At 42.7% G+C, this 288358-nt stretch overlaps 8 protein-coding genes across 15 annotated transcripts in view; 1 reads left to right on the top strand and 7 right to left on the bottom strand.

The window, feature by feature from the left end:
- Positions 1 to 10951, bottom strand: part of LOC121612496 (plexin-A1-like) — a 183671-nt gene extending 172720 nt beyond the window's left edge. For all 4 annotated transcript variants that reach the window (XM_041945414.1, XM_041945430.1, XM_041945423.1 and 1 more), the window contains exon 1: positions 10848 to 10951. The gene's annotated coding sequence lies outside the window, so the exon portion shown is untranslated. The remainder of the gene's footprint in view (positions 1 to 10847) is intronic.
- Positions 10952 to 52980: 42029 nt separating this feature from the next.
- Positions 52981 to 113095, bottom strand: LOC121621665 (MICOS complex subunit mic25a-like). Its single transcript, XM_041958217.1, has 8 exons — positions 112880 to 113095; positions 111866 to 111959; positions 111344 to 111398; positions 110457 to 110613; positions 86439 to 86522; positions 80007 to 80077; positions 69175 to 69307; positions 52981 to 53299 (listed from the first exon to the last, which is right to left on the bottom strand). The coding sequence occupies exons 1-8, from the start codon at positions 112961 to 112963 to the stop codon at positions 53276 to 53278; spliced, it is 702 nt and encodes a 233-aa protein (XP_041814151.1). The 5' UTR covers positions 112964 to 113095; the 3' UTR covers positions 52981 to 53275.
- Positions 113096 to 113447: 352 nt separating this feature from the next.
- On the bottom strand, positions 113448 to 121078 carry tpra1 (transmembrane protein, adipocyte asscociated 1). Its single transcript, XM_041952112.1, has 11 exons — positions 120931 to 121078; positions 119952 to 120135; positions 119664 to 119796; positions 119125 to 119211; positions 117896 to 117968; positions 117612 to 117691; positions 117416 to 117526; positions 117231 to 117291; positions 116917 to 117019; positions 116465 to 116545; positions 113448 to 116361 (listed from the first exon to the last, which is right to left on the bottom strand). The coding sequence occupies exons 2-11, from the start codon at positions 120122 to 120124 to the stop codon at positions 116091 to 116093; spliced, it is 1173 nt and encodes a 390-aa protein (XP_041808046.1). The 5' UTR covers positions 120125 to 120135; positions 120931 to 121078; the 3' UTR covers positions 113448 to 116090.
- A 276-nt stretch (positions 121079 to 121354) lies between these two features.
- On the bottom strand, positions 121355 to 124464 carry trim107 (tripartite motif containing 107). 2 transcript variants are annotated; one of them, XM_041959336.1, is made up of 3 exons: positions 124330 to 124441; positions 123207 to 123223; positions 121355 to 123122 (listed from the first exon to the last, which is right to left on the bottom strand). In XM_041959336.1, the coding sequence occupies exons 2-3, from the start codon at positions 123210 to 123212 to the stop codon at positions 121665 to 121667; spliced, it is 1464 nt and encodes a 487-aa protein (XP_041815270.1). In that variant the 5' UTR covers positions 123213 to 123223; positions 124330 to 124441; the 3' UTR covers positions 121355 to 121664. The 2 variants fall into 2 exon arrangements, with proteins under 2 accessions (XP_041815270.1, XP_041815264.1); XM_041959330.1 differs by having other exon boundaries at positions 121355 to 123223; positions 124330 to 124464.
- A 193-nt stretch (positions 124465 to 124657) lies between these two features.
- Positions 124658 to 138504, bottom strand: zgc:123305. Of its 3 annotated transcripts, none has more exons than XM_041955872.1 (20): positions 138443 to 138504; positions 133500 to 133700; positions 133324 to 133419; positions 132925 to 133196; positions 132457 to 132564; positions 132217 to 132328; positions 131271 to 132102; positions 131018 to 131111; positions 130654 to 130841; positions 130443 to 130536; positions 130212 to 130281; positions 129929 to 130021; positions 129526 to 129584; positions 128480 to 128630; positions 128232 to 128380; positions 127995 to 128081; positions 127401 to 127553; positions 127197 to 127311; positions 126656 to 126759; positions 124658 to 126324 (listed from the first exon to the last, which is right to left on the bottom strand). In XM_041955872.1, the coding sequence occupies exons 2-20, from the start codon at positions 133689 to 133691 to the stop codon at positions 126174 to 126176; spliced, it is 3120 nt and encodes a 1039-aa protein (XP_041811806.1). In that variant the 5' UTR covers positions 133692 to 133700; positions 138443 to 138504; the 3' UTR covers positions 124658 to 126173. The 3 variants fall into 3 exon arrangements, with proteins under 3 accessions (XP_041811806.1, XP_041811790.1, XP_041811797.1); XM_041955856.1 differs by lacking the exon at positions 138443 to 138504 and adding an exon at positions 136082 to 137056; XM_041955863.1 differs by lacking the exon at positions 138443 to 138504 and adding an exon at positions 136082 to 136860 and having other exon boundaries at positions 132217 to 132325.
- Positions 138505 to 140498: 1994 nt separating this feature from the next.
- myl9b (myosin, light chain 9b, regulatory) lies at positions 140499 to 146142 on the top strand. The gene is made up of 4 exons (XM_041955882.1): positions 140499 to 140654; positions 144193 to 144396; positions 144986 to 145147; positions 145243 to 146142. The coding sequence occupies exons 2-4, from the start codon at positions 144213 to 144215 to the stop codon at positions 145416 to 145418; spliced, it is 522 nt and encodes a 173-aa protein (XP_041811816.1). The 5' UTR covers positions 140499 to 140654; positions 144193 to 144212; the 3' UTR covers positions 145419 to 146142.
- A 769-nt stretch (positions 146143 to 146911) lies between these two features.
- Positions 146912 to 154700, bottom strand: LOC121619782 (mucin-5AC). The gene is made up of 3 exons (XM_041955675.1): positions 154442 to 154700; positions 151921 to 152144; positions 146912 to 150875 (listed from the first exon to the last, which is right to left on the bottom strand). Exons 1-3 carry the CDS (start codon positions 154458 to 154460, stop codon positions 149277 to 149279), a joined length of 1842 nt encoding a protein of 613 aa, XP_041811609.1. The 5' UTR covers positions 154461 to 154700; the 3' UTR covers positions 146912 to 149276.
- A 5006-nt stretch (positions 154701 to 159706) lies between these two features.
- On the bottom strand, positions 159707 to 189081 carry dlgap4b (discs, large (Drosophila) homolog-associated protein 4b). 2 transcript variants are annotated; one of them, XM_041953642.1, is made up of 10 exons: positions 187827 to 189081; positions 187402 to 187616; positions 184754 to 184949; positions 183204 to 183459; positions 173528 to 173967; positions 172814 to 172902; positions 171297 to 171784; positions 163394 to 163485; positions 160997 to 161167; positions 159707 to 160063 (listed from the first exon to the last, which is right to left on the bottom strand). In XM_041953642.1, exons 1-10 carry the CDS (start codon positions 189039 to 189041, stop codon positions 159821 to 159823), a joined length of 3405 nt encoding a protein of 1134 aa, XP_041809576.1. In that variant the 5' UTR covers positions 189042 to 189081; the 3' UTR covers positions 159707 to 159820. The 2 variants fall into 2 exon arrangements, with proteins under 2 accessions (XP_041809576.1, XP_041809586.1); XM_041953652.1 differs by having other exon boundaries at positions 184799 to 184949.
- Between the last annotated feature and the right edge of the window lie 99277 nt (positions 189082 to 288358).

Raw genomic sequence — 288358 nt, 5'->3', positions numbered from 1 at the left:
TCCTCCATGGGAGAGTGACAGAATGAGAAAGAGGGAGAGAGGGGAGAGACAGACACACTGATAAAGGCGGTGAGCGAGCCCAACAAAATGGCATCTCTCCATGCTGGTGATGACAGACATTGGGATCAGGGGAGAAAGAGACTGAATATCCAGCGAGTGCAAGCCAGTGTGAATGTCACCTGAAAGCATGACACACACACACACTGTGAGGTCTAGAAGACATAGCTTGACCAGGCAGGACAGGTAAGACTGGACGATGTGACCTAAAACCTATATGGACCACTGCGCTACACTGTGGGTTGATTTGCTGGTCAAACATCTGGTTCAATGTCTGGCTGTCGGAGCTATTCTCAGTTTAATTATACAGGATTCAAATAAATTATAAATATTTGCAATTTCAGTAAATTTAGGCTAGTAAGACATCCATAATGATGGTAATTCGATAAATGTGGTTTATAGTTCAGCCCCTATGACAAGCGCCATTATTTAGAGCACTGAATACAAATTACAGTTTAGGGTTTAGAGACAATGTTATTATCCTGAGCAGCTTGCAGTGAGTGAGCAGGAAGCATACGGTACAATTTTATGCATCGCATTGTTTTATGTTGGCCTTGAGTTGCGGCGCTTCGGCAGAGATGGAGACGCCTCTGCGGTGTAATGTTGGGGGGGAGGGGGGACAAGATATCACGGGGTCACAATCATCATTGCTGTGACCAGCAGACCTTAACACTAATTCCCTGAAATCACCAGTCTGAAGAGTGAGCGAGTTTCATTTCCGCCTCTTCCCTGAAACCAAACGTCTCGTCCGATAAAATCGCCACCCCCTCGTAACATCTGTTTGGCTTCAAACTAAAAAAGCAGTAAAGCCGGGGTGGCACCAGCGACGGCAGCTGTTCCAATGCTGCGTTCAGTCCTTAATTAAAGTTTGACTTAGCTTCTCTTAGTTTCTGTCATCCCTCTTTCCCCACACTTTCTCTTTTTCTCCCCGTGCCTTGCACAGAGAGCATTATTTATTATTCTTTGGTGCGGGCTGCCTTGTTGCTGTTCTGAGTTAGCTAGTGCTGCCAAGTTCCCGCCTTCACCCCTCTGTTCTGTTCTTTTTTCCCTCAGCCGTTTCTGGCCGAGGTGCAGGCTCTGGCATCATTTTGTTCAGATTTCTCCTATCCCGCCCTTTCACAAATCTAAACGCTCAAGGCTTTTATGTTGATGCAGCTACAAGCAGACTGGGAGACGGGCTACTTTTGAAAATGTGTCTGTGCTGTGGCCAAGTTTGACTGCAGCACTGATTGCCGGGGGCAGGATGAGGTGTGCCTCTTGAATGAGCTAAAAACAGCTTGTGCCATGTTTTGAGAACAGCACATGTGGCCTGTGAAATGTGTGTTTTTTAGTAGTTTGCGAGAAATAGAAGTCACGTATGACCGGCTTGATGTCGTCTTTGGTTGGAAAAGTTCACCTTTTCTGGCCCTGTTTGTCTGCTCAAAAACTAATCATTGGTTTTATGGCATTGTTTTCAAGCCACACTCAACATACAGTGTTGTCTCAAGTGCCAGCTGGACAAATACTATCTGTCATGTGTCAGAGGGCAGGCACAGAGAGTCTGCTGGTGCACCAGGGACCATGTCACACTGATCTCAAGAGCCAAATGAGGTCACACTCGGGTAAAAATGGAGAGTCAAGCCAATGGACCAGAACAGCCACATTCCTCCACATGCAATGGCATCCAAGGAAATCATGGAGAGAAAGGAAGCAACTCCTCCCAGCTGCCACACATCAGCAGATCACGCCAGTCACAAGTTACACACCCCATTTAATTTGGAATGCAGTGGCCCGACAAGGGCTGAACGGTATTGCTGACGCATTCCTGCATGTTTGCTGGCTGTTTCGTCACATGTTCTGCCTTCTTACCCACCCCAGAAAATCTACCAGCTTAGAGAAGAGACTCGAGGCAAAAATAGTGAGAGACAACCAGAGAGCAACACTTAAAGACGCTCTTCGTTAGCCCACCTCTCCTCACGTGGGAGATGGCACACCGCCGACCTGTGTGACAGCTCCTGGTGGGGGGAGTGGAGGCCAGGGTCAGAGGTCACCGAGCACAACTGGAGCCATCATGGGATAGCAATGTGTAGCTCGCACTCACACCCACATTAACGCCCCTCCCCCTGATGCAGTAGCTGCTCAGAGGTCCACCCCAGGCTGGGCAAAAAGCAACACCAGGGCCTGGCAATAAAACCTGCGTGGCCCCACTCCACCTTTAAAGTAGGGATCAGTCTAACCTTTAACCTCCCCCTATCCCACCCCTCCTTCCAGTTTGGAGACCTCCTCCTCCTCCTCCTCCTCCTCTTCTTCTATTTCTGGTTACGATCAACACCCCACCCCCTTCCCGGCGGTCCACCATTGTCTGGCCTGGAGTACTTCTTCCCAGAGTCCCCCTGCTCTGCTTGCCTCTCCTCCGCAGGGGGTCGAGGAGGGAGAGGCAACTTAAAAGCACCCCTGGGACTCGAGTCATTGCAGCATGGAGGCAACCCAGGTCTGCTAAAAGAATTAGGCCGAGCAGCCACCAATGTTCTGCACAACATGTCGTCAAGTGGTTTTCCCCTTAACAAGCTACGTAAGGGAGGGAAGAGAGGGAAACAGGGGTTTTATGGTCCTTGAGCACATGTTTCCACTGAGGGAGTGAAGGAAAAACAACCGGTCTTTCGGGAGCATCCCAAAACTGTTGTGTAAAGTTGTTGGATGTTAGATGAAGGTTCTCCAAGCTGTTTAGATATGCCTCCAGGGGGGTTGGAGGCCAAGAGACAAGCAATGATATGCAAAGGTTAAGCTTCTAAACCTTATTTGAGGCCCTTTTGCGTTGAGCTGCCTATGAAATGTCAGTGTTATCATCAGCCTGCTAATGCCACTAACCTTTGGAAAGTATTTGCATTGATTTGCAAGAGGTGAGGGTAGTATTACTGGGTAACTGTAGCGCCTGTGAATAGAGAAAAGTCCCTTGTACATGTGTCTATGGTCGACATGCTATGCAGTGGCACAATGCCAACACACAATGGAGGCCAGACTCGGCGGGCTACTCATCACTTCTCCCTCTTTAACCCTTTGAGAGGAGCACAAAAGAGGGAGCTGACAAAGAGGCTGTGGAAAGAAAAGGAGGCAGCAGAGGGAGGAGGTGTAGGATATTCTGTGCTGCTTCAGCACCGTTTTAAGGGGACTTTCAGAATACTTTTGGTGTTTGACAACTTGAATTTGGGTCCACTGTAAGCATGGGGCAATGGATGCCAAAAATCCAAACAATTTCTCTGACAAGAACACTGTGATTAGGGCTGCAGAGGAAGTAGCCCTGTTCTTCTTACGAAGACTCGTAACAGGCTCGCACTATTATTTATGTTCCGGTGTTCTTCAAAATAACATTTCTGTGGTTCTTTTGGGCGCCTGTTAACAGAAATCATTTGTCATCTGGGCTACAGTTTAAAATAAACTAATACTGCTTTCAGTCAGAGCTTAGAAAGGTTTTGAGCTGGCCCCAAAACCTGACAGGTCCCACTTGGCCCTGCTGTGGAAAAGTGGCTACTGAGAGTTAAATATTGGGAGGTGAGAGGCCTGGAAGTGCTCCAAAGTGATTTAGGGCTAAAGCTACTCAAAATCTACCCTTCTTTTCACAGCTGAAGTGGGATCGCATAGCAAATTTAAAAAGTGTAACTGCCTATGCTGTTACGCTGAAAAACATTTTTTTCCTTTATTGACTGGTTTTCTGTGAAGTTTCTGCCTACATAAGACCTCACCAAACACACAAACATGCACCAAACTAGCCAGAAGCATCAGCCCACATCTTAAGAGTGCCAGGCACTCAAGGGAAAAAATGAGTGGTAAACAAAATGAATAAATGAGCACTTATCTCCATCTGGTAAACACGCACAGGTGCTGACATCAGAGTACGTGGTTTATGAGCCATGGAGAGCGAGTCCATGTGTGAGTGTGCGCGCACACGGAGAAGAGATGGAGAGATCCTACTTGTGTCCTACATGCATATGCACCCACTTTCTCAGTGCCTCGGGTGTGACACCACCACCCTGCTGACCTCTCCAGAATAAGACGCCTTTCCTTCCGCTAACATGAGGCTTGTGGCTGGCTACTTCACAAGACAGCCACAATAAAGGGGCCAGACAGGCAGCTAGCTGATTTATGGGCTCGCCCGTGGCTATGCTATCCCTGGGCAAGTGGCTCCTTCAAAGGCCCGCCTTCTATTAGTCTTATTTACAGGGCTGGGGAGAACAGACCTAAATTATTTAAGATTCCCCTTGGTAAATACAACAGAAACAGGGTGTGTGTGTGTGTGTGCAAGATGGTGGTGAAGGATGGAAGACAGGGATGAAGAAGTGAAACTTACAGAGGCTGAGAAAGGGGAAAATATAAGTGAGCAATTATGAGTTGCTGCACCATTAACATTAATCACAACAATAAATGGCTATATGCCTATGTAGACTCCTCCCTGTTCATCTCCTCCACAGTGAAGAGTGTTACCTTACATTAAACATGAGGAGCCCCTGCTCACACACGCACAAACACTCTCAGATAGCATCCTGTACACCAGCCTCCTGTATACCGTGCGCACATCAACAAACGCACACTGACGATGCACTGCTTATCTCAATGCAAATACATGCACAGGCACACACCCACAGTGTGCTGGCTCCTCTCTCACACAGTGGTTCTCATTAACAAGCCAAACATGCCTGAAGAGGCAGACAGACTCTAGTGAGCACGGTAAACAACCAGTAGGCTCCCTCATCTAAACTGAGACTATCTCAGCATCAGCAACACACACTGTCTGCCGAGGATACTGACAGGCTGGGCGAGATACAGTCCACTCGAAAATCTGCTTTTTTTCCCCACTGAACCAGTGGGATTTGGTGTTCTGAGCTCAGGAGGAACTTAAAAAGGCAAATACTGGGTGTCGGTCCCGACAACATGCAGACATTTCTGGTTCTTCCATATTCCAAATAAATACTATACTGTGACACCTGATTATGTACCTCAATACTGGTGTGTAATCAATAAAGCGACTGTACAGTGGACTCATTGCACACAATCCAAAATTTCTCACACAAATCCAATAAACTCAGATAAATCTAAAAAAATATATATATATTTAAAAAGGAAAATAGTGAACCCTAAGCACAGTGCACCATTAAAAAGCTGTCTGTGGCTGCAAGATAAATTGAATGCAGAAGCACTATGCAACTGAATCCCCCTATACAATTCTTATTAACTCAAGAGGAAGTTTCAACCTGTGATCCACTTGCAATAAGCATCTTGTGTAGTGATTCTGGACTCACTTTACTCAAACTAACCAAGAAAAAGAATAGAAATTATAGAGGAATAATAAAAATAAGAGGAACGTGTCCCACCAGCCGTGCACCTTAGCAATAAAATTACAGAAGAGATTGCTGTCTTGTGTTACAGGAAGGGACTGTGACTGCCTGATCGATAGCCGACCCTAGCTCTTCTTCACAGGCAGAAATGCAACAAGAGAAGCCTTTTTTTTTTTTAAGTAGATGTAAATGTGGGACCCGAGCTGCCTGTCTGAGGCAGTGTCAGAGGGGAGATGGACAGAATGCTGACAAGAGCACTAGCATGCCAGGGGGGAAACCTCATATGCTGAGGCTGCGCCCACTAGCTGCGGGGGCGGTGGGATTCCTACACAAGGCCACTGGGTCAGGAGTGGAACCGGGGTCAATACTGTATCTTTGGACCTTCAGGCAGAACCTTCAGAATGACTGTAACTCAATCTCAGTGGTGACGTGCCAGGGCCTGAGGGTCAAATACTACCAACGACAGTGTTTCTTTGGTTTGGATGAGAGCCCATTCCACAAATTACAAGTGATTGTCAATTTGATGTTACAAGAAACTAAACCCAATGCAGCGCTCTTGTCAATAAAACCAAGTGCCTGCAAGCCAACGAACAAGACAGTTTCTCTGCACCCTACTTAAGTCAATCTCATCACTCTGTTTTACATTTCAACCAAACTAATCAACAACCTTTTGAACAAAAGGAGACCATGTAAATTCTGTTCCCCAACAGGCTGCACAGACTACAGTGGAGACGGCGCTTATTTTCAATTTGCAGCCAGATTAGCAGGCATGTTTTTGATACTGTCAGAACGGCAGAGATTTTTCTATTCCAAGTCATCTTGAGTGAGTGGCCTTTTTAGTGCCTGCTTCAAAAAGCATCCCCCATACCCCAGCAGCTGTCACTTTCAGCAGGCACTGTGGAGGACGGAAGCGGGGGAGGGGTCCTTTGAAGGAATGGTTAAAAGTGGGCGATAAAAATAAACTGGGAGAGAGGAGAAAATTAATTATACATAACAGACAGTTCACTTGGATGAGCACGACAGAGACAGAGAAACTATGGCTGCTTCGCTCAAAGAAAAAAAACATTTTCTGGCTGAGGAAATTTCTATTCTGCCACCACAGTGGTCATATTTATTTGGCTACGTCTGAAGTGAGGGATGCAACAAGGAATCATTTTTTAAGAAGGTCAAGGCGTCAAACAATACAGACAGAGCTTTCATTTCGAATTCTCCACGCTGGCGCTCACTGCGTGCATCCTCTCTAATTCGGGCAGTTTCCTGGGACCAAAATAAAACTGCCAGCCCTGAGCGCACACCCTCCCTCTTAAAAATGTGATGAAGCTTGCAGATAGCTCAGTCTGCCTTTAAATTCACTTCTGATTGGCACTGATGAGGGTTTATGCTGCTGGCTCATCTGCGAACTCACCTCTTGATATGATTCGTAATGCGCCGGCACTTTGCAGTTCACCACCGCCCACTGACTCTGAATCCCAGCTTCTTATTCGGGCCAAATGGAGGTCATTCCTATTTGAGCAGTCAGTCAAGACAGACCCGCCAGGTATTGGCGAGTGAGTTTATTTCATATTAAGGCTTGTCGACTGAAGAGGTGTTAGCGCCATGAGAGCTGTGTGTGTGTGTGTGTGTGTGTGTGTGTGTGTGTGTGTGTGTGTGTACGACAGAGCCCAAGGGTAGAGCCCTGCTGCTGGTCCCTCTTTAGTGCGTTTTAATATTGCTGCTGCTGCTGCTGCTGCTGTGTGGCTCCTGGCCCCAGGGTGCCACACAAGCCCCAAAGAGACCAAGTAAAAACATTCAAGTAGAGAGAGAAAGAGAGAGAGAGAGGATAGGACCAGGCTCAGAAAGAGACGGAGGGGTGGGAACACAGAGAAGCAGGACAGGATGCAACAGAAGCTAAAGATCAAAACAGAGGAAACATAAACTGAGGTGTTACCAAAGAGCAAACGACAGACGAGCACAGATTGAATGACGCGCACTCAGAGCAGAGCACCAGCAACACCACTAACCTCTTTAGCAAGACAGACACAAATGAAAACTTATGTAATAAAAACACGCCATCTCCATCGGCTATGATATGAAAGCAGATATTGCATTACAGCGCCGCTGTGCCAAGGAAGCTCTCAATCACACGTGGGGGTAAGAGTTTAGACCAGTGGCGTACCCGACACACTCTGACATAACCCCTGTACCGGATCCTCTTTCAGACGTAGTAAATGCTTCTTCGTGCACTGAGCCAAGGAGCAGCACTGGTAGGCACAGGCAAGCTTTGAAGACTAGTCATCCCACCATTAAGGCACTGGAGAACTGGTTGAAAAACAGATTTGGAGGGATTTGGAGAGAGATAGAGATGAGAGTCGAGAATGACGATGGAAGAGTGAGGCAGGCCTCACATGTGGGGGGGAAGAGAGAGGGATGGCGTGGAAAGACGGAGGAAGACGCAGACAACGATGGACTCCTGGCAGGAAGAGAGGGAGAGAGAGGGGAGGAAAAGAAAGCCTGAGTGGCAGCGTAAGTCTGGAGGCAGGGAGAACGGCACAGGAGTAGGCATGGAGAGGAGGCGAGAAGAGGAAATGCCTAAAGATGAGGTTGTCACACTGGTTTAAAATGTCAAAGAGTAAGGGAAACTGGAAAAGGAGCTGGATTTTGCAGTCTAGCATCACACACGCGGACACGGCACACTGTGAGCGTGAACGCAGTCCATACAATATATCGGCTCGCCACATGAAAGCAATGAATCACAGCCCAGTATACCCCGAAGAATACAGTTATGCGCTGAAAACCTTCCACATATATAAACAAATTCAATGGCCCGGCGAAGTAGTTTTTCATTCCAACAGAGAAGGTCCCATGTGAGCATGATGGAATTGAATTCAAATCCTCTCCTTTAATTCCCTTTTCTAACATCTTTCATCAATATATAAACACTAAAAAAAATATATATTTATTTAGGTGCCAGATCGTGATTTAGTTCTCACTTGAGCACTGCGTTCCTGCTTTGTCATCCATCTCCAATCTAATTAGACCTTTAATATGCCGCTCACAGAATAGTCCAGAGGAATGCGGTAGGGGGGGGCAGCCACACAAAGGCAGGAGCAGGGGGGTGCAAAGTGCACATGTCAGCTCGAATTCCAAAGTTTGGACATCACAGATTTACCGTTCACGGCAGCAGCCAGACCGGACAGGGCAGACTTTCAAAATTCATGACACTGCTGGTCTATTGTTGGGCAGATCTGTATCATAATTAGGGAAGATTGAGGCAAATTGCTTGTAATTTTCTGGCTGGGTTGCCAGCTTTCATGTGAAATGCCATGCAAGGTCACAGTTTTGGCAAAAAAGGAAAAAAAAAAGATTTTCTGAATAACTCAGCTGCCTGAGGTGGGAACTTCTTCAAACCATGATGGGATAATCATCTAGGTGAGGGGCTGCTTCTCACATATTCCCCCGATTCTGTTGTGATTTCAGTCAGATATGAGTGCGTGATTGTTAGGACAAGTGCAAACAAGTACAAATATCATTACGATCCACATGTCCCCCCCCCCCGGGGGTTTGAAGTTTCTTTGCCCCACACCAGCAGCCTAGAACATTTAGTCATTTCCAGACTCGTGTCCTTGCTCAGAGAGAGCGCCGCCGCTACATTTGGCTACATTCCTGCCACTCCTTGCTGTCAGTCACACGCTCATGTAAAGTGACGCTTGTTTAGGTACACTTCTGTTGTGTGCTTGGTGGTGATGTCGGTCTGCATGTGGCTGAATGATTTAAAGCTGTGACCGGGCACCACCACCTCTTAAACAAACACTCGTGTCACAGTTGAAATCCCACATCATTTGCATGTGAATGCTGCCCACCGCATTCAACTGTCAATACGAAGCTGCTGCTTGACTGATCGGAGCCCAAAACTGGGACACGTCACTTATGATAAAGAGTTATCACATTAACGCCTGTGTCTTATATGGGTGCTCAAGTGGTGGCACACGAGATAAAATGCACCAATCAATACCACTAGGCTTATAGTAACTGCCTCCAATCCACAGCAGACACCCTGCAGGACTCCTGCTTTAATATTAACTGGATATTGCAGTGATTTTTTTTTTAATGATGGGCTCCAGTCTGGACCCACTCCCCCTCCTTTCTTCTCACAAAATTAAAAAAAAGGTTAAAATGATGTCTAAGCCCTTGCTCATCCAATATGATTCATGAATACATTATTAAAATAGGCTCCAAATGAATTCACGTCGCACGCGGGGGTCGGGGTGGGTAGTCTAATTTGGTTAACCAGGATTTGATTAAAGAAAAAAAACAGAAGTGAGGAGAATCCGATAGAGCAATGAGACATTTTCAATAGCTGACAGGCGATGCGCACTCCACACACCCACAGCCGGCCCTCACCGCTCCGTCCCCGCTCAGGAGGAATTCAATTGCTGTCGAATAACAAAGCTTACAAATTGCCTCTCATTCGTTAGCAGATTAACGCTCTTTTCACAGCACACCAACACAATTTCTAATCATTTCAAAGCTAATAGGTGAATCGATTTTCTTTTTCTTTTTTTTAAGCAAGCACCACGAAACCCCTGGAGAAATCCAGCCCAACTCCTCCCTCAGGTCCGTTTAGGAGAGCCAGGGGCAGGGTACAGTCAAATGAGACTAAATAAATAAAAAGAACAAGCATGAAAGCGAGTGTTTAACGTAAAGCCGCGCAGCCTCCTGCGGGCCGCCCGGACTATTTATCCCGGCGACAGTGAGCGTCAGCTCCGTGAATACCTGTAATTATACACGGTGGTGGAGGCATTCCTCCTCCGAGGCGGTGGAGCAGCCATAGCCCGCCTTATAAGCCTGCTAGCATGTCCGTGTCACTGAAACCCGGCTCTCTGCCTCGTTTTACTGCAAGAAGAAGCTTTTCCACATCAGAAAACTCTACTGGGTTTTTTTCTTTACTGCAGCCGACTCTCTCCAACCAGCCAGAAACTCACCTCACACTGCACCAAATCTGAGGTTACTTACAACCTTTTTTTCTTTTAGGTTTGTTTCAAGCGCCAGGTGCGCAGCGCCAAAGAATTAAGATAACTAATGTCCAAATTAGTGAAGTTAGCTAGCTAAAGCCTCGTCCGGCGCCCAGAATATCCGCAGTTTAAGTGTTTGGTGTGGATCAATCCGACTGGTGGTCACACCGGGGCGCACATTCAACACACAAACACCAGCCTCCACACACCAGCACACGGCCGAATAAGTGGACGTTCGCGCTGCCCCGCGTATCCTCCCGACGCCCGGCTCCGGGCTGGGTTCGGCTGGAGCCCCCGGCTCCTCAAACTCGTGGATAAACCAGTCGCCGAGAGCGGAGAACACACGGGGAGAAAAACACAACGATAAACTCACCACACGGAGCAATGGAGAGGGGAAAAAATGTAACCTAAATATTTGAGCCGGCTCCAGCAGAACCCGCTCCTTCCACACGGAGGAAAAGCCCCGCGCCGGAGTTTTCAGGGTACTTACGGGTTCAGGTGATCCTCCGGGCAGATTTCCTCGCCATGGTTTTAAATTCCAAAACTTGGGGACATTCCACTCTGGTCACGGAGCGGCGGTGCTCTCTCTCCGGCGGCTCCCTGCGTGTGAATGGAGAGGAGAGGAGAGGAATGCAACTCCGGCTGGAGCGGAGAGGGAGGAGGAGGGGGCAGAGGAGGCGCTCTCCTGCTGCAGTACCGCACCGAGCCCACAGAGGGCGCCCGACTCCCGGTCTGACAGGGACACGTGCGAGAGTCTTGTACACTACATTAATATTTTAAGTTTCCCACATTTACACATCCTCTTAATTCATTTTATGCTATTTATTTATTAATATATTGTTATGTTTTATATTTAACTTTGTTATTCGACTGTATATTTATAGCAGTAATCAGAAATTGAAGCAGGTTTATTGCCCAGAAGGTGCTCACACACAAGGAATTTGCCTTTGTATTTTGGTGCATTACAATAAACATTGTAAGAGAAAAGGGAAGAGGGCGTGAACTGCAAAAAACAAGAATTATATATGTAAAATAGAAAAATACAAATGCGATAAGAACATTTTTAATGTTGTTAGTTGTATTGTAATGAATTACTGAGAGGCCTGTTGGAACTTTTGTATACAGTCAATAATGTTCATTAAAAATGAAAATACACAAAGGACTCTTCTAGCAAACCCAGTTGTCCTGTAAAAAAACATGGAAAGATAGGATGCCTCAAACCCAGCATACATACTGTACTGATTGCTTTCATTGTCTTTGTCATATTTTAGCCATGGTAGTACAGTCGACAGGAAAGAGAAAGTGACAAAATACAAAGTCAGGAAAAAGACTGTTTTTATTGCGTGAAATGCAACATTTTCTCTGTGCCACATTTTGACATATTTAAAAGACCTTGTGGGAGTCTGACATTTGCTGTAAAAATGCTCTCAGAAGTGATCGTTTCATTTTACACAAACGTTTGTGACCGTAATGTCCACACTGCACGATATAAGTGCTGAGAAGCAAACAGAATTGAGTTGCTTCTCAGCTCTACCTTGGCACCAAACTCAAAGGGGTAAATAGAACAGAAACATATTGTTCATGTCTATCACTCCAACAAGTAAACATAAAAGTATTTAAGTCATCACTGTCACATTTGTCATTGTCATCAAAATGCATTTCAAAGCACCTTCCTGATTCAAAGTTTGGACTGAGCGACACTGGTGGCGAGCAAAGCCCTGAAAGGTGCAGCGTAGCCTTGATGTGGCGCAGAGCACTGGAGACCTGCAGGGTACAACTGGAGCAGAAAACATCTAAGCTAGATTTACAGTGAATGGTGTTTAAATTAGAAAATGCCCTGGGAGACAGGTTTGGTTGCGAGTTTCACAAAACAGGCGGGCTCCTAATTAAATGAGGAGGCCCCGGGCCCGCCTGTCGCATCCCATCAGCTGACACATTCACACTGACTAACTCACTGAGTGACACTCCGATGACAGATTCTGGATACAAAGCTGCGCCCGTAAGGCTATCCAGCCAACTTTTAATTCTTACTCTCTTCTTATGACAGGCAACTTCAAGACAGTGAAAGTGACTTTGAAAGCTGAATTTCAATATTCATCAAGCAGTCAGTGAATATCAGGAGCTTAGACAAAGTGTGTTTTGGGCAGTGTTCCATGACGTTTCTGCAGCAAGGAAGCTTTTGGGATAACCAAGTTATTCAAACAGGCAGCTCGGGTTACCAATTGCACTCAGGAGAGCAGAGAGCAAGATCTGGCACTAACCAGACCACCTGGCCCCATGCACCGAGTGTGTGTGTGTTAAAGAGAGGTAGGGGGAATGTGTATCTTTGATTGAGAAAGATAAAGACATTTGTGTGTGTTATGTGGATAAAAGAGCAGCTGAATTTCAGTGCTTGCCAGAAAACTTCCCCTGAGTCTATCACACCACCCAGCTTTCAATGGTTTTCAAAAGCCCACTGTCTGCCATTAGAAATGGTTGGTTTGGCCATAGTACTACTGAGAGATTAGCCTTACTTACCATGTGAAAGGCCTCTGGACAAAGCCATTCCCTATCTTACACTTAAACACTAACACATTGATTAGCTCTGAGTCAGTGCGGTTCACGTCCTTCCAGTTCCACTTCAGGCCTACTGTAAATTCTCATGGGAATATTTTTATGGAGTTTATGGAACGCATCAGCCTGAGCACAAAGTTAGCCTTGTGCTTCATCTCTGCTGAACGCCCGAGTCCGAGTCTTGTATCATGATAGTGTCAAGATACAGCACCTTAAAGATGCTTAAATACAACACGTGTCTCTTTTTATGTATACTGAACTGCAGTGTACAACCAAAAGTTGTTTTGCATACAGTGCTCAGTGCGTTTTTAAAAGAGCCAGATTAATCCTGGCTGTCGTGATTTGACTAGACAGTGCACAGACCCGGATAGCTTGGGCTGAAAGCACAGAGAATATTAAATAAATTTACACACGGCTGTTTGGTGGTTTGCTGCTGTTTTGCTCTCTATTTACTTCTTTATTTTATTCATGCACTATTAATGGGCTTGTGTTTGGCAAGAAGAACAAACATTTTAAGTGAGCAGAGAGATACAAGAACTGACTGATCAGAGAGAAAAGAGTCCCAGTTGTAGCTGAAAACCCACAAACGAAGATACACCAACCTGCATTTGTGCAGGCACACATACACATAGTTCTGTGCGAACATGCAACCAAGCAAGGACGTGCGCATTAGTGCTGTGCACCCACATACACTAAAAACAAAGAAGCACAGATCCTCACAGATTCTGCAGCTTTTCTATCTACGCTAGCTGAATAGAAAAGAAAAACATTAAAACAATAGACTTCATTCATAGAGAGACATTAAGATGGTCACAGTCTCATGCACTAGATAGAAGATAACGTATCAACGGATAATAACACACTCTAAAACAAACAAAGAACCCTATGCTTTAATTCTCAAAAACTGAGAGATGATCAGTGTTTGTAGTCAGTGCTCTTTCGCTGCCTATGAAAAGTAATTCTTTTTACTTAAAAGCAAAAAAACATCTGATCGGTGCCAATTAAATAAAACTAATCAGATTTAAGTCAGCGGCTGAAGTGCAGGCTTGGTGGCCTTGTAACCTGACATGGCGCAGCTCTGGCTAAACAGGTAATGAGCCATTAATTGGCTAACAACAGGATGGCTGACTGTTAGGTAGCACGGTTACAGGATATCATCTGGCTAAACCCGTCTGATCTGTTTGCACAGTCGCTCCAATCCCATTTCAGCTTTCAGGATCCTGGACCATAATGGACCCACGCCATCTGTGCACACCGCCATCACTTCAGGGCAGACAGTAACTTCTTGAAATACCTGTTCAGAGCTAAAGCACACCGCAGATCAAAATATCAGAATATGTTCCACTTGTTTCTGTCGAGATTGAAGACAATGACAAGATGTTTGAACTCTTTGAGTAAATAACTGCTGAAATACCTTCAGGATTCTTGTTTTTCTTCATTTCTGTGAGAATTTGTTTCGTGTTATCTTTCATTGCTCAGGTACTGACTGAACATACTGTTATAACAAGGAAACAAGGTCTTTCATGTGCATTAACTCCCACTTAAGGCAAGCTATTCATTGAGTTTGTTACTCACAGCGACAGGATGGAAATGTTTGTTTTTTAAAGGTATGTCGATGCCTACAACATCAGAAAGGGTGAAGTATGGTGTGCAGGGTTTCATAACTTTCTTTTCATTCCAGTACCAACAAACTGTTCCTCTAATGGACAACCAAGCAGGCTGATCGGCAACTTTTGCTGGTAAATCCCACTTTAATGACCAAAAGTGTTTTTTATTATATGTGCGTATAATTAGAATCATTTTTCAACTTTCAGTGGCGTCCTGATGATCACATTGTGCTATTTTATACATTTATGTTGTTAAACCTAATTACTCCAAGCTAATTGTGTTTGTTCCACATGCATGAGAAGTCTTTTAATATAATGATTTTCAGCAGGCAAATCGTTTGCTACAGAAAGTATTATACATGATGGATGCACTGTAGTGAGCAGCACACGTTTTACATATGTTTTTGAAATGAACAAACAACTTCCTTTGCACTTGTGAACATAAAATGCACGTGAGAAACGCAAAAGCTTTCATGACGTGTCCCTATTGTCGGATAAATCTCGACGGTATGGTCGGGAGCAAAGATCAGCAAAACAGACACTTATCAATGTGCGGCATATTGCAGATTATTAATGTTAAATATGACAAGACATCACTTTTAAGTGAATCACAAGTTCACATCTCAACACATGGGCTCATTAGGAAAGGCTCTGATCAAACAGTAACATAAGGAGACATCAAGAAAGTCATTAGAGGACTGCGCAACCTGGAGCTGACGGAGGTGAAAGTGTTTATGAATTTCAACATCATGCATATGCTACATGTTTGAAATAGTAATGTCTTAAGTAAGGTAATATGAGTTAAGAATATTTCCACCTTAATTATTCATTCAGAGTGCATTTTAGTTGTGGCAAACCTAAAGAGACTCTGGAGACTTGTTTTTTAAATTGCTGCAACCTTATAGGCAGGCTCATTGGCCATGATTTAATGTGCATCTTTTCAAAGACCTCAATTATCAATTAACTGTAAGTGTACACCACTGGGAATATCCTCAGTCGCGTCCACCACATTAACATCCATTAGAAGTGAATCACCTGTCTTCGCTGGAGCTCCTCAGCTGCTGAATGTTTTCCTCTGGGCTGCAATCTGTCATGGTGGGGAGAAAAAGACGGGTAAGATAATTTGCAATTGCTCGTGAATCATTTTAAGGCGCACACAAATCTCAAAATGAACAGTTTGGATCACACTGAACGAGTGGTAAGCCTCGAGACTGATTCCTCTCTTTATGACTGTGGCGGGGGAGCAGGCCCGCCATGAAAATACAGCAGATTTGTGACCTCATTTAGTGTCAAAACCAAACGCAGGAGGTCTCGTGTGAATTTAAGCACACATAATATCTTTAAAATCAAAAGTAATTGAAGTTTTGCCATACCACGGAGCTTTAGTGAGCCAATTAGCGGCAGAGGTTTTATGATGTATATAATTGAGATCAAAAGCAACAATGACTTTGATATGACATGAATGGAGCGACACGATTAGAGGCTTGTTGCGTTTGGAAGCTCACCTCATAAGTCGTACTTCAAACATAGCACTGTTTAATGCACATAACACTACTTTATGCTAAGCTAGTTAGCTTTCCCTCACCCTGCCCACCTGTTTCAGGAAGCTTGAAAGAAGCTCCCGACCTATTTGCTGCAGACATTTCTGAAGTGCCAAATCATAATTAAAATCTAGGTGAGGCAAACAGGACCTAATTAGTTCCAAACAGCCTCTTTGTGTCGTCCCCGCTGCCATCAAACACTCGACGTGGCCTTTCTTTGCCGGCCTCTGATGTGTGCGCCTTGGGGTGTGCATGGCGGGGAGACCGGCAAACACCAGCCTTGTGATTGAACGCGACGCATGTCGTTATGATCAAAATTACAGGAACTTGTGTCATGACTTTCTTTTGATATTGGCTTTTTTTATTCCTCACTTCTCGGACGTGACATTCAGAGGACAATGAGGAGGGAAGGAGAAAGAGGAGTGAAGACATTGGACGTTTGGCGTTGCTCTAGATGTAGGCTGCAAATCATAGCTGCTTTTGTAGATGTCCTTTAAGAGTTTAGCTCACTTTAAACTGCAATCCTACTGCTCAGCGTGTGGGCTTGAAACAACATTACAGCATACGGCTGAAAAATGATCACAAAGCTATCCTCCTCCAGCATGTCACAAAAAACCTGGTTTGATATCGACTGCATTCCAATTGAGATCCTTACACAAAACAGTGTTTCTGTGATAGTTTATGAAATATCTCAACAAGGCCAGGCAGGGTCTGAATTTGAATAGATTGCCATGAAATTTAGTACAGATATCTATGGACCGATCCTAATGGCTTAGGTGATCCCCTGACTTTAGCTCTAGTGCAATGAGCGAGCCAAAATTTCAATTTGTCCAATACTTTATGACCAAATACCTGCAACACAAACTATATCCCCATCAGCCTCAGCTATGCTTTGTGCTTTAGTGCTAATCAGGAAATGTTAGCATGCTAACACAATAAATTAAAATGGTGAAAAGTTAAACATTACTTGCCAAACATCAGCTTTGTTGTTGTGGGTATATTAGCAATTAGCTCAGAGCCTTGCTGAGCCGCTGGCATGGCTGTAGACTCTTTTAGTCTTGTTTAATTAATGATACTGGAGAAGAATTTATATCTCTTTGAAATATTTATCATGTTTTGTAAGGCAGAGGCTGAGAGATGTTTAAGTAATAAAATGTTTCTTGCATGTTTTGAAGCTTACAGTGAAATCCCTGACTTGCCCCTGAGTCCTGAGACCATTCTGTTTGGTTTCAGACACATGAACAGGGTTTCATCATCGGTGCTGATCTTGGATCAGCTCAGCCTCTTACATCAGGTTGAATGAGACACTCCTACTCTGGGCGACTTGATACATTTTGGTCCAGACCTTTTCCTGGGTATCCGTGGGGGATAGTGTGTCAAAACATCTACTTCTAATGACTGCCTACTTTGTCTAGCTCATTTTAAAGCGGGAGCCTCGTGCCAAGCCTTTGCCCGTGCCAGGTTTTAGCTGTCTATGACAGTAACGGTTTTAGTCATATCTTGGCAGGTATGCTTATGCCGAGGGTTTCTCTGAGCAGGAAGTTTGGGCTTTGGCTGCTGTTACATTAACAGGGTCTGTCATCTCAGCTGGGCCCAGAGCTGAAATCAGATCCCACACACCTCTGTGCATAACAGTGATGGATCGTGTTGCCTCTTGACCACTGAGAACTTGCAGAACAACTAAAACCCAAGACACCCATGAAAGCTCAAAACTAAAATGTTGCACCTGTGTCTAACGAGTCCTTCTTTCAGGTGTAAAACCAGCAATGTTTGCATTAAGGTGCCGCTGATGCTGTTGACTTTTTGGAGCTGCTTTGCAGTGATCAGGCACTGAGTTCTTGCTAAAAAAACAAAAACAGCTAATGCTGTCACAATGCCTTTTTCCCCACGTTACCTGCAGTTTCATCATCTCTTGGGAGCTGAAGCTTTTGCCACAGACGGTGTCAGGCTACATGCTGTTGCTGTGTCTTTAACTCTCTCCTGTACTGTAAAGCTTGGTCCCATCTTGCCCTTGACAGAGGAGCTTGTCACCCTCACACAGTAATTATACCAGAGCTGACGTCTCTTCTTTCCATTGAATTATTGAGAAGGTAGAGAGGACACAGGATCCCATGTAGTGAGAGACAGCACTGTTCACATCCCAGCAGCCTCAGGGTAAAAAAATCCAAAATGGAGACTGCTGCACAGAAACAGGCGGCCTGCAGATGATACTGTTGAGTCTTTGTTGTCCTTCCCAGAAAGTTGTCAATCAGCATTGCTGCAAACACTCAGGGTTGCATCTGTGCAGACACATTCCAACAACACAATAAGTTTTTCACTGTATCAGACACATTTTGAATCTGTCTGATAGAGGCCAAAAAATTAGGCAAAAAACTGAGAGTTGTGGACGAGGGTTTTCAGTTATGCACACAAGCTTCTTTGTATGTATGCGAGGCTTCCAGGATAGACTGCCAGCTTATGCAGGATGTGTTTTACACCCCTTTGGCAACTTGAAACTACAGAGGCATTTGTGATTTATAATCTGTGGTGCCAGTAGAAATACCGGGCCCCTTGAAGACAGCTCAACAACAGCCATAACACAATAAATATGATGCATGGTGAAATAAGATGAGCATTCCTGTCCTTTTAGGGTTGATAATACAAATGTCAGTACAGCAGACTTCAGCAGGCAGGCTCAGACCCTCAGACGAGTGTTTTCATCGCACAGGAAATCCTGCCACGCTTACGCAGAGTCTGCAGCTTGTGGCATCTACAGCAGATATACATTTCATGAGATGCACAGCAACCGACCTAAGCTGGAGAGCGTGCACACTGTGTTTCACTTGTCGTGGCAGGTTTGTGTCACGGTTTAAATGGGACTTAATTTATTGCATGAAAAGTCAGTGTGTCTGTTTGAAAACCTGGTGTCCCATTCACTGCCAGCATGTAACTGAAGCTCCAGCATTTGGCTCCTGGTTGTATAAATGACTCCTTTTTTTCCCTAATTCTACGCCGAACTGCACAAGGTCATAGAATTAATGTAGAATGTGCTCTCGCAGGAGTGGATTTTCCCCACATGCACGAAGGCTCAGATTTGAAACCAGTGGAAAGACTTAAACGTAAAGTAATGATGGTGCTGCCAAGAAAACAGCTGAAAGTAGATAGGTGTTAGAATAGCACCTACAGGACAGACAAAAGAAAAAACCTTTCACCTTATTTCTGTGCCAAACTCACCTCTTCGTTCATAGTTACCATGGCACCATGGGGGTTGTAGATCCCACATGACTTTCCTCCATTCTGCCTCCTCTGTGTGTGTGTGTGTGTGTGTGTGTGTGTGTTATGATTCGATTTCACATTTTTACTGAATCTTATGCGCATGAAGACTGGAGGCAAATTGAATCACCCAAAGATTGTCCGGACACATCGAGAGACTCATGAGATGAACTTGTCATCACTGCGACCCAAGAGAAGTGACATTTAAGATAATGAATAGAAAACACAACGAGCGCTTTGTGTTGGATTCGAAGCCAGACGAACTGAGCACTCAATCATTGCTGATCATTTCGGCATTTCTCACACCCAGTGGCTCGAGCTTTAGATTACACATTTTATGAAAACATTTTATGGTTTGGAGAATCTGTTTTGCTTCTTCTGAGGGGGGTCACAAGATGTCACACTCAGTGCTTCTTATATAATCCACACCAGGGAGTTTACATAATCTACTCTGTGGTGAGACCTTGAGGTTTCTGTAGGTTTGTGCTCAAGGACTTGATGTTATTTGCTTACCTGAGAATTTTTCAGTTCTTCTGTGGACACACACACACACACACAGACACACACAGACACACACACACACAGACACACACACACACACACACACACAGAAAAAAAAGTCTCCTTTTCACAAGCTGTCTTCCACACAGGAACCCATTACAGAGAGAAAAGGTGACATGTAGGAGTAGCACAGGATGGCTGGCCTCAGTTCAGTGCCTCCATCTCCACCCCTGACAGAGCAGTGAATGGCCCTCACTCACAGCTGTCCCGGACTCAGTCAGCCAAGCACAGCTCAAACCTGGAGAACAACACGATATGCTAGGATGCTAAGATGCGCCTGGCAGTGCAATTTTCCTCCTGGAGGAGATAAAGGGACGGGGAGTTATTTAAATGCTAAACAATGCGACCTGTTGCTGTAACTCCAGACAGCTTCCTGATGACTTCCTGGTTGGATCGGACATACAGGATGCGATGCGTGAGACCATATGCGGAAAGTGGAGAAATCCTCTGAGGTTAAAGGGCTGAAGGGCGCAGGGTAATTTTACTGGCTTGGTGCATATAACCAAACATTGTGGGAAGAATCTACTGTCTGCAATCATAACAAGCACAAATGTGTGCAAATGTCAAATTTAGGCTCACTAAGATATTGAAAATTAGCTGCTTCCTAAACAAAGTTAGCCTGATTTTATTAGAGTGTCTACACACACCTGCACTATATCACATGTTAAGCTACAGGCCAATCCAGGTTGATACATGTACTAAGTCACAGAAAATAGGCACAGAATGTAAAAAAACTTACCAAACTACGAATTACAAATAAAAGCTCCCATATTGTCCCAAATCATGCAGTATCACTAAGACCAGGTATGGTATCCTAAAGAGAGCTGGATATTTGATGTTTGATATAATTTCTTTATGCAATCTTCAAAACCATAGCGGCAGCCAATCATCTATAATGTGTACAGCATGAAAAAAGTTGATCATTATTACACATACTGTGACTGCCTTCCTGCAGTATAACACAGACCGCAATTAATGCTGTCTCTGCACAACTTCATCAAATATGACACACAGCTTGGTGCCATATGGAGGAGAAAAAAAACGATACACGTTGTAAAAGGAGGAAGCTTAATCAACGCTCGCATGGTATTAACAACCCACAGAGCCACTGGTTGATGTGACAGGTAGGGAAAGGAGAAAAATGGAGGTGTGGATTTATGGGAGGATTCTTTCTTTTTATGTCTCGTACATAGTGTGTGTTTAAATGTTTGCTATTGATGTGTGGAAGTGGGGAAAAATGTAGGCTAAGAATGAAGAGGGAGCGTGAGGAGAAACACGGTGAAGGCTTGAGGAAGCAGTGGGTTTTTGCAGGTTTAGATTTTTTATCGTGCTTAGAAGGAGCTGTCATTTCTGGCCACTGTTGTGTTGGAGCAGAAAAATAGCCTTCCTTATTTTGCTCTGCATGCACAACAACCATAACAAAACTGGCCTCATTGTCCTGACCAAAAAGCAGTGGTAGGATGTAAGGCACAGGTTAGCAGCACTGCCTCTTCTTTTTCCTCTTCACATATTAGATCTTCAGTTTTAGTGTTCTGGCCTGTCCGATCGCCACCTGTCCTTCCCTTAAATTAATAATCTCTGTTTAAAATATGGATGTTTGTAATTCAGTTATTTTGTAAAACTTTAAAGCTGGGAATCATCACCCGGCTTTGCAGGTGTACCTCAGCTCTACAGGGCATTTTAGCATCTTTCAGCTCATTGTTTTGGATTTAGGCTGCAGCATGCAACTTCATTGTTTTGAGTCACTCCCACCACTCTACAGCAGGCAGCAGCTTTCAGCCAAAAAGCTCTGATAAACGCCCTGTGCACGTTCTGCCCAGCACCAAACGGCAGACAGACAGACAGACATGAGCGTTGGCAGCTAAAGAGAGAGATATTTCCTCCAGAAGAGAGTGCAGAGACAACAGGGCTATAAAGAGAGTGAGTATTTGATGCTCATCCATGAAGCCAGATGCATGATTCAAATACAATCCTCATTCCAAAAAAGTTGGTACGTTGCGTAAAACGTAAAAACAGAACTGTCATTTGTAAATGAACTTGAACATGAATTTGTAAATCAGGGAGGAAGAACACTGCTGACTCTAAATACTTACTTCTCAAATGCACTTTAGCTAATTCTCATGATTGCCATTAAATTGCATTTAAATTTTAAGTAGAGGTAAAATTACCGTCACAATTCCTTCAGTTTATTTTCTTCCAATTGCTCTTAAAAAGTTCTGCAAGTGTCAGCGTGGCCGTTTTATCAAGGGCACTGTTCCATGTTTGCAGCCAACATGTCTTAGCTCGAGGCGATAGTGAGCAATAACTGCACCCATAATACAACCTCACCACACTCTCACTTTACTAGCGGCTCCCAGGATTTCTATGAGGCGTTTCACTTTAAAACATCCAATCTGGTCAACTGACCTAAACCGGCAGCAGCAATCAAATTTACAGCGTACGGTGGGAAATATATATGTTGGCTGGCATTTTGTATTAAAACAGGGAAATGATCATATGAACAATGTGTCACCATTATTTAAATTGTAAACTGATATAATGGACTTTTGCTGCTCATTTAGTGAGATGTATGAGGTTGATGTGACTAATGCATAAAAGGATGTGTGGATTTTACCAAGATGAGCATATCAGCCACGAGCACAAGTGGAACATCTCCCCACTAAGCAGCATCCTTTCCCCCAAAAACACCAGAACAGAGCACAGTTATGAATGCGAGCTATTGTTTGCTATTGTATATTGTGTTTTGCAGAGCACAGAAGAAAATAAACTACATCATTCTGTCATTTCTTTTCTTCAGTAGGTGTCCTGTGACAGCAGAAAGAAGAGGAATGAAAAGCAGTGGGTGTGCTGAAAGGTGTTCGCACAAACCAGCAGAGCTTTCTCTAACTGCATTTACTCACTGTATGAAACAGAAATGATGGCAAAATTGCTTCTCGATTCATTTCTCTAAACTGAATGCAATTGCAATGAGTGTGACAAGCTGCAAATTGTGCACTCCCAAATGTTATTAAGCAATGCAGACAGGTAATCAAGACGAAGGAACTGCACTGAGCTCTATTGTGAAATGTTCATCTCACACAATATTTCCCTTTGTCTCAGTGCACACCCACCCACACACACTCACACACACACACAAACGTACGTGCAGAAAGCTCCAGTGCTATGGATGTACTTATCTAATGACCTTGTACACGTAGTAAAGATATCCCCATTTGACACAGCTAATTGGTCGACGTGTCAGAGGATGTTTAGCGGCTTAGGAAATCACATCTGCCCATTGATTTCTCCCCACTACACCCCCTCCATCAGACATTGTACTGCTTAATCCAGTCTACAACTCTATTGTTGTGAATCCTCAATGGATTCTCAGGCAGAGGAGGAGGCGAGCGAGAAAGAGAGAGGGAGGGAGATCGAAAGAGAGGAGAGAGAACAAGCGATTAAGAGGCACTTGGGATGGGGAAGGTAAATTAGAGACTGCGGGCTTGTGTGCGTGAGAACGAGAATCAAACAACGGCGTAGATGCAATCAGAGAGATCGGGGCGCAGGAGAGACCGCAGCCATGCTCCTCCGCTGCACTGGAGCATATTTAATGGCAGGAGGTTGTCGTGCAGCGGTATGCCTTCACATGCTACTGTGTCATGCTACTTGTGTCGGTGCTGAGCTGCTGTGCCAGCTGAAGCGTGCGAGGTTGTGCCGTGGCATCTGCGCTCAGCTTTAGGCTTGTCTGCCCTCTGGTTAATAAGTAGATATCTTCTGTCTTTCTGCGGCGCTGAATCTTATGGTACCTTTAAAGCCACTTTTAGGGTCACGGCGCACACGCATAGACATACAAAAGCTTGTCATCTGCGTGTGTTCAAATAAGTGCTGAGTTGTATCAGTGAAAGTCTTTGTTGTGAGAAAAGCACATTCATGCTCAACTGATTTCTTTAGTCTTACAGAAAAAAATCAGTCAAATAATGCAGCAAGAGCAGTCAGTTCATCCAAATCACAATGAACATTTTCTCACTATCCTGAAGTGGCATCTAGCTGCATGGTTAGTTTCAGTTTGATGTGCCATTCATAAGTAGCTTTGGGCATCCAGAAGGCGATACCATAAATGAAGCAACACTGAAACTATTCCACCAGGGTTAAGCAGGAAAATCAGGTCTTTATGACTCTCTCTGAACTGACTCTTTAAGTTTTCTTGTCTGCTTACGCTGCACAGAGAGACGGTGCACCATGGCAGCCGCTATGATAAATGCACACATACAAACAGAGTGTCTGTAAGCTGCCAGTACAGTTGCTATGGAAACAAAGTTTTCCGGTTCATATACAAATAAAGCCTTAGATTTTTTGTGACCTTGGCTTGCTGGCCGGACTCCGTCTTCATACTCCAGCCCCCACTGCATCACGCTCTGCAGATAGTCAAAAACCTGCAGTTGATCTAAAACACATAAAAGGTTGGTGTTGCATCATCGCATCCAGGCACGCCACCACTTTTAGTGCAGCAGTGGTTCAGGTGATTGTTAGATGACAAATCTTTTCTTTCGCGTCATGTGCAAACAGCATTATCCAGCCTCGTACACTGCTAATTCACAAGCCTTTTAACTTATCACAGACGTGAGCCGCTTTAAGACGTTCGCCAACATTGACACATATTCACACGTTCAAACACCAACCTTGCTCATTTCTGTTTGCAAATTAATGGTTTTTCAGAGCTCACGCACAAGGTTCATACCGAGAGTCTTCTTCCAACACAAGACCGCTCTGGATGGATCCCAGCCGTCATCTCTTATCACCACTGGAGCAAAGCAGCAACTTGGAAAATAACTACACCATTTTTCACACCGACTGTCTGAATGTTGTATTCTGAAACTGATCTTCCAGTTGAATAACTGTTTATCCCCCTGGCTGAATCGCTGACATGTTAAGCGTCACATAGATAACTTCAAAGGCAGACACAATATTTCATATCAAATGGCTGATTTTTGCCTGTGATCCACTGGCAGTAAGATAGACAGAGGCCAGAGATGTTTCTGTAACGTACTGCTTAAGAACATCAGAGCGTTTTGTGTTCTTTATATGGAAATGTTTTTGTTTTTTTTGTTCTTTACAGATCTGTGGGAAATGATTTATAGAAATGTCTCTGGATCAAGCTGTACTTGCCCCATGAAAGCTTGAAAAGTGGTTGTGAAAATTTCCGACCTTGAACAGCTGCTTAGTCAGTTATGAATCATGACAGTTACAATGACGAGTTATCTTAACAGCAAAGGAAGCAAAACATCCACTGAAACTTCAAATCACGACATCATAATCCACGTCTCTGTCCATTCACCGCCTCTGCGGCGTATGTGTGCAACTATTCCAAAGCCCCTGTTTATAGTGCAGTTAGCTGTTAGCAGTCAGAAATGGCAGCTACAGCTGCTAACATTGCCCGCCTTGGCAAAGGTGCCCTTAAACAACTCCACAGGCTCCCCACCCACGAGTCAAATGTTTTGCATTTAACGTGTAGAAATAGAAGCTTCCAGCCCACGGTTTGGAGGTATCCTGGCCATCAACAGGTAGCTTAGCCCTGCAGTGACTGCATGAGGTCCTCGCAGTGCAGCCACGTGGTTCACACTCACCATCTCATCTCTAAACAAAACCATGTTAGCAAGAGAGCTAACACACGGCATGCGGTAGCCACCTTCGTCACCTCCAGCTAACACATCCTCGTCCAGTCTGTTCACTGAGACAAAATGATATCAGCCCTCCCACCCAACTTCTGGCAAAACAGCAAACAAGCTGAACCCCCAACATGGAGGGATTACTGCAAATGTTGTCATTTTAAATTGTAATCCCTTACGCTACTTAATTAAAAATGAATGAAATAGCTAATAATGCCTTATTCAATAATATTTTACTGACAAACGTTCAACTAAATATGGCTTTTTGCACAGGGTGTGTGTTGCTAACAGTGCAATTACCTGCTAGCAGTTAGCAGCCGCGGCTACACTTGTTTACAGTGGTTCCTAGGGTTCCTTTAAGTGCAATGGTTTCCAAAAGGGACTCAGACAGAAAAGTGCCAGAACTTTCACAAGCTGCATATAAGAGATGATCATGCGCTCCCTGTTACTTCAGCTCTCTACAGCCTCCAAACTGCTGTTGAAAATAACACCATGAGGTGTTACAGCATGGAGTGTTAATGTGTGTGTGTGTGCGTGTGTGTGTGTGTGTGTGTAGTGGCTGGGAGAAGGCCAGACAGACAAACAGCAGTCATACATCAGGGTCATGTGCAGTGTACGTCAAGGTTAAAGGCGCCGCCAATGGGTAGGCTGCCCTCACAGGTTCTCTGCCTAGAAACAAAGTGTCCGTGCGTGTTCGTGTGAGTCTGGTGCAGAGTCGGTTAGACAGATTCCTGAGCTGCCTGTCCGTGTGAGAAGCATGAAGTCATGGTGCATCAATCAGCAGCCTGCCGTCTCAGGTGCCAGAACTTCCATGGTACCTGGAGCGCTGGAAAACGCTGAGACTGCACTTCATACCTGGTTAAACATCGTCTCTAAACCCAACAAAAAACTCACTTTACAGATGTCGTCCTAAAACAAACCTTACTCCCTTGCTTCCACTAACTTTGCTTAGCCCAGAGACCCCTGCTGCTACCATTCATTCACTCTATTTTTCCTCCTAAAATTGGAAATAGTGGGAATAGAAATCATGTGACGCTGCATGTGTCCTTTGAGATAACGTGCCATGGTTATACCAGAAATTTCTTGTCTTTAGAGGAGAGCGGGAGAGGGAGTGGAGAGAACTAATAAGCTCTCTGAAGTACACAGTGTACGTTGCACATGTCTAATTTCAGGGTCAGAGGACGGATTGCACAAAATGTTTTTGGTCACACGTGTTTCTTTGTCACGCACATACACAGCAGACCTGCATAACAGCATTTGCGCACGTGGCCAAAAGATTTTGGATTTGTTTGTGTCTTTTGTGTATGTGGAATTCTGCCCCTACAACTTTTCTTTTGATGACCTTTTCCTTTTGATCTGTGTTCTGCAATATTTTTTCCTGTACAACAAAAAGCCACAGACATGATTGATAATGCATGCATGCTCTGCTGGCTGCTGGCACATTGCTTTGATCTCCGTCAAAACTGAACGAGAGGAGCTGATAAAATGTAGGGCAAGCATCGTTCTGCTGGGTTAAAGGGAGCTGGTGGTGCTCGGAATAAATGGTGAGACCTAGCCGCTATACAGTGTTACTGACAAACAAACTTACACACGCAGTCTTGAAATCAAAGCTCTTTTTATCCGACTGAAATGATGCTCTCAATCATTCTCCTAAGGGCTGCACTGGCCTCTCTCTCACCCCAATGGGAATTGCACCAACAACCTCTGCTTACTATCTCTGCTGAAGTGTCAAAAGAAAGACAAGCGGAATCACAAGTTGAATGCAGAAATGTCTTCTTGCACACACTGTATATAGGCTGGATCTACAGTGCTGCGGCAGCTTTGGCCTTTCCATAAGGGGCTTCAAGACCAAACACACACACACATCAACACACACAGCATCGCTCATGCACTCCCCTTCTCTCTCTCTCGGTCTAACAGCGCTGCTAGAACATGCATGTATTATTCATTTAGCAACTAGCAGGATGTGGGGCCTTGTCAAGAACTGAACCCACCACGGCGGCGAGCAGAGGGAAGCAGGGAGCAGCGGAGGGGGATGGGAAGGAGGAGGAGGAGAAGAGAAAGAGTGACAGAGGGGGAGAAAGATGGAGAGAGGTTTTATCTGGTGGGCCAGTATCTGAGGGTGTAGATACAGTAAACACCTGACATTACAGCAATGCACAGGCACCGGATAAGCCTCATATGTCTCTTGGTGGCGCGCACGCACCCGCTCCCTCAAGAGCAACGTATCCCCACACTTCTTTCAAACAGGGAGTTGAACCCACAACCCCTCTCCACCCCCCCAACAGAGCTATCTCTGCAGGAGGAAATTGCCGTTGAAGTTGAGGGTAGCCTCTCGGCTCACAGCGGTGTCACCAAAGCTAAATCTAGGTGGAATATTTCAAACCCACAGCCCGCTGAGATTGGCTCCTGTGTCTCCTCTGCATGGCTAATCTTAAACAGCAATCTGACTGGCATTTTCTTCCCCTCTCAGGCTGTCACTCAAGAGACATTTGTGGTTGAAAGAGTTGCAACACTTATGAGCCATTACTCTGAAGATGGGCTTGCATGCTCCCTGTATGAGAGGGGGTGGGTGGAGAGGGCATAACAGAGAGGAAAGAAAGTGAAGAGAGGGATGGGGACAGATGACGGAGGGAAGAGGGACGGGGGATGGTAATAAAGGGTCAGACAGAGGAAGGTGAAGAGGGTGAATGAAGTAAGAGGTAAGGGAGGAAAACCAACTTCTCTATATGGATGGAAGTGATGAAAAATTGAGCCTGGGGGGGACAAGGGAAATTAAAGATGGACTATACACACACACGGGTTTAAATGGGGTAAATCTCAAAGGCCCTGAGGATGCGCACATGACTGTGTGTGCAGTGAGCACATGGGTGCAGTGGATAGAGGGCAGATAAAGGCCAAGTTGTTGATAGCAAACATTTTGAAAAGTTGTTGTTATTCTGTTTACTTCTTTTGAGATGTTACAAACAACTCATTTCAACTGATAACTTTTGCTGTGATTTTTTCCTTCTGTTCTGCTGCATTGAAACACATTTTGCACACCTGCTTGTGCTACTTAAAGCTGCTTTAATCAATATCTTCGTATTAGCAATAGTTCACATGGCTATGTGTAACATGAAAGGTCCCAATCCTAGTGAAGTATCACAGAAGAGCATCTTTCAGCTCTTGGTTTTGGTTTTATGATCTGCAGCTTCACTGGTTTGTTTCCCTCTCATTGCCGAGAGTCTCATCAGTGTTGTTTCTGCAGCAGTTTTCAGTGAAAAAGCTCTGAAAACTCACTGATATCTTCCCAGCACCAAACAGGAGGTAGACAAAGTTAGAAAGTAGCGAGTGGAGCATTAAGAAGCTAAAATCCCTGCTATTCCTCTCAATAGTTAGTAGAATTAATGCTAATGTTGCTCTCCTGAATGTATAAATTTGCAGCTATTGACTAACAAATACTCCATATCGACTTAAAAGGTCAGTGTGTTTTTTATAGTTTGCAAAAAACATTTATTAACTTACTTAATGTAAACTTGTTACTAACAAAATAACAGAATTGGGGGTCCATTAGCCAGCATGTGTGGAATAAGTTTTACACATCCCAGTGGTATTATCAAAAAGACACCGTGGCAGACAGTAATGCAGACTCAAACCAAGTCAAATAGTCTTCTGAAAGAGGTTCTGACACGTCACGGTAGGAAAAACACACATAATGTAAATAACAAAATGAATGATGGCTGAATTCCATTTTGCAGCTTCAGCGTCAGGGTCCTGGTGTTGTTCATGCTGGTCCCCTGCCTCCCAAACATGGCTTACTGGGACACTGGAGTAGAACTGAGCCATTGTTAATGTTATTAATCACAGCTGTGTTTTTCCTGCCACAAAGTCAAAATGTCTGCGGTAAACAAGGCCTGTTACGGGTGACTGCACATAGACTGCACCAATTTTCATCAGCATTGTTCCATTTACCAAAAAACAAAACAATATGCTAATTTAAAGATGCTAATCCCATGCAAATTCAACACAAAGTGCCTTTAAGGTATCTGTACACATGAATTTATTTTGCTGCTGCAGTGCAGTGACGTACAGACAAAAGCCAACAGCAAAGAAGAAGGGAGGAGCAGCAGTGCTTGAACCAGGAGTCGTCACTGGCGATCAGTCTGGCTCCCCTGACAGGCGACATTTGGACAAACAAGGACCAGCGCTGCTGTGAGTAAAAACAGGGCCCAGGGGAGGGGCCGGCCCCAAACCGTGTGGCCCACCCTGACCCGCCGCCACCGAGAGCGAGGGCACGTCAGCACAATCACATTATGCTAGATAAATGCCCAGCCTGCGCCAAAATATGTATGGCTTCTTTATAACAGAAGGCTGCCACATGGCCCAATTTATAAAAACACTAACTTGTGACTCTGAAGATAACACTGTGTGTACGGGGGAGCATGAGTGTGTGTGTGTGGCACCAGCACATGGTTATTATGCCCTGGAGCAAGGCTGAAGACAGCTGCACAGTTGTGAAGACAGTAGAGAATAGAAAGGGCCTGCTGAACGTGATTTCTCCATACTGCACACTCATAAAACGGAGCCTTGTGGCCTGAGAAATCCTTCAACTAGTCCATCAACAGGCACATTGTGCGACACGAGACATTCATAACTGTTAGTGCCCTATTCCTTCTTTTATTCGAGACTTACCATAAAGAGTTTAAGCAAGTCTAGGATGTGACATTTATCTATGCACTACCACAACTGTGTTACGTCTGAAAGGCCTTGCTTGTGTGTGATAAACCGCAGGAGGGTTGAGGTGAGGAGCGTTACAAACCCTCCAAAGCCTGTTCAATCAACTTCTCCCCTCAGAACAAAATGCTTTGCTTTCAACTGTTAATCTCGCCCTCAGAGTAAATGAGAGTTGCTGGCATGTTGGCAGGTGTCATTACCCAACAGCCCACGGGGGCGAGGGATTCACAAACAGGAAGTGATGATATTACACCCCCCCCCCCAGGCTGCGGATTCCCGTCAGGTCTGCAGGAATGCTGTTATTGTCATTACAAAAGCGCTCGCTTGTTCGTCAGCTCCTGCAGCCGCAGCTATTACTTTACACGGTGAAGATTAAAACAAGAATCACCGCCATTTTTCATAACCCTCCTTCTGCTGCAATAACCCTTCTCTTGAATCCAGAAGAATTTTATATATTTAATTCAAGTTTTTGAGTAGATTTTGGGAAGATTAATATTTTGGATGAAGTGAGGAGAAGCGAGAAGTGATTTCCCCCGAGGCGGAGCTCCAGGCTGGAGGAAGGACTGCTGCTGGTTGATTACCCCAGCAAGAGTGAGCAGTGTGTGGAAGCGGAGAACGGGGGAGCCCCCTTCATGGGCTCCGAGGAAGAGATCCATACTCTGGGAATAAGTTAATCCCATAATGACTTCCGAAGATGGCAGAATCGGATCGGCTTTCTCAGCTCGGATAAGAGAAGGTAAGAGAGAAAGAGGGAGGGTGAAGGAGAGGGATAGAGGGGTTAGAGGAAGAGGAGGGAGAGCTGGATAACTCCTGTCTACCCCGGGGCAGTGTAATTATATCTGAGGATGAGATAAATGTCCTTTTAAACACACTCCCTTGCATACACACACACACACACACACACACACACACACACACACACACACACACTTACCCACACAGGTAACGTGTAGATGTTCCAGACCTTGGGCATTTCTCCACAAGTCTCCAACTGAGTGAGTGATTTCTCTAAACTGCACCCTTGGGCCGGCGTACGACCATAAGCCAGCCTGTCAGGAAAGCGGGACACATATTTGGTTAACTTCCCAGCACCGAAACACACACACACACACACACACACACACACACAAGCAATCTGGGGAACGTGGGCCAGCAACGGTGTGAGAGGGAAATGGGTGATAAAATCCTCATTTTCCTTCATTGCCGGGTCGTTTGTCTTCGTCGCGCAGGCGGCTCGACAGTCATGGAAATGCTGGCCGGCAACCGAGAGCTGAGTCACGTCAGGCGTTCATCGATCATTCGACTGTTTACTGTTACTCTCACTGGCTCTTTTGTTCTTTCTTTCGCTTCCTCTGTCCAACTATCCCTCACTTCACCTCTGTCTCACGCTCACATAAACTCTGTTTGTACGTAGCATGGCCCCACACAACATTTCTGTCCGTCTCTCCTCCACAATCTGCCATTAATTTTTGCTAATGGACAAAAACATTCATACAATGGAAGGATATTAATGGATGTTTCTCAGCATTCATGGAACGGACCCTGGTGCGCAACCTAAGACTAACATTGTAAAGCAAGTGCTCTGTCAGCAGAGGAAACAGACTTTTTTCTCTGCATACAGGGGGAAATTGGCAGTATTTGTGGAAGTGTGAGAATATCAGAAATAAACTCCCTCTGAAATATACAGCAGCAGAGTAAACTCAGCAGAGCAGCCAACCTTGCTAACACTGAAAAGGCCTCCAGCTTGCAAAGTTGCAGCCTCATCTCGTCTCTTTTTTTTCAGCATCAACAAAATAATATGTTAGCCTATTGCAATTGACCATACGCTAACCCCCTTCCCCGAACAGCAATTGTCCAACCGTAACTCTGCACAGAAGGCCTGTCAAGTTCTGGATTGCTCTGCGTGTCAAAGTGGTGTGCACGGGGCGTACAGAGAGTTTCCAGGGTTCAGTTTTATGCTGGGATCAGATTTTTGTCTTTGACGATGGTCACCATGTCAGATCTGATAATCACAGTGCCATAAACTCTTGCCGGGTCTTGGTTTGGTGACTGGCAAGACTACATGTGTGACCCCGACCAATCACGCCACGTCATATTTCACGATCATGTGCAAGGTCAGAGGTCATCGTGGAGGCGTGTGAAGCAACTGTCAATCATGGCGACAGAAGCGCTGTGTGTGATGCTGGCGGAGTTGTGCTCCTGGGTGGCACAGAGAGGCCAGCATCCCTTCTCCTGCTCTTCCCCATGTTTACCTGACTGTGCTCTGGAGAGAGCACCTGATTGGTCTACACTGAGGAACACATCGTGGGACATGTTGCACTAAGCGTGTCAAGACGAAAAATTCTGACATGCTACACTTTTTGTCAGGATGTTGTTTATCATATCCAAGTACTCGATGCCCAATTGTTGTTCATAATCAGCCCTGGTAATTCGTCAGCCATGACAAAGTCATCTCAAAATCGGGCAAGGTTCATGTAGTCTGATCCGAGCATCAGTTATTTCTTTACTCTTTCAAAAGCCCCAAAACACAACAGCAACAATTGTAAGACACGGATTAAACATGTGTCTGTGCTAAGTTATGCTACACATGTTAGCATAACCTCGGTAGAATATTTCTTCCGCAAAACATTAGCATAACTTAGCACCACCAACATCCATCTGATACCAGGGCTCTCAAGTCAAGTTTTCGGTCTCTTGTCACACACTCCTGCCACCCATGTCTGCCATGAAGTCGAGCCTGTCACTTACCTGTCAATCAAAAAAGGAAAGGGGCGGGCTAAGGTAACGCAAGAACCAATGAAAAAAAGCATTGTTATCACGTGATTCTGCTACAGTGGAAACCACGGAAACTGATCGGATGAGCTCTACATTGGAACACAGCATGGAACAGAGTAAGTCATATTTAGTTTTATTATTACAACAAACTCACACCTTGTTTGACAACTTGACTGCTGTCAGAGAAAGTTGCCCAGATAATTAGCATCGACATGTGTGTGGGGACAATGCGAGTGCATCGGTAGTCGAGCAGCCATGAATAGATGCAGTTTTGGGATGAGATGCAGATGTGGGGGCGTGCGGCGGAGGCAGAACAAATACACACACATACACACCAGCAAACTATAAATCTAAAGTTTGGCAACACCACAGGTTTTACAAGAGCTGAGCCAAGTATTGTAACTTTTAAATGATCCCCTTGTTAACAGCTCCACTTGTTCACAGGCAATAACAGACGCTGGTCAAATTTTGCAGATGATGAAATTCATTAAGAAACTCTGGTTAATGAAACCAGCAGCACTACGAGAAGATGTCAATGAGATCCCTGACAAGGACCCACTACAGCAACTGCCAGGTAATGCTTTACACATAGTCACATAGGGAGATAAACCTGTATGCTTATTACCAACAAATTAAACATTTTCTATGGATTGAGTGATCTTTCTGATGATGGAAAATGGATGCAAATTTTTAAAAAGTATGTATTCAACCCAGAGATACCCTATAAGATATCTGTATTGTCTACCTTTCTCGATGACTTCTGTCTCTCTGATAGGAGAAAAACTCAATGTGGGATTCACAACTAGAGCCACACTCAACAGGCTCCTTGAAGCTGGAGAGGTCACACCACAGAAGGCTCGACAGAGCTGTGGAGTACGCCATGGATAAACTCCCGTTGGAAGATGCTCTCCTGAAGCATGCGAGATTTATTGACGTGCAGCTCAGGGCTGAGTGTGGGGTTGAAGATGCTCTCTACTTTGTAGACAGGCAAGGGTTTTCACATGATTATATATTTATAAGTTTAATGGTCATGATCACAAACAAATCTGTCTCTCACTGCATTCTAATCAGTCTTGTACACATTGTGCTCTTTTTAAGATATCAGGAACTCCTTCCTTTTCATGACCCAAAGGAACAGGACCAAATAAGTGAAGAGTTTATGGAGTACCAACTGATGGACAAGGACCCATCATCCTTTGACGTTGAGGAGTTTTGTAGAAGAATGTCATCAACAAAGAACAAAATAAGAAATATTTTGCACACACGACATACTCATTATTAAGATAAAAGGAAAACATTTAAGTAATGGAGGCCCTTGGTTCCTTTTTCAAAGGTGACTGGCTTGAACCAGTTTGGGAGGCTATCAAAGATCGCAACCCTGGTTTTAGTGCTTCCTCATTCAAATGCTGATGCCGAGAGGGTATTTTCAATGGTCGGTCTGAACAAAACCTCTACCAGAAATAGCTTGTCTCTGAACGGGACATTGTCCTCCATCATGACCCTGAAAATACTATGAATTTTGACTGACAAATCCACTACTGGTATCATTAAAACTGTATATATGCCGTGAGAGAATGGCGACAGACAGAGGAGAGCAAAGGGTCAGTTCTGTTCAGCTGTTGGAAATATTCAAAATGATCTGCGGACTTCGGATTAATCTTTTTCCAAATTTCTTCAAATGTGTTTTTACAGTGTGCGACAACTTTTTCCTCCTTCCAACAAAGAGTCCAACAGTTAAAAAATGGAAGCAGCCTCAGAAAAGCTAACAGAAAGATTTAAATCTCCACCTGTTCAGTGGATTTCTACTTTTCAGCCTCCCGTCCACTTGATGGGAGCTGATTCACGAAGCTCCATCTTCTCACCAAACAGTGGGAAATCTTCGCCGTAGCTAATTTTCAAGAGCAAGTGGCCAAAAAACAGCAAGCAAGTCAAATATGTCGTTTTTTACGTGGGCGGTCACCGTGAAAAACAAACAATTCACAAAATTCCTCAGGATGCAGAGGTTGTGACTGATGAGAAAACCACAGCGAAGTGATTGGTTTGTCACCACAGCGATCCATTACTGCACGGCCTGTTTCAGACACAGCGCTGGTGTAATCAGGTAATGCAGAGGACAGAGGCAGGCTGATAGGGCGGAGAGAAGATCTGTCAGCCATTCCGGTCTCACGCTGCTGTTTCAATGAGCTTCACAGGTGACGGAGAGAAATAGAGTTGGGGGTTGGCTGCAGCAGTTTCATGTAAAATCCTCCTTCTCCGTGGGCCTCTTCTACACACACATACCAAACCTGATACACCGACTCCCATCAGAATCAAGCAAATCAGACGTTCCTGTCTTATACGCAGGTGAGTGTATTTGCCATTCAGCTGCCAGTGTGTGTGTGTGTCTGTTTGTGCATGTGTGTGTGCGTGTGTGTGTGTCAGGGACAAGACTGAAGACTTGTACTGTTCAGCTTGTACAGGATGACTCAGCAGCATTCAGCCCCCAAGGGAACACAGGCTGCCTGTTAGCGCTCAGCTAATAAGACGCCTGCCTGAGCCGATGCGTCACCGTCCCACCTGAACACTGCAGAGAGAGTGGAGGAGGGAGGAGGGGAAGGAAGAGATGCAGATGTAGCTATTAGAGAGAGGGAAGTGTCTTGAAGATGAGTGCACCTGTCCTCCAGCACAAGCTGCTGCTCTCGTTCACTCTCTCTCTCTCTCGTGAGTGTATAAGGCATAAAGAAACACAGCCAGTCATATACTGTATCCTGTATTGCACTATACTGTATATAGTACTGTGACTTGTGACTTTACATAAGCAGGGATCCCTGTGTACAGAAATACAGGCGAAGACATGCTTTAATGTCTGTGGATAATTCCCTCTAAAGGATAATTCTATAACTTTCTGGGGTGTGTTCACTGATTAGATTTTGGATACAAAGACAAAGGGCTCTTTGACACCTGCCTTGTTTGATGTCAGTTTGGGCTGAAGAGTCTCAACCAAGTTACAAGTGTGTAACCTGTCCTGGACCACAATCCGGAGCAAACCAACCAATCCACCATCCCAACTCTAAATACCTATATCTACCTGTGTAAACATACAATATATAGCTGAACATGGGTGGATAAGGAAAAATGCATGTTAACACAGGTGTGATACATGCTTAACAACTTGGAATCTGAGAATTTTAATTCAGCCGGGTGTAAATGCAGTCTTTGCAGCTTGGCCACATTCTTAAGTACGAGACCAACATGCTGGAAGGTCACCTGAATCTGTATCTTCCTTCTGTCTAAAGCGAAAAAGCTTGTGGCAGCAACTTAAGTAAAGCCCATACAGCAGCATCACTTCCCTCAACCTGTGCTGACAGAACGTAGTACCTGATCTAGATATCATTCAGACTTCAGATCACTACCAGGTACAAATGAGGTCTTAGTCTTTCTGCTTCCTGCACTGCTGCTGAATTCTGCCTTTGCCCTTAGTTATCCAGTATGAATACAACGTGCCAGCCCAGTGAACAATCAGAACAGGTTGCAAACCATGTTATTCAAATCAGTTATTTGGGGGTGAAACTGTGTTAGTTACAATCAGAGCGTTTATATGCACTTAAGCAACCGAGTGGCAGTTGACTTTCGCGGGACAGCTGATCTTAAATGTCTCGGAAACGAGAAACCTGGTTTTCATACTCAGGGAAGGGGATAAGAGAGACCTGATTTCCTTGTTTCTCCTGGAGTACACAGGAAACAGGGTTTCAGCTCAGCTTCTTCGTGTGCAAGACAAAGACTGCAGACAGGGAAAGGAACAGTGGAGTAGATGGATGAAAGGAGAGGTAATTATATGGAGCGACTGTATTTAAAATGATTCCATCCAGAGTCCGACTGAAACTGAAACTAACACACAGTATCCTTTAGAAGTCTAAAATATGCTGATTTTCAAAACTGAATAGTTGACTTTTTGCTAAATGCAGACACTTTCACTCTATGGGGAAGAGCAGTGCTCTAATCTCATTTCACAATACAGTAAAATCAGTCCCAGGTTAACTGCACAGAAGAAATCTGCATTTGAGCAGAAATAAGTACAGCTGAGTTATAACCAGACAAAATCTAGTAGATGTTAACAGTGGTCAATAATTCTGATGTTTCCATTGTTTTCTCTTTCAGACAGACTTGGTGTGGGGGGGTGTGATTTTTCCTAGGGTGGCAAAGACATGACCCACCCTACTCTGCCTCTGATTGGCTTATGCTGATAAACTCACCCTGACTGTTACCAATCATCACTCCTCATGCCTAAAGCTAACCAGGCAAAGGAAACTGGTACTAACCAATCAGAGGCAGAGCAGGGCGGGGCATGGTCTGACCTCCGGTCCTTGTCCTGTTGAAGCGAGTGAGTAAAACATTACCATACCTGATAGGAATGACGGCCAGACCCAGACTGCACAAATCTTTCTTTAAACACACATTCCTGTGCACACATACTTGCTCAGTACATATTCAAGGCATGCCTGCTTACTTCAAACACACCTACACACATAGATGCACAGACACATAGAGTGACTGACAGAAAGACACACACACACACACACACGCACACACGCACGCACGCACACACACACACACACACAACTGTCCTCCTGAGCCCGCTGGCAATGTCTGGCACTTCCGTGGACTCGGTGTCCAGAAGCCACCGAGTTTTTTGAATCACGTTCATCTCTCTGTGCATGTGACCACGTGTGAACAACACACAATAATGTGTTGGGTCGTCTGAGGTCAGACCGGAGATGACTATTCATAGCACAGACGTTATCCGGCTATCTCGTCCAGCAGCAAGGCACGAACCCAAAGAATTCACTCACACAGGCCTCATTGCAAAGCAGGGAGAAGCAAAACACATGTCAGTTGTGGAACAGCGAAACTTTTTTCGACAGTGGATTTCGCAAATTAAAACCTCAGAGATTCCTCCGCCCAGAGGAAAAACAGACACCGATGCAAACAAGTTTTTATAACCCTCAAATCTGTGTGAATCTGATCTGGACTTTCCCCAGACAGATGTGTCACACAGAGACACGTGCATTCATAAGCTTGTGGACCAAAGTGCATTTTTCCTCTCACACATGCACGCCTTGAGAGGCCAACACACACACTTTGAAACATGGGCTTCTCCTTTCAGACGGCGCAACCTTCCTGTTTCCCACGAAGAGTCAGCAAAGGAAACACAGACAGCGAGGGGGAAAGAAGAAGAGGCAAAGGACGAACAAACGAGCAGAAGTGTTCTGAGGTTGTTTCTGGGTGTTGTTTTTCTTTCTTGTCACTGGTGACGCGTTACGTTTGTGTTCCTGTCCTGCTGGAAACCTCACATACCAGCGCTGGCTTCGACATCTGAGGCTCTGTTTATACCGACAGAATTTCAGATTATTTTTATCCCCTTTGTGGCACTAATCTGATGTTCTGAGGCCTCACTGCATTGAAAAGCAACATCACGGTGTCTAACTTTTCCCCCGTCACAGTCACGAATAGATCAGGTCTGCCACGAAGGTGGGAAAAGAAATCAGATTCTTGGCTCCTGTGTTTTCGGTGCGCCAACTTTAAACTTATTCTCAGCTTTCTGGACAGCTTTCTGGTGTAGATGGGCGACAAAAGTATGGGGAAATATACATGAACTCGAGCACAAGTTAGCATTCTGGGCTAACTTGAGATACACATTTGTATATGCTGCATATCTGTGGCTGCATCACAGTAAGAGATTTGTGAGATTCAAGGCAACTGAACGTCTACTACTAAATTTATTGTGCAAACTTTTGTTTAATTGTTATACCCTTAGATAGAGTTGTTGCAGGATCGCTTTTTCATCTGTGTTTTGAGCTAAATGCTAATATCAACATGCACCAAACGACAAAGCTAACATGCTGATATTTAGCAGGTATGACGTTTACTATGCTTGCCATCTTTAGCGTTTAGCGTGTGAGCATGCTAACATTTGCAAACTAGCGCTAAACACGAAGTAGCTGTGGCTGATGGGGATGTTGAGTTTGCAGGTACTTGGTGATAAAACAAAGTATTGGACACTGAAAGTAGCTAGCTAGGTTTAAAAGTAGGTTTGAGATTTTTCCTGTTTATATCAATTCAAGATTAGCACTTGCTAGCACATCAAATCAATGTTTTGCTAAGAAAATCTGTTCCACGGCAGAAGATATGACACACTTTACGTGGTCAAGAGTGGCTCAACCACAGATACAACTGGAGTCTCTCACATCACCGACACAGCTGATTTTGTCACGTTAGTATGTTACTCGCACAATCTGCAGAAATAACGGCGGCAGGCTGCAGGGCTGCAGGGCTGTCTTTGTAGCTGTGACTATACGCTGTGAGATGAAGGCAGGAAAAATCTCTCCGCTGCGTTGACGAGCACCAAAGGTTAAATGTGGTGTGTGTGTGTGGAGGAGACCAGCATCCACCTCATGAATTATAATGTAAGCTGTCAGAGTGAGCGTGTCCTCAGGATGGTAAGTGGCTGGTTCATGTCTGGACAGGACATCTCGGTGCTTGATTACAATCCTGCCTGTTAGCAGACACACAGACCGTGACCACGGCCAGCTCGTACAGTACCTCCAAGTCATGGTGTCCTGGCGATTACATCAGCGACACTAGCCAGAAAGATCACCACAACCGTAATTTAAATACTCTGCAACAGCTTGGACTACGCTGTACCTTACAGAACTCTCACTCTTCACACATTAAACGCCAATAAGCCAAAACCACACATATTTACTCTCAAACTCTGTGTGCGTTTGTTTCTTGTCCATATTTGTCATTTGTGTGCACGGTTGAGTGTGCATATATGATTTTGCGTGCATCTTAATCATGCTCGGCTGCCCCTGTGTGTTGTGAGAGGGAGCTGTGCCGGTGTTGTCTGTGGATAGCAAGTGACAGTAGGTACCAGACCGGAGCAGGGAGAGCCCCAAACAGGCAGAACGGTGGGGGGAGGATGAGAGAGAAAAGGAGAGAGCACCCGGGAGGCTTTCCATGGTGCCGGGCTAGACGTGAAGGTCACGTCGCTAAGCATCAGATCAGCTGGGCCGCTGGCCTGGGTGGGGTGTGTTTGTGTGTTTCTCAAAGAATGGTATCATGAAATGCTCTCGAGGTATCTCAGTGTTTCTTTGTTCGTTCGGCTCAGTTTGGGTGGTTGAACCCTGTTGAGCGAGAATCAAGAAACAGTAGTTTTCAGAGGATGCAGGTTTCCGATTTCTGTCATCTTGAGACGTCTGTTGTGATGTTCAACACATTTGTGGGCCCCATAGATGATGGCATGGTCATGTGTTAGGCCCACTTAAAAGTTCCAAATGAGGTAGTGAGGATAGTCTGCAATTATTGAAATGTTTAAAACTCTACAAGCTGCATTTATCAGTATTTCCATATTAAGAACGGATCAATGACTGCATAAAAACAGCCATTTGTAGTGACGAACCTACAGACTATCACCAACTCTGCAGTTCTACTTAACTTTGCAGAGCATTTTAGCATCTTTCAGTGCATAACTTTACAGTTTTGATTCACTCTCAACCTGATAATCAGACAAAATTGCCGTTTCATTTTCACTTCATTATTTGCTGAAAAATGGCAGTTGGGAGTGCAAATTCAGAAATCTGGCACAAAGTGAACACATTTGCTTTTATGTGGCTTAGAAGCGTTTTCCATCCCTTGCTATAAACCCCCACTGGATAGATTCAAATAATGGAGCCGCTGAAAGGCTTTTGGTGATAGTGTTTTTATCAGACAGCAACACAATGAAGTTAAATGAAACAAGGGGCGGTAAAATGATATCACACAGACCTGAGAAACACACCGGATCACATCGTACCAGCAGAGAGCTCTTTTGTGAGTCAGAGAAGAAGAGTGGGATGAGGAGAAAAACAAGGATGAGGATAAGAAAACGTTCTCGGCTGCAGAGCGAAAAAAGATCCTGGCAACATTTGCTGGTTGAAGTTACCGCGACACTTCAACTCTTTTCATAAAAGTTCCCTCGCACTGCAAGGGGAGTATTTGTATTTGTGTGTGTGCATCTGGGTGTGTGTGAGTGACTGAACCTGTCAGTGAATCATCAAGTCTCCTCTCCAGTTCAATAAATAACCATTCCCAAAAATGCCTGCTTTACTCACAGGTCAATTTCCCCTGCAGCCTGACAGAGAGACTCCCCGGGGAGAAGGGAATGAGTCAAGGCGCACAGGCTGCTTTCCAATATACAGAGAGGCTGCAGGAGAACCACAGACATGTGACTTACCATTTACCCAAATATTACTCCACCTTAAGACCTGCCTGCTGCTGTGACCCTCCGTTTTATCTCGCAAAATGCATATTTTTGGGTGAGGCTGACACATGCATATTCTATTTATTACAATGCATAAAATTTGTAAAATACTACAGGTGTTGGTCTCAGGTTTTTGGAGCACTATGTACCTACAATGTTCCCAGTTCAGTCCCTGTTAGGACCCCTCTCTCTTTCCCAGTTTCGACTGTCTCTGCACAGTCATTAAAGGCAAAAATGCCCCAATGCAAGTGAACTACTAATCAAAAACAGTGAGTATATATTGGTTCTGGCAGTAACACATGACAAAACAGATGATATTCTTGTCTTGGCTTACAGCCAATCAACAGCGGATTCCCCACTCCCCACCCCCCAACCATGTCAGCGCATAGCTCTGTCTGACAGCTGCTGATCAAAAACAGGAGAAATTCAAGTGGAGAGGCTCACTGACTGTCCTGCATCGTGTTTATACGCTGGTGAAAGAAAGGTCAAAGAGTGAACGAGAGCACATCCTGTGGCGTTGTGTGCCATACTATCTAATGGGTGACGACAGGTGGAGGTGGTAGCAAGCTGAGGGCAGTAAAACAGAGCTGAGGTCGCGGGGAGGTTGAAGTCAGGGTCCTAATGCTCTCCCGAGGATCACTGCCTGACCACGACATGTCATCTCTCCACACAATCACACACGGCAGCTCGAGATCGCTGGAGCTCCACTGATGTTGCATTGCTGAAATTGTTATTAAATGTATGCACTGTATCTGTTCTACCTATCCATCATTCACAAACATGGACACATTGTTCTTATCTCAATTCTGCAACCAGAAACTGAAATGTAATCTTGAACTATGTGTCTGACAGAAAAAAAATCAGTCAGGAATTAAGAGAAAATGCTGATTTCCTTCCCTCATAAAGATGGGCAGCCGCCTCACCGAGCTGTCACGCCACCGCCATCTCGAAAAGAAACTCAGCTCATATACACGTACCAGTAATCTGAAGTACGTCCCTTTGATACCAGCTGTAGAGATGTTGATAGATATAAAACAAGCAAATTTAACGCATCTGTGGTTTGCAGAAAACGTACAATGCCTACAGGGCTGCCCAGAAGGCCTTCAACATGTCAACATACTAGGTACCATCTAAGCGCGAGCCAGTTTTCCTTCAGTTCACCTTTTCTACAACAGCAATATCATCTGACTTGTTAAAGGTCGTCTCATAGCTTGTGACCACGTCTTCATTTCTTCTGCATCCCAACACATCCATCCCAGGCTTGTGCATTTCAATCCCACCACCTGCATGTGCACTGTTATCAGCGTCGGCATATTTACAATATCCACAGCGCTGCAAACATTCACGCTGATAGATAATCCAATGATGCTGACGGCAGGACGGTGAGCCGGACCCTGTAAAAACCAGCTGGGAGACGTGTCTTTGTGGCCTTGTCCGAGCAGAAAGCTCCGTGTGCCTTTCAGGGCCGGGCAGAGGGAGCGATGTTCACACATTAGAGTGTGACCTCCGCTGGTTGACAATGTGAGATGGAGCCACAGGCTGCTGGGACAACGTGTTGCATTTGGATGTGCGGCACGGACGGAGCTCTCACGCAGACGCACACACAGTTTTCAAATCCTGAGAAACACAGAAGTGCACTCTTGCACCCATCAAAATGCCCACACAAGCATTTTTAACACCTGCTTTCAAAGCCCCAAAAATACACACACACACGCACACAAACACACAAACACACAGATAATGTGCCTTGATAACATTATGGATGGATGAGTGAGCGGCTCCATAGAACAGTGATTACTGGCTGCTGTGTGTGAAAGGAAATAGATTAGTCACTGTCTCAGCTCTCTCCCTTTTAATAACACAACATATAAACACTCCTTCATGCTGTCTGAGTGGGAAAAATAAACTCAAAATTGAATGTTAGGCTCCACGGAAACTGCTTTTTAATAGAGTGTGGCATAAAGTGCAGACAGTATGAATGTGTCTGCTTTAGTTTATTTGACAAATTTGAAAAACATGCTTGAAAAAAACGCTGAAAATCATCAAGGCTATTATTATAGTCACATTTATGTCAACTGTTCTTTTGTGCATCTCCCTCAAAGCGTTTCACCAGCCTGCGATGAATGTGTCATGAAAAGAGAATCATTTTACAGAAAGAAAGAAAAAAAAATGCAAAGAAAATCGACTGCGGCAGCCTCGCTGAGGTCCTTGACAGACGAAAAACGCTGGTGGAGGAGCGGCTGAATGGAAAACGGACCTTCCTTTGTGTGCTCGTCAGGTGTTAGTGCTGCCTTTCTCCCACCACAGGTGCATTCTGGGCAGATGGAAGATGAACCCTGCCCTTCAAGAGCAATTCTTACGTAATCTTTTTTTTTCTTTTTCCCTTTCACAGAGACACACAAGCAGACAGACGGACACGTGGACGGACAGAGAACACAGGCAGAAAAAACTAGCAGTTCAGCTGTTTGCCGTCATTAATATAAAATGCACCACTTTTCAATTCAGAAATCCATTGTCACACAATCCCAGAACAATCAGATTTACTGATTCGTTGATGGAAGGAGTATTAATCCCTAAATGGGCGATGGTGAAGCTGGTAATGAGTTCGACATCATTTTCCCTCACTATCAACACGACGGCGTGCTGCTGATGAGCATGACGCCTCACCTAATCCCACCCGAGCGCTGACGACAAGTCGTCTGACACGCGCTCGCAGAGAGGTGTCACAGAGGCGGCGGCAACAAAGGGTCTTGTTTATTAACGGAGCTCGTGAGGCAACAAATGAAGCATGAAATGAGTATCTGGAACGCAACACAGACATACCAGGTACTGTATGGCGAGGGCATGGAGGGAAAGAGGGAGAGCAACCTGTGTCACGCCGTGAAAACGCTCACAAACATACAGATAAAAAGAATCAATTTCATGGGTCGTGATAGTAAACAGAACATGGAGGCATCTGCACAACACATTGTGTGACCCAGTTCAGGCGTGCATGGCGCGTGCGCCCGCCGCTCGCTCCTCTGGTTTAAAGGAATCGTTCAACAGTTTGGGAAATACGCTCACTGGCTTTCTTCCAGTTAGATGAGAAGAATGATACCACTCTCAAACCTGCACAACAGGCCTGGCTGGAGTGGGCAGCGTGTAAGCTCGACTTGGTGAGAAAGAGCTAGCCTGGCTCTGTCCAAACATCAAAAAATATCCCACCAGCACGCCTGAAGTTCACCAGTCAACATGTTATATCTCACTTGTTTAATCCGCACAAAAAAACACAAAGTGTAAGAGCGGCACGTTACGGTTTTATAGTTATGTGTCGGACTGTTTCTTGGCTGCCCGCAGTGACTGCAATGACACTGAGAGGCCTTCAAAGAGCAGCTGAACGCTCTTCATCGCGCCCCCCTCACAAATTCAGACAATGCGTTCGAGCCCGTCCAGCATCCAGTGTGTGGTTCAGATGTGTTTTAACCAGCAGGGGTTCAGCAGAGTTAGCAGAGGCAGTACACTGATCAACACTGTGTATGATGAGCTTAGAAGAAGTCAAGGTTGCATTTCTACCACTTCCATACTCGTGTCCACACTGCCGAGAGCTGATTGCTGTATTTATATGTTGGAGACAGTGTGTGTGGTGGGGGTGGGGGTGGTGGATGGATGCGACGTTGCCATGTAGTTTGGACTTTAGGGTCTAGAAGACAGAATTACTGGATTTTCTCTGAAAAAAGGAAAATTACTTCTATTGTAATGACCACTATTAAATGGGACAAGGATCATCCATAGATGAACGTGTAATTTACTAGCTAAAAAAGTGGATTTGAATTTCACTTCAACTAAGGCTTATATAGTAGATTTTTCATGAAGCAAAGTTCAAATCTGTCTAGATGTGTCCCGGTGTCCTAAGCAGCAGGTTTCCTGGCCTGCCTCTGTGTCTTTGAGCAAGAAACTGAGACTCAAACTGAAGCTACAACCTCCTTAAGAGGTCAAAAGCAAATTTCCCTTTAGGGATCAACAGTGTGACAGAGAGAGTCTCTGCTGTGCTGCAATGAAACGGCTGTAAGAGGTGTGTGACACAGGCACGGAGCACTCTGAGTGTAATGCTGCCATCTATAGGTAGAACCAAGCCTCCACTGATGCCTCAGCAGACGACACAAACTCTCTCTCCTCTCATACCTGACCATGCGTCCACATCAGCCTCCTGCCTCCACCAGAGGCCTGTCAGCTACGTCCCGCATGAGTCTGATGTGCAGTTACACCCACACAAAGCTCATTAAACCACTACAAAGTCCACACTACAGCTTCTCACCTGCCTCCTCTAACAAAAGTTGACCACACATGACCTGCAGGCCGCTGCTGATTGGCATTCAGGTGCCCTGTTGGCACTGGCCAGCTTCTCACCTGGCAAACTTCCTGCCAGCAGGTAAAGAGGCAGAGGGCATCATTCAGAGGTCCCTAACCCTGTCACTTGTCTGCTACTACACACACACACACACACACACACACTTCCTGCCTTCAGGGGAGTGAGCACACACACGGCATCCACAAACTCATGTGCACTCAGACAGCGCGTACCATCCGGCTCCGCACATGAAAGCAGCTAAATATTAATTTCCTTTTGCTATCATAACTAGCCGGGCTTGATGGATACAGCCCACATGCCTATCATCAGAGTCAAATTGATCACAGCGCGGCTGATGTACATCGTGTGGTGGGAAGAGAAAGCCTTTCTGGAGAGTGATGGATGGCTAAAGTGAAGGCAGCTAATTGGAAGTTTAAGGTAAAATCACACTGTCAGTGGGGAAGGAAATTGGCTGTGTTAAATTTATGTTCTCTAGATGGTTCCTGGCTGCAGTTACAAGAGGAGAGTCGGCGCGTGTGGAGTTTCTCTTTTTTAATGTTTCTTTTGGAGTATTAATCACAAACAAAGAGCGGAAAAACAAAGCAGCGGGGTTGAAAGGAAAATAGAAAATGATGATGTATTAAAATCAAATATTCGATTTCGAGCTTTCACGCTGTGCCAGTCGGCACTACATAATTTCACTGCTGCGACTTGCAGTGTGCCGTCTTCAATAGAAATCCGCCATGTTCCGCCGCCTTTGTCCAAGTGATACAAAGGCTAGTGCCCGTCCCCGGTTAATCAAAGCTTCTGTTGACACAGGAAGTCTATGGGAGGACGCCATGATAGAGGGGTCTGGCGTGTGTTTGTGTGTGTGTGGAGGGGTGATCCACTTGTACTCACGCTGCCTCTCTTCTCTTTGTGTGACAGACAAAGCCGATAGCACCCCGTCAATCTGCGAAGATAGGATCATTATACAAACAGCACCCTGCCATTGTTGACAGTGCATTTGTGTGTGAGTCCACGAGTGACAGACAGAGAGAGAGAGAGAGTGCGGAGAAGGAGAAGTGAGTGTGTCTTCTAAGTGTATCAAACTGTCTGACCGGGACAGTCTGCGGGCGACAGCACGCTGGAAACAAGGTGCTCGTCCAGCTACTTTTGTCACTGTATGGGTGGACAAACGAGCGAAAGGACGCGAATACATTTAAGGGGAAGCCGCGGAAAGCGTGTGACGTTACCATTTGTACTATTCATCACATCTCAGCCCTTTATTTGATGGAAGGCTTTTCACCCCAGCCACCCCACATCAGCGGCCTCTGAGTGCTCTAATCATTTCACTTGATCTTTTTTCCTCCCTCACTTTGGTGCTACTTCAGGTGCTGATGCAGGGCCGCTGAGGGCACATCTGGGGAAAATGAAGGCAGTGGACAATGAGCAAATGGATGAGGGGATGGATGAAATGAAATATAATGCTGCCTCCAATTTCATCTTATCATGTCTTTTAGACTAAAGTGCAACAATTTAAAGTCTCCCTGGAGTCGTAAATCTTCGTTTCTTCTTGTTCCTACAGTTGAATGTTTGAGCTTCGCGGTGCAGACTGATGAATGTGCAGAGTTTGACACAAGCAGGCTGTTTCCACATTCATCCGCTGACAGCGGAGAGTTTCTCCTCTCTTTGAAAATCTAGTTTGTAGAGGCGGGCCTATACGAGCATGGTTTGTGACATCAGAAATAAGTTGGAAGCCAATCCTGGTCCAGTATTCAACTCACATGAGTGTGAAGTGGAAAACCTGAAGCTTGCAGTGAACGTACACTGAGGATAGACTTTTCAGTGAGGCAGAGACGTCTTGTGTGTTCAGCCTTGGAAAAAAACTAATTAAATATTCATAGATTCTGCAACTTCAAATGAAACTTTTCTGCGCAAAAACCGTATCAGTGACAAATTATTATTCAAAGCAAAGTATTTTATATATATGTCTTAAAACATATCTGGAGGGTCTTTAATTATAATATCAAGGTAAAGAATAATGTATAATACTGTAGAGTATTACTTGTGTTGGTTAATAACCCTCTTTGCAGTTAAATAACTAGCACATTTGTAAGAATTGCTGTAAATTATATATTTGAGTCACCTGAATGATTCTTTTGAGCTGGTGGAATTTCAGCTTTATGTGCTGTTGCATTGACTGTAGGACACTTACGCTCAGATACAAGGGAATCTAACATTTCAGTACATATGAACCCACTCAAATGAATGAACTGAGAGGGTGAGGACAGTCATTGATACATTGGGCATCGCTTTGCGTCCCTTTCCTAACAATCCACACGTTTACTGCACCAACAGCTCAAAATAACCCGGGATACTCATACACCTGTTGCTCCATTCCCACGGGCAGTTGCACCGGCACTTCCTGGCATAATATCACAATATCGCACCTTGCCAGCAGCCGGCGGCGTGATTGTCGATGGCGGCAAAATCCTTCTTCTCCCGGAAAGCTGCTCTCAAATCCCGTGCACAGCCTGGCAATAAAGAACCAAAGAAATGTAGAATCCATGTTAGCCCCTACTGCTGGTGCAAGAGGAGATTTCAGGCCCTAAATACAGAATAATGAGACATTAAAGTCTGGGGCTGAGGAGGGTAATAATAAGAATGAAAGAGGGAGGGGGGGTGAGGGGTGTGGATGGAGGGTGTGTCGGAAAAAAGGGACAATAGTTTCCCGAGGAAAGACAGAGTGAGGGGAGAGAACGAGGGGGGAGAAGGAGAGATAAGACTGGTGGCTTATCCTAGTTACTGGGGAGGGATTAAGTGATGTGCCACTTTGGTTTGGTGAATGTGTGTGCACGCATGCACACACGCACACACGCACGCACGCACACACACGCACACGCACACACATAGACGGGCGTGCTCAGTCTTTCAGACACGTGCACAGCCTTTCTCTCATTCAGGCAACCTCTGAGAGACGCACACACATCCAGGCATGTGCTGAGAGGGGTTAAGGAGCTGCGCTGGCCTCTGAGCCAGCCTTACTGGGCTGTAATGACTTTAGAGGATGTCGGATTCTTTTTATCCACCAGCGTAATGTAATAAAGCAGAGAGGAGGGGGCTATCTTCTTCAAGCTGCCTCTACAGGCCTCAGTGGACTATCTCTCAGACTCCCAACTCCTTCTCTTCTCTCAACCTTCCTAACTTCGCCCCCTCTCTCTCTGCCCCCTTGCACCCAGATGAAATACTTTGTCCTGAACGACCTTGACCTCTTTCCCTTGTTCCCTCTTCACACTCTCTCACTTCACTGCTGTAGTGGATTTGTTCAGCCCTCTGCGTTTCTTTTTGTTCCAGAGCTCCTCTCCTCCTCCAGTGTCAGCCATGACAGCGTAGGGTTCTTGAACTGCTCCACCCTCAGTCACGTGCTGTGACAGTCCCACTTTGGCTCCAGACACTTGGGTCAGGTCCCCTGCTGCTTCAGGGCTTACTCTGGTTATCTCCACACTCTCTCTGAAGTCCTAACGTCCTTTGTGTTCTTCCTCTCTGTCCGTCTTTGTCTGTGGATGCTGGATGAAACGGAACGGTTCCCCCTGGGGGGTCAATTGGAGACAGTTTTGCGGTTTAAGATATTTATTATTAAATAACTGTCTAAACACAAATCACATGATGTCATTTCCAGATATTTGCAGCACAGCTGTTAATATCTGTCCCTCAGGATGAGAGAGGAGGGGCATCATTAGACCAGGATGCTACATAGCTACAAGCAACAAGCTGCATTGTGAGAAAGGGGCGTGTCTAGCTTTGTGCAACGCCAAGGTTTGTTTTACATCTTTGTTCTCAGGCCATAGAATATGCATCATAATCATCGACCTACCAGGCTTTTCCTTTAACAGCTAGGCTGCAGTTTTCTTCCACGTGATTCTGAGAGTTTACCCTCAGACAAAACCGCTATGGTGACATCACCAGTTGGGGCGTGGCCACACATTAAACGGCGTTGCGTTAAAGGAGTGGAATCTGGAACAACTGTGAGACTCGTGAAAGAAGAAATATGTGGATCAGAGTTGTGTGGAATGCAAATGTCTGACCCACGTGTGATCCAGTGCTGATCAAGTCTTCAAGACTTGAAAAGGAGTCAGCCACTTGGTTTACAACTTTGTTTGTTCACTCAAATCACAAAAAGCACTTTTTCCCACTTGGCATGGATAAACACCACTAGATGCATGCTTTTGACAGTCTCAGTGCCGTCAGTGGACAGACAGGTCCAGGACGTGTTAGCCTGCAGGCTCACTATTGGCTGGTGAGACTAGATTCAAGCATCACCAGGGTTTTGGAGTAGGAGAGTGTGAACACTGTGGCTCTATTGTTAGGTTGGGGGCGGTGTGTGCAGTTAGTCACTAAGACTGGGCTAACAGCTGATATAATGTAATGAACACTGTAAGCAAATATTTCTCCTGATGAGCAATTACTACAGTGATGCAATTACTTTTTAAAATGAGTAAAATGTGAAGAGCAATTCCTTCCATTTTCCATTTCACTGTGATTCAGGAGCCAATAAACCTTCGACACAGATCTACATCAGAAACATTAAAATGAACACAACAAAAATCTCACAACTCACACTCCCCCTGTTCACTCCTCTTCTTCCTCCCTCCATGTTGAGGTTCCATCCATCTAACTGCTTCACTGAGCTGCATGTGTTTATGTGTATGGCTGGTGATGGTGGCGGGGGGTCTAATTCAATTCACCAGCAGCCAGTTCCAGTTCACATTAACACAGTTTAATAAAAGACTATTCAATTAGCTGGAGAGCTCCATGTGAGTGTGTGCCGCGTGCAACAGAACGGTGACTGTCACTGATGGAGCCACACGCTCCAATTAGGCTCACTGTCGACTTCTCACATATGCAATGCCAAGTTGGCTGAGCGAAGAGAGATGAAAAGTAAGGAGGGGAACAGCGAGGGAGAGAGAGAGGTGGAGGACAAGAGACTCGAGCAGTGGGTGAACTCCAAAAAGAAGCAGGTATGTGTGGGAACGTGTGTGTGTGTGTATTTATCTGACTGCGTGTGAATTCTACAAGTGTCTAACTTTACTTGAATTGATCCCCATTAAGTCTTTACAAAGGGCAGCAGTTTGTCAAAGTCTGACACCACCTCTCATTTGCAGACACCTCTTCAGCTGGATGAGAAAGAACCGCCGACAAACAGCCGTTTCAAGAGCTGAACAAAGGAGACGGCGCAGAGCTGCACAAACATATACATTAGGCTCCATGGCCGACTGTCAAACCTGTCTCCAGCTCACGCTACAGGATGTCTGAGAGGCTAAAGCTCTGGCAGCAACTCAAAGAATCCCTTTTCAGACAAACACCTGCACTTAAGCGGGTGGAGAAAAGAAAGACAATTACTGTATGTTGGCTGCAGAGTGAGCATTACAGTAGCCCCCCGCCCAAAACACCCACAACACACACTCCTCTGCTTTATGCACGTGTTCTGCAGCCCACTGCGGTCAACTGGACCCAGTAATTGTCAAGGACTGGAAATCAATAGCGGCGCATTCTGAGGCGTGAGCAGCCATCTTCTAACCTCGCACCATGCAGCTGTCTCCCCCAATCAAAGCCGGGCCGGTTACCGCGGCAACCTCAATCCCCGATCTTTCACAGTAATAAGGCGGGAAAATGAAGGCACGACACTGGAGGTGCGGGGTTGAAATAGAGTTGGAGGAGAAGGAGGGAGCGAAGAATAAACCGAGTTCTTAAGAAATTCTGTAAAAAAACAAAGAAAACAAAATTACAGCCACTGAGTTTCAAACTGTGACGCACATTCAGTGATGAGATTCATTCAGATCCGACAAACCTCTGCTTCCCTAAAAAAACAAGCATCGCCCCTCCATCAAGATGGTGTTTATCTTATTTCACCACCAAATCCACATTCTAAACATCTCATAAAGCTCAGTCTTCCATTTTTTTTCACCCATTGTGCTCTCTTATCCAATATATTGGTGAAATATCGCTGATATTTCTGTAATTCAGCCAATTTAATTAAAGGGGGTGGGTTTCTAATAAAAGCCAAATGGCAGATAGCGGTGTCTGGGCTTTTCAGGAGCTTGTTTAATCAGAGAATTGCTGAATGGGAGATGGCAATAACAGAGTGAATAGAGGCTGGTATTTGTAAAGAAATGTCAGGGAGAGAGGGGGGATATGAGAGTCACCGGCTGAAACCTCTAATATGGTGGCTGGCTTTAATATAGGTAATATGTGCATCGTGTCTGTAGGGTTAGAGCTGCCTAATCCCTGGTGAGGAAGTGGAGTTTGTAGTTTGGACGTGTTCACTGACTCACACGCGCAAAACTGTGGATTGACAGACTGATAGATTCACATGTGCACACACTCCATTCCAATGGTCTCAGTTGACTTTCACTTCACTAGATTTCTATAATATATTGTATGGATCGGTCAGTGGCGCTGTGCGTGTTCCCTTGTGATCGATGCCGCGGTGGCAAGCGGGAGTCAAACTGTGATCAATAGATCGCGCCTCACAGCCATCGCAAACAAATACACTCCACTACATTCCCACTGACTGCTGCTTGTGTGCGAATGTGTATTTATATCCAGGAACAAGTACATGGGCATATTGTTAGTCCATTAATATTCTGTGTGTGTGTGTCTGTTGTGTGACTGTGTGTATGTGACCAATATGTGTGTGTGTATGTGTGTACGATAACAAGCCTCTGTCATTCCGAGGGTGGCCAACCATGTCCATATATAAGTGGAAATGCATCTTAACTGAGTCCCTCTCTTTCACAAACGCACACACACACACACAGACACATGCACACATACACACGCACACACACACACACGGAGGGGGTTAAGTGTGTGACTACAGAGTGGTGCTGTGAGCTGTAGCTCTGTGTGCTGACCTTCAGGGTTATCTGGAAGGTTCCTCCACACCTTGCTGCTAGCAGCAACCCCTGCTGTCACCATGGAAACAAGGCTAGCAGGGACAATATGTGGCCTGTCCGGCGTGTTGCCCATGTGCGTTGCATTCACGCAAGCACCCTTACGTGACGAAACCTCCGTAGATGGGCTCACTATAGTGGAAAAAGCACAGGAAACAGACAAAAACCCCACATGCACACACACATTTATACATGCGCGCTTCCCTATTCATCTGTCCTCCACTTCATTTATCCCTCATTTCCTTCACTCTCATTTCCTTTCTCGCTCTTAATGAAACCATGTGCACGGCACACAATCAAGCCCCTGGGCCTGCGCTGCATTGTCAGAAGGGTGCACACGACCCCATTTTCAGTAGTGGAGGCATTATTAGCGTGCCGTGACAAGAGACAGTCGTCCGCCACTGCGCACACACAAGACACAAAGACACACAACCTGCAGTCTCATCACCACCGGATCACTGGGATTTATTTCAGCGACGGCAGGAGTGTGCCTGCGCAACTTGACAATAAATCAACACATCATACACTCTATAGTGACATGTCAAGATAATACACTCAAAAACCAAGAAGGACGGTGAGTAGGAAAGAGGATGTGGGTTATTCTGTGAGGGTGGATAAATAAATGGACGGATGAATAGAAGAAGGACAGAGGGAGGCGAGAAATAGACGGGATTGACACGATCTCTCCTTCTTCACTTCTTCCCCTCCTCTTCCTGCTTTCTTTAGGTTTCTCAGCCGTGATTCGTCAGCGAGCTCTGGAAAGGGAAGGAAGGAGACAAGGGGGGGGTGGGGGGTGGGGGAGAAGAGAAACCATCAAATTATAAATTTGCATTACTAGAACCCAGGGGGAAACTCACAAACATCAGGATGCATCATGGGAAATCCAGTACCTCACACAGCGCAATGCACATTACCAAAAATAGCAAGAAAGTATCACCTCTAAATATCTAAATATCACTGAGGGAAAGCTGAGACTTTCTCTCCTGGAACCCAACTAAGACTTTTTGACAGCATTTTCTACCACATGTACAATCCAGCAAATAGTTCTGTGCCAACTCAAAGCAGACGAGCACGGGTTCGCTCACAGGCTACATTCAGTGCCGTCTTTTATTGACTGCATAGCTATCTATGTGTCGAGCTGGATCATCTTCATCATCACATTTTTGATAAAGACAAGCATAACACTTGCATTTCATCAATAAACTGGTCAAATTAGATATTACTATATTTCATTCTTGAGCGTGAAGAGATGGAAACATACGTGATGTTCTGTAAACATTGAGGGACACAGAGGAACTGCAGCCTGATAGGTGCACTGAGCGTGGCCCTTGCTACAGAAAGTCGGACCTCTGGCCTGAAAGTGTTTGGCCTGTGGCTAATACAGCTGGTGTTTAACTGCATGCGGCAACACAGAAAAACATAGAGAATCACTCAGGGTCAGGACACACACAGACACACACACACACAGACACACACACACACATGTTCAAGCTCTAATCCAGTGAAGCACATTAGCTGCAGGGAAGCTCTGGTGGTTTATTGGTACAGTAGACCTGCACTGGAGATATTTAGGCCACACTCTTAACCTGACCACAGTGATTTCTTTTTGGTGGAATTGCTGTAAAAACAGCAGCGATTGCAACAGATTGAATAACCATTTAAACAAACTTGTTTGCCTAAATTTGCCAATTACTCTACAAACGCTGCAGTGTGTCTGAGAAATGTCTGACCTTTTCCGTGACTTGCTTTAATTTTATTTCTGCATTCAACCTTAAAATCCAAGAGCCTGTAACCGCCTTTTCCTTGCTTATCGGGACTCTGCACTGTTGCCATAGCACCGATGCTTAGTGCTGAAGTGGCAGCACCAGACACGGCTCATGAAGAAGACTGTGGACTGGGGGGAAAGGATGAAGGAAAAGAGTGAATAGAACCTTATTTCATTTATTAGTCCATGCACGAGGACTGCACTGCAAAAAGCAAATCTAATTAAGATGGAATGCCTCAAATCAAGGCAATTTATGCTTGTTTGTTGTCAGACAAGATGTATCTTCTTACCAGGCAGGTTTTAAGTCAAAGTATTCCACTTATTTTAAGCTTTTTGTCCTTCTTACTGAGACTTTCTAACTGGTTCTGAGTAACTTAGTGCTTGAAACTAGAATTTCAAGAATTCAAATTTTATGAAATATTTTTGACATTTAAGTGTTTTTTCCCCTTTGTTTTTTAGAGGTGGTGTATGTGAATCGTGTTTTTGTATCTGATGCAGTGGTTAGAGAAACAGGTGATGCTACAGAAAGACTGAGATTTTTTCATTTAAATAATTTTGTACATCCAACTTCAGTGTGTAATATGCCTGCTTAAATGACTCTATTGTCTACAATGGGTGACTCAACAATTTGTCCAGGGTAGGGGTGCATGATAGTTATTGGGCCAATAACAGGAAATTATGACGTCATTCCGATAAGTCTGATATCATGACGAACAGCCCCGATAACATATGTGTTTTTGTCAGCACGGCAATGCCTCGCTCCCACTATGAGCGTATGAGGACGGCCGGCCTGCTAAAGACACTAACGTTAGCAAGGCAGCCGCAAAGAAGCCACCGCGACTGACACACGACGCAAGGCTTTCGAAAAATCCAAGAAATTTGCCAAAGATGACCCACGGGCTAAGGTTATTGAAGATTTAATCATGGACATGATGGCGCTTGCCTTACTATGGACTGCCCTTTTTTCAGTTTGTTTACATAGGTAAGTCTAAGTAAGGGATAATGTATCTTTCTTTAGAATGACATAGAGGCCCGATATTTCTCCATAGGAACCTGCTCACTATATGTTATCCCACTTAGAACACGGCTTACTACTAAAGCATTCAATAATGTGACATAAAATAGTGATATAAACACTTTTATTGATTTAAAATGAGCCTTCTCGTCCGTCACATCTCTCACTGCGCAGCGGCTCTGAAAGTAAACACGTACGTTGCGTAGCAACCGCCTCTCACTGTGTGCCGCTGGTTTGGTTTTGTTTGTGGTAATGATGTCATGATGTTAGTGTGTGTGTTATCGGTTATCAGTTATCGGTATCGGCCTTTAGGAGCTGAAAGTTATCGGTTATCGGTATCGGTTTTAAAAAACAGTTATCGTGCATCCCTAGTTCAGGGTCCACATTCATGGAATATTCAGTATATCAGTATATCAGTCACTTTACTCTTTACTTACATGTATGTAATATTAACATTTCATTACTTTAAGTTTGTTCCACTGCAGGATAAACAAGCTCACCATATCGCTAAGACTATTTTTTAGACAGTGACCATTCACTCTAAGACCTCAGGTATTCGCTACCACCTCCAAAAAATAATGTCAAATCGACTAACATCCATCAACCCCTTATCCCACCAGCCACTGACTTATAAAGAAAGCCCATCGTGTGTGTGATGTTTGCATGATTGCAATTTTTCATGCTGTGATGTCGACTCTGTAATGCTTGTTCCTCTGTCTTCTTTTGTTTGCTGCAAATCAATTGTCTCTGCAAGGAATTAATAATAAAGTTGCATATTTACAGAGAGGTTAAATTTTAAAATAAGTGCAAAGAAGTCCCAAAGTGGTGCTGGATCATAGTTCCTCTGTGAGATGTAACGGTGGATGGAAAGACATTTCCTTGCCATTGACTTGTAATGGCACAAATAACTGAAACAAAGCAATGAAATGTGAATACATTAGATTGTTCTGATGGCTTACTCAACAACTTAGGTTGGTTTCTTATTGGATTCTTCCTTTTGGTACATGATAGGGTTCATTCCAAAACACAAAAGAAATCATGTAAGAAGAGAAACATTTTCTTAATTGACTTTAACAGTTTCAAACAAATTAAATCATAGGGTCCACTTACACTCTATCATAATTGTGCGTTGTTGTAGTGTAAGAAACAGTCATAGCTGATTATGTTTTAGAGAGCCAGGTGACTAGGACACAAGTGAACACCTCTTGTGTCAATACATAGAAACACACAATCGCAGGGAAAGACACAGGGTGACCCAGGGTTAGTGAAGCATTAGCTTGTGGCTGCTGGGTGGGCTAGCTGGCATGCTAACTCGGCTGGCAGACAGATATGCTGGCGGCCAGGTTAGCTGTTCGCTTGCCAAGTGCATCCGAGGGCATCACAGCCTGTGCCATTGAATTGGAGATGAGCGGCAAATGTGACAAGGGGATTTAGCCTTACTGTTCCACTCACGTCCTGAGATATAAAGGGGAACAGTGTGTGTCTGCACATGAGCATGGAAACACACTATTTGTGTGAAAGTGGCTCTGTGTCTGCAGGAGTTTATGCGTGCATTAGCATGTGTGTAGGTGCATGCATGTGTGAGTTTGTGGCAGCAGAGTGTGTCGGAATTGCAACGCTCATATACAGCAGTGTGATGGGACATTATGCCTCATGCATAGTGTATGAAGAAGTTCCTGAATTTCAAACTGACCCCTAGAACCTCCAACAGTACACACGGTTCAGTTTGGTGACCCAGGTCCAAATTTGGACTGCCGCCATCCACACTTGGATAATTTATAGACAGGAAAGGCTTTTTATGCAGGACACCTTGGGCAGGGGAGGGCAGCCGAATACTCAAGCTCAGGGTGTGCACTTTTTAAGACGTACACTTAGTGGCCTGTTTATCGGGTACACCAAGCTTCAGATAATGCTGTCTAATCCAACAGACCTGCAATAAATCCTACGTTCATGAAGGTTATATGTTTCAGTTTTTTGTTGAAACTATTTTAAAGAGGTGTTGGTTCCACTTCATGGTCATCCTGTCGAATGCAGTTTTGTGGCTTAATTGTGCTGCGTTTGTTCAGAGGCGCAGAATTTTGTATACAAAAACTATGACAAAAAATACTGAATAAGAACTAAATAAAAAGTAGCCATTGAAAACGAGAACTATGACTGATTACATTTTCCATCAACAAATAAAAACCATATGATAATGTGACAGACATAAACGGACAAATGAATTAAGTACTAAATCATATATAATACTAAAAGTGATTCAAAATTAACATTGGCCTAATGTCTGCATTATTACTGTATATCTTTGCCTATCTGACAGATCTAAGGGCAACTATTTTACATTATCCTCAAGTAATTTTATTGTGAGGTCAAAAATAACCACAATTGATTGATCATTGTTCCCCCATTTTTATGCTTTTTCTACCTATTCACATGAGCTGGAACAAGCAAAAAGTACAAAGTTGAACCAACTACTTCTCTTCATTACCACTGACCCTTGCTAAGATGGAAAAGTGTCTGCTGAGATTAGATTTAATACGTACAAAAACACTGATTCACAGCAGTACACACAGCATACAGACACACAAAGACATGTTTTCTTCCACCTGCCAGTTTCCGTCCAATTAGTGAGCAGTGTAAGGCGTGGATAGATTGTTGTGTTTGTGGGCCAGGAATCGACTTTGAACGGCAGCAGCATAGAAGCAACAGTGTACACACACTGGGTGTGTTCACATTTCTCCAGTCACAAGCTAATGGGCAACATACAGACAGCAAACCTACATATAAACGCATGTTCACAAATATAAGGAGACGCTCGGTCACGTACGCACACACAAACACACTCGTCTCGCTCACTTGCCTTTCCTCTGTGAAAAACAAAAATAACAGACAAGTAGAAAATCAATAACTGTCTTCTCTGCTCAGTGCTAACAGCACTCAGTTCCCTCCCTCTCTCTGGAGGAACAGAGACAGTTGCCAGGACTGTCAATCAGACACTCACAGAGTGGCTGTGGCTATGGCTGCTTTATAAACACACAGCCTTTCACTGATTACACAGTCAGTAAGACAGCCAGACGCTTAATCAGTCTGTCAGTTAAGGGGGCCTCCTAGTCAGTCAGTCAGCTAGTTGGTTACATGTACAGGCCCATCTAAACTGTTCATTCAGTCAGTCTGTATGTTGGTCGGGTGGTAGGCCGGTTAGTTGGGAGCACTGACTGCCCGGACAATTTCCAGCACTTATTCATTTAGCCAGATTGTAGTTTTGACAGACAGTTGAGCTGCTGTATGTAAGTGTTCAGTTGCTCAGTCTGTCTGTAAATCCTCAGCCATCAAAAAGCACTGATTTAATGTTTTAGATGCAGTCACTGATGTAATGTGATGCAAAGTCAGTTCATAAGACTAAGTTGCATATAAAAATGGCAGAATTCCCTGAAGGGTTTAAACAAGTGGCAAACTTAAATGTCCTGCATAATTTTGCCACCCACATTTGATCAACTTTTGGATCTTTTTAGCCACAGTGCCGGTCGGTCAGTCAAAAAATATCTCGACAACTATTGGCTAGACGGCCATGAAATTGTGTATAGTCATTTGTGGTGCACAGAGGATGAATCCTGATGATTTTGGTGATCCCCTGACTTTTCATCTGGTGCCACCAGCTGGACAAAGTTGTCACTCATGCTGTAACATGCCTGAACATCAACAAGATGGATTGGCACAAAGACAACTGTTGGATGGATTACCAGGAAGTGGTGCAGTCTTTGTGAAATTTGATGGGCCCCTGACGTTTCATCCAACGGCATGATCAGGTCCAAATCTTAATTTGTGCGAGTTGTTGATTTATCCATGTAAAAGATTTTCTTTACACCAAGAACTACAGCCGCTCTGACAGGTGGTAGTGTGGCTGTTAGATATATATAGACACAGTGACCGTAAACAACCCCTCCAGACACATTTTAAGACATATAAAATACTCTGTATCTAATATCAAGAAAAATGTCAAACACATCTCATATAAGAAAAAAATGTTTTTCCAGGAATATGTCCAATGTGCAAACTACTGAAAAAGATTTGTAAGTCATACAGATTTTCAAAAAGAATATGCAAATAAAGATAAGACTGACCACATGATCAGCACAGTGACCAAGGCCAGAAAACAGAAATATATAAACTATCAAGGCTACAGGTGGCGAGTGTTTGATAGTCAGCAGATAGATTTTATGTGGAGTATCAGTTTTAGTTAAATGGGCACCATCTGGGCCTCTGCATGCCTTGTGGTCTAAGGGGCAAAGTTTTGACTCCAGCTGGGGGCCTCTGATGCAAGTCACCCCCCTCATTCTCTCTGCACATTTCCTGTCTGTTTCTACTGGGAACTACTGATTAATATAGGACAGCACTGAACTGTGTGGGTTGCTGCATTTTGATTTAACATGCATTCCAATCAGCAAAATGTCATTGTCATGGTAATACTGCTTGTCAACTTTTAGAATTTTCATTAACATATTTTAAACGACAGCCCACAGACATGAGGTTGTCTCACGCTGGTTAAGCAGGAACAGTAATATTCCCAAAACAAAAAACTTGACATACCTGCATACATAAGCTGGAGGCCAAAGACTCAGTGAGATCAAGCAGCTAACAGTATGATGAAGATGATAATGATTGCTCCATTCACAGAGTAACACTTCAGTCTTCACCCAGCTAGTCATTTTGTCACAGTTTACCCCAACACCTTATCTGTATCCAAATGAAGGAAGACACATGGTAGCTCAAACCTGGCACGACCGAATCGATCACATGCTGAAGACAAGGAGGTCAGTGGAGTGTGGCAGCGTGGATTAGATGTTCAGCTGGATGCTGATGGACCATTATATGTATTTGAGAGGGAGAGAGACAGAGAGACTGTTGGAGGATGGAGGGGAGGCACATGAGAGGGAACAGCTAATCTTTATGTGCCCTGCGCCTTCACGGGGTGGTCGCCTTGGAGATGATGGATGTGAAGGAGAGGTGGGATGGAAGGAGGAAACGAGAGAGACATAAAGGGAGAGAAATGTGTGAGCTAGCACATGTGTTTGTGTGGGCAATATGGATGGGTTTAAGATATTCACAACACGGGCGTGTGTCAATATTTCTTTTTACGTGTGTTGCCGGAGCACTATAACAGCATGCAATGAAAAAAAACTATGAAGCAAAATAATAGTGATTTATAGAACGAAAATGACTGAGAAAACACCATACGTCATGTTAGTATTAGTGCAATTTTACATCACACAAAAGCTGTAATCAGTGGAGGAGGTATGCTAGTATTCTATAAAGAAAATATTAATAACAGGGATATTACAATATACAGAACTGTCTGGGTCTGTGTGTGTGTGTGTGTGTGTGTGTGCGTGTGTGTGTGTGTGTGTCTGTGTCTGTGTCTGTGTGTGTGTAGGACCAGATTGCTGTTGAATAGAGTGGCTCTGTTATCAGATTAGAGTTAGCAGGCAGGCCAAGGCTCTCAGTGGGGCTCATCACCTGCAGCTACTGATAGCCAAACACATACATAAACACAGACACACACATGCGCACAGGCACACACAAACACACACTTTTTTTCCTATTTCCTCTATATTTTACAATCGTAAAATCTGACATTTTTTTGTCTCAGCCTCTTGTTTCTCTCTCCCAAAGTAGTGACTGACAGAGCCTCTTCTTCACTTTCTTCTTCCTTCAATACAGTCTGCCACTCCCTCATCCTCCCTGCTGACAGAACCTCTCCTCTTCTCTTTATTCATCCTCTCTACTTCTCTTCATCATCCACTCATTCTTACTGTATCTCTCTCTTACAGTTTTCTATTAACCCTTCTTCACTGACAGGCACTCTTAAGCCTCTTTCTCCCTTACTTTTCCTCTCTTTCATCAGTCTCCATCTATTCCCCCATTGACAGGCACCTTCCATTCCTCTTTCAGCCTTGCTTCATCCCTCGTTTTTTCCCCTCTCTTTTTAATGGCAGAATGCCTTCTCTTCCTATCAATCAATTCTTCACCTGGACAAACTGAACAGGTTTGAATGAAAACCGCTTGCTTTATTGTTGCTAGGATTTGCAGCGTGCTGGAAGACGAGGGAAATAACAGGGTGAAATAGTCTGCCATTACTGAAGCCATCCAGTTCTTTTTCATGGGGAATGAAGGTCTGAATGTTTTGTTAGGACTGAGAGGTTGCCTGTGGGGTGCTTAAGATGCTGCTGGCACTACATTTGGAAATGGATGGCTCCCTGCAAAAACGTTGGTGAATTAGTTTGTTGTTAAATGTGGCTGGAGTGCAAAATGTCGACTGAAATGTTTTGAAGGAGGGGGAGTAGTTCAACACAGATACAGACGATGCACAGATACTGACACACATTCACAAATGCACAGAGGCGCAGAGATGCAGCACACAAAAAAACACCTGCAGACATCGTACAAGAGATGGAGGTGACATTAAGAGAGAAAATCGGCACTTAAACATGGTAGGATTCACATGCAAGCCTGTGTACTCCGAATTTCTGGCTATTTTCTGTCACTCAAACATGCACACACTTCTTTTATTTCCCCTCTTTTTCATGTCCTCTGTAACTGGAGCTCTACAGGTCTTAAAAGGAGCTCAAGGTGAGAGGAGGCGGTCGTAGACACAATTTGTACTCCGCTGAGAGTGAGAACAGTTGATACATGATGCATTCCCTGTCTCCAAATTCTAATGTTGACCATCAATGTTTACTAGGTCACAACTAACTGTTATTAATAATTATTCAGAATCGATTCATTAACTGAAAAAATATTAATATATATGCATTATTTTAATTATATATATATATATATATTTTTTTTTTTTTTTTTCTGTCAATCACCGAATGGATCAACTAAATAAAAGCGTCAACATAAACCAAAACCTTATTTTACCCTGACGGCAGCCCAAGCCTTCCAACAGCTCCGTCAAAGTCAAACACCAGGCAAAATGTGCTGGCAGTGCAAAATGCAGATTGGATAAAAGTGCAAGAACACAAACACACATGCTCTCTTGTCCCCTTGAATTCTACTTAATGATACCTATTTTCAGTGTTATGTCATCAAATGCACGTTGAATCCAGTTGGACGCATAGTTTAAGAATATCTCTCTCCTTTGTTAATCTCATTTGCTGATGCCAGGCACAGGAACACTTGCTTATCCCAGCAGCTGTATTTACATCCTGACAGGACATGACAGGAGTTTTTAGTTGCACAAACACAGGTTTTCACTTCACCACATGATAGGTGGTTCAGACTGTGAATGTAATCCTTGGAGCCTCCGTACTCTTTTGTGGGTTGGTGCTTCAGTAACCTTTCTTCAGATTGGTACTTGTCTCGGGTTCTATTTTTGGCACAATTTTCTACTTCCTCGTAGTGATTGCTTGTTCTGCTTACAACACCTTCTTCTACAATCCCTACACAGGGCTGTGGTCTTTATGGCACTCGGCAAAATGTGACAGATATCACTAATGTGTCCACATCAGTCATTTAATTGACATGCACTGTCAGCCCAGCATGCAGGCTACTAGTTGTCTAAATGGAAAAGTAGGTGGAACTGGAGGATTCCTGTGAGCTTATCATTAACATGTAAATCTATCAGTCATTCTCTCCACTTTTGACTCCTTTAGTTTTGCTTAAAGGTATCTCAGTAAGTGTCACTTTCTAGAGCCAGAGCATTAAAGCAGCGTTGATATCATTTGCCATTTTTGAGTCCGTAGTTAACGGTAATACATTCCACTGAAATATATTAACTGGTGCTTTTTTAAAAAATATTTTCATTTGCACATTACCAGCTCCCACTAATATTTTCTATCTGGTTAAAACTGACGCCAATTTCAAACTGATACTGCACTTTTTAAAGGCTAGGATTGAGAATAAACATATTTCTGATTAAAAACAGCACCTAATCCCCAAGTGCAAATGCACCTGTTTCACATTTTTGCTTCAGCAATGCTCCATAAGTCTTGGTAATCAAGGCAGATCCAGAGTGGCACTTAACCAAGCATCTCAGAGGCCAGCACATGTTCACACATCAGGGCAGACAAACACTGCGATCAGGAGACCGACTGGTTCAAGTGGGTTAAGTATGTGGGATGCGGTGGCAAGTGTTGCTCCGAGACCAGTGGCACCTGCTAATGGTATTAAATGGCGCGGGAATAGTATTAGCATTCTGCAAATTGGTGCGGGAGCCTTGGAGTATTGTGGGGGGGTGGCTGCGCTTACAGTAAATGGCGGTTTGAGAATGATTGTTCTTGAATGTGACTTTGAGGACGGCTCTGTTTTGTTTCAGTGAGAAGGAGCTTGAAAGAGAGAACAGATGATGAGAAGTAAAGGGTGGCAAGCACACAAACACACACTGAGTATAAAAACTCCTGATGGCCATATATATAAGATACTGTCAAACCAGAAAGAGACAAAACCCCAAAGCTTCATGGTGATGCAGGGCCTTGGTGAGCTGACATTTACCTTGCATCCCTACCACATACACATTACCACACCCACACGCACACACACATACAAACACGCACACTATACACACATAAGGTCCCATATGCATGACAATGGCCGAACTAGAGCCAGTGACAGGAGAGGGACTGGGGAGTGACAGCAGAGAGGAGGCGCAAGGCCATATCCTGAAGCAGCCGTCTTTAATGGATGGCGGAGGGCAGAATGTGTGAAAATGTGTGTATGTGTGTGCATGCATGAATCGTAAAACATAAAATAACTTTTTGAGTGACATATAAGGAAGGCTGTGCCACTGTAGATAGTGACTTGGGTGGACTTCAAGCGAGAGACAGAAAAAGTGAGATAGATACTCTAGTGATGTTCAGATCAAGACACTGGCAGAGAAGAGACAGATAAGCAGGCTGCTGCTTTCATTGGCAGATTGATTGACAAACAGACAGGCAGACAAAGAGCAAGATATATACAGTAGAGCCTACGTGCAGGAACTCATGGAAAGTCATACAAGTCAGTGGTAGCTGGGCGGAAGTGACAGAACTGATCCTAGCTAAGACACTATGGGCCTGCTGCTGTGATTCATGTACACTAACTGTAACTTTGCTTGCAGAAAATGAAGATGAGGAAAACAGTTTTAGGCAGACAGGCGGTATTCGATAAGAGTCAAGCTTTATGTGCAGACAACGACAAAGAGAGAAAGATGACTATGTTTAAGAAAAGCAACAGCCATAAGGTATCAACTTTAGACAAAGATTGATTTGGGGGGAAAAATACAGCATTTTCCCTTTAATCACAGGGAACAATGCATCTGCTTTAGAAAATCCTTACAAGCACATACAGATAACAAAAGAACAGAGCTTTTAAGCTGTCGGGAGGTTCTCACCAGGCTGGAGGCTCGGCTGTCTGTTGAGCCGTCCTGTTATTGTCGCACAAAGCTGAAAAATTACTACATCCAAATGCTGTATGTCTTTCGTAACTCACTCACTTTTTTATCTGCCCATGAACAGCCAGCTAGTTTGAACAAAACTGCCCTCCTTTCCAGGGTGCACCTCAAAAACATTTTGGCGTATTATTGCCGTCCCTCTGTGCTGCAGAGAAGAAGTCTTTTCAAATTTACGAAGGGCATTTGTGTCATCCTGGTGTCAGTGTAATGGCATTGAAAATGTTTTTTTCCTAAATGAGATAAAATAATCTGACATTAACTTAAGAAATGGGATCGTTACATTGTTTATTTTCTGATGCTTGCTTTTCAAAAACTTCCTGAACGCGATGAATCAACATTTGCCAGAACGTACGTAGACCAGATAAGCTCATGTCAGGTGAATGTAATTACCTACACAACAAACAAACCTTCTGCTCCACGTTCGGAACAAGCACACAGGCACCTCGTTCCCAGGGTGGTAAAACCTCCAATTATTAACAGTCTCAACATTAACAAAACATTTCCTCCAGGGTCTGCAGAATATTATATATCATAATGAAATATGACCCAGTGCTCTCTCTCCTGACTAAATCTGCAGTGCATATTGCTCTCTGTTGACCCTTAACCACCTGCAGCAATACTGAAACTTTTCTGTGTAAAACTCTTGACCAAGTGCTCTGCTCTGCCACGCTGCTGGCTCTGTCAGATCCATTTATAGACAGGCAGACTGGACAGCTGCCTGCATGTCCAGAGGGTCCTTGGGACTGCCCACTCATTTCTTTATATTAAGACTGACTGATTGGGAGCCTGAGGTGGCAGCTCTACTCGTTTTTCCTCTCTTTTTGACCCATTCTCAGTCATGTGGGTCATCATTCCAAGGTGCATTTTGAGAATTCACATGTTAACCTAGCACAAGAAAATAAGCAAGCTCTACAAAGATGACGGTTTTGAACAGAAGTCTTAAAAAAAGCTTTTTGTTTTTTCAACTGTATGATACAATATGGCTTAAATGTAAGTCACTCAGGTTCTTAAGTGCAGATGTTTAGTCTTGAAGATGTAAATTTCAGATTGCAACAATTGACTAGATGCGGAGTTTTAAAAGTCTGACACTGTGGGCTCCCCGCTCTCAGACAAAATTCTGTTACAACTGAGTTACACTATGGGCCACAGCTTGAGCCTTGTTTTTATCTTATATTTGTATTTGTATTTATATTTCTTATATATAATCCTACATTTGTTTAAATGACAGCATTAAAGGTATGCCGCATTCACTGTTAGCAGTTTCTCATCGCGGTTTGACTGTGCGTGTGAACGGTTATTGCTCGTGATGAGCAGGTGGCACCCGCATGGTAGCCTCTGCCACCGGTGTGAAAAGTGCTATATACTGTAAATGCAGTCCATGTGCAGACAACTTTCACTGGATTACTTTGATCCTGAAGAAAACTTGATTCTGAAACTATAAGGAGCAACTCTTTTTCTGTAAAATGTTTATGATAAATGCGATATACATGGACAGAAAGTTTGGGCTGGGTTACCTAAACTATCTTTCCATTGTTTCCACAATATCTGCAAGCAGCTGTCCCTTTCACCTCACATAGTATCTTTCCCTCACATCTCCGGTGTCTCACAAGTTGAAGAATCTCAACTGAATCAACATTCTTTTGTCTCCAGCTTCTATTTCTCGGTAGCTTCTTCATACCCTGCTACTTTCACTGACCTCATCTGCCAAACATTTCAAATTATATGGATGCAAATAATTATAACAGTTAGAAGTTTTAAAGTAAAGAGATTTCAGATCTAAAACCACAATAGAATATAAAAGAGCTGCTTGCTGTAGTTTACTATCTGGATTCTCTAGGTATTTGTGTGTTCAACAAAGAGCAGTAGGTCCAGGCTGTGTGACTGTGTGTGCAAATGAACATGGGAGGGATAGTACCTGACTTAACTCATACCAACACTGAAACTGATCTCCATGGCTGGCAGTGCAGATCAGAGCTAATGCACTGGCAAATGTGACAAAGTGTGCAGTGAAAGGCAGTAAAAGAGGCTTTAATATAGGAAGAGGGACATATGGAGGATGAGAACTGGAGGATAAAAGATACAGAGAAAGAAGCATTAAAGATCCAAGGATAAGCAGCTGATGAAGTAAGCTGATGATGCCCAGATGGGTGGATAAGAGACAAATAAAGAAGTAAAAGGTATAATATAGGATAGAATATTGGATGTAGGTAGTTTAATATGGGATCTTTTACATTCACACATTTATATCTTACTGTACATCTGGGAACATTTATATGCCTTTTTAAATTTGAGCTTGGGATTGAGCACTCTTCAGAAGTCTTAAAGGTCAACCTGCAAATCCAACCATTTTCAAAAGAGTGGTGCAGGTCACTCTTGAATAGCGAGATTTCATCTCTATTTTCCCAATAAAGAAAGGTTACACAGAGAAGATGTCTGTGATAAAATGTGTTGGATCAAAATTGTTTTCTTTTTTCCAAAGTGAGAAGGCAACCATGTGAAATATTAAAAAGGCTACAACAACTCTCAGAATTCAGGTAGACAAACTCTGTTACCAAACTTTTGAATACGTGACAGTTCAGAGTCATGCAACAGTTCGCCCTGCAGTGCCACAATCAGAGACCCGATCAATAGAGCACAGTAATGTTTAGCGTGTAAAGCACTAGCGCTTTATACTTGGCTGTGGTGGAAAAGTTGGTAAGGTGATAAAAAGCAAAATGCAACGCAAAGTGTAATGGAAACAGACTTAGCAAAAAAAAAAAAACATGTGACTTGAGCATCCACTGAAGCTTCTGCTCCACTGGAGGGACCAGAGACAAAAACTGATATCAGATCTGTGATGTGGAGCAAAGACTGTAAGGTTCATCAAATTAATACATGAAACAAACACAAACCCCATGCCTTCATCTTTTTTACATCGCTTTTCACCGTTTGAGATTTGGCTAGCACTCACCACCTGTTAATCTCAGTGAACCAACTCCTAATAATTGCACAGCAGTAGTGGATGGAAAATGTGCATTAATCTGGATTTTCTTTTGCTGAATTTCTCGAAGTTCTCATAAAATTATCACTAGATTTGAATAGAAACCTTGCTATTGTCTGAAAAGGATTGGATCTCATTTATCGATATCAATTTCAATATCACCTTCTTCTACAATGATGGAAGTGAAGAGCTTTTCATTCTGTTCTGGTTTTCAGTCAACAACCTTTATCCACAAAGGGCGTAGCGTTGATATGTTCAGTACAGACTGAAGGTCTTTTTATTCATCTGCCCTTTTACCCTCTCTTTCTGTCTCCTCAGTGTTTTCTCTCTTTCTCTGACTCTTATTCACACGCACTCTGTCAAGGATATGCCTGATTGAACCTGAATTCTCAAAAAAGAGAAAAACATCTTGCCTTTACACTGCACTTTACTCTTTCACTCATAAACTGAATTTATACAACACATGCTCACAAAAAACAGAAAACTGACTCACGTGCTAACACATATATACTGTTTTTTCCCCAAAGAGCCCCATCCCACTGGCAAATGGATCTTTTGAACCAGTTTAAAAAGACTGATTGCTTTTATTGTGAGCCTTTGCCTTGCTTTTATCGACCGTTTAAACTGCCAGATTCACCAATTGTTGTTTTGTCCCTTTTATCTACTTTGGAACCATATCAGTGCGCTTTGTCACGATAATAATGTGCAAATTGCCCCATTCATTATTGTTTTTTGATGGAGAAATTGGGTAAAATAAGCACTTTGTAGATAAGCGTAGGGTCTGAACACTATTTGCGAAAGCATCAGCAGAAAGCAGAATGCATTTCAAAGAGCTGTATGCCAAAACTGATTTTAATACACTAATAACGGTGTAATCTTCCTATCAGAAAGTTCCAAAACACAGGGCACGCTTGGTGACTTTTAAATCTGCTCAATAAGCATGTCTCATTGATTTAGCTTCCTATTTGAAGTGTCAAAGTAACCAACATGCAGATTACAATCCTCAGAAGTTAACTGATTCGGTATGAGGAATGAAAGGATTATTTGTCTCTTCACCTTTTTGTTCCACTGTCAGTGTCACTGTCAGGCTCCTTCCAGGTCTGACTAATTAACTGCTATCCTTCTGTTGTCTTTAAAAAAACTGGAAGCAAATTAAAACATTTATCTTTAAAGGAAAGGGAGCTACTCCAAGTACTCTGGCCAAATGTGTTCCTCAAAGGGAATGAGAATGGAGTGATAACAGCCAAAAAAACCCAAAATAACAATGGGAGTGGGAAATTGATTGAAAGTAGACAAGTGTGGCCTTACCGGTCAAACAGTCACACATACTGCAACACACTAATACGCCCACACAAACAAACCTGCACACAAATATCCGACCTAACAAAAGCCCCACACTTTTCTTCATGTTCCCGCGCCCACGGACAGCGTGTGGCCCTCACCTACCTTGGCTTGCTGGACGCAGGTCATGTACTGTTTGGCCAGGCTCGAGCAGTGAAGGGTCTGCTGTGGGTTTTCTCTGTAGCACTGGAGCACCTTGGCCTGCAGCTCAGCGCACAGAGACGCAGTCTGCCGAGGTCTGCACGGGAACAGAGGGCAGAGAGGAGGGTCGGTGTGATTATAACACAGCACTGCCAACTGGGACCGTCTTTGGTTACTGTGCATGCTGAAGTCTCTCTGTTACAGTCACAATGTTGGACATTTTTGACAGTTTACTGGCTTGTCTATTCAAGCAGTTTAGAAGGCTAATACAGGGGTTTGTCTTGTACCAGGTGTTAATGCCAGTAGTGCTGCAGTAAACGTTTAATATTGACAAAAAAATTAACAAAAATGACTGACTGGTAAGTATTCTACACTGTTGATTTATTAGATCTAATTTTAAAGTATTTTTTATATTTGATCTTCATCTTTGACAGTTCAGCTTAATGCTATAGAACACTTTCTTTACTTAAAGTGACAAATTTACATGGAACATGGAAGAGCATCTTCAAACAGTGCAGCATAAATCTGCTCTGGATTGTGTTGACTTTAATGAACATCACACATATCACACCTATGTAGATAATAGTGGTTAATTCCTCCTTGTGATATGAACAAATATATTTTTTCTACAAACTGTACTTTGCACTACCATTTGTATCAGTTATTGTAACATTTTACTAATAAACTTTGACAGCGATGGAAAAAATACAATGGCAGTCTTTGCTACTTTGAGGGGATGAATCATGGGACTCACTACATTCATTTCAACTGTGACTACCAAACTGAAGTTTCAGCAACATCAGGTTTAGTTACAAGAGACTAAACGTTACTAACTCCATGAAGTTACGCTTAGCTGAAAGCACAGTAAGAGCAGCACTAACAATGTCTGTTTTGTGTCATTAAATCTTGTGAAGAGCAGAAGAAAATAAAAACACTTGAGATTGTTTATGGTTTGTTTTAGTTGCAGTTGGAGTAGCTAAGATAGTTTCAAAGGCTTCAAGGTGCAGTTTGTGGAGAGAGATGAATTATGCATTGACAAAGCAGCTTAGGAGTCAAAGTCAAACTTTCTCTTTTCTTTTTATCTTACTCACACATACAGTACATGTGTGTAGACAAAAGCACACAATCGCGTCCACACCTACAAACACACGCAGACACACACACGCAGACACACACACACACACACACACACACACACACACAGGTAGTGAATGCTAATCCTACATGAGGGTAATCCTTGAGTGCTCTGTTGCTTGTAGTAATTTACCTGCTTTTGTGACAGAACTCGTAACTGGAAGGATTGGGATATGGATATGTACACGCACACGCACGTACATACACACAAAGACACAACTTATTATTCACAGCACTGCGTCCTGTACAAGCTCATCCAGTCCACCAGCAACAGAACAGAGTAGAACAGAACAGAAAAGAATAGATCAGAACAGAACGGAACAGAATACGACAAAACACAAAATATTACAACAGAATATAATGAAGTAGAACAGAAGAGAAGGGAATGGAATAAAACATAATAGAACAAAACAGAAATTAATATTCAATAATAGAATAGAATAGAATAGAATAGAATAGAATAGAATAGAATAGAATAGAATAGAATAGAATAGAATTGACCTCAAGGTCCATTAAGCAGTTGATCTGGGACTTTCTATCAAACCACAAGATCTTCATCCATGGATGGATGGTTTATTTTCTGAGAACCTGAAGCAATTCTCATTCATGACAACTTTTATTAGCTCTTGAGGTGAAATGGTTTGGCAATTGCTATTTCCAAGGTGCTACTTCAAAAATGAACTTTGAACCTCAACTAGAAACTAGAATACAGCAGAATAGCCAAGAACTGAACAAAGTAGAATAGAATACAGATCCTCGAGCTGCCTGCCTCCTGCTTTTATGGATATCTAATATCTAAAGTTTAAGTCTAATGAAGTGATGACATTATGCAGTAGTCTGTATTTTTTTTTTATTTAATTTTATTTTGTATTTCTCTATTTCTGTTGCTATTTTTTCCAACTACCATTACCTGTTGCCTATCATACCCAAATTTCCCCAGCTGGGGATTAATAAAGTCTTTAAAAAAAAAAAAATCTTATCTTATACAACACTACGCTGTAAAAAAGAGGCCGAGACAGAGAGGGAAAGAGATGAAATTAGTGTTCAATTCGATAAGGAGACGCTTGGCTTCATTTAACATGATGGGATATGCCTATTTATTTTGGGAGGCTGACCACCTGACATTCACGTAGGCAATCATGTGTGCACATGTGCACGCCGCGCACACACACACACACATGCACACACACACATGCACACACACACACACACACACACACACACACACTGCCCTCATGCCATCCCTCACAGCAATTACAGAATCATGCAATCCTTCACATATGAATGAGCTCAGTAGACCCTGCCTTCAAATACAAATACACATAATAAATGTGCGTGTGTGTGTGTATACACGAGTGTGTGAATTGGGCTTTGTAAATGCACTGCACGTGTGTGCATGAGATACACTGTACACATGAAAGACTGAGAAATTTGTCTGCATTGGTTTGTGTGCTGTCTAGTCTGAATGTGTGTGTGTCTGTGTGTGTGCCTGTGTCTGTGCATGCTTGCGTGTGCAGTGGAGGGTAGAGCGACAGGATTAAATAAATCACTGGCGGAGAGAATATTCATGAAAAGAGAAGTGAATGCAACCTGAGAGAGAGACAGAGACACAGAGAGAGAGAGAATGTGACAGTGACGTATTAAATGACAAATGACAAATAACCCTTGCAGCTTGCATGGACAAACAGTCACCCACGGCAACCATCACAATCTGCATTTTACCCCTGCCATTGTCTGGTGCCACGACAATGGTGGTCAGGATGACAGCTGAATATTATTGCTCTTTGCGTAACGTTGGCTAACAGTCATTTAGTTGGGACACTGATAAGGTGTAATCAGGGTCAATAGAAATCATAGTTGATTTTAATAAGAACGAACAAACAGAGTTACAATCGTGTTAAGGCAGGCTCGATACACTCATCTGAGGTGTTGGCTTGAATTATTATTAAAATACTTTATAGCCTCATGATAAAGGATACAGGGTTTAGGGCTGAATGACTCTCATTCAAATTAAAAGGGACATTATGTCCACGAGATTGAAAAGAAGGGATTTACCAAGGCCAGCTCTTGAAAACAGAGAATTTGTATTGCTGCACTGAAAATAAAAAAAAAATGGTGTTGTTATGCTGGTCAGTTTAAAACCAGTTACCAAGAGTTTCAATCACATGATTAGAATTATACGACTGATGCTGATGTTTGACTTTGCACTCTGACAGCTGGTTGGCATTCTGAATTACTCCCTAAGAGTAGGAGATAACAGCAACAATAGCCCCACGGTATTAATCCAAGCTCAAGTTTAAAAAAAAAAAAAAAAAAAAAAAAAAAAATTCTTTCACTTCAACAAGAGAAACTTTCTGATAGCAGGAGTGTTTTAATAATGGAATCTGAAGCAGAAAATTGCCTCTGCTAATCTGCACCAACTGCCTCGTTTGACTGAAATTAGAGGTGAGCTCTTATTAGAAAAACATTAGCCGCCCCAGCTAGTTTGATAGCTAACTTTTGCAGGGAGAAGAAACAAAACAACACTCCAATTGCTTTCTGCCTGTGATGTTTTGCATAAATACGTGCAGAGTTGGGAAAGAAAGATTAGGCTCAAATCGTTAAAGTTTCTCATTATTTTTTGTCTCACCTTGGCAGTGTGTGGTTTTTATGAAGAGAGCTCAGATTCTGCGCCACTGCAAAGCGTGACATTGGGGAATAAAGCAATAAGAAGAAAAAGGAAAGATCGTAAAGGCATAGCATTTTATTATTCTCTCTGTGTCGAAGTTGGTGTTGTTTGTGTTGGTGTGTGTGTGTGGTGTGTGAATGGTTATTAATGAATGATGACAAGGATTTGGGCTCCTTTAAAGCAGCAGCCATGGCATTGTACTTTTGGCTTTTAATACTACGCTGAGTGGAGGGGAAGAGAAGAGAGGATCAAAGATGTCATGGCCGGGGTGAGATCAAAAGGAACGACAGAGCATGCATCTTGTAATGTTTGAGGCTTTGTAAAGCTTTTATGATACTGGCATGAGGATAACATTCACAGCATTATATTTCAACTGGCAGAAATCTCACTTTCAGAATCACATCAAATCTGAACTAGAGACTTAGCTCAAAATGCCTGTGAGGGTCTGTCTGAGGACTGCCATAACTCAGAAGCTATGATTATTCTGGTAGTCATAGTAATCACTTATGCTTCCTTTGCTAAGTGATGTGGCGTACTTAGATCCTAACCTAACGTCACAAAATGACAACACCAAGAAACTTCGCTAAATTTAATCTCGACTCCACCAAAACTCTTAGAAGGTCTCTGTCTCAAATGGGAATAGCAATGAAACACAACTACAAGCCATGGACTGAAGACAGTCAGAACTCCGCCCGTATCTTCATACACTGACAGCTGAAGTGCTGAAGGGAGATAGGAATGTAGGAGAACAATTCGCACTCTGTTAGCCTGGCTGATTGATCCCCACCAAACTCACTTTGTGGGAATATAGGGAGAGAGAGATGGGAGGGGATAAGGAGAGTGTTTCATTAAAACAGGTGACATGCGGGAACAAGATAAGGGGCACGTGTGCACGTCTGTTTGCGTGTGACATCTCATCACTGATAACTTTTCAATCAGGAGACCTTGCGGTTGGACGACTCACTCGAGCTGCGGGTGACGCGGGGTGAGACACGCTCTTTGGAGCGTTTCGCTGCTATCATCCCTTCCATCGCTAACCTTTTTTTCATCAACAATTTCAATTCCAGTTTTGTGTTGTTTAATTCGCAAGGTCCTTTTCTTTAAAGGGCTTCACTTTTCTTTTGAGAGTTAAGCTTTCAAATCCCTACTGCGCAAACAGTAGTACAATATATGAGAACACTGTTTTTACAAAGAAAAATAAACTGTTATCACATTAATCTCTTACTTTGGCTCTTATGGAGGACTGTGTATTATAAACAACCTGCTACACTATTTGTCTAAATAAGTGTTACAGTAGGTATTCTACTGTACTCCAAATGCGTCTTGTCCTGTGCAGTCCCTTTGTTTTACCACAGTATATATGTAGGTCATTGTCCTTTGTGCCAATATGTAAATCTATCACTACGTGGACTTGTTAATTGTGCATGTTTCTATTAGATGTTCACAGGTTTGGTGCCCTGGTAAAGGTTAAGACTAGGGATGGGCAATCTCTCTAATAATGATCAATTTACTCACTGTCCCAATCCTTAATCTAGATTGCAATGTTTTTTTTTCTCAATTTTGAAATGCCCTCTAGACTATAGCCAGACTTGAAATAGCTTTTGAATTTCTCCTTTTGTACCATTAAAATACAATATTGCATTACAGATACACAAGTTCCAAAATGGTGGTTAAAACCTGAGTTCAATTAGAAGTTGTAAATAGAAGCCAAAAAATAACCTAAACATAAAATAACACTTGTTAAGTAGTTGTAACTCAAATAGAGAAAATACCAAAATGTTCACTCCACATCCAGCTCCACATCCACCATGTCACCTGCTATAACTCACGCTGCATTGCAATACATTACACAAGGAAGAGCCATGGAGAGTAATTTGTCCAAACAGCACAGCCATCTAGTTGGTTACATCACTCTACTGGTTTGTTCACATAGTGCGAATCTGCTAGTCAATGAGGTTATGGAGTTTGGAAACAGGAGTAAGAGGGCATTAAATAAAAAAAAAAAAGTACATTTCAGATGCCTTCAAGATCGATTACAACCTAAAATCGTCAGATCGCCCACCTTGTTAAGACCATACCACATAACTGCAGTGTCCACAGTTTGATTCCAATGTTTCTGTCTCTCTACACTATGACTGTCACATAAAAAAAAGGCAAAGCACCAAAAAAAAAAGAAAAAAGATATCTTCCAAAACCTACCCGATTCCAAAGGGAAACGAGGACAGTCATAGTCCAAATAGACCTGAGCACAGAGACAGACTCAAACAGAGAACACAAACACAGACAGCAGTATGACGGGCCACGAATGAGCAAAACGCAAAGGTCAAAAAGCAAAACAGGACATCTTCTTCCCTGGACTGCACGCGCCCTGTCTTGCTTAAGAAAAACACATTTTTCTGATGTGATTATGTGCGATTATGACACACCACCATGACAGAGTTGACAGTGAGTTCAATCTGTTCCATTTGGGAATTATGTGTACATACAGACCCAAGACTTGTGGCATATCAAAGGGACCAGTTGCAGCTGAATCTTATGTTTTCACTGTAATTGATGCTTATATACATAACTGTTCACGTCAACATAATAAAGGATTGATCAAATGATGAAAATCTGTTTAATGCAGCAGCGAAAAATGTAACATATTGTGCTGCAGTGAATTTACACTTGTGGATGTAATGTACTTTTTGTGATCTATCTCATGTAACTGCACAGACAAAATCTGACCCGTTTGTAATCTCATGCAGGAGTGTTTGTGTGTAGGTGTTTTTTTTATCTATACCTCACAGAGGCAGTAACAGAGGCAGAGTGTGCAAGTGTCTGCAGCCTTCTGTCTTAAAGGTAAATGTTTGTTGGACCACAGTGAAGACAGGTCTTGTCTCTAGTAATGACTAGCAGTCTGCTACTCTGTGTGCCACGGAGAACTTTACAGCTAGCTACCTGTCTGTTTCACTAATTGGACACGCTACCCACATAAACGCAAGCTGTGTGACACATACAGAATAAAGCAGATATAACAAACCCACATGAAAGTAGGCTTTTAACCACAAACTGTCAGCAGTTACTTCATGGCGAATCCTCACGCAGACATCCACCTGAGGTTCACTTAGGTTCTGTCTTTGCAAACACTTTGAGAGTAACAAGGTTTTTAAAGAGGATTAATGGATTTTTAGATCTTAAAGTAAGCTCAGCTGCAATGTTGTGGGTCTCTTAGGTGAGGTATTTTTGGGAAATATGGATAGTCTGGTACCCCAAGGCAAGGCTAATGGATGAACTTCTCTAAAATACCCTGTGTAGTTAGGCAAGGCAAGTAGAAAATGGCACAAGATAACATTTTATCACTCACTATGTCCCCACTCGAGGATAATATTTCAGAGAGTGTGACCAGTCTGATGTAGGAAAAGAGAGGTAATATCCTAGGGGGCTTCCGTCTTGTTGCCCTGCAATAACAAAGTACCCTCCTCAGGTGCGAGAGGCACCTTTTAGTTTAAACTTTTGCACTCAAAGTATTTGGGGCCGGACGTGGAATCCCAGACAGGAAATAGCAGCTGAAGTGGGACTACTGTGACTGTCAAACAACTGGAAGGGACTAAAAGGCACTTATAATGGCAGTGTCCATTGTGACTTATCAAGAGCACTGCACCTGATTTCTGTTTCTGAAAATGGATGTGATTGTCCTTCACCAGCTAGCCATGGCTGCTTTTACTTTTACTTTAAACCCAAATGCTAATTATCTTTTTCTTCTATCTCCGCTTCTTTCTCATACCCACAAAAAACATGAAGACAGAAGAATGAAGTCACAAGTAAAAGAGGCTAAAAGACAACATATGAGGGCAAAGTTAGAACCATGGGCAGAGAAATGAGATTATTGAATGATATTATTATAGAATTCATAAGCAGAAGTGGAGACAGAGACAGATACGAAGACAGAAGAAAAAGACATACTGTAGCTACAGAATGTGTTAGACTGTGCTGCAGCCCCCCTCCCCCCCTTCAGCAGTGGGTAAATAGAATAATTACTGGGTGGTCAGTGTAGTGTGAAATGACAGCGTGACCACAGCACAATGAAACACTGCCCAAATGCTGACAGAACATGACGAGCACATGGCTGCCTGAATACAAAGTGTGCCTGTATGTGTGGCAGACATATAAAAAGGGAGTGAAAAGTGAAAAAGTGTGTGTGTGTGTGTGTGTGTGTGTGTGTGTGTGTGTGCACGGACTTATAATGAAAAAAATAATGAACACCACATTGAGGCAGGACAGAATGCTCTTCTGTCGGCAAACTCGTGCAGAACTGATCTTCTAACCTCTTCCATGCAGCTATGGACAATAGCAAATCCTCGCTAATGTAATCATTTGGACAAAATTTCGGACTTGCATTGTGTGTTGTTAAATTCAATGGACCAGGTGCATGAACGTGGCAGCGCTGTGGATGAGGTCACTGCCCATCACGCAGTGCAAAGCTAGCAAAAAAAAATAAGCATCTACTTTTTTGTCTTGCTGTTTCCAGTGCACTAGACAGTGTGCTACAACACTACTGACTTCATAACAACATTCATACATTTACTTTCAGGACATCTGTGATTTATATGATTTTTGTATGATAGTTGAAATAATAGAGAGGGGGCATGACATGCGACCAAAGCCCTTGGACAGATCTGAAGGCTTCCGATCAAGGTATGGCACCTTAACTCACAAAGCCTAATCATGCACAGTAACAAACTAATGCTGCTAAAGCTAAACACTGATGGCAACTTTCTATCATTTTCCACCTTGTTAGGAAATGACAGATGTATTCAGATGTTAGTGATACTGTAGGGAGTTTGTTTTGAATTCAATTATGCCTCTGTGCCGCTACCACATCAACAAGCCCTATAATGACTTGAGCCACAAATTTACTCTTCCTTCATTATCCAATGGAGAGGTCTCAGGCTAATTAACTACATGTGTAATAGCTGTATATACAGCACACACTGCAAGTTAAATGGAGGAAGAAATAAATAGAGTTATTTCATCAATCACAATTTAGCTTCTCAGATATTGTTTGGAACTTACTAATTGAAGCAATATTAAATTATTACTGTTCAGCATGTTTGCTATGCTCCAGGTGGATCTCATGTGGCTGGAATCCATTGAACACTGCTGGCTTTTGAGGGAAAATAAGTAGCTCCTATATTATGACTTCTACAGGTTTTGTCTTGGAGGTGTTTCATTTTAACTGAAGTTCAGGTTTTAATGGTGCACAGTAAGACATAAGAGAGAGGGCACAAGAGGTGAAGGTTTTACGTGTTGTTGAAAACTAAAAGGTGAGTAATGAGCATGTGAGAATAACATTTGAAAATAAAAAAGACCTGAATTAATTAGCCATCTTCATCAGTTTTGCGATAATCATCGTCATGCATGCGGGAAAATGGAAAATGAATGGCTTTCTGCCTAAATTGGATTCACAGAGCTCTTTGGCTCTCTCTCCTTCCAAAAAGGGGTGACAATGGGTGTTATGGAGGGGCGTTAATTGGCAAGGCCCACACACTGCGGCAGTGCCAGTGTGGCAGCGGTTCAGTCTTGAATGAAACTGACATGCTTTCTGACAGTGAGGTCGGAACTCTGCCATCCCAGACGGCACCTCTGTTTCTTGTGAAATCCTGCTGTTTCTATTTTCAGTTTTTATTGCCATGATTGAGAAACTGTTAGTGGCCATTAGACAAATTATTATATTGAGGTACATTATTCGACAAAAAAAAATATACAAAAAAAGACAGAAAGAAAGGGAAGGATGTTAATGTCAAAATTATAATATACATTGGGAGGGGTGGCAAGAGTCCCAGTATGTCACAAGAATGTATTCGTTTCGTACAAATCTATACATGAAATCAAGAGTCCATTCACAGCACAGAATGCATATGCCAAACCAGCTAATTGGCTTTACGCATTTCAAGTTGTCTCTGAGCACTGGAGAGAACACAGCGGAATAAAAACAAAGATACAGATGATATAGTTCACAATTTCCCCTTTTTCTTTGCCATGTAAAATTAGCAAATAAAGCAAGAAAAGGAGAAGAAGGGCACTGGATTTAAACAGAAACAAGAAAAAAAGAAAATAGACTAAATGGGTTGGTGTTAGAGATCTGTTTTTTTTTATCTATTATGCTACTACAGTGTTATTTTCTCATAATAAAAAATATGTTAGACATGTGAAAATAGGCCAAATCATACTGCCCTCTGTAGACATTACAATTAAAATGCTCGGAGAGAACATCCAACAGAGGTAGTACATTTGAAAGAAAAGTCGCAGCCGTAACTGGATATTGTTTTGTTATGCATGCTATGACAAAATGACATGCTAAAAACTCAAAACTATGTTCATGAAATTGTTTGACATACGCACTTGTTTCAGTAGACTGAAATAATTTTTTTAGTTTTTATTCTCAAGTATTTGAGAAGTCTGAAGGATTTCACTTATCATTCATCTAAAGAGGAAAACGGTGAGCCCTAATATGGAAATATGGAAATTTTATCATAAGAGTATTAGATGTGATAATAATAATGTGATAATACTAAATTATCGCCCAGCCTCAGCGCTGTATGTGTGGAAAACAATGTTTTGACTATCTGGCAGCTGCACGAGGTGTGGGGTTCACATTAACAGCAGACTAACGCTGCAAACAGCTTTCACACTCAGGTTTCCGCTCACATCTTCTTTCTGACAACTGTTGTGTGGACATCCTGCCAGTCAGAGCTAGTTTCTCTCTGTCATCTACTGTGTTGGCGCGCACAAGATCTACTTTACATTTAGCAATGCAGCGCTAGCCCTGACAAAGAAGACATATTCCAACCTCAACCAATAGATTTTTTATCATCAAAGTGCCTTAGAGAATGACAGGCTCGTAAGAACGTATATAATAATATGGACACAGAAAAGAGAAACAATGTAATAAGAATACTGAATGGTTCATTCCACAGAAAATGGTGTTGCAAAACTAATTCACAGTATTTACCGGATGTGAGCCTCTGCCTTAGAAGCTGCCTGGTTGTACTGTTCAGCCGTCTGCTTGTAGTTGTCAACGTTCTGGAGGCAGAAAGAAAGGTGAGAATCAATTCAGGTGTATTTCACAGCACTTTATATTTTGATTGTTTTGAATGTGAGGTGGGCTTCTCAGGCATATGCTGCTTTTAATGACTTGTTGCCAGGCTTTAACTTTACTCAATTTTCATGTCACATCATTTCAAAACAAACAAACAAACAAACAAACAAAAAACAAGACAGACCTTGTGCAAGTCCTCAAATCAAGTCCCATGAATTAGAACTTGACAACCTAAGTTATTTACATAATATTACCACAGTTCCAACTATTTTTTTTTAGATTCAATTTAAGCTCTAGTAAGCCAGCAGTGATAAACAAAATGCATAAAGCACCATCTGAAATGTCACACTTGTTAAATTAGCGACCTTTGAATTTTACAGTGCTGCTTACAAATCTGAATGCTGATGACCTGTTGGAACTCCATAATGTTTTACTTCATGCAAGAAAAAGTGGCATTTAAACAGCAATTACTACACAGATGGAGCCCGCGCCTGGAAGGTAAGGTCATATACAGCACACCTCGACTGGAGTAATCAGTGGTCACAGTGTTAACTACTCTGCATCGTGGTCAGAGCTGCTCACAAAGTGATGCAATGACTACAAAGAAGTCAAGAGTATGAGAAGTTTTACAAAACCACAGTACTGAGTATGTGTTAACAATCACCAATGATCACCTTATAGGCTTTACATCAAAAAATATGAAATACAGTTTGTCTAGAATGTCCCAAACAGAAAGCAAAATCTCTCTCGCCACCTTCTCACATTCATTGTGCAGTAATCACCATTTTAAACCAATAACCGCAGCGCTCACGCTTTTACTTAATTATTCCCTATATTCCCAATAGATGGGGTGATAGGAGAAGAAGATAATTGAAGTGGCTGAGCAGGGAAAGAGATGGGATCAAACACAAACCTCCTCCACAATCCCTAACCCTCTACTCCTCCAGTGCCCCCTAGTCATTTTCATATCTCATTATTTCACGCTGATCCACAGACATGCTTCTCCAGATTTGAATGTCTGGTGCTGGAAAAGACTCAAGTAATGTCACAGGCATCTTTTTCCTTAATCCTATCTGCTAGTATTCACTACAGTGCAATAATGTGCCCCATCTATCCTTTTCTTTCCTGTTCTTTAAAGAGAAGACAGTAAAATATGAGTCATAAGTCTAGTATGAAGGAGGAGAAACTTTACCCTAACCCAATCAGTAGTGTGGAAGTATCTGGCAAGTCAATTTATGTGTCAGTCACCACCAAAAATGTTGTAGCTGAATGAAGAAATATGCCAATTAAAGACCTGTTATGTCTGGAGCTCATCCAGACTTGGAAATTTGTCTGAATTTGGCGCAGGAAGATGACATCCCGATTTTTAATTCTGCCTCAAAAGTTCTCATTAGCTCATCTATTTTCCCAACTGGGGATATAGACATTAACACACCTAGATAACACATATCTGACTCGCTGAAAAAAACTCGGAAATGTGCACAGCAATTCAGAGGTCTGGAACCAAGCTATAGACAATGTACATTTAGAACAGAAATGAAGAAACGTGTCTAACCACTCCCTTTCCCATCTTGTCTGACTTTGTGTTCCATTTATGGCTGTCATGGTAACTCACAATGTGGAAACACCAAACATCCCTAAGACTTGCCAGTTCCTGCATGTGTTGCATTGGATTTTTCAGGACAGGATTCAGGATTCAGGATTAGACTCCTGTTGCTGCTAAATCTCCCTGCTGCTAATATGTGGAAAAGGTATAAATATCACACCTACACAGGGGGTGGGGGGTAACAACTGCAACCCCCAAGGAAGTCAAGTATACTTTATCTCAACATTTTGTACCTTTGAAGAAATTTCCAGGCCTGAGAACCTCTGCTCAGAACGTTTATTAATCTACTAAGAACACTGGCACATAAATATGTTTATTTGGTAATGCTAGAAACCAAGCCCTGGATTCATGGACATTAAAGAGAAAGCAAGAGTTAGCTACTTTGGCTGGCTCCCTGGGAATATGTGGTAAGAAGTTAGCCACATGTTAGAGACTTAGCCCTTAGCCTAAGGTCAAGGGCTCAGTGGGTACACTCAACAGAGGAAAGCTGAACTAAAATTTGAAAGTCTGTAGTTGCCTTGTGGGATATCCAGTGTTCGAGCCAAGATTATAAACCCCCCCCATCCCCCCCCCCCCCCAGAGGCTTACACTCATGGGTGCCTCAAATTATGCAGGACATAGAGAGTAGAGCACCAGCAAAGAAGGCAGCAAGCAGATGGTTTAAAGTTAAAGTGAACTTCTCACTGACGATTGACGTGTCTTACCAAGACAATAGCTGATACTGTGCCTCCTACTTGGACGAACATAAACAAATGAGCACAATGAGCAATGTCGCCGTGATAAGAAGCCAGTAAGGGATCTTCTCTTTTTTTTCAGCTCTTGCTTCCCACCTCTTTTCTTAGTTTGCACTCTACCAGGGCCAAGAGAGAGTTAGCTACAGGAAGGAATATAGTACACAAGCATTGGTTGATTGAAAAAACAAAATGCAAGTAGCAACCTTAAAAGAGTAACAACGATAAATAATAATCGCACTATCTATATATGTTGCAGCTTCAGTATAAACACTCCCTAAAAGTGATGAAATTAGAGAATATAGATTTAGGACATAGATTACACCTTTCGTAATGGATGCTATACTCCATACTGCAGGGCGCGTAGAATTCATCCATAGAAACTAGAATTTAATGTAATTTAATGCCATGCACGGGTGGCATATGTTTAATTGGTAAAACTGCCATGATTGCTTGAGATCAGTGCTTTGCAAATATGCAACAATTCTCCCTTGTTGCCTAGTTTGTTAAAAAAAAATGGCCATATATATAAAAAATATTATAAATGTAATTACCCAAGTCCAAAATTAAAAAAAACAAACTTGGACATCATGTGCACTTATTCTCACAATTTGGAGCTTCCTCTTTAGGGAACTATACCACACAATCTAAAAGTCACAACAACTCTTTGTTTTTATCCATGGAGATTCACAAAATGCATCGTTAGATGGTTATGGGAAGGATGTTGTAACAGAAGTTACTGATACAAATATCGTGTCTCTGGTTGCTAAGGAAACACAGGATGGGGAAACAAGGAATGTGGAAGTGTGAAGGCAGTGTTTGGACTGGCAGGTACAGCTTATCCAGCCGAAATGTCAAGGGACCGCTAGGCTGTGTGTTGTTTTTGTGTTATCAACGTGTTTTGTTTTTTTTTGTGTGTGTGTGTGTGTGTGTCTGTTGACAGAACAGACCCAGAGCAACAGCCCCAGCTCAGCTCTAGTGACACCAGAGAAGTGGCAGCACTATCGCTGGCACACACACACTCTGAGCTCTTCCCAGTCATTTGTACCCGTGGGGACAAAAGCCCAATGTGGAGAGACAGAATGGGGGGATGATAACCCTCAATGGGGGAAAAGCAAGGTTTTGGGGGTTGTTGGAAAGACGCGTGGAGGGGATTAGTGTGGGTGCATGTGTGTGTGTAAGCTTGCATACATGCAGGTGTGTGACTAAATCTGTGTTTGTATGTGGATGCTTGTGTTCAGAGGATCCTTGCATGCACACTCGTCTGAACACCCTCCAGCAGCTCTGGATTGAGATGGGCTGATGTCAGGATTTTGAGGGAGGGGTGGTTTCACGCTTCACTCCTGGACGAAGGAGGATTAATTTTTTCAAGGGGGGGGGGGGGGGGGGGGGGGATTAAAAGAGGTGAATTTTAAACTGAGACTTGTTTACAGAGTCACCGGGTATGTTGCCACAGGGAGACAGATATACTCCACCTGGGAAGAGATTAGGGGGGAGGGAGAGGAAGAGAGAGAGAGAGGAGAAGTAGAGGATGTTCTGGTATGTCTTTTAATGTGTGAGCCTGTATGTGTGTGGAAGAGGAAATGCAACGTTGCGCAGTACATTGGCCACTCTATCACAATTACTTCTGAAGTGACAACCTACACACAAACCTGCCACAATAAACACAGACACACATACACGGCTGTTTTCTCATTTGTGTCAGTAGTGGACAGCATCTACAGCCTTTAGACAAACACAAAGTCTGTTATCGTCACTCATCCCTTAGGCAAACTGGACACTAGAGTGTGTTTGTGTGTGTTTTCAAACAGGTTTTCTCTCTCTCTCTCACACACACACACACACACACACACACACACACACACACACACACACACACACACACACACACAAAGAGGTTTTAGCCTATTAGAAGGGGCTGCTGCTAAGCCAGAATAAAATGTTGATTCAGGGGAAGATCATACACCAATTATCAGTGGATTCTCCTTGTAATCTTGATGCTCTTACGTCGGCTTAAATTTCTGCCTCAGATCATCGACACATCCGAACAGAGCAATTACATGACCATGAGCCCCTGCTTGTGTATGTACACTGCGTATGGACGATCTCCAACGACTGAAAATTATCTAAAGAATAAAAGCACAGACTGATATTCATACTTAGACAATAGCATGCATCATCCTTAAATGTTTCCTTTGCATTATCATGATCTAATACAATACTGATGGTGAGGGAGGCCCTAATAGAGCGAATTAGCTGTCTTCACATGCCTGAATCAGAATTTATGTGAAAAGTGAAACATATTACTGTTTCAAATTGTGTTTTGCATTTATGTATATGACCTGTGTCAGTCACAATTCAACTTTTAAGTGGCCATTTATTTTGGGCCAACTGGTATTTGCCACAAGTATGAGTGAAAGGAAGAAAAATAGGCTGGATAAAGGAAAGGGGGCATGAAAGGAGGCCTGGATGAATGGAGTGCTAGATTGGAAAATGAAGGAAGAGAAGGAGGGAGATGGATGCCGGCTCAGGGCGCCGGCTCAGGATAGACTGTCTGTTTAATGCACAGTCCATATAGCCTCTTTATCTCTCACTCTCAGTCCCCCTCTTTCTCAGTCCCTCATCCGCATGCAGGTCAGCTGCGAGCAAGTGAGGGGTGAAAAAAAGCGATAGAAAACGCGACTGCAGTGGCGAGCGGAGAAAGATAGAGCATCCTCCACTCTTCTGCCAATCAGTCTCTTCCGTCAAGCATTGCAGCGTGTGCTGCTTGCCGCACGGTGTGCAGGGGCCCTTCCATTTAACTTGGCTATGTAAAAGGTTTTCTCAGAGGCCTAAAGGAGGCGAGTGCCACGGACTAGATAAGGTTCCCCGTCTGCCTGATGGGTCCTGCTGGACAGAGACAGAGTCAGGGAGAGGGGTGGAGGGGGAGTCAAGTCCCAAAGAGTGGCTACTGAATACTGGAGGGAGAGTTGTGGTTGAGAGGGGAGAGACACAAAATGGCCAGGGGGGGTGAGAGTGTATGTGTGTCTACCTGTACCTTTTGAGCCTTCATTGCTTTAATGTGCATGCTGTTTTCTATTAATGTCAATGCACTCTTGATAAAAACGAAAATGTTTGCAGTCTCTGCGCACGTCCTTTACATCTTACAATCTCTGCCTGCCTCTTGTCCTTTTTCTTCTAGCCTCTGTCCATCTCTAAGAGCATTAACTGGTTATTTTCCTGCCCTAAAATCATACACCAGCAGCAACCTTGCTCCTCACAAAGTCTCTTAACAAATCTGCCCAAGTTTACTCTGTAAGCAAGCAATATTTATCAAACCACTGTGGTTCTGGCTTTTACAGAGTGCAAAATATCAGCGATGCATTAGTGCTCAGGTGGAGGGAACACAGGTCATAATTTCTTAAAAGCACCCAACAAACAGCTTTTATTTCTTCTATTTTTTGAAAAGACCACAGGGCTGCTGGCAAGAGGACACAGTGATGAGAAAAGTATGGTACATTTGATTAGACAACCAAAGCTCTCTGAGGGAAACAGTGCTGTGAAACCTCTCCTGAGTGCTGGTCCATCAACAGTGAGTCGTGACTCTCAACTGCCTGCTCAAACTTTCAATTCATTTACATTTACATTTTGACACTGGTATGTGGGCTTGACATTTCCGAGATAGGGAAGAGTGTCTTGTGTCTCAGCAAGATTTTACTCTCCAAGGAGAGTGAGTAATATGTCACTTTAAGACTTGTTTTGATATTCCTGATGTGTAAAGACTTCTTTTCAGTGAAAGCTTACAGGATGTTTTTATCTCCTTAGTGAGGTCTCCTGTTATACATGTCAAATTTGTGAAACATCAAATCTCACTGTCTAACCCCCCCCCCTTCAATATAATGGAAATGATTTGACTAATGTAGTGTAACTAATAAGCACATCTGAGGGAATGTGTTTATAAGAAAAGGCCTTTCAGATTAGTTCTGGCTATTTCCCTTTAATGCCACACATCTAGAAAATGGTTCTTACTTTTTTCTCCAGTATTTCTAGCTGTTCTTTATAGAAGCTGGAGATGCTGGCCAGTTCCTTCTCCCTCCGTTCTAGTTGTCTGGCCTGAAAAAGAGGAAGAGAGAGAAGTATAAGAAAAGAAGACAATAAAAAAGAAGGCAAAGAAATAATGACATGACATAACATGACAGAATATGGAGGATGACATGACACTAATATGACCTATGTAGGCTTGTGTAAATACTCAAAAATACTCAATCCAGACTGCCTAGCACATAAGGAGAAGAAAATCAATCCAGGCACAAATCAAAATTTTTCATTTGACAATTTTTAAATTGACATAGCTAGGTGGGTAAAATGATGGAAAAGGTAATGGGCTAAAACAACACATTCACTTCCTTGCTTATGAGTGTGACTCATAGGGTTGGGCAACTGGATGTATATATTGCTATTGGTGACTGGCGGAGTCTATCATCAGCAAAGGATTCATTTGGCGTTTGGGGAGCTAACCCTGTAATCTAACTCGGTAAGTTAAGGATTTATTTCGACCAAACCAGAGTTGGTGATGGAAGAGTGGTAAGACTAACCGCAATAGTTTCGGTTATTTTTATTTTGTTGTGATCTGTGTGATCTATGATGATCTAACAAGGCAACTAAGGTTGTCTAAGTTTGGCGAAAGAGAGAAACTTGAATTCAGAAGGTGTACGGTTGTATTTTTCCGTTTAGTTAGAAAGATAAGCATAAGAAAATAAGATTTTCTTTTGTTTGCTTATCAGACTAATAAACATAGCACACACACCTGCGCAAATACATTGGCAGTTGCTGGTTGTTGGGCTGACGGTGGTTGATTGGAACATTTTAACATATCAGCCAACACTAATGGTGCACACATGGGACACCAGCCAGAATTGCTAAATGCTATGGGGAGAGAAATGAGGCAACCTGTTGCTTTGACTACCCAACGGATCGTATTTGTGGTTTCAGATAAACTGAAGAAATACAGCATAAGAGATTAAACACTAAATATATACATCTCACCTATGATTGTTTAAATCAACTCTATTTCATATTTCAGCAAAATGTAACCACACAGAGGACATTAGATTAATCTTTTCAGTTGTGAGCAAACAAAATATAAGTACCCTCCCAAGTGTGTGGTTATAGCATCAAACTGCAGGTTCTTTTTTTTAATGCATTATTTTTTCATGTGTAACGTTTCATGTGTTACCTCATAAATCCACTACTCTTTGATTATATCACATATTTATGATGCTTGATGGAAATCTACAATAACATGAAAAGTACATCACATCTACACCACAAAGTAACACACAATCTAATGGCTATGTAATAGCAGGTGCATCTAATGCAACAGAACTTACAAAACTACTCAGGTGGCATGTGACTGGCACAGTGGCAGCAGAGGCTGAGACGGTGATGCTGACGTTAAGATGAGGCGAAACACTTTAATATGCCCGCTGAGCCAAGCTTTGACAGGCAGAAAGATGGCAGATTGGCTGTAGGAAGACCCATAGTTTGGGTCATGGCCAAAGCAGCATGCAAGCAGAGGAAGATAGGAGGCAGACATCAAACAGAGACACTGTGAAAACAAGTTGCCAGTTCAGCTTGAAGTCAGAAATGTACATGCACTAGGGATGTTAAATAAAATATTCACTCTTGAAGAAAGATTCACTACAAGATGTAACATGAGTTTTGTGATGGGGCCACCTTGTTTGAACAGTGTGTCAATATCATTACACAATTTCATAAACTGGAATGGAAAGGCATTCCTTAATGATAAATCTGGATTAAAATAACATCATATATCATAAACAGACATAGACAGTAATGAAGAGCTATTGCAGAACTGCTAAAAGAAAACAGAGGGACAGTCAAAGGAGATGTGCATGATCCCAAGTTCAAGACAATGGCGAGAACTGTTAAGACATCAGTGTAGGTGACTGACAAGAAACTGCCATCCGCTCCATGTTTTCACTCACTGTGCATTACTAATCAATGTATCTATCTCACTTCAGATTATTCAATTGTAACATTATGACGATGATTTTTCTTGGAACATAAAAGCAATGATGACACATTTTGCATGGACAGTCACAGAGTGATGGTGGTGTCTTCATATGAAAGCATAATATCAAATTCATTTTAAGAATGTACTTAAATGGACTGGAGATGGTAAAATGTGTCTGTAGAGGTTTACACGTTTGTGCCTGCATGTTAAAATGATTATTAATCAGTGCTGTGTAATCTGTAAACATACATTTTTTCTAGCCAATAAAGGTAATGAGTTCAGCAGTGCTACAGCAGTATGAACATGATATGGTGCATGGACACAGTGAAGCTGGCTGGAAGTGAGGCAGCAATGGGGCATTACAATGGGGTATTACAAACACACACACACACACACACACATACGCCGTGGTGTAATGGTGACTGATTGCTATACCCGAGTTGTGTATTAGTAAATATGATATAGATGAGATGGATCTTCTCTGGATGATCTACTGATCTTTTGTGCTCTTTGCCAATATGGTGAACACAGGTGTGCTGACACACACAGACACACACACAGATTGACATTACATTTACTGTAATCCAATCTAATCTTACCCTAACTTAACAGGCACATGCATCTCCAATGACTCCATCTGCAAATCCCTATACTGTGCTCACCGCACTTTTTCTTTCTACAGCGGCTGCTTGATGCTTAAGGGCTGTGTGTGTATATGTGTGTTTGTGTGTAAAATCACCTCTGCTAGCAGCACAGATGATGTGTAATTTTCTAGCTGAATACCTCCCAAAGTGTTGTTGTGTGGAATGGTGGCGGCGGCACACTCACAGCCTCGCTTTAATGCACAATGAAAACATGACATTTGAATAGAGAAGAGAGAGAAAGAGAGAGAAAGAGAAAGATGGACAGAAAGGAAGAGAGAACTGAGTTTAAAAACAAGGAGGCACCAGCAATGGTAGTGTTGCTTACCCAGGCATCCAAATCTGCTGGCTAGGACAGGCAGAAAGAATAGGGGTTAGTGAGACGGTGGAGGGCGTGAGGAAGGCACAGGGTTGGAAGCGAAGGTGGTCAGACCAAGAGGAGAGGAATAAAAGACAGGTATAATATGGAAAATGGGAAGGGAGGTGAAGTAAAAATAAATAAACAGCCAGGAATGAGGCAGATAATGAACAGAGGAGAAAGAAAGAGATAAAAGTAGAAGAAATGAGTGGAACAAGGAGAGAACAAGGTTAGCAGAGCTGGTCAAAGTATAATCAACACTATTATGTACAAGTTGCACATGTCAGGCTGAGGACTATTTGTTAGTTATAAACCCTAATTTGCCAGATGTCTGATGTTGTGAGAGATGTTATTGTGCCCTCCAACAGTCTCATAATGCAGCCAGTGTGTCCCAACATGCGTTCTGTAACAAACTGACATACTCGTTTGCCAAGGTAATGAAACAACATATGAATTTCTACTTTTTAACCCTTATATTGATCATCCTGGTGGCAGAGCAACTAAATGGTTTCCATAGGATACTCAAGAAGTTGTGGGTCTGAGTCTTGCACATAATCCTTACTGCATGCCAGCTGTCCATCCACACCCCCTGCCCTGTCCACCCATCTGTGTTGTTTCTCTTCACTGCCTCGAAGTGAAAGCAGTTCCTCTTGTTCAGAAAACAGTACAGTAAAACATATGATCTGGCTAAGCCGAACACATGTAGGATTATATCCTGAGAAGAAAAAAGGAGGTGGTTTTATCCATGATCTCATGGCAGGAACTTCAAGTAATAAAAAGTTAAGAACTCAAGATACAAATAAACTCTGAACAGCAGGCAATATTTGAGCCTTTAAATGAGTGGCCAATATAGCCAGCGATGGTTGCATTGACCACCTAGATGAAAAGCTACAGATGAAAAACCACTGAGCTGTTGCTTTGTCTAAGGATATAAAGCACACAAGTTTCAAGACAGTTGGTGCTTGTAGGCTTCAGACTGTGCCCTTGCACAGGGCCTGATAAAAAATGCATTTTGTTTTCAAACCACTGTTGAGTGCATCTTCAAGTTAAAGAATTGCTTTCATAAAAATTTGGAAACGCACCAACACAATTAAACCCAATCTGTTTCAAATCAATAATAATTAAATGTATTTATTTCAGTATGTTGTTTTACTTCAGGTGTAATTGTTAATTTTCAGATTGCATATTAATATTTAAAAAGCAATTATGTTGTACAGATGTGAGCTTATTGTCTATTTTACAACAGCTCTTAGTAGAACTTTGCCAGTCAGAACAGAGAGCTAGCAGCTATATCTATGTTTTTATGATAGTTCATAGACCTGTGTATGTATGACTCTTGAATGCAGTGTGACAGCATTCATATATGTTACATGTTATATGTTACATACATCTATCACCGTATCAAATAACGTTCAGTTAAAGTTTATAATACAGACAAACAGGACACCAGATCTGGGTGCGTCAAGCCTTGCCCACTCAAACCAAGTGCTCCCAGTCCAGCATTATACACAGAACAGAAAGGGACAGATTAGAGCAGTGGGTGGCTCTAATGTTGCCATGCCTCATAAAAACACCATTCAGTTAAATGAGGTGAACTCACAAAGCCAGTTGCTGTAGAATGCGCGTGTGTGTGTTTCGGTTAGTCTGTGTAACAGATACAGCCGACGCCATCTGTTTAACCTCCCTGCTCTGTGTGTGTGTGTGTGTGTGTGTGTGTGTGTGTGTGTGTGTGTGTGTGTGTGTGTGTGTGTGTGTGTGGACCCCCACAGAGTGTTCAGAGGAGTGTGGAGGTCCCATTTCCATAGATGATAGACTTTAGAAAGGCGGCGAAGGGGCTGGTTGTGATACAGATGCAGACAAACACACACCCAAGCAGTTTGGTGCAGTCCATGGGCCATAGCGGACAATGGCATTTCAGGTACATCCACTCATTGTTTTTTCCTGGCTCTGAGCTCCCTGGTGACCAGCAGTCAGCAGCCTCATTGTGAACATTAAGAGTCTGGATCCACCGAGGTAACAAAAACACATTTTTTTTTTACCAAGATAAAGCTTGTAAATGTAGTATTGACGCACTATCAATCAAGTTAACTGTGATCCCTCAGGCCCTGTTTACACCTGGCATTAACATGCATCCTGAGTGACTCTATTAGAAGTGGACAGCTCTAAGTACAGGCGTGAATGCACTCTAGATGCAATGAGAACCAATCGCTCAGACCACATTCAGAGGTGGTCTGAGCGATCAGGTGAATAATGCTAGCCTATCCTTTGGAACGTTCTGGGAAACACCTATAACTGGAGGTAGCCAGTTAGCTTTAGTATGAGTTCATTAATTTTTATCCACAGGAATAATTTCGTGGTTAAGATTTCTTTCATTCTCTGTTATATCTGGATGAAAAAATTTTTAGAGTTAGATTTCAGTGGCAGGGCTTTTCTTTCAGCATCTCATTAAAAGTTTATATTGTGTATTTCAACATTTTTACTACATAAAATGACAGTACATTTTGCTTTCATGTGTGCAGTTTGTCTTTGGCCTACATTCAGTAATTAAATGTTATTTAACAAAGAAGCAGAAATAATAATAATAATAATGACGTTAATAATTTAGTCATCGCTCATGTTTCCGGGGACCCCTCAATAAACTGTTTAAAACTAATGGCCTATTGTAATACTACTGTGTTGTTAATAAAGTTTAAAAAAAAAACTTGTAGTAAACTGTGGCTCTGGAACTAACTGCATCTAAAACTGGAATACGGGAGGCAAAGCAATCGGTTATTCCAAACAGGCACCACATTGGTATAGTAAACGGCAGGTAACCATAGCAACAAAACACATCTCTCATTCTACACTGCCAGTAAAACTTACTTAACAGTAACAGTGGTAGTGGACACAGCAGAGTACTATCATTGAATTCTGCAAACAGTAACCATCTTAACAACTACCACTCAACCATCCTCCAATTTCCTCACTTCATAGTCGAAGACACGCAGCAAAGACCTGCTCTCTTCCCTCCTTATAAAGCAGCCAGTGAGCTTCTTCAGAAGCGCTTGTCAGATGGTCGAATTGCTCCCCCCACCTCTGCAACTTTCCTAAACTGACAATCCGACATTCACACCCACTTCCTGCCATGATTGGTCAATGATGCAGAATGGAGAGAGAAGCCAGGGTTTGAACCTCTCTCTAAAGCTGTCTTTTTACATTTTTCTTTGTCACTATTCATGTGCATCAGAAATATCAGTTTCATCCTGGTCTAAAATCTATGTAGACGCACAATCATAGAGCATGAATCATGGCCATCAGTAGAGATGGACTCTGCTTCCCTTCTCAAAAAATAACTTCAAGATAAATTGTATTATTTCATGATGACAAATGGGAGCTATGGTTTACCAACGGATTCAGTGTGTGCCACCAGCACCAGATCATTCCTCTATCTACAAAACTAGTTTACAGGTGAAAAGGGGCAAATCATTTAACAGCATAGGGAAATTAGTGTTTCTCCTTCTACAAAAACACACTGATTTAATGGATCTCAATACATTCAATTATCTATGCTCAGCTGAATCACATTTGCTGTGGTTGTACCATGAGGGTCACCAGATGCACCAGCTTGGCAACGCTTCATGCTTGATTTAGAGTTGAATCCTCAATGGTCTGGCAACTGTGTGTGTGTGTGTGTGTGTGTGTGTGTGTGTGTGTGTGTGTTAGTGTGCGTGTGTGTGTGGGAGTGAAACAGAAAAAAAATGACAGAAATGTGACAGGATGAAGAGACCTTTTGGTCTCCAACACCACCTCACATGGCGAGAAATGCTTCCTTGGAAATCAATTATGTAAATACTGAATTATGCAAATGCTACATTTGAATAAATCTATGTGTTTGGGGAGAAAAGATTTTGGTGTGGTTTTCTACTTGGAGTCAGGAGAGGAGAGAGAGGGAGAAAAAGAGAGAGAGAGAGCGAGATGAGGAAAGAGGGCTAAAACGAGGATTAGGCTGGAGAATGTCACTGGCAGACACAGTTTGTTCAGTCAAACTCCTGGTTTGGCTTTTTAATTAAGGAGGAAGACAGAAATAAAGGCAGAGAGGAGAAAGTTAGAGCTAATTCACTGACAGCTTTCTTCCTGGCATATCTCTATAGGAATACGAGCAGTACTCACATTCATCATGTGTGCCAGTAATAAATGCCATTGGTACAGCTGAGTGCTTTCACCCCAGCTCTTGTTTGGGCGATGCTGATGCTTAGCTTGTCTGGATTCATCCTCAAAGGCACTGAATGATCCACATCGAAGCTTGTCCAGTCACACACACAAACACATGCACAAATACACATATAGACACACACACACATCCGCAAACACCACACACAATTGTATTCAATGTGATTTAACAATGTACACAATACATTTTTCACTTTTGACATGAGCAAAGGACAGTGAGATACCTCATCAGCTACACTGAAATGATATATATCACTCAACAATTTCCTTTATGCCTGAGCAACTCAAAATCACTCAATTATCTAAAATTTTCATCACAACGGAGAAAATTACTTTCACTTCTTTGGCGTTAATTTACAACCAGCAGGTGTGTTTTCTTGACATGTGGCGTCAAAATGTAATGTAGCCTGCTTCTCTCACACACACCTGGACAAAAGAAGACACACCCAACACACACTGAAGACAATGTGCGTAAAAACACCCACACCCACTGTTTTCTGTGTAAGACCACACATTAGCATCGTCATGATATGCATCATCACAGGTGGAGGTACAGCCACGAGTGATCGGTTTGACTGAATTTGCTCCTTGTATCATACTTTAATTACTTCTTCTGTATGGTGTCACATGATGTGCACATACTCCTGTATGACAATGTTCCGGTTCCAAATTCACAGTCTATATATAGTAATAAGAACTGAATAATAACTGAAAATAGCAAATCAGTACTTGTCAAAGGCGGCGTGTATATGAACTGCTATCACTATCATGCAAGTTGAGCATACTGGTTTGCATTTGCTCTCAACAATCTTCTCCAAAATTCACAAATTCTCCAGAAACTTGAACATAGGATGAAAGAAAATCAATTTTGTACCTCTCTTTAAGGTTGTAAAGCAAAAATCACTGGCAGTTAGTTGTTTGTTACGTTTTTGCCAGCACTTCAAACAGTAGGAAACAGACAAAAAGTGACTTTTCCAGGTCTCTTCATTAGTGTTAGAGCTTTATTAACACATACAGTCCAAATGCACAGCCTCCATCAGGAGAGCAGAACAGCAGCTCGAATGCATGAATCATAACACCTGGGTGTTATACGCACCTGCATGTATCCACAAAAAACACACATGAACTCACACATCAGCATGCACACATTACAGTAGGAGAACACCAGAGGCATGAATTGGTTAGTCTAGCTGTTTGCTCATTAAATGTGTGTTCTCGTCACATAGCCAGGGGAGGCTAAACGAATTAACACTTCATCATCAGCCTGCTTTCCCACCACAGACTGTCACAGAGAAAACAGAAGACACAGAGGATAGAGGATGGAGGAGGAGAGATGTCAGGTCAATAAGAGGAAGAGAAGGACAGAGAAAATGATGAGAAGAAAAAACAAGTATAGTAGTAAGAAAAACAATAAATGCAGGCATTTTCTGCATTATCATTAGCTCTCTCTCTCTCTCTCACACTCATTTGCTCCAGTTTCTTCCCATTTAGTGTAAAATAGTGACGTTCTGCAAAGCTTAACCTTTTAGTCCAGAGATTTAACTGTCTCTGCCCTGGAAACACCTTACTGACAATAGACAGCAACAGTCAGACTGGGTTCTGATTAGGTCAAGCTGCTTTAACCCACCAATAATTATTTTCACTAAGATTTACTTTGTCCATCACCACATTCTGTACGATGAATCGGTACAATACAGTATTACATACAACAAGCAGAGGCACAAAGCCTCATTAATTAACATTACCACTGAGTCATCCAACATGCACTAATACTGGGCAACAGTAAAATGTGTTTGTCATGTATTTCACATGTTTAGTTTGAAAGCATGCTTTCCTTACAAATACATATGCCGCTTGGTAAACATGAGATGTGATTCCACATGTAAAAAAAAAAGATTGACCATTGAAACCTACAATCGTAAACCTTTAGTCTCATAAGATTAGACATAAGATCAGTGACAGCTGTGTTTGTTTTTGACTGTGATAAATGCAACTTAAACTGACTACGAAATTGCTTAGAGGATGAGAAATCATAATCTTAATTAAGATCAATCTTAAATTCAAAAACATTTGACACATACTTGGAATGTTCTAATATTAATTATTATTCTCCTGTATCTGAGCAAGCATCTGGGAAACATTACTTCTCTCGATGGTAAGTCTTGCCCAGCTGTCTCATTACATCATGACAGTTCTCTGATGGGAAAGGTATTCCGCTATTGCACTACTGAACATTTGTCCTTTGAACCGACAGGATTTGTGCTAGCCCCACCACCTCCCCTTACTGCTGTGCACCGATCAAAATCTCCTCAACCGGTGAGCGCTCTGCTCGTCAGCAATTACCGCCGCCGTAGACGATGGGGGAGTACTGTACGTGTGTGCGTATGTGTGTGAGTGAGTGTGAGCGTGCACAAAGGGCTTAACTGCTTTAACATGCAGAAAAGATGTCAAGTCTGTGATTACACTAGCTGATAACAAGTGGTTTAGCTGTGAGTGAATGTGTGTGTCTGAATCCCTGTTTTATTTTACATCGTCGGTTTCTATATGAAAGAAATTCAGAGCTTTCATCTGTGCATGTGCACATATGTGCACCCTCACACTATGCAACACACAGACTCAAATGTTAATGTTCACCCACTCAGTCTCAATGTAACCCTCTCTCCCTCCACTGTCACATACCAGCATGTTTTTTCAATTCGCTCTTTTTCTTTTTCACTGATTCATCTTTCTCCTCTGTCCCTCTCCTCTGGATTGCCTCTTCTCCCTCTCTTCCTCTCTCCCACCCTCTGTCTTTGGCTAACAAGCAGCATTGGCTATCTAGCCGACTGGCTGTCGGAGTCAGACATCTGAATCTATTACTATACCATGCTTCAAGTCTCTTCACTCCGCCTTTCAGCTCCTGCAGCCCGTCCCTGTCCATGTTTCTCTTTCTCGGAGCTCTCTGGCCTAACACCTCCGTGTGCTTGCTGGTGTAGTTGCTGACTGCTACCGTATATTGGTGAAAGTGACTCCCTCAGTCCTGTCTCATAGGAGGGTCATGGGAAAAAGAGGGTGATGGTCGACAAAACAAAAACAAACATATTCAATTGTGTATTCGATGTTTGTAGATGTTTGCATTTGTGTGCAAATGCCAGGCTGACTGAAATGCAGGTGCTTCCACAGAAATGCAGACTTTTATATCCAGTTTTTTCAGCAGATATCCTGAACGTGTTCATGCATCTGTACTCTTTGTTTATTTTAGCAACTAATAACTATTGGATGATGAATAGACATTGAATAATGCACAATGTTAAAGGGTAACTATCTTATTGTGTGTGCTACTATGTGATTTGTATTGCTTTGTAATATACTCAACAATGATGTGCATCATCTGCTAAGAAACAACAGTTTCATGGTTCTTATTTTAGATATATGCTGTCATCTTTGTTCAGGGAAAAAAAAAATCCATCCAGGGATTATTTTGGGATTGGCTGAATACAGCTCAACCAACATGTCCATCTGGTGCTAGAAAGCAAACACTCAAAGCAGCTGAAGTGATATGAATTGACAGATTGATGTAACCACAGGCTAGTTCAGAGATGGTGGGGAGTAACATTGCCTTCAAATCATAGATTTTATGCACGATGAAGTCTTTAAACATGCAACAGATTAAATAATATCTAGGAATGCCAACGCTATATGTAATAATGGAGATAACAGAGACACTAAATTAGAAAACATAATGTTTTAAGCAATCAATAAAAATGAAGGAATTAAATGAAACAACATCACAGATCTATTGCAGAGAATTATATTCTGTGATCATTGACAAACATCTTCAAGACTTAGACAGCAGGGGGGCCTGCTGGTTAGCGAGAACGTCTTGTAACTGCAAGGCTGCATAATCAGCGCAAAACACATTTTGCAGCCTTGTCAAGTGTCATTTCCTGGTGCTTCTACACAACAGCAGGGCAATACTGTTAACATGTGTGGCATCATCCGCTGCGGCGGTCAGTGGCAGGAGTGTTTGTCATCTCAGGTCTGACTTTAATGAATGTTGGGCTTTTCACCCTGGTTTTCATCATCTTTCTTTTGGACAGTGTCAAATTGCTTCACTCTGAGTCATCACACACACACACACACAGACACACACAGGGACTAAGAGGTTGAGAAGGGAAAGATAAAAAGACAGAGGAGGTGGAATAAATGCTGGGAGAACATGTTGCCCAGGAGCACATACTGCTGTGCTGAACAGCATCCCTCCTGCTTTATAGCCCTTGGCAAAACAAACATGCTTCAACAATGCCATCTAGTGACTAGTCACAGGGTTACATCCAGTTTCCTCATCACATGGTCACAAACCTCAACTCATCCATGCAGTAGACATACCAACTAACAATCCAAAATCTCCAGCCACAGGCAATATGTGGTTAAATGTGATGCGGGAAACAGGAACAGGGTGGGTCTGACTACACCGCGAGGGAACGGAAACACCTCAACAAATGAAATGATAAAAATGAAATAATATACATGACATGAGAAACGACCTGATTTGCTGGAAAACTGTCGGCACAACAACCTGGCGAGGTTGTTAAAGAAAAGAGGAGGGGTGAGAAAACAGGGACTCACGGAGTGACTGAATGGGTGCATCATCTCGCATCACACATTTCAGCTCAAACTGTATAGAAACAAATTTCTCAGATCCAGATATTGTTATTTACAGATGAATAAAGGATGCCAATTTATTTTTACATAACAGCCTGCAGTTGAATGGCTTCAACTGTGAAATTCTGATCTTGGGGAAAATATGGCAGACTGAGAGTAAAGTGTCAATTTGAGCCCACGGTTTAAAAATATGCAACTTTACTGATTTTTGTAGTTTGTGGGAGTCAAGGAAATGTTCCTCCTGGGTTGGAAAAGAAGAGCAAGGAGCAACATGGCATGACGCATAAAGAGTAATCTATTTTCCACACTGAAATTGATAGGAAAATGGCCTCCAGGGCTAATAAACTTCTGGATGGAGAAAAATAGAATAGAGGAGGATAGAGGGAAATTATGGTCATTTGAACTGATTCAGACACATTCAAAATCCAAACATAAACACTAAAACATTCACTACAATGCAAACTATGTGAGGTTTGTAACACTGAGATGACTGTAACCACTCAAAATATCAGCTGTGTGAATGACTGCATGCCTCTAATATCTGTTTATATAAGTTTATATCTATCTACGTCTTTTTAATGCTGACGTGTTTCTAATTTTGTCATTTAAATTTCTCCATATGGGACTAAACTGGTCTGAATTAAAACAGCACCCTGTACCAAATTTCCCCAGCTGGGGATTAATAAAGTTGATCTTATCTTAACTAAATGTTGTTGCCCATCACTGGTTTTGCAATGGAGACTGCAGACAAAAGCTCGCTTTCAATATACAAGACTGAAAGCAAATCAACTGACAAGTTACAAACATCCACCCGCGACCCCCAAGCAGGTAGTAGAGTCTATTCTTCTCACCCACCTGGGAAGCTTCTGCAATTCAATAGCTTAAAGCAGATGCTTGTTATTATCTGCGTGTGTGCGTGTGTGTGCTTGTGTGTGGGAGTTGCTGAGCACTGAATGCCTGTGCATACTAATAGCATTTATTTGCGGCTCGGATGACACCTCTGAGGCAGAGAGAATAGTCGGGGGAAGAAAACAAACACAGGAGGTGCTAATGAAAGAAATGAGGGGAGAAGAGACTAGGTGTTAATGTAACTTGTTGTCTCTTCTGCGTCTTCATTGAAGGTGCGACTTTTAAGGCCTAAATGTAGTCTCAGAACAAGGTAGGATGACATATCAAAAAGGCCAAGTTGTATTTTTTTAAGACCACTTCTGCACGTCGGGTGAAAAGCCGGACGTCGTAATGACATAATGACAATAAGGAAATGTGGAGCAGAAGCAGCACTTAAATACATCAGCAGTGCCAGTTTAATTAAAAATGTGGAGTGAAAGTGTAGGGATAGTCTGCAACTATTCCGGCCCATCAGTCATGACCAGTGTTCAGAACTTGACCCTGATTTCGGTGGCACTACTTTTTCTCTGACACAACAACATCCCTCCATCAACTATACTCCCAATTCAGTGCCGATTGGTGCAGCTTCGTAATGAACACAGACAGCGCAGTAAGTAAGAATGAGAGGAATGTAGTTTGAGACGCACTTTGAGCTCTCCCGTTTGAATTACCTGCCCATGCTTGCCAATCACTGTGGAGAATCAAAATAGTTAATTTTTCACTGCTTTCAGACTTTGCAAAGACTTCTGCAACAGTAATGCTACATACTGGCAGTAGTAGACCTCAGTGAGCTACAGGTAGGCATTCCTACACAACATGAAAAAATATGGCATAGAAGGAAGTAATTAACACTATCAGACACCACACAAGGAAATTGAACCACGGTGTAAAAAAAGCTTTAAAATATGATATGAACAACGCTCAAAGAATATAGTAGAGCATGGAATGTTGAAGAACCTTGCAGGCAGATATCCCCCTGTAACACACCTGCACACACACACCTTCCTCTGATGCAAATTGACTCAGAGCCTGTTTAATGCACAGGTATGCACAAGCACAGATACATACAGACGCATATATATAGATACATAGATATATATACACACACACACAAATATTCCCAGCGGGGCGGCTGGCGCAGGGACAGGAGTAAATGGCTAATGTGAGTGTTTGTGACAGGCAGCCTGAGGCAGTGTGGGGAGCAGCTCAGTTCTCTGACAGGTGTTGGGGTTGCCTCCACACCTCCCTCACCTCCTACTCACCCCAACGCTAACATACAGCCTACCTGCTGGGGAGCAATGAGTGCAGGTGGGGAAATAGGTTGGGGGGGGTGCTTGCTATATACGTGTTTGTGTATCGTGATAGTGTCACAGCAATATGACAATATGTGAGTGTATGTCTCTGTGTGTCTTCTCCTCTGGGAAATAAGGCGGCTCCCAAACTACTCAAAATGGAGCGTTTTAAGGTGGAATAGGGAAAGAGAGGGGGGTGGAGAGACTTGTTCTTGAAGCCTTCGGCTGTGTTGTTGCTGGGGGATGCAAGGTCGATGGAAAACAGAGAGAGGCCCACCTGCTAAGCAGAGAGATTTTCTAGTGGCAGAGCTCTTCAATCAGATTCCCGGGTACTTTCAATCTCCTCCAAAGATGAAGCAAGGCAACAAAAAATATACATACCATTGCTTCTTTCTTTTTAATCCTAGGAGTGAAATATGCCAGGGTCCAGGTCTTTTGGGGGTTTGGTAAGTATGTGTCACATTTTTGACAGCAGAGAAATAAAGAAGGGGAACAATGAATGTGTCAGACAGTTAAGCAGAAAAAAAGTGAGAATCAGAGGTGAAACTGAGCAGGAAGGGCAGGTGAGAAAGAGGAAAAAGTGGGAACAGAGAGGCGATGGGGGATATGCTGTTTAGGCTTCTCACAAATGTTATACGTCAATTCTATCTGCACCTGAAAGCAGCAGAAGCCCCCCCTTCTTTTTACTTAAACCCACAGATTCTGCTTCACACCTGTGTGTCACTCAACTCCAAGCTTCCTTTAAATTGAGCATGCACACAAGAAACCTTTAATCCAAGTGTTGACAAAAAGACACTCAAACCTGTCAAACACACCGATCAACAATGACAGAGTTGGGTCAATACTTATTTTCTACTCTGTGCAACCGCAACCATCACCACACACACACTGACAGGCTAGATTGACTTGTCATGTCAGAAAACCTTGGAAACAAAGCTGTGAGGAAAGAGTGCTCAGTTTCTCATTGCGATGCAACATCATTAAATGATTGGAGCGCATATCAGTGTAAGTTAAGCCAGCGGCTTCATTCAGTATTCATTACAGCACCGAAAAGACACTGCTGGACAAATCAATTGGAGAGGAGAGAGACAGAGTCAGGACTGTAGGCAACCCACAGTGTTTAATTCTAACAAAGAAAAGCAAGTGAAAAAACACCAGGGAGGGAGTCGCAAATTAATGATTGCCAATAGATCACTGTTAATCAATACTTGTAAGTAACAATGAAAAACAGCCCCTCCAGGGTTAACACACATACAAATCTCACTGGCAATCACCTCTCTTTCACTCCCACCCACTGCACTGTTGTTGAATTTAATAAAAACAGGGGTCAACAAGCACATCTGAAATAGTGCCTGTAGGAGCCAAATATGTGTGTCATTCACTGATGTGAACATGGGGTGTCGCTGTAATGCCAGCCTATTTGGAATTACCTATAAAGATAGAAGGATGTATGTTGACGTCAGGTGTTCAACCCGGAAGGGCAAACGGTTTTTGACCGCTGTGGCGCGGAGGGATTACGGGAAGTTGTATGTTTTGGATATCTGTCACGAGCGGTGCATCAAAGCAATAAAGTATTGTCATGTTGAAACAAGCGCTGTCTGTGGATTATTAAAGGAGCAACTCAATCGCGGCATCTCAAAGCAAAGCGCGTCGACCAGGTCACACCGGGGAAGACATCTCAGGAGTTAGCATTGGGCTAACCCCTTCATTCTGTCAAAAACCTGCACCTTTTGGAACCAGAGGAAGCCCCAGCACGTTTGGGCGAGCCAGCGGGCGATCCAGGAGGACGAGGAGAGCCGCTGGGAACTGTTGGTTTCCTGACGCGGTTTGGAGCCAGGTTTGCCGCGGTACGGGAGAGACGCGGAGGAGCTAGGTTGCTAATGCTAAAGCCGGCTGTGGAGCATCGGACCATCGCACGGCGCCCAACGCAACGCAATGCAAGGAGGTATGTGTAGCGCTACACTCTTTGATGGCCATCTAATTTGTGTGCACACATAGATATAAATTCAATGCATTGGTAACCGGCGCGCGTGGATAATACATTTTGCAATTGATTCTCGTTTCGTTGCGGCAGACTGCTAACGACTGACTGTTCACTCAATATGGAAATGCGCGATGCGGCATCGGACATAGCCACCAGGACTGATGCGCGAACTGCTAGTAGACCCGGTAGTGTGACTAGCAGTGTTGAAACTCAGACTCAAAAACGGGTGGTTAAACTGACGGCTAAAGCGCTTGCCGAAAAACTGGACAGGTTGCAAAATGGCAGAAAGGCCAAACTAAATAAAGCAACTACTCTGAGAAATGTAATACAAAATTTAATGTCAAAAGGTGAAAACACCAAGGTTCAAAATGCTCTTGACGATTTGATTGAAATGTGTGAAGAAGCAAAATGCATGCATGATTCTTTGTTGGTTTTGTTGCCATGTGATGAAAGAGAAAACCATGAAATATGGTTCAAAGCCAAAATGCTTTCAAATGATAAGTGTATTGCCAATGTGAAAATGTGGGTTTCTTCTGTTGAGGGTAATGCACATGATAATTATGTCGATGATGACGTAAATCCAGATGACAGTGTTTCAAATGTTGGTAGCAAGCATTCAAGCCAAAGGACTGGTTATAGTGGAAAATCAAGTACCACGTCCTCTGCTAGGATTAAAGCTGAGGCAGAGAGAGCTTCACTCATCGCCCGCATTGCAGCTTTAAAGGCGAAACATGCTCTGGAAGAGGAGGAACAGCAGCTGAGAAGAAGGAAAGAGCAGCTGAAGTTGGAAACTGAGCTAGCTGCCTCTGCTGCTAAGTTGGCAGTACTACAGGCCTCTAGCTTGAAAGGCACATCTCAAGCACCTTCAAATGGCATGAATTCTTATGTGGAAAGGGAACAAAGGAAAGGGGATTTCAGTGTCTTAAACCCAAAGGCAAAGGAATTCAAACCTGAAACCTGTAAATCAACACAACAAAATGACATGATAAAAGTGTTATTACTGCATGATAACACAATGGATGTGCGTTCAAAGGGAACAGTTCAATTGTTAAAACCCACTTCAAGTTTTCAACATATTCCCAATCAACAGCAACAGGAAAACAATCTCCTGGGAATGTCACAGCCTTTGCAGGATCAACGTGCAACTGCTCACATTGAGGATGAGGAAGTAAAATCTGCATATCTCCAACCAGTCAATCAAAATCCATCTGGAGACCTTCTTTCCATCATGCAGAGGCAAAATGAAATAACAGCAGCTCTGGTACGACAGCAGCGGTCACTGTCTTTACCACCAAGAGATATCCCCATATTTGATGGTGATCCTCTCCGATACAGGTCCTTCATTAAGGCCTTTGAGCAAGGAGTGGAGGGAAAGGCAGGACAAACGGATTGTCTGTACTACTTGGAGCAGTTCACTAGAGGACAACCACGGGAACTGGTGCGTAGCTGTCAACATATGGCTCCTGAGCGTGGCTATGCAGTGGCAAAGAGTCTGATAAAGGCACATTTTGGTAACCAGTACAAGACTGCAACTGCGTATATGGAAAGGGCATTGGCCTGGCAGTCAATAAAATCGGAGGACGTGAAAACACTCCAGGCCTATTCCTTATTCTTACGCGGCTGCTGCAATGTAATGGAGGAAATGGAGTACATGCAGGAGCTGGACATGCCGGTAAACATGAGAGCCATCATTTTGAAGTTGCCTTACAGAATGAGAGAACAATGGAGAACCAAAGCTCACGACATCATGGAAACAGCAGGCCACAGAGCTAGCTTCAGTGATTTAGTCACATTTATTGAGCGTCATGTCAGCATTCTTTCTGACCCTCTGTTTGGCGACATACAAGATCAATCAATTAGTGCCACTGGGAACAAAGCTCTCACCAGATTCAAGTCACAGCCCAGGAACAAGGTTAAAGGAAGTGTTGTTGCCACCACAGTAACCTCTACCACCACCATGGAACCACCTGAAGAAGTTAAAGAGCCAACATTTCATCCAGAGAAGGCTGAATGTGTAGGATGCCTCTGCTGCTCTCGGAATCACTCATTGGAGGAGTGTAAGCACTTTAAGGGAAAGAAGCACAAGGAAAAACTTCTCTTTTTGAGGGAAAGGGCAGTTTGCTTTGCTTGCTTGTGCGTTGGTCACATGAGCCGGGATTGCGAGAGCCGCTTGACATGTCAAGTTTGTGGTCAAACTCATCCCACTGCGCTTCACATCAAAAGGCAAACTGCAGCACCGGAACAGGAAAGAGAACCATCCAAACATTCCGGTTCACTCACAACATGTGGACATACAGGGGCCGGTAAGGACCGGTGTGTGTTGTCCATCCTTCCTGTAAAGGTCAAAGCATCAAAGGGAAATCACATCATAAGTACTTACGCCTTCTTGGATCCTGGCAGCTCAGGCACATTTTGCTCCGAACATCTAATGCAGAAGTTGAATGTTACAGGAAAACGAACAAACTTCCTGCTGCGTACAATGGGACAAACAAAGGTGACTCCAGCCCACTCATTATTTGGTGTAGAGGTATCTGGTCTTGACAGCAATGACTTCTATCTTCTTCCAGAAATTATCACACAGCAGAAGATGCCAGTCACTACCGATGACATGATTACATCTGAGGACCTGTGTAAGTGGCCATACTTATCCAAGGTGCACATCCCCAGCATAAAGGCAAACGTTGACCTGTTGATAGGAACCAACGCACCCAAACTTTTGGAACCATGGGAGGTCATTAATAGCCAAGGGAGTGGCCCATATGCTGTTAAAACTGTGCTAGGATGGGTGGTTAACGGACCGCTGGATGGAGGCAGCGATATGGACCAGGAGCCTCACTCAGCTACAGTGAACCGGGTGTCTGTGTGTAAACTGGAAGAAATGCTGGCAAACCAATACAATCAAGAGTTCAACGAAAGAAATTTCGAGGAAAAGCAAATGTCCAGAGAAGACCTCAAGTTTCTCGAAATCATGGAGAATTCAGCAGTTCTTAAGGAGGGAAAGTACTGTTTGAAGTTGCCCTTTAGGAAAGGAGAGGTTTCTCTGCCCAACAACTTTGCAGTGATCAACCAGAGGATTCAAGGATTAAAGAAGAGGTTCCGTCACGACACTCGCTTCCATCAGGAATATGCTAGGTATATGCACGAGCTAATTAGCGAGGGCTATGCAGAGCAAGTACCTCAGCAACAACTGTGTCGTGACAGTGGGAAGGTGTGGTACATTCCTCACCATGGTGTCCACCATCCAAGGAAGGGATCTCTGCGTGTGGTGTTCGACTGTGGAGCCACATTCCAAGGTGCTTCTTTAAATAATGAACTCCTGCAGGGTCCTAACCTTACCAGCTCGCTGCTTGGTGTCCTTGCTCGTTTCAGACAAGAGCCGGTAGCTTTCATGGGAGATATTCGAGCCATGTTTCACCAGGTGAAGGTTCTAGAAGAGGACCGAGATTTTCTTCGTTTTCTCTGGTGGCCAGGTGGAGATATCACGAAGAATCTTGTGGAGTATAGAATGACTGTGCACCTGTTTGGTGCTGTGTCTTCTCCTAGTTGTGCAAGCTATGCATTGAGGAAGACTGCAGAGGATAACCAGTCCGTATTTACAGACGAAGTTTTTCAGGCAGTGAAGCAAAACTTTTACGTGGACGACTGTTTGAAGAGCTCAGCCACAGACGCAGAAGCAATCCAAACAATAAAAGATCTCATTGCTCTGTGTCGAAAGGGAGGCTTCATCTTGGAAAAATGGATCAGCAACAGTCGAGTTGTTTTGCAAGCCATCAATAAGGATCAAAGAGCCAAGGACCTGAAGGACTTGGATTTGGATCAAGACAAACTTCCGATGGAGAGAGCTCTGGGCCTACAATGGTGTGTGGAGACGGACTCTTTCAGATTCAAGATGGAGATTAAACATCAGCCCCTCACTAGACGTGGCATGTTATCAGTCAACAGCTCCGTATATGATCCTCTGGGTTTCTTGGCACCAGTCACTTTGCATGCAAAAATGATGCAGCAAGAACTCTGCAGGAGAGGTTGTGGATGGGACGATGCTTTACCACAGGACATCTTACACCGATGGCGAAGGTGGATTGAGGACCTGGATCTGCTGACTGCATTCAATGTGGACAGGTGCATCAAGCCAGTGGACTTTGGATCGGTCAAGCACGCCCAACTGCACCACTTTGCAGATGCCAGCGAAGCTGGATATGGAACAGCAACCTACATCCGGATGCTGAATCAAGAAAATCACATCCAAGTCACTTTTCTGCTTGGTAAGGCCAGAGTAACACCACTGAAGGGTGTAACCATTCCCCGACTCGAGCTGACAGCAGCCGTCCTCGCTGTCAGAGTGGACTCAATGGTGAAGGCAGAGTTGAACATCCAGTTGGAGGATTCAGTATTTTGGACTGACAGCACTTCAGTGTTGAAATATCTGAACAATGAGGACAGGCGCTTTCACACATTCGTGGCCAACAGAATCTCAACCATCAGGGAACTATCTGAACCATCACAGTGGAGACACGTCAGTACTAAAAACAATCCAGCTGACGATGCATCGAGAGGAATGAAGGGCGCTGATTTCTTGAAAGGCAACAGGTGGCAAAAGGGTCCAGCTTTCCTTTGGATGGAAGAAGAGGATTGGCCTAAGACTGTGTTGGATGTCACACTGGATGCCACAGACAAAGAAGTCAGGAAGGAGGCAACAGCCAATGCCATCAGGTTGTGTGATGTTTCTAGTCCCACAGACCAGCTCATTACCTACTTTTCTGACTGGAGGAGGCTCAAAACAGCAGTTGCCTGGATCCTTAGGTTAAAGGCCATGTTGTTGGAACGAAGTCTCCGAAGGAAGCAGTCAGAAGCTTCTGTGGTGGAGCTTTCTGAGTCTGCAAAGGGAGAGAGACAGCGGATCACATCTCAGCCCAGGAGCAACATCTTGACACTGAACGAGCTAGTGAATGCAGAAATTGCTATCATTCGCTTTTGCCAGCACCAGAGGTTCAGCAAAGAGGTTTCTGCTCTGTCATCAAAAAGAGCAACTGTGAATCGACAGAGTCCCATATACAGGTTGGACCCAGTTTTGGAGGATGGACTTTTAAGAGTCGGAGGAAGATTGAGCAGGGGATCAATGCCAGAGGAAACTAAGCATCCACTCATTCTCTCCAAAGAGCAGCATGTTTCTATGCTCATTCTCAAACATGTACATCAAAGTCTGGGCCATGGAGGGCGAAGTCACACTCTGTCTGCTGTGAGAAGGAAATTTTGGATCACCAATGCCAATTCAGCAGTTAGGAAGATTGTTGCTGAATGCGGCTTTTGTAGACGCTATAATGGAAGAGCAGTGGAACAAAAGATGGCAGATCTTCCTGAGGCAAGAATCCTTCCTGATTTGCCACCATTTACCAACACAGGAGTGGATTACTTCGGACCAGTCGAAGTGAAGAGAGGAAGATCAACCTGCAAACGCTACGGTGTTTTATTTACCTGTATGGCGAGCAGGGCTGTTCATCTAGAGGTGGCACCTTCTCTGGAAACAGATGCGTGCATAAATGCTTTGCGTCGGTTTATCAGCAGAAGAGGACAAGTGGAACATCTGAGATCAGACAACGGTACCAACTTCATTGGGGCAGAAAGAGAGCTGAAGGAGGCTCTTGCTAATCTGAACCAGGACAAGATACAAGGAGCTCTGTCGCAGAGTGGAATCCGCTGGAGTTTTAACCCACCAGCAGGCTCGCACCATGGGGGTGTATGGGAACGGATGATCCGGTTGGTGAGAAGAGTTCTCAGCTCGGTACTGCGGCAGCAAAGGCTGGACGATGATGGGTTGCACACGTTGTTTTGTGAAGTGGAGGCCATTTTGAACGATCGGCCAATTACCAAATTCTCGGAGGATCCCAATGACCTGGAACCACTCACACCTAACCATCTGCTTCTCCTAAAGGGCAAACCGTCTTTTCCACCTGGAGTATTTGGACCTGATGATCAATATGTGAGGAGGCGATGGCGGCAAGTGCAATACCTCTCAGATCTTTTCTGGAAGAGATGGGTACGGGAGTACCTACCCTTGCTTCAAGAAAGACAAAAATGGAACCAGAAGAGGAGAAGCTTGAGTGCTGGAGACATTGTTGTGATCATGGATCCTTCAGCTCCTCGTGGTTCCTGGCCACTTGGCAGAGTTCTGGAGGTGTTTCCCGATAGGCATGGTTTTGTGCGTTCTGTGAGATTACAGACGAAATCAAGTGTCATTGAACGACCAGTGACAAAACTTTGTTTGGTGTATGGAGTGTAAAAAATGTTGGTGTTTACTGTGAAATTTGACTCCTTTTTGTATCACTTTAATGAATTGTTATGTCTGGTGGCCATCACAATTAGGGGCCGGTGTGTAGGAGCCAAATCTGTGTGTCATTCACTGATGTGAACATGGGGTGTCGCTGTAATGCCAGCCTATTTGGAATTACCTATAAAGATAGAAGGATGTATGTTGACGTCAGGTGTTCAACCCGGAAGGGCAAACGGTTTTTGACCGCTGTGGCGCGGAGGGATTACGGGAAGTTGTATGTTTTGGATATCTGTCACGAGCGGTGCATCAAAGCAATAAAGTATTGTCATGTTGAAACAAGCGCTGTCTGTGGATTATTAAAGGAGCAACTCAATCGCGGCATCTCAAAGCAAAGCGCGTCGACCAGGTCACACCGGGGAAGACATCTCAGGAGTTAGCATTGGGCTAACCCCTTCAGTGCCAAAACAGAACTATCATAGAAAATACAAGCAGACAATAATCAGTGTAATCTCTGAATCTAAATGCATACCAGAAATGAATAACTTTCTTGTTTACACAGCATTTTAGAAACCAGGCACCTGCTGAAAGGCAGGGGTTAATCAGATTACAGGTTACATGTAATCTTTGTGACTTTGATAGGTGTTAACATTTATAGACATTGGTCATGCTTCTGTTTCCGTCCAATATATCCAATAATACTGTTTTTATTAATATAGCCTGTAGAAATACATGGTCATGCTTGTACCCCAGTAGGCTACAAGGACCATCAGGGATTTCCCTACTCTGATAAAGTACAGATACTGTACATCTCCACCACTACAATGTTGTTGCTCCCCGACCACTCACATAATCTATTCAGTGTAGGGAACAGCTGAGGAAGGACTGAGGAAACACTATGCTACATTAGCGATACAAATGCAACAATGTGACAATGAACATCTTGACTTCAGTGTTACTAACAATTAAACAGCAAGTATATCATCATATTTAGAATATCCTAATCACTCACTAAAAGGTTTGTTGTCTGCAACACAGACACTGGGATTGTACAACCTATTATTCAGCTGTTCACCAGTGCCAGAGGTGCCATTCAGAGTCTAAACAGTAGAGGGTACTGCTGCCTCACAGAAACAGTTTCTGAAGGGAAAGGATTCTTACTCCTTCAATATAAAACAAGAGTTTACATGTAAAATGATATATTGATTTTAGAACATGGCCTCTTAGCCTCAAGAGATAAAATCTGCTACCATACTGTACATAAAGTTGATGATCTGAAAATGGCCTATAATCCAGTATGTGTCTGATATATGTTTATAATATTCAAATGTTTGCCTATTACAACCCTTAACTTCAGCGAACACCTCAACCAGCCTGAGGCCAACAAGTCACTGAGATGTGTTATCACGCTTATGTTTAAGTCAAATTTCAACATATTTCTTTGAGTTGCAGTGGTGCCAAGTTTTAGTCTTCGAATGCAGCATTAGCTTATCGAAAGAAGTTTAATGAAATGTTTGTTCTTTATAGTCCTAAATCTTATATTTAATTTGAATATTGTTACACCGACACAACTTCTTTGTAACACAGGTTGTGCTGTTTCAGCAAAATGTGAATTAACACATCAAATTGATAGTTTTGAAGGATTTCCGGCACAATAAAGTAGTGGAAGTGGAAGACTCCCAGTATAGAGCCAAACACTCCCAGTATTGACCCAGAAAGCATCACTCACCAGTATCTTGGCCTTTTCTTTCTCTTCACGGGCCTTTCCTTTCTCAATGATGAGGGCAGGGGTTAGCTCATCCAGGCCTGTGGTTGCTGCTGACTCTCTCTCCCTCTGGGCCAGTTGGGCCAACTGCTCTTGCACCAGGGCCTGTTGACGCTCAAAGCTAAAGTAGAGGAAGATAAGAACTTTTAACTTTAACCTTTCACTTTTACTTATCCAGTGAAAGTCTGCTAAACATGCACGTTCTTGCACACACAGAGAGCTACCCATTGGGGTATGAAGGAATGGTGATTATAGCAACAACAATAAGTGTCACTCCTGAACTGTTGTGTGGGATCTAATTAAAATGCTACATTCAAATTAAACCAAGTTAGTTTTTCCTGGAAAGAAGTAGCGTAGCATCAAGCAAACTTTCTGAATATAGCTAGCAAATTTCCAGGAAACAGCATTACAGTCAGAGTGGGTAAGACTGTTGGACTTGCCAACATGTAAATTCATAGGCTAGTATATGGGCATTCCAGCAGCATAGCAACATGCCTCTTACACACACAGAGTAAATGAGCACTGGCAGTGTTGACAGGTCACTCGACATGTTCATTGCATGTTGGCATCAAATGTTGCTATTTTACACATCTGTCACCTCCACTGGCTAATAGCTGCCCGTGTCAACACAGAAGGCCAAACATAAATACACAGTAGGATCAAATATTCTGCACTAGCTACCATTTACCAAGCTGAAATTTTAGCCGACATTTAAGGGGACTGTCAAATTCCAAGTTAGCCAGTACTATTGCATCTTAATATATGGCATGTAAAGTTATAGCAGGTCTTTCACCAAATACGGCTGGACAACAACAAAAACAGACAGTGACCTTGACATAAGGAGCACCTACTTTTTGCGGATTTCTTCTTGTATTTCTGTAGTGGAGGGACCTGTTGGTTTTGAACCTGAAAATCAATAAATATCAATACTATTAGGAAATACAATATGGATCAATTTGCAGAACAAAGTAGCAAGAGCAACAAATGGTTACCGCTATATAAAAGCTTCAAGTCTGGCCAAACAAGTTCACTGTGGGCATGACATCTGTCCTACAAAAAGTATCTATTCTATGTTGACTAAAACAAGCCCCCTTTTAAAACCATTTTCTATAATGCTGACCAAATTATCAAGTAACAGCGTAATATAACTTTAATCACATTATTATTCACACACACAGAGACTGTAAATATTCTTATAAAGGTGAGCACATAAATAACACAGCTTATGTTTACTATACTGTGTCCTTTCTATAATCAACAATCTGAAAAATTCACACAGCAATGGACCTGACCTTTATGATGATACGGCTGATGCGTGTGCTGACACAGTGGGAGCTCTGTGAGAAAAATGAATGTCCCTGACTCAGACTCACTTGATGGTGGTTTGTGACTGTCTGACGGAGATGGTGGCTTGCCGCTGTCAGACCCTTGAGATTCCCTCATCCGCCGGAGCACATCCTCTGAGAGCTGGACCAGAACGTGAGAATCAACAAATGTGCACGCAGGCAGTCATGTTTCCATCACTTTTGGGGACATTGGATAGACTGAAATTCACTTCCAGGAGACTTACCCGAACCTTAATCACTGCTTGCTTTACACTGACCCTAACCTTAACCAAAAGCCACAAGTTCCCACAATGTGACTGTGTAAACAGATCTGTCCCCACAACAAGAGTACAAACACACACAAATACAAGCATCTTGTTGTGCATACACGACAGTTGCGTGTCTTGGAAAACCTCACATTAAAACTCCATCATCCAGCCTGCTGTAGTGCCCTTGAGCAAGTCACGTACTCTGTAATTGTGTTTTCATGCACAATTAAAGAGTAGCCATCTGCCTGCATGGACCACTTCATGAACTTACACTCCTACTGTACAGTTCGCGGGTTCACAGGTGGGACATGATTGCAAATGCTGTCTTTATGAAACTGAAACTGTCTATTTTTTAACGTCGGCCGTCACTTCGCTGATTAACGCTACAGTAACGTAAATTAAGTCCATTGAATATTCGTGACAAAGCGAATCTGGCAAACTAACCTTAACGTACGCTGGAGAAACTTGGCGAATATGTTATCGTTGCACTGCGTTATGGCCTTGTAAATGTCCGTTTCAGTCGCATTTTACAACTAGCCGCACTTCTTAATCCATTGAACTGTTACAAGGGTAGCCTGCTAACCTCAGAGTAACGTGAGTAACGTTAAGTGGTCATAGCGGGGTGAGACAGAGAGGGGGGTATGACTGGTGTCATTTGAGGACACGGGACCGGTCAGCCTTTCACTGCGCTTTAAACCGACACCATAGCAAAAGCACACGAGCTAACCGTTATTAGCTTTAGTTAGCTGTTACGCCTACTCTCAATTGTAACAGTAAATTACGCTTAATTTACCTTCACTCCTTCAATTACTGTGACCTTCTCGTCTTCGTCCAGTCCGAATGACACTTTCCTTGTCGTGCTGCTGTTACCCCCCATATTGACCAGCGGTCTTGTTCCCACCGGATTGTAAATAACAGTTAAAACCCTGTCCAGAGTCGGGACAGGGACACATACATGAGACAGCGGCTGGGGTAGCCGCCACAGCGACCAGCGGTTACCACACTTCAATAAAGGTCATTCTGGCGCCGCAGTATCCTCAAAGCTCATTTGTTGAGTGAAATAATTCAGACCCAATGACTGACGGTCGTGTAGCCTACATGGACCAGGGGTAGCTGGGAAGTGTAGTCCAACTGCCGTCTGACGTGAAGCCTGACATGTGACGCTCTTCAAAATAAAAACTCTGCAAGGAAACAGACTACAGGACAAACAGTTGTTCTATCTGCACATGAGGAAATGTGTTTTAAATATAAAAAGGACCCTTACTAGAGTGTAGTTACTTCAAGAAACCACAGGGTGGAGTCCTTTCATGACTTTGAATGTACTGAATTACCTAAAGGTCGCCATCAGCAACACAAACTGATCAAAGTCCATGGTTTATTCTGTAGGTCATGGAATGTTCAATACATTGCATTAATATGGTCTGAGTATTATACAATCAATGCACTTAAATAAAAAGGCAATTTACAGATCATTTGCAAAATGATTTCAACATCAAACATCTTTTGTATCAAGAGCCTGCACATCCAGTTCCTTAACATGTACCTCGTGAACTTGTGCCATCAAACAACAAACCAATCGTGATGCTAACACCAAGTAAAACAGCAGTTGTCATCAGCACTCAAACTTGAATAAAAAATATTTTGAGAGTCAGGCAAATACTGTAATTTCTTGGAATATACAGCTTCTTTACTGAGTTGTTGCTTTGATATTATGAAAAAATAAATTTAATTATTTACTGCATAAAGGTCACCACAATCTATGAATACTGCCAGCTTAAATACAGTGATTCATTCATACTAAACATACAACATTTTCAAGGGAAAACTCACACACATCATACTTCCTTTGTAGAGCGTAAGGAAATGTGATGTGAGGTGGTTTAAATACACTGAAGTATGATATTGCAGTGAAATCAGGAGGTATCACAAGAACTGATTTCATGAGTTGATCCAAGAATCAAATCATTTAAGTGCTAAACTGATCAGAATGGAGACTTTGCTTCAGTAGTTTTCTCCTTGACATCATCTTTAAATGGTCTTTCTTTGACACAACTGCGTGACCCTCTCTTAGTCTAAGAATTTAAAGTCAATATCCATATCATGAAACTGTATCAATTACATCATTTGATCCCATAAAATTGAGCAATATTGTTCATGGTCTAATTTCACCACTATTAACATTCAGGGAATCTCTGGACACAGGAAAAAAAGCAAGATGTTAGCAGCAAAATAAAAACTTTTGCAGAAAGCAAAGCTGAATTAGGACATGCTGATATGAAATTAGCGCATGTCGAATTTGGAATACACCAAAAAGGTTTCTGCACATTTGTTGTTCAAATCACGCATGTAATAACATGTGCCTAATGACTATGAGGCTAACAAATGTGCTTTCAGTAGCAGGAATGATTACTCTGGTATGACGAATTCAAGCAAAAGCACAAAATAAAAACAAGAGGAGAGCAATGACAGGTGGCAAGATCATTGCTGAGACACAATCTGAGATTTGCTCTTGTGTCTCAGCCATTCCTGGGAGCCTAACAGACTGTCACCCTTCACATGAAGGCAATGCCTGGATTTAGGGGTTACTGATTTCCTTAGACTGCAGTGACACACATCATGTTACTGTAACACATTCCACCTGTTCACCTGAGGGACAGCACCAGGTTCAGAAGATAGTACGCCTATCAAAGTGAACTAGCACTAGTCCCTGCAACGTGCAGAGTCACATTGATTCATGGCACAGTTACACCTGGTATTTTTAACACATTCTTGTTATCGTCACTGAGATTAGACCTCTGTCCTCCAGAGAAAAACATCTAGTAATTTGAGGTGGCGACAAATCAGCCCCAGACTGTTAAAAAAAAAAAATCAGAGTTTTGTGAGTTGTTGTGTTAGGGAAACATTCTAAGCTTTCCTTTCTTTGCATAAAAAATATTGTGTCTGTTTGTCCTGGCGTGGCTACTCAGTGACTAGATAAATTACACGCCTTGTTAACAGCACATTAGCTGCACAGATGAGTACAATGCACTGTCATACACTTATTTCTTCCTGTATATTATTAATTTCACACGTGTATTGCTTTTATTTTCCACACAGTTCTGCTGAAGAAAAATGGCACAGAAAAGATGTATAATTAGTAATTACAGGCGTGTCTCTTTCAGCCTTCTTGGTTGCTCGCTCACTAAATTTGAACAACCTATGTTTTATGTTAGCTAAAAACAAGTATCTGTAACAATGTTCGTACTTGTACGGCTGCCAGCACATTGTACAGATTGTGTTTACACCTGCCTAAGATCCAAACACAATATGAGCCACACTACCTGTAGATGTGCTCAGGCAGATCGGATGACATTGCCATCACAATGCATTTACACCTGCATTAACATGCATTTTTCCGCATTTTAATACCAGGTGTAAATATGGTCTAACACAAGGCAGCGGATGACAAAGATGCTGTTATTTAAAGCTTTTAGTGGGAAGTTACAGATGCTGAGTTGCCATCAAAAGAATGTTAGATTTTAAAGAGTTGGGTACTTAAAACGGCATTAAAACGTCATCACTGAGGACTGAGCAGCTGATGCGTGATGCTGGAATGACAGAAAATGTGCTGAGAGAAGTCAGTATGCTCCCACATGTAAGAGCCTGTGGAAAAGAATCAACACGGAGTCTGTCGGAGCCACAATGACGGACAGCACTCCTGGTGTGGAGCTACAGCAGCAGTGCACTCTGGCAACAGTGTTACAAAAGCAATCGCTAAATTCACAGTTCTCCAGATAATTGGCTAGCAAAGGTCTCTCCTTACGTGTCCACTTGTTAACTTCTCCTGGCATCAGAGCAAGACCAAGATCAACTTTTCTTGGTGTCCGACTTCTTTGTTCTGCTTCTTTTTTTTTTTCCTTTTTCTTTTGGCCAACTCTGATCACCACCCCACCTAACACACTACACACGCACATCAAGTCCAGCTACATAACCATCTCTCTTTTTCCATTCTCATCTTCATCAATTCAGGCATTGACAGGTCTCCAGCGGTCCGCCTCAATGCTGTTAATGCTGCTGGACCCATAGGGTCCAGAGGCAACATCATCCAGATATGCTCCAACCATACGAGAGCTGCCGGGACCAGAGCCATCGATCTGGGTGGAGGAGTAGTACAGGCCCTGGTCGGTCAGCTCCTTACGGCCAATGGTCGTAGCAATGGTTGGGGGAAGGTTGACGTCACTTTCATCAGGCTCATCCACCTGTGACTTGTAGGAGAACAGGATCTTGGGCTCTGAACTGTGGAAAAGAAGAAAATATTGAAATGAAGGAAGAAACAGGGTCAACTGTCTTGAGTGCAACTATAAAGTATTGTGTATATTTTATGAGTCTTTGTACAAACCCAAAGAAACCCTTGAGGAATGTGACATAAATGAGCGGCGCAAAGGTAGAGAAGTACAGGAAGGTGGTGACATCCACACAGCTGGTTAGAAGAGACAAAATAAAGACAGGTTTCACACTGTGTACGCAGTGCCATTAAAAGTTACAGGACATAAGGATATTATCAGCTTCAGTAGAGACACAAAGTGCAATTAACAGGTTTCTGCCAAAAGGAAAACATCTGTTATGTTCTCATTCTCTCACCTTAACTCCACTAAACTTCACAGGAACTAAAATAGCCATCCAGCTCCATATCCAGGACATAACTCTAAAAAACTTGTGCTGCATAAACGCAGCGCTTTATTGCCAAAATTGCCCTGATGCCAAAAATACACACAACTTATCCTTCTTTATTCCTAAAATACTCCTGCAGATCTATCAATGCAGAGAAATACTCAAAAGGAATATACTGACCAGAGTCCCTCTATGATTCCAGCACATAGCAGAGCGCTGCCCAGGCCCTGGACGAAGTTCAGTAAAGACAGGATGGCAGCATACACATAGAAACTCCTTTTAGCTGGACAAAGGAAGCAAAACAAAGACTAATGGAAAACAGAGAACAAATGCTTTCAATTATATGGCATCATGCAGTGGCAAAAAGCACATTACTAAGAGTGCAGGCACATCCTCATGGATATCAATTTTCCATTCATGATAATTACATGATATTAATGCTAATTTCTTAAACTCTCAAGTCTAATTTCTGGTCTTTGCTGCAATGAACTCACATGGAAGAGATATCCTCTCTCTCACTGGCGTTTTAGGCAAGATCACAATCAAAGAGTACACCTATACCAAAAAAACAAACAAACATTCATTATTCCATTATCAGGCATCTGTCCAGTGTGAGTTGTATTTTATTCCCCGTGCTGCTGCTGCGGCTGCAGCTGCTGCATGGTTACAGACTACTGACCAGAAAGAAGAAGCAGGAGCTGGCCAACCAGAAGTGCCGTCCTCCGTGACCGTAGATGTTGAAGTCCTCAGCGGACAGGTGACTGTCTGGGTACAGGATCTCAAGTGTGCCCTGGAACAATGTCTCATTCACTTTAATTACATGCAGAATAATTGACGTTCTTAACATTTTTTGACCTCTTATCATCTGTCATTACCTGCGTGATGGAGTAGCCCAGAGCCAGCACAGCAGTGATAGCCAGGACACGTTTTATACTGGACTTGCTCTCCAGGTGACCTGATGAATGAATTAAGAGAGAGGCTCAACAGAAACAAAAGCTGCACAGACATTGGGTTACATTCATAATTAAATTCAGTGTTAAAAAGGATTAACTATAAAGGGAACATTGGAAACTGACGTGTCATGTGAAAAGAAACAGAAAACACCACACTGGTTCACATACACAGTGAGAGAGAACTGAAACAAGTGAGAGAAACTAACCAAAAGCAAGTCCCAAGATGATAACACTGAGCTCAATAGCCAGCAAGAAGAAGCGGGTGATTTCCCACAGCACCTAAAATGACAACAAACATCATGAGTATCTACTGCGGCAGAGTGGGCCGGCCGACTCAGAACATATGCAAAGGTTTACAGGTCAGGTCACATCCAAAAGCATTATATAATCATTTGGTTTTTTTTTTTCTTCAACAGAGCAGCCATGACAGTGCTATGGGAACAGTTGGTCCATCACTGAACTCCATAGGGATCTGTCTGGTATGTGAGGAATGTCAGCCATGTCTTTCCTTTAAGACATGAAAGATCAACACAGTCATGCTGAAGCTCATATGAGCCTCTCTGGATGTTATAAAAGAGATGCCTGTGACAGAATATGGTGACTGCTACTTCAATATGGGGAAAGTATTTATGATGCAAAGCCGCAGTCTGTCATGTGCTACATATAAAAAAAAAACTCCAAGACACCTGAACTAGACCCAGGCTGTTTAGAAAGTCCAATTTCCCCCAAAACTGAATGTTCCAACACACAAAAAAGCGATTTCTCCTCAAAAAGGACACAAAGTGTTGCTCAGAAAGTTTCGAGTAAGAGAAAGTGAAGTTTTTTAATACAGTCTCTATATGGATTAATATACTGTGTAACTATAAAATTCATGCTACATGTGGTATTTTAATCTTTTTTGCACAGATTTTTGCATGGGTGAAAAATCTGATTTAGGTAGGAAAAATGTTATTTTGGAATTCCTAAATTGGGGAGAATTTGGGCATTGGGACATTTTTGAAAAATAAAAAGTACAAATAAAAAGCCTAAAACATATACTACTGTCATTATACCAAGCCCTCATCTCTATAAATAATCATGCACTGTGAGGAGGTTTGATGACGGTCCAATCAGTAACTCTTTTGATCATGTCTGCTATATTCATGCATGTAATATCTAAAGTTTTCATTTAGAGGAGAAAAATATTTTTAATATTAATACTATTTTTTTACATCTTAATTGACTCAGATCTGATAATACACACCGATTTAAAACTTTAGAGAAAACATAACCTCTTGCTGTTCAGGTTCCAATACCAGGTTTTGAATTTTGATAGACTTGTGGCTAACTATTCACTCCATTTGAATTACAGAACAAGCTTTTAATTTCCACAATTTACAACTCAACAGCCATGCGTGTTCCAGAAACGTTATTCATACTTCATGCGCTTCCTTACTTTGTCAATGATGGTGGCAGCACTGGAAGCACTGACAGTCATGGACACGACAGCCCGGGTGATTCCAACCGCTGCTACCACAAACACCTAAAGAAATACAGTACAAAACATGTTGGGCCATGTAAATCAGTCTGTCTTCTGAATGCAATAAAAGCTTGGCCTGGAGCAGAATTCAGGGAAAGAAAGATAAGATTATCGGTGACAACAGTGCACTAGCTAACACTAGCGACAAGCAATGGGCAGGGTTGCCAGGCATTGCAGAGCTGAGATATCCTCTTCTCTGGAGTCTCTGTTGCAAATAGACACATGCAGTAAATTCTGGAAACAAAGAACCGAGAAGGGGCAGATAATAAAGCAGAACAGTTAACAAGAAAGAAATTTGTCAGTAAGTAAGTAAGTATTCTGCCAGTTTTAGACTCATTAGAATGAACACGAGATTCATCTGAAAGTATGGGCTGAAATACTGTGTAGCATCATGTCAGGCTCAAGATAATGACTTTCAATACTGTATATTGGTGTTTCAGTGGTGTGCGTCCTACCAGCAAGTAAAAGGTGATGAAGATGGGGCTGGAGGTGAGTCGAATCTTTGCCCTGGCTGAGGGCAGCTTCCACATCAGGAATACGAAGAAGGCCACATTAGGCACAAGCAGTAAAATGTCCCAGAACCGCACCCTGAGACAGAGAGATGAATATTAAAGGGGATAATGCAGAACTTTCTAAAAAATTGTACTTTATCTGCAGTCAAGATTGAGCATATACAGATACTTTGTGTAGTCTGCTGGAAATTCACTTTAAACAGTTAGTAGTTCGTTCCCATTTCCAAATACCTGGAGTCTCCTATGTCCTCATACAGAACTTGTAGACATTTGTGAGGCTTGGTGATGTTGGCTTCAGTGTCAGGTTGCCAGGTTGGGAAAGATGATGTGTTCTCTAACGGTGAAGGTGAAATACTGCCATTGTATTGAGCAAACCTAACCACAGCAGTCACTGTGGCTAGCATGGTGTCGCACCCTGAGAAGAGGATATCCGATTAGGTCAGATCATACATCTGTTCACGATAAGCATAACAAAAGATTTGAGAAATTCAAACTTCTGCTGCTAGCTTACAGAGGGAAGACTTCAGGAGGTGTACAACTGACGGGTTGTTGTACCTTGCAGTCACCCGTCACAGCTTTCTCCACGTTACGATAAACATTATGTAACGGGACTGGCTGCTATGTCAGCCTGGTGTAGTGCGAAATTTTAAGTTTCAAACGGTAAAACTACTCTAACCTCGTTAGCACTGACTTACGCCTCTCCAAAACAAGTTTGGGAATTGACAAGATACATTAACTGACCATACGTTACCTAACTAAGTTAAAGTAAACAAATTTAAATGGCAAGGGGTCAGTCTCCACTCAAGGCCGCTGCTTAACGGTGCTGGTTAACGATGATAATCGGCAGCTGATCATAAAGTACTCCGACGTAACTTACGTCTCCTCCGGGTGGTTTATCTTAATACTTTCAGTTAGCATTGAGGGGGATTTCACACGTTAGCTAAAGCTGCTATTTACAGTTTGCTAGCTGCGGTCGGAGGGTGTGTTTGTAAATTGAAAACTATATTCTCCGAGCTTCCGTTACAGATAAATACAGTGATTCAACTCATGCTAACGGTGTATGTGACATACAAATTAACATTTAGGTACCACTACTTATAAGCCGACTGGTTCATGTTAGCATCAAAACAAACATCCTATTAGTGCAAGGGCAGTAACGCCGACACAACCTAACGACAGCTTCAACTGGCAAAAAATTACAAAGTCTTACCGATTCAGTAGACTCGGATTCAAGGATATATCTGCTGTTAAATGTTTAGATACGATATGGCTGGAGCACACGCTTTGTACGATGTAATCGATCAATAAATTGATCGCTGATATGGGACATGGCTGTACTAGGCTAGATAGTTTCTCTCAGAAATTTTCCCAGTGAGGTCAGCTGACTCTTCCAACGAACAAGCGAGGCAAGTCTCGCGAGAACACACTTATAAGCGTGTGCGGATGCATCTTCAGCCTCAGAAGAGAAGAAGAGTTTCACTTATTAAAATAAAGGTAAGTAAAATACACATTCCGAGTGAATGACGTCTGCCAAGATGTAATAATGTGAATATGATGTAATAAATTATGAGGCATAGAAAAAGGTACTAAGAAGATACCAAGAATTCTGTAAGCAGTTTATTTCTCAGGTGGAAATAGACAAATCTTAAACACAATATTTTTCAGTGTTTATGCCTCTGTTTTAACTTTTGCATCCCACCCATTACAAAAGTTAAAAAAAAGGGATAATGACAAAATAATCACATTTATTGACACATAATTTTGAGCACTGCATGCAACTCTTTCCTCATGTTGCCCGAGGAAGGAGTGTGTCCTCTTCATAACACAACAAACGACCTTTGATTCTTTAATCACACAAATCTCAAGTCTCAAATTAGGTTTTACAAATATTATATTATTACACACTTGGCTAAGAATACATATTTAACAGAAATGTAGTTATGACTATGAAAAAATAGAGACACGTGCTTTGGGGTGCCCTGACATCATCCTGTAGGCCAGGTGCACTGGTTCGGTCAGGTCAGCCTTAAATGTGTACACATGAGTCTTCCCGCTGATGGGGCTGATGTTGTAGAAGCTCAGCCTGTTGGCCTTGAAACTCAGTCTGATCTCAAGCCTGCAGGACACTTTGGTCTTCTTCAGCGGCACCTCACAGCTTTGCTCAAAGGCTGTCAGCATATTGTTGAACCACATCAGACACCAGGAGCTCTGACTGCTTTCCAGGGCAGAGGGCAACCCGCTGCGTGCTAGCTTCCCACTGTAGCACACGCCAATGATCCACGGAGAGCCTTCGAGCTCCACCTCCCAGCAATGATCACCTTCACAGAAGCTCTGGGTGCTGAGGACCTGGAAGAAGCTGGTGAACCTCAGAGGGGATGATGGGTAGGGCTGTTTGGCAGCGCTGAAAGTCACCGTCTTCAAGTCCTCTGAGAGGACGAGATTGGGATGGGCTGTGTCTGGGTCAAAGGTCACCTCTGATGGGTTGAGGGCGTTTCGAAGGGAGCGCTGAATCTTTACAAATCTTTCCCTTAGCTCGGTGTTCATTTCTTCCAGCTTGGGACAGGCTCGCGCTGTGTTGGCTTTTGATTCGACGTGGTCTTCTTCTCTCACAGGCTTGGCCATCAACTCTGCAATACGTGGTTGTAGAGTCTGAAGCTCCCCATGGAATTCGGTCGCATCCTCTTCGGTCAGAAGGGACTCGGCTCTGAGCATAGCTTGTCTCAGCTGCTCAGGCAGCTCAGAAGCTTGACTGACTCGACTGCTCATACTGGCCTCACCTGGACCTAGCTCTTCTTCAATCAGCTGCATCACCTGCGCGCTGTAGCTCTGTGACAAATCTTTTATCTGCCCTAAAAGTTTGGATGCTTTCTCTCTCAGCCAACCATTAGTGGCGATCAGCTCTAGTTCTTGTTCCTTCTCTTTCCTCAGTACATCCTCTGCCATCTCCAACTTGAGGCTCAAATCTTTGACTTGAGATGCCAGTGTGAATTTAGGTTCATCCATTTCCAGCTTGTTGTTGCTTTGATCTTGATCCAAAGAAAAGGATTGTTCAGGCCCAAAGCCACTCTTTCCCTTACACCCTGAGCTCTCCTCCCACTCCACTCCATCTGTTGCTGTGTCCAGGTGGTATTTTGTGTTTGATTCTTCTGTAACAGACCCTCCAGCACTCTCGACTGTTACATGGTCGACATCAGATGGGGCAGTGGGGCTGACTTTCCCTGCAGTGGCTTTGTAGGTCTCTACGATGTTGCACATTTTGAAACTTTTTACAAGTGCTTGGCTTCCATGGTACTCTGCCTGGCACTCTGGGCAGCTGTGTTGGTCAAGGCCCTCTCCCATGGTCTGAAGGCAGGCTAAGCAGTAGATGTGACCACAGGGAAGTGAAACTGGCTCGGAGAAGAGCTGCAAGCAGATGGGGCAAGTGAGCTCCAAAGCCAAAGCATCTGCACAATCCTTTTCAGAAAAGTTTGTTGCGGTCTCACTCACAGACATGGCGGCAGATGCTGGAAAAACAGAAAACTCATATATATGAAACTATATATACACACACACTTCATACTTCAAACTTTCACATTCCCTGGTCAAGATTTTGCACATCCCTGCACAAAAATGTACAGCTCTTTAATTTATCTAACAGTTGTATTTCCATGTTTTTTTTAATATATTTTATCGCTTGTTTTCCGTTTTCTCGTTATGCCTGTTGACTTGCAGTATTTGCTTTTTTATCTTTCTTTATATTTTCTACTTACTGTGTAAGCATATACCATATATATATTTTTATTCTTTGCATCGCATTTCCATTTTACATGTATTAAATTACATTACATTAAATTAATCCTTTTCAACTGGCCGAAAATGAATCATAAATATTAAAATCAAAACCAAACATACATATTAAGAATAAGAAATATGTAAAACACATATTAATGTAAAATATGTTACTTTTGAATTGAAAGTGGTAGCAGTGGTACATATGGTCCTGAATAATGCAACCATGTTGAGCATGTGTCCTTCAGGTGCAGCAAAAAATGAGGAATTTACGAACAACACCAACAGGCATGACTCAGCAAAGCACAAGGAAACCACTGTCTTTAGTTTGTGCATGCGAGTAAAATTATTCAAAATCACAGTCCAAAACGCACACGAGCTAGAGCAAAGTTTCATCAAGTGGTTTCTATTGTAAATGGGAAGTGTCAGCTGTGTCTGATGGCCGTGAAACGTCAACAGGACCTAACGATGAAGCTCCTGCCCCGTCAGGTGCCAGTCTGTTCATAGTTCAGAGTCAGTTTGTGGATAAGTTTCGATTTCCAGCGAGCAGGAACTCCGTGTGGCCGGGAAAGTTTTACTTTCTTCTGTTTTAATCTCTCTTACACTGGTAGTCTACCTCTGCTGCAGGGAGCTTGTTCACTTCTAACCAACTTGGCTTTACTTCCTTAAAAATAATGAAGCTTTTGTTATTATTCAGAAGCGTTTCCGCATCACTCACTGCGCAGTCCGCGTGGTCGAAGCAGGCGAGGACGCCGAATTATTAACAAACAACTAAATGCAGATTATCTGTGTTGTTAAGAAAGGACAAGGGCAAAAAAAAAAAAAGAAAAAAACGACTTACCTGATACCACAGTGCTTCCTTGTGTCGAGGCCTCCTGTTCAGGTACCAGTCAATAAAACGCACTGACGCAGAGAGCAGCGGTCGGATCCCTCTACGCCTTTTCATAAACAACACGTTCATCAGCTGCAGCAGAGATCAGAGGCTAATCCACCCTGAGCACCCTGTGTCAGCCTCACTCCTCTGTGTGTCTGCCCCACTATCTGACACAGTCAAAGTCATGCCCTCAGTATTGGTATATGAGTCATGTGAAAATGACTGTGTCTTTTATTGCACACATACACATACTGTTGTTAAAATACAAAAATAAATAAATACTATGCAGTGAATTGTAAATGTAACTTTTATTTCCAAAAACACAGAAAAATCATAATGTAAATACTGAGAAATCAATCATTTCACATTAAAACTGGAGGACAAACAAGCAGTTGAGTTTTAAATTTATTTGTAATTCTATACATTTGGTTTAACAGCAAAATCCTCAGCTCCAATGCATCTCCACATAGTTGGATGATGAAAGATCAAGCAAAAACAATAAATATAGCAGTGTCTTTCTAACACAAAGGCACAGCACCAGGCTACTGTAAATTTCCCTGCAGGGTCAGTTTTACACATCTGTGGAATTAAAGTCGCTGTCGGCCTGACCCGCCGCATTCATGTAGTGTACAAACATTTCTCAAGCTGGTAGCGTGGTACCCAAAAGGAAGTACAATGTGCATTTAGATCATTTGCTCAGATCAGCTTATTATTACAAAAACTAATGCTACCATCTCTTACAGCTAACTCCTACTCCATATTAATCTGCAGGCATGACTCAGCAGATCACAGCTAAAGTCTAGCTTCCCATGCAGAGCTACAAATACTTATGACTCAGGTGAGTCACATGTAATTAGAAAACAGTTTTGTGCTTCAAGAAAATGATCTCTGATGAACAGTATCATGTTCAACACTGCTCTGGGCACACCACAGTTATCCCATCCTTACCAGGGTCAAACAGAATAAAAAGATCCACAGCTTTTTAAATACATTCTCACACCATATTTGGTTGCTTGGTACAAAAACCCCTCCCCATAATGCTCAGATTCAAAGACATTCCCTGTTGTCAACAACACAGAGACACACATTCTTTCACACACACATTCTCTAATTTCAATTGAATGAAGGATAACAGGTTTGTTTTGTAGCTGTGTGAGCGAGTGTGTGTGTGGCCGGGTCTGAAAATTTCCTGATCAATCACAAAAAACAGGCAATCGCAGTTGGATAGTTCTGACATGTAGGATTTAAGCAACACTTAACACTCAGCTAATACAGCTCAACTTCTATGCTTACATGTTTTTGGCAAGCGTTCAGAGCTGACAGTGTTGAGAGTTACACATATACACTGTTTAAATTCATTATTTTGGAATGACTGTGATTCTGGTGCACACAATATCAAAAAACTGTAGCAGTCTAAAGGCATATTTGTCCAGTTGAGTCATGCTCACTGTTGGATTTCCACATAAAAATAGCTAAATATTGCGTAAACAGTCAGTCAGTTTAAGCACTGAAATGAAGTACAGCATACTGCTTTGCACACTTAGTTTTGAAATGATTAGAGTTTTATGACTTAATTTGCTCAGTCTTGGTCTGACAGGACAGTGGCCTCTTTGTGTTCCAGTTTTTTCAGTGTTTTATAAACAGGCACTAAAGTTGGCAGGTCTATCCAAGGCAATATTCAGGCATGTCGGGAAAAATCCTTAAAAATCCTCTGAAAAAGGAGCGAACAAAGATAAGAGTGTGTGCTGGCTTCGTGCTCGCCTTAATCTTTGTGTGTGTGGCTTTTGGTAAATATGGGCGTGTGTGTGTGTCTACAGCAGTGCATTCAGGTCCAGTTCTGGGAGAGGCTCCTTCCAGTAAGAGAAACTGCTGTACTCAGGACAGTTCAACACAGTGGATGAGCTGCCCTCGATAGACAGCATGGGGAAGAAATGTTCCACCAACTCACTGAGGTGACTGTACCTGCAAAACACAAACACACATGGTCACAACTCCATTCATAATAAATAACAATGCACATATATGAATTGTCAAACGTGTGTCTGAAAAAGCTGCATGTCCATAATTTTTATGCAAATCCATCTCTAACTATTCTGATGACACAGGTTTGTGTTTCTTGCAAAATCCCAGTGAAAATTAGTGCAGCCTATACGACATGTCGCTGTCATCCTCACTGGGATTCAGGAACTGATGTCTTGCTATCACTAAGAATCAGGTACACTCAGAAGTTTTTAAAGAACAAATGAACTTGGAAGAGGTGTTTATATGTATCCGTGTTCTGTGGCACACGTACGAGGACTTGTTGCCTTTAGTCCTCTCCTGGATGAGCTCTCCTTTTGGGTTGACGGTAAATAACCTGGTGTCAGGCACCCCAACCTGCTTATAGGCATACGCATCCTGCAAAATCAAGAGCAGCAGAGCAACAGAGTTACACAGACCAGCTTCAGTGTCACTTTAGCCTTTGCAGTACCTGTGTACACTAAAAAGATGGTTTATTACAGCTCTAATCCACTATCAATCATTAAGCCAGTATTTACTTTATTCCCACAAGCAAACCCCAGACTTTACTTCTACATCTGTTACACTTCATTCTACCTGCTGGAGTATTTTACAGGATGTGCACATTAAATACGAGGTAAAAACATTCATAAATCACACCTGGGCGTGTTATTTGCTTTTTCCCCTAACAGGCACAATGTTTTGTGATTATGTATGAACCCAGAGGCTACAATCACAACCAATATGCAACTCAGCACCTGGAAAAGCTTGACTGACAATAGACTTGTTGCTGAAGGCTGTTGTTGTATTAAGAGGTAATCGGCGGCGTTGCTTACGTTAGTCCTGTTGCCGAAGGCCGCGTAGAAGGGCCGCCTCTGTGGGTTGAACAGGTCCCTGATGTCACTGAGACAGGCAATTTTAAAAACCTCCGGCTTCTTCTCAATAACCTCCCTGTACAGGTCAGGACAGACGTAGTCAAACTGGATATCTGTCTTAGAAGGGCACTTTCTGTAAAGTAGTTCAGTAGTAGTATTTGTTACCTGTGTAGAGCTGAAAAGAGGCTGCTGGGAGCCAGCAGTACAGGCCCTTTAGGGAGGACCGTGCCTTTGTCATTGACCCACTGGAGGTAGTCCTTAGTGATGGCAGCCATACCTATGGCCCGTGCTGAACAATACAGGAACTTATAGCCATTTCTACAAGGAAAGGAGCAACCATATTAGCAATTTAGTAAAAAAAAAAATGTGAAAATACTTCTGACATAAAGCATTAAGCTCCAGAATCCCTTCAACAACACACATGCACTGTCGTTTCTTCAGATTTGTGTAACAAAAGCTTAGCACACAAGTAGAATTCAATCTTTGTTCAATTAACTGAACAGCTGAACTCTGTTTGAAAAGCACAACATAAGACATGTGAAAACAAACATCTGGCAAAGCAGATTAGACGATCGACTGAAGTGACATCAGAGTGAAATCATCAGCAGCGGATACGCTGGATCTGTTTTTGTTTGCTGTGGTGTGAGTCATGTGTGTGAAAGTGAAGAAACTTGTAAAAAAGGAAAAAAGAACAGAAAACCTGTCAAAGACAATGATGTGTGTTGCTGGTAATATTTTCCAAAAAGTAATTTGACATACTGGTGTATTTTGTGGTAGAGTTTGGCGATGCCTTTATGTGTCCAGTCTTTTCCAAACTGAGGTAGAATATGACCCAGAGCATCAGACCTGCAGGAGACAAACAGTGAAGACAGCTCACAATACTGTGACAATGCATCTGTCACACCAATCAGGCGCTCTGAATGAATGGCTCTGTATCCAGTTGTCAGTCGATCTATCTATACACCATAGCGTGCAAGAAAAGGCAGTTGTTTTTACTTGGTGATGGTGCCGTCTATGTCTGATATGATGACGCGATCGTCCCAGTTCCACAGGTAGATGGCAGCCTCACAGCGACAGGTGCCTTGGTACTGTGTGGTCACACTGAACACCACCTTGTTGGCTCCTTCGCGCAGGTTTAAGTGCTCCTGGTTATGAGAAAAGATGGTCAGAGTGGTCATCCTCTACATGCATTAGACAGCAGGGTAAAATTTAATGTGGCTGTGTGTGCACGTTGTATCTCTTACTATCTGTTCAGAGGTCAGACGTAGTGATTTGCGGTACATCTGGCTGATACACTGAGTGGCGTTGAGGGTTTCTGTCGACAGGCTGGCAGCAATGATGGCTTTTCGACCGAGGCCCGCTGCCTCATCACTCTCGATGTCATCCAAAGTGGCTCTGGAGAAACAACGCGCCTCAAATTAAAACTCCGGGAGTTATCAATAATTAGCAATAGATACACTGTGAGAAACACAATTCAAACAGAAACACTGGCAAATAAAATGCATGAAAACTGATTGGCTGTCAGATATCTTAAGCTTTAATGTTGCCTAACGCTGACATACAGAAGCTACTAATCGTTCAGGGTCATGATAACTGTTTTTGAGAATATTACCTGAGTAACATACTACATGGATCAAACTTTGGCACTCCCTGGTGGTGCAATGGTAAACTACATGCTGAAAGCCTCAATTGATACACAAAATATATTGTCTTTTTTTCTTTAACATTATAATAATAACTTTCCCCTTGTTATCAGTGCTTGTGTTGTGGTAATCTAAAGGTGACAGTACGCACTATGACTAGTTCACAGAGAGCACAACTGTGATTATTCTTTGTGTTTTCATCTGTTTCCACTGCAGTTGTGTTTGTCTATGGAGGATCATCAGGACTTAATCAATAAAAAGAAGGAATTCAGCAGACAAGATACAAGTCCCCACCAAAGTCTGAATTTGACATTTGGATGAAATTAATGGAAGCAGATGAGGCCTCTGACATAACTGCTGCTGATTACAGCTATATTTGATTCCTGCTTTTAATTCCTTTTCTGACATGGAGCTACAAGCAAAAGCCAGTATTTCTGGCTAGGTTTTTTGGAATATTTACAGAATTGACTAGAACTCCTCTTCCCTTTCCAGCAAAACGTCTGAATGTCCTTAAGTAAACTCAAACATTAGCGGGCAGCCAAACAGCTGTGGATCAGCAGGAGAAAATTCCAACTGACACACAGCATGTAAGGTTTTATAAGGTTTATTATCTTGTGTTGGGTCATTTTCTTAGTGAGGTGGCTTACTTTACTGTGGTAGAAACACTTGCCAGCGGCTCCTCTTGCTCATCCTTTGAGTTCTTTTGCTGAAAAACGAGCGAGGTTACACAGTCAGGCACATTCTAACCAGCAATGAAGTCAAATGGCAATGATGTCTTTTGTAAACAGGCCGTACAGCAAGCAGTTGTGTCTGACATAACCCTTCACTTGCTTCAATCTCTACCACCCTTGTACCTCTCATGTCTTACAACATGGACAGAGAATACAAACCAACCCTACTAACAATGCTGCACCTGAAAACCCTGTTAATAACAATGGACGGATTAGTTCATGCAATTAGTGCCGGCGCAAACATGTAACATTTCTTGTCTTGCTGGCATACCATCGCAACTCAGTCAGAAACCATTAACAGCAGTTCCTCAGAATGTACCTGGTTATTGTCCATGTCTCTTCTCCTCCAAGAGAACCACCAGCGTCCAGACTTTTTGGGCATCTTGTCCTTCACCAGCTGCTCTATTGTACTCTATACGACACACACACACAAAACGAGGGCAATGATGTTATTAGACCTGTCATCATGTTCACTGGCTAACTGAGGTCTTATCTGGCTTACGTTGTCAACTTGTGGATCATTAAAAAGTGCTCGGCAATAAGCTTGATTAATGTTTGTTACTGACGGCAAACATTACTGAAGTGGAGCGTAGAAACAATACCTTGGGTAGGTTTTTCTGGAATGTTGTCATTGACAAAACCATTGGAGCAGCCACTGCCCAGTTATAATAGCTGTGAGAGATTAAAACCAGCTGATGAACAGTCACAGATAGAAACATGTTTGAAATGACCATTTAAGAACATCCTCTTAAATAAATGCACTAACAACAGCAAACATTTTGAAATGCAGATTGTAGGAGTAAACCAATAAATATCTAAATTCCAGATCTTACTTGGAGTTGATGCAGACCACAAGGCTTGGATCCTCAATGATTCCTGGATTGTTGGCAAAGTCCTGGTATGTCACAATGTGCTCCATAAACTTTTCTGGATTAACGGAAAAAACAACATGGCAGCTGACTTTACTCCACTGGGAGATGCTGCCCGTACCTTCATGTAAGGGCACATGTTGAACAGAACACCAGCAGGGATTCGCTCACATACCTTTAGTGATTTGGCTGGTGTCGCCCTCTTGTCCACAAAGGGACATGCTGACATCCATGTTGTAGGAGGTGGAATCTGACAGGTATTCTGTGCCGCTGTCCATGGCCCCGCTGCCCACTGACTGAGGTGATTGGCTCCCGGAGCGGGAGCCCTGCTCCGGCCCCTGCGGAGATGCTCCCTCTGCCTCGCTGCAGGGACAACAGACACTTAGATCTTCCCCAATAAAGGGTAAAACTTCTTTGAAAGCAGAACACAATTACTGGGTTATTGAGTTATTTCACTGGAATTCATCACTCTGGACACTGTGGGAATTAGTGACATCACTGCCTGTCTTGGGAGGGATATCCATTTTGTGTCTTTTTACCTCTTGGGGAAGTAGAGTGCAGCCACCTCAGGGTCCAACGTGGTCAGATCATCTAAGTAAATATCAGCTGGTCCTAGATGGTGATTACGTTTACCTGCAACAAAACGACACATGAACCCAACTGGTGAACACTGACACAAACTGGCGGCAGAATTATTTTAAAACAAAGTCTAAAATGAGACTTAAAAGACACATAAAGTGTAAGGACGCAAAAAAAGTCAATTAAATGAGAGAGCTTAGAAAAATGCTTCACCTTTCTTGTCCTGCTGCTCCACTTTGGAGGCTGCATCAGAAGTGTGTGCTAACCCCTCTGCAGCACTCCAGCTGGCATCAGCATCTCTCCCTTCAGCTTCTGGTGCAGTTTTGTTGGTCAGTGAGTCTCCTTCTGACCCTTCAGTCCCTCCAGATCCAGCATCCTCCTCCCCACCCTCAGCACAGGGATCTATCCCACTGTCCCCCTCACTGACAGGGGCACTGCTGGTGGATCCCTGTTCACTTTGCTCCAACAAGGCACCCTGCTGTTGTGGATCTGCTAACTCCGTGCTACTCGGACTTGTTGCTGTGACTGCGCAGTCTTCACTCTCTTTGATGAGCTGCTTTAGCGTGTTTTTTGGTTCGGTCACACTGACCACGCTATTTGTCATTGAGGGGCTAATTATGTCAGTCACAGTGCTAATATGCTCAACATTGGTTGTGCTTTCTTTGTTGCCAAGAGAGTCCGTGCCATTAATTAGATTGGCTGAATAAGAAGATGAGATCTCGGCTTCCTCTACTGTGGATTCAAGTGCTGGTATTGAGTCCATGTTGGTCTTTGCTGATGAAGCAGCAGAGCTGGAGAGGTTACTGGGGGTGGAATGAGCAATGTGAGAGATTTTCTCTTTGGATAAAGGGGTGGTTTGCATAGCGTGGCTACCTAGGTCTAGGGAGTGAGTCCTGGGTTGTGGCCTGACCACTGTTACGCTGCCCACTCTGCCACAGTTGATCACCGGCTCATAGCCCATGTCAAAGGAGTTCTGTCTCTCGATGGTGCGGAAATGCGAGCTGCTGGAAGGGGAGATGAGCGGTGTCCTCTCTGACTGGCACAGCTGTGAGGGGGAGGGCAGAGAGGCCAATTTGAGACTGTGTGTCAGCATGACAATCTCAAAAGCATCTACATCTGTGTGTGTGTGAGAGTACAGTATGTGTGTGTGTTGCCATACCATGGGAAAACCTCCCCAGTTCCACTGTATCTGAGGCCCAGAGGACTCCTGGGATTTAACCAGCAGCTCAGAGTCGCTCTTCGGAGAGGATGGCCGGCTGCAGAACACACTGCTGAGAAGAAAGATGAAGAGAAAAAGGACAAGAGCCAATGAATAAATCAATCTGATTTCATCTCTGTGAGGTTGCTCAGTACAAACAAATACATCTGTTAATTTACAGTAAAAATTAACCCTGCTCACCTTTCTGAGGGCGACTGCTCTCCATCTGAGTGTGGATGAGTGTCTCTGGTCTGTGTGGCCCCCAGCTCCTCATTTAGCTCGTCAGACAGCGAGTAGTACACCGATTTACTTTGAAACACCACAAGAAGATAATTTTTTTTAACGACTGTGTTAACTTTGAAGGCGTGAACTGAATCACGGGACTCCCTGCGCAAAGGTTGCTCCTATTAAACCCGCTGAGAATTAAATGGTGCAATAGAGCAAAATGTTGAAATACTGTGCCACAAAAATGTAACGAGGTCAGCAATAATAAATAAAGACAAGGACAAATCTGAGTCCCTGAGGCCAATCAGTCACAAAACACATCTCACTGTCTTCTTACAAGGTGTTTCAAAAGCACTGTAATTTCAGCAGCTCCTTGACATTACTGTAGATGAAGCTCTTTCCTGTTTGCAGGAAGCTAAGAGCGTATCTGTTTTGAACACTGACCTGCATTGCAGTGGTGTGATGGGCTGCTCTTTAGCAGGACTCTCCTGCCCGGCCCGATCACCTTCTCTCTCCCACTCCTTCTCTCTCTCTCTCTCATCTGATGAGGAGCTGGCCTCTTCTCTCAGGTGAGTGTCAGAACGCATGCGTTTGCGACGGCGTTTCTTCCTGCGAGCGCCAGACCCGGCGATGAAGGATCCTTCAGTGGTCTCCTCGATCTCCTCCAGGACTTCAAGAGGAATTGGGGAGGTGCACAGATGGGCTGGGACTTGAGACTGACAGGGGGGATACAAAGGAAACTTCAGAATTAGGCACTAAACTGATGCACTCCTACAAAAGAATTAAGAAAATGGTTATTATGAAGAGCTTAAGCCTGCAGTCCTCAAATGTTGGTCATCTTACCTCCATGTTTTCATTTTCCTCCACAAAAAAAGCCTCTCCATTGTCACCCAGCTTCATGTGTAGGTCAACCGATTCTCCATTTATCTCAATGTCCACCTTAAATCACAGCGATGCACATGTGTGTCAAAGAATGAGCAAAAGCAGAGAGAGAAATAACTGCAGTAGAAAACACTGACAATTTTCTCCTTGGAGCGCAGCACGCCCAGCTTGCCAAAGCGGACGTGAAAGGGGGAACACTGGAACGATCCATCAGGCTGCCGCACCACAATGACGTCGATCCCTCCGGTAAGAGTGGCAGGGTTAAGGCCACGGTACAGCTCCTTCACTGTCACAAACACTGTCTCTGCCAACTGGCCCACAATATTCATGGTTTGGGTCTGAAACAAAAAAACAAGAAGTGAGAACGGTGTCTGCATTCACTGTTTTCAGCTGTCTGCGGTTTGATCCTTCACCCTCTTTTTCCACAGTGTCAACAGCATTTAAAAACAATCTCATCCATTTATAGTAAATATAAAAGCTGCTATTACAGAATTACAACTTCTCATTCTAGTCATCCAATTAACCAAACTAAAAAGCAGATGACATTCAAGAAAGCGTATTAAGGATGTATGACTTTAAGCATTTTAACAGAAACTTTTTTCTATTCTGATACCAGTCTTTAATCAATAAGCTGGAAGTCTCACTGTGTGCAGGAAACTGCGTTCATTCTTTTATGTCTGAGGCAGCATCAGGCTTGACTCACTGACTCTGTTGTTATTTATTGTTAAAATAATAAATAATCGTGCAAAAGCAGCTTGGTAATAAATCTTCAAAGTTAAGAGGAATTACAGTGTAAACCTTTTAAATGCAGCAACGAATTGGTCAGTAATTAAAATTCCAGTATAAAACAATACAACTGCATTAAATGAGGCACCAGAATGTTAACATTAAATCACAGCTGAGTCACAAACTAGTGGAAACAAAGTTGATAAATCACAATTCACACAAGTAGTATAAACAAGTAACTTTCAACATTCAAAATGAACAGGAATCCAAATTCTTTGTAAATGTTTAGTGCAAATTGTAGACGTGAACATAGAATACATACAACATACAAAACAACATAGAACTGAACTGAATAGATCTGCCCCACTGTCACTCGTACCCAATCCAGCTATTTGAGTCAGTATCGGACCGATATCTGATATCTGTCTGATCGGTGCATCCCTTCAGAGCTTTACATCTCCACTAAGTTAACTCCAAACTCAGGCTGTACTCTTTTTAGTAAATCAGCTTTCTTTAATGAATATAACGTCTCTGTTCTGTCACCATAAATGCAGTTAGGCAGCAAGTTAATCCAATAATGGCATAAAACTTATTAGGAAATATAATCGCACCCTTTGTCTTATAGCTGCTAGAACGCTCTCATAATACAGATTAGCTTCCCTTTGTGTGCAGCAAGCTGCAGAGCAAATCGTTTTTTGACCACAGTGGAAATGTTTTTTAAAAGCTTAACAGCAACAACAAATATGGATTGAGGCTGAATATTTTGATAGTTAAAAGTCTTTTTAATTTTGACATTTGGACTTTACTGCACTCTGGAGAAAATTGGATCGCATCAGTCGGAAACAGTCACAGTCAGACGGCTACGCAGCCAACACTGGAATCCATTTCTAGAAATAGCATAATACTAATAATATAATAGTGGAGTCTGATCTTTATCTGCAGCTGTGTAGGAATACCACATTTTAACAGAATGGATGGATATATACCAAATAAAAGAAGCTGAATGTTCTTGAATGTTGATTTAATATTCAAATGTCAGCGTCATGAATGAATGAACCAAACTGAAGGATGTCTCTTTAACGACTGAAAGGGCGGTATTTCTAAAGTTTTGACAACACAATATTGACCATCATGACTAAAGGGCTAAAGGTCAACAGCTGGGATGGAAGATGACACGTATGTAGAGGTTTGTCACTAAGACAACAGGAACTATGACGATGCTGTTAAAAGGTTCACTTAGGTGTGGTTCCAGTGTAGTTAGACATAGTGCAAAATAACATTTATTTGTCCACACAGTAAGACAGTAAGTGTGAGACCAAAGAGAACAGCTGATTTTCAAAAGTTCATTATAACTTAGGTTGAAAAACAAGGGTCAATTCAATTATGTCCATTATGTATCATTTTCTCTTCAGCAGGCCAAAAAAATGTCCAACAACAAGTAGCTTCAGTAAGACGACAAGTCAAATGTTGCCAAAGGCTACTGAAAACATTGCATTTGGCCTAGTTTGGACCTGCAACAACACTGCAGGGCCATCAAAGCAGTTTCTGTGGCATTTAGGGGCAAGCATGTGCCCTCAATTAGCCTTAGCAGCACCTTTCATATGCAATACTATTTTAATTTAAAATGATCATGTAGTAAAGATTTGCATACTGCAACAAACTGAAGCTGGAGGTCAGAGGAGGTAACTTCACTCTAATTTTCAAGTCACTACTACAGCTCTGCAATAAATTCTACCTTTGTGAATCTTATAATGTTTTGTTTTGTTTTGGCTGACACAACTTAGTAACAAAATGGATCACAAGAGATGAGATGTGTCAGGTTCTACTGAGCCTCAGAATTTTTTAGATCGAACATTTGATTACTGCTTTAATATCCTGAGGAAAAACAAAACAAAGTCTTAATAAATTTGAGTGGCTGAAAACAAAAAGGGTGACTCAAACCTGTCTATAGCATCATCTGTTCATAGTCCACATTACCAATCTTATGTCTTACCCACACTGAAGGATGTGGATGTCCCCTTCCAACCAGGCTGTGCTCCCTTGACCTCCCTTCTGCCATGCGACACCACTACAAAGGCTTTTCCCAGCACAGGAGCTCAGGAACAGTCTCAAGAAGAAACGTTACCTCCATTTCCACCAGAGGAACCTGTCAACTCCATTCCCGAGGATGCTCAGCTACACCTCAGCGTTAGAGCCAATTAACCCCCCCATATCTGTCTGTAGATGTAAAGCTACATTTTTTAGCTTTGATAACTGAGACGTGGCTACAAAAGGTTGTGCAGTTGATTATAACTGCTCAGCTAAATAGAACTTTCCACTTGATCAGTGGTCATCAGAGATGACAGCGCTCCGGTCCTCTCTGGTCTGAGCTCGGACGCAAAATATAGCAATCCATGAGAGAGTCCCAGTATATTCAGTCACACACCGATGCTTCCTCTATCTCACACAATTTCACAAGCGCACACACACTCTCCTGTCACACTGAATTCATACTTCCCCACTTGCACTACACATGACAGCCAGACCAGCAGTTTCTGAAAGGCTTGGACAGGCTATTCAAACACGCTTGGCATGGAAACGCACACACACAAACTGTGCGATCACACAGCTTCTGGGCTTGACCACAGCTCTCTGGACCATCAAAGATGAGAGGGATTCTCCAGCAGTCACGCTCTACCAGCACTGGAAAATCCTTCAAAAGCCTAGCCGACTTGGGAGGAGCTCGAGCAAATAACTTTTTGAAACTTTGATGGAAATCAGAGCCTGTGCTGCCTGTGGAGGAGGACACGACAGAAAGGTAGGCCTCAGCTGGAAAGCAGCGTTGAGCAAAAAACAGAAGTCATAAGAGCTGATGTAGCTAATCAGCCTTGTGCAGTAAAAGCAGACAAAGAAAGAAATGGTAACACTCTAGCCTATCATGTGACTGAACCAGCAGCACAAATGTTAAATTTTAGTGTGTAGCTCGTGGCCTTTTGATGTGAATTACCTCTTTCTGCACCCATTCAGGCTCCTGTACTTGATTCGGAGTGATACTTGACTGAAACTGCCAGGTCAGCTGTATTTAAAAAGCGCTAAAGACAAAAGCCCGCAGTAGACAATAGTAGTGAAAGACGATAAAATGTAGGGCAGTAGGAGGTGACAGCAGAGACAGATGGGGGAGTGTAACTGATGTACAAGGTTCAAATGTTTCTAATGTATTAAGCACATTCCTGTGCTCATCCCTCATGCGTAAACTGGCACAGTTCCAAGGTTCACTGCCTCTATGTTCACTCACTGAGGAATTCAAACTGACGACGCTGACACTAGATCTGCAAATAACCACTGTTTTCACTGTGTATTAATCTGTAGATTCATTTTTTGATTGACTGATTAGTCATCTGTCTACAAAAATTTGTTCTGAAACATGCCCAACACGCCAACAACACAAAGCTGACAGATACTCACTTCAAAATAACCTAAAATTCTTAATGAAGCTCTGAATGGTGAATGATCAAAACTTTGACCTTTTTGCTTAATAAAGTACCAAAGTGGCTGCTGATGACACACACTGCTGCAGATGTGCTTCCTTTTCCAGTGTTTAGAGCCAGCCCGGTGTGTGGACAGAGTGGTCTTGGCTTGTACTGGCCATTTCCTCCTGGGACACACACCAAGGTCACCACACTCTGATGCAATGTGATTCAGTATCTGCTGCATAAAAAAACAACAACTCTAAAATGTCTGTTACATCAGATTTTACTATTGCATAATATGTGTCACCATCACTGATTCAGAGGCTGCTGATAAAGTCAGTCCCTCAGGGTGCAGGAAAATTAGGTGACGGTCTTGTAAAGAACAGCAGTTCCTACAGGATTTTTTTTTTAATGACACGTAAGTTAAAGACAGTTTTATTCAGTTTAAATTAGCCATGTGTTGCTACATGCCAGATAATTAGAGTTACACACACAGTCTGACAACTTCCGCAACGGTTGTCCGCACAGTATCATCGAATGGCGCAATCCAGCGTTGGCCATTGAAACTGTCGACACTTTAACACTAGCAAAGAAACAAGTCTGCTTGAATTCAAACGCTTTAAAACTAGAGACGCGTCTTCTGCATAAAAACAGCTGCAGCTACCTGTTCATCGTTCAGAACTTCATTACAAATGTGCTATGTTTGACAGCGAGTTCAGTGCTGAAACATCTTTACGATTTGCCTTAACGGGCTACGTGCGGGCTACAGCGAGTAAAAAGTAATGTTACAAAGTGACATAACTCTGCTAAGTCTGGCTAGTTAACATCTTCCACGACTGTTGAAGATGTTACAGACAGTTTAGGCTTTCCGCGCTGATGCTCGGAGAGTGTAGACGGCTGCTTACCTCTCGGGTGACTTTTCAGATTGAGAAAACAAATACCCTCCTGGACGCTTCCTAGTATACTGCGCATGCGCATAACACGAGTCAGTCACTCCAACAGCCAATGAGCAAACTGAAAAAGACCACACGACCCGCCTCTCACATTATTTTGTAAACAAAGCGTTCAATCATGCGTACATTCCTTTAGTTTTAAATATGTCTTTGTAGTGTATTATAAGGAATAAACTGGTTATAATAATATACTACATTTTATTTAATATGTTAAGAATTCATGGACATATTAGAGCTTACTGGCAAACATTGTTTTTGGCGGTTGACTGGCACAATCTCAGTGAACAGAGCCTCTTAGTTAAACTACAACAAAGCCCTTACGAAACGTTGGAAATTGACGTCTGAAGTATAACTGTTGTTAACTCACATGACACACATCTGCCCCCTGAAACAGCCTTAAAAGTTAATACACCTCAATTAGTAAAACAACATCCACTGATGCAACAGCATTATTACAAAAATAATTTGAAAAAGGCACATGAACATGTATTTACTCTTTACGTTCAACAGGCTTTGCCTATATTACCGTGTAAAATAAATGTTATATACTAGAGGACAGTTAAATATTTACAGTAAACACAAACAGCAGTGCTTGCATGAAGTGCTCCTCTGCTCTAATGCAGATGTTGTTGTGCTAAATTCAGTCCCAGGGCGGAAGTTTTTGTATTAGTAGATCCACAGGTGTCACCCTGCAAAAACTGTCTTTGGCTATAGGAGGAGTGTGGGACGGTGCACAGGAGCCCCTGAGGCACGTTGGCACAATATGGCTCAACAGAAAATGCATGGTATAAAGCTGTGTATCTGTCACACCAACAGGGTAGCAAGTGATAGTATGTTTTTTTTTGTCATCTCTGAGACACTGTCAGATATTCTCTGTCTGAGCATATGATGAACTGCAAAGGTGCGCATATGCAACTTGATGCATATACAGCCAGAGAAGGCAACTCCTCATCACTGTCCGCTGAAGAGTTTTCAGTCTCTCAGAAACGATAGCTAGTGAGGCCCAGCAGAGGGCGTCACAGCACCTGCACCCAGCCCCAGAGACACAGAGACGCCTCCTCTCTGCGGCCGAGCTCTTTCATTCATGCTCTATTTTTCTTGAATTTTAATCTCCATATTCCTCGAATACACGCTCACAAATAACAACAGGTGAAGGACACAAACACAGAGATATGTAGTAAATTATAATCTGCTCAATATTCAGAAGGCTGGGCACTAAATCATGATCATGACAGCGCGCACTGAAATGGTAATTTTACAATTAAATAAAGACACACGGACACATTTTATGAATTATACTCATATATAGGACAAAGCATGAAAAAGGGGTGCGGGGCTGCTAAAAAAAATGTTATTTGCAAGATATCCAACCCAAAAGACGCACTCTGCTCCTACTACAGCACACATTACACACCGCTTTAGGACATGAAGATGTAACACATGTATTAATTTGGCCAAGATGAATGACTCTCAGGTATTTAATAGTTTGTTTATATTTGGACAGAAATATAATATTTCTAGTGGAAAAACAGCTTTGCCAGAGCGAGCAGCTGCCAAAAGGCGTCAGAACACATTTATTCACGCTGAATAATCGTCAGGCAGCTTTTCATGAAGTGCTCCTCTAATAAAACATGATGAGGGGGGGGGAAGAAGAAGTGAGCAGCCACAAAGCAGATGTTGCCCCCGTGACATAATTCAAGGTGTATCCCTGCACGTTCAAGGCGAACTGCCTATTTAAGGAGAGCCATAGTCTCACGACAGAAACGCTGGCCCTCAGCAGTGCTCTGCATCTGCTCACAACTCCTGCGCCATACAGAGCCTCCTCTAAACGTTTAGGCCCTTTTCTCTAAATAAGGCAGCCTTATCGTAGTTCCTGTCATTTCTGCCTTTTTCCCAAACATCCCGGGCAGCGTCTGTGGCGGTAGCAGGCTGCAGCTCGTGCATTCTTTCGCCTTGTATGGAGAAACGGCCTGGCCTGAGATGTCTTTGTACGGGACAGGGCGGCCTCCCCATTGGCCGGGCCGGAAAGGGGCGGGACCCGCCGGGAGTCTGATTCTTTAAACAAACTTTCCAGTACGGCTGCCTGCTTCCCTTTCGCACCGCTGTGTCGGACCCAGACAAAAGGAGTTTGAGGGACTTCCAGATATTCCTACCTGAAGCCAAGGTGAGAAAGAAAACTGTTTTTTAACCATTAGACTGCATAAAGAGTTTAAATGTGTTGTGTAAAGACTGGAAGTGTCTTGAGTTGGGTGGTACAATGCTCAACTGTCAGTGCTGAGAGTGAAGGGGAGCGTAGAGTTACAGAAAGCCTCTGAAGTGATCACAGATACCAGATCAGCTTCAATACAGCTTCTGTTGATCAAGATGAAGAGAGGCCCTGCAGAGGATGCTCCCCTTACACCCCTTCTTATGTCTGTACATGTAGTATATAAAAGCACTGTATGCCTGTGTGTTTACTTCCAGCTCATCACTACGGCGCATTAAAACAGAGGAATTTCTGAGTGCAGCTGACCCATTTTACAGCCCTGGTTCCAAAAGAGTTGGGATGCTGCATACAACATGAATAAAACAGAATGTGATCATTTGCTCATCCGTTTAGACACATACTCAGTAGAAATCAGCACAAAGACGCTCTGAAAACACCTGTTTGGATCATTCCACAGGTAAACAGGTTGTTTGGTATCAGGTGATAGTTTCATGATTGGGTATGAAAGGAGCATCCTGGAAAGGCTCAGTCGTTCACTAGCGAGGATGGAGCGAGGTTCACCACTTTGTGAACACATGATTGTATAAAGGAGTTACTGCATGAGCTCAGGACAGTTTGTAAAACTGCTGTCGGCAAACACAGGTTGTTTGCAGATGATTGCATTCTGTTTTTATTTACATTTCACACAGCATCCCAACTTTTCTGGAATTGGGCTTGTAGATCACACACACACTCACACACACACACAGACATACACACCACTGATTTTTTATTTTTTTTTTATTTGAATAGGTGATGAGAGTTTAGCTTCCACTTCACTCTCAGTTTGTTTTTGGAATTCCTCACCGTTAGTCTTCACTTGAGTAGTGGTGACCTTTATGACCTGGAGTTAGGGTGAAGGGATGACAGCCTGAGTGTTTGATGACATCAAAGTGTGTGTGTGTGTTCTTGCTGAACCAAAGAACAGAGGATCTTTGTTATCCCAGTGGATAAAAGGGTCCACAGAGGAGCTGTGGTGGACAGAGAACAAATACAATTCGTCAGTACGAGCCAAGATGAGGCACGTCAGCCAAATGCTTACGCTGCTGAGGTCAGAAATACTTGTTCTCTGCCTCTTTGTGAATCATTGTTGATTCACTCTGTGCAGAATGCAGAAAATTTGGAGCTGTCGCTACGGCACCTGGACTGGAAATCATACTGCTTTTCTTGCACCTAGAGAATGAGAAACAATCACACCAGTCAAAGAATCTAGCTTATTGATTGGTTGAAACAGAGGTAGGGTTAAAGCCCAATCAGCCCCTCCCAGGAGACAGTGCCATACTGTATCACTGGAGCCAAACAAGAATGCACAGTAGAGATAACTAAATTCCAGGGTCTAAAATTGTTTACACTCGAGCCACTTCATTTGAGTCCCACCAAAATTCTCTCACAAATGTCAAACAATTGCTGCGTGAATTGCTGCAAGCGTCTGCATTATGAAAATGTGGCGTGTTGTGAGAAGACTTGCCGTCCAGGAAGGAGAGAGAAGCCCTAATCAGATTGAGGAGTTCCTCTGTTTCTGGAACCTTAAATTGGAGCTCGGCTGCATTTTGTTTCCAGCTTCCTCAGAGACTGTGACATGGAGAATGGGAGGGCTTTGGGCCAACGACACACACCTTCCAGATTTCTTTCATTTTTCTGGCACACAAGGGGCCAGAACCAGCCAAACGGTAGTCAAGTGAAAGGAAAGTCAGAGCTAACGTGTGTGTGTGTGTGCGTGCGTGCATGTGTGTGCAGTGAAATGAAAGGAAGGAGTGAAAGCACTGCTGACAAAAACTGTGTGTGTGTGGTATTAAGAGCAAGTTAACTACGTCTTTGCTGACATTCTTTGTTTAGCACACAAATAAATGAATTCCCCTCCTGTAACACTTACGCTGAGGACCAAAACATGCAGGCCCATCTTTGGCTATAATGTCTTTCTGTAAATGCTACGATGGACACTCCCTCGGCCTGAGTCATACTCATTTGCATTGACAACAAAGGTTATAATTCGACCTTAGTGGTATCGTAGCATTCATTTGTATATAGATCAACGGGGGAAGAAACCTCTATATCCTCAACAGAAAAAGATCTGAGATAAAGAGATAGGCAAAGCTGCTCCGGCCTGCGGAGCCACACAAGCAACAGAGGCACAAAACTTTAAAAGACATGGTGTCACACAGACAGCACATTTAGATGTTTACTAAATAAAAAGTGTTGGAATATACTTTTGTGTAGCCATTACTGTAATGTGTAATCAGATACATGGGCGTAGAGTGTGAATCTAAATGCAGAGATGTGTTTTTTTCTAATCATAAGAGAAACAATGTACTTATTTGAATTTGTGGTGAGTTTTTTTCCCTCATACTGACACACTTATGGCAATTTTTGCAATAGATTTCAAATTACATAACATTGTATTGTAATTACTCGAGCCTACTGGTGATCAACACTCCTAATTTGCAAATATACACATAATCTGTCTTATCCTTAACAAAGCCTGCGTTCATTTGACAACATTTCAGGTACAGCGGTCTTTAAATGCAAACATTTGACAGGAAGTGACTTGTCTGGGCACGATGAACACTTTGGGGATCATCTCTTGTTACGGCTCTCCAGTGGAGGACTAACCACAGTGTCTCCGAGGACGCATTTGAGTCATACTAAAGTTCACCTGAGTGAATGATCTCATTGTGTGAGTGAGCCACATACAGTATTCACATCACCTCAGCGCTGGGCAGGGCAGGATCACAAAGAAACGCTGGCACGAAGAGACAGGATGCAGGATATGCAAGTTGTTCTTGAAAGGTTTTTTTCTTTGTTTTTGTTTATTTATTTTCTTATTTGTTTCCCTTCAATGATGAACATAATATATTATTATAAGGGTAGGCACTATAAGATACAGCTTCAGTTTTTTTGTATATGAATTATATATATATGAACACATTTTCATACATTTATGATTGCAGACCTAACAAATAAGGAAATAAATAATCAAAATAAATACACAAATAAATAAATAAATGTCATACCTCATATGTCACCCATCAACCACATTCACCTCCTGCTGCCCGCTGGGTTTAACACAATCACAGAACACACGCACACACACGCATGACAAATCCTGGTAGACCTGAACATGAGTGACGGGTCTAATTGTGGAAGGATGTGAAGTTAGCTGCAGTGAGCACTGCGCAGACATGTCATTTTCACACCCATCACTGTGTCTGACATTCAGCGAGAGTGTGATTCTCTCTAGAGGAAGCGGGAGGCAAAGCGTCTCCTGCTTGGGGCAAACTGAAGAAAGAATTTGAAAGAGCGACATGCAGCGCTCCAGTTTTAGCACTATGATGCGAAATCAAACTCCAGGCGTCGTTTCGAATGAATGCTGAGGCAGCAATACACCCAGGACATTCTATCCCTGATGGTTCAGTGTTATTAGTCTAATCCACGCATCGTGCCTTTTGAATGTGCACAGGCCCAGATCCAGCCGCCACCATGTCGAGCAAGCGCGCCAAGGGAAAGACCACCAAGAAGCGCCCTCAGAGGGCCACCTCCAACGTCTTCGCCATGTTCGACCAGTCTCAGATCCAGGAGTTCAAAGAGGCGTTCAACATGATCGACCAGAACAGAGACGGTTTCATCGACAAGGAGGATCTGCATGACATGCTGGCCTCTCTGGGTACGCTTCTGCACCAGTGGAGAGCTCGACACTGCTTTTAAAGGGGCACTCCACCTATTTTGCACATGAACTTAAGTTATCAATTGTCAATGATCAATTAGTCGATTGAAAGAAATTTAATGCTGACTTTTTTGATGCTATTTAATTGATAAGACATTTCAGTCATTATTCAAGCAACATTTATGACAGTAAATGAAGAGTCTTTGGGTTTTGGACTGTTTGTTGGACCAACCTAGCAATTTGTCACTTTGGACTGTGGTAAATGTACAGACTAAATGATTCATTGTTAGTTTCAGCCCTAATTCGAGCTGAAAGTCAGGGTGTCTCAGCCTCTGCTGCTTCAGTTTTGACCATTGTTATTTTTTACAGTCTTTTTCTCCTGCAAGTGTAAATCACTGATGTCCACCTTTAATTTCCCTTTCACTTGTACATGAAATCAAAAACATTTGAATACACGTGGCTCTGAAAAGCTCCTTCAGAACTGATGGTTTGCATCATGTCATGAATTCTTAATTAGTTCCTTACAACAAGTGGTACTGTACAGTCCCAACAAAAAGTGCATGCATGTAACAGAGTTGCTCACCCTCAGGTAAGAACCCCTCTGACGAATACCTGGAGGGGATGATGGCCGAGGCACCGGGTCCCATCAACTTCACCATGTTCCTCACCATGTTTGGAGAGAGGCTCAACGGAACGGACCCCGAGGACGTCATCCGCAACGCCTTTGCCTGTTTTGATGAGGAGGGATCTGGTGAGTCAGTGTAAAAGAAATGCTCATACTGTACAAATAGATGGTGGTGCTTAGACTGCCAGTGTTTGGAACTTCAAATGTCCTCTGTGTCCAAGGCGTGATCCACGAGGACCATCTGAGGGAGCTGCTGACCACCATGGGCGATCGCTTCACAGACGAAGAGGTGGACGAGCTGTTTCGCGAGGCGCCCATCGACAAGAAGGGCAACTTCAACTACGCAGAGTTCACCCGCATCCTCAAACACGGCGCCAAAGACAAGGATGACGAGTAGAGGGAGAGGCCGACTGCCTCGGGCCGCCCGCACACATACTGCACCTCAAATCAGTCCCTCGTTCCTACCTTTTTTCTTGTAGGTTTGAGAGAAATTAAACAAGAAGAGCATATACTGTAGCAAAGTAAAAGGCGGCTGTTGTGTTAGTTATTTTGTGGAAGGTGGGAGCTTGGGATTAATTTGGGATCCACAGAAATATTTCGCAATACATTATTTGTATCATCGTTAAAGGTTAGCATGAAGAGAGGTGCACGTGCATCGCAGAGCTACAAGTGTACTGCGGCCTCAGCCACTGTGAGAGCAGCTGCTCCGACCTTGGTAGATGGTTGCAGGGAGCCTGGTTGGACTTTTGAAATGCATCAAACGTCATGCATGTGTGTGGGTGGGGGGGAGGGGGGGGTTGAACTGCCACATTCAGTCCTTCATACAGCCCCAGCAATGTTTACTTGTTCCTGCCATCATTTAGCCATCACACATGCACAAGCACTGCAGTAAGTCTCTGTATCTGTAATAGTTGTATCCCTGTATGTTGGAAATAGATATTAAAACAATAATTTTGATTTTGTTTTTTAAAAGTGATGAGTCCACTTGATGAAATTGTTACTAGAGCTTTTAGTCTAAACTCTTATCAGCTGGTTGTGTGTATTTGTTGAAGGATCAGGAATTCAGATTGAAATCACTCAGGCAAATAAAGTAAGTTTATTCATGCTGTTGAACACGAAAAGTGTACGTGTGTTTGGAGTGTTATTGTGCCACTTATTTCAAAGAAGCAGCTCCTCCGTCACATCCTTAAATCTTACTTCAATCCTCACCATTACTGTTTTTGGATGTTTTGGCTCTTTGTCCTACAAAGTAGGATATGACTAATTTACATTAGTGCCACTTTACAATGTTGACAGAACCAAATGTTCTCTTCTGCAATTAGAACAAACTGAAGACAAAAGTTACAGAATCACAACACTTCCATTTACTTTATTAGGACGGCAGTGGACTACTTTGATCACATTTGGCTGACAGTGGCAAACCAGTCCAACTGTCATCAGATTCAACTATTGATGAACCCTGATTGGTGCACAGCTTTTTTTTTTTAGCTTCACGGGAGGAGAAAGGCAAGACACACAAATATACAATTATCTCCAGTGAATAACCCAGACTTAGCTTGGAGATAAGCATGTTAATGTTGTACCTTACAGGCCTTCTTCACAGTGGACATTTTGACTGGTCATAGTAGGAAAAGCACAGGTATTACTGTTTGAATAGTGTCCCAGTCAGCCATGACAGTGCGGGAGTGAGCCAGTGTGCACAGCGCCTACTGTGACAAGTCAAAATGTCTTTATTTTATAATAAAGAAGGCCTTATTGTAAATGAGTTAATGAGAAAATCTCGTTTTCAGGGCCTTAAACATCCAGTGATGATGCAATTTGGTTATTCAAGATAAATCTGAGCTTTTATGGGCAACAAAAGACTGAGAAGAAATAGCATTTATGAAAAACTGAAGTTTTATTTCTTTAAAATGCTTATACAAAACACACATTTAAAGTTTAAGGCATATATTGCACAGACTATTGAGAAGTTTTTATATAAAAAAAGGGAGAGTATCCCTCAGTCGTAGGTTTAAGGCACAGCAGCCAGTCATACTGCCAACGGTCAGTCATGATTCACAACATGAACGTGAAAAACATTTTGAATGTGTTTGGCTGTGAAGAAACAACACAGTTTGAGATAAAGTTCATGCCAATACAAAGAAAATGAAAATATGACCTTGAAAATATTTACATGCATCATCACATTGTCCCATCTGATTGGAGCGCCATTTAGCAACTAAAATCACATATAAACCTTGCTATAGAAAAAAAACAAAAAACCTGCCTGCCTAATCGTAAGCCAGCCATTTCCAGTATCATAACAGATAAGGTGTTGTCACAGTGGCATGGTGTAGTATGAACAATAAAAATATTACTTTAATACTTAGTATTCTACACATGACCCAAGCCTGACATGATCTGTGTAAATTGAGGTATAAATGCACATCAGTCTAGTGAGTACCTGTAACAGAAAAAAACAAGTCCTCCACTGACATCTACAGAGCAGAACTGGCAGTGTGGAGGGACAAACAAACAGGAAGTGGAAATGCAAGAAGAGAGTTCATATCTGCCGGGAAAAAGAGAAGTTGTTCTGAGGGTGGGGGTCAGTGCTCAGCAGTACGCCAACCAAACATCACTTTCTCCTACTGTCTGGTCCTTGCACGCAAAACGTAACCGTTTGAACGAAGCACGGCCAGTGACGCTGGTAAACATGACAGCACTGATGAGTCTTGCTACGAGTTTTTCCACACAGGAACTTTTCCACATGATGCTACTATTCATGGATGTCCAGGTGGCATTCAGCCATATGTTGTGGTTTATGATAAGACAGTTTCATGGAAACTACAGCTTTATGAATGATTAGAAATTCTATACAAACCATGTCTAAACACAGCAGGAAAGTACTGATGAAGAAAAAGTGAAAAAAAAACCCCATCTCCCTAAAATTTCAGCTATTTCAGTATGTGCTACATTTGCTTTGCCGAAACACTACGCATCAATTCATCTTTCCACTAGTAAGACATTCAGCTTTGAAAAACACTGACCAAATCCTAAGGCCCCCAAATCAACAGGGAAATCTGGATAACATATATACACCCCCCCATGCCTCCCAAAATAAGAGGATCCAACATTTAAAGCGTTTTGCACCACAAAAGATTAAGGCGCCATGCCTCACAGCAAGTGTAACGTTTCAGTTCAGGAGCTGTGAGAGCTTGATCGAGGAGGCAAGCTGCTCACCTCTCCACTGAAATTGATTTCTGTAACAGACCCAATGTGACCTTCTCCCCTTCATCTCATATCCACAGACCTCCCCCTCAACAGCGATCCCTGACAATTCTACACAACCGATCAAGGTCGCACAAAGTAACACACATAGCTGCTTCAAAGCATGGCTCGCCTTTATAGATTGGAAATGGCCAGCAAACAGACAAATGGTACTTGAGAGCATGTGTTGAGTGGCTGAGATGACAATTCATGAGGGCCGCTGAATCCCCATAGCTATAAAAAGACAGGAAGATGGGGAGATGGGGGGGTGTGGATGGGGACAGACACATTGAGGCGAGTCATTCAGTCAGGCTTGCTGCAGTACAATCAATTTCCCTTCAGCTCATCTCCAAGGAAAAAAGAGGGAAATGTAGTGGAGTAAACAACAGACTACATTTTGAAAAAAATCATCTGAATTGCACAACTATAGAGAACTATGACACTGATGCTGTACATAGAAAAAATGTCTCATTTATATCCTGGGAGGAGAAAAGATAATAGGCAGTCTAGCCAATGATATCAATGTCTTTTGTACATTCAATACAGTCCAGTACTGCTACTGAAGAGACTAACCGCTGGTGCTGATAATTACACCAACTGACATTTTGTACAATTAAGGGATATCCTCCTCCTCGGTCATATCTGGTCATGTGATTTGAAAAAGTCATCAAAACTTTCTACAATAAATCGACTCTGCGCTGAGGAATGTTCTTAAAGAGAAATGGCACCAAAAGGGTTCTTACCAGCAGGTGCCTCCATCAAAGAACGGCATATTTTAAACAATAAAAAGTTTCTTGAAACAGCAAGTCTCTATAACGCCTCATGTCAGCGACTTCGCCCAGGTCACACATCTCATTTCATTCCCTGTATTCTGCAGGCAAAGGCCATAATGACAAAAAGGGACTGGTGATGAAGATACATTCTCCTATATACAGTGTTGTCCAGCCAAAGGGAATGTTTGGCCCCTCTTCTCCACAGATATATATATTAAAAAAGGTGCTTTCAGCTCCTAGTTAACAGTTTCACTCACTGTGTGCAGGCTGTGCTGTGGGCCCCACACTGTGGTGATGGGGGTCTTCACCACCTGAAGAGAGCTGGGCTGCCTGGTATCAGCATGGACCATGCTCCAAACGCTGGGCACCACTGCTGGACTCCTCTGTGCCCGACTACTAATACTGCCACTGCTACTGCTACTGCTGGTGCTGGTGCTGGTGTTGCTCATGGACAAGGGCTGCAGAGGAGGAGAGGGGTCTGAAGCCAGGTCCAGAGGAGGTGTAACCGTTGGCGTGGGGGAGGATGATGGGGCTGAAGCAGGGAGAGGAGTTGGAGCTTGGGCAGATGCAAAGACTGGGGTGTGAGCAGGTGCTGGAGACGACGCCCCGGATGAGACAGGTGATGGACATGGAACTGTGACTGGGATTAAGGGGGATTTGTGGAATGGCAGGTAAAGTGGGACTCCTCTGGGGGTTGTAAAAGACGTGACTGCTGGAGAAGGAGCAGGTGAAACAGGCGCGACACTGTGGGATGAAGCCTGGCTTGGAGCTGTGACGGAGGTGGAACTTGTGGCTGGGAGAAGGACTGGCGGTGGCACTGACACTGATGCGCTCGCCGGACATGTCGTGGGCAGCGGAGCTGGGACTGAGCCTGAGGCTGGAGCTGATGAAACTGAGGCTGGAGCAGCAGCTGGTTTCTGAGAATTTGGCTGTCCTAACACTGAGGCAGACACTGGCACTAAGGTTGACAGATGAGCTGGGATGAGCTGAGGCTGGTTTGGACTGGAACTTCTGGCACTGTCCTTCTCCAAGGGGCTCCAGATGACTTTATTAATCGGGAGAGGAGACAGCCTTGGGGCTGAGACCAAGACTGGAGCTGGGGCTGGTACAGAGGCTGCTATGGACAGAGGCACTGGAGCCTTTGTTGAAGTTACAGCTGACACTGGAACAGCCATAGCCTTCTCCATCAGACTCTGCACCCTGGAAGGATCCAGGACTTGTTGGCTTTCCTCTGGAGGTGGTGTGGGTCCCATATCACTGCTGTAAGTACTGAGCTGTGCCTCCACTAGTTCAGACTTTACAGTCTCTTTAGGTCTATCCTGGCTCTCCTGGAGTCTCTTTAGGTTCTCCTGCTCTGCTGCCCTCTGTAAAGCCGCATCTACCAGGAGCCTCAAGTCGCTAAAGTCCTGGGTGGGGAACAGCTCGGGAGGAGTTGGGGGAGGCGTGTTGAAGAGGCCACTGGTGGGGCTAGCTGCCATTGTTGTGCTGGTGAGACAAGCACCCTGTTCCTCCGCTTCCCTCAGCAGACTCTGCGTATCCAGCTTCATCAGCGCCTGCACCGACCCCTCTTTACCAGGGTAGCCTGCTCCTGTCAGAATAGCTGTCGCTGTGTTCCCAAGAAGACTGAGGTCCAGTGTGGGGACAGAGCGGATGACAGACGGACGCTGCTGGGATGAGTTGCTTTCTGGAGAGCTGGCTCCACCTCCGTTCGACGAGTGACCTTCATTCTTACCACCAACCTTGCGGGAGATGGTGAACTTGGTGGGATCTTTGCCATCTTTGCGAAGCAGGTCGGGGAGGAGGCGGCGACGTGCATTGATGAACCAGTTACATATCTGTGAAAGGAGGATAAATGTCTGGCATGAACAGACCTGATACTGACAGCTTACATGGATGTGGGAAAAAAAGTAAGAAAGAAAAGCCCACCCCCTGCATCACGTTCAAGATCTGAAAAACAATCTGAAGCCTGTGATCTTAGTAACCACCTACACATTTCCCTTCATCTACATCTGTGGATTGGGCTTGACTTACCCCCTCTAGTGGTAAAGCCTCCCACACAAGGAAGAAAGTGAGTGAGACAGACAGAGATGAGAGCCCTCAGACAGCTGGCAATAATGAAGGTCTGAGCTCAAATATGCTGAGCCACAGAGAAGCCAGCCAAAGGCATTCCAGTGAACTGACTACATAACAAGAAACTCTGCTGCCGCCTCACGCTGCTCTCTAATGCTTAACGCAGCCTGTCTGTTTGTGCGTGCCTGTGTTGAGAGGGAAAGAGGAAATGTCTCCTACTGATGCAATGAAGTGAAAAGTGAAGGCTGGGAAAGTGTCATTCTCAGCAGTACAGTGAGGCGATACCATCTGATTATTGTTTTGCCTTCACTGCTGCAGCTGGTGACAAAAAAAACAACAAAAAAACAAAACATAGGAGTGTGCATCATGCAAGAGATATTGTAGCACCTTTCTTGTGTGCACCATCACACTTGAAGATGGCTAAACTTAGCCTGATGTGCAGGTCATGATCAAGCTTGTGCTACAAAAATAATAACTGATTGAATTAATGATTTGTACCCATCTGCTAAAGGATGTCATAATGCTCAGTATCAAAGCAACCTTGACTAAATTTAAAGCACTGCTTCTTTTACAAATGTTTTTAATAGACTAAGCATTAAAATTCAGTAAAACCTGGAAACCTTGGAGTTTCACGTATAATGCATCATAAACAAATGGAAACCGAAGTGATAATGAAAATGTTTGTCACATACTATTTAAATATCTCCCACCAAAATGCAGAAAACAGTCCGTACCAAAAGTGTCATTTCCTCTTTCAAGAACACAGAACTTGTGAGAACAAAAATAAATAAAAACAGATCTGCTCCTCACCTGCAGCACAGAGAGGTTGGTCTGGCCTGACAGGCTGAGTTTCTCCTGCTCTGACGGGTAGGCGTTGAAGCGATGCTCGTACAGCCAGCTCCGCAGAATCTGCACTGCCTCCTTGGGCAGGTTGCCGCGGCGACGGCGCTTCCCGAGGAGCCGCCCTCCTGACAGGTCGAGTGGGGAGCCGTCATCGCTGTCCGACACGGCCGAGGAGTGCTCCTCTTCCAGAGCTGAGGAAGAGGAGGCGGGTTGTCAGTGCACTGTTATTGCTCCACAAGTGTCGTTTCAAGGTTCAAGGTACATTTAAAAAGGTTTACTGCAATGAGCAGCGGATATCTGCAGTGATGTCTTTTCGTGCGTCCTCATGATGGGTGAGAACATATCTGTCGAGCTGGTGTGGGAACGGCTGCTCACTTACGCTGGCCTCTACAGAGAGGGGTTTAGTTTGATCAACTTTAATGCAAAAAATAAAAAGCACTTTTTTCACAATACTAGGGGCCATGTGAACAGAGACTGGTCACACACACACACACACACACACACACACACACACACACAAATCTAGGAATAAACTGCACATTTAAGACTTAGCAGTGAACAAGTGTACAAACCTCATCAGTTACTTTTAACCTCCTATTTTTAAAGTGGGGTTCATGAGCGCTTCAGAGGGCTGAGCATGTTTAAACACTGGCTTTGTGGTTGGAACTTTGTTGTGGGGTTTTTGTCAGTCTATGGTTGGCCACTGGAGAGAATCTCCCCTCAAAATGGAGCATGCCTGATCCCAGGGGTGGGCCACAGAATGCAGTAAATGTCTTTCTCTGGGGCTGGGTGAAACCTGACCCCCGGGGCAGCGCCTGTCTTCACAAAGAAGATTGTGTGCATATCAACATCACAGTAGCTAGTGGCCCAGGAACCTATTGACCATGCAAAGCAGGCCGTTTTCGCCTCATGCAACTTTGGCTCAGGACTGCTGGAGCAGCTGACAAATCTTTTGAATTCTGCATTCCTCGACAACGAGGGAAGTCGGAAAAGTGGGGGAGAGTAAAAACGTGCAAATTCAAAATCAGTGCATATCTCTCTGTAAATGAGCTGCTTTTACCTAAAACTGTGTGTCACAGTAGGGCTGTGCAATTATTGACGATCAATTTGTAGCGGAACTAAATTTCATGTCAAAACTTATGATTCTGAATGAAATTCCTCTCTCCCAGTTCATGATTTTTTGCAAACAGAATAAAACTTGCTCAGAACCATTAATTCGTGAGTCTTTTCTAATGAAATGCAAGCATATAATCACTCTTTTTTTAAAATGGGATTTTGCATCCAAAAATATTCCTCTTAATATTGTTATATTGATTCCAGGGTTGCAACTGATTTTAATTGTCAATTAATAAAAAAAAAAAACAATGGTGACCTGATCAATGAACGACCACAACCCAAAGATATTCTGTGTGCTGTCAGAGAGGAGTGAAGAAACTTGAAAATGTTCACATTTCACACAAGCTGAAATCTGAGAATAGATCAAAATAGCTGATGATTAATTCAATGGCTGACATTTAATCGATCAATCTTTGCAGCTCTGGCTAAGTTCAGCCCAGCTCCACAATAAAATCTTCAGAGTGGAGTACAATTTCAACAATTTGTGGGTTAAAGTGGGTCTAACTGCAGAACCAGCCTCCCATTCATGAGCCTGACAGACATCTCCTGACCTCCAGCAGCAGAGAAATGACGGGGCCCACAACAAAGCTGCATTCCCCCAGCGCTGGATCACTGGATACACGTTTAAAGATCTGCCATAAAATATCTACACCCAGCCAATGTGGGATTGATTTTAATAAAGCAGCACGGACACATTTTAGACAGATGTTTGCTCGGCGCATGAGAAACGGCTAACGTCTGAGAAGGCAGTCAAACGGACCAACTTCTTGTTTACAAAACGCCTCCTCTAACGTTATCTTCAAACGAGTGGGTAAATCTGTGTCCGGGGAAAGCGGCCCTGGGATTTAAAATTCATTCGTTTTGAAAGGACAAATTGTCCTCAGAGGAAAGTTTGCGGGCTCGACAGTGGAATAAACTTCACGACACGCTCGCACCGAGGCGAACGTTTGAATGCGACCGTTAGGAACAGACCACCAAGCAGCAAACATCAACTTCAGACCAGCTCGCGCAGTCTCACACCGACACCGAAAAAAACACACAAGAACAACATCAAATGTGACATTTAAAGAGGGCAAACCGAGCAGCCACTCGGTGAATTAGCCATCTGGTGCGCACAAAGGAGGCAGGCAGGAAAGCACAGCCTCCCGCATGTCACTCCGCCAGATGGACACCATGCCTGCCTCCGGAGATAACTAGCTGGCTAGCTGTCCCTCCAAATTCAAACACAAACACACGCTGCATTTGCTCGCGACAAAAAGCCCGCATACCGGGCAAAAAGCAGCAGCGAGGACACCGCGGGCTCGCACACACACACGCACACACACTCCGCGGGTCACAAACGTGGCCGGCGGTGAGAAAAAGCACGACTTACCTCGTTTGAACGCTTTCATTTTTTTGTTGATGGCTCGCTCGAGAACACGCAGCTGTCCAAGTTGCTCGCTGTACAAAGCGTGCCCGCGAGCCAAACGATGGTTGACACAACGGTACTTTCTTTACAAGGAGATGAAGGTGTTGCGCTTTTTCACCGACTTAAATACCTCGCTTTAGGGGTTCCGCCGCACGATAAGCTTTCGCCGGACAGTCCCTTTCCATCGCACTCTTCGCTTTCTGCCACGATAAATGTTTTCTGTTTTGTGTCGCTTGTTCCTTTTACCTGCGCGGAGCAGCGCCAGCTCTTTGCCAATCTTGACATTCGCAGCTGCAATGAGCCCGCCTCATCAACGGCTGTCAGCCAATCACGGCCCTCTATTACGCCTCCTGGGCAGCCACTAGCCAATCACGGCACTACGCTGGACAGCAGACAGGCGCCGTCACAATGTGACTGACGGAGGAACCATTTCATTCAAAATATATCGCAGTCATTGAAGCTGTGTTATTTTCTCGACGCGGTTGAAGTCACACGGTTATTTGACATAAGCCAGCACACATACAGCAACGTATTCACGTTTTAAACCATTGTGATCCATTCGTGTGTCTGTGTAGCAGCCAGCACAGTGTAGGGGGCTTTACGTAACGTTGAGCAAAATGTTCTTGAACGAGATGATTTATGTAACATTACATAAATCATAAGCGTCGACTGGTGAGCGCGTCGGACCAGTTCATCCTATGATTAACCAAGTCATTTCTGCTCCCACTGGCGGGGATCGTTTCTGATGCGACATTCAGGCTTCAGTCTGTTTGACTCCGGACTCCTCGGTCTCATGCATAGGGGTTCCAGATGTGTTGGGATGTTCAGCTTTAAAAGTGGAGCTGTTACAGAGATAGCGCCGCACAAAACTGCAATCTACCTGCTGGAACTATCTCAATGTGTCCAAATACACCTTCTGTCACTAATTTCTGCAAAAGAAAAAAAAAAAAAAACAAGAACAAACGTGCATTGAAACAGGTTTGAAGTTACAATTCAAATCAAGCAGGTTTTGAAAATAACAAAATATTTACAGTATTGACACATATATAAAAGAATCTTTGAAAGAAAACTGACAGGCACAAACTGAACCATAGTGTCCTTTAAAGTCAGCAGACAGCTACAAAACAGTAAGCAAATACAGCCAAAGTGAACTTTTTGAGAAAGTATCGTGTGCATTTTATTGAATGTTGCGTCTCTCCATTATACATTTGAACAGCTTTGAAGTAGTATAAATAGATCTACAGCATTGTAAAAGATGAAGGTTTTCAGTCTGGTTTTGTTCTTATTTACAGAAGACGACTTTAAGAAGCATGGGGGGAGAAAAGCAAGGTTATTAGTTTCATCTTAATATCAAATACCCTTTTACTCAGTATTGCACATATACTTTAAATGTTACCAAGAGTATAGTGACAAGAATCTAGGTAAATCTCATTTTATGAACAACACACCCACTCACTCACAACCCTTGGATGCTAAACCCCCACAGACCCTGACATGCACACAGCCTATAGAGTACTATACTGAACAGATCCTAGCTTTTTAAAATATGTGCTTGTTTCATAAAATATTTCTCCTAGTATTTTTTTACAGACCCTTTTTGCTATATCATACGTATCCCCTCACCCCTTTCCCACTTCCTTGCCTGAATCAGTGGAACAAAGCTGCTGAGATGCTAATGAGCTTGTTTTTTTTTTGTCTTTGTTTGTTTGTTTTTGCGAGCAGGCCTTCGGACTACTGCATAGGAGTGGATTCACTGTCCCAGCTCCTCTGGAATTAAACTGTTTCTCTTTGTCTGTCTCCTGTAGCCTCGAATGACTTTCCCCCTTCTTCTTCAACGCAGAAAAGGTGGCAAATACATAAAACATTCTGAAAGGACAGCTAAACTTTATATAATGTGTGATGAAGTCAACCCCATTTTTAGAGGAAAACGTTACAAATGAAAGGTAGGTTGGTGTCATATTGTCATTATATAAACCATTGTGTTGTAAATAATCTTATTTAACATTTAAACTGTTGCTTTTTTCACATTTATGGATGATAACACACTCCAGCAACTACACTGCTGTTTACCATGGTTGAATCAGGTCTGTTAAAGAGTGCAGCCACACACAAGTATTAAGAAACCAGTCGATTTCTCAAAGAAAAAAAAGCTTCACCAAAACAGACCGCTGCTTGAGCCAATGCTCAGTTTTTACTTTAAAAGGCCAAATCCATCAAACCTACATGGAGACCACCCCCCTCAAATCAATGGCCTTACAGCAACAAACACCCCCAGTGTGCTGCTGTTTGGATCATGGATAATTCTACCCAGGAAATAGACGTAGGTGTGTCCCGGTGATATCTGTGTGTATTGGAGAGATGCCTTGTTTAAATGCATGAGGTAAGCTCTCTTTTCTGACATCTCTTGATATTCTATCTGGCTGGTAAAGCATTGCCTTTCAGTATGTGAGGGTTAGATGATGGAGCAACTTTCTCTGTGTTCCTGCCCTCCTTCCCTCAGCTGACTTGAGATGCCACATTGTGTTTGATGTGCGTTCGAGTCAGGGGCAGGTCTACAGCAAATGGAAGAAAAATGCAAATATGCTACAAAATAGTTTTAAACGTTTTAAAAACACATATGCTTGCACATACGAAAGAAATGGAAATGTAGTTGTTGCAATGTATTGCCTTTCAAGTTTGCCTGTTCACACGTATAAGAATTTTCATCTTGAGACGCATTAATGTTTAAGACTGAATATCAAATATCCACAGCATAATCAAAAATCTGTCTGAAGTTTGCAGAAAACTGACACACACCTACATTGACACCACATAGCTTGTTGGTGGAAAACGACTTGTCAGACACACAACTTCTTCCTGGCAGTCAGAAATCAAATCAAGCTAACGACTGAGTTTGAGTCACACAAAAGGCCTTCAGGTGCTAACAATGACAATTGACAGCAACTAGGGAACAGGCTATTGACACCCCTGAGCCATTCTCCTTGCTAAGAGTCATCCACAGCAGGCAAACAAAGGCCCGCCATCAAGAGAAAGCTCTTGCCAAGATAGAGAAAGAATGGTGGTCATCAGGCTTTTCCAATTCAAAGCCCCTGCAGGCTGCATTTTTGGGTCACAGTGGGTGAGAAAGAGGCACGGCAGCAGCCAACGCAATGGAGTGACACTGCAATAGTTTAATATAACTAATTAGGAAGGGGAAGTCAGGTTTTGTTTGCTTAGCATTTGGAAAAAAAAAACAAATGTGAGTGGAAGACAGGCCAACAAATGTGGTCGATGTAAGATATGTCAGAGTTGACTTCATGGCTGGATAAGTACTTCTACAGTAAAATTTGAAATTTGTGTTTACAGGAGTAACTCCCAGAGACCTTGCTTCAGACCTCTTTGTGTTTTGGGAACTGGCTTCAAATGAGACAGAGGAGTCTGTAAATATGTGTAATCCACACAACGTGTCCCCTTAATGCAAAACAGGGCAGGGCTGAATGTGGCCTTATGGTGCGAATGGCTTTCCATTGTGTGTGTACAGTGTACCACAATGCACTGTATCTTGCATTGGAAATTAACCACTGTTGCCCTCTAGAGGTCACAAAAGGCATTTTTCAAGATGCAGAGTTTCCAGGCTGAGAAGGGGAGGGTCCTGAACGCTGCAAAGCAATCACTCAGTATTGTTGTAATGATGGGCAATTCTTGTCAAGCTTCTGGGTATGTGCATATCTAAATGTTAAGCCTGTATTACATACGGTGCTGGGGCTACAGTCCACTACTTTCACAGTAAGCACAGTGACTGTTGAGCTCTCTGCTGCTGACATTTAAATACATGAGATGAATTTGAAACAGTGAATTCATCTTTGGCTTATGCAGTCTTCCATGAAAAAAAGCAAGAAGCATTTAATAAATGATGAAAACACAATGACTAATGTATGTAATGCTTTAATTAAATATTTTTTTCTTTGAATAAAAAAGTGCAGGTACTTTGGGTGATGTTCAATGAGGGGAAACGATAATGGTAACAAAGAAGTAAGACTGATTTTGTTGAGTGATGGGAGGCAAAATAAATCAAAATGCTCCTGGAAACAAAGTATAAAAAGAACAGCGAGACACATGTCCTAATGTGTGTCTCCACAAACAATAACACAGTATCATCCTGCATACACCGCCTCCTGCATTACTTCAATAAAAGCCCTAGATTCATTTGAGATGTACGAGTTGAATGCTAAGTGTGGTTAATAAAAGCACTTAAAGAAGTGTCAAACGGACAGACGGAACAAAAATCCTGACTGAAATACTCACGCATCTGCAGTTATAGCACAAACATGGAAAACAAAGTTAAGGGGACACAGAGAAGCTAAACAGACTAAAAAGGAGTCGTGGATGTCTTCCCTACAAAGAAAATAATATTCAGCAATATTGTGGCCACTGACATTCTGACTGAAATAGAGATCCTCATGCTAGGTCATCATTAATTCTGGGATGTGCTTTCATTCAAAACCGTTAAGAAACTAAACTTTACAGATTCTCACCAGTGTTAAAAATCTTTGACACAAGAACATTTTGAAGGACACACACAAAAGTTAATTGCTAGGAACTATATAAATACACCTTCAAATCTGACTTTCAATTTCATTATACCAAAAATATTCATAATAACCAGATCAAAACAGATTTTTATACAAAACAAAAGGATGAACAAAGTAAACAAATAAATACGAGGAAGACATACATAGGTGTGAGTTTGCAGTGTGCACAGTGTGTGTGTGTGTGTGTGTCGGTGTGTGTGTGATGGCCACAAGGTGGTGTTGTGCAAAGCTACAAGATGGCCAATGATCTGGGAAGAGAGGACGACGATGGAAGACAGAAGAGCATTAATGTTTGCCCTCTGTCCACTTAATAGATCTTCTAGCCAAGATAGAGGAACGTTTAAAACAGTCTTCATATAGATTCTTTAGGATATAATCGTCGAAATAACAATACCTTCATTAACAATTTTATGATATCAAGAGTAGTAACAAGAAAAGACAAAGTTCATCAGCTGAGGTTTTCAATGGCAGCCTCAAATGAGGAGTCTCCTGCTTCATAGTCTGTCGAGCCCACAAAAGTTTTTCATGTTCTGTTTTGTTAAATAATTTGATGCCACCAGGACCAGCCTTTAACTGTAAGAGTGTCAAAAATGCCCAAATCCACCCCCACCCCAATCTCTAGCAATTTGATCTCTCCTTCCCCCACCTCCATCCGTGTTTACTCAGAGTAGCTCATTTGCATCGCAAAAGTTTTCCTCTCCTTCTTCCAGGTATCAGAGACACTTATCTGTCCTTTGATCCGACCCTACATCCTTTCCTCTCACTGTCTCTCTCAGAGGCGAGTTTGGGCCTCTGGGACATAGATTTCGATGCTGTCTGCGCTCTCTGTGGCGGAGTTCTGGCGAAATGAGGCAGCCTTTTTAGCAGCCAGCAGACGCTTGCGAGCCTCTTGTCTCTGCTTCTCTGCCGAAGCCGAAGAGGAGGTGGACGAGGAGTCGGCACTCTTCTCGCGGCCCAGCAACGGTCGTCCCTTACCGGGCTTCTTTGACGCCGGAGGGGTGGCCTTCTCCTCGTCCTGTAGTGTTGGGAGTGATGAACATGACAGACAGAGGAGGAGGGAGCAGTGTGCATAAGAAGGAGAAAAGACAGATACAAGACAGTGAGACAATGTAATGTGGAAACTGTCTTCAAGAGGTTTGTTTAGGCAGGTTTAGCAGACAGGACTTTGACAAAGACATTATGCCAGTGCTGATTGTTTTTGTTAAAGCTTGAAATAACATTTAGTGGTTTTAGGTGATAAACAGAAAAACACACACAGACAGACAACTGGTAAACACAGGCAAACACTGAGAAAAATATGACAATTTTCAAAGACGTGACATGGAAACATGAATTGATGGCCACGTTGGATCAAATTTAAAGCACAATAAAAGGATCACAAGACACACAGTCAATGCATTTGCATTGCAAAGCAACATTAAGCAAGAGCATCTCAGCTACAGCCCGCACACACACACACACACACACATATATATACACACACACGCATGCACACACACACACACACAGTCACACACACACGAGAGAGAAGTACAAACAATGACAAAGACACACAAACAAACACAAACAAAGACATTTAAACAGAGAAGGGGCAAAAACAAGACTGCATTCGGACACATGAGCCAGTGCATCTTAGCCATGCTCCATTGCAACACGCACATCAGTAAGTGACACATGCATGCTCAAAGCAGGGCTTTACATTTAAAAACACAACAACGACAGCCCTCTTTGAGATGAAGTTTTCCATGCATGCCTAAAGGGATCTCTCTGGTCCCTTTGCACTGGACAGGGAGGCCCTGTTAGAGTCCATCCCACGCAGGGACGGGGGAAGTCAAAAGGGGAGGCAAAAAAGAGTGGGAGAAATGGCGGTGGTGGTGGGAGGAGAGAGGCCGGTTTCGGCGGCTTTCCTACCCCAGCCAGGGCACTGGGCAGCAGGGGTGGGAAGTACCTTCCGCTCAGGGGGCGACTGGGCAGCCGCAGATGGCACGGACTGCCAGTCATTGGACTTGAGATGGTAGAGCTCATCGAACTTGAGGCTGATGTCCTCGATGGAGAGTTGTAGCAGGTCCCAGAAACCAGCCAGGTCCTGGGCTGTGGGCCGTGGGTTGGCATTCACATTCTGACCAAAAGAGGGAGAAGGGGGATGAGTGAACTACCAGTAAATGAGGAGAGAAGACACGGTCAGTGTTGCAGTCTAGACATTAAATGTCCAACACATGGGTCAAATTCTCTGAGAAATCAGCTTTTACGTAGGTGTCTGGCCTTGGAGGAACAGACAAAACAAAACACAGAAATGACTGAGTCTGCTTTCAATGTGTCTTCAGCTGTAGATATGGATTAGGTATGTGATCCATATCTACAGCTTCGAGAAGATTCTGCATGTAAAAACTAGGCTATATTTCTAAAAAATACTTTGACCTAGATGTGTCCATAATGTGAGAATTGGGGCAGTGGGTGGGGTGTCTGTGGGTCAGTTTTGTGGGTCCCCACCACTACCGATCTCAGTTTTTGGTGGTCCCAGTTTGAAAATAGTGTTATTTATCTTCAAATCCATGCTGCTGATGCAACTTTAGCAGTCGAGACTGTGTGTGGTTGGCCAAAATCACTCTTGTTGCAGCAGAGGAGAAAAATGAGGAACGACATGCAGCAAAATTCCCTGGGCCAGACTCAAATCCCACAAGCTGCAGTTCATGGTCCATACCTCACCCCCAGACCATCAGGGTGCCCTGACAAAGGTATTTACTGCCTTATTACAGCAGCTTATTACTGTGCTACACCTCCGCACTGCATGCTCATCATTCAGTGCTGCTCTTTCCATATTCATCACTAGAGGGAGCCATGTTACAGCTCAATTCTTCTGTCCAGCTGAACTCCAGACCAAGGAATCATAACAGAGCTTTAGCCTTTTTTGTAGCCTCAAAGAATCTTAAAAAAACACATATATAAATAACCAAGGAAAATAATACTGTATACTGCGGCAGAGACGTACCAAAATGGAACTAAAAGTTTGACAATGTCAGGAAAAGGCATGCAACCATTCAGGATCCAGTGTCACGATGTGGTAAAGTAACAGACATAACCCCTCAGTTGTTTACAAACAGCTGCCTCTATGTTTATTGCCTGTGCAAAGCTCGCACAGATTGCAAGACAGCTGTAAAGTAAATCCTGCTTTGACTTCTTTCCCTCTGTCACAGCCACTGTTTGTAATGCTCCAGGCAGACTGGCTGTTCTTGGTTCAGGCTCCACTCAGTCCCTCATACTCAAGCAGCTGCATTCACTGTGGTGATGTCCAGACATTTCGAGCAAAACAAATGTGCTATGTTGATATGTTGCTATGCTAATGGACCTGTGAAGTCCAGGAAATGGCAGAGCAATTATTGATTATGATTGTGTTCCTAAACGAGTCAATGTATTTTTCTGGAAAGCTACCCAATACAAAACAAAACAAGACATTTAGTCTTTGTAAAAGCAGTCAAGGAAATTACACACTGATACAGACAAGAAGGTTTCGTCAGTCAGGAGACAGTATATTTTAATGTGGTATCAGTGCATATGAAGCATTCACTGTTGATATGCCTAACTAACTTTTTTTCTGTCAATAGCACAGAAATAATGACAGCATTGAACAATAGCTTCGTGTCTGGATTGGGTCATTTTGGTACGTACAACTTTGTGCTCGGTTTGGTTGCCTTCAGATACTATCTATTTAGAAATGTCTCTTCCTCTCCGTTTCCACAGCGAAGGTTTCTTAAGACCATTACGTCACTGTATAATGATTACTTGCACCTTTGCACGTTGGAAGTACAGGTATGTATCAATAAATATTTTTGCGTGCACTGTTCTGGATTTCTTTGTTCAGTCAAGCTGGCGAAGGAGTTCTTAATTTACCAGCCATGTTTATCTGGCCAATATTTGGCAAGTTGAGCTTCATACCAAACAACAGGCAAAACAGATGGTTTACTAATTTAAGATGCTATAGTGTTATAGTGTCATGCACTGGTGGTTGGCTACAATTTGTATAATGCCATTTCCAGTATAACACGTCACCTAAGAGGAATGGCTTATTGGCTTATTATAAGCTCCTTGTATTTTGCGCTTGTGGGCCACCATGCATTATTCGGTGTATCATTGGCCGTTCCCAGATTAGACAGTTTTCTTTGTTTGAAAAATTGCATGTTCATGTGCACTGAGGCAAGCATATTTTGCAGAAGACAAAATAGCCAAAATATAATTGGGTTTGGTTCGTTCTTATATATATTCTTATTGGGATGTTGGATGAGAGTCGCAGTTTCATTCTCGCACAGACCTGTAGAGTGGAAGCATCAAAGAAAGGCTTTATACACACCAAGTTCTGTTCACACAGTCCCCGGAACTGCTGGAACTTCTGGGAAATGAGGAGCTGGGCACTTCCTACTGCACTGCGAACCTTCCCCAGCACTGAAGAGAGAACAAAAATGAACATGTGACGTTTCTTTTACAATTGTTTATCTCAGTAGCATCAAGCTATCAATGACAAACACTGTCTTTTCTGCTACAGCTAGAAAACATGGCGTACATGCCAAGACCTGCCTATATCAAAGGTACAGCAACAGCCTCAACTACACCAAGAGTTATCCGGCTTACATGCACAACTCCTGTTTGATGCAAACAAAAATCTTATCACAGGTGTCTTAACAACATTTAGGTGTGCCTTGTAATGTATTGCCCAACCAACAACACAGGGTGGCATGAAGAGGAGTACAGTCTAGTGGACAATGTTATTCTCTTTCAAAGGCATCAAAGCTTATATAGATACTCTAGCCTTCAGTCAGTCAGTGGTTACTATGCTACTATGCTTGTCTGTTGCTGTGTGAAAACGAGGACAAACATCTGCCCCGACAAAATGGGGACTCCTACCTGATCATTGGATTGCAAAGTTATGGCAATGTGATTATAGTGTAGTGAGACCCAGCTTTGGGGTACAAATTTGCATGAGATTTAATGCTGACCACTTTACTGAAAAAGTACGAGTACACGCACGCACATGCACACACACACCCACACAGCCTTGTTTATACAATGATCCAGTGCTTCTGATATGAACTGAGCATCCAAATCCTTCCTGACGCTCGTTTGTTTGTGTCCTCTGTGTATTTGTGTGTGTGCTCACTGCTGATGTTGAAGCCCTAATCTAATCTGGAGGTCTAATCAGTTCCAGAGTAGATTTGTGTAATTCTGGGGATTACAGGCCTGCTCGTGTGTGTTAACCCCAGGTATTACTGCTTCATCCCCTCCATGCTGTGTATGTCTGATAGAGAGATTGTAGGACCTGAGGCAGAACCCTATAACCGAGCCCTGTTATGAGGTTCAGCCTCAGAGATCGACAGACCTCTGAAAGAGGCTCAAGATACAGGGTTGATTCAGAGAGCCTGCACGTGCTTGACTTCAGCAACGGGTTGACTGTACATTTGGCTTTGTTCTGCTATTTCTGAGCCAAATAACTATAAAATGGGAAATGGACAGTCATTATGCTAACCCAAGAGTAAACCTTAAAAATGTACCTTAAAAATGTACTTGAACATAATAATTGGAACAGAAATGGATCATATCATTACCATTTTTGTATCTCTAATAGATAATTAAGTAGGGATGCACAATAACACGCACCGTCAGCACGTTCTGCTCTCCTGATTTGGAATACCTGGTGGTGAAATGCCGACCGTTCAAGCTGGTTAGAGAGCTCTCGTCTATTGTTATTGTGGCCGCTTACATCCCACCGCGGGCTAATGCTAAGTTAGCATTAGAGGAGCTGTACTGCCTGATCAGCGGGCAGATGAACGACAACCCGGAGGCGGCCGTGATTGTGGCGGGGGACTTTAATCACGTTGAACTGAAGGCGGTGTTTCCCAAATTTCATAAGTACATAAAGTTTCCTACCAGAGACAGTAACATTTTGGATCAAGTTTACTGCAACATCCCTGCTGCTTACAAGGCTGTAGCAGCTCCACACCTGGGCATGTCAGACCACATCTCCGTGAAACTCATTCCTGCCTACAAGCCTCTGGCCTGCAGAACAAAGCCGACCACCAGGACAGTACAGATATGGACTGAGGAGGCCTCCTCTGCACTTCAGGACTGCTTCGAACTGACAGACTGGACTGTGTTCAGAGAAGAGGCAGACCTTGAGGAGTACACATCATCTGTATTGTCTTATGTTCAGTTCTGCACTGATGCTGTCCTCCCTGTTAAGACCATCACAGTGTTTCCCAACCAGAAACCATGGCTGGACAGCACAGTGCGGTCCCTGCTGAAAGCCCGGGATACTGCCTACAGATCTGGAGGCAGGCTGGCTTATAGCAGGGCTCGAGCAGAGCTGAAGAAAGGAATCAAGCAGGCCAAGCTCCAGTACAAAAACAAAATTGAAGATCACTTCAAGAACAACAACCCACAGAGCATGTGGAGAGGCATCAGAACCATAACGGACTACAAGCCAAACACTCAGCTCACCAGCCACGACCCCGCCCTGCCTGACACCTTGAACAGCTTCTTTGCCCGCTTCGACACATCAGGCAGCAGAGAAGTCACACACCTACCCCGGCTGGAGGAGCAGCACCAGCCCCTCGTCCTGCAGCAGCACCAGGTGTCATCCACCCTGAGGAGGATCAACACCCGCAGAGCTGCAGGACCGGATAAGGTGTCAGGCAAGACTTTGAGGACATGCGCTGACCAGCTAGCAGGAGTGTTCCTGGACATTTTCAACCTGTCCCTGCAGCTGTCCACGGTTCCTGAGTGCCTCAAGTCCTCCACCATCATTCCGGTACCGAAGAAGACATCCATCACCTGCCTGAATGACTACCGACCTGTTGCACTGACCCCGGTAGTCATGAAGTGCTTTGAGCGGATTATTCTCAGGTACATCAGAGACTTCATCCCCTCGGACCTAGACAGCCTTCAGTTTGCTTACAGAGGGAATCGGTCCACAGAGGATGCTGTCTCCATCACCCTGCACACAGCCCTGACCCACCTGCAGCAGCCCAACACCTACGTCAGGATGCTATTTGTAGACTTTAGCTCAGCTTTTAACACCGTCATCCCAGACAAGCTGGCGCTGAAGCTACACACGGTGGGTCTGCCTGCGTCTCTGTGCCACTGGATCAGAGACTTTCTCACCAACAGGCCTCAGGTGGTGAGAATAGGGAACATCACATCATCCCCTCTGGTCCTCAGCACGGGCACGCCACAGGGTTGTGTGCTCAGCCCAGCCCTCTTCACCCTGTTTACTCACGACTGTGCTGCCATCCACCCCACCAACACAGTCGTGAAGTTTGCGGACGACACTACAGTAGTGGGTCTCATCTCAGATAACAACGAGACCCACTACAGAGAGGAGATACACCAGCTCACCCAGTGGTGTTCAGCCAACAACCTGGTGCTGAACACAGGGAAAACCAAGGAGGTCATTGTGGACTTCAGGAGGTCCAGGAAGACGGATCACGCCCCCCTCCTCATGGACGGAGAAGTGGTGGAGCGTGTGGACAACATCAGGTTCCTGGGCCTCCACATCACATCTGACCTCTCCTGGTCCATGAACACCTCCCGCCTGGTGAAGAAGGCACAACAAAGGCTCTTCTTCCTCAGGAAGCTGAAACGGGCTGGACTCTCCTCTCGGTTGCTCGTTAACTTCTACAGGGCCACAATTGAAAGCATCCTCTGCCTCAGTGTGACAGTGTGGTATGGCAGCTGCACGGCACAGGAGAGGAAACAACTGGCACGGGTGGTTAAAACTGCACAGGGCATCGTGGGCTGCCCCCTCCCTGACCTAGACTCTATATATGAAGGTCGGGTCAGAAAGAGGGCGAGATCCATCGCCACGGACCCCAGCCACCCGGGCCACAGACTGTTTGTACCGCTTCCATCAGGAAAGCGGTACAGGAACATCCGCACCACCACTAACAGACTGAGGGACAGCTTCTTCCCCAGAGCTGTTAGAGCTATCACCCCCAGCAGCCCCTCACTGCAGTGAGAGACTGTGTGAACTGTGAACACTGCACACCGCACTTTACACCTACACCTACACCTCTACCTCCACCTGCACCTTCTGTGTACTTGACTTTTATGTACACACATACACTATAATTATATACATTTTAGTATATCAGCACATTTCAGTTTCATTGGCATATTTTATTCTGTCGGTACATTTCACTGTGTATATTTTATATTTTATTCTGCTTGTATATTTTATCTGTTTGCACATTTCACTTCCATATTTTATTGTTTATTGTTTAGTATATTTTATTGCCTAAGTATATTTTCATTCTGTTATATTTTTAATTGCTTCACGAATATTTTTTTTTTATTGCATGTTGGTTTATTTTATTTTATTGTAGTTATCTTAATTTTATTCACTCTTTCTAGTCTTATCTTTCTTACCATCTAACATGGGGGTTACAATGAAAATTTCATTGACATGTGCAATGACAATAAAGACTCTTGAATCTTGAATCTAACTGTTTTTTAAAACCGATACCGATAACCGATAACTTTCAGCTCCTTAAGGCCGATACCGATAACCGATAACACACACATATACCTAACATCATGACATCAATACCACGAACAAAACCAAAAACAGTTTTGACTCTTTAAATGAAGAGATATTTATTTTTCCAATGAAAAACTATTGGTAAGCCTCTCAAACATGTTCTTAAAGCTATCAAACAAACCTATTTGATATCTCACATCAATTTAAATAAGGTGCATTACTTACTGATATAAAAAATAAAGGCCCCTTGAAATGATGCAAATACATGCATCAGGATTACAAACTGAAAAAGTGTATTCCAGAAGTTTACAAAAAATAAATATACATAGAAAATTAATGCACTGGCACAAGTTAGATTCAAACATTTCTATTTAAACAAACTGAAAAAGTGCATTCCTCAATGACAACAAAGATAACGCACAGTGCATATTGTACTGACAGAAGTTAGAAGACGGCACTCTTAAATACTCAATTCTGATTGGTCAATCGCGAAAATTCAGCGGTGTTCCTAACAGTCAGACTAAAGGGGTAATTCCTTAATGTACCAAGATCAATAACAAATCGCCAGCTGATTTGAGTGGCATAATATGGAGCATTTTCCGTACATTATTTTTAATTTGTTTGGAGAGGACCAAAGACTTGGCTGGAGAATGATGTCCCCAGCAAAAAAGACGAGAAAAGTAAAGAACAACGCTGGACCGACAAGAGGAGCGATATTAAGACACAAAAGACTTGAGGACGCAGAGATTGACCAGATTGAAGCCGACAGACACGAAAAAAACACCAAGAGAAACACAGCATGGACGATCGGTCTGCTAAAAGACTGCTTAGTGGAGACAAAACTGGAGACAGATTTTTAATGTCTGACGCTGAAAGCAGAAATCAGCTGATGGACTTTTATCCATCAGTCCGAAAAAATAGCGGTAAACCAAACTCTGTCTCCAGCTACGTCTCTCTCAGGTCTGGGATATCCCATCACTTCTCCACATTTGACATGATTTCGCTGAATATCTGTAAAGAAATAAGTTTTCCTGCCTGCCGGCCTGCGCACAGTAAGAGGCGGTTGCTACGCAACGTTACGTGTTTACTTTCAGAGCCGCTGCGCAGTGAGAGCGGTGACAGGCGAGAGTAGACTCATTTTAAATCAATAAGGTATGTTTTAATCACTATTTTGTGTCACACTATTGAATGCTTTAGTAATAAGCCGTGTTCTAAGCGGGATAACGTATAGTGAGCAGTTTCCTACGGAGAAGAGTCGCGTCGGGCTTCTATGTCATCCTGAAGGAAGATACATGATCCCTTACTTAGACTTATCTATGTAAACAAACTGAAGAAGGGCAGTCCATAGTAAGTCAAGCACCATCATGTCCATGATTAAATCTTCAACAACCTTAGCCCGTGGGTCATCTTTGGCAAATTTCTTGGACTTTTCGAAAGCCTCGCCGACGCGTAAGTCCCGGTGGCTTCTTTGCGGCTGCCTTGCTAACGTTAGCGTCTTTAGCAGGCCGGCGTCCTGCAATTTCTCGCTCCTAGTGGAACTCGCGTGGATCATTTGTTACGAATAACCAACGAACAATCTTCTTCGGAAACTTTGAAGAAGTCTGAACTCTGTTTTCATAAGCACGCTGTGCCGCATGCTGCATTCAAGGTGTAACGTACATTCCCCTGATTATGCTAACGTAACCGGAACGCAGCATTCACTGCAGGCAATTCCGGTCTCATAGTGGGAGCAAGGCACTGCAGTGCTGACAAAAACATATGTTATCGGGGCTATTCGTGATGATATCGGACTTATCGGAATGACGTCATAATTTCTTGTTATCGGCCCGATAATTATCGTGCATCCCTACAAACGATGATTTTAATATCTCAGAATGATATAATTAGAAATGACCATCACAGTGACATCACACAGTGACATCACACACTGTGACATCACACACTGTGACATCACACACTGTGACATCACAGTGACATCACAGTGACATCAGCGTGACATCAGCGTGACATCAGCGTGACGTCTGTGACATGACACGCTGACATCACACTGTGACATGACACGCTGACATCACATCACACACTGACATCACACACTGACATCACACACGGTGACATCACACACTGACATCACACTGTTACAGCTGGCCAAAACAACAACAAACGGCTGCGCGTCCACGAGTAAACGGCAACTGGTGGTGTTCTTGTGGACAATGTTCATCGATGACAACAGAGGAGGAATGCCTCTGTTGCTCAGAGTGGGACTTGCGGCCAGGAGATACGCGTTTGTTGTTGTTTGGCAAGCTGTTCCTCTCTCTGCCTCCGCATCCTCCTTACAACGGGCTCCTCGTCCGTGTACTCCGGCTCAAAACGGTAAGGACGTCCATCGTAAACAAAGTCATCGTCCACCACCTCAGAGTCGGAAAAATATTCATTCATTTTGTGAAAAATAACAGTCGTAAACTACTGCTAAACTAGCCGACCGCCGCAGAGTTACGTGTTTACTTTCAGAGCCGCTGCGCAGTGAGAGCGGTGACAGGCAAGAGTAGACTCATTTTAAATCAATAAAATATATTTTAATCACTATTTTGTGTCACATTATTGAATGCTTTAGTAACAAGCCGTGTTCTAAGCGGGATAACGTATAGTGAGCAGTTTCCTATGGAGAAGCGTCGCGTCGGGCTTCTATGTCATCCTGAAGGAAGATACATGATCCCTTACTTAGACTTATCTATGTAAACAAACTGAAGAAGGGCAGTCCATAGTAAGTCAAGCACCATCACGTCCATGATTAAATCTTCAATAACCTTAGCCCGTGGGTCATCTTTGGCAAATTTCTTGGACTTTTCGAAAGCCTCGCCGACGCGTAAGTCCCGGTGCTTCTTTGCGGCTGCCTTGCTAACGTTAGCGTCTTTAGCAGGCCGGGCGTCCTCAAACGCTTTCCAAACTCCGTCAAAGTGGTGGTTATGTTTCCGGTGACTGATCGGGTATTAAAGCTTGTGCCATTTCTCGCTCCTAGTGGAACTCGCTTGGAACATTTGTTATGAATAACCAGCGAACAATCTTCTTCGGAAACTTTGAAGAAGTCTGAACTCTGTTTTCATAAGCACGCTGTGCCGCATGCTGCATTCAAGGTGTAACGTACATTCCCCCGTTCCCTCGTTTGCCAGTCGTTCTTTCGGCCTATTTAAGTTCATGTTTCTATTTTTTGTGTGTAACATGTGAAAAAATACTGCGAATATTAATTCAAGTCAGCAACTAGCAAAATTATGACCGAGTTAACGAGTTGTTTTCTGGCATGAGGGGGTATTCTTGATTTTTCCCAGTGAGAAAGAGTTTTTCTGATTATGCTAACGTAACCGGAACGCAGCATTCACTGCAGGCCATTTGGGTCTCATAGTGGGAGCAAGGCAGTGCCGTGCTGACGAAAACACATATGTTATCGGGGCTGTTCGTCATGATAGCGGACTTATCGGAATGACATCATAATTTCCTGTTATCGGCCCGATAACTATCGGCCCAATAATTATCGTGCATCCCTATAATTAAGCATACTTTACAATTCTATATCCTTTTTGAGCTCTTTGGTAAGGGAACATCAAGGATTGGATTGTGCAAGGATCCCTGTGTGTGCAAAATGGCCAAATGAACCTGTCTGACACAGCCTTGTTCAGTGTTTCACAGTATCACCTTGCCTGGGTTGTAGGGAGTACCCTGGCAATCTTACCCTCCTCTGAGAGCTGGTTGTCTTTGGTCTCCTGCTCCATCTGGTGGCACCAGCCTTCCATACGTCCTGTCTCGGCCTGCAGCAGCTTCAGGAACCAGTGGCCGTCTCTCCGACACAGCGTTCCCCCTCCTCCGCTCTGGGGAACACTGCTGTTACTCCCATTCCCACTCTCCAGCCAAGGGTCTGGAGGTGGTAGAGATGAGGGGTCCAACGCTGGGTCCAGACTTTCTGAGAAAGAGGAAGAGCTACTTCGTGTGGTGGAGCGGTTGAGGATCTGCCTGGGAGGTGGAGGTGAGGAGATATCACCAGCAGTGTCTCCGTTGTCTAAAGAGTGCTGTCCAGGAGGGGAGCTCATGGATTGGCTGGCACTATTGACCATGACTTTCTTCTCAGAGTGTTTGACATTATTGACATGGGTGATGAAAGGGATGCCGTGTGTGTCTGAGTCTGTTTCTTGTTTTGAGGCCATGTTACTGGAGCCACTGAGCCTGAAACAAACAGGATGACACTCACTGTTACAGATGGGCCTTTTTGTAGAAGAAGAATTCTCTTTTGCCAACTTAGTTTTCTTTGTCCACCTTTGTACACAACAGTGGATAAAGAAAACACTAAATTATTCAAGAATGATGCCTCCATTACTGGAACAAACACACAATGCTTAGTTTCAACACTGAGTCCCTTCTGCTGGTCAATATAGCTGTGACTAAACAGGATCGATCAGAGACTGGGCTTTGTATACATGATAATGGGAGCACTCAGACTGGCATCACCTTGCATTTGGCATCTTATGACTGGGAGGCCAGCTTCTTGTTTGCATATGGAAAATGGATAGGCTGAATATAACTGTTGCCTGATTCCACATTATTTCCATGTCCTGTTATCACACAGGAAGTGGCAATTCAGTCAGATAATGCAGAAATAAAGAAATATTATGATTGCTTGATTGAAGAATCTACATGAATATCAGAGGAGGACAAGAACAGTATAAGACTGAAATAGCACAGGGAAAGCCATATTTTGGAAATTGCTGAACCAACAAAAACCCTTCACAGCAGAGGGATTGCCACATAGCACAAACATGTAAATGACATGAATAAAAATGCAGGAAGAACAATGCAGTCAGGACTCAGCACAGCGGCTACCTCCAAAACACCAAAGCATGCAAAAGTATGAAAATATAAGAGGAAGGTGTCACAGAACTTCCTGGCATTCAAAACATTACAAGGACAGAACAAAGACTACGCCGCAAAAACGTATTAACTTGTTAACAATAACAAGAAAAAGGTCTGAAATACATAGCAGGCAGAGACAAGTTTAAACACTCAATACTCAAGCCAGGAATTTACTTCAACATCATCAATACAACATACAAAGATTTTCAGTTTTCTGACAAAAAATAACATTTGCATTGCTTTCACATCTACATAGCTCCTGTAAAGGGAAAGAATAGTCAGAGCAGTGTGTGTGGCTATAATGTAAATTCCTCACGTTGTTACAAGGACAGGAAGAGGACTTACTGCCACCCGTCCTCCACCTGTACTCCGATTGACTGAAATTTGGCCAATGGCGGGGTCTCCTCTCGTGGGACTTCCTGAATACAGTCAACCTGAGAACAAATGAACAGTGAAATGAAAAAAGCATAATCAGTGACAAAGTCAAAATGTTGAAAACTAACTCAAAAAAAAAACAAAACTGATATATGACTTCATTGAGGTTTTTTAATTTTCCAAGTGATAAAACCAAATCATCAAAAGAAGAACAGAAAAATACAGAGAAAATATGTACAATTTTGTGCTCGGTTTTAAATTATGTATTTGTTACAATTAATGGTTATCCTGACTGAGTTCTGTAATGTGCAGGGTCTGGAAAATGGAGAAAAGGGTTGTTATTTCAGCACATACAGAGCAGAAAGTTATGGTTGAGGGGGAACACAACTATGCATTTTCTGCCTTCTATACAGCCGCCAGTTCTAATGATAGAGGGATGCTCGCCCTAATGAGACCTTTAGCTTGCAAGCACATTTTTGGGCTTGAGGTGACATACTCAGACATAGCTATGCACCGCAGAGGATTACTGTTAAAAATGATCTTTTTCCTGGATTCAAGCTCAACAGGCGGAACGACCTACACTTTAAAAAAAAAAACACTGAGACTAAGGCTCTGTCCTGACCATGTTAGTAACTGTTAATATGCGGTAACAGCCCAGTTTAGTGCAGCAGTCCCATCGCCTACCTGTATGCCAATGGAGGACAGTTTCCGTCTGGGTACTGGTGCCACTAGGGGCTCCTCAGCCACTAGATTGCCTTTATTTAATCCTGATTTCAGGGATTCATGCTGGATGACTGAGTCACTTGTCTCAGTGGAAGCATTAGAGGTGGTGGGGGCGATTGGCTCTCTCGGGGTGGCGATGGGAGTGGGGATGATGTGCGGTGGGCGGGGAATGCCCCGGGCCAGGCTGTTGGCACGGGTGCTGTCAAGGCTGTCAGAGGAGTTGCTGTGAGCGTGGCTTGACTGGCTGTTGACCTCTGACCTCCGGTCCTGCTGGTCCAGGTAGTTGTCCTGGGCTGACTCTGTGCTGCTCTGTACTGTCACAGAAATGTAGGGCTTGGAGGTTGTCCGAGGTGGCACTGGTGGAGGAGCAGCCTTCTTACAGGTGGTTATGCATGTAGAGACTAAAGGAGAAAAGAGGGGAAGGGGATAACAAGAGGACAAAACATGAGAAAGAGAGAAAAAAAGGATTACAGATGACATAGGGAAAGATGTTTTAGCACATATTTGAGGCCTTATCAGGTGAGCTCAAAACAAGAATGAAACAATTACAGTAGATATAAGAAGTACTGAAAACAGCTTGAAACTGCTGATCAGCCTCCCTCTAAAAAGTGACTAACACATTTCTCAACATGTCCAGAGCAGAAAGCTTCAACCTGTACATGAAAGCAAAGGGACATTGCAGCATGAAAGCTGGAACACAGAATCAGGGAAGCGTCCCGCAAAGCAGAAAATCAAATCAAGACAAACATACCGTTCCACACAGGTGACTAAATGAAATCATATACATGCACCAGACTTCAAAGGCTCGATCATGAGACAGGTGATGAAATCAGTAAAGCAATTTGACCATGTGAATCTTATGACCAAGTATGGTTGAGAGGTTGAAGGAGGACGTTTATCTGTGTCACTCCCCAATGCCAGACCAAATATGGCCTTCAGTTACAAAAGAGATAATAGAGAGGTACATTAACCATGAAGACAGAGAGAGGAAAGACACCACTCAGATAAATCTGTGAGGCGTGAAGTTTGCATAGTTTACCCCCCCCCAAACACAATAAATACTAAGCCTTATTAACACTGGACTATTTTACACTGCTTAGTTTTACAGTCACATGGTAGCAAATATACTGGGTTAAAAATCTAAAGCTGAGCTCTTACAAAGGGAACTGCAGGCTTAAATGAAATCCACATAGCGTGATTCCAGCACCCAACATAAAAAGCAGATTCTACTGCACAAAAAAATCTTCCTTCATTGCTCTATCCTCAGCCTGTCTGACATTAGTCTTCGACTACACATTTACTAGTAGAGCCACTCATTCACTTATCTACCAAACAAATCAACTGCCCAGTCAAAGGATACTTTCCTTACAGTCTGAACTGTATCAGCAAGAGGAGAAATACATGGCCTGTCTGTGTGCAGGAATTCACCCAGTGACGTAAACAGCCTATCAGAAGAGATCAAGTTAATGGGCTGCATATAAAAATTGTCCAAAGTAGTGCCAATTTACAACTGTGTGCAGCTGAAACATGAATCAGACATTATATTCATTCATCAAGTTGGTTACAAGTAAGAAGTAGCAGGCAGACTGCTGGAAAGCAGATATGAAGATTGAAAGGCTCTTCTGTTGCGTATAAGGAAACTCTTCTATCAAGAGACCACACAAATCCCCTCATGTTCCATACATAGGAAAGGCAGAGTATAATGTGTGATGCCGGACTGCGAAAATCTATATCTAAACAGGGGATTTTTTAACATTCTGGATCCTGTGGCTACTACATGATCCCTTACACAGATCCTTTATTTGACACCACACGAGAGGGGGAAAAAAACAAGACCAGAGAAGAGAGTTTGCACAGACAGAGGAACAGCCTGTATTTTGAGGCTTAGCAGAGGAGAGAAATAAAGATTCTATAAATTAAAATACAAAATAGAAAGAAAATACTCAAAATTTAATGAACATCTATGAACTTGATGTAACACAACATTGCACTATTTTTCAATCAAACAGATCTTCTACAGGACAGCTTCCGTACTCAGCGAGTGGGTAAGATGGTGTGACAGAGGCTTCTCTCCTTGATTACAATTTTTGACCAGTTTTTCATTTTCTCAAAAGCATTTTCCACCTAACTGTGTCTGTGTCACTAAAACATAGCAGCCTGTTTTTTTCTGTTCAGGCTTGGGCATTGTGGGAAATGCTTATAACAGTACGGAAAACCCCATTTTTATAAACGGCAACCACATTTTGGTCATTTCCACGATATTCTGCAGTTTACAGTTGCTTCTGTTTTACTTATCAAAATCCACGATTCTGTCCGTGTTTTCTGTATAAATGGACGGAAACATTCTAAATCTATCTGAATGTAGTGTCGACCAGTCTGTTGGCAATTTTTGCTAAGTGGGCCCAAGCCTTTCTGTAAAGCTCAGCAAGGTAAAATCCTGCATAGACACAATGCATTGTCACTAGATATGATATATTTCTGTATGAGCAAAACTCTTGTAAAAACTGTAATAAATAGTCACAATTTCCTGTGGAGACACATGGAAGGCTACAATTTGAGATGAGAGGAAACTACACAACAGCATCTGATGACCCTGCATGATACTGCACAAAGCAAACACTGTTTATGCCTTGTGTTGCTGCGCTGAGCGTTGTGGTAAGAAATCTTGACAAGTCATTAAGGAATTTGAAAAAGCCTTGCAGCAAACATGTGAGCTGCTGAGAAAACACTCAAACAAAAGAGTTGTTGTTCACTGTAATCCACTTCTTTACTTCATGTCTAATATGTACTTTACACAGATCTTTCTGTCAGATTAAACTCTTGAACTGCAAGTTGAGTCGTTTAACAAACTGCTGTCAGTCAGCTATTTCAAAGAATTGTACCAGCCTGAACTACAGCACCATGACTGGCTCCATGGTCCTCCTGGTCCTCCTCTCAGAGGGTCTTCAAGAGCAACAGAGTGCTTCTGTGGGTTTGCTCTCCTATTATTTAGGAAAGCATGCTATTGCATTTGCAGTCTGCTGTTGCCAGGTAATGAACCAAAAGTCCATTCAGTCCATTCCAGCTTTGTTTAGCCAAAGCTTTTGTGAGCTTCACATTGTTTGGGCTTTCCTTTGATGATTCTGCTTGTTTTGTTTTTTTTTTCACACACACAAAAAAAACCAAAACATATAAGCCAGAATGGCAGTGGATTCAGTCAGACCACTCTCCTGTGCTCACACTACACAAAAGTAGTGTGGAACCCTTTGCAGACTGACTTTGCTATTGATCATCTTCTGATCTTTTTATCCTTATTTATAAGTAATACACTCCAGACCAGGATAGAGCCATGAACGCAGCTGAGACACTACACCACAAACTGCTGTGGTGCGCTCGAGGTCATGTTCCAATGAAACCAAGACACAGACACCAACAGAGATGACACCCAAATTGGACTATCTCCAGACCTTGGCTGTGCCTTTATATCCTACACATGAACATCACACAGAGGAGACTGGACACACACAGCCTTCTGGATGTCCAGCCCTCATTGTAAACAATAAGCTGACAACACAAACATCAATCCAAATGTATGAGGACGCATGCTGGTAACTTAACATATGCTGTCCAAGAGAGGCAAAATTTGATGCTTTGACAGTCAGAACACTCCCTCAGATTCACATTTTAAACATGGGAACCACCATGCCAGTCTGCTAGCCAAAAAAGCCGTCCCTGACATCCACAAGACAGTGAGTCAATGTGTCAGTCATAGCAGCTCGGTGATATTAAGAACGGCTCTTGCCCACTCTTGGCATCTTGTAAGACAGAAATCCAGTCAAACAAATCTATTTTAAGAAATCTGCAGTTTTGCATCTGTCATAGCTAAACAGCACACGCCACAAGCCATGGATTATCCACCGGCCTCTGACCACCATCCTCGCCTTAGGAAACCATGCTTTTCACTGTCCATGTTCCCTCTCATGACGGAGACAGATGCTAGGCAGAATAGGGTTGTCGTTGTTGTGGCAGCTATGTGATGCAGCAGTTCCACTCGTGCATCCCAGTTTGCAGGATAGCTGTCACTAGCTGGGTGTTAGCGGGCACAGATATATGTATATATGTCTGTGTGTGTGTGTGTGTGTTTGTTTGGACACCTGCCCTGCACATCTCTAAATGTTACATCACGCTTTCGTCACTCAGAACAGAACTCACCCTTAAGTCTTAATACCACTGAATCTGCTTTGCTCACCAAAAACAAGCCCTAAAATCATAACTGACAGCTGCCTCTGAGATTAGACAGGAGATAAAGTAGGAGAGCTGGACACAATAAATGGGTCAATATTATCAGATGATTTATCTTACCACAAATACACAGATGCTGTATATGTCGGCCAATACGTAACAAGAAACTCAGTACAAAAAATCCAAAAGATACTGTATTTTGAGTTAATTTGGAAACAGTGTCACTATTACAAAGTTTCCCCAACAGAGAACACTGACAGGTTTATTGAAATAATCTCTGGGAGTGGCATTATCTGTTGATTGGCTGGTAGAGCCACCATTTTGGTTAAGACAGACATACCTCCATGACTATTGGATAGACTGCCATGAAATTTGGCTTCGACATTATTTCCCCCTTCAGGATCTTTCCATAATAACTTTTGTGATACCCTGACTTCCCATACATGTCCTTCATTAATATTTTAAATGTGTCCAGTACTTTTAGTGTACAACTAAAAACACCTACACTAAAAGTGAATGGCATTCTCATTAGCCTTGTTTGTACTTGTACTTGTGTGTTTACTGCAGATAAGGACACATTAGCATGATATCAGCATGGACCTAGCATATTGAGCATCAGCATGTTAGCTCCACGCTGATGGGATTAGCATGCTAACATGCTGAACACACTGTCATTGTTTTTTTACAGTTTTGAATCTTAAATGATCCTCGTATCTGCACCTAAAAAAGTTAAGATTGTGTTTCTCATTTTAATTTGACCGTCATGGAAAGCATGTTAGCATGCTGAACCTAGCATATAGCACAACCTAACAGAGCTGCCAGCATGGCTCAAGACATTCAGTCTTGTTCAACTGTTAAACGTCCCACTCAGTGCATATATTGATCACAAATTACCAAATTGAAAGGGATCCTTGTCAAAATGTTTGCATATGTTAATGTGTTGATTATCTTATATTCTCATTGGTACAATACGGGAGATGCGATGATTCTACTAGACCCATCTTAGCAATGGCATACACAGGAAATCTTGAGTAACTGGTGACATAACAAAATGTTGGTTGTAATACATAGTGTAGGAAATATATTATAGCGTAGAAAACAGAATGCAGCTGATTCCTGATAAGTGCCTCTTAGAGCCAGAAAATGCACCCCTGGCAGAAACATCACACAGACAGATGGATATTAAGTGGCACATGCTCTCATTCAGACCAGTTCCTGTATATGCTTATTATGCACAACTCGGCCACACAAACATACACAGCTGTGCAAGCATAAAAGATATCCTTGATAATAGTTCCAATGCTAACAAAGCCTTTCCTAAATCCAAACACTCAGAAAAGAACTATAAAAAATGGACGTGAAACCAGATACTGTTGTCTCTTCGATAAGCTGAATTTGTGTACAGGAGCTGCTCTGAAGAACTGACTGGTTGCTCTGCAGAAGGGAACACAATTCAACAGAAACAACCAGAGGCTTTGTGCCAAAATGTTTGAGTGGAATCTGGAGTGGGCGCTGAGCATTGCTGTGTTCATGCCATCTGGACAGTGGTTCTGTTGTCCACTGCGAGCCCTGGTTCAAGATGTGATTTTCAAGAACAGAAAACTTTTAGCTGCAAGAAGCTACAGCAGCTACAGTTTCCAACAACCCCACAACTGCTTTCCACTCACCCTCTCACCAATGTAAGAACTCAAATCTTTCAGCACATTGTCAATGATGCATCAGCAATGCAACAGCTAAATACTCACAAAGTGAAAGAAAAAACACGAAAAATTGGAAACTTTGGTAGACTTTAATGTGCTAGAACCCACACAGTGGCCTCCTCCCTGTTAACAGTATTTTACTGTTTGCCTTGGAAGGCAAAGGCATTAACCAACCACAGTGCCCACAATGACAGGGTTGTTACAGTACCCTCAATCCTGTTTATTTCTATATTCGGCCTTTCTCTTATATTGACAGGAATGTTGCAAAGTGGCAAACTGAGACATATTTGTTTTATTATTTATCCTATTGATTGTATCAATACAGATTACATGAAATTAAAATAAGACCCTCCTTTGCCATCACGTTAGTCATAATTCAGTGAACAGTCTTGACACTCGAATGTTTATCATTGTTACTTTTAGTGGCTCCATCCCCTAATTGGGCATTTACAGAATGCATCATTTCACTGATGAACCCTGGTCCAATCTGTCTCCTGTCTTGCTTACTTAAAGTACTGCGAGTAAATGAAGTGGTTGGTGTATCTGAGGATGGTCACACAATCTCAGTTACTGTGGGGCAGATGAAACAGTTTTGGTCCCTCTTTCTTCAGTGCTATCATGCCAGGAACAATATACATTTATGGTTGTTTGAGGTAGTGCTGTGCTGTGATCAGTTGGAGCTGGACAAGAAGCAGGAACAACAAAAGACAAAAGGTGGATTGTGATGGTCTATTTAACGGTTCAGCATTGCTTGCCAAGTTGCCCCGCTGCCTGCCAGTTCACCCATCTGTATTGTTTAATCAATTAACAGCCATGAGACAAAGACAGCCTTCCCTGAAATGATCACCACTCCCTTGTCACAAAAGCTATTACTCCAATGAATTATCACTTTGAATGCTTTCAACAACAGCACAGCCACACACTTTTTTTCTATCAAATGTGACCTCAAAATGGGATTCAATCCATGTTGCAATACACAGGACACCATGGGGACAAAAGTGGGGCAGCCCTAAAATAATCCTCCACAAAAGGCCAATTTTCCATTTCAGCAACCAAAAAAAGAAGCAGCTTTTATGAAGATATGTGACTGCCTTAACTGTACGCAGCTAAAGGGACATCCAGGCAACTACATAGAACTTGTCCGAGCACAGTTTCAACAGCATCCTGCTTACTGTGACTCCCGTGGTGGAGCATCACAGCCCATAGTGGGAGCAAGCTTTTCTGATGTCAGCAGCAACACAGCACTATGTACTGAAAACCTGGCAGGGAATATTCAATAATTGATATAGTAAAGAGAGCATATCCGTCATCAAATAACATATCAGTGAGCAGACAGACCATCAGTTATGTATCAGGCTAATGTCCTAAATGACTGGATTCTCCTAATTCCCTCAATGCTGCCTAAGTTTTGCTTAATGGTCTACGTGTGTTTGCACCTAACTCTTAATTTACCAGATACTTCTTAGATTAAAAATGTTAAACAAGATAGCCACTGGCTTTACATTTAGCTACAGTGGGGCAGCAAATGAGCATTTCTAATAAATGTTAACTATGTGCTAAGTTATTATAAGTAAATTATGAGACAGGCAGGTAGACAGGATAGCTGCAGCAGATAGAGCCCAGAGTCATTAATAAACGCCATTAACGGGAGTAGTTAAATGGCACCTGCTGAAGTTTATACTACGTTAAAGTCACTGTCAATACAACGACGCAGTGATGCAAAACAGTGGCTTCAAGGTGTTTTACTGTCGGATACCTGCTCTGCTGCTCAAATGGTAAAGTGGAAACAAGAAGACAGCAAAACAACGTCAGCTAACTTTAACGCGAGTTTAGGTGGTCAACCGTTAAAGAGCGTCCGGTCACCGAACAAGCTAGGCTACTAACGTTAGTAACGGAAAACACAAAGTTAACGTCAAAAGCGACAACAATAACAACCGTGCGGCGGCGTTCCCAACAATACTTACCCTGGTGTCAGGCGCAGAATGGTGTCTTCAGTTTAGACTTTTACTTTAGCGGACTGCTTAGTGCAGCTGGAAACGGAGTGGCGAAACAAGCCGGGCTTGGTCGCCTTTTGTTTGTATCCATAGTTAAGCCCGAGGGAGGCGTGGTGGCGTGTCTGCTGGTGCCTTCAAGAGTGCCTCGGACACTCCACAGTTTACTTATTGTATGTGAGCATATTGTATGTAATGTAATTTTAGTGCACATTAAGGTGCTTTTGACACGCAACTCCATAACAACATGGGTACCGTAGTAGAGTCAATAAGGCAGCAATTTGCATGTTGCGAAACAACTTTATAACTAACTTTATATTATCTGTGTGGTATCAAATATCAATAATCTGTTGCATTCAGCACAAGCCCTCCCTGCCCTGAGGATCTTTGGATCCTAGCTCAGGGACCCAGGTTCCTCCACCCTGGCCGACACCGATGCACAAAACACACTTCAGACCGCTGAACCACCAACATGCACTATTAATGCTGAACAGTGGACAGAGTCATCAAAATTCAGAGATACAAAAAGCACTCAGAATTTGAAAAAAAAGGAAAATGGCCTCCTGTCTCCCATCAGCTTTATATGCAAATAACTTTCATTTCTTTAAAAAGAATAGTTGTGAAAATATGTTGATTGATTGGCACCCACAGATAGATTCAGACTAACCGTGCAGTGCTTTCAATGTTAATGTCAAATTCTACTGGATTGAAGGCGGCATGCACACTGTGGTCTACAGAAGACTGTGGTGAAGAGCGCCTCGATGTGGCTGTTCTGTGGAAATAATTACTCAAGTAGATGCAAGCAGATGATGAGCTCAGGGAGCAGTCAGGTGTCAGCAACCAGTGCACAGCTTTTTTGCCTATTTTGTGTCATCACATTCATTCATCGCATGCAAAATTCCTGTTATATCAAATTCAACAACAAGGAGGCAAGCAAATTGCAAAGTGTATACTTGTGTGGTTGTGTACTGTAGTCATGTCCTATAATAACTTAGAACAAATCTCAAATCACAGTGAAACTTTGATAGCTTAAACTGCAGCTGTGTGCATATCATTGGCCAGTCACGCCTCTTTTTAAACAACTTTGTCTTGATGGTGATTTGTTTTCTTTTGTGGTCCTTTAAGTGGTAAATTGTTAAACATCCTTTTTAGGGTAGAGGAGCTGGTTTCAATTTGTTACCTGTGTGTGTGGGTAGGATGCGTGGTCTGTCTGTCCCCAAACACTGAAGAAAAATTGCAAGCTGTTTCTCCCTTGGAGCTTTGTCCAAGCCAGTGGCTATCAGGTAAGACCCAAACTGTTCTTTCCATGTCTTCCACTGTGTAGGAAGGTCGTCTAGCACGGGCAAAAGAGGCTGCATTTGAGCTAAAAATGCTGGTGGATGACTAGTGTTTCATCCAGGACCAAGATTATGAAGAGCATTGAAAGTAATGTAATAGAAAAGACAAATCAAAGTATGAATTTGGCCTATGTGTCTGCGTGACTCTGGGAAAGGGGTTACAACTTTGCAAGAACGATCAAGATTTAACGACTCAATAAGTGACAAAAACAGATATGTACTATATATAATGTGTATTTTATAAAGAAAGCATTCAGATCTCCATCTGGCAACACATAACACTGCATAATGGTAAAAACTCCTCCATTTTCCCACTTTATATGGTTTACGAGGTCAAACAAATTTGTTCGCAGCAAATGTATCATCTCTCTTTCAGCCTGTGACTCACCAGTGCTGGTGCTGTAGGTGCGAACAGTGGTGTCAGTCAGAGGTGGTGAGCAGCCCGAGTCCATGGATGCTGTGTCGTCATCTTGGGAACAGCCAGCCTGGATGGCTCTCAGGTAGCTGTGGCTGCGTGATCGGAAGCATGTTGGCATGGGTAAGTCTGGAGGCTCTGAGTTGTCCTGAGAGTGGGAACGGGAATCTCTGAATGTGGACTCGGAGCTGCGGTCCTCATAATGATGACTCAATTCCAGGTCCCGTAGCTGCAGGACGAGATTGGTGAAGGAGTATTAGTGGTGTAGCAATGAGAATAGTACTGTATGAATGGGTTCATTTTGATCGGTTACCACTAACTGCCCAGCTGACTGTGTCTGGAAAGGACATTCTCTCTAATTGGGGGACACATTTGACTGATGCCATAAAATGACACCAAAAGGGTCAAAAGATATAGTTCATAGTGCTCTTCAACCCCGAGTGAAACTGGTGCTGCTCCTCTGGCTTCACTTCATGATGCATTTCTGGATGGGCTGTCTTTTCATCTATAAAGTGCATTTTCATTTTTTGACATTTCCTACATGGCCTGTTTTACAAGAACTGTCAACTTACAGAAAATAAAAGAAATACCAAGGCATAAGACGTCACTTTGAAAAGTTTTTAGTATGTTTTGCAGCAACTGCCTGCTCATAAAAAGTCAGCCGGTTCTGAGACTTCTTTTGAAGAGTGAGAACCAGCCTTGCAGATGATGGGTTTGATTTTCTGTTGATTGACAGAAACAGGAGTCAAAAAAGTGTTTGTAGCAAAGTTGTTTTGACGGTTCACTGATGGCTGAGTGCAGGAGAGGCAGCACAAAAGAAAGCCGAGCAGAGAATCTTGGAGTCATGTTAAATGTTTGGTACATTTTCACTTGTTCTGATTCAAAGTGTACAACTGACCCCAACAAGGCTAAATTATAATGCATATTAAATTTGTTTGGTATGCTGCTGTGCAAGCAAATTGTAGGAATACATTCATATATTGGACACATTTGTTGTAATGTGGTGACCTGTCAGAGATTGGGTGCAAATCCTGCACTAATAGCCTGCACTGCCTCATTTGACTAGTTCATTGAAAAAGATCAGAGCCACTTCGCATAGTTGTTCATCATCTTAGTGACCTTGTCAGTGGGAGGCTAATAGCTCTTATGTAAGTCAATGAATCAGACTTAAAACTACTGATGTCATTCATTTTGCTTTAAGGATAATAACATTAATGTGAAATGCATTCAGAAAATAGGGATTCTTTGTTCACTGCAAGCAGTGCAAGCTGTATCTGTGAAAATGTAAATTATACTATGGAAATGAGCGTAAGTAGCTCAAGGCAGACAAAAGAGTCTTTGAAACTCACTGGTGATTTGAAAGTAGAAAGTTTGCTAGGAGCTAAGTGATGTAAAGATCAAGTACAAATGTATTCTTAACTCATTAGAAAAATATCTGCTGAGCTAATGAGAGAAAAAAAGACACAAACAGGTGGAGTGAGAAACAGGCTTCATTATTTGGCCTCCAACAGCTCACAAACCACACGTGTAACGCAATTCCTGTCTGTCCTGTCCAAGCAAGCACTGACCTGCCCCATGCAGCTACGTCTGCCCAAGGTGCTGCAGGCCTGGCTGAAGTCATCATCATCCCAGTGTGGTAAAGACGAGCCTGTACCCCCAATGCAGTCTAGGTTGTCCAGGCTGCGATTATTGGAGAGCTCTCGGAGAGACGGAAGACAGCTGGAAAACAAGATGAAGGAGCTGTGTTAAGGATATGAACAATAAGGAGGAAAATTAAAGCCAGTGTCAGGAATGCATGAGCACGCATTAGGGGAAAAGATGGAAAAGTTGATGTTAATATACAATGACAGGGAGGCGGAAGGGAGTCATACATCGGGGGAGAAAATGAATGATCAGCAAAACCAGGAATTGAAAGAGAGATAAAAGGAGGATAAGGTTGTTTTTCAAGTTATCCCTTTCATTTCCACTTTCATGTATGAGTCATCATGAATCCACATCTCGACTCTATTCCAATTTCATCTAATTTTAGCAGCAATCATTGTAGCGTCTCAGCATGCAAAGCCAGTGATGTCAGGCGACGCATGTACACAGCTCTCTATGCCATCATGGTGCCAAAGACAAAGAACAGGGTTAGGTTTAATCAAACAGCAGCTCTGAAGTCATCTTTTTACATATTTTACATATTCTTTGTTGGCACACAGTGATAGTTACATGGCAGGAAGTTGCTATGCCAGGGTCTATGGACAAAGATGTCTCCTCATTACACCATTTGAATAGTGTCAAAATCAGCTACTTTTCACCTAGAAGCACTGGGCAGATGGTATTTACAAGCTTAAGGGAGGTCGGCAGTTATTGGCAGCAGGGCATGAATTTGGCATTTGAAGTTGCCACTAACTTTACAGACATCTGAGGGGGGCAGTGCTAAGCCATTGATTGTAAAAGATCCAATCAGCCGTAAGCGTTTTGCACCGCACCCCTGAGACGTGGCTTACAGACCTATCACTGACCTGCTCATTGACCTGCCCAGCTGGTGCAGAGAGGACACACTGTGGAGCGGAGACCACAGGGCATCCAGCTCCCCCTGCAACAAGGTGTAATCCAGGGTTCTGCTGCTCATGCCAATCAGGGTGGAGCAGACAGGAAGAGAGTGGGGTTGGATGGTCAGGGATTGGCAGGGGGAGTAAGGTTAGTCATCCAAGCACGCTTTAGGGAAAATAAATCCTTAACTTTCTAAACACAGACTTTAAAGGGATTTGAAGTCATATTTGGAGGTGTGTATGTCAGGTAGGCCTGTGGCTGTGTTCCTCAAAGCGATGCGCTCTTGTGTCAGCTGAATGAAGTATTCTCTTACATCAACACTCCATCTCTGATCCTGCCAGAAATATGCCCGCTGTTAAAACGTCTGCATACAGTGCAGCACTGACATTTTGTCACTGCAACCTCCAAACTTGAGGACAACAAAAACAAGAGCTGCTTTATAGAAGGTGTCATCACAAACGTTAACATCCAAAGTTGACTGTCATACACATGCACATACACTGTGTTGCATTTACTGTATGTATGTAGAAACACACAGCAGAGAATCTCAAGCATGTAAGTCTTTGGCAAAAAACATAAATATACTGAATCCCTAAAATTTCATAATTTTCTTGAGCAAATCCCTGCTGACTGTTATTTGAGATGAGAATTAGATTATTTGAGAAATGTAGAAAACAGATTATTATTATTTTTTTATCTTAGACAGCAAAACTTTAACTGCTGCCAAACACTTTTTGCCACTACAGGTCATTGTCATTACAAAACATGACAGTTTTGTCATGCTTAAACTTGTTTAACATTGCAGAATTGACAGAAACGAAAGAATATGAACCTGATTTCCTTTATCATTTCATGAGAAGGCACAGTGAACTCAGCTATGTCCTACTGCACCTGCTTCACATACTCTATTGTTCAATATATCTGCTTAAGAAAGCGTGTAATACAAAGGCAGGTGAGGCGCAGTGCCAGTCATTTGGAGAGATGAGGCTGATTTATGGTGATTTACTGGTTGAGTGGAAACATATTATATAACTTCACTAATGCTGTGTGTATCTATCTCTTAGCTAGACTGATGCTTTGCAGGTCCAACAGTAGGAAGGTAAGTCACAGATGAGGTATGGTAGTAAGGCTGACATGTGGAGGACAACAGGGAGTCTGACACCACTTAATTCTATGCGTGAGTAAGCGCAGCGTGTACAGTGTGTACTTGTGTTGCATGTTGTTTGCATTTGTATTTTCCTGCATGGTGAGACTGGGTGTGATAGTTTCCTTCCTGTATGCCCAGAAAAGGCTAGCTTATTTATTTTCTTTTGATCGCTGAGAGGTTGTTGCTTTTTAAAGAAACATGTTTTAAAGGGCCAAACAGTTAGTTTTCATCAAAGTACACTGGCATTAAGGATTTAAGTGATTACTTTAAGTTATATAGGAGAAAAAGATGTTAGTATATTCATGAAAAGACCAATCGGTCATTCTGGGTCTGGTAGCAGGTTGCCATCCTGTGTTTCGAATTTTAATCATGAGGCTAACTTTGGTTTATATTTGAATCACGCATTGTACCATTAACATGAGGCTGTCTCTCTTGCTGTTGAATACTAATATGTACTGCATAATGAAGCTCAGTCTGTTATCTTACTTGCGTGGGGGGAGCTGGTCGCTCAGAGACTGCTGCGTAGCCCTGAGATAGCTCTGGCGACGAGCGGCGGTTTTTGGCGAGGGTTTGGGGCTTCCCTCCGAGTCATCGCTGTCTTCCATGTCTCCCATGGCCTTCACATAGCTACCACTGCGCATCCGCCGACATGGGATTTCATTGGCACCCCCAGTGCGGCCTAACGTACTACTCCAATCCCCCTACAGGCAGCATTAAGTAGATAAAATTAGTCTTGGGTTTTTTCACGATCTGTCATCCCTTTATCACTGTAGTAGTGCTCTTGATAGTAAGGATACTTTGACATGAACCTATGCATGGAAACAGGTGTTAGTGAGTCTGTAAACATAAATATACAAAATACTCAGTAGAACTTTTGTCGAGTACTACTACTTCACTCCAGGCTTACTCACCCTTCGTCCAACCTGCAGGTAGTTGCAGGTTAGCTCCTGTTGGCAGGATTTGGACTTGAGCATAGACCTGTCCAGAGTAGCTGAGCCCTTCTGGATCACCTGTCTTGGCTGGCCCATGGTCAGTGTGGACCAGGACCCTCCTTTCATATAGTCATTATCATTTATCAGCATTCTTCCTGTTCCACCTAGTCCGCCACCTCCCCCGCCCCCAGGCACAGGAAGTGCCTGATACTTCATGTCATTGCTGCTTTTGGAGGAGCTGATAGTGTTGTAGCCACTGTGGATGTATCTGCTCTGGCCCCCCTGGCTGTCGTGGCCAGTCGGACGCCCCAGGGTCATCATGGCCATGGTGTTGTGGTAACTGCTCAAATCGCTGCTGTCCAAATCGTCTGAGCTCCAATAACCTGACATGTTGGAGCGTGGTCGTCGCTTGGCAGTTGCCTCTGATTTTGTACCTCGATCTTTACTTTTGGATCTGCGATTCTGCTTCCCTCCGTCTTCGGTGCCAGACGAGCCTCCACCGCTGCCAGTGGAGCGCCCGTTGATGTTTCCTTTCATGTTATGGCTCTCCAGTGACTGGGACTTTGCAAAGAGCTTCTGCACTGAGTGCAACATGTAACGGATGCGACCAGGACTGTCTGTGCGCTGCTTAGCAGCAGCGACGGCAGTCGTTCGATGAAACTGCAACGTGCTGAATCCGTCACAGCCTGCAGGCAGCTGTTTATCAAACTCCAGTAGACTGGGTGGTGCCTGGTTTTTGGTCATATGATGTGATATAGTTGCTGAGCCGCTCGTAATCATTGGTGTTCGTCCGCTCAGCCCTGCCATGCCCATGCTCATGCCCATGCCCACGCTGGTTCCCATGCCCAAGGACATGGATGTGCCCATGGTCCCTGTGCTTATCCCCCCAATGCTGTCCCCTGGTGGAGAGAAGTCAGACTGGTCGTAGGAGTTGTAGTGAATCCTGGGGAAGGTGCTGCTGTTGGACAGCTGGTTGTTGAGGGGCAGCATGCAGTCTGGTGGAAGGGAGCCTGGGTTGGCTGATTGATAGAGCTGGGGGTCCATGGTGCCATAGTGGTCCATCGTGGGGCTCAGTAGATAAGGGCTGCGTGGCAGGGTGCTGGTCCTCTGATTGTAGAGGGCCTCTGGATGGCCTGAGGAAGGTTCACAGGAGTCAGACAGGTGTCTGTTACGGTTGGTCCCCAACCCTTTCATGGTGGCGAGGAGGTCCAACCCTCTAGAAGACCCCCAGGCCAAGAAGTGATGACTGATGACCTCGAAGGTGATTCCTAGAAAACAGATAGGAAACAGAACAGAAAGACACAACATGAAAGAAAAGAAATAGGTTCAGAACATATCATACAAACGCGGACACGTTCAAACTCAACAGTGCCTATCAGCTCAGCCACACAACACGCCCACTTATGTGCCAAACCAGACAACAAACAGGCTAAATGTAGGGCTGTGAGGGAAATGCTGTGCAGTGAACGAGCCCGCTTTCCAGTGCTTCCCACAGCGAACATCTGTGTTAAAATGCTGGAAGTGAATGGAAAAACAACGTGCGGAACAATGACGAGCTGCAGCCAGTGGGCCAGGGCATACATTATGGGAAGAAGAACAAATGCTGGCAGTCATCTGAAACTCCTCCACCTCCACAGCTATGTGGGGCTACAGTACATGCCGGCAGTCAGTAAACAAATGTCACAGACAAAGAAGATTAGAGGAACATTAATTCACACAGCACAAACATTTCCATTCATGTGCACAAATCAACAAATTAGACTTTGTGTTGGTGTAGAATTGGATATTGAAACATGTGCTCTTCTCATGAGAAAACAAACAAACAAAAACTGATTGCTGATAAAAATCATCTAAATAATATCCCTGCTGCCCCTGCCTGTCTCTGCATATCCTACAGGTTAGCTGTGATACAGAAAATCTCTGGGAGAGCCCTTTCTTTCAGCTTGTAGAACTCTTCCTCTGCCCATTACTCCATCTGTTTCTCTTTCTCTCTCTTCCTCCGCGGTTCCCTCTCTTTCCTCTTCCCACCTCCAGTGGGTATCCCTGGCGCCGGTCACTGAGCTCCTGTCGTATCTTAGCAAGGCGAGCCAAGGATGGTGGGCAGACTCTCATAGTGAAACCAGTAAAGAGGATTGGACCAGTGGGTGGTGGGTTGCAGGAGTTGGCAGCTACACCTCCTTGTCCTCCTAGTCAAGCTGCGCCAATGCCCTGCCTGGCAAGGCGGCAAGGCTGGTACTTCTTGTCGTAGAAAATGATAGATGATAATGGATGAGGGATATCATGTAAAGGCAAAGCGCAGGCAATAGAAACTTTTAATCTATTCATGACTATTATTATCATTATTACTGTTGACAGGTATATTCATAAGTGCCAGATTTGTCAAGGAGTTGGCCTGCTTTGTTTCTCAGGACAATGATTTTTTTTATGTTCCTGTTTGTGAAGAATATAGGAATAAATAAATTATAGTATCTGTACAATCTCTTTTTGTCATTCTTGCTGGGCTAAAGGTGCTCTGCCCCTTAAGGCAGACACCATTAATAAATAAATAAAACTCAACAGTATGCATGCTGCTTCCTTATCTCTGTTTGTGTAGTGAAGTGAATGCAGTTTAATAGGTTACTGTGCTGCTTTGGTTCGACAGGTTATCTGAAACCACAGAAATGAATCTTCCCTTTACTAGGCGACAGCATGTGAACCTAACCTGAAAGAGTTTTGGGTCATTTATTGCTTGTCTTAATGATGTTTCCTGAGTCCATTTGTCATCTATTAGCAGTCTTGGCAGCTGCAGCGTGTGAGTTTAAATCAGGCCACATAACTCAAATGTCTAATACTCAGACCTTTCATTTCATTTTTAGTGTATATGTAATAGTTACACCACACTATTGAACTCCTCTTGAAGACAGATAAATAGCAGCTACAGTCTGTGATAGCAGGCAGTATGAATGATATATCTTGTCATTAGAGCCCCTGCAGAGTTCCAGCAACGAAAACTAAAAAAAAAAGAATTTAGTGGTTAAAAACTCGACTTCATTTTCAGCATGGTACATTAATTTTGAATTCATCCAGAGGAGGTCAGCTAGCCAGACCAACAACACCTTGAATTGATACCTTTACAGCTGCTTCTCACAACTGCATTGTAACAATAATAATAATTTGTATAGCATCTTTCATAAAAGAAATTCAGCTCTAAGTACTTTACAACAAATAAATCACGTACATCATGTGCTTAGCTTAAAAAAAGCCATAAAATGAACTTAAAACCAGATATATAGCGAGTTGGCTTCCCTGATATCTACAGGTAGTGTGTTCCAGAGCTTTGGGGTGCAATTGACAAAGGTTGTATCCTCGATTTTCTTTCAGCTGTTGGTGTAAACCTCCAATAAACCAGCAGCAACTGTACTGTTTCCTATGGGGTGTGCTGTAGCCTGGCAGACTTTCCCACTGTGATTCTAGTCGGGTACACTTATTACCAAAAGACCAGAAAGACGAAAACAACAGAGACTACTACTGAGGGGAGGGGACAGTTCTGTTTTCCTCACTTATATTTTCCCTGTTGAGGCAGGTTATTTGAACTGCCAGCCTTGCAGTCAACGGCAATCCAAAAATCTTGTCTTATTGAAAAGACTATACAGAATAGACCATTTGTTAACATGTTGTAGGGAGGCATGCTTGCTACAAATCTCAGTGCTCACCTTCAGAGCTCTACAAACCTGGAGGAAATCACATAATTGCGTGTTGCAGTGTGCTGCTAGACCACAATAAGTGACTGGAAGTTGGATAGCAGCTCAAATACAAGACTACACTTCATTCATGGCACAATGTGATTTGATAGTGATTCACTCTTTTCAGAAAAGGCACTGAAATGGTTTGTGTTACCTTGCTTTCACGTAATATGTGTGCACGCAGACACACACACACACATTACCTCAACACACTTCTAGCAATTAGCTATTTGCAAAAAATCTCCATATAAATTATAAGCCTGGCTTTCATGCCACCATTATTAGCATGCTGCAGGCACAGACTCATTTAGTGTCATTAACAGAGCCTCTCTGAGTGTCATATCTGCTGATAGGGTCAAATCCTCTAAATCCTTTTACACCACATTAGCTAACTGCCTCACATCCTGTCGTGACACGCCACTCAGCTGCGCTTAGCATACCCTCCTCAATGTGTCAACCAGTACGGCTCAAAATGACAGTGACAACCGCAATATTAATGGAGGCAGGGCTGTAAACTGTACACTGCCAGTCAGAAGTTTTGAACGCTTTTACACATTTACAACATGTTTTTTGTTAATGTGCAATAATTGTAGATAATCATACTCTGAAATGAGAAAACATACTATATAAATTACCAGCTTTTTATTTTTCGTCTACAGTGTAAAAACTGAAAATGTTAAAATGTTGTTGTATGTTATAGAAGCAAGCTTATAGAGTACTATTGAATCATATTGAACTCTCAAACTATTGGTCGCTCTGCCAAATAATGGAAAAGTTACAAGGTTCAATATGTGTTTTGGCTAGAGAGACAACAGCTTTTTCAAAATGTTTAGATTCAAATACTGACTTCTCACTGAAAATGTTGGACAACATGTTGACTTGAGCTCACCAGGATGACACGAAATCCCTGGAGGACGCTGCAGGTAAGATGGGCCTGCTACTGTACCACTGCAAAGCATCATGACAGAGGTCAAGAGAAATTCTGACCCACAGCAAAGAAAAATAAAAGAATTCAGGCACTCGTCAGCTTGGTGCCGGGCAGACAAGTTAGTGTGCGCATCTCAGTCCGTGTGTGCACTGCACACAAGAACGTTAATGTGTCTGTGTTGTGTGTGTTTTTACACCCTGCTCGGAGCGTCTGGTGGCAGCATCTCCCTGCCGTGTGCACTGGGGAGCTGCCATCTGCTCTTCCAGTGGGAAAAGGGGCGTTTGGCACAGAGTCCAATTCATGACCTTACTCATTCTCTCAGCCACCACGATCGCAGAGCCACAGGCAGTTCATGCTACTAACCAGAGGAGGGCGATCACACTCAATACAAGCTGGACTGTGTTTCTGCCAAGATCTGTCACTCTCTGATGTTTTCATACAGCATGTGGGGAGGTTATTACTTCTTAACTTCAGAACCTAATTTATTTCATTATTTGTCTTTGATGAAGTGACGAAAAGGTCTGAGCAGATGAAGAATAAAAGCAAAATGTGACAAGAGTTCCAACTCAAAACTGAAAAAAGCTGGAAAACACCGGTTTTACCTTGAATATCACATGTATTTTGTAATCTTATCATGATTTTTTAATGTAAAGCCTTAATTGGAAAGTAACTAGTTAGCACAGCTTTCATAAATGGAGTGAAGTACAGTATTTCCCTCTGAAATGTGAAGTAGAAGTACAGTAGTAGCATAAAACACTAAAACACAAAGTTTTAAGTAAAGTACATATTGTACTTAAGTACAGTATACGAGTAAAAGAACACAGCTAAAAAAAAAAGCAAAAATACGACAGCACTGGTACAGAGGGATGAATGTTTTGGGATAAACGCGGTTGAATAGAATCAAAGATGTTAAATAGCAGCTAGAAATATAAAATACTGGGATCAACGTTGGATCCTTAAAAGCCCAAACAGGTTGAACCCTAACAGGGCCCTTCATGTCTAACATACCTCATCATTCTTGTTACTGTCTGTTAGTCTTCATCTCGTAAGCCTTCCCTCTCTTTACCTCCAGTAAACTCATCTGTCTATATCTGAGGCTGAACGAACACTAAATGAAGACTTCTATTTAAATTCCAACAATATTTACTCAACTCACATATTTTCTGATATTAAATATTTCCACAAACAAATGGACTCCTCTCTATGAGACAAAGTATTTCCATTCACAAACCTGGAAATCCTGGAAATATCCACACTGATTGGAAGATTCCTGCATCTAAACGGCTCTGGCTTGTCTGCTTTGCACCCTTCGAGCTGCCAGGTTTTTCGACCGGTTGCCAGTTTCTAGATTGGCAAGTCTGTGGGTGGCCAGCTTAAGATGAGGGACTGTGCAAAGGACATCGTCCCCTCATTTGAGCAACATTGTACAGAGAGGCAGTTTGTCAAAGCATAGCTCAGTCATTCAGCCAGTGAGCCCATCTGCTCCATAGGCTTACAGAACTGCCCTGGAAGACTGGGGGGGCAGCTCTGCATGTGTGTGTGTTAGTGTGACGCGTCTAAAGGCAGTGTGTGTCACATGTAACAAGGGAGGCGAGTGCTTACAGACTGCCGGAGAGGAAGGAAGGGACAGAAGGAAGTGAGGGAAAAGCTGTGGGGAGAAAGGTGTGGGCTTTTGACGACAGTGAAAATGAAAGCAATCTCAAGGGAATGAAGAAGGTGTGAAAATGAGAAAAAGTGTTGTAAACTGAGCACTGGGGACAAGAAATATAAAGAAGAGCAGAGGAAGATGAGACGCGGGGAGAAGCAGAACACGGAGAAGGAAGAACAAGAGTGTCAAGAGAGTTACAAGCTCTGTTTTTTTGCATATACACGGGAAGGCAAGTTTTTAGTTGAAGACAGCTGCTGGAGGAGGAGATGTGTGTCAGTTAGCGGAGCATCTGATGTATGTGTTTATCCCAGAAAAGGTGTGAGGGTGTAAATGAGTGTGAATATGTGAGGCATATGCGCGCGCAGGATAATAATTGCCTGCGACTGCTGGAAAAAGGAGAGTTTCCTGAGCTTTGTTTTAAGTTAGGAGGCCTTGTTCAAGCGAGAAGTAATTGAATAATTTGTCAGTCACTGAATGCCTCTGAGTGCTGAGTGTTTGTGAGCGCAGACGCTAACACTCACTTGTATGTATGTGTGTCACATAATTAATAATGAATAGTGTGTAATGTGTGTGCATGCCTGTGTCTGTGAGTGTGTGTGTGAGAAGCAGGCTAACCTTGTCCTAATTACAGTCTATCTGTTCCATCAGTGCTGTGCTCTGGCCTATTTTCACAGCTATAAATTTACCGCTCCCCCCTCTGTTGTGATAGATGACCCACTCATTTTAGCCCATCTCTGAAGACTGTGAGCCGGAAAGGAAGTCAGTGAAAGACAGCGGCGCCAGTTCACCGCTCATGATGGCCAATGGAACTTTCCGTGTCCTCAAAACTATTCCTGTGTGTTAAGCTGGCACATTTAGAAACGTGTGGAATGACGTTTTGTGCCGTATTTTGTTTTTCGGGACGAGGAAAGCCTCGTCTAAAAAAAAACAAACCAGCAAATAAATTTGGGAGTTGAACGTGCCATCTGGAGATCTGCAGAGTGTTTTCAGCATTTTACATTTAAGGAAGCAGCTCTTCCTTGCACAGATTATTCATGAATTTGTAGCCCTGATTATCATAAAATGCTAGCAGTGGTTAGAGACTTCAATGCGGTGTATTAAGAAACATCTAAGGCACTGAATTTTTGGCACGGTTTTATAGTTGCTATTCTGACACTGTTCCTGACCTCTAATTAGCCTGGAGGGGAGAAAGTTGAGAAAAGCGGTCAATGAAATGTCACAAATTTATATGGCTCAGCTCTGGAAATAAAACAATTAATATTAAACACAAATAAATAATATCAATATAGTATTTCAGAAACAATTCAAAAGGTGCTAACCAATTATGTTTTGCAGTTTTATGTAAAAACGTTTTGATCCATGTTATTTCCATATAAAGAAACACATAAGTGCCTTCTAAATGTTTAACTACTATAATGGTTCAGGACCAGAGCCAAGTCTGACAACAAATCAGCCCAAAACAACCTGTGTGCAGACCAGAGCTGTGCTGGATTTGAAAATAACGCAAAGGAAAGTGGAAACGTTTAATCCTAAAGCCATACGATGATATAAAATGGAGCCCATTCTTTTGACCTTCACCTCTAATCTGTGTGGCAGCAGTTATCATGGCCGTGTTCCAACATAAAGCATCCACTCCCGCCCCTTTGACCTTGTTGATGTGTCTTTGTGGATCTGTAGGGACAGTCTACCTGCAGGTGTGAAGGCAACTGTGCACCACTGCGCAAATCACCAGGCACACTCACAAGCAAAATGCTTCATTCAGACGGACTAGTGCGTATAATGCCATTGAATGAGTCACATTTTTCAATACTCGCATGGCCATACGTGCGCTGAAAGGGTTATTTTTCATTTGAATAATTTCTCCATAAAATGATTCCTTTATCGTGTGACTCCAGTGTGAGAGATGGGGGACAAAGCCTGAGAAATACATTTACAAGGGCAGTGGAAGCTAATTTGAGGCTTCAGCAGTCTGAGATAGTCAAATCAAGTGTGTATCTTCCAAAGTTACTGTCTTTTGAGCATGAAATTGCAACAGTCTTCTCTTGCTGAGCAGCAGGAGAGATGGTACCACAAAGCATTTTGTACTAAAAAGGCTGTAACTTTGGAAGATACCCACTTGATTTGACTAATTGCACAGAATGAGCACTGCGGATTTTACATAGAAATTCTTCAAAGGTGGGATATCTTCATAGGCAGTGTTAACAGGAGGATTGATTTCAGCAAGTATTGTATCATGATTGGCTTTCATTAAATTGAAAAAATGTGATCCTTGCTTTCTAAGTGTTAAATCTGCAGGAAGGGAGAGCAGCGGGTTCTTGAAGTAGCACCGTGCTCGCAACAAATCAAACACCAGCCTCATAATACGATCAATCTGAAGCCAATTTTAAGCTGAAGACACGGTGGCCAGACATGGCCTGTGCTACTTGATTTGAGAGTGCATTTTCATATTTGGGAATAACAGGAAGATGGATGTCTCTCGCTGGGTCCTGCACACAGGGAAGCACAGTGGGAGGAGAGGGTTGTGGGCTACAGCTGCGGCCTCTATCTCTAGATTCAGGGCAAATCACAAGGACTAATGCAAACAGACGTAGAGATGTGCACATGTGCATGCACACGCACAGACACTGGCATATTTTTTTTTTGAATGCACATATATTAAAATGCTTGAATGCAAAGGCACCATTCAAACACACGCTCGCGAGACACGAGATGTGTTTGCACATCTAAAACCGGGGTCAATCTCCAGAGTGCCAGACACAGTCAAATGGAGGGGTAAGAAGAGGTTTGATGTTGTTAAACTTTTATGAGACCTGAAAGCATTAATGAAAGCTCTCAAATCGTATTCTGAAGCTTCAGCTTGGTCATCTCCTGTGCTGTATCTGTGAGGTGATCCATTGCATGTGTATGAGCTACAGTATGAGCCACCCACAGCCTGTGATGAACAACCACGGCTCAGCTAAGCCTTAAACCTCACCCACTTTAAAATGCCCTTGGCCTGACACACAATAGCCACACAGCCTTGACCCCGCAGAGGAAGCGGTGGCGCGATGAGATTTCCTGCTGTGAAAAGGAAAAGGTGAAAAGTCACTTCCTGTGGAGATGGGAACGGCGGGAGAAGACAGGGGCCCCCTTCGGATGCCAAGTGGGTCAACGCTGCATTCATGCCTCACAATCCCCACGTGAGGTCACAATAATACCCTAATGGCCGTCTGTAAACCTATCAACCCGTCGTCGGGGATGGGGATGAGCTGTTGCCATGACAACAGTCATAAAGCCAACGGGCCAGGCAGAGATGGAACGTCTATATAGATCGCTGACATTTAGGAGAGGTGAGCTACAGCCTCAGACTTGGTAGCTGTTGTCCAAGGTCACATGAAGCATAACACATCCATGTGCAACAAAGATGTTGAGAGGGGATGAATGTTTGTACAAGATGCCATGGCAATCTATCCACTAATACTTCAGTTATTTCAGTCTGGACCAAAGTGCCGGACCGACTGACCAACAGTTCGACTTTGCCGTCTTGAGAGCCACACGGCGAGCATGGTTTCACTTCTACTGGTCAACTTGCACTAATCTAGAGTCTGTGGTCCTGCAGCACCGTTGATGAGGCCTCCCAGACACAACAACACACTTTTGTTTTTTCAGTTTAATGTAACAAAGTCTATTCTGCCATGATGAAAAAACACAAAAATTCAACATTGTGTTAATGTGAGCAGCCTGTAAATAATGACACAAAGATCTACTGTCTTGTTGTGTCGTTCCACCGTGCGATTCATCAATTGGAGGCTATTTTCCGACAATATAAGTCTGCTTAATCAACTGACTGGCCCCCATGAGGTTTCAATCCCACTGTGGTTTGAATATCACCACTGAGACTCATTAACGTGTTAAACTGCACTGAAGCAGGTAATGTGGACCTGTGCTGATAGGATTTCTGAGTCAGAGAAGATGTTGACCTTGACATAGTAACACAGAGTGACATTAATTAATTTCTTACATGCTCTCGTCACAGTGTGAGTGGGCAGTGTGCTTGCGAGTGAGTTCCTCCTGGTGTGTTCGAACATATTCACTGAACAAATGTTTTCACTGCAGTGACTCGTGAAAATACACAGATTTCTGTGGTAACGGCACTTCTGGGGATAACTAGCGATTCATCTTTGCTTTTTAGGCATCATAAATGACAAAAAGTCGGGAAAAATGGTCTGGTTCACGTCATGTTTAAAATCTGTTTGTGTCCAGCAAATTAAAGACTACAGTAGATGACATGAAATAATGTTGTATTCCTCAGAAGTGATATCCATAAATGTCCAATGTGTGGGACAGTAAAAGCGCTTTTATGCTGTCCTAGTCAGACTAAAAAGTGCTTCCACGCCCGCTTCTTACTGTCTGCACAAATAAGAGGCTTTTTAATAGCACAGGGCGGGCACTTCATAATGCAAGTGCATCACAAGAGAGGTGGCAAGGAGTGAAGAGACAAAAGAAGTTCGACACTGTGGTTCAGGGAAATTGCCACAGTCTCCTTGCCTTTGTGTGCAGACAGCTAGGAGAGAGTAATGCATCGACGACAGCTGTCCTTTCCTCCCTGCGTTCCCATTCACAGAGCGAGCTCAGCTTTGATCACAGTGTTTCAATATTGTGATCGTCTTCCTTTCTGCCTTTCCTCCGCGAGGCTATCATTGATCTGATTATCCCCTGACAAACGCTGCGCGTCTTACTCTGACCTAAAAAGGAAGACATGAATTAATCCGCCACGGAGAAGGTTGCGCGGTTAATTTGTTATCAAGCCACAGTGCACCTCTTGTGCGTGCTTACTGTATGAAAGCCAGTGTCAAATGCAACCTCCGGATCCAATTCTAACACCTCCAGCATGGCCTATTGTGAGTGGGATGTCAGCTACACCCTCTCATCCTCCACCCCAGGGAGACTCCCGTAAGGGGCCTTATGGGAAGGATTGAGAGGAGTCCTGTGATTGGAGCTTCTTGTTATCTCCTACCCACAGCAACACGTCTGGCAGGACCCCTGTTTGTGCAGAGACGTGTGCACATGTGCGGGTCTGCTGAGGTGCACATGTGCCTCGGTGTGTGAGCTTTATTTGTATGCAAATGCATAGGAAGTGTGGATGTAAATATTTGAGAGAAACTACAAAGACAGAATGTGGCGTGTGAAGGAACGAAGGACAGTGAGCTGACATTGAATATGTGGTTGTATCTGAGAGGTGGTCACAGTTGTGGGTATAATCCTATAAAGTTGATTTGAAAATATTAGAAGCAAGTGGATTTACTTTGGAAACAAGCTGGAGTTTTCTTTCTGCACAGGTAGATTTTTTTAAATTTGTTTAAAAACAAGAAGCTGCACTAATTACAGTGGATCACCTCGGCCACTGACAGTGACAAATCCACACAGAATTATTAGCCACAACATAACGTTTTAGCCACTTTCCCGTCATTATTTTGTAAATTGTTGTTTTACAGCCCATTTTTTACAACTTTACTGCTTTGGCTCAGTCTCACCGCTCTCATTTACTTAATTTTGAGCTACTGTCGGGAGCTCTTTCAGCGAAAAAGCTCTGAAAAACCCCACTGAAAGCACTTCACAGCAGAACAGCGAGGCTAGCAGGCTACAGCTGGTGAACATAGTGGAGCGTTTAGCCGCTTAAGAGTCAGATTTTGTCCCTCAGGAGACAGTGAGTATTGGACTTATTGTTGTCAGGTGGTCAGAAACGCAGCTCCAAATGATGCCAACGTTGCTCTGTGTCTGCAAGCTGTGTAAATAGGAAACTGTAGTGATAATAAGTCAAGGATGTGTTTACACTGCAATGATTGGAGGTTTAATTTGATAATAGGGAATATATTTACAATGTATGGTTTGTTATCTGGACCAGAGTGTTTACTATCAATATGAATCTACGTTAAGTGAATGCACTATAAAACGTCAGTGCACTCGTTCCAAACATCTACGTTCTTACCCGCAGTGATTCTCTGAAAGCTGCAGCTTCTTATCTTCGCTGGGAGCAGCGCTGACCGACTACACTGCCCTGAGAACTGCTTGAAAGCTGCAACACCAGTTTCCAGGTGTACGGAGAGACAGCCAGGCTTTAAATGCAAGCACGAAAGCGTCTGGAAAACACTCTGGAAAGTCTCACATCCTCATCCATTATTGATAGCGCCTTAAGCCTTCCTTGTGCTCAGGATGACAAACTAAAACCAGAAGTGGCAACTCTCTCGCATAATTCTGAAGGAGGGGTTGTGTTTGAAATTTGAATTTCACTAGCCTGTCCTGCAGTGAGTCATCCTTTGATGTCCCATCGGTGTGTTTGCAGGGAATAGCAATTAGCTGCTAATAAATGAAGTCCGCTGTGAATCTTGTCCCTGATGGTTAGTGCGGAGAAGGCAGTTAAAGGTTAGGGGTCCAAGGCTCCGGCTGTGTGCATGCAGGAGTGTTTGTGTACTCAATTACAACTTTCCAGCCAGTTCAATTAATTTAAAAGCAACATTACCAGTTGAGTGCTGAGGTCAGGCAACGGACTTACATTGGCAGCTCATTTCTCAGAGGCCTCGATTTGAGTAGGAGGAGGTTTCCTGAAAGAGATACGAGCAAGACTGCGTCAGTGTTTGTGTGTGTTAGGAACCCATACAATTGTGTCATGCTTTACTTGTTAACCCACAAGCAAACCTGAGCATATTTTGCGACAGACACACACCTACAAGGACACACACACACACACACACTCGCACAGAGTTTAGGATAAGGCTTTGCTATGCACCATCGTGAATCGGGTTAAAATAATCTGATTGGGAACCAGCGCTTGAGGGCAACTTGTGTTCAGGCTCAGGCCAGAGAAGTATCAGCAAGCAGCTCCACCTTGCTGCCTACTTCACTCCTCACTGCCCTACTTTCTCTCTCTCTTCCTCCTCTCCCACACCTTGGAGGGTAGTACAAAGGCACCGACTCGCCTTAGCACATTTCAATCACGGCGGTCTCCCACTCATCCATATTCCAGTCGCTTTTATAACACCTGCAGTGTTACAGAAGATTTGACAATGTTGGAGCAGGGCTCTTTTCACCCCAGGCCCCTGCAAACAGTCGTACACTCACCATGTGTCCTGTCTGATAACATTACGGAGTCCAAGCTCAAGGGTTTGATCACTGATCGGACACAAGGTCGCGTGTGAGCGGCTGTGCCTTTGGACATAGACAGTATTTATGTGCATGTGAGTGTATGCTTGAGTTTATTATGCTTATTTCTTGATGAATGTGTTCAGTGTAAATTAGAAGCCTCTCAAACACACTACAAACACCGTCTCTAGTTTCTTTTTAGAATTTCAGAGAAGGAGTTCAAGCTTCGCAGCACAAACTACAAAAGTCCATACTTTGACAAGTGCCATCTGAAATCTGTAGGAGAACGACTCTCTTGAGGTCATACATCAAACTCCACCTCGGCGCTCTTATTTTGCATTATGGGTTCCTCTTTTCTTCGAGAGTTCAGTAAGAAGACGCCTTTGTTAATCAGTTCCAGAAGCACACAAGTATACAGTGTGCAGAAAGGTATAACCTTGATGTTAATATTCAAATGCTGCTGTTTTTAGTGCTTTATGCCACTGTTTTATTCCCTTGCACGTATTCAACTGACAGCAAGAAAACTGCTGGATATTCTCTTTGTTATTTTCAGCATTCATCTGTTGGTAGTCTTTGATGGTGGAAAACGTACAAAGAGACTCAAGAGAGCGGATGGCACAACACAAGTGTTCAAAGCAGACAATCCACATAGGAACCTGTTCCTGTGTTTAAATGTGCATGCTACATAGATACCATGAGCTAAAGGGTGTTACTAATTCTACACTCAGATCTTTATCAGTTTATCCTGAACATGCACAACCACAACTCTCTGCGGATCCATCAGTGGGGGTTTGGAGGAGGTCAAAGAGGTCCACACAAACACTGCTGCCACACTGCCTCAAAGCTTGTGAGCCCAGCTACAGTGAAATCAATGTTACTGCATGTGAAAGTTAAACGAGCGCTCTTCATAGTATGGTAATCGTGCTGCATTTATATAGCACTTCTCCATATTATGACAAAGTGCTTCACAGGTCCCAGTTTTGGATATCACCTGTGATTAATGGACGACCTGTATATCTCCTCTCAAACCTTTTAGCGATGAGGATGAAGAGACTCACATTGTTGATACACTGAATGTTTGGTTAAGAAGTCAGAAAAATAACTAAGCTGCTGGTGTTGGAAAATTGCTCTGAACGCTCCATCTATTGCTCCAACCTACACCACAAAATGGGTTGTTTCTCCCTGTTTTCAAAAATCACCCATATGAGGGTTTTTTGATGTGGATGACACCGTTTGTCAGTGCCTCCTTTACAAATATTGTAAATATATATATATATACATAAATATGTGACTGCCCATCTCAAGTACCAGGTTGTCAAGTGCTGATGGGCATGTTAAAAAGAGCAACCATTAGGGGGGCAAGAGTTAACAAAAAGTCTGACCTGACTGACTATGAAATTAGCAAATATGAATGCAGGATGAACCTAAAATGAAACCAAGAGACAGTGATGGCTTGCAGGCAGCGTTAGAGGTGGAGGCAATACAAAATGTCATGTTCTTTGGTCAGAACATTCAGAACCCGAACATCCACAACTGTTAGAAAATGAGTAAAAACAGCATCACCGCTGTGGTTAGCTTTGATTTTCCGGACAGAGTCAACAAACACAAAACCCAAAAGTGCTGTGACCTTTAAGCAATAAAATGCCAAAAAATTGAACATACAAACAGACATACACAGATTTCTTAACATTGTTAAAGGTCAGGTTCATGAAGAAGAATGACAAAGACAAGAACACAGTGCAGCATCGCCTGTTCGTAACCATCGTCAATGTGGATCGCTTTGTAAACAGAGAATAAAAGTGATTTTGATTGAAGTAAGGCACCAAATGACTGCAAATGCACAAGATAAATACAGTGAACGATGATGGGTAAAGCTTCCTGAGAGAACAACAATGCACACGTTTTTACACCCATTCAAAAAGCACAGATGAGCTAGAATAGAAGACAAATGAAGGGCACTTCACAGAGTTTTGGGGATTGAATTGGGAACGGGATTCATGCCAAACCACTCGTCTTTCACTTCATCGCACACTGCATATTCGAAGGACTAATGTCAAACTGCACTTCACGGCACCCAGTTTGTCGGGGCAGAGTGAGATAAATTAGACATGAGATTGGGAAACAGATTGAGGCATCAGGACAGAGGGATCTGCTGATTGGGCTCTTCATTTAGGGAATGCATTATAAATGTCTGTTGACTGGTTGTGGAAAATCTCTCACTGATGGAAATTGGCCTCAATTGAGAAACAATTACATTAGATTAAATGTGTCAGATTTTGCAGCTAAATTGAGTGCATTGATGATCGAGGATTACTTTTTACCACAGCAGATGTCTCGCAGCAGGAAAAGCATAGTTTATAATTAAAATTTTTTTTTTTTGAGCAATCATTTCTGCAACATATATTTCAATGAACAGAGTTTGACAAAGGAGATCCCCTGACTCTTCCTCTGGCGTCGCTTCTGGTTTTCACTACTGAATCAGTTGCCATTAAACTGTAATCTGGCGATCCCTTAACTTTTCATAGGGTCTTCATCAAATCAGAACGTGCCCAATAATTTGGTTTATGGCGCACAAAACTATTGACACTCCCACCAGCCTCACCTGTACTTTGCGTTGAGTGCTAATTAGCAAATGCTAGCTCACACGTCAAACCTCATAGAGATGCTAGCATAGCCACAGACTCTTAATCCTTCACTTAAATCTCTTTTAGTAATATTCTCTTCAGGTCATGGCCCATTGGTTTGTTCTCAAATGTCGAAGAACCTGAAGGTCCACTGATCCTAGGCCTGCTTTGGCTCTCTAAAAGAAGGTAGCCGCACACCTCAAGACTCAAGACTCACTACTGTCTATCATACATCAAAATGTTTCTCTCATATATCATCTACTACTGCAAGCATGTCATCTGCACCAAGCACTGATGCAAATGTTAAATACAAACCAGTGTGTTGCTTCTCTTGTTGAACACATCTGGTTGAGTGTCTGTCAGTGTAACAGTTCGGAGGATGTTTTTTGGGTCTGTCGTTGATTTGAACCGTGTTGCTGTGAACCAACAAAGTGATCTCTGTGTTGTCGACCAAATGCAGTTCTGTGCATTGGAGCGCTCGCGGACCAACCAGTGTCCTCTGTGCTTTACTGAACATCTAACATGCAGCTGCTGGACAAAGAGTCCACACTGAAAATGCACAGTAATACTTCAGTGTTTCATTGCTTTTACAGCACGTGTAAATATATATACCATGTATTTGGATACATTTGGATTTGGTTTGTGTGCATTTGGTTACAAACAGGGGTAAGTGCAAGTACAGCTTCATTTCCCAGAGCAGCAGTACTGACCATTCACCACTGGTGCTTTATTTAAATGTACTGATGGCTGTTCATTACCTGAGCCTTAAAAGGTTATAAGTAATTTAAATAAATATGTGTATTTATTTGTTTATTGCATTGGTCCCCCCGATGTCTAACTGAAGATTCCTCCCTCCGATTCAAGTAGTTATAGCACAGACTACTTTTCCTCCCACTTTTTATTTATTATTTGGTATTTACTCTAAAACAACAACACTTTAAGCAGTTTTTGGCCCACACGGAATAATTAGGTGGCATTACGATGATAATTTGTTATATCTCACATATCCATTCTGGACTAATTCCAAAAAGCGTGGTTGGGAGGCAAAGTTGTGGAAGTAATCGGCTCTACATCAAACAATCCCTTGTTGTCACTTCTCAACCATGAAATCCAATTACTGCAGGACCTGAAGGTCGCTATATCCAGGTGCATTATCAAGCAAACATTGATTATTCAAAGGCTCTAGCTGCAGTATGTAAATTGTGCACAGAATTACATAAAGGATGTATGAACTATATTGAGCTGAAGAGGGAATGGCTGGTGTAAAGGCCAACAGACATGAGGGTCCTTTAGAAATCTGTTGGGCCATTTCAGGAGGATGAGAACTTCTCCTACTAATACAATTTGTAGTATTCAGAGAGCAGATGGGAGGCAACTTGAGTGTGACTGAAGATGAATCCCACAAGTGAGGCAGTGTGACAACGCTTTTGGAAAGAATCACACGCTCATTCCAAAATCTCTGCCTGTTATAATTATGCTAATGACTCAGTAGCTGGCAGCGGATATAACGACTGGATTAAATGTGGTCACTGCAATAATGGAGGTTGTGTGTGTGTGTGTGAGAGAGACAGAAAGGTGTGAGCGTATATGACAACAAAACATGTGCTAACATTATGTTCATCTATTAATGTTAATTTTGAAAATGATCCATTTGAATACCCTTGATGCTGAAATGAATGAACGTTTTGGTAATATCAGTTTGAGATGAGGCAGATTTGAAAACAGCTGCCTGGTAACGTTTGGTATTTCACAAAGAGCAGTTATTTAAGAGGAACAGATCGTCACAAGATGTAATCAGACTTTACTGCTGATGTCCTGGAAAGCTTTTTGCATCTTCGAGTGAACAGCTGCTGCATCGTTCATGCTGGTTTTTAACCCCTTGACGCCTGAATTTATTTAGAATTATATAGAAAAATTAATTCTTTGTGTGTTTTTGCTTTGAAATTGATCCTAAATTAAGAGGAGTTTGTTAATTCTTCTGCAGCACATAGAACAGATATAAATTTAGGTATGATGCAAATTAGCGACAACAGTCGGTAATGCTTAAATGCAATAAAATACTTTTTTTTCAAAACTCATAAATGTGCATCATAAAAGCCACTAAAAATTCATTGATTTCATCAAAGCAGCCACAAAATTGGCTTACAACCATTACATTGTAACAACAACACAACAGATGTAGTTTCCACTTTGACCGGTCCCACGAGAAACCAGCGCTTGCAAAAGTTTCCTAGGTGTGTGTTGAATATGCACAAACCGGCATTTGAGGAATGCATGCACGATTCGGCTGCAATGTGGATTAAAGCGGTATGATGCGAATTCATGACAATCGGCGTTAAGAGGTTAAGTAGTATTGTCTTTTGTCTTCTCTGGCTCTTCCCTGATGTTGTATTATGAGGAACGCAGTCTGGAATTTCATGTCCAGGAAAACTCCGGACGTGTGCCAACATGAAAACATGGTCCTTAGACTCTTTTTATTACTAATTATCATATTTTTTCAGGTTCTGTTGATTCAGATTACTCATGCAGAAACAAAACAAAATTAGATCGTAACTCTGGGGACATTAAAGCATCAACTTTATCAACAACTTTCTTGGAAAACAGTCATTTAATTTTTCACTTTTAACTTCATGCAAAATCGAAGAATCTTTAAGTTGAAGACGGGTAAATGTGTGTGATTTCAGGGCTTATCAGTTACAACACATCAACACAAGTACAGAAGTCCTCTGCTCTGCAGCGAATCAGAAAATGTTTGAGGACTACTGTCTGTTTTCATATGCACTCTTTGAACTTCCTCCACGCTCTGAGCGAGGGGATGGAGTGCAGAGAGAGAAAGTGCTGGAAAAACAGCCAGCTCAGCCCGTCCTCAGGGCTAGAGAGTCACACACAAGAATAAGTTCAAAATAAAACTCTTTCAGTGGATGCCAACTTTCTGCTCTTGCCCATCTTTAGAACTTTAATGAGTTTGCACTTTGGTTTCAAAGGTTCTAAATAAACCATTAAGTCTACAGGGATGCAGTGTCAGTGCTAGACAAAGATCAATTGGTCTTTCTCTTTATCTTTTTATTCGACCTTGAATCACCCCTCACAAGCCTCAAACAAATACAGTAAAATATTTGACTTAAACACCACCAGGACCCACAAACACAGCTGCGTATTTTCCCCAGACATTAATCACTGACATCTCCTGATCTCATAGCTCAAACAATACTAATAAATAAATTAGCAAATGCTTGAACATTAGGGTGAATGCGCATTACAAATTTGTGCCTTGGCTAAGACCAATCACCTTTTACACATATTCACAAATACAATTTTCCTTCTGTGGTCCATTTTAAATACTGTACTTTCCTGTAAGGTGCCTTGAACAGCAAATCTGGACCTCCTGATTTTGTATATTTCAACCTTCCTTTTCCGGTAGTTATAATTTTACACACGTATTTTACACACAATTTTAAGGTGATATAGTTTCAGAATAATTTCTTTTTCAATCTGATTAACAGCAGTTTCCTTTAGACAGGTTTTCTTCAAATATAATTGCTTTAACCTTTTGTCAAGTTTGCCATTGACGTAATGCTCTTGACCCAGTTCTTATTCAGCGGTTGTATGTCAAACCATGTTTGAACTTCCTGAAAACCAAAGGCCAGGTAATAATGGCAGAAAAGCTGCAACTGAAAACCTAGTTCATATGTTGAGCTGGTCAGAGTTACGCTGAAAACCTTTGCTCTAGTTTCCCTGCAGATTAATCAAGAAATTACTTTATGTATATTCACATTAGTGAATTATTCATTCTCGGACGATTCTCTCAATTCAGCTGTTTTATAAAGAGAGGGGGCAATATCCTTTAGATATGGGCTGGCATAATCTAAAAACTTCCAGTCTTACAGAGCCTACACACCTTGTCCCCTACCAGCCAAAAGTTTTGCTTTCTTTGCCTCTGTCATTATTGAATGAAGAAGTTTAGATCTCGAGGAACCTCTGGAGGAAACTGGTTGTTGACGAGGAGGCTGGTTCCTCTCATTTGCCAGAATTAAAACGCACAAGTCAATTAGCCATCCAAATCAATCAGAGACCACTTAATTAGAATAAATTCATCTTGAAACACCAGTCCCCGGTCTTACACTCAAGCTTTCCAAAGCTTACTCTAAGTGCAATCAATATGTAGACCTTCTTCAATTGTTTTTATTGTTCAGGAGTGGGAATGCAAGAATGTACAGAGCCTCCTATAGTTAGTAGTAAAAGACAAAAACGAAATATGATTCAGTTGTTTACTTAAAACACTCAGCAAACACTCATGTACCAACCAGTCGATTGCCTATTCAACGCTGTGAGACAGGATTGATCAAATCTGAACACTGAGGATAAGACATTGCATAAATCTTGCAGTGTGCCGCCCTCAGCTGTACCTGTTAGAAGCCAGAGAATCCATATATTTTTCAGCCGCGGACGCTCGAGTGGCAGACGGTGTAAATGGAGACTGCTGGTAAAATGCAGAACGACTGCGAACGCAGCACGCTAGCTCTGCAGGACCTGGCTCAAGAGAGAGATGCACTGCCTTCAGCCAATATGCACACACACACACATACACACACACACTGAGCAGACTGTACATATGCGTTTGTGCATGGATACCTTTATTAAACAACAACGCCACACGTACACCGTCACACAAATACACACAAATCACCTACCCACGAAACAGACACACACATTCACACACATACACACAAGGGACAGAGAAGCAGGCACTCGAGGCAGACAACACCTGTCTCTCTCTGCCTGTCTGTCTGTCCCTCTGGGGCTACAGCTACAGCTCTTGGTTGAAAAGTTGAGGACAGAGGAAGTGAAATGAAGCCTTATTTTGCATCATCAGTCATAGACACACACACTCACACACACACTCTAAACACCCACGCGCACACACACAGATGACGAGAGTAAGGGACTCCACTGACAGATGGATAGAGGGAGCAGTGAGGGAGGGAGGGAAGGATGGAAATAGTGAGTTGGACTAAATTATCACACGACATTTCTTCAGACTGTCGGTGTGTCGGTAACAATTTATCTCTGCTTCCTACATGTATGAAAGGGAAACTGATTGTGATGAAAGCCCACATTTCCTTCCATAGTGTAACTGTGAAAAAATGTGCCTATGCCTGTCTGTGTATAAGCTGTCTGTGTATAAGCTTTGTAGGAAGTACAGTAGACTCGTCTTCATCTTAGACTCAGAGGCTTGTCTGTGTGCTTGTCAGCGGATGTGTTTGTGTGTGGTTTTGTGTACTTGTTAAATACTTGATCGGGGATTCATTTAAATTGCTGCCAATGTTTAATGAGAATAACATCCAGTCTATTATTGATGTATTAATTTAGCCCACAAACGGCACATTTTCCAGCATGGATGTTGGGCTAAAAGGAACACTGGCCGTCTCTCACATACATGTAACTAGCAGATTTTAGGTGAAGTCTAATGCATGAGAGGCATGCCAAGAATCCTCACCTGGTCCTTGCTTTAATGCCAGAAATGTTGCAAGAGTCTGTTTGCCACATCACACATTTGTATGTATAAACTAGGGAACAAATCCTTCCAACAAATATTTAAAAATACATTTCAATGTTTTCTTGCGCAGGCACATCATTCCGTGCAAACACATCAATGAATGGCATCTGTTTGTATCAGCAGATTTCCATTATTAACTGTAGAACGAATAAGCCACACTAAATACGATCGAAAAGATCTTAGGTTTGCATGTAAGCTAGTATTTGCTAATTAGCACTGAACACTGAGGCTAACAGGAATGTCATTAATGAAACTTAAAGAGGTTAAAAGTTAAAGGGAGTTATTACAGTTTGTAATGGCCGATGGGAATGTCTGAGCCAACTATCACAACAACCCCTGGATCAACCGACCCACAGTCATACACGGCCATCTGTAAAGCTATGCCGTAACATATAAAAAGGCAGAGGCTGGCTGCAAATTGATGTCTACCGTCACACACACAGACAGGCAGACACCTACTGTAGCAGATGCACGTCCATATGGTGGATACAGTAGGTGCATGCATGTTCTGAGCTTCAGTCAGTGACTATAGGTTACAGCTGCCAGCCGAGCTCTGTTACCAATCAAAATGAACTCACGTTAGTGAAGCTTCCAGGGAACAATGTGACCATTCTGCCTCTCAGCAAGGTTGCTGAATGGCAGTGTGGGCAATGGTGAGTGAGCCTCGGGTTAACAAGTGCCCGCATGAGGCCGGCCATTGTGTGTGAGGACAGGGCCTCGCTGGTGACATGATTATCTCCTGTGTTGTGACGGGCCTGTGCAATAAAAACATCAACGCAGAGAGATGTGTTGCAGTTTAGTTTAATTTTCCGCCCTATAACAAGGTGTGAATAGAATCACATCACTGAGCCATGAAAACAAATACGCAATATGACACCTCAAATTTTCAATTACGCTGGCAGGTAGCAGCCATTAAACTGCCATTACTGTTATTAAACTCGCTGCTGTCTTTATTGCAGGATGAGACTCAGGAGACACTTTCAAAGCCCCAGTGGGAGACATAGATATATACGTGTAACTGAATAAGTTACATTCAATTACTGCCCGTTGAGACCCATAGCATTACCAATGATGCTATTACCGATGCTCGAATATGGCCGATCGTCCTGCCAACAACCTGGCTACGGCAGTGATTCTCAGTCTGACATCCTGTTTATTGGTCTGGAGCAGCTGCTGACAGCAAAAGTCGAACCTCATTCCCTCCCTGCCACTGTGATATTGTTAGCCTTGAACACAGCGTCACCGGGCCCTTTGTGAGTTACAGGCCAGCAGCCAGCCCATATGAAAAGACAGAACAGAGTACAGAAGAAAGTAGACTGGGGGGATAAAAACCTAACTGAAACAAATGATGTGCTTGCCGCACCTGACCAGACGGCCCAAATTCACCAGAGTCGAAAGATGGATGAGTGTCGGCGGGGAGGCGTGCGCGAGAGGAGGGAATTGGATTTTACAGAGGCAAACAAGATGGATGGAGGCAGGCCGAGCCACCCTGTCTCCACGGCTAGTGGCTCTACTGTCTGATACCTCAGAGGGGTCGGTGAGAGGAAGGCCAGCACGTCACGTTTAACAGACAACAAGGAGGGAGGACAGGCGTGCTGGAAAGTAGGACAAGAACAGGCTGGCCTACTGTAAAAGCCCATGGGATGTTCACAGATAAAGAAAGACCACTCACTGACAGCAGAGTGCTGCATTTACTGAGCTGCAACAATAGCCTGTTAAGACCGTGAGACAGCCAGAGAGCAGCACGTGCGATTTTAAGCTTTCATTAAACTTGTTTGTTTATGAGCTATTTATATTAGCTTGCGGCAATGCATTAGTCACCAGCTATATTACAGGTTTGAGCTAAAAGTACTGTTTACCTTTTACCTTTTCACAATAGCATCAATTTAAAGTGGCCCGCTGGTAACGTCTCGTAATGGTTACTGAGGCCTCAGAGGCAAATGGCCTGCATGCATGGTGGTCACAGCCTTAAAATATCTGAAATCAAAGCTGCACATATGCATATATTAATGGCCAGTACAGAAACCCGATGTGTAACACACTGACATGCAATTAGCTGAACAGCCTCAAGGTTATTAAAATTCAAAATCCCCCAAGATGAGAGGTGTCGGAATTCGGGTTTTACGCCTGTTTGACCTGGAAAGGAGAGTGCAGCTGCTACGTGCTCACTTTGGTGGGTTAAAAAGTCACTTTTTCCTTAACCACCATAATTTAATAAACAATGAAATCCAATTATATTTATCCCTGAGTTTTCAGAGAGATAATGCAAAAGAATAAGCAGCTTGTGTAAACCACTTTAAGTGAGGAAATAGGGACAGAAGGGCATGGGGAGGAATCAAGGCTAAGTACGAAAGGTCTCAAAATGCTTTTCCTCAGAATAATAGTCTCTAAATGGTCCATGTGTGCCCAGCAGTCTGCTTTGTGCTTTTCCCTCCAATAGAGATGAGCGTGAAGCAGACATCTGGACGGTCTTCCAGCACTGGCTCAAACATCTGCTGCAGCTCAGACGCAACAAGATAGTGTGTGTACAACAGTGCAGGTGTTCATCCAAGAATACAGCAGATCTCTTTATGCTGGAAACTGACATAATCGCTTCATTTGACTCACTTGTTTTGCTGGGAGGGACAAGAACATGATCGGTGGCAAGCTACCATGAGTGAGGACAACTGGATTCATCATTCCATCATTCCTCACCATCTGCACCAAAGCTGAATGCCGAATGAATCAGAAAAATACATTTTCATGATGGGAAGCAGGCAGAAGTCTGATGTCTTAAGGTTTGTTGAGAATGACAATGTGATTAGAAATTATGAGGTTGGAATGGCAAAATTGGAGTAAAAATGTTGGAAAGTAATCAGGACAATTTGCACTGGATTTGTACAGTTGCTGGATTGGTCTAATTCAATAATTGTGCAGTCTTGATTGCACTTTGTGGCTCAGTAATCACCGCAAGTGGAGTCACACTGTATGAAGAACAGAGCTGTGCAGCAGCATACAGATGTGCAGATGTCCCCGTGCTTTCACTGATCACTGATGTAACTATGAACACACCACTGCGCCCTTCAATCGATTCACTTTGCCTCTGGCACGGTGAGACATGTAATGTCACACCTGACTGTGCAGCCCCTTCTTGGTGTTTCATCACTCTTACACTGGGACCAGCTATTCATGCACGATGCTACGTGAAGATAAATTCATTCAAGAAGGAGTTTCAGTAAATCGACTTAGTGATGGTTCTTTGATACTGAGACACTGATGCTTGTTGCACTTGACGTGTGTGTCAGAGCTTGGGTCAAATACTGATTACCATATTGTGTGATGATTTTTGAAGCTTAAAACGTCACTGAACCACAGAGAGGCTTTGGTCTGTGGTTTTAGAGTTTAGAACAAAACAGGCAAGGAAGGAACATTTTATGTGCGATTAATGTTACATCACTACAATATGATATTTTAATAAGTATCTTCAAGAGGTTCCATTTATTTTGTGCCCTCAAGACTTGCAATTGAGCAATAATCTGAACACGTAGGGAGAGTTGTGTCAGATGGGGCACCACTTTGCTCCAGACTGAAATGTCTCTATTGACTTCCATGAAATTTCATTCAGATTTATAAATCTGAAATCAATGGGTCAAGGGGCCGCGGCGTCATTGAGGTTGAATACTGCTGCTGTTGAATTTCTGCAATGGCAGCAAGGCTTCATTCACCTATCACGACTGCATTCACTAGCCACAGAATACACACAAAGGTTAATGGGATGCAGAGAAGAAATATGGATTCTGCTGTTGAAACGCTCTCCTGTTTGGGTTTATAAGAAATCAAGGGCCCAATGCCTTTTGATCACACTATTCCGCTTCTTTCCTTGATATGCAACAGTAAAAGGGTCTTTGCTGGCAACCAAAGTTAGTGCCTAAATGTGTGGATATATTCACAGATCTACTCATCAATCAAGAAATTATAATACTTAAATACACAGCACATTTCATGCTAATCACACTGGCACAATGTTAAAGAACACTGAAACTGGGCCGGCTGGCACTGGATGATGCTGGAGTTTCAGGAAGTGAGAGGAGGCTGAGAATGTGGAGCACTTTGTGATATATTTCTCTGTTCTACCAGGCATTGTTATTCAAATCCTCATGAGGATAAACCACAGTTACACACGCACACACACACACACACACACACACACACACACACACACACCAATGCTATGTATTACTAACTTTCTTTTCCAAGTGATTCACATATGAGAAGTTTTGTTACACTTGACAACTATGCTTGTAAATGATTGACAGCAAAATATTGGAACAAACTACAATTTAAAGACCAGTAAGAATAGTAAGAGGCCTACGTTTCTAAGTCTATATTTAACTAAACAGGAACAGTTTGACTGACTGTGCCAAATATATTTCTCTTTGGCATGGATTTCTAAATGTCAGATGACGAACACCTCCTCTTTTCATGCGGGAAATGTAAAATTCCAAAATGGCAACATCCTCCTGAACGTCATGTTCCTGTCCTCTTTGCCTCTGTTAATTTTGTCTGTCACACCCTTAGAGGCATGTAACATTTAAAAGATTTGTTTCTGAGATCTGGGAGGTGTCTTCGTTGTGTCAAAGGCTTTGTTGTTTCTCACTGCTTGAAAAGGCTGGACGGCTGTTTAGTCTGTCCTGCAGGCTAGACTGGAACACTGATATATTTACACTGCTGATTCATGCAGGAAACGCCTTGCGGCACTGGTCATTCAGCACAGACAGCCTTCACAGTCAAGCATATCATCATCTCACCTAATAAGCCAAGCAAATGTTAAAGACGACATCATGATTGTTTCTCTAGCTGAGAAGGCTTCGCTGAATCAGAAAGTGGCCCAGATCGTTATTTCCGCATCTGTAACTCGGTCCCAGTGGAGTCCTCCAAACGCCTGGTGATGACGCGCTGCAGTGATGCTAGCTGCCTTAGCATTCACAGTCATCACTCATGACACACTTTCTCCTGCTCCCTACACTGCTTTAAAGACAAGCTCCAAACAAAAACATCACCCATGAAACTATCTGATGCTGTTTGATGCTTTAATAATTCATTCTGGAGGTCAATATTCTGCTATTGTCTGTTAAAGGCAGCCTAGACAGCACTACAGTATATTAGACACTGCCCTACGTGTATACGACAGTACAACTGGCCCAAAACATTGAGAAAAAGTTAATTTTGTTATTGGCACTGCAGTGGAAGGTGCACTTGTGTAGTTTGTCTTTTAAAAAAGTGGCCAGTTTCTCCCTCTGAAGAGAGAAGGTCTGAGTGTGAGGACAAAGAGGAAGTCACATTCTCACTATATAGACCACTAACCCACTAAACAAGAGGTAGAGGAGCAAAATAACTCAGCCTTGACATTTAAAGACTAAAACAATTCCATAGGCCATATTTACTGGACCAGGAATTACATGTAAGAATTAGTTCAGGACTAAATTCTACCCATACACAAAACTATATAAAACTGTAAAAATGTTTATAGACTACATAACCAGCTGAAAGAATGAATCTTCTTCCTTTTTATACCTCACTACTCTTGATCTATTCTTGTTGGAAATTCTCTGGCAGAAGCATGTGGTTATTCTGACATCAACTAACATCCAGGACCTCGACAGGCAGCACAAGACTGCACAGAATGTGCACATAAAAGAAGAACAACTCAAGCTGAGTCCTCATTCTCTTCTTCTGAGGCTCTATCTTTGTACCAATAAGACCATTCTGTACATTTTGTACTCTATTGCAAATGGGGACAAATTAGAAAATCAGAAAACATGACTCAACTATCGTACCCTGTGATGATCTCATATTTCTACAGCACTTCCACTGTGCATTAAACATCAGAGGAAAGCATGTCACAAGAATGCAAAACGAGAGGGGTTATCCAGCCGCTACCTGGTGACAGAACAATGGGCTCACTTTGTGTTAATGTTATATATTACTATTAGATTCAAGAATCTGTGAATTCCCAGTTGTAAAAACTGAAAATGAAGCAGCAAACAGCAATTAGTTGCAACACTTATAAAGGCAAAGGCTATAACAAACTGGGATTTAAACAATAGATTAGTATTTTCTACTCCATACTTAAAACAAACCTTGAGGCAACTCCAGTCAGTTTCCTTATTCATGCATATTTCCTTCTCTGGAAAAAAAAAGCACATTCCTGTTGTGATTTAAATAAATAGGACTGCTTCTGCTTGAGGCTCTCCTTTAATTTTCCACTTCATATCCTGAGTCAAGCCGTGTAAATGTGACAAATCACCACGGCGGCCTGTCACGGACAAATCCAGCGTCACCTGCAGAGAGGAAGGCTCGGGACAACTGGTGTTTTCACCTGCATGCTGTCGTTTGCGGGCAGAGACGCTCACTTAATGATGAGAGAGTCGGCCCGAATCCACGTTTTCCTGAAGCGATGTAGGCCGTCGGTAACTCAGGATGTGAATAGGTGACTCACTGACAGTCAGATGTGTCACCGGGTGCGATCTCCGCGCTGAAGTTATGGATGATTTCGCTGATTCAAGGAGAAAACAAGATGAGGATGAGTTGGCGTGTTTCTCTGACCTCAGCGGCTGATTAATAACCTGCCACGTACACCTCCTGGGAGTTTGGTCGAGGCTGACGATTCACAGGTGAGAGGAATGCAATTAGCGAGGAAAGGAAGAGGCATTCGGCGCGGTAGGAGCGTACGCAGCATGAGCGCTGCTCTACTTTTACGTGCATGAGTTTTTTCAGGAAAGAAATGTCAGATGTAGGCCATTTTCAGCTGAACCATCCTACAGAGAGCTGTGGCAGCCCACTAGCCTTCGCTGCGGTCCAGGCTTTGTGTCAGAATGAGGCGTCTTGAAGTGAACTCCTCCACTACACAAGCAGCACTTCAGACTCGACAGGATTGCTTTCTCTCTTACCGCCCACCGAGACTTAACGCATCACATTTAAAATGCTAAGTAGAATTGAATATGTCAACCATAACTACAGAGACACTATTAGTCCTCTTTAATGTAAATCACAGAGGCGTTGGGAGATTCCTTTGAAGAGTGGGAACATTACTGTGTCACTGCCAGAGGCTTTAGAGGTGCTCAGGCATTGGCCGATCCACCGAAATACAGCTTAGTCATCTCTGACTCCAAGCTGTGTGTTTGCTGGTGTGTGAGATCACTGACTTCCTCTTCTTTCTCACTTCACCATTCGCGCTATCTGTCCTCATTGCTGCTGCATGTCACTTTACCCTAATGAGATGTCTTTCCTCCATCTTTTTTATCTGCTCCGCGCTGAAAAAGGCCCCTCCACTCTCTATCATTCCCTGGTTCTTTCACTCAATCTTTGTCACCACCTCCTCCTCCTCCCTCTCCCCTGTCTTTCTCCCCGTGTGGCTGCTGAAAGCTCTTTAAAGATGCCCGGGGGGCTTAACCACTTTTGACATTATTACACGAGCCTGTCTCACTCAAACCAATCCCAAGCCAATTGAGAAGCTTACGTCTTTGCCATAGCGGCTTTACTAGGAAGAGGGAAGCTCCCAGTCCACTAACAGGACCGAACAGTGGCTGCAGACGCCAACACACCTGGCTTGTTCGTGCACTTTTACTGTTGAATGGACAGACAAGAAAATGAGAGATAAATGTAATGTACATTACTTTGGCTGTGGAGTACATTCCTCCTGAAGAGCAGATATATCTTAAGGGAAATCTTATGTAATCCCAGAGTTAAGTATTCTATATGTGCTGTACATCATATATGCTGTTGTGAGTCACCGTGGTGTAATGAGAATCCTTGAGAGCTGGAAAAAAGTGTTGCACACTCTGGCTCCAAATGTATTTCTCTTCTCTCAGATGGCCCTCGGGCTTTCTTCAAGATCAACAATCAGTGAATTGTTGGATTGATTTGCTGCTGATTGAATAGTGCGGAACCAGCGTGTGCAACTTTTTTTTCCCCTACTCTCAAGGTTACCTCCAGGGATCAGCACCTCAGTAAAACCCTTGGTGAGCATTACTTCTCTATTACGTAATGAGCATCCTAATCAGCTTATGTAAAAGTGAAATATTTGCATACCACACAGTGTATCATAGTTTGCAAAATTCAAATATTTGCAGAACACATATTTAAGGCACTCAAGAGGAGGACTTCCTCCAATGCAAGGCTGCGTGTGTGCATTGGTTGCACAGTAGCTTCTGTATGTGCACTGCTTGTAAATGCATGCTTTGGAAGTGCAAGTGTCAATCGGCGCTTGACTTTAAAGGCAATAGGAGACAAGTCAATCATAACCACGATAATGAACCACAGAATCTGTAGCTGGGCTCGGCATGCACAATTTCCAGGTCAATATGTTTTACGTTTTAATATAAAACTGAGGGTGACATTCGGACCACTGACAAATTAAAGGGAAAACATGGAGAAACTTAAACAACCCAGATGCTTCAGTACAGGACACAAAGGGTCACTGAATGTTTTAATGAGTCTGAAAATATTGCAAACCTTATGTTACAGCCTTCACGGTCACCAGACGTCAATCATCGGATGGACTGACCTTTCTATGCATCGATCTGCAGAAATGATTCAGTATCATGGTAGTCAAGGCTTTATAATCTCTTACATCAAAAATCCACACCATAATACCATGTCATCAGCTTGTATTGCGTGTCAGCTCATCCTTGCCCCGCTGCACCAGTCCCAAATGTACATTATCCTATTCATTACTCCAGTGCTTCTACCCCTTTTATGGGTGCTGACATTAAGCAAATCAACTGAACTATCACTCAGAAAGCGCAAAGCAGCCCTCACTCACCACAAAAGTTTAATGACAGTAAACTTTAAAAAACAAAGACTCAAAAAAACGCCTTTTACTTTCCTGGAAGTGTCCATATTTGTCAAGGCACGCTGGGTTCAGCTGACCTGTCAGCTTGATCTGACTTTGGCTTTTGTTCGACGGCCTCATGCACTGCGAGGAAATGCTTTCTGGGAGCAGAGGCAGAGACACAGCAGGCAATGAATGGCAGCAATGGAGGAGGATAAAAGAAAAACAAAGGACAGATAAATCTGCACAAACAGTGTCGCACACACAAAGATGATGATGACATATCAAGAAAGAGACATCTAAAGTGGTGGGAGGCGTGTTTGTGTAAACTAACGGCAAAGCGCAACCCCCTCCCAAAAAACAATTAGGTAATCTTGGCAGTCTATTCTAACATCTTTTTTATTTTATTGATTTCTATTTTTATCTTGGAGGAAGAATGGGAAACGCAGTCTGTAAAGCTCCTTCTCAACCTTGACATGATGACTTTTGCAGAGTTTTTTTAAACCAAAGTCTGACTCATATTTCCCAGACTGCTGGTCCTCCTCTCACATTTAATACGACTGCGTGGCTGTGACACAGAATGTGATAGCACCACTTCCTGTGCCAAGTACACAGTGTGTCTCTGGGTGGGTGGGGGTGGTGGTGGTGGGGGGGTGCTGTCTCATCCTGGCACCCGCGCTGATAAGGTCCATGTTCATCGTTAATGGGTGTCGCTAAATGAAATCCAAAGATTAACAGCAATTCAAAACAATGTCTGAGTGAAGCCTCATCCCTAAATAACTTTGACAGTGGACTGAAAATAGCCCTGATTCTGTTTGAACATGTCAGCTCTTCTCTTTGTTAGCACGGTTATATTTGGACTGCATTGTTGTTGGGGATCAGTGGGTACATAGTCTCACATAATCACTCAAAGCTGAGGTTTGCTTTACCAATTTACACCAAATCCAACATTTTATAAGCATTTAGCTACATCACACACACGTAATGAATCAGACCATATGATGCTCAGTCTAAACAGACATGACTCACATATTTCAAGCAGGTAAATATACTCTTTCTGCACCAACAGACTTTTCACTTATTCAAATACATTGCATTTTTCTTCCTTGGATCGGAGGTTTGAGAACACAATTCTAATACTTTTATGCTAATTCAGCTCCTTATTATCTTTAAGAGCCTAAATCAGGTCAAGCATTTCCATCATCCTTTTTTATTTACAAAAGCCTGTACCTTGTCTATGATTCATTTTCTCATTTCCAGCTTAGTCACCCTCGCTTTTGCCAGCTAAAATGACAACCATCACTAGCAGGTTTATTAGCTATAGCTAGCTAACAAATTTAGCATGACGCCAGTATTTCCAGCTGAAAACCATGTTAAAAATCTAAAGGTTGAGGCTAAAGCTGCATGCCCCAGGTTGCTGGCATCTTTGCCTTTGCCAGCAAGGCTCTTTTTTTGTAATATAAGCTATTTAAGCAAGAGAAGGACAATTTTAGGATCAGAACTTTCATTGTTAATCTTGTATAAATTTGTTTTGCTGCCTAGCTCAATTGAACAGGCAAGACTGGCAAGGTGTGTGCTTTACTGTCCATATTTTCAAACTGCATATTAAAGTTTTAATGTTACAAGAGAAAAGACAAAGAGGATGAGGACTAACAAATGTGTTTGGCAAGCGTAACTCTGTCTGGGTTTGCTGGAGCGTATAGCTGCTAACGTTAGCCTACGCTAAAGCATCCAGGACTGGCCCCCACACTGAGAGTAACAATGATACAGGCTTGTAAGTATAAAGTCAAAAAATAAATAACCGTGGCCTTGGAAGTAACAGTGGGTTAAGTTACTGGCGTAGGTCGTCGGCAGGACACGCTGTTTGCTGCTTACATTCCATTCCATTTTAACATGTGCAGAAATCTAAAGCTTGACAGACTTGCTGCACCCAGTTACAGTTGCTAAGCTATGATTGGACAACAGCCGTTGTTTAGAATATGATCAGCTGTGTTATTAATTAAAAAGTACGAAATTAATCAAAGCAGGCCGCCGAGGTATTAATATCCATCTAAACCGAAACATCTAAACATCTGTATCTCCTCTAAGGATTTGAACTATAGATGTTAAAAATTAGATGACATCACACACTGGGAGCACACATGGATTATGTTTTACAGACATGATATTGACAGTTATATATATAAGCACACATAAACCTAAAACCTAAAACACATACACTGGCATTTTCTAATGACAAATAGCCTAGAAGATGGGTGTTTAATACTCAGAGAAGCATTTTCAACCATGGTTCACTTGGCAACGTTCTCAGCACGAGACAGTTTGAGTGCAAGTATGCATGTGTTTATGTGAATGCTATTTTTGCTGTTCTTTTCCTCAGGGTTGGACACCTGCCTGAGGCCTGACTATGTATGTCACAAGCTGACTGCTGTGTGAGTGCATGCTAATCCACAGCAGCTAGCTTGACTTGAAAAAAAGGGGGCTTTATGATACATGAAGTAGCTGCTACCCACTTTTCATCTGTTTACACTTGTGTTGTTATTTACTTTCCCGCGTATGTGAGGAAGAGAAACAGATGTGGGCATCTTCACAGAAGTGCGCGACAGCCCCCTCCCACGGCACGCTCCAGGCTCCAGTTCTGCTTTTTTTTTTTTTGCCTGGCCAGATGGGATGCTCAACTTACACACAATCCACACACACACATACACAAGCACACACACACACACACACACACACACACACACACACACACACATGCACATCCAAACACCAGATGTGCTCCTTTCCTCCCTTGCAACAGACCACTGGGGGTCATGGTCAACCACGGCTCAGAGAGAAAAAAAAAAAAAAGACAGAAACAAAACAAACAAAAATCGCCACACACATTAGCATCCCCCATGATTCACCACGTCATCACCATTTCCATCCATCCAACCATCTATCCCAGATTTGGAGCAGACAGCAGGTGGTTTAAATCCTAAGCCAGACACAGTCACGAGTTACAGTTCCGGAAAGGCTCAAACGCGCCATGTTAATGGGTCCACAATGACTACTGTAGCTTACTGAATGGGAGGGACATGATGCCACAACTGAGGTAAATCACAGACGGAGGAAAGAGTTACATGAGGAAGGGCCACATGAAAGGAAAGATCGGGGGAGATGAGGAGATATCGGTGAAAAGGGCTCAAAAGGGCTGAGATAGAAAGAGAAACAGGTGAGGGATTGAGATTGTAAAAAACAGAAAGTGACCCAGTGACCTTAGTTTGGTACTGTTGGCAACATGATTAGATGTGTTTGCGTCTGTGTGACAGAGTAACAAAGAGAGGAGCTCTGAGTAGGACGATCTGGACAGGAGTGTTTTAATAAAGCTTTGCACATGGGTTGACATGTGGACATCCTGCGGTGACGTGTCGATGATGCCAGAGCTCGAGTTGTGGCCAGTTGACGTGGCCTTAATCTCATCTCCTCCCAGCCCCCCCAGGGTCTATTTGCCATTTTAGCGTGTTAGCCTTATTGCAAACCACGGCCTCAGAGCAGACACTGGAATAAACTGTCAGCCTCTTGGCACAGTGCGCTTGCTGATTATATTTGCAGAAGCGTTCCACCTCTGTGTATTCAATGGTAATGTAGTTCAATCTGGTGCAAAGGCATGCATTAGCACACTGTTTGATAAGTTAAATGGTACAAACCATGTCCTCCTTCAGTTGAAAAAAGCACTGCAGAAGTGACATGTTGATAATGCTAAAGTTAGCATTGCAAGGCAGCTGTGGGGGCTTAATCTAAATCCTTTATTCCTTCTGGAGGATTAATTGTGCATGGCGTCTTAAAAGATTGCTTTGTGCAGTTAGTCGTATCCTCAGACCAGGAGCTTCTTCCGTGTTCATCCTCAGAGGAAGAAAGCGAGGAAAATACTGTCATAGCCCTGCATTGTCTGACACAGGTAGGGATGCAAAGCACACGGTGAGGATATTAACATGCTGTTGTGTAAGAAATACTGCACACATTTTAAATAGTTTCTGAACTCTGACTTTAGTTTACAGGCTAGCTCTAGTTCCTGAAGTGAAGGTACAAATTTAACATTAGCGACGGCAAAATGTGACAAATTTACAAAAAACAAGAACAACTTCTTATGGCTCCATTCTCTTATTCCTGGTGTCCGTTCGTGCACAGTTAGTGTTATGCATTAACCACTCTGTGAGACTTTTAGACCATTAACAAAGCGCTGATTTGCTCTGGAGCAAATGGCAGGCTTTCAACAAAGACATCTTTAGTTTGAATAGCACAGAAAGGATTTTCTGCGTGGAGAAAATACAGCGCCAGCTACTGTATCTCTGTAACCTTCTCTAACCTTCAGGCTACTGCCTCCCCATCTGACTTTTAACTGCCACATCTAAATCTTACGTTCTCCTGGGAGCGCTAATGACTGCTACACCTGCTAACATCTGGAGCCTGCCACTTCACAGTGCTAATCACTGTTAAGTCCTAATATTCTATTCTTCAGGACCAGGGCATTCATATAGGGTACTTTATACTCCACCTCTCAATTACAGACACAGAACAAAGCACATTACCTGCACAGTCCCTGTCTCCTCATTAAAAAGAAGAAAAGCCAGTAAAAACCTGCCTCCCTGAAGGGCTGCGGAGGCGAGTGAGGTGCAACTCTGTCATTGTTAAGACCAAGCTGGGGTTCCAGTAATATAATGTACCCCAGCCCAAAAGAATGTGAAATGATATTCATAGATCCACACCTGTTGTTGAATATCACATTATCCATTCACTTCTTTCTTGTCACCGATGTCCTTGTCTACAGCAGTGGTACAAATTTAAGGAAAGTGGCAACACAGGCCCATGCATCACTGTACGTCACGCATGGTGGGCAACTGGAACTCCAGGACATTAACATATTAATGAACTGGAAATACCAAGGAAAAGCCTCCACGGCCTTGAGGCCACAATAGTCTTTTTCATCATTCTTGTCTTCCTCCAGCCTAACAATAGCAATACTGCTTATGTGTGTGAAGCTGTGGGATATACAGGATATACATGCTTATAGAGAGAAGTCATTTTGACTCATGTCCTATAATAATACTGATCTACTGAAAAAAACAACAATGAAAACAGAGCAGTGTAAACAGAGGAATTTCAACAACTGAGTGGACATTCTAGTGTCCTTCAGCAATGACAAATACATTACATTATGAACAAAAGTTATAATAAAAGGATATACAAATGATTCATGAACCAATAAAATGATGTTTGAAATGGAGGCAATTTTCCATAAGTAAAAAACAGTGGCACTGTAAATCATTGTTAAAGCACCATGATTGTCTCATTTTAGTGCTAGTTACCGAATACTATCGTCCTAGCTCAATATAATGGGCTATAAGTCTTTCAAAGGCAACATTGTGCTGTATCAGTATCGTGCAATATCAATATTCCCTATGTGCAATAATGTGAACTCAACTATTGCCTTGTTTTACTTATTATATAGTTACTTATGTATCATATCTTGCTTTTTTTTAACTGATGCCTCTTATTATTGCATTATGCCCTTTGCTGCTGTGACACTAGAAATGTCCCTGCTGTGGATCTTATCTTATCCTCATCTGTTTTTGGCGAATACTTTCTGACTTAGCCACCTGCCTGCCATCAAAAGACACAGACAAAGTTAGTGATGGCGACAGCATTTAGCAACCTAAAGATCTGAGAATACTTTTCTTGGGAGTCCTTGCAGACTAAACCAGTGCTAAGAGGAGAGTTAATATTGCTTAGCACCAAATGAATGCTAATTTTGCTCTGCTCTGCGTTTGCAACTTTACGCGGCGATTGTATGCTGTGGCTTTATGTCTGTCAGCTTGTTTCGGAGCTCCTCTGCCCTAAAGCGACATGAATGAGTAAAAATGCAGGTTTCAAGTTTATGGCCAATTCAATGAGTTTGCCTGGCTGTGGAGTTTAGTGCGCAACTTGTGATAGCTGCTAGTTAGTCTGTTGGCTAACTTCGTTGCTGCATCACTTTGCTCTAGTTTTTCAGGGAAACAAATGACCAATAGATGCAGCCTGTTTGCCCTGTTTGCTGCTTTATCTGAAATGCTGAACATACCAATGGACACGGTAGGAAACCCTTGTGTAAGCACAGTTCATTGTGAAAATTCCAAACAAGGTGCGAGGAAATGTGTCATGCAACAATTTCACTGCAGAAATGCTCCAGACACAGTCATCTTGTCAAGTGGCGAAGAAATTCAGTATCAGAGAGACTTAGTCATGTTCGAAGAAAGCAAACCCAAAAAGTCAGAAAAAGAAAATCTCTTTCTGGTCCCAAAACTGCCCATTTCCAGGATCTAGAGAGAGGAATGTGTGAGTATGTAACTGAAGAAAGATGCATTATATGTTTGTTTTTGGCATTTGATTTCTTTCACCTATTGCAAATTATGGTGTGGATTTCTGTCTGTCATCAGTTGTTCTTGCAGTTGCTAGCAGTGAATTTGAAATGACTGTCATATAACTGACTGCCTTTCACTTGTCTTGATGGGACCTTGAAGTTTGTTCTGTCACTGACAGGAAAGGGTTCCTCTGCACCAGCAAGGATGCTTTTTTCTTCACCAAACAAATCTTCCTACAATGAATAAATCCTGTGGAAATCACAGCCAGAACTGTGCAACAGCAACAGCCTTCACAGGAGGATAACAAAGAAACGTCGATGATGTGTCTCAGTTTGGTTTTTCCATACGGTCCAATTACTGCTTTAATTGAGGCCAGCCTCGTTAATTAGCACGCAAGATAAATTGGTTTGCTGGAAAAAGAAAAAGACAAGTGGAGGGTGAGAAGAGGTTAAGAGATGTGTGGGAGAAAATTAAAGAACAGAATGTGTCTGGAGGGGTAGAAACTATAATTGGGCAAGTAAACACACACACACACACACACACACACAAACCTGTTAGATGTTAAGATCATGCATGAATCATCACACTGCTGCTGTGTGTAGTTTACCTGGGTGCCGGGCTTGGCCAAAGGGTGTGTATTATGTCATTAATGAGAAATACTTGAGCTGGGTTTTAATGTCAAATCTTCTCGTTCCCAGAGGAGACGATGTGCTGTGAGTGTGATGTAATAAAACTTTTGATGAGAATTCAGGCTTTATTGTAGAGAATCGGAGGGCAGAGAGGATGACAAGACGAATCCAGGGTGTCACAAGATAATTAAAAAGAGCAGGAAAGAAATAGGAAAAAAAAATTATTCTGCTACACACTTTATATTTTCAAATAAAACAAGCAAAATAAATAAGTCTTTGATTGAACTGGTCATAACTGGAGGACACAACGAGAAGACGCCGCTTCTTTTTGAGCGGTCACAAGCCAACAAGAGTGTGGGCCTGAACGAGCAAATTACGCCAGGCATGTTTTCACCAGGTATGTTTGCCTCGATGAGAACGATCTAAATCAACCTCGGATCACATTCAAATAATGCAGATGCAGATCATTTTCACGGCTGACTCCCAGCGGCCAAATCAGTGTGTCTGTTATCACTGCATATTTTCAGCGACAGAAATAAAGGAGCCAAAGTCAGGTCAGCCAGGCAATCATTCAGTCAAACTCAAACTGAGTGAGGTTTACTCAGTGTTGTGTTACATAAAGCGCCGCAACTGGCACTGTGTGATAGAAAATGTTGCTGTCAAGTAAATGAAATATCACAGCAGTTTCTGCAACACAGGCTCGGGCTGTTTTGTTTTACCAACACAGTTTTCTTTGCTGTATTGAAGAAAGCTTGTTGGATTTATTTTTAACCTCATTTTAATGTGTTTGACTGCAGGAGCACTGATCAGTACATGATGAAAGGTTAGCCCTCTCTGCATGGCTGAGGAAGTCAAACCAAATCACCACAGCCAGCAGACGTCTAACACTACAGCAGTTCCACTCTTTGCCACTAGGGGCAGACGTCGAAGCCAGAAGTGGAGGCTCTGGGCAGTTGATTAAACTTTCTTTGAATGTCACTGAAATAAATTCCCATCCTTAAAGCTGCTTCACCAAAACTGAGTGTCTCACTCAGGCTTATCTGCGGTTGTGGGTGGTGAAGTCAAATGTAATGATCAACCACAAACACGTCACTGTGACTAATATAAAATTAGCTACTGTTGCATTGCAGCATTTATTTTAACACTCTTCAAGGACCTTTTCAACTATTCTTTGAATATATTATATACTATCCAGTCTTCATTATTATGTATTTAAGGTTCACCTGACTCACTTGTCCACTGCTGAGGTAAATCATCTGCTTTTGCTGCTTTTCCATAGTTGTTTTTTTCTTTTAGCCCTGCTTCTGCCTGGATGTGCCTTGGTTGCATTTCTTTGGTTCTTTTTTTAACATAAGCTATTCTAAAAGGCCTGAGGCATGTGGTTCTTGGTTACCAGTGTGACAATTCTTCCCTAAATTTTTCACACAGTGCATCCTTACTGTAGGAAATAATGCCATGAAACAGATCTATGATGTTGTAGACTCAACCCCTGTTAGTTCAAACTAAACAATGACCTATACTGTCCACATGTTGAACCCAAACCACAGCTGATCTCATACCAGTCAGCTTTTTCAGCGGGATTCCACCCGGCTGCATGTTAAGCTGACTGCAGTTCAGAAGAGAGACGTTTATCCTGCCAGCTGGGTTGTTTCAATGTATCTGTGACGCACTCTGACACTGGAAGATAAAGGGGGTCAGATGCGACGCATTATGTCGACATGTCAAGCGAACATCACATCCGACTGATTGAACATTTTCCTCTCAGAATAATCTTTTACATTAAATAGGTTAGGTTTTTTGGCCAGGTGAACTGTCACTGTCGAGGGGGGGGACAAAAAAAAAAGAAAAAGCCTGCTCATCGGCTCATGACCAGCATTGAACTTATCTCCCAACGATCCCTATCAAAATGAGCAGCTTATATCTGTCTGAGGTTCAGTCTATTAATCTTGTCAAATGGATTCAGAGAGCAAAGATACTGCAGACAGACAGAGGCTGAGGACAGAGGACCAGATGGCCTTGCAGATTGGAGGGGAAAACACAGAGCAGTGGGCAGATATAAAGAGAAGAAAGTGAGGGACAAATATTTATCGCACAGAGCAAAGTAGGAGGGAATGAGAAAGGGACAAGTATTTGCAGGAGTGAGATGTCATGAAGAGAGATTCGCAGAGGGGAGGCGGTGAGTGAAAATGACAGGATATGGCTTCTGCTGTCACTGGCTCTCAGATGTGAAGTCGTAGCGCTCTCCTCGACAACTTGCCATCATTACATGCGGCAAAAGCTCAGCCCCCCTGTTGAATTATGCATGGTGGGCGTACGTCGTAGGTATCACGACGAGAGCAGCAACACATGTATGTGAAAAAGCACAGAGCGGACTGCAGTTACCCACAAGCTTCATCAGGATGAAGAGCATCTGAGGCACTTTTCAGTACGGTGCTGAGGTCATCTGTCAGGTAGATGCCTACAGCATGAGATGGCTTGAATTTCAATGCAAAGTATCGCCTGTCTTTCCATGGCTGCACCGCTCAACCGTGCTAAAAATAACAGGTGGAGCTGCTATATTGTGGGGATATCCATAAAAGTCACCAACTGTGGCAGATAAGGCCGAGCTTATAAATAAATTACTCCAGTGAAAAAATGGTCTTCACACAAGAACTTCATCCGGGCCCTTGAGATGATTTCCACACAAACTTAGGTAGAAAAGCAGTGTGCTCATGTAATTTGCAGGATTTGGCGTTGCACCTGGAATGCACGCATGCATGAAAACATTAATACGCGGATGAGAAAGTGCTATTTTTTTTGACAACATGCAGTTAATGTTTAATTGCATTTCTCAGTAGCTGTAGGGTTCAATTATTTTTGCATTAATGAAAACTGGTGATACACAATACAGCTGCCAAATAAGAGGTCGCAGCCTCCTGGTGGAACTCCAGACATTTCATAAGGCCTTTTTGCAATTACCTTTCAGTAATGTTACAATATACTTTCTCTCTTCAAATATTATCTGGAATGAGATCATATGTGAGAAATTAAAGCATCTGTCTCTGTCACATTAATTAGGTTACACTCTGTGATACTGGATATTGAAGACCTACAGTAATTGATTGTGAGGTTATTAAAATAGAATCCACAAGTTAATCACAGGGACATCTTCCCCCAGTTTTCATTTTGCCGGAGAAACACTTTCAACCCAGTCCGACATTTCTAATAACGAGAAAGAAAGAGGGACAGAGCAGAGTTTAATTTTCTCTGTTCATACTCTAGATGGGCAGAAAATAGTCCTTTGCACGGTTAAATGTTATTCCATTTTTGTTCCATTCCCTTCACAGACACAGCCATGGATGGATGTGTGAGAGATGTAGGAGCTTGAGACATACAACTGTTCCTGGTGAGAGACGGGGAGTTTCATCATGTGGCACGCAGGAAATGAGGGGAGAGACAGAGAGGACGGATGACATGCAGCACGTGTCCCTCGAACTGGGGATGCTAAGATTACATGGTCAGCATCAAAGACCCCGAGGCCATAGCCTGAGCTTTCATTGATCAGCTCAGTGCACAATGTACAGCTGAGGCCTTAGTTCACTTCAGAAATCTTTCATTATTGCTTTGTGCAATAATGAGGGCATTTATATACGACTGCTAAAGTGTGTTGATATTTTTGTTTAAGAATACATTAAAACCTTTTAAAATATAAACCATCACCTCCAAATGTATGTGCACATGATTTATCATTCATCTGCAGCTGCCTCTAAAAAGAAAACAAGTATCTTTCTTAAACTGACACGATCCTTTCTCTTTATGTGTCGGGATCATTCGAATTCAGGAGCCAGAAAAAAGGTTCATAACTCTCCTTTAGACAGGGCAGTTTAAAACCAGCACGACTGATTTCTCACCACTGAAGCAGTCAATCCACGTCAAACGTTTTTGTATGCTTTCGTTGATCTATTACAGTGAGGTAAGGTCAGTATTGGTTATAAAATTTAGAAAGAGATATTTTAGAGGACATATTGAGGGAGATGGGAAGACATTTTCGAAAATGCATTTGCAAAAATATGTGCAGATAGCAGATGTAATTAAGTATTATTTATCAGCTTAATTAAAACTGATGTACATTGGTGTTGTTAAGTTAATGCAGTCAAGCAGACAACACTGTAGTTGTGTGAAATGTCTGTGGAATATTTTTAGTATTGCACTGAATTTGCACCCCGTGTCAAAAATGGCATTTTGGGACTGACCAACATGTAAAGTTGCCAAACACAACAAGCATCAAATGTGGTTTGAGTATGAAGGTGAAGATGCTGTGACACCAAGAGCAGGTTTGGAAAATACATAGAAGGTACAGCAGCAGTGCAGTTTCTTTCACTCTCTGGTTAAAGAATAGTGGACAGAGAGAGAGAGAGAGAGATAGAGAGAGAGAGAGAGAGAGAGAGAGAGAAAGAGAGAGAGAGAGAGAGAAAGAGAGAGAGAGAGGGAGGGAGAGGGAGAGGGACACAGAGAGAGAGGGAGCGAGAGAGAGAGGGAGAGAAATGAAAAGGCAGGAGCTTTAAAAGCTTTGGTAGGGATTTGGATCCAATAAGCCATCCAGAGGATTAAACCATGTTAATGCAATGCCTACACAAACTGGACACAGTGCACACACACACACACACACACACACACACACACACACACACACACACACACACACACACACACACACACACACACAGGACTAAAACTATGGCACCACGACACAGTTGTTCTGAGGCGGCATTTACACAATACTATGTCAGCATAATTTTAGGCACTAATTAGGAAATTAGTCAGATCAGCCTCAGCAAAAGTATCAGCATCCTTCAAAAGCGAGGGTCAGTGGTCTCCTGAGCATACCTCCAAGAGCACCAGCTGATCATCTGACCTGATACACCACATTCTGCAGAAGCACCAGTCAGACACTGCGTCTACTTTCCCCAGAGGAAGTCCAAATGAAGCGAGAGAGCGACCCACACCATAGCCTTTCAGTATCTAACGATTCAGTGTTCCAGGATGTGGCCAAGTAATTATTACAGCAAATGAAGCGTTGCATTTTACATCTAATATACATTTCCTGCAGTAGTGTCAGCACTTCTGCTCTTTTGGCCACAGCAGATTTAACATTCTGGAGAGAAGTTTTATAAAAGCTCCTTGCATGAGGAGCTGCGCGGCAACTTCATTAAAGCCAATCCGATGCCTCTATGCAAATGAATGGAACAAAATGTTCTCATGAGAGACAGAAACTCCCTGCAGAGCTGCAGCCTTGGTCCTGCCCTGCTGTTATGCAGCTGTGAGACACATCATCTCTCCCTCACCAACTAATCAGCTGAAGTTTACAACTGGAGGAGGAGAAATCTGGTGGAAAATCATGATGCATTAGATTTATGATTCGTGTCTATACTATTATCAGTTCCCAGAGGCTCATGTGAAGGATGTAACAGTGGTGGGATGATGAATCAGTGAATCTGTTAGTGTTTTGATCAATTAATCTCTGAGTCCTTCATCTTTGCCTTCTCTTATCACTCAATATCTATCTGTTGGTCAGAAAACAAGCAATTTGAAGACAGTATCTTCAGCTCTGGGAATAGCGACCAGCAGGATATTTTGCTCCTCGTTTCGGATTTCCCTGCCAACATTACTGATCACAGTCACAGCGATAGCCCGACTTTATCTGTAAAGTAACAAACAATTCGTGTGGATTGTTGAACAATAAGCAGAGTGATCAACAATCCAACTGAATTGTTTTTGTTGTGTGCTGAAGATGAATTAGAACAGTCCCCCTTGATATGCAAAAGCAAAACATAATAACATCAACAATTCATCACGGATAAAATGCAACACTGTGACTCCCAGGAGAGAGAAGGGAAAATTGATCGTGGGTTGCATGAAGGCGACGGGATCAGAGCTTTGGGGACTGCACGTCTCTCTGGCATTTAGTGCTGCAAACTTTTAAAGCTGTGAGGAAATTGTACTGTACTGTACTGTAATGCCACCTTTTCATAAACGTAGATGCTCCTGGTAGTCAGTACTATGTGAAGGTATTTTCTCCGAAGAGGAAAAAGATAAACCGTGCATGCTGACAGTGAACTCACCTTGGTTTAAAAGCACAAATATTTGTATAGTAGCTTCTCATGCATAATTACAAACACTCTGCCCTTTCTGTCTAGCCACTGACATGCTTTACATAAACAACACTTGATAAATACATACGCTTTATCTAAGACACACAGAAACTGCATAATTACCATGTTTTTATTACAATAATCGTTTGAATTTCAAATGAAATGTTTTATGCATATGCCCTGCTACACTTAACACTGAACAATTCAAATGTCGTCACTGTAACTCAAGCCTATTGTTCACTAGCATGTGGTGTATGTGGTATTTAACATGTAATTAAAAATGAATGTAATATAATGTACAATGATGCTTCTTGTGGTCCTTTATTTGTAAAAATGCATTTACATCCAATATTAACAGCAGTTAGCACTGCTCTCTGGAACATGTGGGTGATGAATTAAGTGAAATCAGATGAGACTTCTAAAACGTGGCACTTTAAGTGTCCTAATGTGTAAATGGAAGATGGCTGTGACATGCAAAATTACTGCAAGAAGGTGCATGTGCAGACTTAGCAGAGGCAGATTTTTTGGCATGTCTATTTGCACCCAGGTGAGAACAGTCACATGGCAGCTATTCGTCTTTTTACAGCCATCACCAGGTGGTGTAATATAAAGAGTGAAAATGTAAAGAGGAAGTCATTGTGGACGAATGGGTCAAACGCAAGACTTTCACCCGGAGGACCAAGGGCTGAGTTCTGTGTGAAACCAAAAGTCAATGCTGATTTTTCTCAGATGATTTTACAATCATATTTAGCTGCAGTTTAGGACACAATCACGGTTTGGGTGCAAATAGCATCATTGGCTATAGACACCTGGGTGCTAATGGCATCTGTTCAGGTTTTACTGAAGCCAAATATAACAGATATGTGTTGGTTTTTAACTCTGATCATGCATATTGTTCCATTATGAAATGACAACTGATAATGCTTCTGATTAGCATTAAAATACGTGAAGGGATCATTCAAAGGTGTAGAAGAGCGTCTGTTATTGCAAAGCGCTGTGATGATTTTACTAGTTGAAGTTTCTACAATATGAGCTATCCATTAACCACTGCTACCCAGGAACAAAATGGATATCCAGTCAACAGGGTGAAAAAGTGCTCTTCTGTTTCATTAGGGGCTTTGCTCTCAGCTGCCTGTCCATGTATGATTCCAATCTACAGTGTAGTTTTATTTTAGGTAATATTGATCTAATCAATATCTGCAGAGGTCAACATTTGTTCAAAAATGCATTAAAGGTTTTTTGTTGTTGTTGTTGTTGTTGTATCCCAGACTTTTAAAAAGTTTGGCTTTTAAACTTTTCACCCTGTTATGTTTTCAGCGTGCCGTGATGAATGGTCACTGTATTGTCTGTACGTCGAGCAGCTCGGTGGAGCAAAAAATCACTAACCGTTGCAGAAAGGATATTGATTTGTTTCTTTGAGTACAAAAATCAAGGAGGTCCCATCAGTGCCACTGGGAATTTAACAAGGTACACAGTCATAGCTCCTCCCAACACTCTTTCCTTGTACACTTTCCAAAAAATGACACATGAAGCATTTAAATACAACTTCATTTTCCTCTGAAGTGCAACAGCCACCACAGTTTTCATAAAAAGAGAGATGCTGAAGCAGTCTTTGCCTGCATCTCTACAGCACCAGAGGCTGTAATGTATGTAAGAAGCCCTTTGCAATGCTTCTCTGCTCCACAACTTGAGAGGCAGTTTGCTCCTATGGACAGAATTGCAGAAGAGATTTGTGCTCAGAGTGAAATTAATCCGGTGTGAAATCAAGAGTGCAGTGTTGTACCTCAGGGAAGCCCACAGAGGACACTCATGATGCTGAGCGCCGCGGCTATGTTCCATCAGTGCTCGCTGCTCTGCAGGCAACATTGTGCATGCGTCTGCATGACAAAACATGCCCTTCCATCCATGCAGCAACACAACGCTGGTACACTTACTGTACTCATGTTACATTCAGACTACTTAACATCACATACAATGACATTTCCAGTCAGATTCAGGTTTTGGCCAGAGCTAACAAAAGCCCTCAGAGATGTATTCATTTGCTCAAAGGACAAGTTCTGCCTCCACATCTTCATGCTTTTTTTCTGTTTGACAGCCATGTTCAGCCTACAAGCCTTGAGGATCCATCGTAGTTCAATCATGACAAGGTCAAGGCATGCTGTCTTTCTGCAGCCTATTAGCTAATTCTCCTGGCGGTTTAAACATATCCAGCAACAACATCAAGCAGGCCGCTGTCTCATTAGCACTGGCTCTCTTGTCCAGTTCACAACTGGGTAGAAGGCATGAAGTGAACGCAGAATATCAGAGTTCTGAGGGCTGGAGAAGAAAAGAGGTCCACGTGTACTGTACCTTATTGGACAGGTTGAACAGTTTCTCGCTGAGGTCAGGGAAGAGCAGGCTCAGGGAGGAAGAAATCCTGTAACACAGAGACGGCTCATCAGCTTCAATCATCATAACAAATGGTACATATTTCCATCTATCACACAAAATATGTTCATGCTAAACGGCTCTAAGGGTGTAAAATCTGCGTTGGTGGATTCTTACTGGCCAGCATACGTTTGATTTGCAAATATGAACATTATAACAGTGCTTTGTTAACGTGTTTCACTGTCTTCAAAACTGCTTATTGTCTTGACATCTTCTTAATTTATTTGGAAAATCAATTAGCTTTTGGAGATAGGCAAACTGGCACATCTTAAGAGATAAAGCATTTCAATTAAAACCATAGATTAGATTAGGAAAATGCTTCCCAAGGCAGTAAAACTCCAGGAAGCCACATCATGATTCAGCAGGAACATTTTTACACTTACGTAATATGACTTTTGGATATTGTGCACTAACAGCATAAAAGCAACGCTTTCCAATGTACAGTAGATCTCTGAGCTGTAGTTTGGTCTTTTTTTAAAAAATATGCTTCATACCCAGAGGTGATATTCAGAGACGTTAATGTCTAATGTCTGCGTATTCTTTGGAGACGACCATATTACAGTGATTTGTAAGAGCATTTTCAGGGGCAAACATCCCACAGATAGCACATGACAGACCCTAATTTTAGGATGCTGTTGCAGTCTGTCATTAAATATTACAGGCTACGTCCACTGCAGCCTGGTGTGACACAAAACAGTAGACAAATGTGTGTGCAGCACAAGCAGAAATATCAAAGAGATTATTCCCTGAGGAGGACTGCTGTGGTTCGGCCGGACCTCCCACATTATAAAGGACATCCTCTGTTGTTTAAGAGCTATTTCTAGTCCATTCTGTAGTCTTTTTTTATGATGTGATCGCACCTGGATGCATTGAGTGATCAGTCAAGGATCTTCAAAACCGGGTACTGAAGTGGACTAGTATAGTCACATCTCCCTGTGAGTGAGTTTGACACAGTCGGGCAAAAATACAAGCCAGAATGAAAGCAATGAAAAACAAAGGAGAAGAAGTGATGCATAATAATTAATATTAAAGCACTAGTTTAAAATGTAGGGGGACTAATCATGATGTTGAGATGTGAGGGTTTGCATTAGAACAGTGAGTGTTACACTGCAAGAAAACACACTGCCTTTGAAATTTTAATCATATTAAAGAGTCTGTAAAAGAAACTTCATTCCCCTCGGAAGTTTTCTTGTTTGACAACGCGGGATCAAAGTAGATTTAATGTTGCTTTTTGGCCTCAGAAAAAAAAGACTCTTCAATGTTAAAGTAAAGATCGCTACAAAGTGGTCTAAAGTAATATCACACAGATTATTTAAATGTCATTTTCTTGGGAACTGAAATAAAATATTTTTATTCAAATATTCATAATTCATCTCTGGTACAGCCAGCTGGTTTGAGGAGTCTCATACTTAGCTGGAGTGTATTCAGTGGAGATAAAGGAACAATGTGTGTTTTATAGATGTGTAACTACACTCATTCCATGAGAACAAATCATGCAGTTTAGTTAAAACCAGTGATCTTCAACCAATAACTTAATGGAAACAGATACATTTGTCAATTTCTAGTCAGGCCATCCTATTATTTTAGTTACTGCCTTCAGAAACATTTCAGACTTCAGGGTTTAAGACTTGTGGGATAAAACTACAGCATCTGTTCAATCAACGTCCCACTGGGATATTTCACATGTACCTCTCTGCATGCATAGTATTGAAGTTAAATCCCTCCAGAAGTACTTCTAGTCTGAACAGAGACATGACGCAGACTTGTCTTATGTCTTTTCACGTATCTCAGAGGAGTCGCAGTGCCAGCCGTGATACGCAGTAGATATACAGACAGTCTCTCTCTTTAGTTCTAACAAATTGATTAATAGCATCAAGTTCAACTGAACTCAAATTGTGCTGTATAGTTTGCTTTACAGGTACAAGATTATCTCACTTAATAGTTGCAATCAACAACTTATGTTTAATAAGGTTAAAAAGAAAATAACAAATGAGTGTTTTTTTTAACATTGCGAAGGATTTTCATTTGAGGGAGAGAAAGGTATTATAAGAGGTTTCGGCTCAGTCGCCTGTTGTTTTTCTTATCTTCCTCCACATGCTGAGCATCAGTGATGATATCTGGATGGTTATTGGATGTGTGCCACTGAGCCGGGACTGATCAGTGACCTGAGCTGACCTCAGTCTGACCTCTGCTTGATGAGAGAAGCTGTGGCTCCCTGGAGTACTCAAGGCTCTGATGCGGGCTAAATGTCTGACCTCATACACTCTGAGCATCCTTTTGGGCTTTGCCACCGGCTTCATCTTTCATTAGCCAGAGGTCAGCTGCGTGGACCATAGGTGTATGTGTGCATGTGCATATGCTGCAGTATGTGCACTGACGATATCTGTATACGAGCAAATGGGTTCACACGCCCACATGATACCCATATGTCTTTGTGAGCTCCTGCATGTGTGTGATTCTATTACAACTCTTTCTTTTTTCATATATGAGGACACCCAGAAATGAAATGAAAGAAGATCTGCCGGAACACAAAGTGATGCCTGAAGCATAATTGGCAGCCTGCAGCCATAATCGAATGCGCCTGTGGTATTCATGATACTGGAGGAGTTAATGAGGCCTATTTTCCCAGAGTGATATTACAAACAGTATAAACAAGACCAAGATGAACATCTTTAAGATTTAAAGAAATAAAGACCTGTTCAGCACCAGTTTCAAAACACACCACAGCGCAGACTTTGTTTTAGATCACTCGAGGTGCTGTGGAACAATGTTTTCCAAGCAGATCACCATATTGTCAGCATGTGTACAAAGAAGGGGATGATGTCACAATTTCAGTTGACTGCAAAGAGCACCTAAATGCAGCGATGGTAGAAATAAAAGTGAAGAACAGGATGGAGTGGGTTGCTCCAACTAACATTTCTAACTCTGAGTGTAAAGTCCTTATTAACTTGTTGGTACTACTCCCTAGTTTCAGACTCGTGATTTACTAAATCAGGTTGCACCCTCAAGACTTAGGTAAAGGCTTGTCCAATAAAGGCTTTAATAAAGGGTGATGTGGTGGCCAAGAAACATTTGGAACACCGTCCAAACAAAAGCAATCAGCTATGTGAAAAGCAAATCACAGGATGGAGTATTACTGACAAAACAGCTTGCAGGAGGCCAAATGATCCCAGATTAAGAGAGCAACAACTGATTATGCAAACCTACCTTGATGCTATGTGATCAGACAAACGTAATCAAAACACCATTTTGACATTGGAGGTATGCTGTGTTGATTTCGTGACGTCATGAAACAGCATTTTAACCGGGTGTCATGCCACGTGTGTCGCCCCTCTCTTACCCTTCACTCTAAACAGGGAGGGAGTATACTGGCAAGCTAACGCTAGCTTTGCCACTTCAGTTGGCTGCATCGTAGTTAAAATTGGCAGCTGCTGTGTGCAAATATTTGGTAATAAGTAATTTGTGTGCGAGAAGTAGTTTGCGAGGTGAAATCTGTTTTTTTATGTAGCAATATATAATCAAATAAAAGTGTTTGTTTACTCCACATGGCACCATTAAGTCTAAAGCTCTGTTGCAATATGAATCTTTGTAAGTACTGAAGTCAATAACGCTGCCAATACTGTATTGATCGTTGAAAGTGCTCGTAGCTTTGATATTTGTTTTTTGAATGTTGGTTTCTTGCCAGTCTCTGGTGCTTTCAGGGTCATCTGAGGAGAAAAAGACATTTCTACTGACTGAGCAGCGATTAGTGACAAGCGTAGATCCTCACAGCGGAGGTCGACCGCGGGCCTGTTTGGCCCCGTGTGCGAGCTCAAGCCTTCACTGTGGCTCATGCTGTTACAGCTTCTCAGGGCACGACTTGTGCAAACAGTAACAGTAAGTGCTAACCGGGAGGCCTGAATGCAGCAGGGGCTCATTGAGGCCACATTAGCCTGGTGCATTAGCCTAGCTCTCCTGTGACACACTTTCTGCTGTCTGAGCCACATCTAGCTGTTTCACTCCAGGCCACGCAGCCTCTCTGCTGCTCGTCAGCCGCTCGTCTCCGTCATCTCCCATTCAGCTCTCCGTCCTCTCCGCGCTCACCCGCCGACGTCTTTGTTTTGCCACTCTGTCTAATTGCTTTCTCATAAACCCTGCGCGACCATCTCTTTTATCAGCCCGACTTAGTCTCTCCTTCGATCTTTTTGCTAACACTCATAGCAGATCACTCGTCAATCCTGCTTTGATCTGGCTTACCGAGCTGTTTCGTGAAAAAAAAAATAACACCCTTCCCTCCTTAGTCGTGCTGTTTTCTTTTTTGACACATATTACAAAAGGCATAAAGCAAACGGTGACTACTCCACTGAGATCGATCGAAGGAGTCTATTTTCAGAGAAACAAACATGGCATCGTGTTCCTCTCTCTCTCCTTCTCTTACAGTATGTGCTCTCACACAAATGTGCTCACTTCTGTATCAAATATCTGCATGCTGTCATCCTCTTCTATTCCCCAGCAGGGCTCTTTATAAGCACGGTCAGACTCAGGCAGTGCACCAGGGGAGCAGTGGCCCCATAATCCACTTTGGATGTGTTGGATTTACTCACTCGCTCCTCTCCTATCAGTGACAGAAGTACAGGCTCAGCATGGGGGCTCAAAGGTAACCAATCAGAGAGAGCCAGGGCAGCGGTGGGTCGTGGTTAGGTGAAGCGTCCGATAAAACTGCGCAGGCATCAGATGTGATACATTGGGACAGTCACCTTCCAAAGTGTTTTGGAAAGCGCTGTGGGAGAAGCTCGAGGGTGATTGCTTTGTGTCAGAGTGTGATTAAATTAGAGGATGGTTGAGAGGGCAGCGCCAAGGACTTGGTCGATATTTCGTATCGCCCCGTGGATATTTTATCAGCTCCTCTGTTTGCAGAAGCAGTGACAGCTACTCAACAACCCCAAATTATTTTCACACACAGGCAAGACACTTTCATCGGGATGCAGTAACACAGGATCTTCTACGTCCTTACAATTACAACTGTTTGACAACAGCAAAACATGTTTCCGTTTTGCTCTGGGGGCCTTGACGTACAGGTCAGAGGTCACTCAGTGGTTCCTCGCCCTTTTTGTCATGACAGCGCACAGTCATTGTTACGGTGTGACTGCAGCGGACTCCAGAGGGATACTGCAAGAGACTCACTTTAGTTTAGCTTTGCTCTGTGAGTGCTACTTTTTTGCTCTACTTCATGCTCCACTTCTTGTCCCCTATAAGTTATCTCTGGCATACTTAACTTCTTTAACTAGTCCATCATTGCTGACAAAGGTTCATGCTGTAGAGAGAGCAACGTGCAAAAAAAAATATGTTTAGTCATCTGAAACACTGGCCCTAAACCAGATTTCAAACGCTATGGAAATAACAAAATGAGACCATTAAGGTGTTAAATATACAATCTATTGTAGATGGGTACAGCAGACGATACAACATCCTACTTTGGATTTGTATTTTTAGCCACACTGGCAGGGTGGCTCTGGGGATGGCAGTGTCAGTGGGTTGATCGGTCAGTCCATCGGTCCAGGTCTCGATTGATGTCTCAACAATTATCAGGATTGGTAAGAAATCTGGTACAGACATTTATGGTTTCCAGACATCAAGACCTGATAACTTCAGTGACCCTGACTGTTTCCTGTGGGGTCTCCTTCCCTGGGGGTCAAATGAGGACTTTTTGTGGCACCCCTCTGCGTCTCATACAGATGCACAAGGTACCGTTTAGTTTGCCCCGGCCGTCAGAAAGCCTCTCTAACACCTCATGTTGTGCAACGATCACGGTCAAAACTATTTGGTTACTTGATCTCTCACTTTTGGTTTCTCTCGGGACATGAGCCCCGGTCTCCTGGGTGATACGTGTTTGTCTGACCCATCCATCCTCTCCACCTTCATCCATTTGCAGACTTTCTTGCTCTTTATACTACATCACCTTGCTCTGGGCATCTAATATTGCTGCGGACAGGTTTACACTGGAGTAGCTGAAAGCTTTGTGTGTCTGTATGAGACACTGAGGGGCGTGACAAAGCATCAGTATTTGACGCTCTGTGAATGAGACCGGGTTCGTGGGGCCACTTTTGGTTTATCGCCTGCAAACCTAACAACATCGTCATCATCCTCAGGTGTACTTCACAACGTTACCATTCATCTCAGAGCACAGAGTACTGCCTCACAGAGCTGCTAGCTTGGCTGTAGACTCATGCCACGGCATCAAATTTTTTGATTTACTGTCATCCTGCAGCTGAATAACGGTTCACTGGAAACATTAAATCTACATTAGAAATGTGTGTGTAATTTAAATACATGCTATGTCAATAATATAAGATTCTGCAGGAGCAGAGTTTAAACTACAGGTCAACTACTGATGATGTAGTTTATTGTATCAAGGCCCCAATCTTTGATTAATGTGCAAACCTTTCAGAAATTCTAATCATTGTCATTAAAGCAACATGTTTTATGGCCTCATAGGTCAGTAAAAGTTTAATTTCTAATCAATGTAAAAATCTTATTGGCTAATGAACCATAACTCACCATGATGTTTTACCGTTACACCCATAAACAATCTCTGATTGCCCCCGGGAACGTCTTTGCTATGGTTACGACCCCTAATGACCACAATTGTGGCAACAGCTGTAGTCGTAGCAACAGTTGGCTAGTGCAGCTCTTTCACACTGAGACAAAAGGACGAGAGGGTGAGGAGGAAGGGAGAGCAGGAGGCTCTCTGTCAGCAGCCGTCAGACGGGATATGCATCTGCGTCTGGTGAACCTCCTCTCAAGCCATCCATCCATCCATCCATCCATCCATCCATCCATCCACTCATTTATCTATCTATCCAGTTTTAGGTCCATCTGTCTCTTGCCCACTTCCCTCTCTGTATTCTCGCCTGTCCCTCTCTGTTACTGCCTCGTTTTCAATAGATAATTAACTGCTTAATGTTCTCCTCAAGCAAATGGATTTTCAGAGTCATAAATATACAGATCGTTACCATCATTACAATTATTTCCCTCTTTCTCTGTCTCTGTCTCTTCCTAGATTTACGCTCCAGTTCATCATGCGACACTGATATGGCTACATTAACAATCCTGACAAATCCAGTGGCCATTCATCCAAAAAAAAAAAAGCAGAAAAATTATGTTTTCATCAACTCTTGACTTCCATCAACCCATTTTTCACTCACATGCCCGGGCTTTGTTCCATTCTCTACATTATCTCTACACCTATTTTCTCCTTTATGCATTCTGTTGTAGTTCACACTCATTTTCTCCTCATTCACCCCTCTCAGCGTTTCTACCTCTCCATCCCACACACTCACGTATCATTTACTCTCCCATATCATACCTGCTCTGTCTCACCTATCAGTCTCCAGCTCTAACCTTTTCCCTCCTGCTCTGTCTCTCCGTCAGCGCCTCCCCCTGGGCTCTGAGCGGCCCATGTACCCCCATGAGCGAGAGTGCTGAGAGAGCTTGAAATATTGATGGCCCCAGGCGAAGGCCACCTCCAGCACACTCTGCAGGGGGTACAGGCCAGGACCGCCGTCACAAAGAGTCAGAGTGGCTGAACTTTAGCAAGGGGAACAGGTATGCCACGGCAGATGGAGGCGAGGTGGAGTGAAGCGAATGAGGGACATGATGGAGTGTGTGTGCGTGTGTGTGTAAAAACCATGTTATCCCAGCTGCCAGCTGGCTTCTTCACATGCATCTGATGATTTGCTTCCAGGTGATCTGGAGGTTCATCCGAGGCAGAGCGCGTATGGAGCGAGCGGACTCCTGAGCTGGACTTTTTCCATACAGCGCTCACTAAACATGGTACTCAAAGATTAGCCTCAACCGAGCAAGAGGTTCGCTTTAAGCAGTTTGCTTGTTTATGCACCCCTCCCCCTTTGCTGCTCGTCTTTTCTGTTGTTTTCCACCATCTTCTTCCATCTCTCTTGACATCCCTCTCCCCCACAACCAAACCCTTCATTTTCTCTCCTTCTCGTTTTCTGCTCGTTAGTCACACTCCTTATCTCTGTCTGAAAATTTTACATTTTTCTCTGTTTCCTATTTTCCTGCCTAATTATTCTCTGCGTGACTTTCTCTCTCTGGTGAAGGTGACCTTGCCAAAGAGTCAATAACAATCGCCATGGAGACAGCATCCGGCTAGGTGATGCTTAGGGAGAGAGAGGGCGAAAGGGGGGAGGGGGTCCAAAGAAAGGGAGTAGGAATGAGAAAGCAATGGGGTGAAGGCAGCTTCACCACAGAGCTTATTTTCTGCGGCGCCTGATTCATGGTCCCATCACTCTGGTTTAGATTACTATAATATTGCCTCCCTCTATATTTCTCTCTCTCTTTCTTTGTCCGTTTCTTCCATGAACCTAAGGCGAACATGAAAAGCTGCCCTGTTAAAACGAGAATTCAGTTAAATTACTTGTGTCGCACCTTTCTGTTTCTAAACCCTTTTTAGTTTCAGAGTACCTGCACGGCTAATTTGCACGGTGAAATACAACACTAATCTATCGGAAGTGCTGACGTGGTCAAAGTGAAAATCTGTTCTCCATATAATCTCAATTAATGTTGCTTGAACACCGGCAGCATGTAACGAATGTCTAAACAATTGAGCGGTGTCAAAAAGTGCATCCAGCAGTAGTCCATTTAGCTGAACATGCTTAAAACACAATCACAGGGTAAAATATGTCAATTCCATGTGTAATGTAATCAAAGTAAATCTGGCAAGAAATTAATGAATTCTCTTTCATCTTCCTGTGGTTGATGCAGTCAGACTTCCTCTCAGGCTTCTGGCAAAAAAGACAACTGAGACAGTTATTTTGAAAATGGATGGTAGAGAGTACTGGGCATGCTTGGGCTTGGTAGACTTGTCCGTGTGGTATATTTTGCAAAAAGCATGACTCTGATCGGTGTGCTCTTCATTAAACACAGGTAAGCCTCCTGCCGTTTGGTGGGATATTTGCATAAACTTGCCTTTCACATCAAATAGGGGGTTACGCTTCCCATCAACGTTACTGCAAACCTTTTGGGGTTTCTTTGTTTAGAAAGGTCGAAAACAAAGAAGATTTAGAGGAAAGTACTGAAACAGGAGGTCAGTGGGAGAGAAGGGTAATATACAGGAGAAAAAACGGGAGAACTGACAGGCCTGAATGGAACAGAAAGGTGCTGAATGACTGCAGTACTTTGATTCTGAACGATTTGGAACATTTGTCAGCTGTTAGTTCCTATGGTGTCCCTGTTCTGTATGGGAAATACACCTGATTGATTTAGGATGTCAAAACCCATGTTTAACATTAGAGAAAGAACCATGATATGTCTCTGACCAGATGCAGATTCTGTAATTCACAATCGTGACATTGGCATTATACCTGGAGCACACTGGGCTGGTGATACATTGCCCTTTTGTCTTTATCAGCACGCATGTAAAACACGAAGGGTCAAACAAATTTGATCATTAGATATTACGACTTTATTATTCACCTGTGTGAAGTGTCGGAGAACCTCAAAACAAGCAGAGAAAGGACATGTGTATTGCTGTTGCATTTCCAATGTGGCAACACTGTGCTTCCATGTAGTAGGAAGTCAAGAGATAAAAATACAAGAGAGGGCTGAAACATTCATTAACAGGAAGTCGTTTGGATTAGCAGAAAGGGAACACACGGTTCCTTCACTAGCAAATTCTCTGGCCCTCAGTTGTTGTGTAGGGGAAATGCAATCAGGCCTGCAATGCGTCACTCTCACAGCCGTAGGCAGAGACATTCACAGCTGCCTGTCAAAGTTAGGGCATTGACTCTAAATGTAAATGTAGAACGTTGCAGCATAAAAACTTCACTTGCTATTTGTAACATTTTTACACTGAATTGAAGAGGACCACAGGCAGGCTTTGATCTGTGTCAAGGCTCTCAGTGCCGTGAGCCTCAGAGTTTGTCGGCTTTACCACACACTGAAGTGTCTACATCTGGATTTTGTGCCACAAAACCCACTGCAGTGTATAATTCACCAAGGAAGAGACCATACTAACTGTCCAACAGCAGATTGGACATGAAACCTAAGCATCAACTTTCTATATTTTATTTATTGCACTGGTCAGGGAGCGAAAACCAACTTTAACTCTCTGTGGTGGCACTAGCCTGCACACATCATGACAAAATATACAGGCTGGTAATAGTCAAAATAATCTATGACAGAGCAGATGTAAAAACGAAAAAGCAAGCCATGTGTTAAATTCATTTTTAATAAACTACTGCCTCTCTCACTGACTCCCTCAGGTGCAGAAAAACTTGAACGCAAGCTGCTGAGTTTCAGTTCTGAGTTTGCAGCAGAGTGTTTGCATTGCGGATAGCAGATCAGTTTGACAGAGTTTCCCCGTTCAACCGGCTACATGACAAAAGTAGAAATATGTGCAGTGTATGATACATTAAATAGCATGTACTGCATTTGCAGCTGTGTTTGTGTCCACCTGAAGAATGCTCGTTAGACATTCACTCCCTCTGCAGCTCCGTTTTGGCTTCCATCAACTACTGAGACACATGTCTTGTTCTTCAGTTGCTAAACGCTCAACTAAGTTCACCAGATAGCCGCTAATTTTGCATGCGGTTTGGTGCTGGGAGGGCAGCGTACAGTAGGTTTATCTGCTTAACCCTAACCCTAACAGCTGCCTGCTGTGACTTTCTAACAATGCTGATGAGACTGAGCCAAAAAAGTGAAGATTAAAACTGTAGCTGAAAAGTAGCTGAAAGATCCACAGAGCTGAGGGGAAATGTACGGTTGAGAGATGGTTCTCTGTGGGTTTGTAGCTGTAAGTGACTCCTTTCACATTACACACAGTAATTTAATCCAAACACTAAAAATAAAATTAAAATTAGTGCGGCTTTAAATCATCAAATTTGGAGTTCAGTACATTATTGCCTGCACAGTCGGTGACAGGGTTTATTGTTTAACAATCTGAATTTGCAGTGCAAAATAAAATTGTCAGCTAATCTCATGCAGGCTGGCAGACAGCGGGTGGCTTTTTAAGCCAGGAATAACTTATTACATGAGTTGATGTGCATGTACACTTGTACACAGTTAATGCAGGCTTACCGGTGTCTGTGGGAGCACATGTACGTTCTCAAAAATGTGTGGCCTGTGCCAACACTGAATGAGAGCAATGTGGCTCAAACAAATTGTGTTTTCTAACTGCGAACTGAGGGGGACTAGATGGATGGAGCAACTCTGTATCTGTGCCCCATCGCTGATAAAGAGCATTAGAGGGCACTCGACGGACAGATAGTCAAGAAGAGGGACGCAGAGAGCGAAAAAGACGCTGGGGAAGAGGTAAGAGGGGAGAAAGCACAACATAATCGGAGATAGTTTGAGAGGTAGAGAGACGGAGAGTGGTCAGATTTGGACACAACGATTGCAGCAGATGTTGCCTCTTGGCCAGAACAATCGATCTCCTTCGCTTAATTCACAGTGTCTTGAGACAACCACACCATACCAGCAGGATGAGCTTTGTGAGCTAACAATGTAACACATACAAAGCTGCACTCATATTCGACACGTATGTTAACACACAGACACATTATTAAGCCCTTCAGAGCACCACGAGCAACAAAATCTCCTCATAGTCCAGATACTAGAGTAAAATCCTTTCAACACAATTCAGTTTTGAGTCTAATTCAAATTTGGAGCTGCAGAGTGAGATTAGTGTGGTTGTGCTCGATTGTTGACCCCTGAATGCTGTTTACTATGAAGGTGCCTTGAATGGCACAAAATAAGGCCAAATAAGTAGAAGTTATTCTAAATTAATTATCAGTGAAGATAAGAAAGACTCATTGAAAGATTTTAATTAGAGGCATACTAAATGGCATTTAAATGCATCCATTTACCCATAATCTCACAGCCAGGAATCTACTGTAGCTGTTTCAAAGACTACTGACAGCAAGCTGGTCCTTTTAAATGCACAACTCAAACATGCTATAAATTCATACCTGTTACTGTGTGTACACTATAGTTACTGTTGGACATGCATAACATGACTATTCATAATAAAAACAGAGTGTGAAACTAAAAAAAAATAATCCCACATATTTGTACTGTGCGCCCAAATTCATGCACACAAAGAGTTGCCAAACGTTGTTTTGAGTTGTTTTGACTTAAGGCACATGAATATTTTGCCAGGTTTGTTGTGGAGGTGTAAACTATGCAAACACACTGCAAACTAAATTAGCATGAAAAGCACAAACCTGGGCCCGGGGCGCACAAAATCACAATTACATGGAATTAACTCCACAGACTGTTACTGTTTCAAAAAGTTAACCTCGGGATATTAAGAACTCTACGTGCACCTGCAAAAGCATCAGCATGCAAAGTCTCATCTCATCCACCCCAGCATCCTGTCACTTCATATTCCAGCTTTCTATAGTCATGTGGGGAGATTACAACTGACAAGGAAATAATACGACATTGTGCTACAGAGTCGCTGTAGAAATGGATGGAAACAGTTCAGAGCATTATGTAACAGTATATAAAACATGAAAAAAAACATGATAGATGATGATAGAAAGCTTCATCACATGGTGCAACGACAACCACCTGATGCTCAATATCAGCAGAACCAACGAGTTTGTGCTGGACTACAACGTTTCAAATACGGATGTTACTGCAAAGAAGCTACAAATTGGAAAACGTGGATGCTTCACACACATTTTCAACCGGACAGCACAGAACATCTATACAATCAGCGAAGTGTTTTGGCAGAACTTTATGATGTCACAGTGAAGCTGACCTTTGACCTTTAGGATAAAAAATGTCGTCACATTATCGTCCGTCCTGCGAGACATTTGTGTGAAATTTTGACGTAATTAGCGTATGAATTCTTGAATTCAAAAACGTAGTTTGTGAGGTAATGTCCATGTGTCCAAGTGAACATTTATGCAAAATTTGAAGAAATTCCCTCAAGGTGCTCTTAAGATATCGCTTTCACGTGAATGGGATGGATGGAAGACCCTAAAACATGAGGCCTCTGGCTATGGCCGGCGCAGAGGCTTAAAAACTAATCACTTCAAATCCTATCTGGGTCAGTTTAGCCAATTAGAGCTACAGAAGGAAAACATCTTAAGGACAAAAAACACAATGTCCTGAACGCCTCACACCCTCATTATTCACACATACCATTATTCAGGGTGAAAGGCCACTGATACCACTGCCTTGTTGCCACAAGAAAATCCCTCAGCCAAATTTAAACCTCTGCAATTTTCCATAAATACACATCATAAGTCACCAAACGAGGTCAGTGCTTGATGAACTAAATTTCGATGACTCACAAGCTCACAGCGCAGCCCTTCTGCAGTAGTCGCAGGCTATTCTAATGAGCTCAATGAGTCTGAGTGTGACCTCTCACTGACCTCTGTGCTCAAATAAGGTTCTGGTCAGCCTCAATATCGGTTTGGTTAGTGAGGGCGGTAGCTGCTACGCTGCGTTAGCATGCTTATGAGTAGACAAAGGAGGGTGAATGAGGTTAGGCCTATCAGACAAATGGATTTTGGGCATTTGTGAAGTACACTAAAAGCATCCGTATAAAACAAACCTTTCTATTTTTAGCAACCTCAAAAATTTCATACGTTTGACATTTCAAATGTTCCAGTGTAAGAGATCACAGAAACAGCTCCAAAACAGACTGATATTTAGTCAGCAATGGATAGAGCCCTGCAGAACACAATAACAGCACCGTAATCACACACTTCATCTGTCAAACTCAGACCTGCAGCAAAGCACTTTGCACATTCATGGTTACTGAGGCTGAGATGCTTTTGCCACTGAGACAAGCAGTCAACACTCAGGTCTCACAGGCATTTTTAAAAGGCCAGTAGATCTACAGATCTGATATTCTGGGACTGCTGCACATGGATTAGATTAAACCTTGAGAATGAGAGAGCTAGTTTCTTCTGAAATATTACAAAAAAACAAACAAAAACGGCGTAAACTGATTAAACTGTGAAATAACAGCCAATGTACCAAATGTAATGTATGAAAATGCTACGATAACCAGTGCTGTGTCATGTTACTTCTTAAGGTGCTTGTTAAATTATAATATAACATTACAACATAACCTACTGAGAAAAGTAACTCAGAGTACTTTTGCATTGCCAAAAATGAAAACTCCTTTGTGATTCCTGCACATGTTGGTTTTATTGTGTATCCCACTGCACATCTACCTTTGAATGTATTGACTCTACTGTCACTGCATAGTCTAGTCTACAGAAGGCTAATATGTAATATCTGCTTTATAACGATAATGTTTAATTACATGTAAACATAGAATCAAGAGGGTAATGGGGCTCAATGCACAACACGTTCATACAGCATTTAATTCTTTTACAATGCAACCTACACTGAACTCTTTGAAGTAGATGAAAGTAAACAGAAACTGAGGGTACCTGAGTGTTGTGGAGCTCTGCTTAGCTTGCAGGCGCTCCTTCAAATTTGAAGCAAAGCTCTTTGCAGTTGACGGACGCTTATCGCCCAGGCACAATTTCACAGCGATGTTCTTGTCCCTTTCACCAACAAATTCAAAATAATGTGAATACCTCCATGACGTAAAAGACCGTCCTGTTCGCCACCTCGCTGGCTAAGCTACACACACTGACACAACTGTAGGATTGGACACGTTCCACTAGAGTGCAGCTACGAGCGAACGCGTCGGATTTTCTTTAGTTGTTTGGTTATGGAAACACAAGGAACAGGGAAATACAGTACGACTTTAACAGGAACACATTGCTTATTTGAAAAAGCAAATTAATAAGTGATGACTTGAATTGCAAAACTAATGCATTACATTAATTATGTGACATTAAAAAAGTAATTTGAGTACTCTGACATGTAATGTGTTAGCCCCAACACTGACGATAATGTTGATTATTCATCAGGAAGCATGTGTTGCACTAATTCAAATTCATCTGTATCCAGCATCACTACCTGCTCATCTGTCACACGTACCCAGTACAGACTCCTACCTCAAGTCTGCAGTGCTGCAACTGAAGTGAGCTGTTATCTCCCAGCATGGGCAACCCCTGAAGGATTAACCACCAATCCATCTTAAATCTGCTCTCATCCTGAAAACCGTGACACAAGCTCTTGCAGGGATACTGTTAGTGCAGCACAAACATTTATAATAACACCGACAGGCCCTGTCAGGACCTCATCATGACCAACTATCAGTGGCCTGACTTCACCAGCTATTTCTACCCTAGGGTTCAAATGTCAGACTGTCACAGCAATTTGCTAATCCTGTTGCAGATGTCACACTGAGAAGTTGAGTGCTTCCTGCTCTGTTGTTGTGTGGAGTTTGCTTTGAGTGTGTCACCTTTCTCCTCGAGAAATTATTCTTCCTTTAATCATTCTTAAATTAGCACAAACCGATTTGCTGTAATAGATCAACCAGACAAGAGAGAGTGGAGACATGAAGGTAGGTGAGAAATCTTGCTTTTCTTTTTATCCCCAGGTATGCAGTGCATGCCAGTTGAGACTGTTCTGTAGTGCTCATGCAATCCAGCGCATAATATCCTGCAGAAGAAAAATATGTTTTTGTGGCATGAGTCACATCAGTGTGAACAGTTTATATATTCTCTTCAGCAACTGTCACTGCCACGATAATCCCCCTATTGCCATTTTCAAATGCTAGAGCAATGGGGCGGAAATAACTCGAAGATGACAGAATCGTTTCCAAACTTTCATTTTGAGGACATCTTTTGGAAGGAGAATTGACACGAATCAAGCCCATGTGAGAATCAGCAGTTTGTTGGATGTTTGGTTTCGCTATGAGTCAACAATGACGAAATCCAGTCTCGTTAAACCATACAACTCCCACGTGCTCAACGCATTGCCCATGGGTAAGAGTGAGGCTAGAGCTGGCGTAGAGACGAAATCTGATGGTCCTTGTGTTGTCAGGACATGGTCCAGGTCATTATATAGGTCACAAAGAAGGACAGTGGCAGCTGCGGGAGGGGAGGAGAGGGAAAAAGAGGGGTGACGGGGCAGAGAAAGAGAGAGGAGAGCATGAGGAGCAGAGAGAGCGCAGAGGGAACAAAGGAGGAATAAAGCAACAGCATTAAAAGAGACAGAAGCCGACCTCGGCGCACCCTGGCATTAGCTTGCTTAGAACAGAGCACGGATTTGAACAAATCACTTCAAAATAATCCACATCTGATAGCTTCCTGTCAGCCAAATTGGGACAGACCAGTCAAAAGCTGAACAGCCAGACACATACAGTATGCACATACTCCAGGCATCAAGGCAGGGACACACATAAACATGCAAACATCTCATCTGCTGTCTCTCTGTCACAGACACACACACACACACACACACACACACACACACACATATACACTAGACTCTGCCTGTCCATCACCAGGAGGGTACCAGGTCACCATCATACTCTCACATCTCTTTCTATTTTCTCTGCCTAACAAAACCCGTCGTCCTGTCAAGGCTGCAAGATCAGCTGAGAAACAGTTTCCTCCTCAAGTCAATTTTACAGAGGTAGCGTCGAAATAGCTCGCCTATTTTAGGTCTCTGACATGCATGCGTGTGCACATCGGTATGTGTGAATGCAGTGACGATATGTGGCAATTTCCACAGTCAAGACAACCCAGACAGCCATCCACTGCACGGCACACCTCCATCTCCATCTCCCCTCCTCTTCTGTGGAGGACTTCATCACTTCTCTTCATCCATTACTGGTCTTGTCTTCATCTTCAAGCATCATTTATATTTCCTCCTCTCCTCTGCTCTCCTCTCCTCCTCATCGGAGCACCAGTCCCAATTCCAGTGACAGCAGTAGTAGCAATTAGGTCAGCAGTTGGCCTATTTAAGGCATGAGGAACTCAGGGCCTAGATTTGCTCTGTCACTTAAGAACATCAAAGACGGCAATAAAGCCCACCAAGGCGACATGTATGAAAAGCTTTAGACACAAAAGCATCAAAATAGGCCTAATTTGAGGAGTGTCACAAGGCGCACCTTCTGTTGTACTTTCAAAGAGGTCGAGTGAGGTTTTTGCGTCAAATATGCATGGGCTCATGTGGCCGGCTAACAGCCCTGGACAAGTGCAGAGTGTACTGCCATTGTGAAGGTCAGCCTTCTCTTAGAGCATCTTTCACACACACAGTGGGAGTCCAGATGGTTCAGCGGACTAAGTCGCAAGTATTTACTCGCAATGTCACAGAGTGTGAATTCTGCTTATGACCTTGGTCAGACGACCTGCGAGACGTTAAATAAGTCAGTGGATTGACTGAAGCGCTAAGCAGAGCAGAGAGCTGAGTGACCCAACGTGTCAAGACTGTCGCAAATGTGACCACATCAAGCCCTGAAATAGTCAGTGTATATCCACAAACAGCCTCTGTATGTTCATCGTGTCTGCATAAATAAGACTTTACTGATGAGAGAGGATGCACTGATTCACTTAAACCAGCTAAACGAATACCAACAGTCTCTACTGAGTTACTAATTAAAAATAACTTCCAGTACATTTTATTAAGTTGTAATGTTGACCATCCATCAGGCTAATGATATCATTAAAGTTAGTTTAAAATCCCACTGCTCTGCATTGCAACTGCATGGCTCAGTAATTGAAACGCTCACTTTGGGGACGTGATGAACTCTTTTTGGTCATTATCCTGCTGTTTGGCACTTACATTAATGCTCCACCAGCTAAATTTATTCATACATTACACAATTAAAATCTTAACAGTATTACAACCTTTTATACTGCATCCAATAACTTGATGTAGTACAGCCTCTGTAGCCAAAAAACTGCAGGTGAAGATGATGCATGAGAGGGACTGCAGGGAAATTCACTTCAGGAGGAGTACTTGTCACCACAGGAAGAGGAAGATACACGACTGTCAGTCGAAGATCGCCTTCAGGCAGCGATGACCATCCTGTTACAGGTGGTGCTCTCTTGTAATAGTGCTCCACTGAGCAAGCACAGGTGTTTCGAGCGCTATCTGGGAAAAACTGTTTCTTTTTCTCACTTTATATGGCAACAAACTATGCAATATTACTTTTTCTAAATTATTCTATTCCATCAAGTCAATATTTGAATCATTTTAATGAAAAAACTTGAAAACCTATGACATTTCCATCAGCCTCAGCTGTGAATAGCCAGTATCAGCATGCTGACACGCTAAGCTAAGGTGGTGAACATTGTAAACATTAGTCACGTTAAACATCAGCATGTTAGCATTGTCATTGTGAGCATGTTAGCATGCCAATGTTAGCAATTAGCACCCCTGTGTCTACATACTGAAAAAACAGAGCGGCTCGCCTTGTTAAAAGGAAGAGATAAAAAAACGCACGCCAGAGAAACATAAAACTGATACGAGAACACATATCAATGTGAACACTCACCACACACATACATGCAAGACCCCCCCAAGGCAAGGAGCTCAGTCAATTCAAGCTGTTATTCACACTAAGTGCTGTAGTGGATACAATGTTGCTCGTCTTCTATAGTCAATTGATTCACTGCGCTTGAGATTTAGCATCAATCCCCCTGACCAATCCCTCACTCTTTCATTTTTAGCCTGACACAGTCAGCGAGCAATGTCAGGAGCCATCGATGAGAGTCGGGGCATGAATGGTGGCTAGACAAACTCAAGTACTATGTCTCACGTCCCATTATTCCTGGCCCATTTTAAATGCATAGCATGACGTGTGTTCATGGTGGCAGCGATGGGTGAAATGCAGAATGATTCAGCGTAAGCACACAGGCATTTATAAAGATTACAACCCTCTGTCCAGAAAGCCATTTGTCTGTTTTTAGTTCACTGTATAAACAAATGCTCATGTTCAAACATGACTATAATCTGCCCTGTAATGGCATTAACTTACATGGGCCAGATTCAAGCTGGCTGTATGCAGCTGGTGTGCCTGTAAAGCCCACACATACAGTGAGTGCACAATAAAATCAGGTCACGGGCACTTAATATGGAGGTTCACTTGATTCATATAAAGCAGTAACCAAGAAATCACTGAGATGACATTAATAATATTGGAAATGTCTCGGAGTCATATGAATGAATGAACACATTTTTCATCAGAGTGATTCATTCACTTTAAATGGGCCCTTTTTATCAGAGTGATCGGTGGTGCCTGTATAAAATCACAGCTACAAGGATGCATTGTTGTTGTCATTACGAAACATAAAGCATGGATCGAGCAGCACTAAAGGGTTAATGTCAGGCTCAGTATCTCCTCTCTTGCACATAATGTGCTATTTAGTGACTGTATGACAGCACATTTAAGGGCATGTTTTTCTCAGAAGCAAAGGAAACAAATTTATGCAGACATGTAGAGGCTAGTTCATTAGGTACATCTAGCTAAAACTAATACGCTCTAATACAACTAGTAGATTTTATTGCAGGACTAGCAACTAGCAACGAGCAACTGTGTGTTTACAGTATTGTATATTTATTAATGTCTGCTTGAAATATATACACAGAACTTCAGGGGGTTGGGCACAAAAATAATTGCTTGTCTTGCACAAATCAAAATACATGTTTTTTGTCTATTTTTGTTCTGTTCTGATCATGTTTGGACTTATTAGGGCTAAGGTATGGTAATATTTGCCATATGTCTATTAACCAAAATGCAAATTACAAGACAGAGAAAGAATTCTGCTTTGTGTTGTGGTTGTCTTCTAACAGACAGGATGTGTATTGTATATATTGGCCTGTTTAATGTGCGATTTAAAAGATGACACTGGTTTAGCCTGGAGCCCTCAGGCACAGTGTTTCAGTGCCTATACTTAGATTTTTATACAGAGCACATCATCAAGCGGCTGGAGGTGTGTCTTGGCTGTCAAGGGGATCAGTCAGCTCTTCACAATTGACTATCATCAAAATGATCTGTTGCCGCGTTGGCAAGTGACATAACTGCCCTAATCTATATGCAAGCATCCTATGAGCCTTTCTAAGCATTTGACTGGTATTCAGTAGGTAATGCATTGTGGAAAGTCATCAGTTGTCAATATAAGCTGTGATACAGTTGTCCTGACACCAAATGTCATGGAGAAAAGGCAAAGAAGCTACCAGGTGAAGGGCATGACTTTCTAAATCTTTGCCAGTACGACTTGTGGTCAAGTGCTCATTACTGTGGAGAAAGCTATTACATGAATCACTTCCTCTCCTGCCACAGTGCAGACTGCAGCAGGCCAGACTTTAACCAGCACATACTGTCGCTCTAACTCTGGCATCAGTTCACTAGTTATCCGTTTTCAGAATTCAATGGCTGATCTCAGTGACATTTATCCTCCAGTTATATGACTGGCCTGTTACACTGTCACTGCTGTGAGCCTTAACCTCTCTGGTCAAGGTCCACTTGCTGCTTCCGCACACTGACTGCATAAACAGCATCATCTCACTGACATCACGTTCTGCAAATGATGCTCTTGTGAAGTGTATCCATGAATATGTGCTCCTCTCCACTCTGCTTAAGGCTTTGTTTTCACAGTGTTTAAACATTGTTGAATTAAAGCATCAATTGGAGCATGCATACATTATTTCTGCAGTCCAAACAGAGCAACCCACATTTGAGCTGTTTCATTTCTCCAGCGTAACAATCAGCAATCTATATTATCACAACAAAAAGTGGCAAGTAGAGGCATCAAGACAAAGATGGTTCATATGAAAGAAATGGTTATTGCTTCTAGACAGAAATCTGAAAATGTATGATATTTTACCCTTGCTGCTAACATCTGTCACTGGTGCTGTAAAAAGCTGGTGTAATATGATAAGTGCTCTCGTGCCAAGAGGGCTTATTCCTCCCTTCCCAACTTCTCAAATGCACTGACAAGTTGTCAATGACTCAGCCTGATGAGGGTGAGTGAGGAAGGTTAGCATGAATTAGCTCTCCAGTGCTAAGCTACTGTGACAGTGCAAAAAGAAGAAAAAGAGAAAAAAAAAATAAAAAAAGAAGGACGATATAATTAGCTGCTCTCTCTCTCCTCATATAAGCCAAGGTCGCCTCAGGCCATTCAATCAAGTCCTGATTATGATTTGACGGGCACAGATAACCTTGTTAATCTTCTGTCACTGCCTAAACACGAAGTGATGCAAGGCCAGGGTTACAAACTAAGAGTTGAGCTTTTAATGGGTGGTTGAATGGCTGTTGGGGTCACTAAGAAGGCATAAAAGAAGCAGGAAGTGATGGTCCTTGCACTACACTGTAGACATCACTTCATGTATGAAGAGCACTTCCAGGCCACACTTCATCCAACAGTCCTGTTGTCTCCTTTGAAATGCTTATGAATGGTCTGCTGAAAGGCTATCTAGAGAGGAGGATGTGATTTCCTCTTGTACGACAGTCTGATTTCAAAACTAAATAACAAAGAAGCACCATTTCTCATATACTGGCTAATATTTGCTTATCAAAGATGTATTGCTGTCTGTGAGTATATGTGATATGGTTTCAGTCTTGATTTCAGTATACCAGGTTGTCAAGTCTCCTTTACATAAAAAGACTATGAGTCTACAGCCACACTAGCAGCGTCGTGAGGCCGCACTTTAGTGCTTCACCATCTTAGTTTCACATGTTAGCATTAGCACATTTATTGACTAGCACTACTTCAAAGCCACAAATGACATTTGGATTCAGCCTCTGGGAACCAGGAATGCTCAAATGCAAAATTTTGTGCCAGCACGTCACTTAGATGGTGAGATATTTCACAGGACAAGTGATCGTTGCATTGCTGGTGGAGCTAGACGATAAGTCAGAGGGATCCCCACACTCATCAAGGTTCATCTTCTGGGCACCTTGAATATCTGTATTTCATGGCAACCCATCCTCTAGTTGTTTAGATAGTTCAGTCTGGACTGAAGGGGCAGACCAACATCACTAAAGAGAGACATTATCATGCCATTTGCCAATGGAAAAGTGGTTAATACAACACACTGACTACTCAAAGGCCAGTGAGTCAACAAAGAAATACACTGATGATGTGTGAAGTGTTTCTTTTCAGTCAAATCCTGAACATGATGATACAAGCTGAGATATGGACAGTAAGTACAAACACACACACACACACACTCACACTCACACTCACACACACAAAATCCATAAATATGTAGTGCACAATATATAAACAGTTGAAGCTTATGATGGACCTTGTTTTACTAACTGTCAGGCACCTTGCAGATAAAACAATTTAACACACATTTAAAGGGCCATCAGCTTTTAATCTCATGGAAATGGTGGGTGAGTATAGAAAAGTCAACACAAAGAGAAGAAAACCCAACAAAGACTTGATTGACACTGACAGAGAACAATACTTGAGAGGATGAGATCCCGACATCAGTTGCGTGGGGGAAACAAAGCTTTCTTTTTAGTGACAGATCAAAGGCATGGCCCTAATCTATAGATTTATCAATACACTACATTTGGTACACGTTTGTTTCTCCTGAGCTTTAACACTCATCACTTCTCATTTGTTTGTCTGGAGTTGGCATCTGAACTGAGCAGTTTCCCGGTCTGTCTATTCATCTCCGCGATCCTCTCTTTCCTCTTTCTCTATTCTTCCTCTCACTCTGTGATATCCTTTATGAGTCACCTGCAGGTCTGTGCTGCAGAGGACTCCTGTAATTACTCCGAAACAACTCACATCCAAAGCCATGGCAGGTTTATTTATATTTCAAACGCAGGGCATATCAAAGTGCATCACAAATGCAAAGAAGAATTCAAAAATCAAAATAGACTAAAAGAACACAGATAAATAAATTGGCATAAAAATAAGAGAGAGAATAAAAGCAAGGCTTCAAAAAAAGCATTTACAGACTGGGCTAGTGTCCAAATGTATTGCTCAAACTATGTGTAGCAATCACACAAATCACACCACACCAGCACAGATGCGTACATGCATGCAGTTGAACATGCTGTATGTCTTTGGTGTAACAGCAAACAGCAGAGCGCAGCCAAAGTCAGCATCATGTCAGGCAATTAGTGAGGGAAAACAAACTCTCCCCGTTTTCTTTTACAGCTTGATCCCTTCGGTCTTTCCAGCGCCATTAATTTGTGCCACACCGTGTTATTTCTCCTGTGGTGAATGTACTGTATTAGTTAATATACAATTAGTGACAGGAAATCAGAAAATCAGCCTGCTGCAACAATGCAATTAAGCAGCACACACTATATTTTGCTGTAAAGTTATAATCTTTCATCATCTCATTATATCTTTCATTGTAAATACACTCCTGCTTTGCTACTTGATAGAGCTGAGCTTTGTGCATGTATATCTTCAGCTGTTCTGAACACCAATGAGCAGGTGCATCTTCCTCTAGTTGTCAGGAAGTGATGAAATCTCCTTTCATTCATGGGATAATCAGATGACCAGAAACTTCTGCCAACGACTCAAACCTCATCAACAGATATTGTCAAAAAGAAAGGGGCTCATCCGTAACCTTGACACATCAAAGCACTCAGACATGATAGAGCAGCTGGCAGGTTCGCTATTGCTTAAGAGCCTTATATTGAGCCAGTGTTTAATTAGATTGCAGCTTCTTAGATCTCCACTGAGTGCTAACATTTGTTCTGGTTCTTAGTTATTCAGTCTAAGATAGTCTTTAGTATATGCACGGCTTGTAGCCGTAATAGATGCACTGACTTTGTAACTATACAGTTACTGTATTATGTATGTTTTAAGCGTGCAAACAGTATCTGAATCACTGGTCCAACACACACACACACACACACGCACACACACACACACATGTGACAGAGGGATATGAAGAGAGGGAGAGTGGTTATTTCTGTGGGCAATGGAGAGCAATAACAGAGCCATAAAAGTGTTTAAAAGCATTTCACCGATCACTGGGGGATGCTGAGGTCAAGCCCTGATTAATTTGAGCACAGCCCAGAATTTTTTTGAGCGTATGTGAAGGCCAGGGGCCGTGTATGTGCAGTGCCTCATTTCCACCGTGTGGTACGTCTCGGCTCGACTTGCTTGGAACTATTCCTTTTTGGTTTTCCTTTGGCAAAAGTTGTGGATGTTTTTTGTTGGTATTACCTCAATCACGTTTCCGAGCGGGTTGAGCCGATACTAAAAGTGAAACGCTGCAGACCACTGGTTGTTTAGAGAGAATCGTCACTTGTGCAACGCAGAGGTCTTTTGTCTTGCTGCCTTCAGCCGTTCTTCTGAAACAAAGTTTGCCTCCTCGCTGTGACAAACAGCCACATGCAGAGAATCAAGAACAGCATTCCTTCCATATCCTCCATTGTTCTGCTGTTTGTGTCGCATTGGAGATGAAGTCACAACAGTTTCACGGCGTTGCAATGGCGACCAGCCGCTTACGTTGATCTGCAGTGGCAAAGGAAATCGAAAAAAGCACCCGGTACCAAAAGTGAGCTGAGCTGAGTCGAGCTTTACGATGCAGTGGAAACGAAGCTCATGTGTGTCTAAACTTAGACTAAAACGTTAGCAGAATGTATAATATTTTTCCAAGAATCTGTTTTTATGTTGTGAATTTTTACTACTCTAATAAACTGTGATAAAAGTGTAACACAGTGAACACCAACAATGGGCATTATATCAGCTAGATAAGTTCACCTGCATTGCACAGTCCAAACAGATGGCATTACAATGCAGTATTCACATGCCATATCCATGTGACTCTGTTCATATCAATACAATGTGTGTGTGTGCATGTGCGTGAAAGAGAGAGGGAGAGATGATTACCAAGGCACTGTGAGTGGATTTAACAAGTAAATTGAACACAGAGGTGGGTCTCCTCTCTGCGTGTTCTTGTGTCCACTAATTTCATTTTTCCACTCGGTTCTCGACTGGGGGCCTTGCATCTCAATGAGGCTCCATCCAGCTGGGAAGTGGTCTCACCACTAATAAAGAACAATTCTCTCACGCCATGAGGAAACTGGTCGGAGAGGAGGCAGCAGTGGCAAACGTTATCAGGGAGGGAGAGTGTGTGTGGCGGTGTTAAGGATGAAGGAGTGTCAGTGTTTCCATAATAAGCCACATTCTCACACTAAAAGTGGGAAAATGCACATGTACCATTCACACTGAAATCCTACAGAATTATTATGTGCTGTTACTCAGGATAAAAACATTCTATATAAAGCACAATCCCTCAATGAGGAATCTTCTTCAAAAATGAACTATTATACATTTCTTGTTGCAATAAAATATTTTGACTTACAACTTTAGTTGCAACTTAAGTATAATGTGAAGTTTAAAACCCATATATGTAAGCTAAATATGCTCATGTTATTCAGGTTAACATTATTTATGCTGTAATAAGGTGATTCGTGCTAACTCACAGCACTATGACTAAGCAGAATTAATCAGAAAGGATGTTAAAAAATTGTCATTAATTACATATTTTAGTGTATTTGTTAAAGGCACTTGTGTTGAAAGCTACAATGAGCAATGTGCTGGTCGAGCTAGCACTAGTGCAAGATCACTGATCACCCTCTTGCAGTATATGCAACATTAGCATGGTAAGCAAGGCTACTGAAAAAGTAGCCTACAGGTGCCTCCGGATGCCTCCATCTGCAAAGTGACCCTCGCCTTGTGCATTGCAGCAGCCTCTTGATAGTATCCTTTCTTGGCCGCTGGGCGCACTAACTGCCTGCAGTCTCCTCATCACTGTGAGGTTGCCAAGCAACCTGTGTAGACACTGTGTACAGTCAAGACACGGTTCGGCACATAACCACTCAAAAACCACAACTTTTTTTTTACACTTTGGCTTTTGTCCAAATAAACAAGATATGATGATCTAGACTCACTCTGCGCTCTGACCTCACAAATTGGTATCATAATCTGAATTTAAATCTAAAACAACTAGCCATATTCTCTGCTGTGGGCCTGATAGGGACCTTTTCTGTGCGCCAGGCTCCCGGGTCTATGCTCCGACCATTCTGACTGAGCAGCTGACAGCTTGACCTCTCCTCACCGAGACACATCTTTTGACTGTGGTCATTCTCTCACCAGTACGTTCAGCGATGGGCCTGTGCCTGCCAGAGACAGGGGGCTAGCTGCTGAGGCTATCATTCATAGCAGAGAGGAGGAAAGGATTAAGGCCACTGAGAAAGAGCAGGAGAGTGAGGGGTTTGCATCTTAATGCGGGCCTGAGTGTGGAACAGCCTTGTTATGAGGAGGCTCAGAGGAGAAGGAGGAAGATGCAGCGGCTGGGTGGGTTGGTAGGTGGCTGCTGGTGGGAGGTGGGGTGGGGGGATTAGGATAAGGAAAAAGAGGCAGACGCAGTAAAGGATTTGAGACAAAAATTAGTAGAAGAAGAGTAGAGGAAAGTAAAAAAGAATACATGCACAGTAGAAAAAAACATCATTTACTGTACAAAAGAGAAAAGAACAGCTCATTTGAATACTGGCAGTACTGTAAACATTACATTGTTACACATCATTTTAATTCAACCATCGTCACCAAGAAAGCATTCTTTTGTTCCAATACAGCTTGTGACTTCTAATTTTGTCATCTCTTCTGACTCTCAAAACAAGAGTTTAAAGCCTTTACTGTTGAATAGTGTGAATTTCTTCATGACTGAATGACTTAAATGAACAGATACATTAACATCATTTATCGGTCTCCCTTTCCACTTTAGAAAACAACTGCCATCTAAAATTCATCAGTCGACGTTTCAAGCACACAGATGAACATTAAGTGGAACAAGGAAGCAGTTTATTATAATTTTTTTTTTTTTTTTTTTTTTGCATTTTCACCTCATTGGAACACTTCAGACTTAAGAGGGGAGAGAAAGACGGAATATGACATGCACATGGAGTATTGTGGTATGTGCTGTAACCATCTATTGGTGCATCTGAGTACTCTGTCTTTTATTAGTTTTTTAATATCTGATAAAACGTACAGTCGAAGCTCAATAGTTGCAACAACATAACACAAAAGCAGCAGAGTGTCTGCAATCTTTCAGCCAGTGAGAGCTGAGGCAGTGCAAACTAAAAAAGGACAGCAATATGCCCAAACAGATGAGTTTGGTTTCAAAAAGTCTCTCATTTGGCTGAGGGGACGAGGAAATCATTTCGCTCAGAGTAAAATCAATCTTACAGCACTTCAAAGGGCTTCTGCATTACAATCTGACACAAGCCACTGCTCATACAGACACACACAAACATAAACCTACTGTAACATGGATCCACCATAACAGCATTACACACTCCACTGGCCTCCCTCAGTCATGACTGTTTGCTCTCACTGTGTTAGGTTACAGTCAATTAATCACCTCAAAGCAAACAGATCTTCTCCAAGCCACGGCCGCTGAAATAGAAAATATCTCCTGATGATCACTTTACTGAAAAATGATTGCTGTTGCACAATGAATCCAAAGCTGTACCAAACAGAAACAGTATGTTTCCATCAAGAGCCAAGATGAGATGCTGGCATGTCTGTTGGTCCACTGACTGACTGACCTCTAGATGTTTCTCTAAGCAGTCCAAGCTCTAACTTATTCCATCAACACAACAATGAACAGACACACACACACACACCATGTTTTGTAGTGTAGCTGGCAATAAAATATAAACCTGAAGTCACTTTAATTTCTCCCAGGCACACCTTTGTTGACCTTATGCAGGTGTTTTACATACCTCATGTAGTCGTTAGCAGATTTTTGGAAAAATGCTTAATTATTCTTGCGGCTCCACAGACTTTAAGCTTTACAGAATAGAAAATGTGGAGAGCCACAGCGTGAAGAATCGTTTTAGCAGATGCTAATTTTAATGCATGACATGGATTTCAAATGGGCATAAACATTTGACAAGTCAGTATTTAAAGTTTGAACATAATGTATCTTTCTCCATGTCTGACCAGGATCCTTGTACGGTATTGCATCACCTGACATTTTCATGTGCTGATTAGCATTAGAGCACTGTGGATTCCAAACTAAAGATACCATGTCTAGAATTCAGACTCAAATTCAACATCGGCCAAGACGGCAGCCTATGCTTAGTGCCAATGCATGACGTAGAACCGCATTGTGATGTGCAGCTATGCACAAACAGTGTAGGAGTAATCAATTGAAAAAGTAAATGTTCAATAAAATCGCTATATCGCAATCACCAATCCACAATTTTGCAGAATCTGTATGTTAGACGAGTGGGTTGTAATTCCTCCTTAAACCCCTGACTTGTAGGTGCACCAAAGGGATTCTTTTTGTAGAGTTTCCTAACGTCACACCAAGCATAGCAGCACGTCATGTTGTGCGCAGAATTACAACAGCCTCAGTGGTAAAGCTACCCCTTGCCAGCCTGAACCAGTGCCAACCCTAGTATTCCAGCGCAGCACGGCTAGCATGCCTATTAGCTGCAGGGCAGGTGAAAAGAGGGTTTGGCACCCATTCCTAAGCCTGCCGCCTCCAGGGAAGTGAGACGTAAGGTTTAATTAGAGTGCATAGTCTTGGGTTTTGGACACGTAGAAGAGGCTTTAATTGATGTCAAAAGTGTCTTACTTCACGTCAGCTACAAGCACACTACACTGCTTTGATTTCAAGGGCGGAAAGTGGGAGGTCTGGAGAGGGAGGGGGGGGCACAGCTTCTTTCCAAAGCTTTGTTTTTAACTGAACACAGAAAAAGCTAGATTGTGCTTATGAGAGCTTAAATGTGAACGTGTGACAGGTGAGAGAAAAGCGAGCACAGCGAGGAGAGGGAAGTGCAGAGGTGACACTGACTTGATTGTTTTCTAAGACAACGCACTGTTCTGTCACTTTCGGTAATGAGCCGATGATGTGAATTGTGCCTCAACTTAATCTGAATGAACACATTGCCTTCATTCAGCTGCATTATGCTACATCACAATCACTGCAGATCCCTAAACAAATCACTGATTGGGACTTTGAGCTTTTTCAATCAAGTTTACTGACAGTATTCTTTTTGATTTTCTTGCATCTCAGCTAGCTTTTAATAAGGAAAATGTTCTTGTTTTTCAGTGTACAATGGCATGGCAAACAACTCCTTGGCAACAATGAGAATGAATGAATGAATGAACAAAATGGGTATTGTGTGACATTTTCATTGTGTAAATTATTCATTCATTCATTATTCATTATTCATTCCTGGTTATACCTGTGAGCTGGTAGAAGGTAAATAAACAAAGGTGATGTCTTCTTTGTTCTCATGTCAAAACAGGTGCACACACTTTATCCAATACAACCAGTAACAATGTTGTAAAAAAGCGCAAAGATGTGATCTATTTCTAAAAAGCTTTAATGGGAACAAGTGGAAAAAGGACACAGATGTGAATTTTGGTTTCTTCTGCAGACACGGTTTCCAACTGGGGGAATGACGACACATTATCTCTCAAGTGAGGCCGTTTAAATATAGACTTGTTCTACTGTTTCTGCAGCTTCAGAGTCTGTTGATCCATGATCATAGACTTCCTTTTATGTTTTCATCCTTGAACTTCAGCACCACCAACTTTTGCCTCTAACCTTTCCTGAAAGACGTCAACATTACAACTCCCATTTACTGCAGCAACATTAAAGCATCCAATTAATTATTAATAATTATGACTGAGCCCACACACTCCAAAAAAGTCAGAGCACCCTGGCTAACTTTCCCATTTCCCCCATATTGCCTCCATTCCTTCATTGATGCAATATGGTGTAATCTCACCCCCCTGACTGAGCAGTGGAATACACACCTCCGACTCTGCAGATATTTAATACAGGAATGCTCTATACATTATAAATGGCCCTCTGCAATATACCATCACTCTAAAACGAAGCCTCTGCGCAAATATAGAAAATAGAAATGACCTGCCCTTGGAATACAGCTGGGATTTGAAAGCTCTATGCTGGTGCCTTTTCTTTCTGTCCATACAATCTGTCACATGAAGGCATTTATAACAGACTCAAACAACCAGATAACCTTGCTCTAAGGTCAAAGAGGTCACCATGTACTGTAGTGAATCAACAACTCAAGAGGAAGTGCAGGAATGTCAAGAATTTAACCAAGACACCACACATACAACGAAATTGTAACGCAAAACGATGCATATGAGAGATAAGTACAAAGATCACAGATTTGATCAAATAATATCCAACATGGCTGTGAGCTGGTATGCTTGTCTTTGAGTGTGTGTGTGTGTGTGTGTGTGTCTGTGCATGTGCATGTGTGTGCATGGGTGACGGAGACAAGCAGAGAGGGCAGAGTGCCGCTGAGAGTGATGAGATGCGATGAGACACAGTTTGAGTGAGTGCATACTAGCAGGAGGGAGAGAGAGGTAGAGTGTGTGAAAGTGGATGAGAGAGCGAGAGAACGAGAGAGGGAAGATGGACATAAATGGCTATGAGTTAGCATAGCCTACTAGCTTTTTTTTTTTTTTTTTTTTTGCGGTTGAAGCAAATTGAGGCCACTAACGCAGCAGTTAGGCTGCTTTTCAGGTCACTCAAAAAGCTGTGCTAAAAGGGTAGCTAGACCTAAATCCATTGTTAATTTGATGGAATGAAAGACACTGCAACCTACTAAAGGATCTGAGCATGTTGTCGTACATCAGGCGATTACAACTTCAATACAGTACAGTCAATTTGATTAAACTGTTGGGAAAAATACTATTGATTTATCTAGATTAGTAGCACGGCTGAGCACAGCTGGACCTGCTTCCTTTAAAATGCCAAACCGAGACGGCCATATACATACTATTCTTACCACTCAGTTTATGTTGATCTTTTTTCTGATAATATCCTCTCTATCCTCAGTACTGTGGGCTGGACCTGCTCAGCCATGCTGTGGCAAAGTGACTGCTGAGTGGACAGAGCTGCGTGATTCATTTGAGTTTGTGGAGTAACTGACCTTGTAAATATGGGACTGGGAGTCGGAGCTAAATCATCGTCTCTGGAAGCAGGCTAAATGTTAGGATGCTCCAGTGGCCACATGGCAGCCATTACTCACTTTTTTTATTACTTGAAAGACCTTCAAATTTATCATTATTTGCAGAAAAGTGATCTTCCACTAAATATATTCGTTGTCACCCTCCATAAAACACAGGACAGTTCTGGTTGTCACAGTTCTCACTGCAACGAGTGGAGTAAAGACAAACCTATTGGATTCATTACTCTTAAGAGTGTCTGGGCTGGAGTGTTTTTAGCCAATAAAACGATGCCTCTTGATGTTGAGGAGAGACAGACATAACAAGTCCCTCCAGTTTCCCCAGGGCCATCTGATATTGTGGTGGAGAGAAACCTCCCAGTTATCAGATTTTCAGATGTAACTTTTGCTGAGCAATGGGTGAAATATGTCTTATGAATCTTAAAAGGACATCTCTTATTATGTATTTGTCAACATAATAAGATTTCTTCTAAGAAATACGCTCATCCAATGAGAAAATGCAAGACAGGTCACATATATGATGTGTCTAGTGAGACTATATGAGCAAAAATAACCTAAACATATTCAACTCAAGACAGCTCATCATCTCTGTGAGTGCCAGCAGTAATGTAGGGATTTTTTTTTATTGGGCCACAATAGCCTTTAACCTAATTTATGGACTACTTTCTCATCCTAAATGCTTAGTTCATTTCCATACACACGCATGGCACTAATCCTGTAGTCTGTGATAAACATGCTATTAACCCAATCTGACAAGTCAGTGTCAACCGGCCGATGCCAAGCCAAGACTCCAGCCCTCCATTACGCATAGCTTTACCTGTCAGAAAAGATATCGCTGAGGAAAGCGTGGTGGAGGAGCCGCATCGTTTCAGACACACATCACAACATCACACGGACAGATCGCCCACTGTTGTCTTGCTGAGCCGCGCAGACACCGTGAGAGATTTTCAAGAAATAGCCTGTAGCCTGTGTGTCTTTTTAAACCCGCAAAGGCGCAGTGGAAGCGCCGACATCCAAAACAGCGTTTGAATCAGCATGAGTCACCTTCCCACCCACTTTGTACCAAATGTTCACTCCTGTCTAACACATTTTACTTAACATGTAAAACACACATCTACTCAGTGGGCGATGTGCAGGCTGCTGGACGCAAACACCGAGCAGCAATTCAACAGTTTGGGTTTGAGCGGAGCCGTTTTTACCTTCGGGTGAGAGCGCCTCCGGAAACCTGCACAACACGACTTGGAGGATTTATCCGTGTTTTGTCCGTAACTTCCCGAGCAGGGCATCTGTTTTTGAAGACGTGTTGATAGAGATGAAGAAGAGGAGGAGGAAGAAAACACCAGCAAGCGTCACTGTGCTGTCTGTTTCCGTAGACAAAATCGGTATCTGTCACCTTATTTGTCCGGTGAGTTTGTTTGTCTCCGGCGGGGAGAAAAGCAGCAGCCCCGGTCCACAGCGGTCTCCATTACCGAGCTTTATATTCACCTCAACGCTCAGAGGCGACGGACAGTCACACCACGGAGAGGCAGACAGATAGCCAGGTGGAGAGACACAGAGGAGGACTGCCTCTGTCTGTCAGGCCAGCCGGGATAGATACTGAGATACCGCTGCAACCAACCAACAAACTCCAGAGAGAGAGAGAGAGAGGGAGGCAGAGAGAGAGAGATGGAGAGAGGGAGGGAGAGAGAGAGAGAGGGGGGGAGAGAGGGAGGCAGAGAGAGAGAGGGAGAGGGAGGGAGAGAGAGAGGCAGAGAGAGAGAGATGGAGAGAGGGAGGGAGAGAGAGGGAGAGAGAGAGGGAGAGAGAGAGAGAGAGGAAGAGTGAGGGGGGAGAGAGGCAGAGAGAAAAAGAGAGAGAGAAAGGAGAGAGAGAGGGGGAGAGAGAAAGAAAGAGGCAGAGACGGGGGAGAGAGAGGGAGAGGTCGAGAAAGGGAGAGAGAGAGAGAGGGATATATATATATATAAATATGCATATATATATGTATATATATAGTACTCTTTATAAAGTATATATAACATATATATTTTGAAAAATTATTCATATCCTGTATTCATATTTATATCCACTTGTTTAGTCCACACACAACACATCCTTTGCTAGTTACATCTAAGATAACTATTTTGTGCTTTTTTTTAACATTTGATTGTATTCTCTTTGTGTATTGTTTGAGGGAGCCATCGGCTTCCATTCATTTTCATTTTGATATGAAAATCTATAAGCAAACTTTGGAAACTTGATTGAGTTGTGTAATCCTAGACAGTGAACACAAGTTTGCATTAAAGGCATCTCTAGTGATTTAGTGTTGCACATCCATAAAATCGGGGGACTCAAGAGAGACAGACTTTAAAAAATCCAAGTGGATGCAGGAGAGGCCAAGATATACTGACTTATACTAGCTTGAGTGAGTCAAGCTCCCTGACTCCACACCCAAACCCCATGGTTTATGACACAGGCTTCCTGTTATGACGCTTTTTTCTCCAAGCTCTGAAACTGTGATAACTCTGATGACATCATCAGGGTTATTTTGACAGACTTGTTCACGCGCAAATGACATTGCACAGCTTTTTTCCACAATCTGAGTAGCACTCCTCATAAAAAATAAACTGACCTTTATGTGTAAAATCAGTGGAGTGCCCCTTTAAAGGTCCAGTGTGTGGGATTTAGTGGCATCTAGAGGTGAGGTTGCAGAGTGCCATCAACTGAACACGCCTCGTCTCACCCTCCCCTAAGGTGGCTGCAAAAAACACAAAGGCACTCTTGAACTACCGTGGAAAGATGAGGGACTCCATGAAAGAGTACCTGGTCCCTCTTTAGACAGAAAGAGCTCCTACTGACAAAATAAAAACACACCTATTTTTATTTCCCGGCGATTATACACTAATGAAAACATAAATGTGAATATTATTTTACGTTTGTGTCAACAGATCCCCAGAATTCTCACACATGGTCCTTTAATTGGGTCAAAGTTACATTTTCATTAGGAATCTGCACATAAAATACAATACTACACAACATTAATACTAATGCAACACACAGTGATGATTTACACAACAAAAGCTAGTTTCAAGAGACTGCTAATAGAGTACTGAGTACTTATTTCTTGCAAAGCCAGTAAGGAATACATGGAGAGAGAGAGGGAAATATACATATATTCAGTCTAATTTTTTTCTGCAAGACGTAGTGATTGTTGTCTCACATTAACGGAAACAAGCAGCCATACTGAATACAAAACAACACTGTAGATCGACCCATCTGTTCTTATTAGACAGATCTCTCTATGCTGGGAATGTAATTCGTTTTGTCACCCTCTGCTTTAGCACTGTGTGGAGTCTGTGTGTCATGCCAGTAAGGCACAGGCTGAGGTGAAGTGAAAGAGAGTGAAAGACGGGGAGAAATGAAATGGATTCAGGACCATGGACAGCTCGCTGTGTATCCTAACTAGGCCAAACACTTTGCTCTTGTTCTTGCTGCCACCTCTTTTCTCATGTCAGTCAATCTAAATTCAGCCTGGAACAAAATAAAGATATGCTGACATTAGTGTCGTCGCACTATAACAACATTATTACATCCGCAAGTGATGAATACAGAACATAGAGGAAACATGCACCGCTGTCTATACACTGAAAAGACAGGAAGGCACATGAAGGGTGGTGAGACATCAAACGAGATTTAGTCAAGCTAATGCAGCGGGAGGCACACAGGGTTATTGCTTTATTACAGGCCAGCTTCCACCTGTCACATTTGATCGCTCTCGTCCCTGGGAGGTGAAGGCCAGGGAGAAAATACAAGTATTTCGTAAAAGGTCGACATTTACCTTGATGTACTATACAGCTGGGAACACACGAGAGCTCCCTCTCTCACGCACATTCACACACACTGGAAATGAGAATAACCCCATTCATAATTTTTATCAGCACTGCAACTGCTAAGTACTTTCTGTGACCGATTTTGTACCTGCTGCCAAAAATGGTGATCTGAAGTTGGAGTATAATAATCAGCATTTGAATTTTAATTCACTGGCAACAGTTTTAACCGATCTCAGACTTAATTACCCAAACTTCGCTCTGCAGGAAAATAATCATTAGTGAGTCAGAAGACTGCAGTAGTACAGTGTGGATCTATAGCAAAGTGTCTCTCTCCCTCTCAATCAATACATTTGTGCAGACTACATTAACCACTTTTCTCTAAGGCAGGGCCAGTTCTTGCCTGTTGATCACTCTTCCATCAGACCGCCCTTTAAGCACTTTGAGGCAACATTTTTTAAATTGAACTGGTAATAAAGTGACTCCTCAGTTACCGTTCACTTGACACTTTCTCCAGGAGGGAGGCGAGGATCTTAGAGAAAGGTGCAAGAAAGAACCAGCTTTGTGACTTAGCATTTCGCATTCATTTTTTTTCCAATGGTATGTCTGCTGTCTCCTACAATGCAGAGGAGTAGCTGAAAGGCACCAAAGGAGAAAGTCTGATTGTAAAAGCCCTCAAGGTCCTGACTTGAACCCACAATGCGTGGCACCTCGGCACGTATTCTGATCATGTCTGCTGCAACATGAACCTTGCAGATAAGCCCAACTCATGTGCATTCGAATCAAAGCGGCTCCCTACTGCTCTCTTCCTCTCTAAGCATGTCTTTCAGCAGCATCTGTGCTGTGTGAGAAGGGAATACGAAGGAGGATTACCTGCCTAATTAGAAGGGGAGGTGCGTTTTGCATGTGTGTGTGTGTGTGTGTGTGTGAGGACATTATGTGCACAGAACACATGAGAGAGTGTAATCACAAGTAATCAAACACCTTAATAGGCATCTATTTGAGCTTTCCCACAGCCTTTGCTTAACATAGTGAGTAATTGTGTTGTCTATTACACCATATAAGCACATATATTAAAAAAACATTAATTTACATTTCAGCTAATTCAACTTAATTGCCAAAGCAAGAATGCATTTATATTCCATATCAGTTCTAGAGGTAAATATGCATTTGTTTGCTGTTCATTAATGGATTGAAATGAAGGGCAGAGAATGACTGTAGCAGAGCAGTAAATCATGTGATTGTCCAGCTGATAAACAGATGGTCCCTCTCTCTCTCTCTCTCTCTCTCTCTCTCACACACACACACACACACACACACACACACACACACACACAGAATCAAAGCTGTTTAATGCTCTTGGTTCCTCTTAGGAGAAGAAGATAAACTTTCACACAATTAGGAAAAAAACAGGAGATTACTGGTTAAAACTGGATGTCAGAATTAGTAGCGGCATTTCGCAGAAAGGAAGGGACCTTTCACTCTTTTCCATGAACACTGGTGTGACTGTGGCCTGGACTAATTAAGGAAATAGTCCTGTTTATGCGTAATGTCTGCACCTGCTCATCAACGTCCCTGACAACACTGATTAACTGCATGCTGTGTAAGAGCAGGCTTGGCAGCTCATTAACCATCGAAACAAAAGTTGAAGGGCATGCTGTTCGAACAACCCTACAGATCAGAGCTTTGTGTCACTGGATGCTGAGCTTTGACTCCTTTAACTCCATAATTTACACCATACCTTCTCCTAACAAGTCAGGTTTTTTGACACTGGAAGACAAAGAAGAAAAGGTACAGGGAAGAGAGATGGCTTGGAGCGGTGGTGGCTCTAGACACACGGCTTTACATGTCTTAACAACTCACTATACCGTCTGATGTGTGAGGTGTTAAATATCTCTCTTCATATATACAGACCAAATCACTGGTATTAGCTATTATACGCTATTGAAAATGGCTTTCACTTCAACACAACACGTTGCATTTCTTCAGATTTATCAGTTTGTCCTTCTGTTGTCTGTGATAACCATGACAAATTCCACACACCATATACAATTACACATATCCATTTGTAAATGCTATAAGTGTAAATTATTTTCTCTGAAATACAATCATTTCAGTTAAACAAAAGCTTCCATTGAGTAGCTCTTGATGGGAATGCAGAGAGCATAAACAATGGCACATGCCTCCATTTCTAAATTTACCCCACCTGCCTGCACTCTGATAATGTTATGACCAACCACTTTCGAGCATCTATCCCTGCCAAACACCTGTCATCCTGTCAGATCACTCATTTTAATGCAGACACGGCTTTATAGAAGTCAACAGAAAGAGAGCGCTGCCAATTTACAAGTCAAACACACACGTGTGTATCCACATACACACACACACACACACACACACACACTGATGCACCTGTCCGCCTCTGCTATATGCTACTGTCTGAATAGACTGTTGGCTGGTGTCAGTTGCAAGGCTTTTTCTGCTCGGTGGGTAATTGGATTTCAAATTTAGAGCTTCCTGCACCTTGGAGAGGACATGGTCAAGTGATCAACACACTCAGGCCAACTTAGCTGGTGGAATTGAAATCACCTTTGGTTGAAAAGCATCTGCAGTTTGTTGATATACTGTTGAACAGCCAGTTGAACTGCACCATCTTTATTCGACAATGACTCCATGTGGGATCCAGCCTGCAATGCAAAGTACACAAAAGACATCTAAAGCGCTATCATTCCAAATGCCGACAAATTAGCCTTTAAGAAGAATGATAGTGTTAGCTCAGTATTTCTCACTGCATGTAATACGCACTAGCTGCCTGTAATGAGCACATTATACAATTTCACAGTGTGTGTAAGGTACTCATCACACTGTATACTGTATGTGTGAGTTCAGCCAAGTGGAATTTCAGTGCTATATACTGCCCTGTCAACACCTCTAAAATGTGATACAGACAAGTTTTAATTTCTCTCTGCTCGTTTGATTTATTATCACCTGGAGGGCTACACTTTTAAAAGGTGGTAAATAAGTCTATTCTGGGTGTGGGGTCCACATTCAATGGTGGGCGGCAGAAAATACACAGGATTGTGTATGTACTCCTTCTGTGTGTAGCATAGAATAAGGGCTTTGCAAATGTTGTCAAAATTTATTTTGATTCTATCTTGCACTAATATCCCCAAAAGAATAGCAATAGCAATTGTTGTTCATATTGCATGTTCAGATCACCTCATATAACCTCATTGCCTCAGAGGGAAGCTGTTGACTCCCATGTGAGGAACTACAGAACATATTTAGACTGAAAAATACTGAACTGTGCAGTGATTTGAGCTAAATGCTAACGTCAACATGCAAACATGCTTAGTTTAGTTTATTTTAACCTTATTAGCTTATCATGTTAGCATGATGCCATCTGCTAATTAGCACTAATTAGCAGTTTTGGTCATGAACCAAATTAATGGACAAATTAAAATTTTAACCTGATGATGGTCCTAGAGGAAATATTAAAGGACATGAAAGTCAGGACAATCCATCCAGTGGTTGCTGAGACATTTTAGCCTGAACCAAAGTGGCGGACTGACTAACCCACTGACAGACCGACAAAGCCATCCATAGAGCCCTGCTGCTAGCATGACTAAAAACATTCTTTTAAGGAGTCTGTTCTTGGCATCCTGAAAAACAGATCGCTGCATGCAGTTTTCTTAATGACTTAAACAAGGACAAGTGATACCAGCACGATGAGCATTCGAAAGAAATCTTTTGCGGTCAGTCAGGTGATGAGTGCTGTGCCTTTGTAGCTATTCAACCTTCTGTGGCAACAATCAGAGCTGGTCAAACTGTGCTGTTCAAAAATCCAGCCCGTCACACGCAGGGAAATTTCAACAGCAAACAGATGAAATAAAATACAGCAGATTCAACATTAATTATACACATAATTATAGACTGTTTTCCAAAGCCCTCAGTTGTTATTATGGCAGAGTTTTTCAGAGCTCAGGATTTAACAGGAGGTCACAGCAGGTCGGTGCAGACCTTGATTCTGGTCTTAGCCAGGCTTCCTCCCATGACTCTGGTCCCTGGAGTGAATGGCAACAAATGAGACTGACAGGAACACAGGGGAGTTTATGGGCCACTGGGAGAAGCTGAGGGCTGATGATGTCCAGTGGAGTCTACTGCCTCAGACAAAACCATACCTCAGCTTTTAGCAATCAGGACTGGATTATGGTGCAATAATTTTATCTTTGTGCAATCAGGTTTAAGAGCTGTGGGAATTACCTTCTTGAAAATAACCTGGATAGGATTTGCTCTAAATATAATGGTAATGATACAGTCTATCATTACTGTGATTTGTATTCTTTATTCCATACAGATTAAGAATTAAATTAATGAATCTCTCCACTTCTATGGAGTGACCACAGTAAGCTATTTCCTTTCTGGACCAAAACAAATGGGAACAAACAGCAGATCAGTTGATAAATATTGTTTTTATTACACCATGCATTAAACCTATTCTATTTCAGCCAACATATAAATGAAAATTTAACGCCATTTTTAATGTAGCCCATTTTGCTTCTGCTGGGATGTCATTTCTAACTCCCTGTTCTATTTTTTACAGCAACATATTGCGCAATTCATCTTCCAGCAGTATCTGTGCATCTGAAAATTAGTTTCCATGCCATCACAATCAGCAAATTTCCTTTTCCTTTTGAGATGAAACCAAAGACGTGTTGTGATTACAGATCACACGTTATAATTCGATTCTGAGCACAAAACTAATATAACTCATTTTGAAACCATTTCTACAACCACCTACTGCTCAGACATAACACCTAGCCTATGCTACACCACAGTGGGTCTTATCCGCACAATCAGATGCCTCTCTGACCTTTGCCTCAGTCAGACTGTAACAAGACGGCTCTGACACAAAAATACCAATAATTGATCTGTGTTAGACTCCCAGAGGTCATACCAATTATTTCCTGTGTGAAAGCTGAGCAAAAGAAGACCAACTACCCAGGTCCATCATGAAACAAGTAGCGGAACCGCAGCATTGTTTTGCTTTCATGTTTCTTTCTCTCTGTATTGTCTTTTCTCCCATTCAGACTGGAAATGTCACCGGATGAAATATCAGAAAAATGTGCTGCCTCTCACTCAGCCCAAACCAAACTGGTTTGTTTCTATTTATGGTTCTCAAGCTTTCTATTCTCATCAGCAGACTCACAATGTCAACCTTTGCCCTGTCACATGACCTGTGACTCAAGCCCAGACGAACACTGAAACGCGCACATGCAATGGCACAAACGTACAGTCTATACACACGTTTACTGTACAGGCGAAGGCAAGCACATGGGAATTTACATGTGTGTAAGAGAGAGCTAGTTACAGGTTAGCCAGCGTGTTCTCACTCTCAGCTCATCATGTACGGACGCTCGGTCAGGACCGCTTGGCGTCTCTTTCTCCATGTGCAGGCCGCAGTCAAGTTAGCAAAAATAAATATGCAACGTTCGGTCAGACTTTCCAAATAAAGCTCACTGAGCACATCAATACACATGTATTTAACGTTGTGAAACGTCGCACATATGTACATGAAGCTAGGTTTGACACTGGACAAGACCCTCAGTCTACTGGGTGAAAGTCCTGTGCTTGATCCATCCCAACCTCCTCCACAGACGGACTTTTCTGGTTCTTTGCGTGAACGGGACTACCCTGCACGCTGAAAAAAATGACGCTAAAGGGGTACCCAGTGCCTCAAGAATTAAGGCCAAGAAGTCCTGACCAAGCATCAGTATGTGACGAGCTGGGAGTGAGAACGTGTTGGGTTAACCAGCAGCTGTAAAGCTCAAGTTTAAATGGGGAAAAAGAGATGAGGGCATGTACCGTAATGTGGTGATGAGTTAAGTTATTTTATGTTGCTATTAAGTTTTGACCTCAATGTCTTTCCCTCTCCTCTCTGTCCTTGACTTCCTCTCCACATTATCCCTCATACTGTATATCTTCAGCTCCTTCATACACACACGTGCGCACACACACACACATGCATACCACTCAGTTCTCAGTTCATAAAAGCTTTTACATTTGCTATTCTAAACATCAGTGAGAGCATCAGTGAGGAAAAGAGAAAATGTAATAAGCTAGCACTGCTGCCTCACAGCATTCCATGAGGAACGTTCCACGTTTGCATGTAAGGACACTCTCAAATTTCTCTAAACTTAGCTGCCATTCAGACCAAAAACAGCCCTGGGTTAAAACACCACAGGGGGCTGCATCGGTGGATATGTGTTGTTTGAGCTAGCAGTGAGACAATGGAATTCCAGTTGGAGCAAGCCATAGTAACGCATTTAAAGGACTATCAGATGACAAAAACACTCCAAAACTATTTATAATACTCAGAGACAGAATCTAACAACTGTGGAAAGTTATCATGGCAAATATTTTGTCTTTTGTTTCATCGATTGGAAAGTAAACAAGTTCATATTAGAATAAGTAATCTGCCAGGAATGTGAGTCTGTATGTGTTTGATTGGTCAGTGCTTTGCCAGATGAAGTTTCACTAATGTAAAAGTTGAGCCTGATTCAGCGTTTTATTTTATTCTGCCAGAGGTTCTTATGTTGGTGTATGTTATTCAAATGAATGGGAGGCCTGCATTTGTTCACAAAGGACTGAAGTCCACCTGAACGTGGCCTTATTGCCGTGTGTGACTTTATAATGGAGGATAGAATTAATGCATGATCATATGGAATGAAATGCTTTTCGCTGACATTTTGCAGCATTGTATTGAAAGGTTGTGGAGGTAATAGGGATTTAGCTGTACATGCTGTAGCTGGTGAGGATGATGAGTCCAGATTGAAGGCTTGCAAATGCAGCTGCCTCATTTTGCATCACATCCTCTTGGAGGACTCATTTGTGCTTATTTTTAGTGAGTATACATTTAAAAATATTTATCCTCTAATACACTCAAGCATTCATGCTTACACGCACACACAAACATTTCCAAAGCCTGAACATGCTCCATTTGGGGCTAACCCTTCCATTGCTTCTATTTAAAAACAAGAGCCTTGAGCCAGTGGCCAATGAAACACAGCCACAGATGGTTCCTTAATGCTAGCATGGACATTTAGAGATGGGGGGAAAAAGAGTGAAATCAGCCAAATGGGAGTAGAAGCAGCTTTGCGATAAAGGTAGAGGCTGAGGGATTAGCATGACTGGCTAAAGTGCAAAGCTAACAAAGCCAGAATGCTTTTTTGACCCTTATAAAGAACAGTGACAAGAAATGTCTCTTCTTTAACACTGCGGGATGAGCTGTGGCACTAAAAGGATTTTTGACCAGATGAGGACAAATCTGTCCAGCATGGCGGCCATTAACTAACTGTGGCAACGGAATATCTCAAACTGCAGATTATATGTGAAGAGTTTAAGCATCCAGTGCCAGCACGGGGACTTTGTTGTCCCATGTTTGTGCGCTGTGATAAAAATTCTGGTCAAACACTGACTGACCATTTACTGAAGATCTGACTGGAACTGCTTTTTCAGTTTGCAGCCAGATTTAGAAAACGATCACATTGTCCAACAATCTAAATATTAAGAAAGCTTCAACTTATTCTGGAATTAAACATACAAGATAATACAAAATGCACAACATTATAGCCTTTGGGAGAAAATTCACATGAATGTGGAATTGCCAGTCATCCTGCTGGGAAAACTAGCACCAGCTACCAGTTCATGATCATGGTCTGTTATATTATAATTATAGTAGCATATGTATTATAAATATATAGGCTATGATGCATCTGTTCTGCACTAGTGCATTAATATATTATTGAGGCCTACAAGGCATTTGAAACACTTTTGCATTCATGCAAAGTGTTTCTATGCCTTTGTGGAAATACTGAATTACTGAAGCAGTAACACTGTTGAGTATGGAGTGTTCAGGAAAGCTACAGAACATGTAGGTGAAGATGATATGAATACTCTGACTTCACAGCCTCTTTGCACTGTGATGTTTTAGCTTGTCTGTATACCTTAAATATCTGCATTTTATCTGTAAATGACCCACGCCAAATACTACATTACACATATTTATTGCACCATTACAGTCATTTTAATTCAAGTGATCCTCCGTATGTTAACGTGCCTTATAGAATTGTTAATGGTACAGTAAAACAAGCTGAAGGTGAATGTGCTGCTGGAGTATCTAATGAATGTGCAACAGCACCGTTACATCTTTACCTGAGTTAAAGCATCACATGACATGCCGGTTAACATGTCACTGACATCATGCATGACCTTGTTTGTGTTAATAAGCTTGGACATATGCCATGTTCAACTAGAGACTTAATCACCCACACACACCCACACCCACACACACACCACCTTGTACAACAGTGCCTCCGAGGTCATTTTATTGACTTAGAGTCAATCTCTGCAGGCTGTAGCTCAGGTGGCCGTTAATCATTGGGCTGGTCGCTCAATCCCCATCTCCTCCTGTCCACACGTTGATGTGGCCTTGAGCAAGACACTGAAAACAGTGTGAAAGCAAAAAATAAAACAAAAAAAACAAACAAAAAAAACAAAGTCACTTTGTTCGGCAGCATCTGCCACATTAATGTATTGCAATTCTTATCTTAACCATAAGTGGTACATCCCTAACCTTTAGCCCAAACATAGAATTACCCGTGACGTGATAAAAGTCTGTGCCTACTTTAACACTGAGTCATACAGCACTTTCAAGCCCTCTAAAAAACTTTTGGCTCTGGCTGTGAATGGAGTTACCACTTTTATGTACGGCAGTTTTTGTTGAGAAAAATCACAAATCTACTGTAACATATGGAAGAACTGTGAACTAGCATAAGGAGTTCCTGGAAGGCTTGGAAAGGGAAAAAGGAAAATAAAACAAGAGCTCTCTGCTGATACTACACTACATAGTCTGCAGATCCTCGTCCTGTAATTGCAGATAAAGACAGTCCAAGTGACGGCAATTATTAGTGATGCTTGAAGCTTGTTGGGATTGTACCTTTGAGCCGGTGTGGTATACAACTAGAGTTTTAAACATACTTGTTATGAAACATGTCTGAGATGGCTTTACTTTAGAGAGTTGTGCTTTTCATGTCTGTGCCACTTTGGTGTCCTTTATTGTGAGCGTAAAGAGAATCTGAGAGTCTGTGATAAGTGTTTGTGTGTGTGTGCGTTTATGTATGCTTACGTAGCTACACGTGTGTTTATCTTTCCATCTCTCCTCAGGCATCCTTTCCTCTCATTTTACAAGATGCTGAAAATTGTTGTTTCCCTAAGGGATTCCCAACTGTGCATCTAATGCAAAAGAGCCAAATCCAGTTAAAGTGAGATAACAGCATTAACAGTAAAAATCAAAACACTGAAGACACAGTTACTTCTGTTGCTTTATGCTCTAACAGCTGTTAGATGTAAATTTCTAAAACTTCTACAACAATCTGCACACTGCCTCGCAGTGTTATGAGCTTTTCGGCTGTATGGGAACATTATTGTTGGTGCTGCAACCTGAAAACAATGAAAACTCAATATCCCCTTCATGTTACTGTTATGATATTTCTAAGTATGTCATAATGTCTCAAAATATGCTTTTTGTTTTAGTAAAATGTTCGTCTTTTATTTCTTTTTCTGATTTCCTCTTTGCAAATTTTGTTCATATTCCACAAACAATAGACCTTTTTCACTGCAGGGATTTAGACTTATTATAGCAGGAGAAGCACAGCCGAAATACATTTTGTGAATAAAGGCTAAGTACCATGGAAGAGCACTGGGGGAGCATGTTGTTTGTGTTGTTTAACAGCCTTGACTTTCAAAGATGGGATTCATCTTTCAGAATAACGGCAGCTGAGCCCAAATGTAAAGCTGATACATGAAAACAAATGAAAAAAACATATTTTTGGCTTGACAGGTCAGGATCAGTTCATCTGCTAACTAGTTTTAGCAGCTGACCGGCTAGCTAGGCTACATAGCTAGCTACTGTGTAAGCACACAAAATGATAAACTGCCATAAGCACATTATTCTGCATAACCACTAACCTTGTAATTTTCTGTATTATTTCTGTTGGTATTCATCATTTCTTTCAGTTGGTCTTTGAATTTCAGGTTCAGTTGTTTCACCTGCTCTTGTGTCTCCATCACAAATTGACGAAAACACGCTGCCATTAAATGCGGTCATGTTTGTTGTGTTCACAGAGAGAGTTCGTATGAAAAGCCTTTCTGAAAGCTTTTCCTTTTCCTCTGTCATTTCCTGAATTTACATGTTTCCTCGCTCGCTAAATCGTTAGCCTCTGTGACTTTTAGAAGCTGTTGCCTAGCAGCGGAGTTCTTGCTTGAACGCCAAGCATATCGTGTACATGACTTCCTATGTCGTAACCACAAGCTCTGAACACAGCAACAGTGAAACTCACTCTGCTCTGCTCCTTAGCATTGTTAGCTAACTGTTAGCTAGTTGAATTAACAATTATTCAGCTTGGTTTTGTCTGTATTTTCCTATATGTAGGTGCTTCAAAACACACTTAAGTGACACACAGCTCACTGGTAGTGTTAACCCAGCATTTGTTCCATCATTTTGACAATGTCTCGTCCTTGTTTATATTCCAACATTAATAGGTTATCTGTATCCATTAACTAATAATAACATAACAATAACTATTTGGTTCCTAGTGGCATGATTTTCCATTTTAATCTGACCACTGACACAGACGCACACACAGCTCACACCCAAGACATCAGCTACAACCCAGTCTGCCTTGTCTGTGTCCTTCACTGTCATGCTAACCCAACTGACGTTCATACACAGCCTGCTCAGTACAAAGTGATAACTCATGACTCTCCCTCGCTATAATGAAGAGGACAGGAGATTTACCAGCGGCTGAGAACATCTTGAGAGCGTCACCTGTGTTTGATTAATGGCAAATGTGTGTATGTGTGTGGCCGGCGAGTCTCAGTAAGGGGAAGCACAGATAATGAAAGGTGGTAGGACAAAGCTATTTACATAATAGGAAAAATAAGTCTCCTCTTCACAGTGCTTCCAGATGCAGGTAGGTGGGTGTCACTGTCTGTGAAGATCATTTCCGACAATTAGCTTTTGATCATCTCTGGTAGTGTCTAATTAAGAGGCTCAGATAGTGATGACTTGGTGTCTGTATTTAGCCCCCTGCTACCCAGGGATTCAATTATTCATGTCATTCTATCTGTTTTTTCTTGTCATTAGGTCATCCTCAGTTCTTCATTTTAAAATGACATGTGGTCATTATAGATCCAAATGAAAGTGAAATTACATACATCGTCATAAATCTCATCTTGTGATTTAACCAGTCTTAGAAAATCATGTTTTGCCCTGTTTGAAAATGATCAAGTGACACAAATCATGTGACTTTATGGAAATCCATGAGACATGTTTTTCTGCACAGGTTATGAATGGCTTTGCTGCAGCAGCAGTACCTACTTGACCCTACTCAGTAATGTCACGATTCTGTGTTCATTTGTAAAGCCAAGTGTTCATACACCCAAAAGTCAGTACTCCTCTGTACAGCATCAGTTTTTGTGTTTTAGTTTGTTCCTCGGTATATCCCAGATGCAGAAGCGGCAACCCAAACTCTATTTTTAGCTTGCGGCCCCATAAAATAAAGCAACACTAAATTGTGACCCCAGTAAGTTTGAGTCATGAGCAACTGCAAAAGGATATTTTTTCTTCTCACATTGTTTCATTTTAAGTCATTTTACAGGCCTGAACGGGTGAACATATTCAGTATTTTAGCAAAGGCAACAATCAGAGAAAAGTCTTGATGTCCAACAAAAAAAAATGAGGATCTTGTTTCTATTTTCTCAGACTTATGATTAGTAACTGTATACGTGTGTCTGTGTGTATTTGTGTATGTCTGAGATGTGGAATTCTTCACTGTCTTTTGATCTGTGGTTGTTCTTTGTGTTTTCCTTTTTGTTATTATTGCACTTCCTTGTATTTTAATAAGCACTGATTTCTGTGCATGTTACTTGTAATTAAATGCTATGTGCCACATACATAAAACCGCCTTGCCTTGCCTTCCACACTCCCTTTGTCTCTTTCTCTACCCTCCACCTGTCAGGAGGAAGATTAAATAAAAGATGAAAAAGGGAGCAGACATCTGAGAGAAGTAAAATCTCAGGGCATCATTCATGCCTCCACATAGCATCGCAGCTGCCTGGCTCTGTAGATGAGATCATTCAATAATCCACTCTCTGCTGCAGAGATATAATGATCAAACACACACACGGGACATACGGTACATTAACACATTTACTCGTCGGAGGATATTAGCATATTGAAAGTTGTCTCCTCATATAACGTGATGCGTGCACGTGTAAATGCCATTGACGGCAGTTAACGCAGCATCTGCTGAGAAGGCCCGCAAAAAGTTACTTCCTGGCTGCCACACATGTAGCTTGGCGGTTGTGATGTTTGGTGGGCGTCAACAGCACAGCGTCTCCACGATACTGTGCAGCTACCGAGCTGCACTTTGCTACTATCATGCAACGACATCCTCTTTTTGACGAGTGCAAATGGAAATCAAATACATTCAAATTTTATTCAGACACGAAGCGAGACAAGCTGAATACCACCAACTCGAGCCCACACACACACACACACACGCAAACACACACAGACACATTTCTGTGTTTAACAACTTTCTGAGCTCTGCAGGCACACACCCACACTTTTACAGTATTTGCAGACTTTACAATAAAATTGATGTCTGAACACCCCCATACTCTTTCTCTCTTTGCCTCTCTCTCTCTCACAAACACACACACACACACAGTTTTCAACAATCTCCCCACCACAGCGTTTCCACCAATTGGCTGTCCACCCACCCAGACCTTGTGATCCACTAGAGGTTGCTATTGCTCATGTACTATACACCTTTGCAGTGCCCTAGACATTTACATGCATTTAGCAGACATGTACTCAGTACCTGCTTTTTCTTTTGGCCCATGCAGTCTTAATGGTCCTCCTCCCTCCTTTGCAATTACATTAGCTTGACAGTCTCCCCAAAATATTAAACTTTTCAGCATGTTTTAAGCAAAGCAGCCTTCCATTTAAAATGTTATTTTTGGGTAACGGTCATGAAGTGACACAAATACAGACAGGCAGGGTCATCCATGGTTGCATCAGAGTGTGTGTGGGCAGACAGAGTATTGTGTATGTTGTGTAAGAGAGTGTGTGTCTATTTGTTTGCATTTTAGTAGCTTCGGATCAACAGTTTCAATTTGCAGTGAGAGTACTTATGTGCAAATGATTATTGAAGTTTGTTTAATTCATATAGAAAAAGCCAAATCAGCTTCTTTAATACAAATATCAAGCTGATGTAAAGTCAGCAAGGATCACTTTGGAATATATGATAGCTAAACAACATATTCATGATTTGAACATAAAACTTAGAACTAAGATCTCATATTACTTGGAGGCTGATCAATAATCAGATTTACTTATATGTCCTTCTTGAAGAGGGTGTGTGTGTCATGAAAGTTATCAGATTTTAAATAAATCCCTTCAACTTTATCAGCTTTTCCGGAGATTGTTTCTTTTTTTCTTTGTGGCGTTTCTCCTCCAAACTGAGATTCCAGAATAGAGGGTGTCATGTGGTGTTTAGATTATAAAGCCTGTTGAGGCAAATCTGTGCATTTGGGTTGTATAAATAAAGTTGTTTTGCTTCGACACATGCATGCTTGTTTTCACTTGGATAATTTGTATTTGTACGTGTTTGGCATCAGGAAATCAGCGAGTTGACTGTGCTGATTGATTAACCCAGCTCCCTATATGCACCAGATATTACCTGAACAGTGGCACAATGCACAGCAGGACTGTCTTCATTGATTGGCCCTGTGGTGAGGCTTTGAGCATACGTTTGAGCATACTGACGCTGTTCTTTAATCATGAGCAACAATGTTTTGCCGCAGTGAAGTGTGAGGTCATGTAAAACGCAGTATCAATAAGGTGGGTCCAGGATTCATTTTTCATTCATACAGCACATAGAAATATTTCTGCCTCAAACAACATGCCTGTTTGAATGTATGCCCCTGCGTTGACAGGAGGAAATGAGTCATATTTTCCAAAAATACACATCTTTGAAGTCAGCGTTAGCCTAAGGACGAGTAGTATTCCTACAGAGGAGCGTAGTCATGGGTGGGTAAGTGCACACTGCATATCTCATCAATAAGATCTGAAAGGCAACACAAACAGATGCTGAATTCCTAATATTTCACTTTGGTCTCAGACCTGCAGCTCCTCCAGCAGATCAAAACCCAACTCATTAGGGTTTCTGTTTGTGCCGCACGCAGTTTGGAATCAGCACGCTTACTTTCAGCACTGCATATCAAGTGCTTTCATTAGTAGTTTTGCAGGAAATATCTGAATGCCTGGAGCAAGTTCTTCCATATCTAGGAGCAAAGGTAACAAGAGTAAATTTAGCTGTGAACACTGAATTGTCAGATTAATTGTGAAAACAAGCAACTGCTTGCCACTACATTTTACACTGTGCAATCGGCTGCTATTAAACTGGAAGCAAAGCAGTTGTTGTGAAACACATGGCAACTAATTCATGAGTGCGGAGAGCAGCTACTGTTATTTTCTCTGTCCAATTATGACAAAGTGTGTTATTATGAGAAACAATGCTACATAACATAAATATGTCGTCATTAATTTTTCATGTTTTGTCTGTTCTTCTGTCTAATTTTCAACCATTTCTGAATCCCAAGTCTCATTATTATAGCATGTTATTATTAAAATTACACTTGCTGACTATAACAAGCCAGTAAAGTCTCTTTTATCTCATTCTGATAGCCTTTCCCATCTAGTTATAACTAGAACATTTCCTGTGACAGTATTGCAAGATTTCTTCTCATTATGGCAGCTCTGTGTTTTTGTACTTGTCCACTGGCATCAACAAAGTCAAGGCACGGCCTGTAGGCTAACAGGACATCAGGTCTGTGGTTTGTCTCTGACCCACTGTCAATAATTAAAGGCCTGAACAGTAAAGGATTGGTGCACAGACTTAAACTGGCCTACATCTCCACATGAACAACACAGCAGGAAGCTGGTCATTACATCTTCTCTGAATGAGGAGGCATAGTCATCCTGAGACAGTCTTGGAAGTGGGAGGCACTGCAGGCAGTATACTGCATACTGCAGTACTGCATAAAACATGCAGTATACAATACAGTGATGCTGCAGTGTATGCTGTATGATGTACAGGGTATGCAGCAGACTGTGTTGTCAAGCACATGAAGCAGTTGAATGTTGACTTAGATACTTTACTTAGTATCTCCTTATTTTGATTTAATTATTATATAGTTATTATTATAATGGTTGCTCAATAAAGAGCTGAGGAGATGTATTTTCCTGACAGAGATGTGCTCTCATGCCACACACAGGAAATAATTTGTGGAATTTATACTTTGAGCTATGCATCAATGCAGTTACTTTCCTGACAACCAGTATCAACCAGTGTAGTTTAAATACATCTACATTTCTCTACAGAGGAAACCCTTTAGTGTCACTTCGCCACATGTGGCCAGACAGATATGTCCTGTTTGAAACCCCCAAAGCTCCCTCGTCAAAATTTGGTGCATAAACACAAGAAAGTAAATAAATACACTGAGAAAAGAAAGCAAAGAGGTTACATTAGATCTGAAGGTAGAGAAACGTTTCTATGTATTTGTGTGCTGTCATGTATCAAAGAATTAATCAGAATTGTCTTTCAGTATTTCAGTCGATCAAACTATCAATCAAGTTCGTCACATGTAATCATAGAAGATACAATCACAGTGAAATGTGGGGGTGGGTCAGTCTTAGGCAGCAGTGATTTCATTTAGGATTCTGGTGGCCTGAGGGTAGAAGCTCTTCCGCAGTCTCTCAGTGCTGGCCTGGTGTATTCAGTACCTTCTTCTCGACTGCAGCATGGAGAAAATGCTGTTATGCAGGTGGACTGGATCCTTAATGATTCCCCAAGCCTTATTCTTGCAGTGCCAGGTGTAATTATCCTTTAGACATGGTAGCGCACTATGCCTACGTTCAGCCGAATGAACCGATCTTTGCGGGTTTTGGTGCTGTTTGCGTACCTGGCAGTAACATTCCCGTCAGAATGTTCTGTGGTGCAGGAGTAGAAATTCCTCAGTATTTGAGGGGATACCAAGGATTTCCTCATTTGTCTCAGGTGAAGCAGTCTCTGCCTTTCCTTTCTGTCTCACCAATGAGTCAGAACACGGTGCCAAGGTTAGGCCCTCACAGATGTGTACACCCGGGTACTTCCTCCTCTCCGGGGCATAGTTCCCTACCTGCTTCGTCCCCAAACCACTATAAGATCCTTAGTCTTCAGGAGTAGGTTGTTGTCCTGACACCAGCAGGGCAGGTCCTCTGCTTCCTTAAGGCAGGTCTTGTCATTGTTATCTGTGATCAGGCCCACTAACAGCTGTTGAATGTCAGCATGGTGTCAAAAGTGGTGCCACTTTCGGGTGTGTCCAGCAGGGGGCTCAAAACGCAGCCCAGAGTGCTACGACGTTAAAGATGAAGGCGGAAGCGGTGTGTCTGCCCACCTTCACCCTCCGTTGTTTGCTCGTCAGGAGGTTAAGGATCCACATGCACAGTGGGGTGTTAAATCCCAGGAGTTTGATTATTTTTTGGCCCTCAATGTTTTAAATGGGATGTAAGATCCTTAGGCTTTTTAAGTTAAAACAAAGTATTGCTAACACTGATGTCAACAAGTCTCTTTTTTTGGAGTTAAACTAATTCTTCATGAGTCTTCAGGAAATCAAAATACTGCTATAAATACAAGGGTTGTGCAGCATTGGACAAAAATGTGACTAACGACGCATGTGGAGGCAAAGTGAGTAAATGTCATATAAGATTTGATGTCTGGAGAAGGTCATGCTGGTATGTACAGCTGCACTAACCCACCACCCCACAGTGACATTTTTTAGTGATGTGGCTGTCAAAGCACGAGTGCAGGGGTAAAAAGGAAGCCTGCGATTCTGATAAACGTTGCAGAACACACACTATAATCCATGCAACGATGCTTCAGCCTGAACAAGAAAGCCTCGCAACTCCTGGGGCTGCTTGACCCAAATTCAGAGCTCCATTTTGTGTGACGGGTGGAAGGCAGGCACACTGGGCACAGCGAGAACAGGGTCGGGCTGTGCATGAGATAGTACACAGCTATATTTATTCAAAGGAGGTTACCTCCAGCAACCTCTATCACCAGCTGATCTCTTATGAAGGCCAGTGTGTTCTCTGCGGAGTCTTCAACGAGGGCAGAGTTACTTCATTTCTGGTGTTACATGCAGATTGAAGTTTGTGTTAATGTGTCCCTTTATTTCATTATTCCAGAGTGTGCATGATAATGTTGGCTGAGGAGAAAACAGGATGCTAAGTGACGATAAGTACTGACTGCATTTGAAGTTGTTGGATTAAGACTTATAAAAGTCTTTGGGAGCACAGCCTTTAAACTACCAACAACTGCGCAGCGTGTTCAGTTTACAGCCACACACACTGACAAAGACGCACAGAATCAAAGCTTTGGATACGTGGATCACAAAAACAAGGCTTGCTGCAGCATGAACACAGGTTCTCGCCAAAACAGGCCCCATGTGTATCCTCCGCCCCAAATTAGCTCCAGCCCTCCTTCTTTCTTTTCCTCCACCCTTCCTCCAAGGCTACACCTGTTGCATAGGACATGGCATGTTGTCACAGCTTGCCCTCCAATGTTCAGCTTGAAAATGAGCTGATTTCACTCAGCACAAGGATGATGATGCTTCGGTAGCTGGACTTACAGGTGGAAAACTGTATCTAGTGACATTCAGGTATGTGAACGTTTTTCTTTATCTTTTTTTGGTTTTTTGATATTGCTGCTCAAATATCATAATCAAGCTTTTATGATGTTGCTGCATGCTCAGTTTGATAATGAGCTGAGGATGAGTGGTAATTTGTGGTTTCCTCAAAAGTTCAGACCAATAGGGACAAGCTTTGGCCTCAAGGTGTGTGAGGGAACATTGTGGATGAGTATGAAACACTTCGCCTCCGGGCTTGTCTGAACTGATGAAGCTCACACGTTGCTGTGCTTTAGGTTTAGAGTGGAGTGTTAATATTTGATATGCATCTCAGCAGTGAGGTGTTGTTACAGCCACAATAAATGAGCAATTTTGCAGTCAGGAAACATATGAACAGTTTCCATAAGCGTGAACACTTTATGATGGCAATTCAAAGCCATAAACTGCAACATGGAGTGGCTGAACATGGGACATTCTTGAAAAAGTGCCCCGCAACACATGTTGGTTTAAGTTAATTTAATATGATCATTTGTTTTTTTTGAGGATTAAATGTGCATTTTGACAGTCTATAAAGTGCAAATGTAAACACGTTAATTAATTGAGCTAATGTAAGTGCCACTGCAACATTATTATATGAATTTTGTCTACTTGACCTAGAACTTACTCTTCTTAACTGGTCAAAATAGTTTTGTTGTTTTAGGTTGTGTTCAGTGGAATTGAGGGTTGGCTGAAATTAATTAGGACACAACTTCTCATTGAAAAGCTGCCACCAACGTGCCACTCAAACAATGCAATGTTTTTTACATTGAGGAGGCCAGTTACAGCAAGTCTTCTTGCAATAGCTAAAGCATCTTCTGTGAGGGAAACACTGTTTCCAAGGCTTTGCTTTGAAGATTGTCTCAGCTCAGCTGTCAGCATCAGGTCAGGTAGTGACACAGTCAGAAAATGTAATCAATCAGATTCGTATACATGGACATGAATGTTCCTTTCCCCCCCTATGATAACATAACTCACAAACTAACAAGGACAAACATGCTATAAAGAGCAAGAGAGTCCATAACCGCAACCTGAAATGTTTTTCAGCAAGCTTTATTTGAAAGTCTAACTGTATGCTGCATACAGTGATGCAGGCACACAAAAAACTTCCCACTGCGATACAATAGCCTGAAAATCATGCTGAATGTCAATGGAAAATTTGCGTCCATGTGCACTAATTCTATAGATTAAATTTCGAGACTCTCTAACAAACTGCTGAGACTGTGTTTGCAGGTTCCAGATCTTTTCAGTGTCATATGGAGGAAGTCACATCCTCTAAGAAAAACAGATATCTGAATACGATATTTAAAGCTTCAAAATATTTTGTCTGAAATAATGGGACAGAAAGGTGATACAAGCTATCAGCTTAGACGCCTCACAGAAAGACGGGGACACAGAGCTGTTTCTGTTGGATGTCTAGACAAAAGACAGTGGGACAAAGTAGGTCGAAGTTTTTCTCAAAGTTGTGAAAAGCCATTAATTTGATCCTGGAGGTCACATTTCCAACCTGTAGGCCTGTCAGCCTACACAAAGACAGCAGTTTCACTGGCTTTCCTGTTCAGGAGTCTGTCTTCCGCTAAGGAATCACACCTGTTGGCAACAGACCTACAAGCATTTGAATGTGTGTATCTGTTGTTTTCTTTCTAGACTTGTGTGTTGAGTCATGGAGACTAAAGGTCATGACCTCTTAATAGTGTCCTGCGGGCGGTCTCGGGGTCAGCTGCCTCTGTCATGCGTGAAGATGCCTGCATCTTTATTTTAGTACTTCTGTAATGGGCTGAGCTGTCATGAGGCTTTTACATGTATCGCTTTTGCAATGAAGCTGTCACTCCTGAATTATATTAGAATTACATAAGCAGCAATAGATACATGTCATTTCCTTGAAAGCTAATTTCAATAATCATAATAATTTAAAAAATTCCAAAGTACAAGAGAGCAAAAAAGTATACTGATTTTAACCAATACAATAAAGACCATGAAATACAAAATCGAGACCTTTTGCTGTCCTTTGGATGAATATGACCCACTGCAGTTTGGTTTTTTGAGGAAGTTGCGATATTAATC

The sequence above is a fragment of the Chelmon rostratus genome, chromosome 2 (assembly GCF_017976325.1).
Source record: "Chelmon rostratus isolate fCheRos1 chromosome 2, fCheRos1.pri, whole genome shotgun sequence".
Lineage (NCBI taxonomy): Eukaryota > Metazoa > Chordata > Actinopteri > Chaetodontiformes > Chaetodontidae > Chelmon > Chelmon rostratus.
Note: the sequence above shows the minus strand (reverse complement) of the source record. Positions and strands in the feature narration are given on the sequence as shown.

What these genes read in the sequence shown, in the direction of transcription:
- LOC121621665 (XM_041958217.1), bottom strand. Translation starts at nt 112,963, where the DNA reads ATGGGGGGTAACAGCAGCACGACAAGGAAAGTGTCATTCGGACTGGAC. An exon ending in CAGTCACAAACCACCATCAA is followed by an intron (nt 111,399 to 111,865) that starts GTGAGTCTGAGT and finishes ATTGATTTTCAG; the next exon opens with GTTCAAAACCAACAGGTCCC. An exon ending in AAGAAAAGGCCAAGATACTG is followed by an intron (nt 86,523 to 110,456) that starts GTGAGTGATGCT and finishes CCTCTTTTTCAG; the next exon opens with GCCAGACAACTAGAACGGAG.
- myl9b (XM_041955882.1), top strand. Translation starts at nt 144,213, where the DNA reads ATGTCGAGCAAGCGCGCCAAGGGAAAGACCACCAAGAAGCGCCCTCAG. An exon ending in TGACATGCTGGCCTCTCTGG is followed by an intron (nt 144,397 to 144,985) that starts GTACGCTTCTGC and finishes GCTCACCCTCAG; the next exon opens with GTAAGAACCCCTCTGACGAA. An exon ending in TTTTGATGAGGAGGGATCTG is followed by an intron (nt 145,148 to 145,242) that starts GTGAGTCAGTGT and finishes TCTGTGTCCAAG; the next exon opens with GCGTGATCCACGAGGACCAT.
- dlgap4b (XM_041953642.1), bottom strand. Translation starts at nt 189,041, where the DNA reads ATGAAAGGGTTGGGGACCAACCGTAACAGACACCTGTCTGACTCCTGT. An exon ending in GACCAGCTCCCCCCACGCAA is followed by an intron (nt 184,950 to 187,401) that starts GTAAGATAACAG and finishes CTTGTTTTCCAG; the next exon opens with CTGTCTTCCGTCTCTCCGAG. An exon ending in CACCTACAGCACCAGCACTG is followed by an intron (nt 173,968 to 183,203) that starts GTGAGTCACAGG and finishes TTTCTCCTTTAG; the next exon opens with TCTCTACATGCATAACCACC.
- LOC121619782 (XM_041955675.1), bottom strand. An exon ending in CCAACCTCTCTGTGCTGCAG is followed by an intron (nt 150,876 to 151,920) that starts GTGAGGAGCAGA and finishes CTCCTTTCACAG; the next exon opens with ATATGTAACTGGTTCATCAA.
- trim107 (XM_041959330.1), bottom strand. Translation starts at nt 123,212, where the DNA reads ATGTCTGTGAGTGAGACCGCAACAAACTTTTCTGAAAAGGATTGTGCA.
- zgc:123305 (XM_041955856.1), bottom strand. Translation starts at nt 136,147, where the DNA reads ATGGCAGAAGGGAGGTCAAGGGAGCACAGCCTGGTTGGAAGGGGACAT. An exon ending in TGCGCTCCAAGGAGAAAATT is followed by an intron (nt 133,420 to 133,499) that starts GTCAGTGTTTTC and finishes CTGTGATTTAAG; the next exon opens with GTGGACATTGAGATAAATGG. An exon ending in AGTGTTTCTACCACAGTAAA is followed by an intron (nt 128,631 to 129,525) that starts GTAAGCCACCTC and finishes TTGTTTCTCCAG; the next exon opens with AGCCACTTTGGATGACATCG.
- tpra1 (XM_041952112.1), bottom strand. Translation starts at nt 120,124, where the DNA reads ATGCTAGCCACAGTGACTGCTGTGGTTAGGTTTGCTCAATACAATGGC. An exon ending in GAGGACATAGGAGACTCCAG is followed by an intron (nt 119,797 to 119,951) that starts GTATTTGGAAAT and finishes TCTCTGTCTCAG; the next exon opens with GGTGCGGTTCTGGGACATTT. An exon ending in TCATCACCTTTTACTTGCTG is followed by an intron (nt 119,212 to 119,663) that starts GTAGGACGCACA and finishes GTATTTCTTTAG; the next exon opens with GTGTTTGTGGTAGCAGCGGT.